The sequence below is a fragment of the Capra hircus genome, chromosome 3 (assembly GCF_001704415.2).
Source record: "Capra hircus breed San Clemente chromosome 3, ASM170441v1, whole genome shotgun sequence".
NCBI lineage: Eukaryota > Metazoa > Chordata > Mammalia > Artiodactyla > Bovidae > Capra > Capra hircus.
Genome location: NC_030810.1, coordinates 53,340,935 through 53,606,181, shown reverse-complemented (window position 1 = coordinate 53,606,181; position 265,247 = coordinate 53,340,935). Strand labels below are relative to the sequence as shown.

Genomic DNA, 265,247 nt, shown 5'->3' with positions numbered 1-265,247 from the left:
CTGGAAATGGTATTGAGATTGTGCTTTGCTGTCAGGCCCAGATATTGTTTCTTCACATATGAGGGGGAGAAAGAAATCCTGAAAGTTGAGTATTCCTGTCCCTGGGATACATTTTTGTATTTTATCTGTTGTATCCAGAAACTTTGTGTTAATCTTAAAATCACTATGAAGATATGTTTTGTAATTGTAGGAAACATTCAGAAGACAACTCTTCCTCTACAATAAGACCTCTTATAGTTAATATTCCCTAGACTCTGTTTTCCTTGTAGCACTTAAAATATTACCTTTTAATTATATGCAAAATGATCATTCTTTTCACAGGCAAAGGATTAACTGTTATCGCTCAGATTAGAACAAATGGTATTGAAGCTTTTTGCAAGCTCTGAATCTTCATTTTAATTGATCTTTTTATTGGTACACTAGGTAAATGAAGAAGGAAAAATTTTATCTGATTACATGGAAAAGCATCTTTTTGTACATAGAAAGGAGGAAAAGCAAACTTAAATTCAAATAGCTGGATTTTAATAGTCCTATGAGACAAAGGTTGGCTGTGTCATCCTCTAAACGCTTACACAAGGTCATGGACACTATGGTTGGAAGGGGTAAGCTACTTAGATTAGTAAAGGAAATATAATTGTTCTTGAGCCAAAGTAATTTAGTTTGAATATAATGAAACATATCCTGATGGTAAAGACTGCTGGAAAGGAAAAGGATTCATCTTCAGAGATTGAAGAAGGTGCCCTTCTTAGTTAAAGCCAAACTGGGAAAAGTAATACTGGATATAATATACAAGATTAATTGTATTCCAGACAAATTTCAAAGGGCAGTTATTTCTTTCTGTTTCATTATTGAATTGTCAGAATACAGTTAAAGCAAAAAGCTTGAAATATGTTAAATGCTTAGCTCATAACCATAATCTTTATATGTAAAGCATATTCTGCCTTCAATAATAAGTAAATCCTCTGCATATGTTAAGTGGGTAATATCATAAGTGTAATTAAATGGCCCAGACTTTAAATGATAACATAAAAGCACAGCCTTAAACATATTCTCCTTGAGTCACAAAGAACTGAGCAACTGAAAGGTGTTTTCCTTTTGCATTTCTCACAGTGTTGTAGTGAGGATCAGATGAGCTAATGATATGACTAAACCCTTTGGACACTGTAAATATTTGGTGGTGTTATTTTTCATATTTCTGGTTAGGAAGATACCAAGGGGGAAGTTAATGGTGCCAGGGTCCCTTTTTCTGTTGTACTTATTTACCTTCCTAAGCTGCTCAGTGTTATTCCTGTTCTCTTTGGTATTTTTTCTCTCTTCCCCTGCAGTGCCCTTCAGCGGGACAAGGATACTATATAAATGGATCCCAGCAGACATGTCCTGACCTTTTTGGGGAGGGACAGGATAAAATGATACTGTTCAAAGGCAGCCTGCATGAGAAAAAGAAACCAAATGATGTGGATTTTAAAATTATGAAAGATGTTCATTTGCAGTTTATGAAGGAGAAATGTAGTTTGGGTGCAAAGCTGATTAAATTGGATCAAGAAAAATTGGAATTAAGTACAAAAAATCATTCATTCATTTATAGTTTCCATTTTTTTATATCCTAAGCTAGTTGAAAATGATGATTCCCACAACAAGCATAACTCAGCTTGTTTCTGCTTACTGAGTATTTTCCACTATAGTATATGTTGATAACATTTCTTCCATTATGTATGTTGTACAGCAGAGTTACTGTTACTGTGGGAATCGTAATTTGAAATTTTGACTTGTGTGTTTCTGGAATCTTCACAATAAATGTTATATTAGAATAGAAAATTTTTTCATTGAGTTTACCGAAATTAAATTCATCTATAGGAGATACTGTTTAAACTTATGAAAGAAATATTTTATAAACATACCACAAGGTATAACAATAAAATGAGATCAGTCTCCATTTTACTTTATAGAATCAGCTCCATTACTTCATTGTCACATTTCCTGCCTGAGTGCATATACCTACATGTGTACCTGCTACATAAATAAGAAATGAAAGTCTTTCGGTTCATAGACGATATGTGCTAAGTTGCTTCAGCCGTGTTCGATTCTTTATGACCCCATGGACTGGAGACCACCAGGTTCCCCTGTCCATGGAATTCTCGAGGCAAGAATACTGGAGTGGGTTGCCATTTCCTACCCAGGAATTGAGCCCGCATCTCTTATGTCTCCTGCATTGGCAGGCGGGTTCTTTACCATGAGTGCCACTTGGGACAATACACCTTAGCCAGTATCTTTTTTCCCTTTTCTGCTGTTTGAACATGTGCTATAAAATATTTGATGCAATTTAACGGAGTACACCCTTTAATGGGATTGTTATACATGAAGGTGTGATCAAGAAACCCGTTATTAAAAATTCAAAGCTAGGAAAAGAAGAGAAGTGAAAAGCAAAGGAGAAAAAGAAAGATATAAGCACCTGAATGCAGAGTTCCAAAGAACAGCAAGAAGAGATAAGAAAGCCTTCCTCAGTGATCAATGCAAAGAAACAGAGGCAAACAACAGAATGGGAAAGACTAGAGATCTCTTCAAGAAAATTAGAGATACCAAAGGAACATTTCATGCAAAGATGGGCTCGATAAAGGACAGAAATGGTATGGACCTAATAGAAGCAGAAGATATTAAGAAGAGGTGGCAAGAATACACAGAAGAACTGTACAAAAAAGATCTTCACGACCAAGATAATCACGATGGTATGATCACACCTAGAGCCAGATATCCGGGAATGTGAAGTCAAGTGGGCCTTAGAAAGCATCACTACGAACAAAGCTAGTGGAGGTGATGGAATTCCAGTGGAGCTGTTTCAGACCCTGAAAGATGATGCTGTGAAAGTGCTGCACTCAATATGCCAGCAAGTTTGGAAAACTCAGCAGTTGCCACAGGACTGGAAAAGGTCAGTTTTCATTCCAATCCCAAAGAAAGGCAATGCCAAAGAATGCTCAAACTACCGCACAATTGCACTCATTTCACACACTAGTAAAGCAATGCTCAAAATTCTCCAAGCCAGGCTTCAGCAATACGTGAACCGTGAACTTCCAGATGTTCAAGCTGGTTTTAGAAAAGGCAGCGGAACCAGAGATCAAATTGCCAACATCTGCTGGATCATCAAAAAAGCAAGAGAGTTCCAGAAAAACATCTATTTCTGCTTTATTGACTATGCCAAAGCCTTTGACTGTGTGGATCACAATAAACTGTGGAAAGTTCTGAAAGAGATGGGTAGACCACTTGACCTGCCTCTTGAGAAACCTATATGCAGGTCAGGAAGCAACAGTTAGAACTGGACATGGAACAACAGACTGGTTCCAAATAGGAAAAGGAGTACATCAAGGCTGTATATTGTCACCCTGCTTATTTAACTTACAAGCAGAGTACATCATGAGAAACGCTGGGCTGGAAGAAGCACAAGCTGGCATCAAGATTGCCGGGAGAAATATCAATAACCTCAGATATGCAGATGACACCGCTCTTATGGCAGAAAGTGAAGAGGAACTAAAAAGCCTCTTGATGAAAGTGAAAGAGGAGAGTGAAAAAGTTGGCTTAAAGCTCAACATTCAGAAAACGAAGATCATGGCATCTGGTCCCATCACTTCATGGGAAATAGATGGGGAAACAGTGGAAACAGTGTCAGGCTTTATTTTGGGGGGCTCCAAAATCACTGCAGATGGTGACTGCAGCCATGAAATTAAAAGACTCTTACTCCTTGGAAGAAAAGTTATGACCAACCTAGATAGTGTATTCAAAAGCAGAGACATTACTTTGCCAACTAAAGTCCGTCTAATCAAGGCTATGGTTTTTCCAGTGGTCATGTATGGATGTGAGAGTTGGACTGTGAAGAAGGCTGAGCGCCAAAGAATTGATGCGTTTGAACTGTGGTGTTGGAGAAGACTCTTGAGAGTCCCTTGGACTGCAAGGAGATCCAACCAGTCCATTCTGAAGGAGATCAGCCCTGGGATTTCTTTGGAAGGAATGATGCTAAAGCTGAAGATGGCTGGATGTCATCACTGACTTGATGCATGTGAGTTTGAGTAAACTCCAGGAGTTGGTGATGGACAGGGAGGCCTGGCATGCTGTGATTCATGGGGTCACAAAGAGTCGGACACGACTTAGTGACTGAACTGAGCTGAACTGAACTGAAACTTGGAAAGGTGAACACTTTTGTTTCTCCTGTGCTGCTTGCAGCCTCAGAGACTTCAGAGGGCTTTCAGATTCACCTGAGGTATACACCCAGTCAGTGTTTACTGGGTGCAGCTCATATGATATGACCCTCTACTGATAATGGAAGTGCCAGCTCTGCTTGTGCTAGGATCTCAGGGACAGTGGGCCAGAACAATGTAGATCATTTTCTTAGTGGTCATTTAATATGATCATAAGTGTAAAGCCCCTTGGCATATATGAGAAATTCAGCATTTTGCCCTTTGCTGTGCAGGGCTCTACCTCGCTCTTATTTTTAACCTCTACTCAGGCCAGGTATCATTCTTTAAAGATCCATTAGCGTTGGTGTTCTGGGCTGTCCCCTTCACTTCGGTTTTCAGCAGATGTCATCTTGAGGTAACAGTTCCTTTTCACTTTCAGTGCTATTCAGCAATTTCAATCCACAGGCTCTCTTGCCTGCCTTTTCACTCCCCCCAGCCCCCACCCATTTTAGAGAGGTTGAGGCTTTTCTCCATCTTCCCTCAGCCTTAGTTTTTTGTTATCTTCTGTCTCTGTAGCTTATCTACTCTGTTGGAAACATATCTTTAGCATGATTACTGGATAGTCTAGCCTCACCCCAGCTCCTAATGTCCAGATAATAACTCCATCTGAAGTCCTCTTTATTCCTCCATCCCAGTGGCTACTGCATTTCCAGGAGAAGACCTCCTCTTCTCCCCACACCCAGTTTATAATTTTTTAAAGTTTCAAATGAGGGAAAACCAGCTAGAATATAGGCTGAAAGGGGAATTTGCTGGAGGGATATAAGGCTATCTCACAAGCTTGTGAGAAGGGGGTCTGGTGTGAGCCTCATCAAGGACTGCCATGTTCCTGGATTCTCTTCTCAGCCTGTTTCCTTTCTGGTTTTCTCACATGGCTGGTGACTCCAGAGCCCCACGAACTATGCTTTACCACAAAAGAGAAAAAAGTTACTCCCTTTCTTTATTTCTAGTTCTAATAGTCTTGGGAAAGAACTGATTAGCATTGTTGGCATCAGGGGTTCACCTAGCTGGAGAGTCAAGGTCCTATAAACACACAGGGGCCTCTGGATCACAGGAGCCAGGCAGCCAGCTTTGCTACTACTTTTCTACTAATCTGCTATTCAGTAGGTGATCTGTGGAGCTACAGCATCACTCTGGAGCTCCCTAGAAATGCAGAATGTAAGACCGTACTCTGGACCTACTGTCGCAGAGTCTGCATTTTACCTGATCCCCAGGTAATACACGCACACACATGTAAGTAGGAGAAGCACTGACCTACACCTTCTACTAAATAGCTCAGTTTTATCTCCTAGAAAGGAGATTGTAAACTGATTGTGAATAGTCATTTGTAGAACAGAGAGCATGGGTACTGTGTTTTATGGGTGGATTGACCTTTTAGCGTTATTGTTAACTCCTATTTAGACTTTTAAGACTACACTACTCTCATTCTCATATTTTAATGCTTAGGAAGTGTGAGAGTGTTAGTCGCTCAACTCTTTGTGACTCCATGGACTGTAGCCTGCCAGGCTCTTCTATCCATAGAATTCTCCAGGCAAGAATGCTAGAGTGGTTAGCCATTCTCTTCTTCAAGGGATTTTCCTGACCGAGGGATCAAACCCTGGTCTCCTGCCTTGCAGGCAGATCCTGTACCATCTGAGCCGGCAGGGAAGCCCTTGAATGCTTAAATGAGCATCTAGTTAACACTTGTTATATGTCATGTATGCATATTCTTTGATGCTCCTATCATCAAGAAGTAGAGTCTAGGGACTTCTTGGTGGTTCAGTGGTTAAGAATCCTCCTGCTGGTCCTAGGAAGGACTGAGCTCAAGTTCGGACAGGAAGGCGAAGCTCAGTGCCTCTTGTCATTTTTCTTAACAATGACATGGAGCATGCTGGGAAAACTGACTTAGAAAAGATGCAGGCATTTATTCTCAGCCAGTCCAAGGGAGTCTGGGCTTGAGACAACATGGGTCAGGAACTTCAGTCACAGGTTGGGAAAAATAGCAGCCTAGCTTTGTCACAATATTAAAAAAAAGAATCCTCTTGCCAATGCAAGGGACATAGTTTTGATCTCTGGTCCTCGAAATTTCTACATGCCTTGGGGCAACTAAGCCCGTGTGCCACAGCTACTGATCCTACGTTCTAGAGCCCTCGAGCTTCAACTGTTCAGCACATGAGGCCCAACGTGCCTAGAGCACATGAAGCCCACGTGCTCTAGAGCCCGAGCTCTGCACACAGACCCAGCGCAGCCAGAAATAAATAAGTAAATAAGAAGTGGAGTCTCAATTCCTCTCATCTGAATATAGGCTGGCCTTAGTGACTTAACACTAATAAATAGGATGTGGCAGAATAATACTGTGTGACTTCAAGGCTAGGCCATGAAAGGGGATACAGCATCCCCCGGGCTCTCTTTCTCAGGACACTTTCTCGTGATACCCAGCCACCATGCCCTGAGGAAGCCCAAGCCACTTGGAGAAGCCGTGTATGTGTGTTCTGGCCATTACCCTGGCAGGGTCCCAACCAATCGCCAACGTCAACTTCCAGACACTTGGGAGACTGCCCCAGATGTTTCCTACTGCAACCCCGGGAGAGGTCCCCAAGCCACTCATTGACCCTCAGAACCTTGAGAGAAAGTAATTAGAAAAAATTGTTGTTTTTACCTCAGTGTGTTCAGGATGGTTTGTCGTACAGGGATGGTTATTAAAACACTGGGTTAATATGTACCCACTTTAGTATTTAGATGCTAGGAGACATACAAAGAAACAGCATTCCTTTTTTTAAAGAATTACAAGTTAATTCTTGAAGCACATGTGAAAAGATGAATAACTGTATAACAAAAAATGACAAGTGCCATGTAAGAGCTGTAGAATAGGGGGTTTAATTGCTAAAGAAGTATGTTACTCATAATGTATTTATTCTCAGGGGAACAGACAGAGAAGGCTTCAAGAAGGAAATGAAATTTGAGCGATTAGATCTCTCTCTTGTTTTCCCTCTCCATTTGTCATTATTGCTCTTTTAAAATTGTAATTTTTCTTCAGTTCTGTTCAACTCAAACTTTCCTGTCATCAGAAGATTTTGCCTTGTAATCTGAAAGTCAAATTGAGGGAAGATAACTAGCTCAACTTCCTTTTCTACCTTCTACAAATTCACCTCTCTTTTTCTCCCCTTCCATTCCTACCCCACCGCTTTGATCTTAAGAGACTGAATTATTGATCCCAACCTTCGTGTAGCATATTGCTTACTCATAAACTCGCCTTTCTTTTGGCCCTGCAACCTCCTTTTGCATAGAAGTGTTTTTTCTTATATTTTGTAAGATGTTGAAGCTTTCTCATCTGAAAGACTCCTCAAAATTCTGTCCTCTTTTAAATTCTAATATAGAAATGCTATATAGAGCTCTTTTCCACCTCATTCTGTAGCTAATAATTGAATGAGTGAGCAGCATTCTCTAATTTGGCTACTTTGCCTTGTATTCATTTGTGAACCTTTTTGTGAATCTGTCTTCTGTTCCCACCACTCCCCTGAAACTATTTTCTTTACTGATATCCGTGATTTCCTGTTTGCCAAATCAGATGGAATTTTACTGCCTGTGTCTTTTTTTCTCTCTCTTCATGATATGTAGCAGTTGTTGATTACTCCTGCTTTGGGGGACACTTTCTCCTCTGCCTTCTTGGGACTGCTGTCTCACCAGCTTTTCTTCACTTGGCCTCTCCTTTTCGGTGCTTCTCTTTGACAGTGCACCCCAGATGTTCTGCCAACTTCTGTCCTCAAATTATTCAAATTTAACACTATCCCTGATTATTTTCATCACCAACTGTGGCTTCTGCTATTACCTCTACATCACAGGCAGCCAAATTTGTCTATCCCAGGATCTCTCGAGTTCCAGAACCACCCTTTTTTACTGGTAAGCCCTACAGGAACCTCAAACTTAGCATACCCCAAACTGAACTTACTATCTTTCCTTATCATATCATTTCCTGGCTCTTATTTCTCTTATTTTCTTTTTTTTTAATTTAATATCCTGAATCCTCTGTGTGTGTGTGTGAAGTTGCTCAGTTGTGTCCAACTCTTTGCAATCCCGTGGACTGTAGCCCACCAGGCTCCTCCGTCCATGGGATTCTCCAGGCAAGAATACTGGAGTGGGTTGCCATTTCCTTCTCCAGGGGATCTTCCCAACCCAGGGATCGAACCCAGGTCTCCTGCATTGCAGGCTGACGCTTTATCCTCTGGCCACCAAGGAAGCCAAATAGATGAATCCTCTCTAGATGGGCACAAATAATGAAGGTACCTGTGGCCCATATAAGTGTTCACCATAACATTTACTGCATGGAGGCGCCTCATAATCAAGTGGGTTAAATGACGTGCTCTGTGGATGTCGGTTAGCCTCTTTTGCCAGCCATGCCAGTGCTTGCCACTGGGGCCATGAAGAATACTGGTTATGGTGGAGGACAGACACCATGCTGGGGCTCAACAGGCTGGATTTCTCTTTACCAGGCTGATCTGGCTAATGCTTCTGCTGAGAGCCTAATCTACCAGGAGCAGGAACTTTCATTAAAACTCAGCCACTGGGACTTCCCTGGTGGTCCTGTTATTAAGAATCTGCCTGCCAATGCAGGGGACATGGTGGGTTCGATCCCTGATTGGGGAACTGAGATCCTTCGTGCTACAGGGCAGCTAAGTCACACAACTACTTGCAGCTGGGGCACCATAGAGCCCTTGCTCTGCTACTGCAGAGCAAGAAAAGCTACCGCAATGAGAAGCCCACACACTGCCATGAGAGTGTAGCCTCAGCTCAGTGCAAGTAGAGAGAGAGAGCCTGCACAGAGCAACAAAGACCCAGAGCAGCCAAAAATAATTTAAAAAATAAACAGCCACTAACTGAGTTGGTGCCTCTATTCCCCAGGGGGCCAGGCCAGTCAGCTGACGGGTAGTAGGTTGATTATATTGACCATCATAAAATGGGCAAAAATTCATTTGCACTGAAAAAAAGACACACCTTCTGGGTATGGATTTGTATTGTTTAGTCACTTAGTTGTGTCAGACTCTTTGCGACCCATGGGCTGTAGCCTACCAGGCTCCTCTGTCCATGGGATTTCCCAGACAAATATACAAGTATCCTGGGGTGGATTGCCATTCTTACTCCAGAGGATCTTCTCAACTCAGGGACTTATCCAGGTCTCCCGCAAGTCTCCTGCATTGCAGGTGGATTCTTTACCGCTGAGCCACTGGGGAACCCATGGATTTGTATTTCCTGCTGTTAAGCTTTTTGCCAGCATCACCATCTATGAACTCACAGAAATCTTTATCCACCATCATGGCATTCTGCAGAGTAGTGAGTCTGATTAAGGAACTGATTTCACAGCAGAGGAAGTGCAGCAGTGAGTTTATGCCCATGAAATTAATCAAACTTACCACATAACCCATACGCACGTAGTTTGCATGCACCACATAACCCATAGGACACAGCACTCTGAAAAGAGGGAGTTATGTTTCACAAGGAATGGTATTGGCTTCAAACCAGAGACCATTGGACAGCATTATTTCCCCCACAGCCAGAATGCATATATCTGGGAGCAAGAGTAGAAATGGGGCAACTCCTCTCACTATTACATCTAACAATATAGAATCTTTGCTTCCCCTCCTGGCAACTTTGAGCTTTGCTGATCTGGTGGTCTTAGCTGCGAAGAGAGGAGTGCTTTCATCAGGAGACACAATGGTATTTCCATTAGATTTGAAGAGAAGATTGCCTGCCACCTGGTGATTTGGGGCTGTTTATATCACTGAGCCAACATGCCAAAAATAAGGAGTTATTCTACTAGCTGGAGTGATTAATCCCAGTTACCAAAGGGAAAATGAGTGGCTGCAACACACTGAAGGCAAGGACAACTATGTGGCAGGAGGATTTTCTAAGCTGCCCCTACTAGCTCTGTGACCAAAGCAAAGGTTAGTGGAAACCGATTACAACCATCAAAAGGCAGGATGATTGAGGACTCACTCTTCTGAATGAAAGTTTGGGTCACTCCTCCAGTTAATAAACTGACCAACTTCTGGCTGAGACCAAGGGAAATTAGCAACAAACAGAAAGGCAGGAAGCCATAGTTGTCACCTGTGGCCTATGGACAACTGCTGGAATGTGATGGCTTTGTGTATTTTCTCTTCGCCTGTTACATGTTTTTGTGTGTATGCTATTTATTCTCCCTTTTCTCCCTCTTTCCCCCGACTTTTATTCACGTTGGTGGGGTTTAACCTTACAATATAATCTTTAGATAAAATATTCAATAACAATGTCCCTGGAAGTCCGGTGGTTGGCATTTCACCTTCCAAAGCAGGAGGTGTGGGTTCCATCCCTGGTCAGGGAGCTAAGATCCCACATGCCTCATGGCCAAAAAACCAAAACTTAAAACAGAGGCAATATTGAAACAAATTCAACAAAGACTTCAAAACTGTCCCATAAAGAAAATCTTAGAAGATATTCCATAGGACTGTGATGAAATTTGAGTGGTAATTAATGTAGCCAGCAGCTCATACAGCAACAGCTGGGGCTGTGCACTTCTTTATTTTGGTGAAGGTTGAGAATTTCTTCATTTGCAAGAACAGCAACATCTTGTTAGATAGAAATATAGACATGTCATTGTACAGACCTCACATGTGTGGAAGAGTGGATGCAAGAGCTGAGTAGCCCAAGAACTGTACTGTTCCAGTGATCAATTCACAATCTCAACTGAACCCTTTAAGAATGTCCCCATGTAGTGAATATGATGTTACTATCGTTTTGTCAGTAGAGGGTGCTGGGGAGGCATGGCAAGAAGAAGGAGCTTCTCTTCCCGGTGTATTCCTCCCATATGTCTTCTGCAGTCTCTGTGTGTGTGTGTGTGTGTGTGTGTGCACATGCATTCACAGTGAACATGTGTTTTCTGCAGCACCCGGTGGTTGACAGCACAGAGCACCTTCCTGTGGTCAGCTTCATAGCAGAGGATTGTCAGCAAAGCACCTCCTTATGAGGGGCAACCTGCCTCCTGCTGCTCTGCAGTGACACACCTATGGAGGGCATTTCTTCCAGTATACCTCCTTGGGCATCTATCTCCATCATGGGTGCTACTGGCAGGGCATGTCCTCTGGACAGCTTTCCCCCTATCTCTTGCACAGGACCTTTCAGACATGTAGAAGCCATTCAGTGAGGGTCTCATTGACCCTGTTTTAAAAACTCTGGATTCTTCTGGCTCTAGACAGCATCTCCTTGCTCCTTTTAATGAGTACAGGAAGTGAAAAATATTCAGGCAACAAGATTTCTTGTAACCCTGCCAAGGAAATAAATGGATCAAAAGAGAATAAAGCAAGTTAGAGGAAGACTGATGCAGGAAATACTCTTGTTTGGTTGGTTATGAAAGTGCTCAAAGATTAATAAGGCTGAATAGCGTGGTGGTTAAGAGTCAGCTTTGCATTTTTGTTGCTTGTCAGCTTGATAAATGCACATTATACAAGGAACAGAATAATTAAAATTACAAATAAGAAAATACACTTATAAGCCAATAAAACCAAAAGTGAAGGAGAAAACTTGAGGCTGAAATAAGAGAAACCAAATGAAAGGAATAAACATTATACATTAAACATGTTAAGAAACAAAACCCGAAGCTCAGAAACGACTAAGTATAACTAGGGAAAATGAGATAAAATAATTTAAAATGTTAGATGTTAAAATCAGAGGCTTAGAATTTTAAGGAGATATTAATAACTGTGAATAAAGTTAAAGTAGAAAAAGGAAATGAAACATGTTTTAAAGTGAAAACAATGGAGGAGAGAATTAAATGGTATATAAAGAGTAAGTCAGGTAGCTGAAAAATTTATTTTAAGAGAAGGTTAAAATAAAGTTAAAACTAGGCAAAGAAATACAACATTCTCTAAGTGCTAAACATTTAGAGAATGAAACAAACTAAAACTAAATATAGAAGACAAGAGATGAATAATTTAGACATGAGAAGAGCAAACAATTTTTTAAAAAGCAAATTACCTGCTTTTTAAGAGACACCTGGCTTTTGTTATCGTTGTTCTATAGATACTCAAGCAGCTACAAATTCCAATAGATTGTGTCTGTAATTTTGATTCCCAAGGTCAAGTTCCTTGCAGAGCAACACCCTGGGGTTTCTTCAGACCAAAAGCTAAAGGTAGCAAGCAGTGCAAAATGTTGAACCATTCTCTAAGTCACCTGGCTCATGTATCTTGTTTAGTCACTCCATCCGGTCCAACTCTTTGTGACCCCATGCATGGACATGCAATCCCAGGGACAAAGTCAGGTCTCTTTTTTAGCAAAGGGGTGGGTCATGTGTGTACATGGCTTTTAATTCAGTCCCTTGAAGAGTTGCAAAGTAACTATGAGTATACTGTGTAGGGCCACCCGAGACAGATGGGTCATAGTGGAGAAAATGTGGTCCACTGGAGAAGGGAACAGCAAACCTCTTCACTATTCTTGCCTTGAGAACCCCGTGAACAGTAAGAGAAGGTGAAAAGATAATGACACTGAAAGATGAACTCCCCAGGCTGGTATCTGCCCAATATGCTACTGGAGAAGAATGGAGAAATAACTCCTGAAAGAACGAAGGGACAGAGCCAAAATGAAAACAATACCCAGTTGTGGATGTGACTGGTAATGGAAGTAAAGTCTGATGCTGTGAGGAACAATATTGCATAGGAACCTGCATAGGTCCATGAATCAAGGTAAATTGAAAGTGGTCAAACAAGAGATGGCAAGAGTGAACATTGACATTTTAGAAATCAGTGAACTAAAATAGACGGGAATGGGTGAATTCAACTCAGATGACCATTATATCTACTACTGTGGGCAAGAATCCCTTAGAAGAAATGGAGCCCTCATAGTGAAAAGATGAGTCCAAAATGCAGTACTTGGGTGCAATCTCAAAAACAACAGAATGATCTCTGTTCATTTCCAAGGCAAGCCATTCATTATCACAGTAATTCAAGTCTGTGCCCCAAAGACTAATGCTGAAGAAGCTGGAGTTGAACGGATCTATGAAGACCTACAAGACCTTCTAGAACTAACACCCCAAGAAAGATGTCCTCTTCATGATAGGGGACTGGAATGCAAAAGTAGGAAGTCAAGATATACCGGGAGTAGAAGGCAAATTTGGCTTTGGAGTACAAAATGAAGCAGGGCAAAGGCTAACACAGTTTTGCCAAGAGAACGCACTGGTCATAGCAAACACCCTCTTCCAACAACACAATAGACAACTCTATACATGGACATCACCAGATGGTCAACACCAAAATCAGATTGATTATATTCTTTGCAGCCAAAGATGGAGAAGCTCTATACAGTCAGCAAAAACAAGATTGGGAACTGACTGTGACACAAATCATGAACTCCTTATTGTTAAATTCAGACTTAAATTGAAGAAAGCAGGGAAAACCACTAGACCATTCAGGTATGACCTTAATCAAATCCCTTAAGACTATACAGTGGAAGTGACAAATAGATTCAAGGGATTAGATCTGATAGATAGAGTGCCTAAAACACTATGGACTGAGGTTCATGACATTGTACAGGAGGCAGTGATCAAGACCATCCCCAAGAAAAAGAAATGCAAAAAGGCAAAATGGTTGTCTGAGGAGGCCTTACAAATAGCTGAGAAAAGAAGAGAAGCTAAAGGCAAAGGAGAAAAGGAAAGATATACACATTTGAATGCAGAGTTCCAAAGAATAGCAAGGAAAGATGAGAAAGGCTTCCTCAGTGATCAATGCAAAAGAAATGGATGACAATAGGATGGAAAAGACTGAAGATCTCTTCAAGAAAATTGGAGATACCAAGGGAACATTTCATGCAAAGATGGGCACAATAAAGGACAGAAATTGTATGAACCGAATGGAAGCAGAAGATATAAGAAAAGGTGGCAAGAACACACAGAAGAACTATGCAGAAAGGATCTTCATCACCCAGATAACCATGATGGTGTGATCACTCACCTACAGCCAGACATCCTGGAATGCAAAGTCAAGTGGGCCTTAGAAAGCATCACTATGAACAAAGCTAGTGGAGGTGATGGAATTCCAGTTGAGGTATCTGAAATCTTAAAACCTGATGCTGTGAAAGTGCTGCACTCAATATGCCAGCAAATTTGGAAAACTCAGCAGTGGCCACAGGACTGGAAAAGGTCAGTTTTCATTCCAGTCCCAACGAAAGGCAATGTCAAACTACCACACAATTGCACTCATCTCATACGCTAGTCAAGTAATGCTCAAAATTCTCCAAGCCAGGCTTCAGCAGTACGTGAACCACCAAGAATTTCCAGATGTTCAAGCTGGACTTTAAAAAGCAGAGGAACCAGAGATCAAATTGTCCACATCCATTGGATCATCAAAAAAGCAAGAGAGTTCCAGAAAAACATCTACTTCTGCTTTATTGACTATACCAAAGTTTTTGACTGTGTGGATTACAACAAACTGTGGAAAATTTCTAAAGAGATGGGGATTTCAGCCACTTTACCTGCCTCTTGAGAAATCTGTATGCAGGTCGAGAAGCATACATGGAACAATGGACTGGTTCCAATTTGGGAAAGGAGTACGTCAAGGCTGTATATTGTCACCCTGCTTATTTAACTTATATGCAGAATACATATTGTGAAATGCCGGGCTGGATGAAGCACAAGCCGGAATCAAGATTGCTGGGAGAAATATCAATAACCTCAGATACGCAGATAACACCACTATTATGGCAGAAAGTGAAGAGGAACTAAAGAACCTCTTGATGAATGTGAAAGAGGAAAGTGAAAAAGCTGGCTTCAAACTCAACATTCAAAAAATGAAGATCGTGGCATCTGGTCCTGTCACTTCATGGCAAATAGATGGGGAAACAACAGAAAGAGTAAGAGAATTTATTTTCAAGGGCTCAATAAACACTGCAGATGGTGACTGCAGCCATGAAATTAAAAGATGCTTGCTCCTTGGAAGAAAAGCTATGACCAACCTAGACAGCATATTAGAAAGCAGAGACATTGCCAACAAAGGTCCATTTAGTCAAAGCTATGGTTTTTCCAGTAGTTATGTATGGATGTGACAGTTGGACTATAAAGAAAGCTGAGCACTGAAGAATTGATGCTTTTGAACTGTGGTGTTGGAGAAGAGTCTTGAGAGCCTCTTGGACTGCAAGGAGATCAAACCAGTCAATCCTAAAGGAAATTAGTCTTGAATATTCATGGGAAGGGCTGATGCTGATGCTGAAACTCAAATACTTTGACCAGCTGATGCGAATAACTGACTTATTGGAAAAGACTCTGATGTTGGGCAAGACTGAAGGCAGGAGGAGAAGGGGATGGCAGAGTATGAGATGGTTGGATGGCATCACAGACTTGATGTACTGGAGTTTGAGCAAACTCTGGGAGATAATGAAGGACAGGGAAGCCTTGGGTGCTGCAGTTCATGGGATTGCAAAGAATCGGACAGGACTGAGCGACTGAACTGAGCTGAACTGAACTTGAATAGTTGAACATGGAAATAGGCTAGAAAGATACGCATCCCTGGCTTGGACAACGCTGTTGTCAGCTTGGCCCTCTGAGCTGTTTTTCAGACAAAGTGTGTTAGTCACTCAGTCATGTCCGACTCTTTGTGACCCCATAGACTGTAGCCCACCAGGCTTCTTTGTCCATGGAATTCTCCAGGCAAGAACACTAGAGTGGGTAGTCATTCCCTTCTCCATGGATTTTCCCGACCGAGGCATGGAACCCACATCCCCCTCATTGCAGGATGATTCTTTACTGTCTGAGTGACTGCGGACATGCTGACACCAATTGCCCAGAAGCTCATTCTAGAAATGTATATTCCACCTACATAGGTCTCAGTGCTGAGGTAATTGTGAGGTGATCATAGACTCTCCTTTCTTCCCTTCTCATTGCTGGCTGCAGCTCAGATAATTGTACTGCTTTGTAATATTTCTGGCCTCAGAAAACAAATCAGTGTGCTTCAAACTTTTGGGCTACCACCCACAGTAAGAAATACGTATCATATTGTGACTACATATATATGTGTACATATCTATGTGACTAAAAAAGTTTTATAGAACAAGTACCCTCTCTAATGTCATACACTATTATTTGTCTGCTTTTTTTGTACTCTGTATTATAGAATTGTCTCAGGTGGGAGCCAGATCAATGGTTCTCAAAAAATACTTTGCACTAAGAAATAATTTCACACTGTGATCTGATGCACATACATGTGTGTGAATCTATAGAACCAAAAGAAAAGTTTTACAAAATACTGCTGATTGTTTCTTCATATAAAACACCTATTAATTTTCTATCCCATTGTATTATAGTTTTGTTGATGGTTTCCAAAAAATATCTGGCTATATGTACATTTCCAAGTTTCACGAGAATGTGGAGAGCCCCAGCCAAGGAAAATGTCCTACAGGGTGGTAGAATTATTGCAAACATCCTTGTACTGACTGTGTACTTCACTGTACCCTGGTGCCCATCTAATCTTTATATAAGTCTGTCTGGTGAGTTAGGAATGTCTTTATTCTGTCTTGTTTATTTTCAGTTGGGGATGGAGAGCCAGATGAGAGAAAGTCCAGGAGAATTTCTAGAAGTTGTCATGAATTAAGAGCATAGGTTGAGTATAAACTTTTTGAAAGTTACAAAAAACCCAATATAAACATGCTAAAATAAAAACAGAATTTACTTATATAACTGAACGTACAGGAGAGATTGTCTTCAGGCTCAGCTTGATCCAGTACTCAACAACATTCTAACATCTGTTGCTCATAGCAGGTTCCCCTGTGATGGCTTCATTCCCAAGGAGATTCTTCTTGTGGTAGCAAAATATGAACTTATCAGTCTCAAACTCAAAAGCCCTGTGAGCTGGGGGGAAGAGTCATATCCCTGCATGGGGATCATGTTCCCATGCCTGAATCAACTCTTGTGTCTGGGGACAAGATATGCCAGTAGGTTTAAGCCAGTCAGAGCCAGCCAGGGCCTTCCCCTGGTGCTGTGTATAGAGCATGGTTAATGGTGAAGAGATTGACTTTCCAAAGAAAATACAGGGAACCTTCGCCTGAAAGGTAAGGAAATGGAAGCTGGGCTGTCAATGGCAGGTGCTGACTTTAAAAGCCTTGAAGGCAGTGTGGAGACAGGTGATAGAGTTGTGGTGGGGGAAGGCTTGTCAACAGATGGGGACACAGGAGGAGGGTTAGCACTCGAGGGGCAAGGAGCAGCCTGGGTGAAGCCTGGAGCCATGTTAAGTCAACTGATATGGCTAGAGCTCCAGGTCTCACATGGCTGGGCTGTGAGGGAGGAACCTAGAGCAAATAAGGCAGGCAGTGGTTCTGAATCCCGGCTACGGAATGAGGACTAAATGTAGCAGCTAGTCAGAATTTGAAACGAGGTTCGGAGCAAAATAAGTCCTTTCTGAGACTCATCTTGCACTGGTAGAGTGAATCGGAGACAGGCAAGCCTGGGAGGCCATGGCGGTGGTCCAGGCAAGAGTTAAATGAGCATAAACAGGGAAGCAGGGAGCAGGGAGACAGGAGAGGAGCTAACGTTAAACTCTGGGCTCCTAGTCTGTTGGCTTGTGTAAAGGAGGGAAACATCCTTTAATATTTAATTAGCTTCAAACAAAGATCAAATAATTCCTGTGAGCTTTACTTTTCAAAGGGAGGAAACTACCTGTTGAGGGAAAATGGGCCAATGGTTCTGTAACTCATTATACACGTCTATCCCATCAAATGGTTAAACTACTTTGCAGTAAAGCAGACAGAATAGAGATATTTCTGACTCATCATACAGGCTCTGGAGACCTCCTGGAATCCTCTGATCAGAATTCCTCTTGTTCTTACCCCATAGAAGCTCGGGTCCAAGTGTCTTGCCTCTGCATTACGTATGTGCATGTTCACCACCCACTGTGAGCGGGGGACCAGAAGCCTCTTCTTGTTGACTGAAATCATTTCTCTTACCTTTTCTCCGTCCCTTTCCTGAGCACCTCTGCCTGGACCCAAACATCATGATAGGTGCTGGAGATACGGAGATGAGTTCCAGGTAGTCCTGAACATGAGGAGGCTCTACCGTGGGAAGTGAGACATTTAACAAGCACCAGAAGAGACATCTATGCAGAATACAGTGGGAGGAGAGAGATGGTGAGATCAGGAAATGCTCCATCAGAGGCAACATGTGATATGAGTCTTAAAAGACCAGCAGCCAGGGAGATGGGCAGGAGAGAGAAAAAGCACTGAGTGGGAAGCACTCAGTCAGCAGGGAGGGATTCTACTTTGGGGGAGGCCATCACAGCTTTGACCTCATGGGTGTCTACAGAAATACAAGTCCGTTTCTTTTAGATCAGTTTCAGAGCTGCTCCCAGCCATTCTGGCACTGAGACATCATGGAAAGGAGCCTTTCATATATTCTTATTGAATTCTTACTACAATGCCATATAATAGAAACAATAAGAAGAACCCCAGTTTATAGAAAATGGAGGTTTAGCAAAGTGGTAGAGAGGCATGCAGCTGGGAAGAGAGTAGAGGGTGAGCTTGGGAATAGTCCTGGCTTGCAAGTCTTTGGCTCCAGGAGGGCATACAGCCACTGCCCCCTCTTTGCTTGCAGTGAGTGTCCTTTTGGAGTTGATTCAGGTTGGAGAACGGGGGACCCCTTTTCTGCTCTCAGCTATGTCACTTCTTTATTTCACTTACCAGAATCAGCCCAACAGCTTGTTTTTATTGAAGCATAGTTGATTTACAATGTTGTGTCAGTTTCAGATATACAGCAAAGTGATGCTATTCATTCTTTTTCATATTTTTTCCATTATAGGTTATTACAAAATATCAAATAGAGTTCCTTGTGCTATACAATAGGGCCTTGTTGCTTATCTATTGTATATATAGTAGTGTGTATATGCTAAGCCCAAACTCAAGTTTATCCTTCTCTGCTCCTTTCTCCTTTGATAACCATGTTTGTTTTTATGTCTATTTCTGTTTTGTAAATAAATTCACTTGTATCATATTTTAGATTCCACATGAAAAAGCAATATCATGTTATTTGTCTTTCTCTTTCTTAGTATGGTAACCACTAGGTCCATTAATGTTGCTGTGGATGGCATTATTTCACTTTTAAAAATCAGCCCAATAGTTTTGACATTTGCTTGAAGAAGCCTGTTATAGTCAGACATACACATAGAATAAACTGTACACACACAGACACACACATTTGGCATAACATGGTGATGGTTAATCTAAAATGAAAGACTACCTAATATTAAGAATACAGGTTTATTTACTAAAGTAAGTCAACTAAGATTCATTTCTCCTTACATTAGAGCCACTCACAAGTACATTGAAAACAAGAAGTCATCTTGTAGAAATGGAAACACTGATATTTAAAGTTATTTTTATGTTTTTCTTTTAAAAATAATTCTTAGCTGCAGAAAACATTTTAAACATTCCTTGAACACCATAAAACATTGCTTTACTCATATAACTAACATGCTTATACTTCAGTGGTACTTGGCTGACATCACCAAATCTCACCTTCAACTTGGAATTCAAGGTCGGCAGTAATTTTACTGTAATCTATGTTTCTCGTTTCATTTACAGGCTACTTGTAGAGTTCTTCCTTTTTGTCCATGCTTACTTCTCTCTACTTACTTTTAGCTTTGGTCCTGCCTCCTCAATGATACCTGTTGCTATTAACAGTACTGTCTGTTTTGAAAATACTGACTAGGAATCCAAAGCCTTCTTCTGACTGAAGTTCCAATCTGGCACATTGTGGAAGCATGTCTTTTGCCAGGGACATGTCTACCATCTTCTTTACCCTGTAGGTGAGCCTGGCTGGAGTTGATTCCCCTTCTGTACCTCTTATTTGATCCAGAACAGAAAACTCTAGTCTCATGGAGGGATTAGCTGGACAGACCCATTTGGTATCTGTCAAACCCACACCTTGTTACTACCTCAAATAAGAATAAGAAGTGATAGTGGAAAGGTAAGGCATAAGCAGATCAAGGTAACCCTTCTCAATGTCTTGTTTCATTCTGTTCCTTATTAAAAATGCAAGCCAGATCCTCAAATCTCTTTTGAATTCCAGGGGAGGACTATGGCAGACATATGGATTCAAGAAGTGGAAGGATATGTTTGTGACACAAGGAATAGAGGAAACTGGAAACCAGAGCAGAACACTGCAGGGAAGGGTTATGCTGTAAATCAGCTAAGAGTCACAGAAAAAAGCTTTGAAAATTCTGTGAAGCAAGAACTTAAGAGAAGGAACACAGCGGTCACCAGGTGCCAACTTGATTTTCTTTTTATGTTTAGTCAGGGGGATGATACAGACACTGTATTTTAGCAACATGTTTGTTAAAGGCTTCCACTGCATCTTTATAGAAAGGTAGTGAAATATAAGTCACAACTACCAGGCAGGTCAGTTCTTTCCAAATTAGCAGCTTTCTCTCACCCTACAGGGAAACCTTGCATAGAAAACCATCTCCTGAATAATATGCTTATCAGTTTTATACTTAGCACAGACAATAAGAGATTAAATATATAATACATGACAGAATTAAAATTGTTTTGACAGGCTGACACCAGTAAGATTAAATTTAACATAGATAAATGTTAAGTTCTTTATTTAGGTTAATTGTTTTTTCCCCTGAGGTTGATATGATTTGGCGTACATGATTATATGAAGATGCCACTGGGAACTGTAGTTTAAAACTTGCTGTTTTAAAATGCAATTAAATTTTTAAAAATTCCATATACATTTTCTATGTTGATTCTGATAAATAATTCAAATGTTCAAAGTCTTGTTTTTTTTTTCCTGTTAAACCTCCTCTATGCTGACATATTTCCTTGTGTGTTTTGTGATATTTGTATAGATTATACAAATACATACTTGATGAGATGTCTACAAAGGAATATTCCCCCAAAAATATATGAATAGAAATGTGGATTTGGACCAAACTTTTTGCTCTGAATTGGTCAGATGTTCTGGGTTGAACTGGATTAAATAATAGATTACACAAGGTAAGGGAATATTAACAAATCAGAGATTAGAATTGAAAACCCTAACTAGGATGTGGCACATAAAGACAAGGAGATGAAATATATGAAAGAATGATTTAGAGCATGGAGGATAAAATAGGAGATCTATTATGTATCTAATCTAAGTCCAAAGAAAAGGAGAACAGAGGAAATACAGGAGAGGCAATCAGTGAAGAGAAAATGTCTAATCATTTTCTGGAATTGGTAAAAGACATCAATTAGTACATGTAGGAAGGAGCTTGTTTACTTGGCAAAAAAAAAAAAAAGAAAATCTGTATCTAGACACGTGCAAGATGAAACAAGACCGAAAGTTTCAAACCTTTGAAAGGCAACGCAATTGGACTTAACATGTTGAGCAACAATAAGAAATTGAGTGAGAATACACAAAATACATCATTATGCTCTGGAACTGTAAGACGTTTTCCTCGTGCTAATGCACAGATAGCAGTAGTAAAAACAGCAGCCCAAAGGTAAGGATTCTAACTACCATTGTTTAGTATATAGTCCATGAGGTGGCTAAGAGTTGGACATGACTGAGCGACTTCACTTTGACTTTTCACTTTCATGCATTGGAAAAGGAAATGGCAACCCACTCCAGTGTTCTTGCCTGGAGAATCTCAGGGACGGTGGAGCCTGGTGGGCTGCCTTCTTTGGGGTCACACAGAGTCGGACACGACTGAAGCGACTTAGCAGCAGCAGCAGCAGCAGCAGCAGACATGTTATAGTAAAACTTCACAACCACAAAGAGAGAAATAAGATTGAATAAGCAGTCAGAGACCATACAACAGAATGAAGTGAAAAACAGGAGACTTTTCAACAGCAGCATAAATAAGGAGACAGTATCCTTAGAGAAGTGAAATAAAAATCACTTTTAACCTAGAATTATGCATCCAGAATATCAAGGATGAGATAAAGACTTTGCAAGGATTTAAATCTGATATTAAATACCTATAGATAAATCTTTCCCCATGTAACTTTTAAAGTATGTAATTTAAGAAAGATAGAAACACATAGAAAATGTCTGATATGCAAAAAAGGTATATAAAGCAAGGAAAAAAGTAAAACTAATATAAATTTAAGCAAGTATGTATTTTTAGATATTTTAATAAATTTAAGCTATATGCATTATATATAAAATTAAAAAATAATATAAGGTGTGGCATTAAAAATGCAACAGATGGAAATAGGCTGTATGTAAGAATTTTATGACTATGGGTGAGAGGGATCCTTGATTATTCAGGCAGGGAATCTACAGATATTGATTAATCAAAGAATTAAGTTGTTATATATATATATATCATGTATCTATATATGATAAAATTTTACTTCAAGTGACCATTAAGAAAGAACATATTGCTTTCAAACTAATAGGAAAAAAAGTCAAATAGTAATCACAATCAGTTGAAACAAAGGACAGTAAAGGAAATAAAAATTAGAAAAAGGAGAATGAATGGAAATTACAAAGTAAGATTATGGTAACAAGTCTAAATATAGTATTAATCTCCCCAAATTGGAAGTGAACTCAACTCTCTCATAAAAGTCAGAGACTGTCTGGTTTAAAAAAGAAAAAAAAAAGTTTTTTATGAGACTTGCCTAAAATATAAAGACATGAGATACTGAAAATAAAAGAATGAAAAAAGACCGTCCTAGAAAATAATAACAAAAGGAACACTGAGGTAGCTATTTCAATGGCAGAAAAACGAAGACTTTAGAAAAAAGCAATATAGGATTAAGAATACAAGTTCACTTCAGTTCAGTTAAGTCGTTCAGTTGTGTCCGACTCTCTGCAACCCCATGAACTGCAGCACGCCAGGCTTCCCTGTCCATCACCAACTCCCGGAGTTCACTCAGATTTACGTCCATTAAGTCGGTGACGCCATCCAGCCATCTCATCCTCTGTCATCCCCTTCTCCTCCTGCTCCCAATCCCTCCCAGCATCAGAGTCTTTTCCAATGAATCAACTCTTCGCATGAGGTGGCCAAAGTATTGGAGTTTCAGCTTTAGCACTGGTCCTTCCGAAGAACACCCAGGACTGATCTCCTTTAGAATGGACTGGTTGGATCTCCTTGCAGTCCAAGGGACTCTAAAGAGTCTTCTCCAAGAATACAAGTTGTTAATACCAAATGATAATAATTAATTTCACCATGAAGAATAAATAATCATAAAGTTGTGTGCACCTCAAAATAGAGAAAATATTTATTGACTTACAGGAGGGAAATTCAGTATCATATTAGAGGATTTCAATAAGCCAGAAAGTAAAACACCAATACAGTATACTAATGCATATATATGGAATTTAGAAAGATGGTAACAATAACCCTGTATGTGAAACAGCAAAAGAGACACAGATGTGTAGAACAGTCTTTTGGACTCTGTGGGAGAGGGAGAGGGTGGGATGATTTGGGGGAATGCCATGGAAACATGTATAATATCACATAAGAAATGAATCGCCAGTCCAGGTTCAATACAGGATCCTTGGAGCTGGTGCAGTGGGATGACCCGGAGGGATGGTACAGGGAGGGAGGTGGGAGGGGGGTTCAGGATAGGGAACACGTGTACGCCCATGGTGGAGTTATGTTGATGTGTGGCAGAACCAATACAATATTGTAAAGTAATTAGCCTCTAATTAAAATAAATACATTTAAATTAAAAATAATAATACTAATAAAAAACAAAGTACTTCTTATAGTTTGACCTAGTAGACTAAAAAATCAATTATTGCTATTTATAAGAGAAGCACTTCAAATGAAGACAAAGAACAATACAAATTTTAAAAATATAAAAAGGATAGAAGAGAATGTAAACATATAAGCATTCATAAAGAAAAAAAAATGTAGTTATACTTCCACCAAATAAAATGGACTTTAAGGAGTGAGATATTACTAAAGATAATGAGGAATATTTCATAATGATAAAAGGATCACTTCAACAGGAAGATATAAGATCCTAAATACATATGTATCTAATGACACATTTTCAAAATATATAAAGAAAAATTTACAGGCTAGAAGAAGAAATAGACAAATTTTCGATGATAGTTACAAATTTCAGTACATCTCTCTTAGTAACTTACTGAACAGTAGAGAAAAAAATTAATAAGTATGAAAAGATTTAGACCACACTTGTAATGAACTTGGCTTAAACTGACAAAAAGAATACTATATACAACCATACCAGAATACAGGTTTTGATCATGAGACACTGATCAAAATAAATAATATTCTGGGCCATAAAATAATTCTCAATAAATTTCAAATAAAAACTGAAATCATGAAGAGTATGACTTTTGACCACAGTGGAAATGATTTAGAAAATAATAGAACATTTCAAGAAAATTCCTATTTGGAAATTGCACAGCACACATATGAATGACGTGTATTAAAGAAGAAATCACAATAAAAATTGGAAAATATTTTAACTGAATGATATGAAAAATTCAACAGTACATGAACTGTGAACTTCCAGATGTTCAAGCTGGATTTAGAAAAGGCAGAGGAACCAGAGATCAAATTGCCAACATCTGTTGGATCATCAAAAAAGCAAGAGAGTTCCAGAAAAACATTTACTTCTGCTTTATTGATTACACCAAAGCCTATGACTGTGTGTGTCACAACAAACTGGAACCTTACCTGCCTTCTGAGAAATCTGTATGCAGATCAAGAAGCAACAGAACCGGACATGGAACAACGGACTGACTTCAAATTGGGAAAGGAATACGTAAAGGCTGTATATTGTCACCCTGCTTATTTAACTTACATGCAGAGTACATCATGTGAAATGCCAAGCACAAGCTGGAATCAAGATTGCTGGAAGAAATATCAATAACCTCAGATATGCAGATGATACCACCCTTATGGCAGAAAGTGAAAAAGAACTAAAGAGCCTCTTGATGAAAGTGAAAGAGGAGAGTGAAAGAGCTGGCTCCAAACTCAACATTCAGAAAACTAAGATCATGGCATCTGGTCCCATCACTTCATGGCAAATAGATGGGAAACAATGGAAACAGTGAGAGACTTTATTTTCTTGGGCTCCAAATCACTGCAGATGGTGACTGCAGCCATGAAATTAAAAGATGCTTACTCTTTGGAAGAAAAGCTATGACCAACTTAGCATATTAAAAAGCAGAGACATTACTTTGCCAACAAAGGTCCGTCTAGTCAAGGCTATGGTTTTTCCAGTGGTAATGTATGGATGTGAGAGTTGGACTATAAAGAAACCTGAGTGCCAAAGAATTGATGCTTTTGAACTGTGGTGCTGGAGAAGACTCTTAAGAGTCCCTTGGACTGCCAGGAGGTCAAACCAGTCAAACCTAAAGGAAATCAGTCCTGAATATTCATTGGAAGAACTGATGCTGAAACTCCAATACTTTGGCCACCTGGTGCAAATAACTGACTCATTAGAAAAGACCCTGACGCTTAGAAAGATTGAAGGCAGGAGGAGAAGGAGACGACAGAGGATGAGGTGTCTGGATGGCATCACTGACTCTATGGACATGAGTTTGAGCAAGCTCCAGGAGTTTGGATAGAAAGGAAAGCCTGGCATGCTGCAGTCCATGGGGTCACAAACAGTTGGACACGACTGAGTGACTGAACTGAACTGACTGAAGGAGAATTCAACATAATAAAACTTGTGAGATTCTCCTAAAGCCGAATTTAGAGAATTTTATAGCTCTAATTTACATGTTAGGCAAGACAAGACATATGGTTGAAAAAACAATCTAACCTATTCAAGAAGCTAGAACAAGCATAGCAAATTCAACTGAAGAAAGGAGAAGGAAGAAAAAATAAAGATAAACAATTCAAGGATATATTAAGCAAATATATTACAATAAAGACAAGAAATCCTTGGCAAATTGCAATGATAAAAAGAGATATATCAGATGTCCCAAAGAAATTAAAAAGAGAATAAGCATATTATGAAAAACTTTATTCAACTTAGATTAAATGGACAAATTTACTAAAAACCACAATTTACCAAATTGCAATGATAAATAGAAAAATTGGAATAGCTCCATATGTATTAAAATATTAAATCTGTAATTTAAAATGTCTTCACACAAAAAATTACAGTTCCAAATGGCTTCAATTCTTCCAAAACTTATGGAAGAAATAACATCAATATCACATAAACTTTTCTAGAAAATAGAAAAAGAACAAACACTTTCAAATTCATTAATGACACCAGCATAACCTTTACAGCAAAACCTGACAAAGCCAATATGGACAAAAAAGAAAAATTGCAGGTCAAGCTAGCTCATGATCTCTGATGTAAAAATTCTTGACAAGATATTAGCACTCAAATACAGTAAGGATATAACATCACAATGTTTATTCCAGTAATTCAAGTTTTATGAACTTTCGAAAATCAATGTACTTTAGCGTATCATAGAATAAGGAAGAAAATCTATGTTCTCATCTTAATAGATGCAGAATAAGCATTTATTTCAATCCAAAAACACTAAAATAAAAACTCTTAGCAAACCAGGAATAGAAGGGAATCCCCTTCATCTGATAAAGTATATATCTACCAAAAGCCTACAATGAGCATCATTATTTTTTATTTAAACAATATTAAACCATTTTCTCTGAGGTTGGGAAGAAAATAAAAATGACCACTGTTACCACTTCTAATCAACACTGGACTAGAAGTTTTACTCAATATAATAAGCAAATTAAAAAATACATAAGATTGGAAAGAAAACTGTCAGTATTCACGAAAGTATGATTGTACATGAAGACAATTGAAAGAATTTACAAACATACTCTTAAAATCACTGAGTCCATTTAGCTTTATGCTGGAAATAAGATCAACATGCAAAAATCAATTGTGGGGCTTCCCTGGTGGCTCAGTGGTAAAGAATCTGTCTGCCAATGCAGGAGACATGAGTCTGATCCCTGGTTGAAGATCCCACGTGCTGTGGGGCAACTAAGCCTGTGTGCCACACTCCTGAACCTGCGCTCTAGAGCCCAGGAACCACAGCTACTGAGCCCGTGAGCTGCAACTACGGAAGCCCGTGTGCCCTAGGGTTCATGCTCCACAAGAGCAGCCTCCACAATGAGAAACCTGCTCACACAACTGAGAGCAGCCTCCACAATCTACCACAGCTTGAGAGAACCCACATGCGGCAATAGAGACCCAGCACAGTCAAAAATAAAATAAATAAATAGATAAAACTATTTAAAAATCAGTTGTATTCTATATAATAATAAGTAGAAAATTAAATTGCAAACAATATCATTTATAATAGCACCAAACAAACCCATCAAATTTCCAGAAATAGCTACAAGAAAAGATGTGGATGACTTCTATACAGAAAACTTTAAACTGTGCTCAAGAACTAAATACTTTTTATTGTTAAAATGTCATTTCTCTCTAAAGTCTCCATAGAATTAATACAATCTCAATAGAAATAAATCCCAGCAGGTTTTATTAAATATGGAAAATGATACTCGGTTTCTAAAATTGTATGTGGAAATACAAAGTGCCAAGAACAGCTAAAGAATATTGATGAAGATGAATAAGCTGGAAACTTTTTAGATATCAAGGCTTATGAAGTTATAATATTTAAGATAATGTGGTAAGAGTACAAAATGGTATAGAACTCAGTGTCAAGAAATAATCCAAAGTATATATGGTTACCTGATTTACCAACAAAGTACCAATGAAATGGCATTTACAATAAATGGTACTGTGTCAGTTGGATTTCTGTAAAGGGGAAAAAAAAGAACTTGACCCTTTCCTCACATCATATACCCAAATCAATTTGAGATGAGTCATAAATACAATATGGAAAGAAGAGAAAAAATAAAGTTTCTAGAAGAAAACATAAGCAATTACCTTCATGACCTTGGTCTAGGTAAGTGTTCTTAAATATTACACAAATCATAGTATGCATGTAATATTGATAAATTTGAATTAAAATAATTAAATTAAGAATTTTTAGTCATCAAAATATACCATTAAGACATGAAACATAGCTCAGTTGGTAAAGAATCCACCTGCAATGCAGGAGACTCCAGTTTAATTCCTGGGTCGGGAAGATCCACTGGAGAAGAGATAGGCTACCCACTCCAGTATTCTGGTCTGGAGAATTCCATGGACCCATATAGTCCATGGGGTTGCAAAGAGTCAGACACCACTGAGTGACTTTCAGGTCACTTCACTTCAAGACATGAAAAGGCAAGCCACACCTTGAAATAATAAAGGACTTATTCTCATAAAAATTCCCATAAATAAGAAGAAACTTGACAGTCCAATTAAAGGAATCGGCCAGAAGAATACTGTCTGTTTTCTTCTAGGAGTTTTGTTTTCTTGTCCTACATTTAGGTATTTAGCCCATTTGACTTTATTTTTGTATACGGTGGGAGAAAATGTTCCAATTCAATCTTCACGTGTAGCTGCTTAGTTTTGCTAGTGCCATTTACTAAAGAGACTGTGTTTTCCCCACTGTGTATTCTTGCCTCCTTTGTTGTAGATGAATTGACCATACATGTGTGGTTTAATTTCTCGGCTCTCTGTTTTGTTCCATTGGTCTAGGTGTCTGTTTTTTTGTGCCGATATCATACTATTTTGATTATTGTAACTTTGTAGTATAGTCTGAAGTCAGGGAACATGATACCCCAAGCTTTGTTCTTTTTTCTCAAGATTGCTTTGGCTATTCAGGCTCTTGTTTTTGGTTTCGCACAAGCTTTAGGACTATTTGTTCTAGTCATGTGAAACATGTTATGGGTATTTTAACAGAGATTGCATTAAATCTGTAGATTTCTTTGGGTCATAAGGACATTTTAACCATATTAATTCTTCCAATCTCTGAACACAGGGTAATGTTTCATTTATTTGTATCATCTTCAATTTCCTTCATCAGTGTCTTAAAGTTTTCAGAGTATAGATCTTTCACTTCCTTGGTTAAATTTATTTCTAGGTGTTTTATTCTTTTTGATGAGATTGTAAATGGTATTATTTTCTTGAATTCTCTTTCTCATAACTCATTATTAATGTATAGAAATGCAACAATTTTATGCATATTAATCTTGTATCCTGCAACTTTACTGAATTCATCTATTAGTTCTAATGATTTTTGGTGGAGTCTGAGGTTTTCTATGTGTGGTATCATGTCACCTGCAGATAGTGACAGTTTTACTTCTTCCCTTCCAATTTGAGTCCATACAGTCTTTGATATAGATCTTAGCAATATTGTTTTTTGGATCTGTCTCTTCAGATAAGGAAAATAAAAGCAAAAATAAACAAAAGTGACCTAATCAAACTTAAATGCTTTTGCACAGTGAAGAAAATTATCAAGAAAACAAAAAACAACCTATTTAATGGGGAAGATATATGCAAATGATACATTTGATAAGAGGTCAATATTCAAAATGTGTAAAGAACTCATACAGCTCAGTATCAAGAAAAATAAAATAACCTGAATAAAAAATGAGCCGAGGACCCAAAAAGGCATTTTTCCAAAGAGGACATACATATGACCAACAAGCACATCAAAAGATGCTTAACATCAATAATCATCAGCAAATTGCTAATCAAAACCACGATGACATATGATCTCATACTTTTCAAAATGACTATCATCAGAAAGACAAATAAAAATTGCTGGCAAGGATGAGGAGAAAAGAGAACCCTGGTACACTGTTAGTGGAAATATAACTTGGTGCAGCCACTATGGAAAACAACATGGAAGTTCCTCAAAAACTTATAAATAGAACTACCATATGATCCAGCAATTCCAATTCTGGGTATTTATTCAAAAAGAATGAAAACACTAATTAGAAAATATATGTACAACAAAGCTCTTAGCAGCATTGTTTATAATAGCTAAGATATGGAAGCAACCTAATTGTCTACCAATAGATGAATGGATAAAGAAGATGTGATATCTGTAGGTACAATGATGAGTTACTTAGCCATAAAACGAATGAAATAATGCCACTTGCAACAATATGGGTGGGCCTAGAGAGTATTATTCTTAGTGAAATAAGTCACAAATATTCTTAGTGAAATAAGTCACAAATAAGTGAAATAAGAAACACAAATATTGTATTTTTTCACTTATATGTGAAATCCAAAAATAAAATAAATTAACAAATATAACGAAACAGAAACAGATTCACAGATACAGAAAAAAAACTAGTGGTTACTAGTGGGGAGAGGGATGTGGGAGTGGCAAGGCAGTTGAAGGGGATTAAGAGGTACAAACTACTAGGTATAAAATAAACAGTTATGAGGATATAATGTATAGCACAGGGAATATAGCCAATATTTTATAATAACTTCATATGGAGTATGTGCTCAGTTGTGTCCAACTCTTTGCAACCCCGTGGACTGTAGCCTGCCAGGCTCCTTTGTCTGTGGAATTCTCCAGGCAAAAGTATTGGAGGGGGTAGCCATTCTCTTCTCCAGGGGATCTTCCCAACCCAGGGACCTAACCAGAGTCTCTGACATTGCAGGCAGATTCTTTACTATTTGAGGCATCAGAGAAGCCCCATTTCATCGATGAGGTAATGCTAGTGGAGAAGGAAAAAAAAAAGCTAAGCCTCATAAGGAATCAAGAAAATACAAGTTGAGATGACAATAAGATATAATTTACATGTACTAGATGGACAAACATTTACAGTCTGAAAATACCAAGTCACGTGTTAGCAAGGATGTGAACAACCACTGTTAGGAGTATAAAGTGTTCAACCACTTTTGAAAACAATCTGGCACTATAATGCACTTGTGAACCATTTTATACTATAACCCAGCAATTTTATTCCTAGATATATACTCTGCATAAAAATTCTTGCACACATGTATTGAAAGACCTTTCCAGAATGTTCGTAAAAGCAGTAAGCAACAAACTGGAAACTTAAATGTCTACATAAAAATGGATAGAAATAAATTATGGTATATTTATACAGTGGCAATACAATCTTGAGAACAAATGAGAGTTACAAGAGAGTGGATGAATCTTGGAGTAAAAAGCAAGATTGAAAGACTAGACACAATGTTGTAACAGATTTACATTTATTAATATATAAAACAAAAACTGTACTATTTGTTGATATGTCTACGTGTATTGATAATACAACTATTTAGAAACCAAGAGAATGGAAAGTCAAAAATCCAAGATGATAGAAGGAACACTCAGGTAGCTTCAAGGGTCATGGCAATATTTTCCTTGTTTGCTTCATAATTTATAGATTTTTCACTTATTATTTGGTATATCACAAATATTTTGTACACTATGAATATGATATAATAGTACATGACAAATATTCTCATAGAAATTGCTACCTATATGGTTAAGCTTCTGCCAGGAAGTATATGATGACCGAAGAAAGAATCCAGACAGACCTGTGGTGTCCACCTGACTTTCCCTCTTACTAGCTTCACGAGCCTGGCAAAGTTACTGAAGTACTCTATGTCTCAGTTTTCACATCTGTAAAAGGGGAGCTCTAAAAGAAATTATCTGTTTATTTTGGTCATCGTGAGGATGAAATGCATTTATAAATGTAAAGCATTTAGAAAAGTGCCTGGTCCATGGCAAGGTGTGTGTCTGCTCTCTTCATCATTCGGGACTGGATGCATAAACTGTCCTAGTCTCAGCTTACTTATTTTCACAATGGGATCACTGGATTATTGTGAAATAATAAATATAAGAAAAATGACATTGTGCAAAGAACTCATTAGATAGTAGATGAAATACAATTATAAAGATTTGACTCAGTGTCATGGATTGCCTGTATTTGGTTTTGAAATGAAAGAACTAGTCACATGGCAAAGAACTAAAGATGCTAATTCTTGAGCTGATTTATGTAGTGAGCAATGACCTTCTTGTCTGTGTAGCTAGCCATGGCATGTACTAGCTTTTCACTAACATCCCTGTTAGAATTCAGTTTGAAATCCTGATATAACATCTCTCTTAATATTTTATTAAATTACATTTTGAAGTTATATTATTTCTGAAAATATGGGTAAGTCTATAATCCTATCCAGTCAGAGATAAGCACATTTCACAGCTTCACATAGTGTCTTCCAGCCCTTTTTCTATGTTTAGAAATTGAAATTGAGATCACACAATTAAATAATGAGGCGGAAGAGCAGACAATGTAGGAGGGGAATTCCAGAGTGTTCACATGTTCACAAAGGTGACAGTTATGGCTCCTATCGAGGTCCCAAGCAGCAGCTACTCACCTTTGCTGACGCTATGCCATTTTGCCCTCTGCAACCAGGTGGTCTTCTCGTGCCAGGTACTGGCCAGGTGGGGTGATGCAGGAGCCTGCGATTCTCCACCTGAGGACACCTTTTCTCAAGAGTTCTTTTCCCTTATATTCTGATAGAGATGAAACCATTTTAGATGAGTTGCATGGAAACCAAATGTTGGGGGGATATTTTATTTTTAAGATAAATATACGGTTAATTTTTATAGACCTTCGGTAACCATTAGTTGGATTCTCAGCAGCTTAATTAAGCTGTCAAGTTTAAGGCAGGCTATACTCATCTCATGTAGCCTCCTTTTTGTAGTTGAATCACAGAAGTCAGAGCCCAAAATGTTTTTCCCTTTTTTGCATGTGGTGCAGCATTTGTCAATATTAAATTTAATTTGTGCTAAGAGCAGCTCACTAACAGTGAGAAAACAAAGCTTGCTGAACTTCATTCTGTGAGTTCAGAACACCCAGCATAGCGAACCTAATGAATTCAGCAATATTATTCTACTGAATCTAGGTCAACTCTGTTGATTAAAAATGTTATAGGTTTAAGGACTGATCCTCTAAAAACCCACTTAAAATTTAACTATTTGACCACCTATTCTCTCTCTTGTACTTCTTACATGGAAGGATATATCCCAACTACCAATCCAATGGGCCAACGTTAAGACGTCATCATCAACAACAGACCTTTATTGAGCGCCTATTGTATGCAAGGCACTGTGCTAGGCATGGGGCTACAGAGACAAAGAAGAAAGCAGTCCCTGCTCTCAAAGAGCTTACAATCTAACTAGACTAACAGGACACACGCATAAAAAGACAAAAGATGATCCAAGGTAGCATATAACATTAGGTCACTGAGTAGAAACAAATAAGATTGCCGCCTTTTTTTTTTTTTTTCATTTCTATGGTGGCTCAATACCCTGAATAGGGGGGGATGAGGGAACTGGAATAAAAGGGTTACTCCTATTCATTTATAAGCTGTGTAGACACTCTCTCATCTTTTCCATTCCAAAGTATCTTCTGGCAAGTGCTACAACCTTGGCCATTGGTTCACTTTTACCCCAAAGACCTTGGTATTGTAGTTCTCATTGAGGTGCTCTTTTGATAGGATAGCCCACTGTTCTGGCTTTCCTGGGGCTGTCTGGATTTTAGTACAAAATGTCCAAATTTTGAAATTCCTCCCCTTTTCTCCTCCCTTGACCCTGGGGAAACCAGGACGGTACTTCTGAACTACCTGTTCCTGTAGCTCTCCCACCTGCTATGACCATTACCCTGGCAGGACTCACCCCGAATCTGTTCCCCAGTTAGGTCTCTAGTTGAAAAATGTATAAGGAAGACCCTAATAAGCCCCAAAGACTGCTGGTTTAAGAGCACTCTGTAGACAGAAGACATCAGGAGAGAATGACAGTAAAGACAGAATGAGGTTTACGAGAGAAGCAGTGAGGATGCAAGCGAGACATGATTGGGCGAGGAAAGAAAGACATACGTGTTGCATCGCCTCCTAACACAGAGAGTGGGAACACAGGCCCTTCTCTGAGTAGGTCTGCTTAACAACTTGAATCATCACGCCGGTGGAATCCAGGGTATGTTTCTGAAATGAGGTCACTCTTACCTAAGTGCAGATATTTGGGCTTATTAAATAGGTACATATGTGTTTAAATAACCACTCTCATTCCTAATTTCAACATCTTCCTTCTTTCTAAATACCCTTACCATCTAAATCAATAATTTTAATTTTGAGGTGAGTTTTTACTTCAAAATGAGGTTATAACCTTCCACTTGTCATGGAATTCAAATAAATCAGTAACACAGAGAACCTCCGAAAACAAAGATAATCTGTCTTGAGTGGTCTTGTTTGGAATCCGATACACATATCCAATAGTAACCTAAGGATTCCAAGGAACCTCATAGAAATTTCTCTTTTAAGCACAGGACTCTGTTTTGCTTTCATTGATTTTTTTGGAGAGAAGCTCCAAGTCTGCCGTCCTAGGATCCTGGAAGTCCCTGCCTGGCTCTGGTTTTATGTCTGGCCCTCAGGAGCACATCCCAGGGTTAGTGAGGCACAGGGACTTAGCTACCAAACACCCATTAACCATAATGGAAATCACACAGCGAAGGCCCCACACAGCACACTGAATGTTTACCTCCTAATGTTCTTTTAACGCATGTTTTCTTGGGTGAATATTTACTGTAGAATATTAAATGCAAGATTCCTCTTTTTATGGGCCATTTGAAGTGATTGATTTTGTTTGTGCATTCCTGTATCCTTGCCCATAAAGGCTATCTATTGTAATGGCCTCTATTCAAATGTTCTTGTGTTGAAATAACAGACTCCACGGATGGGCCAGCCGTGGCTTTGAGTTGCTTCAGTCTCAAAAGCTAGGAGGAAGCTGATGACAAAGCTGAGGAGAGAGGGAAAAGGTATATAATATAATGAGTATGACTCAGGCTTCAAATATAATTGGATATTGAAATCACTGAGGTCTGTAATCGTGGTTTGTAGTTTTTTATATCAGAGCTGATTTTAATGGCGTTGCACTGTGTTAAAAACGATAGTCATGAAATGATTTGGCAAGATAGTTCAGTTGCTCGTAACCAGGTCCAATAGCACAAGTTATCAGAATTCTAGGTATTTTCTTTAAATGCTACAATAAAACCACTGACCAATAATGATTTCTTACATATTTACACCATATTTTTAAAAAATATAAATTCACATACATATCCTAGCCACATGTAGATTTAAAATATTTCCCAACAAAGCCAGGAATTTCAGAATTCCTTTGATTGACACTCTTTTGAGTATTTGAGAGGGGAAAGTTTCAAAAAAGATGGAGCTATCATATATTCTTAAAAAAACAAAACAAAAACAAAACCCCTAAAACCTAAAGATAACAGACATTTGAGATTATTATTGGATTCAGTAATATAGCTACATTTTTGCATGTCCCGAGTATGCCTTTCCGAATTTTCATAAAAATAAAGACTTGTTAAAGAAGCTATTTACATCTGAGCAATATAATCTCTTCAAGTGATAGGAAATGTGGCCTATGTTCTTGTGATTTTTAGTAAGTTCATAAAGTATTGTTTGTTCAGAGTCCGTGCTGTAGAAGAGATTGTGCTGGAATAAAATTCCTTTTGTCTCCTTAAAAAATTGAGAAAATTTAAAGAACACATTCCAATATGTCTTGGACAGACATTTCAATTGTATTGACGTTTTACAGCTCAAGCCACACCACAATAATACCAATATTGTTTTTGCTATATGAGTATCTGGACTGTGTTTGCATCTCAATAACAGTACTCCATATAATTAATAGTACTAGTTCAAGAGAATGGAATTTAAGTACTTCATAAGGAGAAGGAAAAGATGGTAATGTGAGAAACCTTCTTTAATCACAAACCAGGTCATGTTTTGTAAAACAACGTCAGTCTACATACATAATATTTGCTGGTGCCTTCAAATCTGGCATTAGAGAAATTAATTCCTCCTAAGCCATGAGTAAAGAAAACATTGATATATTTTTTAAAAGGCTATTTTTGAACAATATTACTTGCATAATTGAAATCTTCCATACTAGCTGATCTTGGCTTTGAATAAAATAAGTCCTTTACACTCCTGACGATCAGGGAACGGCAGTGAATATAAGATTTGCAGTGAGTGAATCTGAACAGTTCATAGGATAAATGAGTCATGTAACGGAAACATCTTGGGTTCTCTTCTCACAGATTCACAGAGGTGTAGTTCCTTGTTCTTGTAGTCAGAGAACAGCATGAAAGTTCTCCCTCCTGCCTCACTCGTTCACAGGGAATAGTATGAAAGTCCCCACCTCCCCCTACTGCCGCAATACACATACATTCTCTCTCACTCTTTTGGTGCCAAAAGCACCGGAGAATCAGGGGATAGATTTTTGCCTATGGGGTCCAGGGAGGAGGTATTTTTTCACCACAAGGGGGAGCTAGGTAGTAGGGAGATAGAAAGTGAACGTGTTAGTCGCTCAGTCCTGTCTGACTCTGTGACCACGTGAACTGTAGCCCACCAGGCTCCTCTGTCCATGAAATTCTTCAGGAAGAATACTGGAGTGGGTTACCATTCCCTTCTCCAGGGGATCTTCCCAACTCAGGGACTGAACCTGAGTCTCCTGCACTGAAGGCAGATTCTTTACTGTCTGAGCCACCAGGGAGATATAAAAGGCTCCCTAAAATAAGGCTCCTGCGACTGCAGCAGCCCCATCATTCCAAGTATAAAGTCCTTATGTAGCTCAACGAGATGCTCATTGAGAGAATTTCAGATCTGGCCTGAAACTTCAGTGATGTCACTGTCCTCTGGTACAGTGACATCACTTTGCAGAAGAGGAAACTAGGGGTTAAATGAAGTGTCCTACGTTAATTATTACCCAAGCCAACTGTCTTTCAGTTTCTGTTGTTGGTCTGGTTTTTGTTTGAACAACACAGTTTTTGGTTTTCAATATTGTCATTTGGAGCATTTCTGCATGTTGGAAAATATCATAGTTGTTCTTGAAGCCTGAGGGTTCAAAAAATGCAATGCAACGTTTCCAGGCCATATACCGTTGCTTGCTAACAATGAGCACTGTGAGCACGGTAGTTCATCTCCCAGTTCTGGGCCTTTTCCAATTATCATTCAGGATTAAATAATTAGGAGGGATAAATTACCACATAATCATAATCTATAAAAATACTGGCCTAGCGCACACTAAAAAACTCTCAATAAGTAAATATTGGGCATTTGCTTATGAAAGTGAAGATGTACTCTTCAGAAATCATGTCCATATTTTCAAGGCTACTCTTTATAAATCACACATACAGAGTTCAACAGATAACAAAGGTTATAGTTCAGGTTAGGATACAATTTGATAGAAAAATGACTTTAGAGGTGGTATTTCTACAAAGGGATACATCTAAGGTTGAGTTGTTTATGTTTCAGCTTCGAAGGCAATACTTAAAAAGATCCTACACACTTTCTGCCATGGCAGCATCACTGAAATGTGCATTTGGCTCCTAAGGTAACCCCTTTAGAAAGGGACAAAACTCACTAGCATGTATTAATTCTGGAATCTTCCCTTATAGACCAACTGCACTAGTTTGTAGTCATGCCTCAGAGGCATCTATACATGGTACCTCTTGAGGAGGAAGCTGTTCCTGCGACCAGTTTTGTTCCTCTTTCATGTCTGGTGATTCGGGAAGTTCAGTGGCCCAGTGTTTGATACAGTGGGGTTCTTGGGATTTCCGTCTGGCCACACACATTCCTCAGAACACAGGTTTATTCTCAGAATGACTTATAGCAAGAGATTCTGGTTTCCAGTCTGGTTGAAAAAAGTGAATATTGAATGTCCGTGCCCAGTTCTTAAAGACTCGTTTCTCTGTGATAAAGCGGTGATGACTACCCTTCCGTCCTCGCTCATGGGACAGGTACATCGTACATTCATCAGGTCCAAAAGGTTCATAATAGTGATAAGGTACTGAAAGGTGGTTGGGATCCCTGTAGGAAGAAAATGAAATAACTGATTAAAACCAAAAAAAAAAAAAACAAACAAACAAACAAAAAAAACCTTTCACTGATTGAGGTAAGATGTTATCTTTAATAAGCTGATAAGCACAAACTACACTTTCAAGTTAAATGAATTTCAACAAATGGCTTTTCTGTTGTTTAAGCAATATACACATAGAGAGGTTCTGAGGTTGTGAAATAAAGTCAGTGACCATCATGATCAGTGAGATTAAATATGTGCAGTAGGACATTCAGGCTTTTAGGATTTAGAAACTACATAGTCTGAAGACCCAACTGTAGTTCTGATTTCCACTCTTGTCCCATACAGTCTGTTTAGCACAAACAGTTATGATAATATTTATAAAACAAAAACAGATCATTCTGCTTCCCCACCCCGACCCCTCTCCAAACCCTCCAGAGGCTTCCAGCTATACTAAGAGCATGGCCTACAGGGTGTAAGCTACCTTCACTCCAGAGCCTCTCCTAACCTACTCAGCCTTGTCTGCTATGCTCCGACCTTACTGGCCTCTCTGGTGGTCAACTCTGCCAAGCTGGTCCCTCCCCTGAGGTCATGGTTGTTGAGGGCAGTCGCCTGGCTGGTACACCCCCTCAGTTAACTCCTCACTGCTGGGGATTGACACAGATGTATCATCCTCAGAGAACCCTTAACCAATGCCTGCCCCTTTCTCTCCATCTCACTTGTATTTATTTTCTTTCTTTTTGTTTTTTAAAATATTTATTATTGGCTGTGCTGGGTCTTAGCAGGATCTTTAGTTGCACACTAACTCTTAGTTGCAGTATGTGGGATCTAGTTCCCTGACCAGGGATCGATCCCAGGCCTCGTGTACTGGGAGCATGGAGTCTTTCCTGAACCACCAGGGAACTCCCTGAATTTATTTTCCTTATGGCATTAATCGGTTTCTGAAACGCTATTGCTGTTTACTTGCTTCTTGTCTATTTATGAGAATAGGCCTTTGTCTTATTCCTAGCAAGTGCTCCATATCCCTGTCTCTATATTCTGCCTCAGAAGAAAAATACTTGCTCTTTCTTAAAGGTAACCACCCCTCATGTGAACAGGATTAACATGACGGGTGGTTGGCGCCCTGATGTTGGATTACTAAAATATCTCACCCTCTAAGAGCTCTGGTCTCAGACCAGTTTCCATTCTAGGCCAGTCCATTCCATCTCTTCTGTGTTGAAGTCTGCATGACAAGAGCAGTCAAGATATCCCAGCAGATTACCCTTCCTACTTTGACCTACACTCACCAACCAGCCTTGCTGCAGAAACTAAGTTTTTCTTGTCTCTCTTATGGCTTCTCTTAAAAGGCATCTCAGCTTCCTGCAAACCACCTTATAGCACCTGATGCCCTAGGGCCCCCCTCCCAGCACTAGGCTCTACTCTAAGTACAGTAACTTGGTTTCCCAGAGATGCTCATCCTGCTAGATACCTATTCGCTTTCTTCAGAGATCAATACACAAGTGGCTTTTAGAGTAGCAACTTCACTGAGGTCAGAGATCGAAGTCTTTTATCAAGAGGGGTGTCGAGTTTGTGGCTCTGAGAGCAATAAACCTTTGAGCTTCCTCTCCTCTGAGGTTAAAGTTCTTCCAGGAAGAGAGATTTATTTTTGTCATGCACCATTTAAACATTCTTCATCCTGGGTTGGATGCTATGCTGAGTTAATACTTTGCATCTCTATTATGCTTGTCTCGGAAGTAATTCTGTGTTTTATAGTAAGACATCAGATCCCACCCTATCTAGTTATTATAGCGTTCACTTATTTATTTCCCTGGTGGCTCAGACAGTAAAGAAGCTGCCTGCAATGCAGGAGACCTAGGTTTGATCCCTGGGTCAGGAAGATCCCCTGGAGAAGGGAATGGCTACCCACTCCAGTATTCTTGCCTGGAAATTTTCATGAACAGAACTTTGGCAGGCTACAGTCCGTAAGTTGCAAAGAGCTGGGCCTGACTCAGTGACTAACACTTTCACTTATTTATTGCCTTAGAAATTAGAATCCCCTTCAAATTGTACTAGAAGTTGTTTTCAACACAGAAAGTGTGTGGTAGGAAAAATTCAAGTTGGAACTGAGCAGTATGAAGAAAATAAAAAAGAAATAAAAAGTTTCGAGACATATCTTTCCTAGATTCATATGGCATAATTTGGGGAACCATGCTAAATTCATGTCACCATAGTAGACTTGGTGTTAAGTTTTTACCCCAGCATGCATCAGGTTTTAAATCTGATTCAGCTAAGTTTTGAGCATATTATTGGCATCAATATGACTAAAGAAACAATCAGGTTTCTAAAAATATCACGAGATTGATTTGGCACCTAGGAATAGAGGGAAATTGGAAACCAGCTAAAGGACGCTGTAGGTTCAATTTCCTTATTCAGGAAGACCATCTCCTTGAATGAAAACACATCTGGCTCCCTGCTGATCTCCTCAAGGGAGAATTAAATTTACATCTTTGGTTATTATGGTTTCAAAGGTGTCCAAATAAGTGGGGGTTGTCTCCACACTTTAAAACTTTGTCCAAATGGCAGAAAAGCGCTTGATGGGATTTATTATAGTAGGCAGAGCCGAAGCAACTGCAGGAACAATCTCCCTGTAGATTGTCAGCATGCTGTTAGCTGTCATCCACTGTGCCATTCAGAAAGCCCTTCCTTTAGAAAATTTCAGGTTATAATTCCTCGAGTTTTTTCTCAAACCTGACTTTCTATAAGCTGCTATAGGTTTTTTCCCTCCACCTGATCCAAGTGAATACAACAATAAGAATCAGCAGAATTTCCACATCAGGAGGCTACTATTGTAGAAGGGAGGATTCTGGCATCCAAGTTGCTGGTGGGGGCCAGGGGACGCTCAGGGAGTGAAGGTGTGCGGGTGGGAGGGCTACGGTAATTACAGAGCCAGTTTGTTCCCTAAGTGGCTGCAGCCTGTCATCAGCCCCCCAGGGGCCAGTGTGGGAACAAAATCCTGCAGAATAATGTGAAGAAGGAGTTTTCTTTTTCTTTATAGAGAAACCAGGTGGGGAGGATAAAGGAACTAATGTTTAGTGCATTGGAGGAGCTTTAAAGAAATACCACTGCCTGTGCTCCACCTCCACAGAGTCTTGTTTAATTGATTTGGAGAGGGTCCCAGGCATAGGTATTTTAAAAAGTGACTTGGTTTTGTGTATCAAAATAAATAATGGCAATATTGAATTGTAAGTCCCATAAAGTAAAATAGAATAAATATCTATGAGTCCATGATGATTTCAATAAATTACTGATTAAATAAATAAACGAGGGAGAAAAAAAGCATTTCCTTGCAGTATAATTCCAATTCATACTCTAGAAAAAAATGAGGGAGTAGAAAATCGCCATTAGAATAATGCAGTAATTACTGCAGGCAAGATGCATGAATGAATGGAATATGATGGGAGGGGAGATGAGAAATAGATTATTTGCATAAAGCACCCCCCAGGTGTTTAATGACAAAAGGAAAAAATAGTAAATTGACAATGAGTAAACCCAGCAGATGACACCATACCCAAGTGACCAAGGTTAACATCACCAGTAGTAAGATATTTTGACATCATGTACCTCTTGATATGAGACGCAACTCCTTCTGTGGCGTCCTTCTCAGTAATGCATAACCTCAATCTAATAATGAGAAACTATCACACAAATCCAAAGCAATGGATATCCTACAGTAATGAGCAGAATCCTTCAAATGTGTTGCAGTCATGAAAGATATGGAAAGACTTAGGAACTGTCACAGACTGGAGGAGACTAAGGAGACATGATAAGCAAATGCAAAGGGAGCCTGGATTGGGTCCTGGAGGAGACAAAAGGCATCAGTAGAACAAAATGGTGAAATCTGAATAAATCCTGCGGTTTAGTTGAGAGGACTGCACCAGCGTTAATGTCTTACTTTTGAGAACTGCACCAGAATATTAACTTTAGGGGAGCAGGATGAAGGATATACAGAAACTCTCTTGTACTATTTTTGCAATGTTTTCTGTAAGTCTAAAACTTTTTCAAAACAAAAAAATTTAAAAAGATAATAATGTGGGACTTTCCCGGTGGTCCAGCGGTTGGGAGTCTGCCTTGCAATGCAGGGGCTATGGGTTCTATCCCTGGACGGGGGGCGGGGCGTGAACTGGGATCCGATATGTCATGGAGAAACTGCGCTGTACACTGCAGCTACTGAGCCCGCGTACAGCAACTAGAGAGCTGCACGCTGCAGTGAAATATCTCCTATGACTCAACAAGGACCTCACGTGCTGCAAGTAGGACCCAACACAACCACATCATAAATAAATAAGTATTAAAAAGAAAACGGTGCTCGTGCTCAGTGGTGTTCGTCTTTTTGTGACCCTACGGACTGTAGCCGGCCAGGCTCCTCTGTCCATAGAATTTTCCAGGTGAGAAAACTGGAATGGGTTGTCATTTCCTCCTCCAGGGCATCTTCACAACCCAGGGATCAAATCACAATCTCCTGAGTCTCCTGCATTGCCAGGCGGGTTGTTTACCGCTGAGCCCCCGGGGAAGCTCCTTTTGAAAAGGTAATAATGTTATAAAGTTATGTAGGAGATCCTAACATGCAGCCAGGTTGAAGACAGCTGATTTAGTTAAGTCCCTGCCAAATCAGAGCTCCAGTTCAGTTTGGTTGGTTAGTCGTGTTCCACTCTTTGCGACCTCATGGACTGCAGCACCCCAGGCTTCCCTGTCCTTCACCAACTCCCAGAGCTAGCTCACACTCATGTCCATCAAGTTGGTGATGCCATCCAAGCATCTCATTCTCTGTCGTCCCCTTCTCCTGCTTCCAATCTTTCCCAGCATCAGGGTCTTTTCCAATGAGTCAGTTCTTCTCATCAGGTGGCCAAAATATTGGAGTCTCAGCTTTAGCATCAGTCCTTCCAATGAATACTCAGGACTGATTTCCTTTAGGATGGACTGGTTGAACCTCCTTGCAGTCCAAGGGACTCTCAAGAGTCTTCTCCAGCACCACAGTTCAAAAGCATCAATTCTTCAGCGCTCAGCTTTCTTTATGGTCCAACTCTGACATCCATTCATGACTACTGGAAAAACCATAGCTTTGACTATATGGACCTTTGTTGGCAAAGTAATATCTCTGCTTTTTAATATGCTGTCTAGGTTTTTCATAGCTTTTCTTCCAAGGAGCAAGTGTCTTTTAATTTCACGGCTATAGTCACCATGCTTATTTTCTAAACTCAGTTCTAGCCACTGATGTCACTGGCAGCAGGAGTTGGTGATGTGCCATTTTTTTAATCTTCTAAAGCTAAGCTTTGCAATTATGAAAAGCTTATCATTAACAGGTGAGGGTGGATGCTTCCATTTCTGGGTATGACCAGATTGACCCGGATTTCTGGATTTGGCCTGGATTATCTACAAGGCTAAAGATCCTAATGAAAGAATGGTGCTTTTGTCTCTCTTTAGAGCTCTCAGACACTCTCTTTAAACATACTTGTATTCTTGGCATGGTATATAGTACCACATGGCTTGAAGCTCAATATTCAGAAAACTAAGATCATGGCATCTGGCCCAATCACTTTATGGCAAATAGATGGGGAAACAGTGGAAACAGTGGCTGACTTTATTCTTCTGGGCTCCAAAATCACTGCAGATGGTGATTGCAGCCATGAAATTAAAAGACACTTGCTCCTTGGAAGGAAAGTTATGACCAACCTAGAGTGACTTCACTTTCACTTTTCAATTTCATGCACTGGAGAAGGAAATGGAAACCCACTCCAGTGTTCTCGCCTGGAGAATCCCAGGGACGAGGGAGCCTGGTGGGCTGCTGTCTATGGGGTCGCACAGAGTTGGACACGACTGAAGTGACTTAGTAGCAGCATTAGACAGCATATTAAAAAGCAGAGAAATTACTTTGTCAACAAAGGTCTGCCTAGTCAAGGCTATGGTTTTTCCAGTAGTCATCTATGGATGTGAGAGTTGGACTATAAAGAAAGCTGAGTGCCGAAGAATTGATGCTTTTGAACTGTGGTGTTGGAGAAGACTCTTGAGAGTCCCTTGGACAGAAAGGAGATTCAATCAGTACATCCTAAAGGAGATCAGTCCTGGGTGTTCATTGGAAGGACTGATGTTGAAGCTGAAACTCCAATATTTTGGCCACCTGATGAGAAGAGCTGACTCATTTGAAAAGACCCTGATGCTGGGAAAGATTGAGGGCAGGAAGAGAAGAGGATGACAGAGGATGAGATGGTTGGATGGCACTGACTCAATTAACATGGGTTTGGGTGCACTCTGGGAGTTGGCGATGGACAGGGAGGCCTGGCATGCTGCTATTCATGGGGTCGCAAATAGTCGGATATGACTGAGTGACTGAACTGCACTGAACTGGCCGGTAGTCAGGCAAACTTTGAAGAATAGAGTTGAATCAACATCTGTCAAGTGTCCTGGTGGTTCTGAAATTGGCTTGCTCTGGACACTATAGAGCATTCAGAAGAAAGTGTTCCCCAACAGGCCTTCTCACACAGCTCCAGGCCTGTGAGGCCCCATGAGACACCTTCATTCTGTTGCCTCGATTTCTTGTCTTACAGCCTCTTTTGGAAGGAAACTGCTGCACACCTGAAGTGGTAGAAGCCAGTGGAATAATACTTGTGTTTCTGGGGCACAGGAAACACTGAGAGCCTGTAGCTGTCCACCCTTCATGGATCAAAGGGTACAAGTGAGTCATTTGAACCCTGTATCCACTACCAACCACTCAGCACCTCAGAAACATTGCACCCATGGGACAGAGGAAGATAATGAGAACACCCAGTGACCAGTAAGATTTGGTCAAATTATAGCAGAGATAAAAGAAAAAATTATGGAAAAATTAAACATCTATGAAAAATGCAACAATTGATTTTAAGTTCACTTCATAAAATGTGAACCACATGGATGCATTAGATTCCATACCCATCCTCTGTAAGCATCTACACGGTGGACTGTTGCCAGGTAGGAACTTGCCCTGTTACGCTGGCAGCTTTATTAATGTTCACTAGCTAATAACTCTAGCAAAATCAACTCTCTGATATTCACAATACCTTTGAGATGTCCTTCACATTATGGATGAGATATTAATTTAGTTCCATGACAGTGATCACTCTGAGTCATTACTCTGCTAATTAATACTCAAGAAATGATGGGTAACAGAGAGTTGTAAACTTGGTAATGTGTTAAGTACGATCAGAAATAAGATTACTAGGTAGAATTTAAATGCTTGGCCCATTATTATCACAAATAATTTACAATGGAAAATGGGATTAAAAATACTCACCATAACTTAGTTTGGAAAGCAATGATAACAGATCTTTTTCATTGCAATTTATAGTCCATCTAGAGAGAATGGATTTGCCTTCCTATATGGATATGGCATGATTTAAAGGTCCACATCCACATAGTAATATATTTTGAGGCTGTCTCTGGTGAGACATGACATTAATTTTCTCCAGCTTTCTGAACACTGATGAGCCTGCAGTTGGAGTGATAGAAGCAGAATAGACTGATGCCTCATGCCTGAACCTCTCTCTGAGGACCAGTGCTGGTCTTGGCTGAGAATGATATAGGTGGCTACCAGTGACTTCTTTGGATCCTTGAAATCTGAATTTGCCACTGGTTAATTATACTCTTCACTCACCTGGCACTTTTGATCTTGGAATAAATATAGAATTAGTCTCCTAAACACTGGCAGGGAAAGAAAGGTTTTTATTTATTCACTGAGTTAATCAATACTGAATACACACTATGTGCCAGAAAAAGTGGCAAGAACTGGAGATACAAACACGGCTTGAGATAGGACCCCTTCCCTTAAGGAGATCACGGGCTGATGAAGAAGATGAATGTGTCACCCAGTGAGGTGAGCAGAGGAGGAGGGGGCAGAGGCCCTAGGAGGGGCCTAGGTGAGGTCTGACCCAGACAGGAAGTCAATGAAAGCTTGGAGGAGGAGGATCTCTGAAGCGCTGGAATGAGATGTTAAGAGTTTTGCCTTTTGAGTCCTGGAGACCTGAATTCAAATCGCAGCTCCATCACTTTCCTGCCCCACAACTTTGGCAGCTGTTTCATGTCCTCAAGCTTCATATGTAAAATGTTTACCTCCTGGGATTATCATCAAAGTTCAATGAAATGGCACATGTATTCACAGTAAGCATAGGGCCAGCACTTGGTATGTGTAGAAAAATATCAGCTATTAATACTACAATGAAAAACTAGTAGCAGTCAGCCAGATTAAGGATGAGGGGATGGACATTCCAAGATAAGGGCAAAGGGACAGGTGTGCACGAGGTGAGCTCCTTCTTAAGTTCCTAATTGTGGCTAAAATAAGTCTGTGAATAGAGATGTGTGTGTGCTTAGTTGCTCAGTCGTGTCTGACTCTTTGTGACCCTGTGGATGTGCTGTAACCCACCAGGCTTCTCTGTCCATGGGAGTTTTCAGGCAAGAATACTGGAATGGGGTGCCATTTCCTCTTCTAGGGAATCTTCCCAACCCAGAGATCGAATCCAAGTCTCCTCCACTGCAGACAGATTCTTTACCCACTGAGCCTTCACTGAAGAAGCCAGGAGATGAGACTAAAGCGGCTGCAGAGGGTAGGTCCTGAGGGCTTGTGTGCTCAGCTAGGGAGTGTGAACACTGTTCTAAAAACTGTGGGGACCTACTGAGGGGTTTTGGTGACAGAGTCAGATTTGATGGTTATCTAGAGGAAAGAGACCAGAGTCGGAGAGAGCAGTCAGAAGGCTACAGTGGCACCAAACTAGGGAGGAAACGGTTGCACACCAGTCACGTGATTTTTAATCAGCGTTAGATACTGCCAGGTTTTGAATAACATGTCCTTCATCTGCCAACATGGTCATTTACACATTCATTGCCTCCATTTGTGATTTTAAATATGAACATAGGGTTATTATTCTCCCCAAGGAATCCATGCACCTGAAATACTAGAAGTGGCTACTAGAAGTTTTCTGGCCAATAAATGGCAATCGGTTTGTGGGGAGGGCCTGGCTGCCGGAAAGGGAAGGCATTATGGGGGTGTTCAATTGTATCTGACTCTTTATGACTCCATGGACATAGCCCACCAGGTTTCTCTGTCCTTGGGATTTACTTTCTCTGGAAGTAAGTCAGGCCCCTCTGGGTGGGAGGGGTGAGAAGGCCAGACCTGCAGGAGAACTAGAAGACAGTGACAGCTCTAGGCCTGTAGGGGATAATCTACGCACACTTCTTAGAAGTCAGGCGCTCGTGGCTTTCCTCAGCTGTCTGCTCTGTAGGATATAATTTAGGCCTCTACTCCCTGTCCTACTCCACCCGCTCCCTGTATGTCCCAGCATTCAGCAAGCGACATTGATTCCCTTTGGGTCACTGCCATGATAAGCTGCTGGAAATGACTGCAGAATTAGTCCAATCTTTAGTCTTTCTGTGCCTCAGTCTCCTTGGCAATGAGAAAGTGATGATCAGATTCTCTTTAGAAGTGTGTGAGGGCCTTCCCTGGTGGCTCATTGGTAAAGAACCCACCTGCAACGCAAGAGACATGGGTTTGATCCTTGGGTCTGAAGATCCCCTGGAGAAGGAAATGGCAACCCACTCCAGTATTCTTGCTTGGAAAATCCCACGGACAGAGGAGCCTGGCTGGCTACAGTCCATGGGGTCGTAAAGAGTCGGGCACAACTGAACATGCTCGCAATGCCTTCCCTTTCCAGGAGCCAGGTCCTTCCCACTGACTGATTAGCACTCACTGAACAGCTTCTTAAAATGTACTCATGGGTATCCACAAGTGCAGATGAGTGAATCCTTTCACTTGGCAGATTTATCCATGCTTAGCATACACCAAGGCTGTGCCATGCCTTTCTCATCTATTATCTCATGGGATTATCACATAAACCCTGGAGGTAAGTACTGCTGTCATCATTCAGACATAGAAACTAAGGCTTGAGGTAGACAGTCAAAGTAACTTGCCCAAAGTAACGAAGGCTCAGTGGGGCTCAATAACTTTCTCAAGGTCACATAGCTTCTGAGAGGCAGAAATGGCTTATGTTCACCCATTAAATACCCCTTTACTACAGCATGAGAGACAATGGGCAGGGCCATTATCCACTCGGTATGTATGAAGCATCTTCTATAGGCCAGGATGGTACCTATCTACTGTCCCGTGTACCACGGCTCCAACAGTGATCTCAACACACAAAAGTCTCTGCCCTCTATGTGTTTATATTCTGGTGGGCTCAACCAGCATAGGCCTGCTATCTCACCTTTCCTGTGATATTTTACTTTTGTAAGTCCTAGAACTCATGATACACATACTCTGTTAGCCTTAGAGTTCTTAGCTTCTTTCAAAATCAGGACAAAATGGGGAATGGTCAGGCCAGTAGCAGGATTAACTTATAAGTTGCATTTTCATTCTTTGGTGGCAGATGTTGTTTGCAAGAGACATTTAACTACAAGTGGCTCTGCTGTGTTAGATTTCCTGGCAAATGAGGCTTATTGTAACCCTTTAGAAAGCAAGAGCTGTGGCCTGTTCTTTGAACACCCTCAAAATTCCTTGTACCTTTCTGGTAAACTCCTGAGTCCTGAAGATAATATTAATAATTATTAATAGTTTGTATCTCTTATAGTATAATGTATTAATACCATGAATGATATTAATAATCTTCCCTGTGTTAGGCACTGTGTCAGACATTCGACATCCATGATCTCATTTAATCCTCACCATGACCCATTCACTTATTATTGTTTTCTCGTCCCCATCTTGCAGATGAGCCTCCACCATTTGGGACCTGGGTGCCTGGTGCTTCAACCCAGGTGTCCAGGGCATGAAGAGGAAAGGAGCTTGGGATTAGTCTGTGCTGCTGCTGGTCTTTCCCTTCTTTTCCTTTCTAAACAGGCATTGGGACTGAAGAGGATGCTATCTCCAGCCTAACCCTCTGCACCAGAAGACACCCAGCAGACCTCTCCACTTTCCCCAGAAGGACACTCGGGGTAGGGATCCTCCTGAAGAATTTTTGCCAAAAGCATCTTGTGAGAATACCTATGGTACCTCTGGGATGGTGACTGAGGGACAGAAATTCTGAGCGGGTGGCAATTCCACCCGGCGCATGGGCAGTATCTGGACTTCCTTACTAGTGTCATTCCAGAAATCGCTCCCATCCCATGAGCACTAGGTTGTGATGAACTAACTCTGAGTAAGAGAAATGACAAGTTAACTTGCCTTTCATGTGTTTTCCATAATAAATGGAATATTTCCTTGAACACTTTAAGTCATTAACATTTCAATTTATTTATACTCTTTCTTTCTGGCATCTTAATGGCACTATTACATAATTATATCTGCCATCTAACCATCAGCTTTGATGGCTCTTGGCATGCCCAAAGGGGCTGCTGCCACTGCCTTTGCTGGCCTGCTGGTTTGAGGAGGCAGTTTGGTTTTTGTGACACCATCCAACCTAACTGTTTGCATGGAGGCCGTTAAAGGGGGAAACAAAGCCAGTGCATGAAGTGGTGAGGAACAGCATGAGGGTCCATGCTCACTCTGGTCATGTGCTAGGTGCTGCTCCAAGCACTTATGTGCATTCGCTTACTTAGCTCACACACCACCCTATGTGCACGCGTGTGTGCTAAGTCCCTTCAGTCAGGCCTGACTCTTTGCGACCCTATGGATTATACCCCACCAGGCTCCTCCGTCCAGTATTCCTGCCCACTCCAGTATTCTTGTCTGGGATTCTTCAGGCAAGAATACTGGACTGGGCTGCCGTGCCCTCCTCCAGGAGATCTTCCCAACAAACCTATGAGGCAGCATCTATTACTATCATCACATCCACTTCTAATGGCAAGGAAGCTGAGATACAGAGAGATTGAGTGAACTGCTCGAGGTCACACTAGGTTAGTAGGTGGCGGGGCTGGGCTTTGAACCTGTGCCATCTGAGTACAGACTCCGAATCCTTCCTTACTACATTACGTCTTCCCTGGGGATTCATGAGTCCAAGATTTCACAGGCCTGTTCTATCCATGTCTTTCCTTCTCTGTGACCTGACTGTTACATATACATTAGTACTGCTGCTGTGTTGTCTTTGGGTTAAAAAGGATGGGAGGGAAGTGGCAAAGTGGTAATGGCATGATGTCTACTTCATCATGCTTAATCATCCTTGCATCTAACCTCCCAATTGTAGATTTTATCTAAAGATCCATGGCCTTCGAGAAGCTGTTAGGTTTAAAACACATGAAGGTATGCAGGCATGCCTGCTCAATTGCTAGGTCATGTCTGATCTGTGACCCTGGATTGTAACCTGCCAGGTTCCTCTGTCCACGGGATTATTCAGGCAAGACTACCAGAGTGGGTTGCTTGGTCGTCCTCCAGGGGATCTTCCTGACCCAGGGATAGAACCTGTGTCTCCTGTGTCTCGTGCATTGCATATTCTTTACCACTGAGCCACCAGCCCCTCATGAAGATATCAGTGAGTATAAATTTTAATGAACAAGTTGGGAATGCCCTCCTACCCTAGGTTTTACCATCTGAAGATCAGAACTGAGTCCATGTGCAGGGCAGCAGGCATGCCTGAGAACTAGGAAACTTTCTGAATTTATTGGCACCACTCCTCTAGATTACAGGTGGATTTTCAATCAGGCTTCCACAAATCAGGCCCCGAATGTCTCTCAGTGCATCTCTGAGTACATACCAAACTCTGTCTGGGCACATGCCAGGAGGTAACTTAAGGTAGCAACAGAGATGTATGTTTCCTTCAAAGCGATATATCAAAATAATTATGCCTGCGCTTTTGGTCTTAGAAGCACAAACTGAGGCTGCTGATGTGGAAAGGGAAAGAGACTCAGAGGAATATTTTAATTTTAGAAAACAGGCCTTACTGTCAAAGAAATTGCCCTCTTTAATTCATTAAAAATTACCACATTCCTTTCAAATGAGAATAAAACTAATATTTCTTAATGCTGTTCATCGTTAATATTATACCAATTATTGCATTACTTTTGGTTGATAAATATTCAGAGGATAAATGAAGCCCACAAGATGGATTAATTCTACAGCAGCACAAACAAAAAACTTTCAATATTTTATATCACATAATTAAATGCTGTTTGTTGTTTCTAGAACCAGGACTTGGGACATGTTAATTAATTGCTTTAAGAAGACAGTAAGACATGTCTCGTGGTTGATATTTGGAATCAGATATTTATAAACACTGCATAACACTGCTGATGAATTTTGTGCGCAGAATAAATCCTACCTGCAGAAGTCTGGGGGCACCATGCCATAAACATTGATCCTGTCACAGAGTTCCAGGGCTATTGTCATTGTGAACCAGCCAGTGCTGAGCCAAGTGTTGGAGATCTTCCTGGAAGGAACAATAGTTTAGTCTGCAAGCTGGTAAAGTCATCATTATACCCCTTCCATCTTAAATCTTATCTGGAACAAGGATGATGATATACATACACACACTCTCTCTCCATTTGATAAACAGCCAGAACTTTACCAGATAGCAATATGTTACCAATACCACCATATTCCATGATACCAATGGTAAATGATGTCAATGTTCCATTATGGTGGGTTCTTAGGGGACTTCTACGTAGTCATGATCAATGTTTATGTGCAAGTTATTACCAATTTCTTTTTAAAAAATATTTATTTGTCTATTTATTTCGCTGCATTAGATCTTACTTGTGGCATGAGGGCTTGGTTGCCCCATGGTTTGTGGGATCTTCATTTCACAGCCAGGGATAGGACCCATGTCCCCTGTATTGGAAGGTGGATTTTAACCACTGGACCACCTGGGAAGTCCCACCACTCAATTTCTTGTAAGACTACAATCCTCATGTGTCAAATCTTTTTTAACTAGAATATCTGACTAGCTATAAATATTCTTTTTTCTCCAAGCGGGATGGATAATGAAGAGATTATTAAAATGAATAAATACAGTTGTTTTTATCTACCAATTGATTGATTGATCAATCAAATAGTTGTAGGGTAAAAACTTGCCTTTAACTAGACTATGACACCCAAATCTTGACTGAATGTCTTTCCTTAAAAGAAGTCCATTCATTTAGGAAGGGACTAATGGTCAGAGGAAGAAGACACAGGAATGCTTATGTTTAATTATTTGCTTTATTTTCCATCAAAAGAGTCAGAGCCCTATGAAAATTTTTATTAGAAGAACCAAAAATTGACAGAATGTAAGGATTGCGTTGGTGGGTTTCAACATTCATTCATTTACCCATTCAAACATCTGTGTTGAGCTCTAACCACATGCTGAGTCCAAGGGTAACTATGGAGACATACCATCAAGGTCTCAGTTGACCTGTGAGGATGACTTGGTCCACCATGCTATGCAGCTGTGGATATTAATTTCAATTCTTTGGGGATTGCTGTTTTTATTTTTTTTCCCCAGTGCTTATTGTAGGCCTCATTAGCCAGTTTTAAAACCTTATCCCCAAGGTCAGACTGCCTGACTTTGCCCAGCCATAGCACCATATGTGATATGAATAGTGGAGCTGTAGAAAAGCTTCTCTACTGGCACTGCATAATACCGCTCTTTAAGGAGGAAGAGTTTTTGTTAAGCAGTTTGCATTATCTCCATTTCACATAAGGAATAACAATCAAAAAAGGTGTTTTAAGAAGTCTTTTGTTTTATCACATACTTGATAGGAATGGGTAATTTAGTCACTCCTGAGCTCATGGCTTCAACTTTCTACTTCTTAATCCCTTTACTCATTTTTATTTTCCATCTATGGTATCCTGATCCAGTAATATCCCAGGAAGTACATTTAAAAGATTCTCAAGATGGAAATAACACAGATTTGTATCTTACTAGTTTCTATCATTTACCAGCTGAATGACCTGAGGCAGGTTACTACTATTCTTTGAGCCTTGATTTCTTATCCAGAAAGCCGGCATGGGAAGCTCTTTCTTCCTGAGCAACTTGTAATTTCAAAGACTAAGAGAGACAACATCATAAGAAGTACAAAGTCTGGTATGTTGATACATCAAGATCCCTTCCTCCTCTCTTGATTGCGAGGTGGGAGCAAATGAAGTAAATAATTCAGCCATTACTCTCAGTGCTTATTAACACACACAAAGAAACTGATATCCTTCTAACATGGCTACTGGCTCTTATGTAGAATCCATCATCAGTAGTTAGGGAAGTAATCAGAAAATTCTGGGACCTCCAGTCTACACAGGTGTTAACGATCCCACTTCTTTCTCACCAGGACTGTGTATTCCTAAGGCCTTTGGGACTGAGGGGGTAGCAGAGCTAAATGGGGGAGGGGAAGGGAAGGCCGTGCCATGCCTCGTCTTCACCAAGGCTGTGACCTTGAGATGGCCAATTGTTCTAGACTTAAACTAGGTCAGTGAATGAGCAGGAGAATGTGGGGCCCAGGAATGACAGCTTATTGGTATCCACAGATTCCTGATCCAGGAATCACACCTGTGTCTCTATGATTTCAAGTTGTAGGAAACACCAAGAGGGCTTTTTCCCAGTGGCAGAAACTTCCCCACAATTTTGGCTTTCTATTGTATGATGTAGTAGAAATCACAAGCCACAGTCTGAAATATAGGAGGATGGGACTCTACAGTAAAAGGTTTAATGGGTAAAAATGGGGAGAATACAAAATGGAGGACTAAAGAAACCAAGATGAAGATTTCTTTAAAGTGCCACTTAAAATTCCCCAGACCTGCAAAATAATAGCCTTTTGGAAAAGATCACATGCTACAGACATTCAGCTGCCCTGCACTGTCTGTCTAAAATGATTCAAACTCTTTTTCCAGCAAAGGAATATCTACTGTTTTTACACTTAATCAGCTGTAATGAAGGAATATGAAGAGCTGTCATGTGCTTATTAGGGAAAATGATCAGATATTCTTTTATATGATGAAGTAACACACTGAGCTGATAATTCTATAGTGCACACTAAATTACAATTAAAGGCCTTTCTGCTCCACCAGAATCTCATTTATAATCTCTATGGAAATATTCTTCCTGCAGTTATTTCATTTATGCTTCTTTTATCTAATTACTATAATATTGGTTCTGAATCATATTTTCCTAATGTACCCTTATTCAATTATAAAGTTATTTTCAAGTATAGTCACTTTCTAATATCAAAGAATACCACTTGGCCATCTATGTCATTTGTCATGCTTCTTAATTGCAGATTGTTTCTGAGCCACTTTTTTCTTTACTTTTAAGTAGGGTGAAACTTCCATAAATCAGAATCTACTGAATTATCCCATTTCTTCAAAATATTAGCCTGAAATGAATGTCTGGATCATGAGATGTGCAAAATCAGATATTCCATACTAAGTGTATCTTTAATCCATCCTACTGTGTTAGGTTTCAAGAAAAGCATAATACAGGCAATACTGTTAGACACTAAATGTTTTGTGTTTTAGTTTACAGAAATAGTTTTGCCCTGAAGGGCTGTTTCTGACCTTGTTCTTTCAGCTTGGGGTATACTACAAATTAAGAATACGGACACATAAGAATATTGAGTCAGTACAAGATCAGCTTCTTTTATTTAAGTATACTTTAAAAATATTTATTTATTTATTTATTTATGGCTCTGTGGGTCTTTGTGGCTACACAGGCTTTTCTCTAGTTGGAGAGAGCAGGGGCTACTCTCTAACTGTGGTGCTTGGGCTTCTCATCGCTATGACTTCTTTCGTTGCAGAGCATGCGCTCAGTTGTTGTGACCTGTGTGTGGGCTCAGTAGTTTCAGTTCCCAGGCTCTATAGCCTGGGCTCGGTAACTGTGGCACACAGGCTTAGTTGCTCTTCTTCCCAGATCAGGGATCAAACCTGTGTCTCCTGCGTTGGCAGGTGGATTCTTAACCACTGAGCCACCTGGAAAACCTTTCAGTTCAGTTCAGTTCAGTTCAGTTCAGTTCAGTTGCTCAGTCGTGTCCGACTCTTTGCGACCCCATGAATCGCAGCACATCAGGCCTCTCTGTCCATCACCAACTCCCGGAGTTCACTCAGACTCATGTCCATTGAGTCAGTGATGATATCCAGCCATCTCATCCTCGGTCGTCCCCTTCTCCTCCTACCCCCAATCCCTTCCGGCATCAGAGTCTTTTCCAATGAGTCAGCTCTTCACATAAGGTGGCCAAAGTACTGGAGTTTCAGCTTCAGCATCATTCCTTCCAAAGAAATCCCAGGGCTGATCTCCTTCAGAATGGACTGGTTGGATCTCCCTGCAGTCCAAGGGACTCTCGAGAGTCTTCTCCAACACCACAGTTCAAAAGCATCAGTTCTTCAGCATTCTTTCTTCATAGTCCAACCCTCACATCCATACATGACCACAGGAAAAACCATAGCCTTGGCTAGACGGACCTTAGTCGGCAAAGTAATGTCTCTGCTTTTGAATACGCTATCTAGGTTGGTGATAACTTTTCTTCCAAGGAGTAAGTGTCTTTTAATTTCATGGCTGCAGTCACCATCTACAGTGATTTTGGAGCCCCCCAAAATAAAGTCTGACACTGTTTCCACTGTTTCTCCATCTATTTCCCATGGAGTGATGGGACCGGATGCCATGATCTTCGTTTTCTGAATGTTCAGCTTTAAGCCAACTTTTTCACTCTCCTCTTTTACTTTCATCAATAGGCTTTTTAGCTCCTCTTCACTTTCTGCCATAAGGGTGGTGTCATCTGCATATCTGAGGTTACTGATATTTCTCCCGGCAATCTTGATTCCAGCTTGTGTTTCTTCCAGTCCAGCGTTTCTCATGATGTACTCTGCATAGAAGTTAAATAAGCAGGGTGACAATATACAGCCTTGACGTACTCCTTTCCTATTTGGAACCAATCTGTTGTTCCATGTCCAGTTCTAACTGTTGCTTCCTGACCGGCATACAGGTTTCTCAAGAGGCAGGTTAGGTGGTCTGGTATTCCCATCTCTTTCAGAATTTTCCACAGTTTATTGTGAGCCACACAGTCAAAGGCTTTGGCATAATCAATAAAGCAGAAATAGATGTTTTTCTGGAACTCTCTTGCTTTTTCCATGATCCAGCGGATGCTGGCAATTTGATCTCTGGTTCCTCTGCCTTTTCTAAAACCCTTACTTCTTGCATACTGCAAAAAAGGTTTTCACTGGTCAGAATTTAATGAGTTTGGTGAGTGGGTTATGTCTTTATGTGAGATTGTTTCCTAGAGGTCTGAGGAGAATCAGGATGGAATGACTAATCTCGAAGTGATCAACTTAATCCCTTAAGAAGATCCAGCATATGTGCAGGCTAAGTTGCTTCAGTCACGTTTGACTATTTGCAACTCTATGGTCTATAGCCCACCAGGCTTTTCTGTCCATGGGATTCTCCAGGCAAGAATTCTGGAGTGGGTTGCCATGATCTCCTGCAGGGAATCCTCCGACCCAATCCTTTGACGCGGGATTGAACCCGTGTGTCTTGTGTGTCTCCTGCATGTCTCCAGCATTGGCAGGAAGGTTCTTTACCTCTAGCGCCACCTGGGAAACCCCAAGAAGATCCAGAGCAATGCGTAATTATTTGATATAGCTAACACTGCAGCAGTGTTTCAGGAATACTTAAATCTAGCAAACAACCATTAAACTCAAAAGAGAAGTGTTTTCTATTGAAGAGAGTGTTTTTACTTATTTTGAATTTTCCAAACACAAAAATTGAAACTGTGAATAACTTCCTTCATTCTCCTTCTCTTATAAAATGCTCTTTTGGTTAAAGAACTCATACAAATGAGCAACAGTCTGTCTTATTTGTGGTTTTTAAAAGACAATGAATGACTGGATTTCATGACAGTATGTGATGATGACAAGATCCCCTGTGTGATCTACTGACTGGGCTAACCATGGAATTAGTCACCTGGACCTCCATGGAAGGAGGCCACAGTGCCAGCAGCTGGATCCCGCTCTTCTCATTCCATCAGAAATCATTCTTACTCTTGCCTGGCCAGCCCTCCAATGATCACAAAGATTTCCAGGATTTAAAAAGAAAGCTCTTCCCAACAAAGAATTTGGGGATAGTGAGCTCTGTTCTTTCTTTAAGACTGTTCTCCATAATGAGTTGCTTAAGCTAGCCCAAAGGATTTAGTACTTCCTATTCTTTATTTCTTGGGCTCCAAAATCACTGAGGGTGGTGAGTGCAGCGATGAAATTAGAAGACACTTGCTTCCTGGAAGGAAAGCTATGACAAACCTAGACAATGTATTAAAAATCAAAGACATCACTTTGCCAACAAAGGTCCATATAGTCAAAGCTATGGTTTTTCCAGTAGTCATATACGGATTTGAGAGTTGGACCATAAAAAAAAGGCTGAGCTCTGAAGAATTGATGCTTTTGAATTGTGGTGCTAGAGAAGACTCTTGAGAATCCCTTGGACTGCAAGGAGATCAATGTAGTCTATCCTAAAGGAAATTAACCCTGAATATTCATTGGAAGGACAGGGAGGCTTAGTGTGCTGCAGTCCATGGGGTCGCAATTCGTCAGACATGACTGAGTGACTGAACAGCAACATTCATTAGAAAGACTGATGCTACAGCTGAAGCTCCAATTCTTTGGCCACCTGATGTGAAGAGCTGACTCATTGGAAAAGACCCTCATGCTGGGCAAGATTGAAGGCAAAAGGAAAAGAGGGTGGCAGAGGATGAGATGGTTGGATAGCATCATTGACTCAATTTACATGAACTTGAGCAAACTCCGGGAGATAGTGGAGGACAGGGAAGCCTGGTGTGCTAAAGTCCATTGGGTCACAAACAGTTGAACATGACTTAATGACTGAACAACAACAAATTCTTTATTTACCAGAAATTGGCCCAAGAACGGTTTTTGTTAGGAAAGGGGTAAGTTATATCATTAAATGTGTATTAATTATAAAAGTACATGTTTTTAGAATTGAGGAAATAAGTAAAATTTAATCATTAGACCAGTCCTATGAAGCCTAGTCACTGTGTGCTTTTCACATGTGAAGTTACTAAAAGGTTAGCTATTTTGTCCTAGACTATGCAACTAGTGAGGGACAGAGTCAAAATTCCAACCCAGAGCTGTGTGTTTGGACACCGCACTGCTCACTGTGTACACCGCATTATTCCTTTCGATACCTGTAACTGTCTTTTTCTTCACTGAGATTTAGCCGATTCCTCACCCTTTGTCTCTGCCTACTCTCCAGATGCCCACCATGCCACCTCACCACCAGCCCTCCTGCCCACAGTCACCGGGACTCTTCTCCAACCCCCTGCAAGTCTTCTCACTTCTCACCTTCTCATACCCATAAGGGCACTTTTCTCTCTGCTTCTCAGGTTCTTCTCTACCTGGATAAATACTTATTGACCTTGGCCTCTGCTTAAATACATCTTTGGGAGAAAATATTTCCAGCAGATCCTCATCTTCTAGACCAGTGCTTTTCAAAAGGTTTGGACTTACAGTAAGAAATACATTTTACATCGTGATTGAGAGTATGTGCTCACATGTATTATACATGGTTTTCACTTCATAGTTTTCTAAAGCACGTAATTTAATGCTTTTTAGTATATTCACAGTTATGCCATCATCATCCCTATCTACTTCTAGAATGATTTTATCACATCAAAAAGACGTCTCTGTATATGTATATTTTTATGTGTAAAACTGAAACAAATTTTATTTCATGAAATAATACTTTTCCTTACTTACTGTGGGGAATGAATGCTGAAATTGTCTTTTATTACATCTATTCCATTCTTTCTATTATATGAAAAAAATCTTACAGTGACTCACTGCATGCATTTCGTGTCCCATCACGGATCTGTAACTAACAGTTTGGTGAGCCTTGCCCTAGACTACAGCCCGTCTCCCTGTCCCACAGGTCAGAGGACCATTTTCTTCCCCTCACAAGACCTAGCACTTTGGCCACTACTTGGTGAATATCTGCCCACCCTAGAAGACTATATTCCTGGAGGGCAGGTTCTACATCTGCCTTATTTTTGACTATATGTATTTCCCATATCAGGTGCAGTGAAATAGCAGGCACTAAGAAATATCTGTTGACTGAATACATATTTGCCTTTGAAGAGAAAAACAACCCTATGTACTTCTTTTTGGCTAGTGTTCACATGAGGAAATAAAATGCAAGAAACCTATTATCTTGCGCTCACTACCAATGTAAGCCAGCAGCACTGTCACCTCTTCTTCCAAAGTAGGGATATGGCCCTGAATTATCCACATAAATACTCTCTTCACTTTGCCTATAAATTCAACTTAAACAGTCCAATCTCCAGGAGGACCCTGCAGATGAACTCTGTCCACAGCATGAGCGGCAGGGCCATAACAAAAAGCCTTAAGCAAGAGCTTTTAGAAAGAATAAATAATTCCATTGGCAGCAACATGGGTGGACCTAGAGCTTGTCATATTAAGCAAAGTAAATCAGAGAAAGACAAATATCATATGATATCATTTACATGTGGAATCAAAAAAAAAACTGTATGAATAAACTTATTTACAAAACAGAGACAGACTCACAGATTTAGAATAAAAACTACCAAAAGGGGTAGTGAGGGAAAGAGATAAATCAGGAGTTTGGAATTAACCACTCCTCTATATAAAACATATAAACAACAAGTACTTACACTACCGCACAGGGAACTATATTCAATATCTTGTAACAACCTATAGCAGAAAGGAATCTGGGAAAGTTTATATTACACAGAAGTATAAAAATGGCAACCCACTCCAGTGTTCTTGCCTGGAGAGTCCCAGGGACGGGGGAGCCTGGCGGGCTGCCGTCTATGGGGTCGCACAGAGTCGGACACGACTGAAGCGACTTAGCAGCAGCAGCAGCAGCAACTGTAACAAGAAGGCAATGGCACCCCACTCCAGTACTCTTGCTTGGAAAATCCCATGGGTGGAGGAGCCTGGTGGGCTGTGGTCCATGGGGTCGCTAGGAGTCAGATATGACTGAGCGACTTCACTTTCACTTTTCACTTTCATGTACTGGGGAAGGAAATGGCAACCCACTCCAGTGTTCTTGCTGGAGAATCCTGGGGATGGGGGAGCCTGGTGGGCTTCCATCTATGGGGTCGCACAGGGTCGGACACGACTGAAGTGACTTAGCAGCAGCAGCAGCATACATATAATATATATATAAAATTATATATAGTTGTTCTCCATATATATATATGCACACAAACATATAATACTCCATATACATACATATATATGTTCTCTCTCTCTCTATATATATATACATATATACACAAAACTGAATTGGGCTTCCCAGGTGGCTCTGTGGTAAAAAATCTTCCTACCAAGGCAGGAGGCTTGAGAGCGTGGGTTCAATCCCTGGGTCAGGAAGATCCCCTGGAGTAGGAAATGGTTCCCCACTCCAGTATTCTCGCCTGGAAAATCCCATGGACAGTGGAACCTCAGTGCTACAGTCCCTGGGGTTGTGAAGAGTCAGACAGGAGTGAGGACACATATAACTGAATTGCTTTGCTATACACCTGAAACTACAACATTGTAAATGAAGTATACTTCAATTAAAAAAAATGATTAAAAATTTAAAGAAAAAGAAGCTTATCTGACATAAGCATTTAAAAAAACAAGCTTCGCTCTTGGTGAGCTGGCCAGCCAGGGAGGGCGTTTGCTCGCCCTAGCCCGCCCCCGTGCCGCCTCTTGCCCTCGCCTGCGTACCTGTCTTTGCCGGTCTCGCGCTTGAAGAGCTCGTCGAACTGCAGCATCTTGCGGCGCGTGATCATGAAGGCCTTCAGCCGGGGCAGCACCTGGCTCAGCAGCTGCAGGTTGTTGTAGACCTGGCCCTTGCCGTCACGACGCATGTAGCTGCTGGGGCCCCAGAAGATGAACACGGTGCCCTGGCTGACGTTGAGCAGGTCGTGGCGGTTGCGGAGGATCCGCTGAATGCTGGAATGCGCGATGACCCGCAGGCTGGTGCGGTTGCCCACGTCCCGCCCGTAGCCACGCGTGGGGGCGTCGTTCATGCGAATGACACATTCAGTCCCGTCAATCTGGGCGCCTTGCCTGCTGCGCAGCAGCTGCCCGGAGCTCGTCACCAGGGCGCAGTCCCTGCAGTGCATTTTCAGGGGCTGGAAGGAGAGGGAGGACTCCATCAGTGGGCAATGCTCTCTTGGCACCAGCAGGTCACTTCCCTGCATCTGAGGGCTGCCTCTCTTTTTTCTCCTCCCTCTTTTGCCAAAATATACCCCTGATGCTATTACCTCATCAGACTGGTGTCAGGGAGCACTGGACATCAGGAAAAGAGCCAGCAGTGACCTGTCAAACATGGGGGTCTGGGCTTCACTGATATTAACATATCAGACTGTCCTATCAATGTAACAAGCTTGCTGTGACTGCCATTTTACAGATAATGATACCCCAAGGCTCAGAGCCATTAAAAAAAAAATGCTCAGATACATAACTAGCAAGTAATGAAGTCATGCTTTCAAATTCAGGTCTTTCTGAATCCAAAGTTACCCCTAAGTTGAAGAAAAGACTATACTATAATGTGCTCTGATGCTGGTTTTGATGCTCTTGACTCACCTGATTGGAAGTTAAGCGTATATCAGTGTTCTTGGATGCTGTACAAATATATTTCTCCTAAATAAGCATCATCTAAAAATCATGGGAGAAAAGACATGCAAATTGTAACCCTTCAGATGCCATAATTTTAAAATGACAGTTAGGATTCTTTCTCCCATTTTAAAGGGAGAGAGTGAGAAACTGAGTTGGTCCACCTTCAGGAATGAGAAGAAAGCCTTAAGTTCATCGAGGGCACGCATGCCCTGTGGGAGCCCTGGGCCTGCAGTCACCACCAGGGCAACGCCAAGGACAGGGCTTGCTTCAACACCCTGAACCCCTGATGTGTTTTCTGAACAGCAGTGTTCCTCCACATTATACATTTCCCTGGTCATGTTTAACGAGAAATATCTGTTGCTGTTTGAAGATAATGTAATTAGGGCCTGAGGCCAAGGCCAACAAGTGCACAAGAAACTGACAGTCAAGAATGTTCTGAAGGACAGTTGCTCTATTATATTTTCCCCAGAGACTCTGTCCTCCTTCCCTGTTAACTTTGAACTGGACACACTGGGTCCATTCCTTGCACAGTCCCAGGAAATTGGTTCCAATTTTGTGCTGCATGTATTCAGCAGTTGTATCTTTACTCTGGGAGTTTCTTGAGCCATGGCTCTGTCTTCAGAATCGGACAAAGAGCACCCAAGGGCGGCCACCTTCCCTCACTGCAGAATGGCACAGGGCACCCACACAGGATGGTCCAGACTCAGCCCTACCACCTGTTAGCTTTGGGACCTTGCCCATTCGCTAACCTCCACAAGTCTCAGTTTTCTCATCTTTGACTGGGGATAATTGATGCACCATTCCACTTTGCTGGAACACATAGTATCAGCTTGAGTCATATGAAATTGCCAATATTTGACCTACAAAATTATTAATAGAAATTGCATGCAGTTCAACCCGGTCCTTACCATAGGACCAGGCACAGTGTCATTCATTAAGTGATGGCTGATTCAGGGATTATCAGGTGTAGTGGAGAGCAGAGTAGGTCCATACCAAGTCAGTATGTACTGATCACCTGGAGTCAATCATTGACACATGGGCTTATGAAATGGCAATTCTACCACTGCAAATTCTCATCATTCATTTAACATCAAGTTACTCTCAGGTGAGGCTTCCCTGGTGGCTCAGACAGTAAAGAATCTGCCTGCAATGCAAGAGACCCAGGTTCAATCCCTGGATTGGGAAGATCCCCTGGAGAAGGGAATGGCCACAGCGCCAGTATTCTTGTCTGGAGAATCCCCATGGACAGAGGAGGCTGGCAGGCTACAGTCCGCAGAGTCACAGAGTCGGACACGACTGAGTGACTTTCAGTTTCACTACTCTTAGGTGACATGCACTGTGCTGGGCAGTAAGAATGCAAATGGAATGGAAAAACAGAATCCTTCAGTTTATACTTTGGTAGCGGGCAGCGGGTCAGTAAAGATGCGCAATAAATATGACACACTGCAGGGCTGCGCCTCAGTGTTAGTAAAGGGGGCTGTTTGGAGCAGAGCAGGGCGGGGGGCATAAAGGAAAGAGTGAACTAATATTAATATTAGTTAATATTTCTGGATGTCCTCTATGTGCCAGGCACTGTTATGAGCTTTTTATATAATTGCATTAATTCTTCAAATAACCCTATAAGAAAGATACATCATCACCCCTATTTCACTAATGAGAATATTGAGGAGTGGAAAAACAACCTGGTTTATTAGGGGTTATTTGGGTTTTAGCATCAAAAGTCTTATATCCTGGGAAATTTCTACTCATGTAGAAGCCCACTTAAGACATTTCTACGAAGATGACTGGGGCATCTGCAAATAGCACGTTACCAAATGATGATTAGGGTCAGGGGACCCAGGGTCTAAAGCAGACTTCACCGCGAATCAGGTACTTAACTTTCTCACTCGTAAAACAAAGAGAGGGCCAACTAAGATGCTAATAGCCAGATGACATTCATTCGTTCATTCATTTAAAAGACATTCATTGAGCACTTAATATACCCCTGAGGTACAGTGTAACTCAGTCCATTTGCTTGATAAGGTCACTTTGTAAGATTTCATTCCACTGGACCCCAAGGCCATTGGAACTTGCTTTTTCTTATCAGACTCACCTAGAAGTATTAATCCTGACTTTTCCAGTCTGATCTATAATTTCTAGATATTGTGCTAATTTTTACTGGGGAAAAATGCTAAAGGAAGTTCCTAGCATCTCTTTCCCTGTAATGAATTATTCTACTGTGGTTCTCAGAGCACAAGCTGCTTGATGGGTGATACTGGTAATCCCTCTGAAGATTCCGAGGACTTCTCTCTCTCTCTTTCTCCTATGCCCACGTGAGGCCAGATGAAGATCCTTTTAGGGAAGGTCAATGTTCCTGACTGTGCCATACAGACCCTCTGTGATACCTGGGCACCATCAGAACACACTGGGGACCACCCTGTCCCAGAAAGCCCTCCCTCATGCCCACCTGCCTGAGCTCTGAGGTATATTGATTACCTTGGACACCAGCACCCTCTCTTTGTGTTGCTCAGATGCACCAAACAATGCAGAAAAATCGATGTCTGGATTATGCCTTAAGTGCCTTTCAGTAAGTGGAGCCAATAAAATGCCAGTAACTGTTCTAAACATAATGTTACACTTCCTGCAGTTGACAGCATGTACCAAAGGCTGAATCCCTTCCAAAGGAGGAAATGAAGTCTCTTTCCTGCATTCAGAGGGACTAAGGATATCTTGGGAGGTGGAATGACTATACAGATTTTGGGACCCAGGTTCTTGGAATGTGACTTCTCTGAGACAGCCTTGCTCCTCCACGTCGCAGGACCATGACCATCCTGAGTGTCTTAATGAAACAGGTGGATATATTCATGCCTTTGTGAGTTAAGATTCCTGATGTAGTATTGACAGTCTTCACTTAAGCACCCAGATGCTGAGTTGATGAATCACACAGAGGAGTTTGGGAAAGTGAACTTGGAGCTGTGCTGGCACACCTGGGAGGTAAACCTGCACCAAGGATGCAAGAGGGGTAGTGGCTCCCTGAGAACGCACTGCAGCCCCATCATTTTCTTTCTTTCTTCTCACGGTATTCAGCCTCCCTGAGTCTCGGGGACATTTTCCTTAAAGCCCCATTTGGTGAGGTGTCCTGACCCTGGTAGGAAACATAAGCACCCATATTAGGTCACTCCAAAATCTCTCTTGCTTCCTGACCCATAAAAAACACTCAATTGCTACTGAATAGACAGATGAGTTGATAAGTGAGTGAATGAAACTCAGCCTCTATGATTCTCTGTCCTATGAGAAAACCTACACACATAAAAAGAAGATGTCATGTGATGCCCTAACCAACAATTTGCCTGCAGCCCTAGGTACCAATGCTATGGAGAGAAGCAGGGGAGAGCGCAGTGGAAGCTCTGTCTGCAGAAAAGGAGGCTGGGCTGTTTGCCTCAAGGCAGCCACTTGGCCCAGGGAGTCATAATGGCCAGAGCCCAGGGCACTGCTTGGAATTAATGGCTGACTGGGAAAATGGCCCAGGACACAGTAAGGGCCATTAAACCCAGCCAGTTATTAATCCCCAGTAAGAGCTCGATTCCAAGGTCATTAGAGCTACTGTATGGTGAAAAATGCTGAGGAAAGTCTGCAAGGCACGGAGGAGTTTCCCTTTGTCCAGGCCACTGATGCTCAGGCCCTAGGAGTGCGGTGCACAGGAGTGTGCGGGGAACAGCTGAGGGAGCGTGCACATATCACACACACACATGCACACACACACAGACGTGGGCACACACAAGTTTACCATTTTATTTTTGCTATCACTTATGGTTTTTTATAATATAAAGATTTGGCATCAGCCGACTTCCCTGGGTTGGGGAGATCCCCTGGAGAAAGGACCGGCTACCCACTCCAGTATTCTGGCCTAGAGAACTCCATGGACTGTATAGTCCATGGGGTCACAGAGTTGGACATGACTGAGCGACTTTCACTTTCACTTCCTAGGACAGTGGCTGCCACTTACTGGGGGCTCATGAAAGTGTGAATGAGCTTCTCTCTCCATCCCCTACTCCTGGGGAAAAAAAAAAAAAACCAACAACCCTACAATCAGGGAATAGGGGAGAATGATAACTTTCATCACAACTTACTCCTTTGGGCCATAGTGACAGGGGCAATTCTTGCTTGAGAAAGTATGTTCAGGAAATCAAGGTTTGATTTCTGTCACAGCTCAAAGAGCAAGAGCAGAAGGAATTCTCCCTGTGACCCAGCTGATGCCTCCTGAGCCTGTCTTAAAAGAACAGATCGGGCCAAGTCAAATTAGGCTTGACACCTGAAACACTCAGTGATATCCTTGCAAACATTTGCAGCATGGCTATCTTGGGCTTCAGTTTTAAAAATTTTGATTTATTTGGCAGAAAGAAAGGCACCTCAGAACATGATGTCCATTAGTTTGGTAATGAGACCAGTCTTGCTTTGGGAGCTGACTCTTGGTCTGGAGCAAACATAAGATATATTAAATGGCTTCAGGTATTTCAAGAATCTCTGCACTTTTCAAGATGAGGTTTTCCTGTAATTACTGGGCTGTTATTACCTGTCAATCTCTGTTTAGCCTGACACTGGGTATAAGGCACTCTGGTTATTTAATATGATTCACTGGAAAAATGTTACTCCTTCAAGTTGCTCCTCTCCCTTTTGTTCAATGACATGCCTACCCATTAGCCAAGAAGCCCTCCTCTAGCCACCCAATGCTACTTTCCATGATTTCTGTCCACTGTCTGGCTGAGGAGGAAGGAACACTTTGGGCAGGAGTTAGTACTAAACAGTGTTTAAAATATGGCGTTTGGGACTTCCCTGGTGGTCCAGTGGTTAAGAATCCAGCTGCTAATGTAGGGAACATGGGTTCGATTCCTGGTCTGGGAAGATCCCACATGTTGCAGGGCAACTGAGCCTGTGCACCCTAGAGCCTGTGCTCTGCAGCAAGAGAAGCCAGCACAACGAGAAGCCCACACTCGGCAACTGGGGAGTAGCCCTTGCCTGCCGCAACTAGAGAAATCCTGGCACAGCCGTGAAGACCCAGCACAGCCCCCCAAAGTGAATAAATAAACAGAGACAAAATATGGTCTTTGGAGTCACTGGCTTTGAACCTGCTTCTCCCATTCCTTAGGTGGATAACCTGGGGCAAAGTGGCTTAGCTTCTCCGAGCCCCAGTTTCTTCATCCATGATCAGGGTATAGTAGAGTCAATCTCAAAGAAGTTTGCCCTTTCAGTTAATGGTGTGCCTTCCACCTTGTTGCTCAAGGCAAAATTCAAGGATCATTCTCAACACCTCTTGCTCCACCCTGTACAGAGCATCCAACCCTATTGGATCTGTCCTAAGATGGCCCAGATACTAGCACTTCTCACCACCTCTTCATCAAAGCCACCATCATCTCTCTTTAGCTCCTGCCGCACACTCTTAATTCTTTACTTTCCTCATTCTTTCCCTCTTCCATGTTCCCATATCCACAAAGCTTCTGGGGTGACTTTTAATATGTAATTAACAGAGAGTTCTGTCCAAGATGACGCCAATACCACACTGTTTGACTACTATGGCTTTGCAATAAAGTTGAAATCAGGGAGTTTGGTGCCTCTACTTTGTTCTGCTTTCTGTTAATTACACTGCCATCTCTCCATTTCCTATGACCCGATGTGATTTATATTAGCTATTTCCCCACCCAGGACACTCTTCTCCCGATCCTTGGATGATGACACTTTTATATTCTTCAAATGTTACCTCAGTCTACCCCCTCCTTTGCCAGAGACCTTCCCTGAGCCCTCAGTTTCCACTGCCCTCCTTTGCCATCTTCTGCAACTCTCTCCATTATCCAGGCTTATTTTTAAACCCATACATAACCACCTAAAGTAATCTGTATTATGGCTTGTGTGTTTACATGTTTATGTCTTTCTCCCTTACTAGAACGTAAGCTCCAAGAAATGCGGGACTTTGTCTTACTCATACTGTATCTTTAGCATCAAGAACAATGCTGAGCATAAAATATAAGTTCAATAAATATTTCTGAATGTATGACTGAAGGATAAAGCATATAGCACTTACCACAGTGCCTGGTACATCAAGAATATGAAACAAATGTGCTTAATGTATTTAAGTGTCACCAATCTACCAACTAGTAACCAGTCTAATATTTTCTGGTCTGGGTAAGTAGGTTGATATTTTCTAAAGAGAAGTATTTGAATTCTCCTGCATATGTCATAACAACTTTCAGCATTAGGTGACCTTCAAAGAGAGGCCCAGGAAATCCCATTAGTTTCTTTTTTAATTTTAATGGAATTGCATTCTATTACTTAAATGGCTTTAGACAACTTTATTTATACATAATGTACATACCATAAAATTCATTCCTTTTAACTGTAAGTTCAATGATTTTAAGAATATTTACAGAGTTTTATGACCATCACCATGATCTAGTTTAAGAACATTCCCATGATCCTAAAGAGATGCACATCTCTGCCAATACATGTTATTTTTCATCTTATTGATAACAATCCTTCTTACAGGTATGAGGTGATATCTCATTGTGATTTTGATTTGTATTTCCCTGATGATTAAGAGGAGGTGGCAAGACTACACAGAACTGTACAAAAAAGATCTTCACGACCCAGATAATCATGATGGTGTGATCACTCACCTAGAGACAGACATCCTGGAATGTGAAGTCAAGTGGGCCTTAGAAACCATCACTACGAACAAAGCTAGTGGAGGTGATAGAATTCCAGTTGAACTATTTCAAATCCTGAAAGATGATGCTGTGAAAGTGCTGCACTCAATATGCCACAAATTTGGAAAATTCAGCAGTGGCCACAGAAATGGAAAAGGTCAGTTTTCATTCCAATCCCAAAGAAAGGCAATGCCAAAGAATGCTCAAACTACCGCACAACAGCACTCATCTCATACGCTAGTCAAGTAATGCTCAAAATTCTCCTAGCCAGGCTTCTGCAATACTTGAACCTTATTGAACTTCCATATGTTCAAGCTGGTTTTAGAAAGGCAGAGGATCCAGAGATCAAATTGCCAACATCTGCTGAATCATCGAAAAATCAAGAGAGTTCCAGAAAAACATCTATTCCTGCTTTATTGACTATGCCAAAGCTTTTGACTGTGGGGATCACAATAAACTGGAAAATTCTGAGAGAGATGAGAATACCAGACCATCTGACTTGCCTCTTGAGAAACCTATATGCAGGTCAGGAAGCAACAGTTAGAACTGGACATGGAGCAACAGACTGGTTCCAAATAGGAAAAGGAGTACGTCAAGGCTGTATATTGTCACCCTGCTTATTTAACTTCTATGCAGAGTACATCATGAGAAACGCTGGGCTGGAAGAAACACAAGCTGGCATCAAGATTGCCGGGAGAAATATCAGTCACCTCAGATATGCAGATGACACCACCCCTATGGCAGAAAGTGAAGAGGAACTAAAAAGCCTCTTGAAGAAAGTAAAAGAAGAGAGTGTAAAAGTTGGCTTAAAGCTCAACATTCAGAAAACGAAGATCATGGCATCTGGTCCCATCACTTCATGGCAAATAGATGGGGAAACAGTGTCAGACTATTTTTGGGGGGCTCCAAAATTACTGCAGATGGTGACTGCAGCCATGAAATTAAAAAACGCTTACTCCTTGGAAGAAAAGTTATCACCAACCTAGACAGCACATTAAAAAGCAGAGACATTACTTTGCCAACAAAGGTCTGTCTATTCAAGGCTATGGTTTTTCCAGTGGTCATGTATGGATGTGAGAGTTGTAGTATAAAGAAAGCTGAGTGCTGAAGAATTGATGCTTTTGAACTGTGGTGTTGGAGAAGACTCTTGAGAGTCCCTTGGACTGCAAGGAGATCCAACCAGTCCATCCTAAAGGAGATCAGTCCTGAGTGTTCATTGGAAAGACTGATGTTGAAGCTGAAACTCCAATATTTTGGCCTCTGATGTGAAGAGCTGACTCAGCTGAAAAGACCCTGATGCTGGGAAAGATTGAGGGCAGGAGGAGAAGGGGATGACAGGGAATCAGATGATTGGATGGCATCACCAACTCGGACACCAGTTTGGGTGAACTCTGGGAGTTGGTGATGGACAGGGAGGCCTGACGTGCTGCGGTTCATTTGGTCGCAAGAGTTGGACACAACTGAGCATCTGAACTGAACTGAACTCATGATCAGTGATGTTGAGCTCCTTTTCATGTATCAATACGTGTTGGCTATACGTATGTCTTCTCCAGAGAAATGTCTGTGAGATCATTGACTAATTTTTTCTTCCAGTTTTATTGAGATATAATTGGCATATAGCACTGTGTAAGTTTAAAATGTACAGCATAATGACCTCTGCCCATTTTTAAGCTAGATAATTTGTTTGATTTCGCTATTGAGTAGTATGAGTTTTTTTTAATATTCTGGATATTAATCCCTTATCAGATATGTGATTTGCAATATTTCCCCCCATTCAGTAAGTTGTCTTTTCATTAAGGAAATTATTTATTTTTTTGGTTGTGCTTGGTCTTCATTGCCTCACTCAGGCTTTCTCTATTTGCAGAGAGCGGGGACTACAGTCTAGTTATGCTGTGCAGGCTTTTCATTGTGGTGGCATGTTTTGTTGCAGAGCACAACCTCTAGGTACTTGGGCTTCAGTAACTGCAACACTTAGGCTCGGTAGTTGTGGCACACAGGCTTAGTTGCTCTGAGGCATGTGGAAGCTTCCTGGAGCAGGGATGGAACGCAGGTCACTTGTACTGGCAGGTGGATGTCCATCTACTGTACCACCAGGGAAGTCTGCCTTTTCACTTTGTTCATAGTTTCCTTTGCTGTGCAGTTTTTTAGTTTGATGGAGTCCCACTTGTTTATTTTTGCTTTTGGTGTTGGAGTAAAAAAATATGATCATATAGACTTATGACAAGTAGCTTGCTGCTGCTAAGTCACTTCAGTCGTGTCTGACTCTGTGCGACCCCATAGACGCCAGCCCATCAGGCTCCCCAGTCCCTGGCATTCTCCAGGCAAGAACACTGGAGTGGGTTGCCATTTCCTTCTCCAATGAATGAAAGTGAAAAGTGAAAGTGAAGTCGCTCAGTCATGTCCGACCCTCAGTGACCCCATGGACTGCAGCCTTCCAGGCTCCTCTGTCCATGGGATTTTCCAGGCAAGAGTACTGGAGTGGGGTGCCATTGCCTTCTCCAGACAAGTAGCTTACTACCTGTTTTCTTCTAGGAATTTTATGGTTTCAGGTTTTATGTTCAAGTCTTTAATCCATTTTAACTTGATTTTTGTACATGGTGAATGTCCATTTTCTTTCTTTTGCATGTGGTTGTCCAGTTTTCCAAGCACTGTTTACTGAGGAGACTGTCCTTTACACATTATATATTCATTAGCTCCTTTGTTATAAATAAATTGATCATAAGTGCATGGGTTTATATCTGGGCTCTCTAGTCTGTTTCATTGATATAAGTGTCTTTTTTTATGCCAATATCATACTATTTGATCACTATATCTTTGTAATATAGTTTGAAATCAGGAAGTGTGAGGCCTCCACTTGGTTCTTCTTCTTTCTCAAGATTGCTTTGGTTATTTGCAGTCTTTTGTGGTTCCATACAAAGTTTAGAATTTCTGTCATTGGAATTTTCATTGTGTTTTTGATTTGCATTTTCCTAATGGATAAAGATATTGATGATCTTTTCATAGTCTTATTTATGCCATAGTTTTCAAATTTCTAATTCCATCTATTTGACTCCTTTTCCACCCCCAAATAAGTCCTACCAGGAGTAGGTGATTCTATTAAACTCTAGGTCAACACTGTTGACTTCTGCAGGAGTCTTGTAGGTGCAGGACTCACAAGGCAGAGGAAAGTGCATAGTCTATGTGTACGGAGAATATAGAGAAAGAGGAGCCTTTTAATCAACATCTTTAGGTTAGGAGAGATAAATCCAAAGTGAAAAATAAGGTGAGCAGTGACTGGGACATATATTTATATTTAAACCAGATTTTGTAAAGATAAAACCACCATTGATATCACAGTCCCACTTCTCAGTGTACATATGAAAGAAATAAAATCAGTATTTTGGACATATACCTACACTTTAATGTTGACTGCCACATTATTCATAGTGGCCAAAATGTGGAAACACTGTAAGTGTCCATTAATGAGTGTATGAATAAAGAAAAATGATAAAGAAAAATATTCAACCCACAATGAAACAGTATTTAGCCATGAAAGAAGGAAATTCTGCCACCTACAACATGGATGAACCTGGAGGACATTATGCTAAGTAAATTAAACCAGAGAAAAATATTAGATGATCCTACATGTTTGGAACCTAAAAAATTGAACCCATAGAAAAAGAGAGTATAATGCAGTGGCCAGGAGCTGGGAGAAATGGGCAGATGCTGGTCAAAAGGTAGCGATTTTATTCATAAGATGAATAAGTTCTGGGGATCTAATGTACAGTATGGTGATTATAGTTAATAATTTGATATTGTATACTTGAAATTTGCTAAGAGAGTAGATCTTAAGCTTTCTCACCACACACACCTACACACACACAATGTAATGTGGAATGATAGAGGTGTTAATTAATTAATGGATGTGGTAATCACTTCACAATATATATCAAATCATCACATTATGTACTTTAAATATATACAATTTCATTTGTCTATTATATGTCAATAAAACTGGGAAAACCAGATTTTGATAATTAAATTTAGACATTTTACTTTGCCTACTCAGATTATATTAAAATTTGATTTTTGTAGAATTATGGGATAGAATCACCAGCAGAAATCTCAGAGATTATCTAGGACAGTATTTCTCTGATTGGTTCCTCAACCAGCAGAACAATAAAGTCTAGAAACTTTCTAGAATTGTAATTCTCAGGCTCTGCCAGAATCCTTCTGAATCAGATGCTCTGAGGTAAGGCCCAGCAATCTGTGTTTTAGCAGCACAGGTGATTTTGACACGGTTGAGAACCCCCAGACCAGGACAACGCCTTCATTTTATAGAAGAGGAAGCTGAAACTCAGGAGGTTATATGATTTGCTCAAGGTCACACACTAAGGGCACCATCTGAGATAAACCTCAGGTCTCCTCTTTCCACAAATCTAAGAAAATTCACCTATGTCTGTAGATGGTTTAAAGTCACTGGGGACTCACTGAAAAGGAATCATGAATTAATAGTTTTACTTAAGATTAAACCTGCAAACGGAAGAGGTGTGGTGGAGATAGGTGAATAAGAAGGAACATTCCTTATCTGCAGGGCTTCCCGCCTCTGTGCCACCTGCCTGCTGATTTGGAAGGAGCAGCCAGGGATAACTAAAGAGCACTCACACCCCTATTACAGGGGTGGAAGATGCTGACGCTCTGTGTGTGGCCAGGTTATTCTTGCTGGGGAAGTTGGGCCAGTTTGGCTTCTCTCCAGCACAGCTTCTTGGAGGCGTAGCAGGTCAGGACCCTTCTGCCTGTTGTGGGTTGAACTATGTCCCTCAGAAAAGTTCTATTAAAGTCTTAACACCCCAGTACTTGTGAGTGCGGACCTTGCAGATGTATTTAAAATGCAAATCAAGATAAGGTCTTACTGGATTAGAGAGCCCAAAATCCAATTACCAGTGTCGTTATATGAAGAGATCAAAGACCTAGAGACCAAGAGAGAGAACATCATATGATAAGACAGAGATTGTTGTTCAGTCGCTAAGTTGTGTCCGACTCTTTGCAACCCCATGGCACGGATTGCAGTGATTCATCTGCTGCCTGAGAACACCGAAGATTGCCGGCAAGCTCCAGAAGCTGGGAGATGCCAGGAAGGATTTTGAGAGATTTGAGAGGGAGCAGGACCCTGCCAAAACCTTGATTTCAGGCTTCTGACCCCCAGAACTGTGAGAGAATAAATTTATGTTGTTTTAAGACATCCACTTTGTAGAAACTTGTTTTGGAAGCTCTGGGAAACCAATGCATTGCCGCCCCCCACCCCGCCCGCAGAGTCTTTACTCTGCCTTCCAGCCTCCTGCCAGCAGTGTAGCCAGCAAGGCTCCATCCTGGCCCTGCAGCTTTCACCCTTACAGTTCACTCTCTGCATGACTCTCAGAGGGAGATTTTAAAGCATAAAGCATTCACTCTCCTACCTTGCTAGAAAAACAAAATCCAAGTTCTTCACCTGGCTGGAGTCGTGCCTACCTCTTGGTCCTCAACTCACTGCTTCCTTCTCCGGCCCCACTGACCACAGATCTCCTTTCTGCTTCTGGGAGAGATCAGGCACTCCTTCTCTGATCTCTGGCCTCTGTTCCCCCTATTATTTACATGCTTGTCCCATTCTCTCCTGTGTCAGATTAAAAAAAATTATTTATTAATTTGACTGCTCCCGGTCTTAGTTGCAGCAACAGGATCTTCGATCTTTGTTAGAGCTTGTAAGATCTTTAGTGGCAACCTGTGGGATCTAGTTCCCTGACCAGGGATCAAACCCGGGCCTGCTGCATTGGGAGTCCAGAGTCTTAGCCACTGGACCACCAGGGAAGTCCCACATGTCAGATTAAAAGCCATCTCCTCCAGGAGTATCTCCCTGACTGCTCTAATTGGATGCAGCCTCCCTCACTTATTATATAAGAAAGATATTAGCCACTAATAACACTGACAAAATGTTCAACTAACTCACGTGTAAGGCACTATTCTACGCACAAATCATGCATCATCTACCTTAATCCTGAAACAGCCTTGAGAGGCAAATTCTACCATCATTCTTATTTTATCAGATGAGAAAGTTGCACAAATTAATCACCTGTCATGATCCTGTTTATATCCTTCATGGCACTTTCCACAGTCTCTAATGACATACGTTATTTATTTATTTCTTATTTGTCACTTCCTCTATAACATGAGTGCCATGAGCGTAGAGATCATGATGTATGCTTGGTATACAGCAGGTGCTCAAAAGAGAAAGAAATCTCCTAATACAGGACTACCTTACTTTTTCAGCAAGTGGTAGATGATTGTTCTCTGTCCAGAGAGGCACAGATGAGCTGTCAGTGAGACAAACCCATTTCTAAACCCATTCTGAAATGCTAGTACAGTGGTTGATGTTACCCCCGGCTCACCTCGTAGCCTTTCAAATAACTCCTTGATGTGATTTCCTTCACATCAAGGTCACTCATATGTAGTTACTTCCTATAGGAGGAGATGGGATATAAAGGCCCCCTGAGCTCATTAAAACCAACAAAAAACTCCATTTTCATTAGAGGAAGGTGATATTTAATGCTGCCAGACAAGCCTGATTCCACAGAGTTGGCTTCTTTGGCGTCTGCTACATTTGCAAGTATCCTCAGATAAATACAGCATGGCCCAGATCTGGGAGGAGCACTGATAACTGATAGTCAAAGGCAAGAGAATTATGAGAATGTGGGAGTTCCACATACAGCTGTGTTAAGTGGAGGGGGGAAAGCTAGGGTTTCAGTTGGCCAACTGAGAAAAAAACCTAATTGAACAAAGCACGAAATTTACAATGTTAAAGTAGACAGGGCACTGTCTTGAGCCAGACTTGGGTTCAAATCTCAGTTCAGCCATTTATTGGGAGGTACTTGCCTACTCTCAGGCTCAGTTTTCTCTTCTGTAAAATGGCCACAGTAGACACTAAGTAAGAAATAACTATTATTACTATCATGGCTTCATTATCTCAGATTAAAAAAAGAGCCCTCCTGAATAACCTACTACATCCTCTCCTCTCATGTCTAATCATTCTCTGAGCCTGCAAACTCAATCTCCTTCACCTCTGCTGAATCTGAACATTTCTATCCACCTGTATGGCGCCTCCCAGGTGGCTCAATGGTAAAGAACCTGCCTCCCAATGCAGGAGACATAAGAGACGCACATTTGATCCTTGGGTTGGGAAGATCCCCTGCAGAAGGGTAAGGGAACCCATGCCAGTATTCTTGCTTGGAGAATCCCATGGACAGAGGAGCCTGGCAGGCTACAGTCTGTAGGGTTGCAAAGAGTCAGACATGGCTGAAATGATGGAGTACCCGTGCATCGACCTGTTCATGGCTTCCCCTTGATCCCATCTAGTTCAGCCCACCATCTTTGCCCGGGCACTGCCATGCCTCTTAGCCAGTCCTCCTGCATCTACTCCCATTTAGTCTCCCCACCAGGCAGAGTGGCCTTTTTAAATGCACATCTAATTAAGGTCTGCTTTTACTTAGTATCCCTATATGACCTCCATTGCTTTGTGAGGACGAGAGCTTTACGAGATCATCCCTGAGGCTTACCAGGCCCTGATACCTTGCCAGGTCCTACTGTACCCCCAACCCTCTCGTGGCTTTCTACACTGTAGTCATGCTGACTTTGACTCTGTAGCTCCTTGCAGCTCCAAGTGGCACTATTCATACGACTTTGTCTCAGGGCCTTTGTACATGATTTCCCAGAACCTAACTTCCTTCAGTTGTAAACCAGAACAATACACATCCATGGAAAAAGTTATTTTATGAGATAATAATAACATTCAAAGTTTCCCTCCCCTGCATCCTCTCCCCATCTATGATTTTTGTAATTCTTTCATCACTTGTCCAAAGTACCACTTCCTTGAAACCATCCCTAAATGCCAAGATTAGTTTAGGATCCTCTTTCTCCCTTTATAATTCTCATCATATCTGTAATCATTATTTCAGTTTCTCTCTTCTGTACAAAATGGCAAAGTTATCAAGAATTGAGTCTATATCTCTGTTGAGTTTAGGTCACTAAAATATCCCCAGGACCTAATATACCATGGATACTCACTAAATATTTACTGCACGAATAACCAAACCAGTTCATGCAGCTGAGGGGATTGTTCCAGAACTACAGCCTCTTCCAGGCTTTGTGTTTCAGTTTTCATTTCCATTTGATAAGGCCAAGTATAGGCAAGCTCATCCAAAATAGGTTATTTAATTTGGTGCAAATACTCATTTTTCAGAATAAGTCTTTGTACAGGGGTCTGGATACTGACTACTGCCAGGTAGCTAATAACCAGATTATGTCAGTATTGATACTCTGGTTCTCGGGATGATGGTTTGTTTATTGAACTGCCTATTTTAATGGCTCTGAGAATGACCATCAGCAGCCTGGATAACTCAGTACCCCAGCTGGGAACACATAAGTAAACAAAATCGTAATTTTTCACTTTGCCAAGCTCAGTAACACTGTCGTGATGAGCCACTAGCAAAGCAGCCATTAGTTAAATAAATAAAGCACAAGGCTAGAAGCAGGATTGCCAGTGCAAGCAGTCCTCTCTATTGCTGACCATTGATGGACATTATACATGACGTACACCCTGGGGAAGTACTTGGCCCCCTGCTTTAATTTGCTAAATATGATGCATCTTCTGGGCTGCATAACTTACTTTGTATTAGTGAAAAATCACTTTCTCTTCTTTTCCCATTTCATTTCCTCAACACAGTTATTAAGCACCTACTGTCCGTGTAACAGGACCTCTTGGGCAAGCTGCCCAGTACACAACTGTCTTCAGTCCTCTACTTATCCTCAGACTCCAAGGGGAGACCTAAAATACAAGGAAGCTGATTCCTGGCAAGGAATTACAGAGGTGTCCCAGCTCCTTCAAGAAGCCTGGGGGTTGGTGAAGGAAATAGACTTGATAACATGAGAGAGTTTCAGGGTTAAGAAAGGTTTCCTTCTTTTTGCAGGGGAGCTTTTAAAAATAAGAAATGGGGGAGACTTTTACCCTGCCTTCTTTTCTTGATACTTCTCTTTTGGCTTCATCCACTTATGTTAGATCTTTCTTTAGATTACATCCAAATATATTAGGGACTTCCCTGGTAGCTCAGATGGTAATGAATCCGCTTGCAATGCAGGAGACCTGGGTTCAATCCCTGGGTCAGGAAGATCCCCTGGAGAAGGGAATGGCAACCCACTCCAGTATTCCAAGCATATTAATGGACCCATAACTCCTGGTGACTATCAGGACCTTGACTCATGGCCTTGGCCACTCACTCCATGAAAGTGTCTCCCATATTCTAGCTTTTCCTCCATCTGTATCTGGATCCCAACTACCTGGGGTTTTGTGGATTGTTTTTATTTCTATAGAGAGTATCAGTTAGAAACCAGGTCCTATACATGCCAAAAGAGCAATGCTGAAGGCTACCAATTTTTACATAGAAGCTATTTATATTTCCATTATTTTATCACTTAACCCCAAAGTAAACTGGCAAGGTATGAACAGTACTAACCACCTCGGATTATACTTGAGGAAACAGAGGTTTGAGGTTATATTGCTCAAGCTCATAATTTCTAAGGTTCAGCCTGTGTTGGTGTTGAGGTCAATCCCACTCTCAAGTGTGTGCACGCTCTGTCCACTATGACAGACAAACAGACTTGAGTAGAAAGACTGTAAAGAAAAGATGATCGGGGACTTTCCTAGTGGTCCAGTGGTTAAGACTCTGCACTTTCAATGCAGGAGGTGTGGGCTCTGGTTGGGGAACTACCGCATAACAGTCACATGTTATGTGGTGTGGACACAAAATTTTTTTTTAATTAGAAAAGATGATTGAAAGATCTTAAAAAAAGAAGCCTAAGGAGGGGAGGGACTAGTTAGATAACAAAAGTGGCAGGAAAACATACAAAACAGAAAACAAAAACTGGAGACATTAGGTAACATAATCACGATGGTGAGATCACTCACCTAGAGACAGACATCTGGAATGTGAAGTCAAGTGGGCCTTAGAAAGCATCACTGTGAACAAAGCTAGTGGAGGTGATGGAATTCCAGTTGAGCTATTTCAAATCCTGAAAGATGATACTGTGAAAGTGCTGCACTCAATATGCCAGCAAATGTGGAAAACTCAGCAGTGGCCGCAGGACTGGAAAAGATCAGTTTTCATTTCAATCCCAAAGGAAGACAATGACAAAGAATGCTCAAACTACCGCACAATTGCACTCATCTCACACACTAGTAAAGTAATGCTCAAAATTCTCCAAGCTAGGCTTCAGCAATACGCAAACCGTGAACTTCCAGATGTTCAAGCTGGTTTTAGAAAAGGCAGAGGAACCAGCGATCAAATTGCCAACATCTGCTGGATCATCGGAAAAGCAAGAGAGTTCCAGAAAAACATCTATTTCTGCTTTATTGACTATGCCAAAGCCTTTGACTGTGGGGATCACAATAAACTGTGGAAAGTTCTGAAAGAGATGGGAATACCAGACCACCTGACCTGCCTCTTGAGAAATCTGTATGCAGGTCAGGAAGCAACAGTTAGAACTGGACATGGAGCAACAGACTGGTTCCAAATAGGAAAAGGAGTACGTCAAGGCTGTATATTGTCACCCTGCTTATTTAACTTCTATGCAGAGTACATCATGAGAAACGCTGGGCTGGAAGAAACACAAGCTGGCATCAAGATTGCCAGGAGAAATATCAATAACCTCAGATATGCAGATGACACCACACTTATGGCAGAAAGTGAAGAGGAACTAAAAAGCCTCTTGATGAAATTGAAAGAGGAGAGTGACAAAGTTGGCTTAAAGCTCAACATTCAGAAAACGAAGATCATGGCGTCTGGTCCCATCACTTCATGGGAAACAGATGGGGAAACAGTGCAGACTTTATTTTTTGGGCTCCAAACTCACTGCAGACGGTGACTGCAGCCATGAAATTAAGATACTTACTCCTTGGAAGAAAAGTTATGACCAACCTAGATAGCATATTGAAAAGCAGAGACATTACTTTGCCAACAAAGATCCGTCTAGTCAAGGCTATGGTTTTTCCAGTGGTCATGTATGGATGTGAGAGTTGGACTGTGAAGAAAGCTGAGCGCCGAAGAATTGATGCTTTTGAACTGTGGTGTTGGAGAAGACTCTTGAGAGTCCCTTGGACTGCAAGGAGATCCAACCAGTCCATTCTGAAGGAGATCAGCTCTGGGATTTCTTTGGAGGGAATGATGCTGAAGCTGAAACTCCAGTCCTTTGGCCACCTCATGTGAAGTGTTGACTCATTGGAGAAGACTCTGATGCTGGGAGGGATTGGGGGTAGGAGGAGAAGGGAATGACAGAGGATGACATGGCTGGATGTCATCACTGACTCAATGGACATGAGTTTGAGTGAACTCTGGGAGTTGGTGATGGACAGAGAGGCCTGGCGTGCTGTGATTCATGGGGTGGCAAAGAGTTGGACACGACTGAGTGACTGAACTGAACTGAAATGTGGCTATACAAATTCTTAGGATGTCAGAAAGGTTAAAGATGCAATTTAGCAGAACAGCCTAGAATTCTGGAGGCTTTCAGTGCAGGAACAAACATTTTCATACCACTCGAAAGCCAACCGTATACAACACTCTGTATTATAATGTGGCATTCATAATGTGGAACCTAAGTCATCAAGAAAAGCTTAAATTAAGTTTAGCTTTGTTCACTTAGGTAGGAAAGTATAAAATCAATTTGGAACCTTCAAAAATAATTTAGACAAATATGATTTGGTACTAAAAGGAACTTCGCTTATGTTATTTTCAGACTCATTTTCTCATAAGACTCATTCCTCAACTATGCTTCAAAATGAGGTGCTAGACTACTTTGAAAAGTTATTGCTGAAGGATAAATAAGCCTTTCTTCCCTCACTCAGGTGTGGTAGACTTTCTGCGAAGATTCATGCTTCCACTCCACAGTGTAGACAGAGAGGGAAGTGGTTGCCCAGTCAAAACTATATCTCTTGTCCCTGTGCCTCAAGGAGGAACCACGTGCCTCCCAATGGAATCAGAACAGGAGTCACTGGAGAAGTTAAGAAGCAGGTGCTTTCTCCACACCTCCCCTTTCTGTTGCCTTGGTACATCCAGCATAGTGAACTTGGAAGTCCTGTGTCAAAGATGGCAGAGCCAAAACGAATCACTGTTTGGTGAGAGAGATTAATCATGCTTACTTTTTTGACTATGTTGTGAGATTAAAAAAAAAAAACCACCCCAAAACTGTCATTTTGAACTATGACACTTTTTTTTGTATCTGTTTATGAAGCAGGCAGTGTAACTGTAATTATCACATTAAGCAACCAGGAAACTTCCTTTTTTTTCCCACTTATTTTACCAAGTAGCTAGAATATGCTTCCCAGGTGGCCCCAGTGGAAAAGAATCCGCTTGCCAGTGTAGGATATGCAAGAGACACGGGTTCAGTCCCTGGGTTGGGAAGATCCCTTGGAAAAGGAAATGACATCTCACTCCAGTATTCTTGCCTGGAGAATCTCATGGACAGAGGAGCTTGGCGGGCTACAGTCCATGGGGTTGCAAAGACTTGGACATGACTGAGCAACTGACAGAGAGAGTGCAGGAACCATGCTTTTTTCCCTAAAGTATAGTTCTGATGACATCGCTGCCGCTGAGAGATTTTCCATAACTCCCTGTTACAGAGGGAAGTCTACATTCCTAAAAGGGACCCTTCATATCTTATTTTTTACTGGTACAAGAACCTTAAAATCCCCCAAACTGGAATACCACTCATTTATCCAAATGTGCCATGTCCTCGTCTTTACCCCTGTGACCCCCTGGAATGGACTCGCCAGCAACTCCAGTCACTGAAAACCACCCTACCATTTAAGTTCTTCATAAAGGCCATTTGATCGACAAAGTAAAGTCTCTCAGTCGTGTTCAACTCTTTGTGACCCCATGGACTGTAGCCGACCAGGCTCCTCGGTCCACGGGATTTTCCAGGCAAGAGTACTGAAGTGGGTTGCTATTTCCTTCTCCAGGGGATTTCTTGACCCAGGGGTCGAACCTGGGTTTCCTGCATTGTAGGCAAATGCTTTACCGTCTGAACTATAGCTACTGTGATCATCCTTTGATCAACAAAGTTGTCCTTAATTCCAATTTCTTGGGTTCAAATCCCATCACTCACCAACTAGTGACCTTAGGCAAATTTCTTAACTTGCCTGTGCCTTAATTTCCACATTTATAAAATCATGGTAATGATCCAACCTCCCTTCTAGGGCTGTGTGTGTTCGTGAGTCCACAGAGGAGCCACAGCTTGCTCACAGTGGATTCACGAGCCCTCGGCCTACCCCACAGTTCATACTGGAAATTATTTCTTCATCCATTTTGACCATTCACGAGTCACCCCCTTGGGAGGGAGAATAACTTTTTATCTTTGCATCTCCACACTACCCCACAAAAAAGTGGCTTAAATATATGAGATGCCTAATCCATGTCAGTTGAATAAATGAATATATGAATTTTTAAAGCTGCAGGAACTGGGCTTCATCCTTGCATTCACCCGTGATTTGCTCAGAGGACTATGATGTTTTCCTCTAGCTTGAATTCTAATCAGAGAATGACAAGCCTTTTTTTTTAATATGCTGAAGTTTTGAAGAAGCTTTGATCATTTTTCTGACCTCCTGTGTAATTATCCACCCTTCAAGCATGGAGACCTGTTTTGCTAGGAAGTTTGCTTTGGCTTTAAAGGCATGAAACTTAGGGAGTTTCTCTGGCCATGTTGAGCAGAGGGGGACAGTTTTGTCTTTTGTGCTAATTCCTGGACATGCATGATGTGTCTGAGTTACCCTGGGTTTGTCTTCAGAGGCCATAGAAGGGTTAAATACTTTGAGGCTGAGGGAACTAAATATCCTTCAGAGCTGACAGCACAGGCATGAGGGCAGGGGTTAGTGAAGGAGGGCAATGGTAAATACAGAGTCTGACAGACTGGATTCCCCACTGGCCTGGCCCTGCTCATTCTCAGTGGCACTCAGGGCTGAAAAAATAAAGGTTACTGTCAGACAGAGAAAGACAAATATCGTATATCACTTATATGTGGAACCAAAAAGTGATACAAATGAACTTATTTACAAAACAGACTTACAGATACGGAAAACAAAGGGGAAAGTTTGGAGGGAGGGACAAATTAGGAGCTTGGGATTAACATATACACACTACTATATATAAAATAGATAATCAACAAGCACAGGGAACTCTTCTGTATAGCACAGGGAACTCTGCTCTATATCTATATGGAAAAAGAATCTGAAAAAGAATAGATATATGTCTAAGTCTAACAGAATCACTTTGCTGTGCACGTACAACTAGCACAATGTTATAAATCGACTATACTCCAAAATAAAATAAAATAAAATAAAATAAAATAAAATGGCTTACTTATGAAGGAGGCCAGGACTGTAAATCAGTCTTCAAATACAGGAGGATATATCTCTCTAGAATACTATTGATGTTTAAAGATATGAAAACAGTGAAACTTCCCCACCCTTTAAATATTATTCTGTATTAAATCTTCTACTTCCTAATGGATTTTTTCCTTGCATGGCACATAGGAGCCTTGCCTTCAACATATCTGGAGTTGAAGGCATCTTCAGCCTCCCCAAAGCTTCCATTCTTCCTCTCTCCCAGTGAAGGGCTCAGGCCCACCCCGCTGCCCTGCCTGCCCAGAAACCTAGGAGTCCCATTTAACTGCTCCCTTTGCTTCTGCACCTCAACCAAGTAATCACGAAGTTTTGTCCCTCACCTCCAGTTTCCTCCCAATTCTGCTCATTGCTCTCCATTCCTACTGTAAACATCTCAGTTCAGCCCTCCACCATCTGTCACCTCAATTGCTGCAACTCTGCTACAACTGTGGTTTATTTGTCAGCATCCTTTGCTAGACTACAAATGTCTAAACGATGCTGTCTTATCTACAGAGCTTAGCCCAGAGTCTGACACACAGTACATGCCCAATAAATGGTTCATGCTTCCAGTCATTAGAAGAAGCCAATGGGAAACTGACACAGACCTTCATCCAAGTGCTGGTCCCCTGAGATGGGTCAGAAGCCCCACATCCAGAAATGAAGGAACCTCAGCCATTTCAATCCATCTTCAGTATAAAGGGCAGCATTTATTTTTGTTGTGATTGGATGACAAGGAATACATCTTTTGGGATTAATTTCATGCTAGAACCTTGAAGGGACTATTTTGCTCTCCATTATGTCATTACTGGACTTCCAGGTGGCGCTAGTGGTAAAGAACCTGCCTGCCAATACAGGAGAAGGCAATGGCAACCCACTCCAGTCCTCTTGCCTGGAGAATCCCATGGATGGAGGAGCCTGGTAGGCTGCAGTCCACGGGGTCGCTAAGAGTCGGACATGACTGAGCGACTTCCCTTTCACTTTTCACTTTCATGCATTGGAGAAGGAAATGGCAACCCATTCCAGTGTTCTTGACTGGAAAATCCCGGGGATGGAGGAGCCTAGTGGGCTGCCGTCTATGGGGTCACACAGAGTTGGACATGACTGAAGCGACTTAGCAGCAGCAGCAGCCAATACAGGAGACATAGATTCAATCCCTGGGTCAGGAAAATCACCTGGACGAGGGCATGGCAACCGACTGCAGTATTCTTGCCTGGAGAATCCCATGGACAGAGGAGCCTGGTGAGCTTAAGTCCATAGGGTCTCAAAGAGTCAGACATGACTGAAGTGACTTAGCAGGCATGCACATGTCATTATTACTTTCTGTCTTTAGAGTGGAGATGAAAGGACTCTTTGTCAGCAACAATCCTTGCGAACTCCTTCCATCAGCTGGAGGAACAGTCACACTTGAGCAAAGGGTTCTTGAGCAGTGATGATCCCAACCCAATTGTGTCCCTGCCTGCAACCTCTCCCTGCTTTGCCCTTGATCACCTTAGGGGTGGCCTGTTGGGAGAAGGCCAGACTCCTCTATATGTTTGGCAGCGGAGTACTTGGACCAAACAATTGCCATTCATCCATTGAAAATGCATTTCTTAGTAGTTTACTGTCTTCCAGGCATAATTCCACAGCTAAAGGCTCAAGGGTGAGCTGACTGAACAGAACCTCCGCCATGATGGAAATAATATACAAACTGGGGGTACAGAGAGTAAACAGATCAATAAGCAAAAAGGGCGCAGAAATGAAACTTCTCTGCTGACTTTGGAGAACCCGGGATTACATCTGCTGCACCTTGGCATGTGGGGCCAGAGCCATATTACCTGCGTCCTGCAGAGTCACTAAGTTTAGCCTTCTGAGCCTCTCTCAGTGATGCCTCTGCAGACCAGTGCCATGGCTGGAATTAGGCTTCTGAGATGAATCAGTCCCAGCTCCACATGAAGGCAGCCCAGCCAGGATATGTGTGTGGACTTCCTAGAAAGCAGTTTTAAATGCAAAGGGCCATGCTGTGCCATTATACAGGGACAGCAGGATTAGAGAGAAGGATGAGGAAATTAACTCAAGAGGAGCTGAGGCTGATCCAAAGCGCTCACTGGGACTGAGCACTAAGGTCCCCCTCCACAGCTAAGAGGACAAGAGTCCCTCCTTAGTCATATTTCCCTGGGTGCTTCCCCCCACAGAAATGGCAGCAAACAAGTCAAAGGTGGCATGACATTTCAAGAAAGAAAACATCCTCAGGAGGTGAAGGAACTTGCCCGAGGTCACAGAGTCAGTGCCAACGTGGAACCAGAATTTGGTCTAAAACTTCCAGCCCAGTTTCCTTCCCATTATGCAGTGCTGCCTCTGAACATAAAATCTTAGGGGGTAATACTCTTTCCTGAAACTAGTTTGGACAAGTGCCAGTCTCCTTAAGGAAATGAGAGAGCACCATGATAAGTGACTGGGTGACCTGCCTGTATTTTCCTGTTTACTATTTTATCATCTGCTAAGGGGAGTGAAACCTCTGAGCCAGGTGGTCTTGGCAGGTGGGGGCTCTGCAGTCAGAAAGGAGACTGCCTGTGGGGGAGAGGTAGGTTCGGGGAGGGAGGCCTGGGGTGATTTGACATAGTGGGTAGAGCCATCCAAAGATCTCACCGTGTCTACAGAAGCGTGCATGATTTCCCAGATCTTTCTTAACTACATTTCCTGATCAAAATCCATCTAGTCCATGATCCATCTTTTCCAAGACTATTCTAGGAATGCAGAGTAAGCTGATTTTCACCAAGTAAATTGGGTTGTCCAGATATAAGAATGGTTTAATTGTAATCTCTTCAATTCTTTGAGCCAAACGGGTGACTGTCGTGCAATATCAGGCATTTAGGCATCATTGGAGTGGGACAATGCTGGGTATAGGTGTGTTTGTGTGTGTATGCGTCCATATGTTTGAGAGAGAGAGGTTTCAGAATCAATGGAGCTTTTCCAACACTGTTCAGTGACTATGGAGTTTATGTCTAAAATGAACAGAATCCATAGAGGGAAAGCTGGGGACCAAGGGTAGAAGACAGAGGAAGTTAGAAGAGGCAGAATGCCTGGGAGGTGACCTGATCAGTATTCAGGTGAAATGGAAAGGCAGGTCACAGCAGATGGGGTCATAGGATAGGAAACCTCTGTGAATCTCCACTCTGGGTGACTGGGGATCTGGTGGTCCATGGACTGCTACGGACTCTGTTGTTGCCATCTAGGCAAGGCTTGGAGGCTGCTAAACAGCTGTCTGTGTGATGCCTCCTCCTGCCTGCAAGGACCATGAACCCTATAGACAGAGATCATATTCTGGCCTGGTCTCCACAGGCAGGTCCACTGCCTTCCTTTTACTCTGCAGAGTTCCTGGACCTCTCATGTCAAGTCCCTTGTGAAATCTCTAGAAACAGACTCAGTCACTGAGCTCTTCATTGGCCTGTCAGAGGTGAGATGCTCTCCCAATTCACAGTGATGCACTTGGCATCCAAGCCCTTAGGCCCGGTGAGGGCAAAGGCTTCTCACCCCTGGGTGGGAGCTGTTTCCTGACCTTCAGATTCCATGCACCCCACACAATTCCAGACTAGAAGATAGGCTTAGGGGTGCCATTGTGAATCAACTCGTCCGTTCATCCCACAAGCATTTCCTGAGTGTCAGCTCTTGCCAGGGGCCATGTTTGATAATGGGAAGTCAATAGCAAGTAAAGTAGCCAGTTTCTATCTCCATGGAACGTATGGTTTAATGGAAGAACAGATGTTAATCAAACAATTGATTAATAACCAAATACATAATAACAAACTCATAAATGCATGGGATGTTATGAGAATATTTATACTGGGAGTGGATCCAGTCTGGTGTTGGCTGGCAGAATCCTTTTGTGGTCTTTGTCAGAATCCTGTTGTGGTCTTGGCTTCTGAGAAGTCCCCAAGCTCACAAACCTGCACCAGACTTTCCTCCACTGCCCTGGGTCTGGGCTGTGGCTCGTGCCCTGGGCTTTCTCAGAACCGCCACTGTGATGGTGACGCCTTTACCTATGTGAGCTGGTACGCTGGTATGTAACCAGCATTGGCACAGGACACCTGCCTAAGGCACCCCAAACACTCCCCTTTTAAAAATTATTCCATCAGCTTTGTAGCTCATGCCCTTCTAGCTGCCTTGGGAGCAGCCTGATTCTGCTACACTCTGTACTCAGCCTCTCCCTTCTCTGCCTACCTTGTGTAAACACAACGTAATAAAGCACAATGGGTATCAAAAAGAGCCAACCCTAGATTCTAACTTTGAAGGCACCTGCCTCTTCCCCTGCCATTATTTCTGAGGCTGCCGCAGACTTCAGGTCTGCTTGTATGGAGTTTCCTCCCCAGCCTGTGCCATCCCCCAGTTCTGAAGGGCCCTGGTTTCTGTTACTGATGCTGCTGCACCAGCACCAAGCTCTGGGCACCTCAGTGCTCCCCAGTGGGAGCTGGACTGTGAGAGTGTGTGTGGTGTTTGTCAGCACGTGGGCTTTGCTGACTCTGGGGGCCCTTGACAAAGATTCTCTTCGTGATCAAACTCTAGCCAGGCTCCTCTGAGCCTTCTTCTCCATGAGGCCAGTCAACCTTGGCCCATGAAAACTTGAACAAACACTGGCATAGTTCCTAACAGCCCAAGGCTGCATCTCTAGGATAACCCTAGCCCCTTGAAGTGGCTGCTTTAGCAAATTCAAGGCTGTCAAAAGAATTTACTGTTTGTTTCAGCCCCCACCTGAAGACAGGGCCCTTATCTCAGCCTCTGTGGGAGGTCAGGAGCCTAACTTCCATAAGTGCCAGTTAGGAGAGCCAGCTGGGTTTTACATGGGCCAGCTCCCCTCCTGCTTGTTGTTATTTTTCACTTCCTTGACTCTGCTGAGCTCCCAAACCCCCTCCCTATGCCCTTATTCTCCCTTTAATGTGCCCAGATTCCTGTGTGTAAATTAAAGCTGAGTTCAGTTCACACTGGATTTTTCCCCCTAATATTTCCCGTTTTAATCAAAATATTACTGATTACAATCCCTCCTTATCTCTGACTAGTGTCCATCTTTAGTTTTTTGAAACCCTGAAAGTAAGACCAGGACCCTGTGACTCACCCACAGCTTTACCTAAAAATGTGCTGCTGCTGCTGCTGCTAAGTCACTTCAGTCGTGTCCGACCCTGTGCGACCACATAGATGGCAGCCCACCAGGCTCCCCCATCCCTGGGATTCTCCAGGCAAGAACACTGGAGTGGGTTGCCATTTCCTTCTCCAGTGCATGAAAGTGAAAAGTGAAAGTGAAGTCGCTCAGTCGTGTCCGACTCTTAGCGACCCCACGGACTCTAGCCTACCAGGCTCCTCCGTCCATGGTTTTCCAGGCAAGAGTACTGGAGTGGGGTGCCATTGCCTTTTCCAAAAATGTGCAAGCTACTTTTACTTACTGAGAAAAATGGGTTTCTGTTATATGCAGGAAAAACTCCCAGTGCTCAAAGCTGCCATAACCAAACACCAAACTTAGTGGGTTAAACAACAGAAATATATTGTCCCACAGTTCTGGAGGTTGGAAGTCCAAGAGCAAGATGCTGGCAGGGTTAGCTTTCCTGAGGCCCTTCTCCTTGGCTTGTAGAAGGTCACCTTCCCACTGCTGGTTGTATCTCATTCTGTGTTGTCTGTGTCCTAATCCCTGCTTCTTATAAGGACAGCAGATGTACTGAATTACAGCCCGCTCTAAAGATCTCACTTTAACTTCATTACCTCTTCAAAGGTCTTAGTTTCAAATAGAGTTACAGTCTGAGGTAATGGGGGTTAAGACTTCAACATGCGCAATTTTGGAGGGAGGAACAATTTAGTTCATAACCCCCAGTTTGACCAGGAGTATTTTTAAAATTTTATTTTTATTTATTTGGCTGCACTGGTTGTTAGTTGTGGCACTCAGGATCTTTAGTTGTGGCATGTGGGATCCAGTTCCCTAACCAGGATGGAACCTGGGACCCCTGCACTGGGGGCATGGAGTCTTAGCCACTGGACCACCAGGGAAGTCCCTGAACACAAGTACTAATATTTATTCACAGAGAACACAGATGTTGAAGGAAGAGAAACAGAAAGATTCTGAGATATTATCTCTTTTAAAAGGGCCAATCCACTTTTGGATGTGAAAACAAGAATGGGAAGGAGATCTAACTACTCAAAACAACCAAATTTTTGTATTATTCCCCAGTGGATGTAATTGGATCTGAATTTTTAAGTTATGACATAAAAGGATCCCCAATTTTCCTTACTGTTTTGCTGGTCCACAATGTGATCATACAGAGACAGAAAAGACAGAAGCCTTGTTCTTCAAGTTTCATATCATCTCATTAACAAATCATGAATTCAGCTCATGTGGCTTGAAAGCCTTGATTCTGATGTGTGTGTGTGTGTGTGTGTGTGTGTGTGTGCTCAGTGATGTCTGACTCTTTGTGACCCCATGGACTGTAGCCCGCCAGGCTCCTCTGTCCATGGGATTTCCCAGGCAGGAACACTGGAATGGGTTGCCATTTCCTCCTTCAGGGGATCTTCCCAACTCAGGGACCGAACCTGAGTCTCCTGCATTGGCAGGTGAATTCTTTACTGCTGAGCCACCGGGGAAGCCCTTGATTCTGATAAGCACCTCTATTTCCAAGGTGCAGGCTTTCATTTGAAGAACACTCTTTGAGTCTAATACTGTTTTAACCAATTGCTGCATTACATTAGCTCTGCTGGCCTGCTTATTTTAGGGGTACAGACTTTACGTGAGAAATCAAAACACTTTCTTGGGTCTGGAAAAATAAAATTGCAACCCAAGCTTATGTCAGATGAAGCATGCTCTGTTTACAAATCTCTCAGGAGCTCACTTTTCCTAGGAAAAGTGAAGCTATATTATGAAGTAAGGTTTCTGCTTCAGTGAGGAGCTTGTTATCATCTTAATTTTCTGTTTTTATAGAATTGATGGCAAGTGAAAGCTTTCACTAGAGTAATTAAAATACCACTCTCCTCTGAAGAAAGAAATAATGCATGCTGGGCTTCTAGGAACTGGCCATGGCTCAAATTGCACTTACCTAGATGTGCATTTTGTTGACTGGAAAAAAAATTAAAAACTACAAACAGGGGCGTAGCACAGACTGCTGAATGGCATGACAGTGTCTGTGTATGAAAAAGATTTCTGTTCTTATTAGGAGGCCTGATTACACGGTTCTCAAATTTCCCCTTAAGCCTCCTGAGATGAGTGTGAGGTGCAACCTTGTAAATTGTCAGCACATATAAAGCTAAGATTTAGAGAGTGGTTTCCACTGTGCCTCCTATAAAATGTGTCCCATGAGGAAGATTAGTATCAATCACAGGCTTATTGGAGAGGGAGATGGGAACCAACGATAACCTGGCACTATCAACTAGAGTAATGGTCTAAGAAGAAAAAGCAATCAGAGAGGAGAAAGGAATGTCCAGAAAGAAAGACAGAAGTAGAAAATCAGAATGCAATACATCATATTGATGAACAGGAGCTGTTATGGAGACAAAGCTCAGGTGAACAATGCCGTTCTCAAACAATGGGTATCACCTGCTGCTTAGCCTAAGGGGAATGCAAGCCCACTTATATATCACCTCTGGCAACCTGACTCTGGCAGCACCAAAATGTACTAAAATCATCGCCACTCAGGAGTCTTACCTGTCTTACTTGAGATTCATTTGCTAATTCCAGAGGCTGCTAAAAGAGAAATTGGCATTCTAGTTTCACAGATAACTTCATCTTGGAAGAGATAAAAGCAACAACCTATAGACTCAACCAGTTTGGTTTGTTAGATTCTGGTAGACTCATTGAATTGTTATTCCTTGGGATGTGAATGGATAATGACAGAATGAAGGACAGGTCTGACTGCTTTTGCAGTTCAGTTCAGTTCATTGCTCAGTGGTGTCCAACTCTCTGAGACCCCATGGACTGCAGCACGCCAGGCTTCCCTGTCCTTCAACTCCTGGAGCTTGCTCAAACTCATGTCCATTGAAGCAGTGATGTCATCCAACCATCTCATCCTCTGTCATCCCCTTCTCCTCCTGCCCTCAATCTTTCCCAGCATCAGGGTCTTTTCAGCTGAGTCAGTTCTTTGCATCAGGTGGCTAAAATATTGGAGTTTCAGCTTCAGCATTAGTCCTTCCAATAAATATTCAGGACTGATTTCCCCTAGGATGGACTGGTTGGATCTCCTTGCAGTCCAAGGAACTCTCAAGAGTCACCTCCAATACCACAGTTCCAAAGCATCAATTCTTTGGTGTTCAGCTTTATTTATAGTCCAACTCTTACATCCATACATGACTACTGGAAAAACCATAGCTTTGACTAGATGGACCTTTGTTGGCAAAGTAATGTCTCTGCTTTTTAATATGCTGTCTAGGTTGGTCATAGCTTTTCTTCCAAGGAGCAGGTGTCTTTTAATTTCATGGCCACAGTCACCATCTGAGCGATTCTGGAGCCCTCCAAAATAGAGTCTGTCATGGTTTCCATTGTTTCCCCATCTATTTCCCATGAAGTGATGGGACCAGATGCCATGATCTTTGTTTTCTGAATGTGGAGTTTAAAGCCAGCTTTTTCACTATCCTCTTTCACTTTCATCAAGAGGCTCTTTAGTTCTTCACTTTCTGCCATAAGGGTGGTGTCATCTGCATATCTGAGGTTATTGATATTTCTCCCGGCAATCTCGATTTGTTTGGGCTTCATCCAGCCCAGCATTTCTCATGATGTACTCTGCATATAAGTTAAATAAGCAGGGTGACAGTATACAGCCTTGACGTACTCCTTTCCTAGTTTGGAAGCAGTCTGTTGTTCCATGTCCAGTTCTAACTGTTGCTTCTTGACTGGCATACAGATTTCTCAGGAGGCAGGTGAGGTGATCTGGTATTCCCATCTCTAGAAAAATTTTCCATAGTTTGTTATGATCCACATAGTCAAAGATTTGGCGGTACTAATAAAGCAGAAGTAGATGTTTTTCTGGAACTCTCTTGCTTTTTTGATGATCCAGCAGATGTTGGCAATATGATCTCTGGTTCCTCTGCCTTTTCTAAATCCAGCTTGAACATCTGGAAGTTCACAATTCATGTACTGTTGAAGCCTGACTTGGAGAATTTTGAGCATTACTTTGCCAGTGTGTGAGATGAATACTGTTGTGTGGTAGTTTGAACATTCTTTAGCATTGCCTTTCTTTGGAATTTGAGTGAATACTGACCTTTTCCAGTCCTGTGGCCACTGCTGAGTTTTCCAAATTTGCTGGCACATTGAGTGCAGCACCTTCACAGTATCATCTTTCAGGATTTGAAGCTCAACTGGAATTCCATCACCTCCCCTAGCTTTGTTCATAGTGATGCTTCCTAAGGCCCACTTGACTTTGCATTCTATGATGTCTGGCTCTAGGTGAGTGATCACACCATTGTGGTTATCTGGGTCATAAAGATCTTTTTTTGTATAGTTCTTCTGTGTATTCTTGCCACCTCCTAATATCTTCTGCTTCTGTTAGGTCCATACTATTTCTGTCTTTTATTTTGCCCATCTTTGCATGAAATATTCTCTTGTATCTCTAATTTTATTGAAGTGATTTCTAGTCTGTCCCATTCTACTGTTTCCTCTATATCTTTGCATTGATAGTCCCTGGTGGCTCAGACAGTAACGTGTCTGCCTACAATGCGGGAGACCTGGGTTCAATCCCTAGGTCGGGAGGATCTCCTGGAGAAGGAAATGGCAACCCACTCCAGTATTCTTGCCTGGAAAATCCCATGGATGGAGGAGCCTGGTAGGTCACAAAGAGTCGGACACGACTGAGTGTCTTCACTTCAATTTTACTTTGCATTGATCACTGAGGAAGGGTTTCTCATCTCCCCTTGCTATTCTTTGGAACTTTGCACACAGATGGGTATATCTTTCCTTTTCTCCTTTGCTTTTCGCTTCTCTTCTTTTCTCAGCTTTTTGTAAGGCCTTCTCAGACAACCATTTTGCCTTTTTGCATTTCTTTTTCTTGGGGATGATCTTGATCACGGCCTCCTGTACAGTGTTATGAACCTCCGTCCATAGTTCTTCAGGTACTCTATCAGATCTAATCCCTGGAATCTATTTGTCACTTCCATTGAATAACCATAATGGATTTGACTTAGGTCATATCTGAATGGTCTAGGGGTTTTCCCTACTTTGTCCAATTTCAGTCTGAATTTGGCAATAAGGAGTTTATGATCTGAGTCACAGTCAGCTCCCAGTCTTTTTTTTGCTGACTGTATAGAGCTTCTCCATCTTTGGCTGCAAATAATATAATCAAACTAATCAAACTTATCACATGGACCACAGCCTTGTCTAACTCAATGAAACTATGAGGGCCACTCAAGATGGATGGGTCATGGTGGAGAGTTCTGACAACTGTGGTCCACTGAAGAAGGGAATGGCAATCCACTTCAGTATTCTTGCCTTGAGAACCCCATGAACAGTGAAAAGGCAAAAAGATATGACACTGAAAGATGAGCTCCCCAGGTTGGTAGCGGCCCAATATGCTACTGGAGTCAATAGTAGAGAAATAACTCCAGAAAGAATGAAGAAATGGAGCCAAAGCATAAACAATGCCCACCTGTGGATGTGACTGGTGATAGAAGTAAAGTCCAATGCTGTAAAGAACAATATTGCATATGAACCTGGAATGTTAGGTCCATGAATCAAGGTAAATTGGAAGTGGTCCAACAAGAGATGGCAAGAGTGAACTTGGACATTTTAGGAATCAGTGAACCAAAATTGACTGGAATGGGTGAATTCAACTCAGATGACCATTATATCTACTACTGTGGGCAATCCTTTAGAAGAGATGGAGTAGCCCTCATAGTCAACAGATGAGTCTGAAATGCAGTACTTGGATGCAATCTCAAAAACAACAGAATGATCTCTATTCATTTCCAAGGCAAACCATTCAATATCATGGTAATCCAAGTCTATGTCCCAACCAGTAATGCTGAATAAGCTGAAGTTGAATGGTTCTATGAAGACCTGAAAGACCTTCTAGAACTAACACCCCAAAAGGATGTCCTCCTCATTATAGAGTCTAGAATGCAAAAGCAGGGAGTCAAGAGATAGATACCTGAAGTAACAGGCAAATTTGGCCTTGGAGTACACAATGAAGCAGGGTAAAGGTTAACAGAGTTTTGCCAAGAGAACACACTGGTCATAGCAAACACCCTCTTCCAACAACACATACGGACATCACCAGATGGCCAACACTGAAATCAGATTGATGTTTATATATATATATATATATATATATATATATATATATATATATATATTTATTTATTTATTTGGCTGGGTTGGGTCGTAGTTGTGGCATGCAGGATCTTTGATCTTTGTTGCAGCATGAGGGATCTAGTTTCCTGACCTGGGATTGAACCTAGGTCCTCTGCATTGGGAACAGAGAACCTTAGCTACTGGACCACCAGGGAAGTCCCCTTTTTAAAAAGACTGATCTGAAGTTTTTCATGTTCTGGAATTCTTTGACTCTCCTCTTATCAAGAGGTTCAGCCTAATCCTCCTTGCCCTAACTAAGGATTGAGCTTAGTGCTTTGCATGCGTGCTAAGTCACTTCAGATTCTTTGTGACCCTATGGACTGTAACCTGCCGGCTCCTCTGTCCATGGAATTCTCCAGGCAATAATACTGGAGTGGGTTGCCATGCCAGGGATCCCTTACCAACCCAGGGATCGAACCTGTGTCTCTTATGTCTCCTGTATTGGTAGGCAGGTTCTTTACCACAAGCACCACCTGGTAAGCCAAGCTTAGTGCCTTACCTGCAGTGAATGGAATGCCCTAGAGTGCTGGTAAGGCGTCTGAGGGGCTCTGCATCTTGGGATACTTGACCTTGGGACCCAGCAGCAATGCTATGAGGAAGCCCAGGCAACAGGAAGAGGCCATTTGTTGGTGTTCTGGCCAATGGGTCCTACTGAGGTCCCAGCCCAAAGCCATCATCAGCCTCCAGAGATGTCAGAGTGCTTTTAATGATTCCAGCTCCAGACTCTGACTGTAATCATATGAATCATAATAACGGTCTTGATGGAGATCTGTTGATCTGGATCTAGTCAAACCTCGCAACTGAGAGATAACAGTAGCAAATGATTCTTGTGTTTTTACACCAAGTTTATTAGTTTTTTTTTAACTAATGCATTTATTAGGAGACATGGCATGAACACCATTGGCCCCTCTCTCCCAAACAATAGAACTATTAATATAATCAGAAGGAAGTGAAAATACGAACTGCCTCATGTGTGCAACACCACAGCCTCGAATACCTCTTAGAACCACATTCTAGGCACTTTAAAAATACTAATTAAATAGAGAATTCTCTCCAAAGCATACCAGTCATCATTACATGGACCATAAGGTGACTTTACAGTTTAAAAAAACAGAAACAGGCTCAAAAACATATAATACAAACTTATGGCTATCAAAGGGGAAAAGGAGTTAAATTAGGAGCATGGGATTAAAGGATACACACTACTATAATATAAGGTAGATAAACAATAAGGATTTACTGCATAGCACAGGGAGCTATAATCAGTATTTTGTAATAACCTATAATGGAAAATAATCTGAAAAAATATAACTGACTCACTTTTCTGTATACTTGAAACTAACACAATATTGTACAACTATATTCTATATTTCAATAAGAAAAAAGTGTCCCCACTCCACTGTTCAGAGCTATTGCTAAAACTTTTGCTCAATGTTATTATCACAATTAAAGTTTTCTTCATCATCAAAATAATATGGACACTTGGCTCAGTTCTTTGCATTATTTTGATAGCATAAACACAATCTGAGAGATTTTCATGTAGCATATGGTCTGGATCTTTCTGCTAAACTACTGTGCTGGCAATGTGGCCTGGTGTCTGTGGTCTGATTCCAAGGCTGTTTAGTTTTCAGGTCAATTTAAAGTCTAAAGGAGACAGGAATGTGCATGAGGCAAATGAAACACAAGACACCCCTCCATTTGTCTATGAACAAAACGGCGATTCTAAATGTGACAAACACATTTTTTTAAGTGTGTGCCAGGGCTGCAGATACCTCCAGGGTGGGTTTTTCTAGCAAAGGGAACTAATCTTCTAAACAGTGTAATTGCAACTGGGCAAGAACTTTCAGCAACCCTTCCACTACTTTTTTTTAAAAATTATCGTTCAGTCACTAAGTCATATCTGACTCTTTGTGACTCTATGGATTGCAGCACTCCAGGCTTCCCTGTCTTTTACTATCTTCTGTAGTTTGCTCAAATTCATGTCCATTGAGTTGGTGATGACATCCAACCAATCATTCTCTGCCACTTCCTTCTGCTTTTACCTTCAATCTTTCCCAGTATCAGGGTCTTTTCCAATAAGGTGGCTCTTTGCATCAGGTGGCCAGAGTATTGGAGCTTCAGCATGAGCATTAGTCCTTCCAATGAATATTCAGGTTTGATTTCCTTTAGAATTGACTGGTTTGATCTCCCTACAGTCCAAGGGACTGTCAAGAATCTTCTCCAGCACCACAATTCAAAAGCATCAGTACTTTGGTGCTCAACTTTCTTTTATAGTCCAACTCTCACATTCATATTTAACTACCAGAAAAACCATAACTTTGACTTTATGGGCCTTTGTCTGCAAACTGATGTCTCTGCTTTTTAATGTACTGTCTAGGTTTGTCATAGCTTTCCTTCTGAGGAGCAAGTGTCTTTGAAAGTCATGACTGCAGTCACCATCTGCAGTGATTTGGGAGCCCAAGAAAATAAAATCTGTCACTGTTTGCACTTTCTCTTCCATTTGCATGAAGTGACAGGACTGGATGCCATGATTTTTGGCATCTAGTTTTTTGATTATTTAGTTTAAGCCTGCTTATTCACTCTCCTCTTTCACCCTCATCAAGAAACTCTTTAGTTCCTCTTTGCTTTCTGCCGTTAAAGTGGTACCATCTGCATGTCTGAGGTTGCTGATATTTCTCCCAGCAATCATGATTCCAGCTTGTGATTCATTCAGCCTAGCATTTTGCATGGTGTACTCTGCATATAAGTTAAGCAAGCAGGCTGACAATATACAGCCTTGTCGTACTCCTTTCCCAATTTTGAACCAGTCCTTTGCTCCATGTCTGGTTCTAACTGTTGCTTCTTTACTGACATACAGGTTTCTCAGGAGACAGGAAATGTGGTCTGGTATTTCCATCTCTAAGAATTTTCCACAGTTTGTTGTGATCCACACAGTCAAAGGTTTTTGTGTAGTCAATGAAGCAGATGTTTTTCTGGAATTCCTTTGCTTTCTCTGTGACCCAACCACTGCTGCTAAGTCACTTCAGTCTTGTCCGACTCAGTGTGACCCCATAGATGGCAGTCCATCAGGCTCCTCTATCCCTGGGATTCTCCAGGCAAGAACACTGGAGTGGGTTGCCATTTCCTTCTCCAATGCATGAAAGTGAAAAGTGAAAGTGACGTCACTGAGTCATGTCCAACTCTTAGCAACCCCATGGACTGCAGCCCACCAGGCTCTCCACCCATGGGATTTTCCAGGAAAGAGTACTGGAATTGGGTTCCATTGCCTTCTCTGTATGATCCAGCAAATGTTGGCAATATCTATTACTTAGATTACTGTGAACAAAGGACTCAAGTGCCACATTTCCATTCAGTTCAGTTCAGTTCAGTCGCTCAGTCATGTCCAAATTTGTGACCCCATGAATCGCAGCATGCTGGGTCTCCCGTGTCCATCACCATCTCCCGGAGTTCACCCAGACTCACATCCATGGAGTCAGTGATGCCATCCAGCCATCTCATCCTCTGCTGTTCCCTTTTCCTCCTGCCCCCAATCCCTCCCAGCATCAGGGTCTTTTCCAATGAGTCAACTCTTTGCATGAGGTGGCCAAAGTATTGGAGTTTCAGCTACAGCATCAGTCCTTCCAATGAACTTCCAGGACTGATCTCCTTTAGGATGGACTGGTTGGATCTCCTTGCAGTCCAAGGGATTCTCAAGAGTCTTCTCCAACACCACAGTTCAAAAGTATCAATTCTTCGGTGCTCAGCTTTCTTCACAGTCCAACTCTCGCATCCATACATGACCACTGGAAAAACCATAGCCTTGACTAGATGGACCTTTGTTGGCAAAGTAATGTCTCTGCTTTTAAATATGCTATCTAGGTTGGTCATAATTTTCCTGCCAAGTAGTAAGCATCTTTTAATTTCATGGCTGCAGTCACCATCTGCAGTAACTTTGTTTTTTTTTTGTTGTTGTTGTTGGTAATCCATTTTATTTTATTTATTTTTTTTAAGATTTAAAATGTTTTATTTATTATTATTATTTTTTTAATTTTAAAATCTTTAATTCTTACATGCGTGCAGTAACTTTGGAGTTCAAAAAATAAAGTCTGACACTGTTTCCACTGTTTCCCCATCTATTTCCCATAAAGTGATGGGACCAGATGCCAGGATCTTCGTTTTCTGAATGTTGAGCTTTAAGCCAACTTTTTCACTCTCCTCTTTCACTTTCATCAAGAGGCTTTTGAGTTCCTCTTCACTTTCTGCCATAAGGGTGGTGTCATCTGCATATCTGAGGTTACTGATATTTCTCCCGGCAATCTTGATTCCAGCTCGTGCTTCTTCTAGCCCAGCATTTCTCATGATGTACTCTGCATATAAGCTAAATAAGCAGGGTGACAATATACAGCCTTGACGTACTCCTTTTCCTATTTGGAACCAGTCTGTTGTTCCATGTCCAGTTCTAACTGTTGCTTTCTGACCTGCATGCAGGTTTCTCAAGAGGCAGGTCAGGTGGTCTGGTATTCCCATCTCTTTCAGAATTTTCCAGTTTATTATGATCCACACAGTCAGAGGATTTGACATAGTCAATAAAGCAGATGTTTTTCTGGAACTCTCTTGCTTTTTCCATGATCCAGCTTTTTCCATGATGTTGGCAATTTGATCTCTGGTTCCTCTGCCTTTTCTAAAACCAGCTTGAACATCTGGAAGTTCACGGTTCACATATTGCTGAAGCCTGGCTTGGAGAATTTTGAGCATTACTTTACTAGCGTGTGAGATAAGTGCAACTGTGCGGTAGTTTGAGCATTCTTTGGCATTGTCTTTCTTTGAGATTGGAATGAAAACTGACCTTTTCCAGTCCTGTGGCCACTGCTGAGTTTTCCAAATTTGCTGGCATATTGAGTGCAGCACTTTCACAGCATCATCTTTCAGGATTTGAAATAGCTCAACTGGAATTCCATCACCTCCACTAGCTTTGTTTGTAGTGATGCTTTCTAAGGCCCACTTGACTTCATATTCCAGGATGTCTTGCTCTAGGTGAGTGATCACACCATCGTGATTATCTGGGTTGTGAAGCCTTTTTTTGTACAGTTCTCCTGTGTATTCTTGCCACCTCTTCTTAATATCTTCTGCTTCTATTAGGTCCATACCATTTCTGTCCTTTATCGAGCCCATCCTTGCATGAAATGTTCCCTTGGTATCTCTAATTTTCTTGAGGAGATCTCTAGTCTTTCCCATTCTGTTGTTTTCCCTCTATTTCTTTGCATTGATCCCTGAGGAAGGCTTTCTTATCTCTCCTTGCTATTCTTTGGAACTCTGAATTCAGATGCTTATATCTTTCCTTTCCTGCTTTGCTTTTTGCTTCTCTTCTTTTCACAGCTATTTGTAAGGTCTCCAGACAGCCATTTTGCTTTTTTGCATTTCTTTTCCATGGAGATGGTCTTGATCCCTGTCTCCTGTACAATGTCACGAACCTCATTCCATACTTCATCAGGCACTCTGTCTATCAGGTCTAGTCCCTTAAATTTATTTCTCACTTCCACTGTATAATCATAAGGGATTTGATTTAGGTCATACCTGATAAAGTCAGGCTAATTACAAAGGTGGCAGAAGTTCCTCCAGGCCAGGCTTAAGAATTACCATGGAGAAGGAAGATGGTGTTTTGGACAGTGTGGGGAGCTTTCTGAAGAGTTACTAAGGCCTGCTTTCAGCTCTCTAACTTCCCTTAGCTGTAAAGATCCAGGCTCCCTTGGTGAGCATTTGGTGGGGCTCAAACATCTTGTGTGGTAAGAACACAGAAGCAAAAGCAAAGCTGGCTGGGCTGGACTTCATGGGTACAACGCTACAGCCTCAAATGCCTCTTAGAACCACATTCTAGGCACTCTAAAAATATAAATTAAACACTAGAATTCTCTCCAAAGCATGCACATCTGTCATCATTACATGGATCATAAGGAGATTTCACAGTTTAAAAAACAGAAACAGACTCAAAGACATATAAGACAAACTTATCAAAGGCATAATAAGGTTAAATTAGGAGTTTGGGATGTGATGAGGACACAGCAGCAAAACAAATCTGCTGGGCTCATCTGCCTTGCACTGGATGGCTTTCTCCTGCCCCAGGGTGCCTGTGCTCCAAGGCACTTCGTGGTGACAGTGAAGCTCACTGCCCCTTCTGCTCCACTCAGCAGGCAGGCAAGGACCTCATCCCTGCTCCTGTCCATGTGTTCATTCCTCCTTCCCCAGTTGCACACCACTGGGCCATGGGGAACATCTAGTACATCTGCTCCTAATGAATTACACTGAGGGAAGATCTAGGTATATTTCCTCCCTCTCCATCATCCAGAGGATGTGATTTTTTTTTTTTTTTTGCAATGGGACAGTATAAGCAGAGATGGCATTTTTCCTTCCCAGAAGCTCAAGGGAATTTCTATTGTTTCACATCTTCCTGGGGGCTTTAAAGACTCGAAGTGTCCAGTCAGCATGGCCAAGGGGCTGCCTGGATGTCCCTTAAGTCCTTTTGCAGCCTCTTGTCTTGGCTCCCTGGGGAACAGTCATTTTCATTTGTTATGTGATTTCTTGATTTCCTGCTTGCCTGCTTCACGGGATGGTTTGCCGCCTCTTTCTTCTGGCAGTTCAATGAGAAAGAAGACAGGAGACCATAATAATGGACTAACTACAATAATCATGGTATTTATTGAATGCTCACAAATACTTGATATGGATTATCTAGCTCACTTAGTCCTCAAAACTTGTAACAGGTACTTCAGCTCTTCCCAATTACAGATCAGAAAACTGGGGCTTTCAAGAGATTAAATTACTTTTCAAAGGATGGCCAGGGAGTGACAAATGCCAGATTTGGACTGAGGCCCGATTCCTAGAGCCCAAAAGATAGGACACAATCCTTGGCCTCTCAGGTGTGATTAAGATCAAGTCTTTTGGAGCCAGAGTCCTGGTTGATCCAGCTTCTCCTTGTTGTGTGTTTTGCACACGTATGTGGCTTTTCCTTTCCAGCCTCCATTTCCCATCGGCAAACCCATGCACAGCAGCCGTTCCCTAGAGATTGACCACTTGGGGTTGTTGTGAAGAAAATGAATATTTGTGCCTGGCATGGTGCCTGGTGTGTGACAAGCGCTTGGTAGATGACTGATGCTCTGAAGAAGATTCTGATTCCTAACTGTTGTTGGGAGTCTTCACTGTTGATAAGAGGTGTAATTATGATCTACAAAGGGATTGGACCTGGCTGGAGAGAACAGATGAAATCCTAATGTCAAGAGGATGAGGGTGCACCAAATTTTTCCAAAGCTTGGCTCTTTCTGGAACTTTCATTCTTCCCTTCTTCTTTCTGTATTCCTGTGCCTTGTTAGAATGTTCTTATTCTTATTCATTAATACGTCCTGGAAGAGAGCCCTGTAATTCAGAATCAAAAACCGCTTGATGCTGAGGGGGCCTCCCTCTTGAGGTGCTGCATGGACTTCACCAGGGCTGAGGGTTATGCTTAGAGGGGAGAGCAGATATCATCAGAATCAAATCTTTGGCTCTCCAGATGAAGAAACTACCTAAGCCTTTGACCGTGGACATATCAGGACTCAGAAATCTCATCTCATGCCCAGGGTTCTTCCTACTCCCCGACTAACTTCTCCTTACACAAGGTCTCTGTAACGTTGCTTCCATATTTAGAAGACTCACTTTCCATATTTAATACCAAATCTCTTTCCCTAATTATTGAGATTTACAAAATCCCAAGTATGGACTTGAAATAATATGCAGTAAACTATGACTCTTCCTTCCACAAAATAAGGATACAAACCAGGGTTACAACATTGTAGGTTAGAAGTTTCCCAGTTTAAAAATACAGAAAACAAATGCAAAAATTAGAATTTTAGCTTCCCTTAAAAACATAGAGGATATGGGTCACTGGGTATCCCTAGTCCCTTGTGATCCCAGACACACAGAGCTGAGATGGGCAGCTGCCCTCCATATAGAGACTGGAAGCCGCCTCGTGCCCTTGGCACCCACCAGGCCAGCCTTGCATGGTTATCCTTCCTTCCTGGCTCCTGGAGACATCTGTATTTGCACCACTTAAAATCATACCAAGTGGATAGCTGTCAGCTCTGTTCTCCAATTAAGGGAGAATAAGACTCTGTCATTTTAATATCTGTGGAAACATTCTCTGCTCTACTTCATTGACATTCTGATGTTGAAGGAAATAGAAATTGACGTCATGGACTTAAGGAAAGGCAAGGCTCTCACAGTCTGGTGCCCCAGTGTTTACTGCTGGGGAAGGAGCCTAGAGGTACTGGTCTTCACTTTCTTTTTGTCTTTTCCTGGTTATAGAATCTGTAACACACAGCTTGGTCTAAGTTTGCTCCCTTCATGCTCACCAACTCTGAAATATTACAAGAAGGCTCAGTCTCTCTAGTTTTTGAATGCTGGTACCCAGACTCATAGCATGTAATGTCCCATGCATGCCGTTGCTAACTCTTTCCTATTGAATCATTCATGTCAGTCAGAAATAAGAGGTCTTAATCATAAAGCTTACCACATCGTATTTGAAACAATTACGAGTCTATTACTTTCACTCAGCTAAAAAGGAGGCGTTTAAGAAGTTGTTGAAGATCCTAATTTCAGTGCAACACCCACCGCCCCCTCCCCGCACCGTCCCCACGCCCACCCCCACCCCCGCCCACCTTTTGTGAATGTAGGACAGTTTAAAGGCTTGAGAATGGTCTCATTTTCTTCAATGTGAAACACCCTGGAAAAGAAAATATAATTTGAAAGAGAGTGCATCCTGGTAAGTTTTTTAAGTAAAAACACCAACATACAAGGAGACCAAAGGCAGTGTGTTTAAATACTGTTACGGGCTTCCCTCCTAGCTCAGTCGGTAAAGAATCTGCCTGCAGTGCAGGAGACCAGGGTTAGATCCCTGGGTTCGATTCCTGGGTCGGGAAGATCCCCTGGAGAAGGAAATGGCAATCCACTCCAGTATCCTTACCTGGAAAATCCCATGGACAGAGGAGCCTGGCGGGCTACAGTCCATGGGGTCGCAAGAGTCGGACACAACTTAGCAACTAAACCACCACCGCCATGAAAGCAGCTGGGACAGAAAAGTGAAAGTGAAGTCGCTCAGTCATGTCCGACTCTTTGTGGTCCCGTGGACTGTAGCCTACCAGGCTCCTCCCTCCATGGGATTCTCCAGGCAAGAATACTGGAACGGTTGCCATTTCCTTCTCCAGGGGATCTTCCCGACCCAGGGACCGAACCCGGTTCTCCCGAATTGCAGGCAGAGGCTTTAACCTCTGAGCCACCAGGGAAGCCCTGGGATAGCAGGCATGACCCCAAATCTCAGCTCCTTTTGAGACTAGCAGCAAGTGACCTTGATCAAATCAGCCTTCAGAGTCACCTTCACCACCTTCACTATTTTTTTTTTTTTGAGAAAAAAAATCTTTGCATGAGCAATCACTATTGTGTAATTAGAGGTAGAAGCATTTTTTCTGCTGAAGCCACTCTGAGAAGTGCTTGACCAGTAGTCAATCTTCCTTCCTCCAGGAAAAAGGAGAAGGGAAAAGGAGAAAAGGGAGGGAGAGGGGGAGAGGAAGGTGAGGGGGAAGATACTGCTGGGATCTGGGGCCTGGCTCCACTTAAAGGCTTACGAGCTCCTCCATAATAGACCCGGGAGGTCTCTCCCCTTTTCTACCTTATTTTCTAAGCTCCAACCATTTGCCTGTGAAGCTTCATCTTGCCTCTGGGGCTTTGCACATGCTATTTCTTCCGTGTGGCAAGTCTTGTCAACCTGACTCATTCCCGCTTGTCCCTGAGGCCTTAGTCATTTCCTCAGGAAAGACTTTGCTGGACCATCACCAAGACTGAAGTAGGCACCCTTCCTCTGTACTCCCTAAGCACCCATGCTCCATCCAACCACTTGGTGCTTCACACGCCATCACTTTGCCCGTCTGCTGGTCTGTCTCTCTCCCTAGACTGTGAGATCCTTGAGGATACAAAGTAAGCACACAGCACACAGTGGGTTCTTGATAAATAGGTTTTGAGAACAAGAGAATAGAGGATGTGTCTATGCAGGAGGAAACTGGTAAATAGGAATCTACTGACTCAGGAAATATGGTTTAGGGAAAAATCGTATCTTGCCCTGGAGCTCTGGAGTTTAATTCTAGCCTTGTCATTAAGTTATTTACCTCAGGACACTAGGGAGGTCACTCAAGTTTCTAAACCTTCCATTCCTACCTTGCAAAATACAGATTAAAAAAACTCTACCCTTTCTGACTCATAAATCACTGTGAGGGAAATGTGATAATTTTAACACAGAGATGTGTTTCTCAGAAAATTCCATCCTGGATAGTTCCTGGTGGCTGATGTCCACGTCCCAGAGGACTTCTCTTATAAGGAGTCAACAGTTTCCTAGAATGCAAGGAGGGAGGTCAGCTGGGCTGGGGGCACAGGGATGGAGTGATACAGTGAGACTGTGTCCTGCTCTTTCCACCAGCTGGGCTAGCAGTGGGCTTGAGCAGCTCTCAGCCAACTCAGTCAAGAACATGCCCCATTTTATGACATCTTCTGAGAAGGCAGTGGTTAAAGTCACCAAATTCATTCCTTGGGTCATTCCAAACCTTTTTCTGGGGAGAAAAATCTGCCTCCCTGTATCCTTTATTTATAACTTTGAGAAAAGCTACACGAAATCTGCTACTGCCTTCTGCTAATTGCCTGTAAATCACCTATGGGTGAAGTTGCATGTGCCTATCTAGAGGCATGAGGTGAAAGGGCCCCACACTCTCAAAAGCCCTGATGGGGAATCCTGTCCTTTGGCTGATGGAATGGTAATAGATGTAGAAGCAAGCATGCATAATGGCTTATGGGATTTAAAATCCGCCTTCCAGATCCGAGCTGCCTGACAAGGTTAGGGCATTATATGGCTGCAGTTGCATCATTTATGAAAGAGAAACTATTCTCCCCTCCCCTCGCGTCTCAGAAAGTGGTAAACATTTTATACGGGTTCCCTCTGTAAAATACTTGCTTTTATCAATCAGCCTGGAGTCTAAGTAAGTGGAAGGGGTATGTAAATCCAGACCCAAGAATGATGGGCAATGATCCTTTACTTATGACTTTATCCACAATTTGGCTTGACAGTTGATGAGAAATGAAGTGTGATCAATTTCAGCCCACTGTACATCATTTCCCATTGATTGACCTGCCAAATCGTTGATTGAATAATTAGTTAAAAGTTCAGTCTGAGTAGCCATTTTGCATGGCTCTCTCCAAGATGGGTCCTATTGGCACTCTAGAAAGGCCAGCCTGCTGCCATGAGCTAAGACATTAGTTATGTATCCTTTTGCTAAAGGCAGTGAGCCATCACATGGATGTAAATAATCGTGATAGTCTCTAGGGTATGAGTGGCAGCTGGGAGTGAGGCTGTGACGCCAGGCACTTAGAGAAATATCACGGGCTGAAGGATGGTTTCTCAGAGAGGAAGGCGCTGTAACCAAGTGCAAACGGAAACCCAGAAGAAAACAAGTCCCAGCTTATCTCTGCTTAAAAGAGGATGCTTCTCAGTGGTTGATTAAAAGCAAGCGGGTACCATTTAGTGAGAAAATTGCTGGTAAAGGCAATCATATAAAAACAAATAACAAGAACCCCCCACCCCCCACCGCAAAAGTACATACTTCCTTGCCTAGAGGATAGTGACTGTTCAAGAAATATTAGCTCCTTTCCTCCTTGGCAACTCTAATTACACAAAAAGGGCTGAATGGCTTGAATATATCTATATCCATGTTCATTTTTTAAAATTGAAGTGTAGTTGATTTACAATATTGTGTTAGTTTCTGATGTACAGCAGAGTCTCTCTCCCTATGTGTGTATGTGTATATATATATACATATATATATATTTCCTTGTGCTATACAGTAGGAGTTTGTTGTTTACCTGTTGTATATAAAATAGTTTGAATCTGCTAATCCCAAATCCCTCATTTATCCCTCCCCCATTCCTTTCCCCTTTGGTAACCATAAGTTTGTTTTCCATGTCTGTGAGTCTGTTTCTGTTTTGTAAATAAGTTCACTTGTGTCATATTTTAGATACCACATATCAGTGATATCAAATGGTTTTTATATTTCTTTTTCTGACTTACTTCACTTAGTAGGATAATCTCTAGATCCATCCATGTTGCTGCAAGTGGCGTTAGTTCATTTTTTATAGCTAAGTACTATTCCTTTGTGTGTATCTCTATCTCTCTACCTAACTACCTATCTATCTATCTATCATCAATTTAACTATCTATCCATCCACCACATCTTTATCCATTCATCTGCTGATGGACATTTAAGTTGCTTCCATGTCTTGGCTATTGTGAATAGTGCTACTATGAACTCTGTGGGCTTCCCTGGTGCCTCGGATGGTAAAGAATCTCCTTGCAATGAGAGAGACCTGGGTTCAATCCCTGGGTCAGGAAGATCCCCTGGAGAAGGGAATGGCTACCCACTCCAGTATTTTTGCCTGGAGAATTCCATGGACAAGGGAGCCTGGTAGGCAAAAGTTCATGGGGTTGCAGAGAGTCAGACATGATTGAGAGAATGTTTCAGTTCAGTTTCATGAACACTGTGGGTGCATGCATCTTTTCAGATTAGAGTTTTCTCTAGATATATGCCCAGGAGTGGGATTGCTGGATCATACAGCAACTCTATTTTCAGTTTTTTTAGGAACTTCCATATTATTTTCCATAGTGGCTGCACCAATTTACTTTCCCACCAACAGTGTGGTAGAGTTCTCTTTTCCCCATACCTCTCCAGCATTTGTTAGTTTTAGAATATTTTAAATGACTTTTTAATGATGGCCATTCTGACTGGACTGAGGTAGCATCTCACTAATACTACCAGAAATGGTTTGCATTTCTCTAATACTAGCAATGTTGAGCATGTTTTCATGTCCCTTTTGGTTATCTCTATGTATTATTTGGAGAAATACATATTTAGGTGTCCTACTGCAGATGGTGATTGCAGCCATGAAATTAAAAGACGCTTACTCCTTGGAAGAAAAGTTATGACCAACCTAGATAGCATATTAAAAAGCAGAGACATTATTTTGCCAACAAAGTTCTGTCTAGTCAAGGCTATGGTTTTTCCAGTAGTCATGTACTGATGTGAGAGTTGGACTATAAAGAAAGCTGAGTGCCGAAGAATTGATGCTTTTGAACTGTGGTGTTGGAGAAGATTCTTGAGAGTCCCTTGGACTGCAAGGAGATCCAACCAGTCCATTCTAAAGGAGATCAGTCCTGAGTATTCATTGGAAGGACTGATGCTAAAGCTGAAAATCCTATACTTTGGCCACCTCATGCGAAGAGTTGACTCATTGGAAAAGACTCTGATGCTGGGAGGGATTGGGGGCAGGAGGAGAAGGGGACGACAGAGGATGAGATGGCTGGATGGCATCACCAACTCGATGGACATAAGTCTGAGTAAACTCTGGGAGTTGGTGATGGCTAAGGAGGCCTGGTGTGCTGCGACTCATGGGGTCACAAAGAGTTGGACCCGACTGAGCGATTGAACTGAACTGAAATGAATCCATATTTCAATTGGGTTGTTTACTTTCTTGTTGTTGAGTTGGATGAACTGCTTGTATATTTTGAAAATCAAGCCCTTGTCAGTCATATCATTTGGAAATATTTTCTACCAGTCCATAGGTTGTCTTGATTTTGCTGATGGTTTTCTTTGCTGTACAAAAGCTTATAAATTTGATTAGGTATTATTTGTTTATTTGTGCTTTTATTTATATTGCCTTGGGAGACTGAACTCATTGAAGAGTTCATTGGTAGTTCAATGAGTTCAATAAGAAAACATTGGTATGATTTATGTCAGAGAATGTTCTGCTTATGTTATCTTCTAAGAGTTTTATGGTGTCATGTCCTATATTTAAGTCTTAAAGCCAATTTGAGTTTGTTTTCTGTGTGGTGTGAGGATGTGTTTTATTTTCAGTGATTTACATGTGGCTGTCCAGTTTTTCCAACACCATTTGTTGAAGAGACTGTTTTTTCACCATTTTATACTCTTGCCTCCTTTATCAGAGATTAAATTGACTGTAGGTGTGTGGAAATATTTCTGGACTTTCTATTCTGTTCCATTGATCCAGATGTCTCTTTCTGTGCCAGTACCACACTGTTTTGATTACTGTAACTTTCTAAGTATTGTCTGAAGTCTGGGAGGGCTTTGTTCTTTTTCTTTACAATTGCTTTGGCAGTTCTGGATCTCCTATGGTTTTATATAATTTTAGGATTATTTGTTCTGGTGCTTTGAAAAATGTCCTGGGTAATTTGACAGAGATTACATTAACTTTGTAGATCTGAATGGCTTTAATACATTCATTGTCCAGATGCTTTAGTATAAAGTTAGACAGACAATCTCAGAGGAGGATCTAGAAATGGAACCTTACTACCTACTGAGACACAGACTATGAGGTGGGGTTCTTGATGGTCTAGAACTGGGTTTGAAACCTCCATCAAAGAGTACATAGGAGGTGGGTGACCAGCTGCCTAGTTCTGATTGTTCACAGTGCACCTACATGACTGAGGCATGTACACGCTGCTCCCTCCACCCAAGATGCCCTGCACAGCAGCCTGGACCACTACGGATCTATTGAGACACAAAGAGAAACTTCCTTAAAGTACTGTCTTGGAATCAACTTCTCCACCCTTAGGAGGTTTTAAGGGCTTCAGAGATACCATAAGTAACTCTCTCACATATCTATAGAACCACTTCATGAAGCTGGTGTTGGTTTTCTTATCTGTCTCCACCACTCACCTGTGAGAGATGTAGGGATGGGGATGATTTTTTTTATTTCTATAACCCCTTCCACCTTATCCCTTTCTGTGTCCCCTAGAGTATAGCTGGTTCATCAAAAACACTTGATAAGTATTCATGAGTGAATAAATAATATTAAGATGAATTAGAAAACTCTCCTAATTTACCCATAATATTCTGGAACTTCAGCTAAAAGCATCTAGGCCACAGTATTATAAAAGCCTTTCTACTGGCTCACAATGAAGAAGGGCTCACCTACTGACAGGAGGTCTTTTCAATTCAATTAGGCCATGTCCTACTAGCCTTCCTCTTAATACAGAGAGCTTTCCATAACACACAAAAACCTATAAGACTTTGCATCAGAAATTTAAATACTTTTTTCACATTTTGTATCCCTTTTCTACTGTTCTTGGTTTTAACTCCCATTCAGAGGCAAGACCTTCCCCCTGTCCACGCTGAGTGAAGCCCAAGAGCTGCTTCTTATGGACTCTTTTCCTTTCTCATTTCTAGAGCACTAGAGTCCCCATTCCTTCCAGACCCATCTTGACAGTTGGTCACTGGGGTTCTTCAAAGTCTCTGTTTCTATAGGTTTGGACATTAATCAACTAAGTATAGTCTGGGCCACAAATAGATGATCTAAGTCCTAAACGTGACTTCTGCAGTGGAGTCATTCATTCGCTTCTCAATGACTCTTATACCTCTCTACTTCCTTGGGATGCAGCTCTCTCCACTCAGTCTCCAAAAACATCAGGCTACTTTGAACAGGGTGGTTGGTAGTTAAAAGTCTTGAGTGCCAGACCTACCAGATCTTGGATAGAATCCGGCCTTACTGCTTGCCAGCTATGGATCTTCAGACAAGTTACTTAGCTTCTTTGTGCCTGTCTTTTCTCATCTGTAAAATGGTGATAATGTATATAAAGCATTTGGAACAATATCTTGTATATAATAAGCTATCTTTATATACGCAGTTAATATGTTATCATCATCCCCATATTATACAATAAAAATACAATCTAAAGATATTGTACACAAAATAATTGTATTATATACAACATACACAAAATATAAAAATAAAATTCTTAAAATATACATAAAATGAAAGTAAATGTTATTATTACATAAATAAAAACAAAACAGGTTTAACTAGTCTGAGATACAGTTGTATAAACTACAAGTGAGGGAGTGCTCTCAGGGACAATATCATGCTTTGGGATATTCGGGATGTTTGTTAAAAAGATAAAAATAACCAGGCTAGAGGACTACATACCCAGAGAATATCTCTAATGGTTTTTCTGTCCCCCTGACAGTGAAACTGTTTTACTCCAGGGGTTAACACAGTGTAGCCTCCACTGCTAACACTTTTGTGCCCCTAAGTCTTGACTTGTGTTTGAATGTGTGGGCGAACTTGTACAGGCCAGAGATACCAAGAGATACATCAGTAAAATAGAAACGTTTCTATGTTTCTCAATTCTGTGTGTGGGTCAAGTTTTCCCACTGTAAAAGCCTCATTGCTCTCATCATTGTTGTCCTATTGAGCACCACCCGTAAGTTTCTTTAAAACATTTTTTTATTTTATATTAGAGTGTAGTTGATTTACAATGTGGTCTCTTAAGTTACTGCTCCAGTCATGACTGACCTTGGAAATAAGCCGGCACTTATTCTCTTCAAGGAGTCACCTACCCGCCTGAGAGTTCTGGGGCATTCTGTCCTCAGCTTTAAAGAGTCCAACAGCAGTAGCCTCAGACTTGAAGGACAAGGATCAGAGGTTCTTATCTGAACTGAAACATCAGGGGATAAAGAACTTTCTGCCTCTGGAGGGCCATGTAGATTTCTTTGGGAAGATAGAGACAGCTCAATATTCCTTTCAAACATCATTTTTAGGAGAGCTGATGAATTGAATCAATCTGTCCCCAAGTTGCAGTTGCTTTTAGAAATAGCCTCAGAATGTCCATTTCAAAACTAATGAGAGCATGATCTCTGACATATTTAAGGAGAGGAGTGGCCAGGTGTTCAGTCCTGATGCCTAGACGTTCTGGAGCCACAGGTTCAAGTGACTGTCACACACCGAGCACCCAGATTTCTAGGGTCGAGACCGTGGGCCACCCATTTAGATGGATGGTGTTTCAGGCTGAGGGAGAGTGCTCCAAGGAAGGAGGGAGACACGGTCCAGAGCAGAGCTGCCAAGGAACGCTTGCTGGAGGTGTTAACTCCAGTGGTTTCAATTGTATCTGGCAAGGTTATTATCTTACATCACAGACCATCCCTCCAATCACTGAATAAATACTTATCAGCGCCGACTGTGCATCAGGCCTCATGCTTATACCTGGAGAAGTCAGATTGAATGATGCTCTGTGTCTTTAGTTCTGTCGCTTCATGGCTGGACACTGGGGCTGCTTCAAGGACTCTCAAAGCAAACTTTTTAATGTTCTCAGTGTGGCTGTTGACACCACGCTGACAAGTCCTTCAATTCCATTTTTCTAGCTCTAGTCAATGAATTGGAAAGAATAGCAAATGGAAACAAGGTCACTCTATTAAAAATTTTTTTAGTATTTTCCATAAAAAGAGGAAATTGGCAATTTGTCCCAAGAAAATATTCTAAGACTAGTAAGAAACTTGAAGATACCTCAGTTTTCACAGTGATAGAATTATGATTTCCTGAAGGGGGAGAAAGATCACCTATAACAAAGTAGGAAGTGAGACAAAAGTAAGGAGAAAAATACAGCCCCAGAGTGAAATAAATCCAGGCAGACAAATCAGCTTCCTGTCACATGGGGGACAGGAAGGTGGTATTTTTCCATAGTGCATCACAGCTAATGTTGCTCGTATAACCTGGCTGAAAAGTTTGCATTTCACTCTCATTTGTTTCCCATTTGGATCCCGAAACTACTCCTAATTTCTTTATCTCTCTGCTCTAACTGGCACCAAATCCTTGCAATCCTCCAGCAGCTACCTAGAGGTAGAGTCTGACTCCTTTCTGGTGTCTGAGGTTTATGGGGAAATTGGATTGTTTCAGAAAATGCAGGTTGCCTGGTTCTGGTATCCGGATCCCCTCTCTCTTCTTACCTCATAAAAACTCCTGTTTCCATCCATCAAAGTCAACTCTCAACCCAAACTCCCACTGGGTGCAGCTGCTACTTTCAGCTAAGTCCAAACTGGAAAACACCAGATTGAATACATTTACATTTTGATAGTAGGTTCTTCCAGAAAGTCTGGTGGAAAACTACCCAGGAGATGTCTGGGGGGTTGTCTTTCTAAAAACCCTACTGTTTGAAGTACTGGTTTTGTTGTTGTTGGAGAAAGACTAGTTTGGGAAAACTCCAAGTTACAGAAAAATTGCTCCAATCATAGGTAATAGCCCAGACAGGAATACCTGACTGGCTATGAATAAATGGCAAAGTTAGTTTCACAAATGTCTTTATCTCAACTTGAACTGGTGCTCGAATGGTTCACAAAGTCCATTTCCTGCAGCTTAATTTCTGACCCTGAGAGCCAAGCCTAAGTCACTTCTTTGCAGTGATGAAATTGTACATTGTAACAGCATTTATTACAAAAACAGCTTTAACTAATATTTTAGTGAAGTGCCTACTACAGGTACTGTGCTAAGAGAGCTACATGCACTCTCTTAATTGTTCCAACTTTCATGAAACTATTAAGATAGTGTTATTATCCCATTTTATGGACAGATAAATTGAGACTCGGGTTAATCATTTGCTTAAGGTTAATACTAATTAGGACACATCTGTCTGACTCTAAAGTGCAGGCTTTGAACCCTTCCATATGTAATCTCCTCATAGCTCCCCACCTCGATGTCTGATTACACCAGACACAAAGCTCAGCTGCTTAGTCAAAGTAAGCTCTTGTGCCTGCAGTGAGTTTCTATTTTGGCCAAGTTCTTGGTGTGGAGTGTCCCAACTCCTCTGAGCTGCTGGCAGGGCATTAAGCTGATCTCATCTTCAGGTGCTAACAGATACTGTTAGTTTATAAAAATCAACCTCTCCAACAAAATTGTGCTACTTAAAACAAAACAAAACAAAACAGGATTCTACTGTCCTCCCACAGGACTAAATACAGACAACGTTAAGAAAGAAATGTGCAAAGAAAAGGCCTGTCCTAGATATCCATCACTATTCACCTGTAGGTGACTCTTCAGTGTCCTTTGTGCTATAAAGGTCAGCTGCCCTCCCTCAGGTAGCCATGCGGCCAAAAGTTCTAACCAGGAAGCCTTGCAGAGACCACAAAGGAGGGGAGAAGCAAAGCCATCTCTCAGACAAAGATTATAAATTTGAAGTCAATTCTCATATCCTTGCAGAATTTTACACCTGCCTTCTGGCATTCAAATATCTGGAACTTCTAATTAACCCAACTATTATATTCAGCTATTCATAAAGGCACGAAGGAGTGCAGAATGAGAGAATGAGGAATATTCTCCAGGCTTTTTAATTTTTTTAAACTTCCTGGATATGTGTGAGGGATCCAAACACATTTATTCTCACTCCCAAAACTTTTTCATCACTAATAGGATGTAAGTCCTAAAACCATGGGGACTTGGACTGTGCTGCTGATGGTTTGGTTCCCAAGGCCTATACGAGTTCCAGGTCCAAGTAGATGCACAATAAGTATTTATTAAATTAGTGAATAAGCACATACCTGGAAAGCATTTTGAACAGCTGGGGCAAGGAGCTCTGAGGGTTTTATGCAAACTCAGAGACCATTATGTTTCACTCTGATTCGCGATGGCAGGAGAAAGATCTCAGGTAACCCAAAATTAACTGGAAAATTGAATTAAGCACCTGGGCTGTGGTGAGGTGAGCCTGGTCTCAGCTCCTTTTCTGCCTCTCAATCTCCACATCCTTTGGTGGGCCCTCCATGTTGACTTAGCGCTTGGCCAGATGACTTGCTTTGGACAATGGGACAAGCACATGAAATGCAAGCTGACTTGATAGGTGCTTGTGCTTTGGGGCTTCTACTCTTGCTTCCTGTGGAACCCTGTTGCCATGAAAGCAAGCCCATTGGGAGATTCAAGCCCCAGTCACTTCATTGCCTCACCCAAGAGCTGAACAATCACCTGACATACAACTGAGGCCAAGTGGGAGCTGCTGGCACCCAGCTGACCTGCCAAGTGACACAAAAGTGTGAGCTAGATTAACAGAGAACAGGTAAGTCTATCTCAGTCCAGAACAGCCACCCATTTTTGGTGAGCTGAGTAAAGGAATGTTGCTTTAAGCCATTCATTTTGGGGGTGGCTTGTTTTGCAACAATGTGTAACTGTTAAATATGTGTTTCCCAAATTACCTGATCATAGAACCACCTGGAGTACTGGTTAAAAACTATACATTCTCACAGTATGACAATTTCTCAAAAAATTAAGCATATAATTACTATATGATCCAGCAATTCCACATCTAAATATATGCCTAAAAATTCAAAGTAGAGACTCCAATACATATTTGCAGCCTAGTATCAATAGAAGCATTATTCTCAATAGCCAAAAGGCAAAACAACTTAAACATCCATTGATGGATGAATGGATAAACAAAGTGTGTTATATATGTGCCATGGACTATGTCAGCCTTGAAAAGGAATGAAATCCTGATACATACTACAAATTAATGAGCCTTGAAAACATGCTAAGTAAACAATCCATATACAAAATGAAAAATATTACAAGATTTTCTGATTTCACTTATATGAGTTAAACAGAATAGGCAAATTCTTTCTTTTTTTTCCCTCTTTCTTTTTTAAAAAATTTATTTATTTTAATTGGAGGCTAATTACTTTACAATATTGTATTGGTTTTGCCATACATCAACATGAATGTGCAGAAGAGTCAAATTCATAAAGACAAAAAGTAGAATGGTGATTCCAAGGGTTGAGGGGAAGACAGAATGAGAAATTCTTGTTTAATGGGTATAGAGTTTTAACTTGGGATGATGGTAAAGTTCATGGACAGTCATGCTAGTTACACAACAATGTGAATATACTTGATGCCACAGAATTGTACAGTAAGAAGTGGTTAAAATGATAAATTGCATGTTACATAAGTTTTACCATAATAAAGAAAAGAACCCAACGCTACACATTCCTGAACCCCACCTCTCACCCACTAAGTCACCATCTCTAGGGCAGGGTCGGTTTGTACTAGATCATCCCATCTCCCAAATTGTTTTAGCTCAAAAGAACATACATACACACCAGACAAGAAATAAAGTAAGTTCGCTTCTTCTTATAAACTAGGACAATATCTGGAAAAGTCACAAGACATTGACTTTGTTTGAAGGATTAAGTTCAGGCTGCAAATGCTTCATGATGGAAAAATACCAGATTTCAGATAAAACACTCTACAAGGGAAATCCCTTACTATCTTAGAGTCCAAAGCTGGCAAAGCCACTTGCTTTCCATTTATTTAGGCATCAAAGGGAAACGCCACACTGAATCCAAAAGGTAATTCTAACCTTTTCATTCTCCTACAATATTGAAACAAGAATAAACCGAATCACTGCCTGAAAAGGGCCAGCTGTGTGAGTTTACTTCCCTTTCATAGATTTGAGTAATAATGAGAAAATGTTGCATGTAAATGATTCTAAAATAATTTCCATTACAGGAATGTAAACACTGCTTCTCTTCTATAAGAGGTTGACTGTTATTTATGCAAGATAGAACTTTCAAATAGTATCCTCAGGTAGGTAATTCACATGGTAGAAACTATTCTGTATTCTGCAGTGTATAATTACAAAAAAGAGTCTTTCTTATCTTCAAACATTTCACACATATTAGTCACAGAACTTTTAGTGCTTCTCGATTTTTGATGGATTACTCAGTGATGGCTCAAAGTTTCTGGGGAGTTTTAAAACTCTAAACTCGAAAAAAACTTAAATTCCATTAATGAGAAAAATATCCCAATATGCAAGTAGCACATAAAGGAAACTGGAACTTCTTTTCCGGTAAATAATGTCTTGAATTCTGCTCAGCACAAAACATAATCCATCTTGTCAATAGTCCCCACAGATCATCATTGACTCTGAAATAGAATACAGTTTGTTGCCCTAAACATTTTTTTCCTTTAATATGTCATTTAGAGAGTGCTTCTATGTCAGACACAACACAAAATCATTAGTTTCAAATGTAGGCTTCTTTTTAAAAGAGATCATCTAATTTTATTTTTTTAATACAAAATGAAAGAAAGTTTGAATTTCTACCTATACCCACTATGGTATTCAATGAATGGTAGCTTAGTTGCCTGGATCGTGTTTAAGCTGTTGTTTAGTCTCTAAGTTGTGTCCGACTCTTCTGTGACTGCATGAACTGTAGCCTGTCAGGCCCTTTTGTCCATGGGATTCTCCAGGCAAGAATACTGGAGTGCGTTGCCATTTCCTTCTCCAGGGGATCTTCCCAACCAGGGATTGAACCTGTTTCCTGCATTGGCAGGCAGATTCTTTACCACTGAGCCATCAGGGAAGCCCAGCGTGTTTAAGAGGGACAGACTAATGAAAGTCCTAGAAAAGCTTCAGTCCACATAGCAGAGTCTTCCATGTCACAGCACTGCTTAGTTGGAAGCTTTCTCTAAATTTTTAGCTAATTTTCAGCCCAAGCTAGCCTAAGCTGTTGCTGCCATGCTCCATGTTTCATGCAGGCCTACTACCCTTGTGCCCCTCACAAACTTGTCATGTTGCTTCATTGTTCATAACTGTCTCCTTGCCAAGAAGAGTACTTTTTTTGAAGCTAGGAGTTCTTGTCTCCATGAAACCATACAAATTCTGCATATCTCCTACATGTAAAAACCAATCCTTTATCACTTAGTTTTACTTCTTAAATGTCTACTCACTTAGAAGCGTTATTTATTTCTTTTTGTTTCAAAGTCATCTATTGTGAAACAAACCAAAAAAAAAAAAAAAAAAAAAAAGATTTGTTTTGTAATTTGCACTTCCCAGGACTTCACAGTCCCCCTCCGCTTTACCCAGCACATTCAACATTCTCAGATATGCCAGCCCATCAGCCATCTTCTCTGGGGCCTCACGTGACGCTGCTGAAACTGACCCTTCTGGGAACCCTTCTTGTTAAAATTGAACACATCCTGGTACAAATCCTGGGAGATTACTCTTATGCATTAAAGTGCCATTTTCTCCCCTGTCATCTGTGCTGCTTTCACCTGCTCAAATCTGTAATATGATTTCTACCTCACACCTCTGCAGGCTCTTTTCTCACTTGGAATTCTATGGAGACTCTAACACTGGAAAAAAGGAAAAGACAGAATGTGCTTGCTGCTTATATTTTCCAGAGCAACTCCCTGGCAATGCAATCCTTGTTTCAAACTCTCCATGCTGAGGGAAGTTCCATTGTCCTTCCATAAATTTAAGCCTAGGGCCTCAGCTCTGCAAATATACATTACTGTGATAATCCCCAACATATGTGAAAAATGGTTAAAAACTAATTTCAAACCTGAAACAATACCCCTTCATGTATGTGCAAACCACCAAACCTGGCTTTTCCTTTTGTTTAACTTGCACATTGTTGCAGCCATGGGCAGAGTAGAATTTCAACAAAATAAGTTGAAAATTTATGTGGCACCCTGGTATGGGGAGCCCCAGGTGGGTTGGTTCAGGCTTATAAGTCAGGGGTTCAAAGCCTGCTTCTGTCACAAGTTAGTTGTGCAACTGTGTGCAAGTCACACAGACTGAGATCTAAAGATCTCAGTCTCTTTTGTGAATGTGTGTGGGTGGGTGGGGGGAGGCATCTGGCCTGTCACTCCTACAAGGCCATGTTTGTGAAAGCTCTTTGTAAATGATAAAGGCGCCTAGAGCACTGCATTGTGATTGAGCCACATTTACCAAGAGTAGAGCTTTCAAAGGCAGTGATGTCCAGTGGTCTCTCTTTTATTTATCCATTTATTGAAGATATACTTTGTTCTGTTCCTCTTGGGCACTATGCTAGTTGCTGAAATCATAATAGTGAACCAAAGGAGACACAGCCCCTTCCTTCTTGGAGCCAACAGGCTCACAGATGACACAGACCTACATTCAATAAACACACATGTCAATATCAAATAGTGATGGTGGCAAGCACTACACACAGGGATTTAGGAGATAAAATTCCTAGGACTCTAAGAGAGAGAGGAAGTAGAGAAAAGAATTTGGAGAGGAAGAGAAGAAGAAACAGTAATTTGAAAAGTGCAGGTAAGTTGATCATCAGTAAGAATGTGGCCCAAATAATTTAGAGGTAGGACCCATGAATCTACTCTTTCCTCACTCTGTCCCAATTCCGCTTGCCTCTCAAGAGCATTGTTAATTTTGAAAGTTATAACATTTCATATAACTTAGAACTGAATGGAAGCTGACCACTCAATCTGATGCTGAGCCCAAGAGACTACACTGTACCAATGGTGGATAATTTACAGTTGATGGGGAATTCTGGCCATATGTAATTTTCTCCTTAAATCTCACTTCTGAACTAACCTCAGTTTTTTGTTTTCATTTTTTATGTTTTTTTATTTGGCTGCATTGGGTCTTAGTTGTGGCATGAGGGATCTTCACTGTGGTACACAGGCTCTCTAGTTGTGGTGCACAAACTCTCTAGTTGAGGCATGTGAGCTCCAGAGCCTGTGAAAAAAGTGCAAAGTGAAAGTTGCTCAGTTGTGTCCAACTCTTTGTGACCCCATGGACTACTCAGTCCATGGAATTCTCCAGGTCAGAATACTGGGGTGGGTAGCCTTTCCCTCCTCCAGAGCCTATAGGCTTCAGTAGTTGCAGCTTGCAGGCTTAATTTCTCTGAGGCATGTGGGATCTTAGTTCCCCAACCAAGTATTGAAAACGTGTCCCCAGCATTGTAAGGTGGATTCTTAACTACTAGACCACCAGTGAAGTCCCTAACCCCAGTTTAGAGCTACACTAAAAGTCTGGGGTTTAAGCTTGGGTAGACAGGAAATGAGTATTTTTTAAATGAGGCCTCTAGTCTGGGCATCAGCTCACATTTCTATAGGGGTCAAAGGAAAGTGAAGGTGAACGTTGTTCAGTCATGTCCTACTGTTTGTGACCCAATGGACTATAAAGTCTATGGAATTCTCCAGGCTATTAATACTGGAGTGGGTAGCCTTTCCCTTCTCCAGGGGATTTTTCCAACCCAGGCATCGAACTCAGGTCTCCCACATTGCAGGTGGATTCTTTACCAGCTGAGCCACAAGGGAAGCCCAAGAATACTGGAGTTGGTAGCCTATCCCTTCTCCAGCGGTTCTTCCCGACCCAGGAATCAAACTGTGGTCTCCTGCACTGCAGGCGGATTCTTTACCAACTGAGCTATTGGGGAAGCCCACCTGTTAATAATCTCTTCTGGAGTTTGGGTCAAAAGTCTAGCAAAAACTGATGTAGTACTTCCTGTCTGTCACTGGTTATTGTCCCGTATGCATTTTTCTCTTGACACTGCAAGAAATGGCTGCTGTAGTCTGGCAGAGTAGGCATATTTCTAAGTCCCCTTTCATGGGGGCCCATAAATAGCCTCTCAGCATCATTCTGGTTTCTAAAATTTACCCGCTACCCAAAATGGAGGTTCTAAGTGTGTCTCATGGTTTTTAATATATTTCATTCACATTCTTTTTCTCTTTCATTAAAATGAAACTTAAGAAAAAGTGTATGTCTCATTCATCAGGAAGCCACAATACAAACAGCTCCTGAGAAACTTTGGGAAATGCATTACCCATTCCAGCCCATGTCATTCTGAATTTCATTGTGACTATTTTAGTCACAGAGAAATTCTCACCTTACTGAGTGAAACAAAGTCATTTTGGAAAAAGAGCCAACGACCAAATTAATTCTTTTATGGAGCTGTCTGATTTGATTAAGTTGTTATCCTGCATTTTAAAACTCATTAAAGCTATCAAGCCATTTTGTAAGTGATTTTTTCTAATGTCTTTACATTTACTGTCCTGGAAGGCTTTTGGTGTCAATCAAAATAGATGACAATGTTAAATCACTGGCTTCATAACATAATTCAACAGTGGGTGAGTTTAGCTGTCTCTATGAAATATAACCTTGCAAGAGTGGTTGATTTGCCTATTGCCTTCTCTGATAAGAAAAATATATTTACAATGACATTGTGGTTGTACGTGTATTTCGCAGTGTGTGCTATTTTAAAACAAGTTAGTTGAATTTTAAAGAAATTTCATCCAATACTAGGTGAAAGGGGGAAACTTTAAAAACAAGTCTTTTTTCCTCTCTTTCTCCTTTTCAACCAAATCTTCCTCAAATAGATTCTATGTCAGGAAGCTTCAATGGAGATAAATTCACAAGTGAAAACAGAAAAAATACGGCTTTAAGGCGAGAACCTGATGAAAGTAAGAGGAGACAGTTGGATACATTTGCACAAAGGAGGTGGACAGCATTTTCAAGAGTTGAAAGTTAAACATAACACAGCAGAGACTTAACTGCTTAGATACAAGGAGATGAGCCTGGTGGATTTGCAAATGTTTCCAATGGTAATGATCTCCTTAAACAGAAATTTCAGAGGTTCACCATTGTAGTTACAGGCATTATTTCTAGTAACACAGGCATACTTTGCTTTATTGTATTTTGCTTTTTTTGCACTTCACAGATACTGGGGTGTTTTTTGTTTGCTTGCTTTTTAACAAATTGAAGGTTTGTGGCAACACTGCATTAAGCAAATCTATTGGCACCATTTTTCCAATGGCATTTGCTTACTTCATGTCTCTGTGTCACATTTTGGGAATTCTTGTAATATTCTAAACTTTTCATTATTATTATACTTGTTATGATGATCTGTGAGCAGTGATCTGTGATGTTCCTACTATGGGTTGCTGAAGGCTCAGATGATGGGTGAACATTGTCAGCAGTTAATTATTTACTTATTTTGTAACAAACATTTTAAAAATAAAGGTATGTACGCTTTTTAATTGCACACATTTAATAGACTACAGTGTAATATAAATATCACTTTTATACTCCCTGGGAAGCCAAAAAATTGGTGTGACTTGCTTTATTGTGATATTTGCTTAATGGTTGTGATCTGGAACCAGACCTACAATATTGCCAGGGTATGCTTGTACAATGGAGAAGGAAATGGCAACCCACTCCAGCGTTCTTGCCTGGAGAATCCCAGGGACGGCGGAGCCTGGTGGGCTGCCATGTGTGGGGTCGCACAGAGTCAGACATGACTGAAGTGACTTAGCAGCAGCCGCAGCATGCTTGTACAAGAGAAATATAAACAGGAATGAAACTGCCATGTGACTAGAGAACAGTCCACTATATTTCTCACAAAATTTATTGAGAAAGCTTCAGTGAAACATATGCTGAGGCATGAGACCGGGTACTGTTTAATCGATATCAAGAATGCTCTATAAATATGTTAATAAAGTATTCATTAATTTAATAGACATCTGTTGTTCAGTTGCTAAGTCATGTCTGACTCTTTGTGATCCCATGGACTGCAACATGCCAGATTTGCCTGTCCTTCACTATCTCCCGGAGTTTGCTCAAATTCATGTCCATTGAGTTGGTGACACTATCTAACCATCTTATCCTCTGCTTCCTCCTTCTCCTTTTGCCTTCAATCCTTGCCAGCATCAGGGTCTTTTCCAATGAGTCAGCTCTTCACATCAGATGGAAAAATATTGGAGCTTCAGCAGCAGTCCTTCCATTCCATATTCAAGGTTGATTTCCTTTCAGATTGACTAGTTTGATCTCCTTGCAGTTCAAGGGGCTCTCAAGAGTCTTCTCTAGCACTATAATTTAACAATTTGAAAGCATCAATTCTTTAGCGCTCAGCCTTCTTTATGGTTCAACTCTTACATCCATACATGACTACTGGAAAAACCATAGCTTTGACTAGACAGATTTTGTTGGCAAAGTGATGTCTCTGCTTTTCAATATGCTGTTTAGGTTTGCCATAGCTTTTCTTCCAAGGAGCAAGCATCTTTTAATTTCATGGCTGCAGTGACTTGGAGCCCAATAAAATAAAATGTGCCACGGTTTCCACTTTTTCCCCTTCTATTTACCGTAAAGTGATGGAACCCAATAAAATGATCTTAGTTTTCTTTTAATGCTGAGTTTTAAAGACATCGGCTTAGCCTTTGCTCTGTTCCAAGTTCTGCACTGAGGAGTGGGATGACAGAGAAAAGCTGCAATACAATCCAGGACTTTGAGGCTTGTGAAAGAGCTGAGCAGATCATAATGTAGTTCTGAGTGAGTGGTTAGGTGAGGATGGCGTCGAGGCCAGAAAGGCAAGTTGAACAGCAAATTGGAAGTTAGCTCAGGGGCCAGTGGGTACCAGAGAGGGCATGCTGCCTTAAAAGTGTGCAAATTCAGGAGCAGGGTACACTGTTGGGCAAAAACACCAGAATCATCTGTGGGTCCAGCAAACAAGGGATAGTTCATGGAAGTCTTTATTATTTAAAATGGAGGATGGTGGGATCAGAATTGCCCTTTAAAAAGGTATTTGGTTGCAGTGAAAAGAAAAGATCTGCAGAGGGGAGTATTTGGAAACAAGAAGACCTCTAGAAGGGTCTAGGGAAAGTATGATGGTCTGTGTCAAGGAAGCAGCAATAGGGATGCAGGTGAAGAGAGTTAGAAGGAAGAACCATAAGATGTAGAGTTATTCATTCATTCAAGAAATATTGATTTCAAAATTAGGCGTGGGGGATACAATACCAAAGTGGGACATTTGGTTGCCGTTTAGTCACTAAGTCATGTCTGACTCTTTTGCAACCCTATGGACTGTAGCCCTCCAGGCTTCTCTGTCCATTGGATTTCCCAGGCAAGAACACTGGAGTGGGTTGCTATTTCTTCCTCCATGGGATCTTCCCGATCAAGGGACTGAATCCATGTCTCTTGTGTCTCCTGTTTTGGTGGGGGGATTCTTTATCACTGAACCACCAGGGAAGCCCAAGGAAGGAAGACATGAGCTATATTTCTTTACCATAGACTTATGACCATGTGTGTGGGAAATGAAGGTAGAGTTGAGGGTTGCCTCTGGGATGTGCCTTTCAGAAACTGATCCCCCCATAGACTATGGAAATTACTGATTTCCTCTTCATTATAGAAAACATTGTTAAAATTGTTAATATTTACTTATTTCTCTGCCCAAAAGGAACATTTCCTCCATGCATTTATCTGTTTTTTTGGAAAACAAAATTAAGGAGGCCACATAGTGTGGAAGAAGTTTGAGAATACAGGAAAAAGCACTAGTGTGTGTTCTGGGGAAAGATGTTGGGAGAGATTAAGATAATTTTCTAGGTTTTCAGCACATACATTTAAGATGCCTGTAAAGCATTCAGATAAAAACATCCAGGAAGCATCCACGGAGCTCACGAAACAGAGCTGAGCTAGAGAAATTGTTTGAAGTCTCACTAGGGAAGATGTGGAAATTGATATCAAAGAAATGAAAACACCTTCCCAGGAGAAAGTACAGAACTAGAGGGAAGGCTGAAGTCAGATAGCCAAGGATTAAAATAATGGTGGAAAGAGGAGGACAGATGATGGAAACTGAATGAGAAGTGGCCAAGGGGGTTCGGGATAAAATGGTAACAAAAAACTTGATGATTTTCAGAGGAAGCTCATTGGGTGTGTCTGAATAATTCTATGCCTTAGCTTTCAGATACAGGTATTTGTTCACTCACTTATTTGTTCGCTTATACATGATGATGCAAAACTGTGTTAAGCCCTAAAATTCGCCTTTTAAAAGACATAAGGCTCAGATTTATATTTTCTTTAGACTAATCTCATATTTGCTTTTTGCAAGCCAGCAATCTTTGCAACATGTTTGCTACAGAATAAAACAATCCCTCTCAAATTTTGTTTAGTTGATTGGCAGATCCAGAGTGCTGTTTATCTTCTGTGTGCCTCTCCAGATCCATGCTCCACTCTTCTTCCCTTTGCCCTGAGAGGCTGATTTTTATGGATCGATGAAAAGTCTCCATTTGCCATCTGGCTTTCAATTGGATTTCATCAGTGAGAGGCATTGTGGGAGATGCGAGAGTGAAAAGAGGTTGGGTTTTTACTCCTTGCTTCCCTCCTTCTGTGGTTTACATCCATCTACTGAAGGCTACAGTTCCTTCAGGAAGCCTTCTCTTTACCCTCTGTGGGATCCTCTACTACCACCTCTCTTGGTTCCTTCAGGCTTAGAGATGATAAAGGCTCCCTGCCATTCACAAACCCCAGTTTAATTCAGTTCAGTCACTCAGTCATGCCCGACTCTTTGTGACTCCATAGACTACAGCACACCAAGCTTCCCTGTCCAACATCAGCTCCTGGAGCTTGCTCAAACTCATATCCATCGAGTAGGGGAGGCCATCCAACCATCTTGTCCTTTGTCATCTGCTTCTCCTCCTGCCTTCAGTCTTTCCCAACATCAGGGTCTTTTCCAATGAGTCAGTTCTTCACATCAGGTGGCCAAAGTATTGGAGCTTCAGGTTCAGCCTCTGTCCTTCCAATGAATACTCAGGACTTGATTTCCTTTAGGATTGACTGGTTTGATCTCCTTGCTGTCCAAGGAACTCTCAAGAGTCTTCTCCAACACCACAGTTCAAAAGCATCAATCCTTCAGCGCTCAGCTTTCTCTGTGGTCCAACTCTCACATCCATACATGACTACTGGAAAAACCATAGCTTTGACTAGATAGACCTTTGTTGGCAAAGTAATATCTCTGCTTTTTAACACACTGTCTAGGTTGGTCATAGCTTTTCTTCCAAGGAGGAAGCATCTTTTAATTTCATGGCTGCAGTCACCATCTGCAGTGATTCTGGACCCAAGAAAATAAAGTCTGTCACTGTTTCCATTGTATCCCCATCTATTTGCCATGAAGTGATGGTACCAGATGCCATGATCTTTGTTTTTTGAATGTTGAGTTTGAAGCCAGCTTTTTCACTCTCCTCTTTCAATTTCATTAAGAGGCTCTTTAGTTCTTCTTTGCTTTCTACCATAAGGGTAGTGTCATCTGCATATCAGACTTGATTTCAGCTTGAGTTTCATCCAGCCCAGCATTTTGCATTATGTACTCTGCATATAAGTTGAATAAGGAGGGTGACGATATATAGCCTTGATGTACTCCTTTTCCAATTTGGAACCAGTCTGTTGTTCCATGTCCAGTTCTAACTGTTGCTTCTTGACCTGCATACAGATTTCTCAGGAGGCAGGCCAGGTGGTCTGGTATCTCTTTAAGAATTTTCCACAGTTTGTTGTGATGGTAGAGTTAAAAGCTTTAGTGTAGTCAATGAAGCAGAAGTAGACATTTTTTTTTAAAATTCTCTTGCTTCTTCTATGATCCAATGGATGCTGGCAATTTGATCTCTGGTTCCTCTGCCTTTTCTAAATCCAGCTTGAACATCTGGAAGTTCTTGGTTCATGTGCTGTTGAATCCTCAGTTGGAGAATTTTGAGCATTCCTTGATGGTGTGTAAAATGAGTGCACTGTAATAGTTTGAACATCCTTTGGCATTTCTCTCTCTCTCTCTCTCTCTCTCTCTCTCTCTCTCTCTCTCTCTCTCTCTCTCTGTCTCTCTTTTGGAAGGGATGGCAAGAAAGTACAGAAGAACTATACAAAAAAGATCTTCATGACCCAGATAGCCATGATGGTGTGATCACACATCTAGAGCCAGATATCCTGGAAAGAGAGGTCAAGTGGGCCTTAGGAAGCAACACCACACACAAAGCTAGTGAAGTTGAAGGAATTCCAGCTGAGCTATTTCAAATCCTAAAAGATGATGCTGTGAAAGTGCTGCACTGAATATGCCACAAATTTGGAAAACTCAGCAGTGGCCACAGGACTGGAAAATGTCAGTTTTCATTCCCATCCCAAACAAAGTCAATGCCAAAGACTGTTCAGACTACCACAGACCCCATGGCACTGCATTATCCCTTGACTGCTTTCCCCAAATCCCAACAGAGGATTCCGTCTCAGGAGATTCATTAATTATCTCTTTGTTAAATTCTCAAATCACTCAGTTTGAGTGTGCTATCTGGTTTGCTTCCAGGAAGAGTTTGATTCATAAAACAACCTGTCAGTTGTCAGTTGATCCCTTTTTCCACTGGTCCCTAGCATAAAGAGGAGGGAACACTACATCTGAGATGATTAGGTCAAACAGGGAGCAGGGAAGAATCTGGGGAGGCATAAGTTGCTTTCTTTTGGAGACTCTGTGTCTGTACAGAGCCATAGAGTCAGCACCAAGATGATTCTTCTGGGGTGGTTCTACTCAACCACTGAGAAATGAGCAGCAGACACAGCAGAAGGCTGAGAAGGTCCACATTTCACCCTGAAAGAACTGACAAATTGGAGGGTGAAAAGTCATGTGTCTAGATTTTTCAGGTAACTGCTATTTGAGTTCATGTTCAGGACCATCGATTCTGCAGTGGAGAAGTTCTATAAATCAGGTTGCCACATGCTGAGCAATGCCTTGAGGTGGCAAAGAATATGTTCTTGAACTATTTTTAGTCACTGTACAAAGAAACTAAAAAGGCAAAAGAAAGAATCTTCAAAAGAATAAACTTTCCATGAAGCTTGGGTATGAAATTCCCAGGGTATGTGCATGGCTGTGTAACACAACCTTACAACTCCTCTATCTGGAAACTATCCAAGGAGAATGAAAAGTAAAAACAAAAACTCAGTTTTGAATAAAACTTCAAAGGAGATCCTAGTACATTTTTAGTATTTTCTAAAAGCAACAGAGCTTTTCCAGGAAATAGTGGAGAAAGGCTGAGGGAAGATTTTAAGACGTCAGTGGGTGGAGCCCAGCCCTGACAGATTGCAGGAAATGCCACAAAAAATTCACTTCCTGAAAATGAGATGTGTATCCTGAGAAACAAGCTGGACCATTTGCTGAGCAGAAACAGGTTACTTTCCACCTCAACAGAACTATAACAAGTTCAGTGTAAAAGAGGAAACATTCAGGGACTTCCCTGGTGATCTAGTGATTAAACTCTGCACTCCTAATGCAGCACCAGAACCAGGTTTGATCCCCAGTCAGGGAACTAGATCCCACATACCACATGACATGGTCAAGCTTTTAAAAAAGAGGAAAGAGTCAGACTGAGAAGGTACATTTTCAGGAGGCATTCTAGCTTTGTGTAAGCTCTGAGAAGAGGACCTTTGTATTCTGAAACTCTGTGGACAGAAATGCTAACTGGCCCTTCTCAAGAAAGTTGTTATAAATATCTGGCGTAGGAAAACAAAAAATCATTCGGTGATAAAAAAAATTCGAAAAACCTAGTCATTTCTCAACAAAGATACTCTAAGACAAAAGGCAAACATAAGCAAAATTTATGAACAAAGTACATCCTTCTGTAAAATATCATAGGGCAGATGAAAATTCTAAGCATGTTTTGCCATGAATTTGGAGGGGAAAAAATCCAAAATGAAGAGATCAACTGGATGAAAGAAGATAGAAAATACTGTGGAAATGGAAGCATTCAGGGCTTCCCTGGTGGCTTAGTGGTAAAGAATCCGTCTGCCAGTGCAGGAGATGCGAGTTTGATCCTCGGTCTGGGAAGACCCACATGCAGTGGAGCAGCTGGGCCCGTGCACTACCAGCATTGAGCCTCTAAAGCCCAGGAGCTGCACCTGTTGAGCCCATGCGCCACAACTACTGAAGCCCACATGCCCCAGAGCCTGTGCTCGGCAACAAGAGAAACCACTGCAAGGAGAAGCCCGTGCACTGTAACAAGGGATAGCCCCCTGCTCACTGCAACTAGAGGAGAGCGTGCATGAAGCAAGGAAGACCCAGCACCGCCATAAATAAATGAATACATTCCATTAAAAAAAATGGAAGAATGTAGGAAAAATACAGTGAAATAACAGGAGATAAGTTATCAATTGGCAGAACTTAGTAAAGGTGTATAAGAAAAAAATAGCAAAAATTAAAGAAGTGAAAGGAAAATGGAGCACGAGAGTGAACAGATACTATAGAAAACACAGTAGATTCACAGAGAATTGAAATGAAAAAGTTAATGCAATGAAATAGAAATGAAGAAAGACCTAGGATGATCAAGGAGACATATTCCAGTCAAGTTACTGGGCTTAAAAGATAAAGAATCTTTGGAGCAGACAGGTGAAAAGGTCTAGTCACGTTCATAAAGAGAAAAAAAAAGTCAAGCTGACCTCATATTTTTATATAGCAACACTGAATACCAGATGCAATACTGACAAGATTTTCAAGGAAAGAAAGTTTAAGATAAAGATGGTACATTCATGCAGGCTGTCCTTCAAGAATAAAGACTACAAACAATCACTTTAAAGATGCAAAAACTGGAGGAAGATTATTGAACTTTTATTGTGGAAAATAATAAAAGAACAGCATTCAGCTGATCAAGAAGTTTGGAAAAAACTGGAAGAGAGTCAATATAAAACTAGAAAAAGTGATGGTTAGAGTGGCAGTTTTGGTACAACTGAAAAATTAAGAGGGAAGGAAAAAAAATGGAAAGAAAGAGTAAATGTGTTCACTGTCTCATACAAAAGTTGAAGTCAAAGGATTTCATTTAAAGTTGATAAATCAGGAAATAAAAACCTAAAGTGTATCAAGGCAAATACCAAGAAAGATATTTCTGACTGAAATCAGCATGCAGAGGAGATGAGAGGAAGGAGAAGGAGAAAATACATTAAATGTTTAGTTGCTCACTGGTGTGCCTGTGTGCTAAGTCACTTCAGTTGTGTCCAGCTCTTTGCGACCTCATGGACTGTAGCCCACGAGGCTCCTCTGTCCATGGGATTCTCCAGGCAAGAATACTGGGACGGGTTGCCATGCCCTCCTCCAGGGGATCTTCCTGACCCGGGGATCTAAGCCACGGTTCTTATATCTTCTCCTTTGGCAGGGGGGTTCTTTACCACTAGTGCCACCTGAGAAGCCCCTCTCACAGTTGTAACTATTAATAATAAAGATAAACAGTCATAAACATGACTAAGAGTAATTTATAATTAAAGATAACTATAAAAAACCATAATGTTTCCATCAAGAATGCAAAAGAACTTCACACATAAAAAAAGCGAAGTGAAGAAAACTGATCACAGTGACAGTTTCTGAAAAAATATAGTAAGAATTCATAATATAGGATAAAGTGACAGACCTATTACAAAACATAGCCAGTTGAGCCAATATTACCTACCAAATGAAAGTGAATTTCATATGTGATATTCAGTGCACAAAAGATACAATTAAAATGAAGGGATTCAGAAAAGTAAAAATAAAATCAAAGAATGGACAGAAGTATATCAGCAAATGTAAACAAACAGCGAGAGTCATGATAATAAAGCTTAAGAGCAGACAGTTTTTAACCTAATGCTTACTATGTGCCAATAAGCGTGAAGTAAGCACTCGTTGCTTCCCAGGGGGCTGTAAAGAATCTGCCTGCCAAGCGGCATAGAATCTGAATAGACATGTCTGCAAAAAAAGACATACAAACAGACAGTGAAAAGATTCACAACATCTTTTGTCGCTGTTGTTTAGTCGCTAAGTTGTGTCCTATTCTTTTGCGACTCCACCAGGCTCTTCTCTCCATGGGATTTCCCAGGCAAGAATATTTGAGTGGGCTGCCATTTCCTTCTCCAGGGGGTCTTCCCAACCCAGGGAATCTTCCCAACCCAGGGACTGAACCTGTCTCCCCTGCATTGCAGGTGGATTCTTTACCATGGCACCACCTGCAAAGTACTTACTACTTACTTAAGTGCTTTATATAAACTAACTTATGTAATCTGCTTTAAACCCAATGAGTTAGTTACTATCATTTTGTCCTTTTTTTTTTTGGATGAAGAAACTGGGACACAAGGACAGTTAGCACTGCAAGTGTGAAAGTATGAATTTAAACCTAAGCGATTTAGAATCTGTGATCTCAGTAACAATATTTCCTACTTGGCTCAGGCCAAAAAGCATTAAGAGAAAAAAAATATTAAAAGATGCAATTTGCAATGCAGAATACAACAGTTGCAAACTGTATACGCAGCAAAAAAAGTGGTATCAAGGCTGATAGAGTAAAAACAAGAAGATATTTACAAAGAGGAACTGCAAGTGAAGGGACTTTAGATTTTTTTTAAGCAATATTTTGAGATATAATTTCACCTGTTTAAAGTGTGCAGCTCAGTGTATATTCACAGGGCTGGCATCCATCACTACAATCAATTTCAGAAAACCTTCCTTACCCCTTCCAACAAAAAACCCTCTACCTTAGCCATACTCATGGAGATTTACATGTAACTATTTTTAAAAATTATCTTTTAAAATAAAAATTGTATGTAGTTAAGGTATATATGATTTGATACACATACACATAGTAAAACTATTACTACAGTCAAGGTTATTACCCTATTGTCTCCTCACATAGTTATCATTTTTTGTATGTGTCATGAGAGCACCTGAAATCTACTTAGCATATTTCCAGTATTTAATACAGTATCGTTAACAATAGTCACCAGGCTGTACACAAGAGTTCTAGACTTAATCTTTGTATATAACTGTGTTTGTACGCTTTGACAAACATCTCTCCATTTCCCCACCACTTAGCCCCTGGTAACCAGTATTCTACTCTCATCTTATAAGAGTTTGACTTTTATTTTCAAGATTCCACATACAAGTGGGGCTTCCCTGGTAGCCCAGACGATAAAGAATCTGCATGCAATGAAGGAGACCTGGGTCCTATCCCTGGATTGGGAATATCCCCTGGAGAAGGGAATGGTTATTCACTGCAGTATTCTTGCCTGGAGAATCCCATGGACAAAGGAGCCTGGTGGACGGTAGTCCGTGAGGCTCCAGATAGTTGGACATGACTGAGCAACTAACACACATATATGAGATCATACAGTATTTGTCTTTCTCTGTCTGGCTTATATCACTCAGAATAATGTCCTTTAGTGTCATCTATGTTGCTGCAGTGACAGAATTTCCTTCTTTTTTAAGGCTGAGTAATATATCATGGTGTGCGTGAATGCTTGTGCATATCAAATTTTCTTTATCTATTTGTCTGTCAATGGACACTTAAGATGACTCCATATTTTGGCTATTGTGAAAATTGCTGAAATGAACATGGGACTACAAACATCTCTTTCAGATACTGCTTTCATTCTCTTTGGATATACATACAGAAGGAGGATTGCTTGACCATATGGTAGTTCTATTTCTAATTTTCTGAGGAACTCCATACTGTTTTTCCATAATGGCTGCACTGATTTTCATTCCATCAATAGTGCACAAGAATTCTCTTTCTCCACATTCTCTCCAAAACTTATCTATTGTTTTCTTGATAACAGCTAACAGTTGTGAGGTGACAGCTCATTGTGATTTGGACTTGCATTTCTTTGATGAGTCAAGATATGAAGATATCAAGTGTCTTTTCATGTACATGTTGGCCATTTGTATATCTGTATTTCTCAAAAGAAATGTCTCTTCAGAGTCTTCGCCCATTTTTAAATTGAGTTATTTGTCTTCTTGCTATTGAGTTGACTTCCTCATGTATTTTGAATATTAGCCCCTTATCAGATGTATGGTTTTCAAATATGTTCTCCCATTCTGTAAATTGCTTCTTCACTCTGTTTTTCCTTTGTTTTGCAGAAGCATTTTCAGTTTGATGTAATCTCTTCTATTATTGTTTTTGTTGCTTGTGCTTCTGGGGTCATCTCCAAAAAAATACCCCATTGCCCAGACTAATATCAATATTTTTCTACGTGTTTTCTTCTAGTAGTTTTATAGTTTCAGGGTCTTACATTTAAGTATTTTAAGAACAGCTAGGGACTTTCCTGGTGGTCCAGTGGTTAAGACTCTGTGCTTCCACTGCAGGGGGAATGAGTTCAATCCCTGGTCAGGGTCTAAGATTCTGCATGCCACACAACACAGCCAAGATTTTAAAAATAAATTAAAAAGAACAGATAATTGTACAGTGATTCTAATACTTTTAAAAGCCAGACAAAAAGGAAAATCTTTAAGTTCCTTTTATGAAGCCAGCATACCAAATCTCAAAATATAATAAAAGCAAGAGAAATGTATAGATATCTTACTTCTGAATAGTGACACACTGGAGTGGTTTGCCATTTCCTACTCCAGGGGATCTTCCCCAGACCAAGGATGAAAACTGTCTCTTACATCTGCATTGGCAGGCAGGTTCTCTACCACTAGCACCACCTGGAAACCCTGAATAGTGACACAAAAATCCTAAATAAATTATTAGCAAGTAATTTTAAAAAACTTTTTCATAATCCAATATACACATATGGAAAAGACTGCATTACCTAGAAGGATCCATAAATTATTATAAAGCATAGGCCCATGCAAATACTACCCAGGTCAAGAATTCAGACATCACCAGAACCCTAGAAGACCCTCGAGTAACTTTGCCCAGTCATCCCTCTCTCCTCTTTAAAGATGACTGCTATTCTAACTTTTATGATAATCATTTTGTTATTTATTTATGTTTATCACCTAAATATGCATCTCTAAACACTCTAGTTTTGCCTATTTTGGAACTTATATAAATAAAATCATGTAGTATATACTTTGTGTCTTGCTTTTTGGGAAAATTTAAATTATGTTTGCAAGATTTATTCATTTTGGTGGAAGTGTTTGTAATCTGTTAATTTCCATTCATGTATAATACTTTATGTATAAAATACTCCAATTTATCTATTGTTCTGTTAGTGAAATTATTGCTTATTTTCAATTTTTGGATTTTTTAAAAAATAAACAAGAAGATAAGCATTCTTATTCTGTAGAATTAAGAATCATTATGACTATGTGGAATATATCCCAGGAATGCAAAGATGATTCAATACTAGGAAATATATAGATATATTTTATCATTTTAATGGGTCAAAAAAGAAAACAATATGATAATCTCCACAGATACAGAAAAATATTAATATTTGAAAAATTAAATTCATTCTTATATGAAACAGTAATCATGGATTAGTTGCTTAACATGAGAAATGAATCTACCTCTATGCCAAAGTGTCATTCTTAGTAGGGAAACACTTGAAGTATCCTCACAAGCAAAGGATATCAAATATTCACATTATTTATTTAACAAAGTACCAGAATTACAATCTTATAAAATTATTATGAGAAAAAAGGAGAGGTATACAATTTGGAAAGAAGAAGGAATGAAAAGATTTTATATCTAAAAAGAAACTGTAATCAGAAATCTTCCAGCAAACAAAAGCCCAGGTCCAGATGGCTTCACAGCTGAATTCTACCAAAAATTTCGAGAAGGGCTAACACCTATCCTCCTCAAACTCTTCCAGAAAATTGCAGAGGAATGTAAACTTCCAAACTCATTCTATGAGGCCACCATCACCCTAATACCAAAACCTGACAAAGATGTCACAAAAAAAGAAAACTACAGGCCAATATCACTGATGCACATAGATGCAAAAATCCTCAACAAAATTCTAGCAATCAGAATCCAACAACACATTAAAAAGATCATACACCATGACCAAGTGGGCTTTATCCCAGGGATGCAAGGATTCTTCAATATCCACAAATCAATCAATGTAATTCACCACATTAACAAATTGAAAAATAAAAACCATATGATTATCTCAATAGATGCAGAGAAGGCCTTTGACAAAATTCAACATTCATTTATGATAAAAACTCTCCAGAAAGCAGGAATAGAAGGAACATACCTCAATGTAATAAAAGCTATATATGACAAACCCACAGCAAACATTATCCTCAATGGTGAAAAACTGAAAGCATTTCCCCTAAAGTCAGGAACAAGACAAGGGTGCCCACTTTACCGCTACTATTCAACATAATTCTGGAAGTTTTGGCCACAGCAATCAGAGCAGAAAAAGAAATAAAAGGAATCCAAATTGGAAAAGAAGAAGTAAAACTCTCACTGTTTGCAGATGACATGATCCTCTACATGGAAAACCCTAAAGACTCTACCAGAAAATTACTAGAGCTCATCAATGAATAAAGTAGAGTTGCAGGATATAAAATCAACACACAGATATCCCTTGCATTCCTATACACTAATGAGAAAGTAGAAAAAGAAATTAAGGAAGCAATTCCATTCACCATTGCAACGAAAAGAATAAAATACTTAGGAATATATCTACCTAAAGAAACTAAAGACCTATATATAGAAAACTATAAAACACTGATGAAAGAAATCAAAGAGGACACTAATAGATGGAGAAATATACCATGTTCATGGATTGGAAGAATCAATATAGTGAAAATGAGTATACTACCCAAAGCAATTTACAAATTCAATGCAATCCCTATCAAGCTACCAGCCATATTTTTCACAGAACTGGAACAAATAATTTCAAGATTTGTATGGAAATACAAAAAACCTCGAATAGCCAAAGCAATCTTGAGAAAGAAGAATGGAACTGGAGGAATCAACTTGCCTGACTTCAGGCTCTACTACAAAGCCACAGTCATCAAGACAGTATGGTACTGGCACAAAGACAGACATACAGATCAATGGAACAAAATAGAAAGCCCAGAGATAAATCCACACACATATGGACACCTTATCTTTGACAAAGGAGGCAAGAATATACAATGGAGTAAAGACAATCTCTTTAACAAGTGGTGCTGGGAAAACTGGTCAACCACTTGTAAAAGAATGAAACTAGATTACTTTCTAACACCACACACAAAAATAAACTCAAAATGGATTAAAGATCTAAATGTAAGACCAGAAACTATAAAACTCCTAGAAGAGAACATAGGCAAAACACTCTCCGACATAAATCACAGCAGGATCCTCTATGAACCACCTTCCAGAATTCTGGAAATAAAAGCTAAAATAAACAAATGGGATCTAATTAAAATTAAAAGCTTCTGCACAACAAAGGAAAATATAAGCAAAGTGAAAAGACAGCCTTCTGAATGGGAGAAAATAATAGCAAATGAAGCAACTGACAAACAACTAATCTCAAAAATATACAAGCAACTTATGCAGCTCAATTCCAGAAAAATAAACGACCCAATCAAAAAATGGGCCAAAGAACTAAATAGACATTTCTCCAAAGAAGACATACGGATGGCTAACAAACACATGAAAAGATGCTCAACATCACTCATTATTAGAGAAATGAAAATCGAAACCGCAATGAGGTACCACTTCACACCAGTCAGAATGGCTGTGATCCAAAAATCTGCAAGCAATAAATGCTGGAGAGGGTGTGGAGAAAAGGGAACCCTCCTACACTGTTGGTGGGAATGCAAACTAGTACAGTCACTATGGAGAACAGTGTGGAGATTCCTTAAAAAATTGCAAATAGAACTACCTTATGACCCAGCAATCCCACTGCTGGGCATACACACTGAGGAAACCAGAATTGAAAGAGACACATGTACCCCAGTGTTCATCGCAGCACTGTTTATAATAGCCAGGACATGGAAACAACCTAGATGTCCATCAGCAGATGAATGGATAAGAAAGCCGTGGTACATATACACAATGGAGTATTACTCAGACGTTAAAAAGAATACACTTGAATCAGTTCTGATGAGATGGATGAAACTGGAGCCGATTATACAGAGTGAAGTAAGCCAGAAAGAAAAACACCAATACAGTATACTAACACATATATATGGAATTTAGAAAGATGGCAATGATGACCCTGTATGCAAGACAGCAAAAAAGACACAGATGTGTATAATGGACTTTTGGACTCAGAGGGAGAGGGAGAGGGTGGGATGATTTGGGAGAATGACATTCTAACATGTATACTATCATGTAAGAATCGAATCGCCAGTCTATGTCTGATGCAGGATACAGCATGCTTGGGGCTGGTGCATGAGGATGACCCAGAGAAATGTTATGGGGTGGGAGGTGGGAGGGGGGGTTCATGTTTGGGAACGCATGTAAGAATTAAAGATTTTAAAATTAAAAAAAAAATTAAAAAATAAAAAAAAAATAAAAAGAAATGCAATAATGTATCAGCTTATAAAACTAATAAACAAATCAATAGCCTTCATGCAAGACTCCATTTACAATAGCAACAAAAATAATGATACAAAAAAATAATAAAATATTTATGAATAAATTTACCAAGAATATATCCAGGATTCTGCTGGGGAAAAAAACCAAAAACCTTTAAAAAAGGTATAAAGAATATAACAGAAGACATCAACAAGTAAAAAGACACACCACATGTTTTGATGTGCCCTTAGTCTCTCAGTCATGTCCAACTCTTTGCAATCCCATGGGCTATATCCCTCCAGGCTACTCTGTCCATGGGATTTTTCAGGCAAGACTGCTGGAGTGGGTTGCCATTTCCCTCCTTCAAAGAATCTTCCCAACCCACGGATTGAATCCATGTCTCCTTTGCCTCCTCTATTGCAAGTGGATTCTTTGCCCACTGAGCCACCAGGGAAGCCCACAAGTTGATAGGAGGATTCAAAATCATAAAATAACAATCTTCCCTCATTTACACTTTAAATTCAGATCCAGTAAAAACATGTTTTTTCCTGTAACCAGATAAGCTGATTTTCAGTTTTATAAACCAGAATCATCAGGAAAACAAGAAGGGGAGAACTAGCTTTTTCAGAAATTAAAATATTCTATAAAGCTTCAGTAATTGAAGCAGTCTGTTTCGGGTGTGTAATAAGGCAAATGAATCAATCCAATCAGCACATAAAGCACTAGAGAAAATTACCAGACAATCTCACTCATGACCATAGTTGTAAAAATCCTGAGTTAAACATTAGCAAACTGAAAGTAGAATACACACACACGTACCCGCACAAACACCCTACACACCTCTCATGATCAACTGGGATTTATTTCAGGAATACTAGTTTGTGTTAACATTTTAAACATTAATTAACATAATTTGCCTTATTTTTATTATAAAAAACAAAAATTGTTGATATGATCATCTTGGAAGCTCAGCACTCATCCATGTCAAAAACATTTAACAAATTACATATAGGAGAAAATTTCTTCAGTCTGATGAATGTTATTTACAAAAAAAAAAAAAAGAAAAAGAGAAAAAAAAATTAACCAAAAGTGTATTAATACTTATTAGTGACTTGCTGAAACCTTTCTGAAACTGAGATAAGAATGGTTGCTATTACCACTTTAATTCAACATTGTACTGAAAGTCCTAAACTTTGCTGTAAAGAACAAGAAGTAGAAGTAGTTTTGGAAGGAAACAAAATTTTCCTTATTTATAAATGATGTGATGGTTCACATAGCAAATTCAAAAGAATTCAGAGATGAATTATTAGAATGAAAATGAAGAAGCTCCAGCTAAATGCAACACATGATCCTCAAAAATAGTATTGAGTGAAAGTCATACTCAAAGGAAGACTTACTGTATTACTCCATTTACATACTGTTCAAGAAATTGACAAAACTAAATTATATAATTTAGTGAGATACATATAAGTGATTAAATTATGGAGAAAAAAAGGAGGAAGCAAGTATTACAAAAGTCAGAAAAAGTCATTTCTGGGGAGGTATTTCTAGGTCCATGGAGGGAAAGCAGTGTGATGTGAGATTAGAGAAGGGCCATTAAGAATTCTGGGTCTTAGCCTAAGGTCAGTGGGTTTGTCAAACAGCTTTGAACCAGAAAATACAATTTATCTTGCATTTTTCAACAAGACAACTCTGAACGATTTTGGCTTGTGGAAGGACTGAATTGAAAGGAGGGAAACCAGTTAGGAGACTGCAGTAGTTCAGCTGAATGATGTTGGTGGCTGGATTAGGGGATTGCATTAGTTTTCTATCACTATTTAACAAATTAACACGGACACAAGAGCTTAAGACAACACCATGTATTATTTTCCGTTCTGTCAGACAGAGCCCCATGCAGGTGTTGGCAGGGATTTGGTTCCTCCTGGATGTTCTAAAAACATCTTCCTTGCCTCTTCCAGCTTCTAGAGACTACATGTGTTCCTTGGCTCAAGGTTCCCACCATTCATTTTCAAAAATAGTACTGCTATTGCATCTCACTTTCCTTTGGTAGTCACATTTCCCTTTGACTCTAACTTTAGCTGTGGAAGGCACTCCCCTTTTAAGGACCCATATGACTAGATTGGTTTTGCCTCACTAATACAGGATAATCTCCCCATTTGGGCTTCCCTGGTGTCTCAGAGGGTAAAGCATTTGCCTGCAATGTGGCACACCCGGGTTCGATCCCTGGGTCGGGAAGATCCCCTGGAGAAGGAAATGGCAACCCATTCCAGTATTCTTGCCTGGAAAATCCCATGGATGGAGGAGCCTGGTAGGCTACAGTCCACGGGATTGCAAAGAGTCCGAAACGACTGAGCAACCTCCCTTTCCTTCTTTCCCCATCTCAAGATCCCTAACTAATCATCCTGCAAAATCTCTTTAGATACGGTAAAGGCAAGGAATTGCAGGTAGCTTAATCACAGGTTCTTGGAATTAGGATATGTATTAATACCATTTAGGACATGTTTGTCTTATTTAGGTCATAGCTGTGGGCTTCTGTTCTGCCTATCACAGAGGTAGACGTGCAAATAGACAAACTCAGTGTGAGTCAGGGCACACTCAAGTCTTCACCCGAGTTTGAGAAGCAATCTGGCTGCCTCTGGTAGCCTCTACCTACTTGCTGAATTAGCTCCCCAACTCACTGTTTATATGATGGTCATCTAAACCTGTAATTATCCTGTGATTAAGACACCCCATTCTTCAATTCAGGTCTGTTCTGAATTTAGTCCCTATCTTGCTCAGTCCTACTGATTATCTCATCTCAAGATCAAAGACATTCAGACCAATTATGTCTCTGGTTATGCACAATTCCATGTTGGTTTTGTAGGCCAAACTGTATCTGCTCTAATAGGAATGGTCATAAATGTATAGCAATCTGATTAGCCAGAGCACTCACTCTGTGATTTTAGCCTGTTATTAATAAAGCATTTGCTGTTCATATTGAATTTGATTTATTTTCTAGCGGGAAAAAAATGTATGGCTATTTCAGCTATAACCACATTCTTTAATACTGTAAGTAATCAGTTCTAGCTAGTAGGCACTATCTCTCTACTATCACAGTCCATGATTACTACCTCCTTACCTCTGTCCATTCCCAGTTTTCCTACCAATTCCCTTCTCTATTCTCACTAGGTCTTCCACAAATGTTCCAACAATCTTATGCACAAATTTGTACAAAATGTAAGAGATATACTTCAAAAACTATGCTTTGAGAAGCCAATTCCATATTGGTACAAAGTAAACAATTCTTTAAAAAAAAACTCTAACCAAAACAACACTAAAGAAAAAGTCAATGTTCAGATATTCCCTTCAAAACCCTTAGTAAACAGTAAAGGATTAAAAAAAATCTCCCTTCAATTTTAGAGTCAAAAGAATACACTAATCAGTAGAAAACAGCCATATTTCTGTTTCTTGCAGACTAAGAAAAAAGAGGGTGATTAAAATGCAAGATGAATATGCAGCATTTTGGTTTAAAAGATCAAATTAACACCGTCTCTTTGTTATAGTCTTTATTTTTTATGCTTTTCTTAAAATTAGCGCATATGTATGTGTGTGTGCACACACACGCAGGTGCACACCAGAGACATCATCGACAGATTCAACGCTTTATTCTCAGATATCATTTCAATACTCTACTCTATGCCTTTAGACCTTTCAGTTGCTATTGATGATGAAAATACTTCATAAATTTGCTTTGACTTTTCCAGACCTCCACTCTAGGATATGCATTGTATAAACAGGTCTTAGTTTAAATGAAAGTAGGTGACATTATCATGTACAGCGACTGCACTTTGGATCTATAATTACATCTCCTTCCAGTCCTCTTGACTTTCCACTGTATGTCTCTAACTTTCTGTGAGCTGCTTGACATTTGATCTGGCATCATTCAGGCTGCCCTTCCCAGGCTCCTCTCTTCAGTGTCTTTAAACTCCTCGCAGCAGTGATGTGGCTAGAAATGAACACTGTGCTTTCAGACACAGCCAGCAAGTAGCTCTGAATTTTTTATCATGTTTTCTTCAACCTTCTTCCTCAACTTTTCCCTCTTAGTTATTCCATCTGTCTCTCAGGCTATATGTGTGTTCAGTTGTTCCAGCATCTTTTCTGGAGATTATCAAATGATGATTGTGTTTTTAATCAGCTAACTGTCTCTCCGGCCAAACAACTGTTTAGTATTTGTTTCATTTTGGACAGTTAACCCTCATTGATTGCTTTACATTAATCAATTCAGTCATGCAGCCAACAAAAAATTTATTCAGCTATTCCTATGGACCACTCTTCGTTCTAGGTACATGAGATTCAATGGTTGGCAGAAACAAAATCTGCTCTTATGTTTGCGAAGGTGATAGTCTGGTGAAGGAGAACTGTGTTATGGAAACGACCCTACAAAAAAAAAAAAGTAAAATTACAACTGTAAGAAATACCCTGGAAGTACCAGAAAATCTGAGGGTATGTGACAGGGACATTCTAAGAAGATGTCTCTCAATAAGTGATATTTGACCTGAGATCTGGGAGATATGCAAGTACTGACTAAGGGAAGAGATAGGAGAGGTATAGTCCAGGGAGCAGGAACAGCTAGGGAGTGGGAGCAGCTTATGAAAACATCCTTTCGAGGCAAGAAGCATGGATTGTTTGAGAGACAGGAGGCCAGTGTGGTTGGTGCATAGCCAGCAAGGGAGTTGGGGTGGCAGATGATGGCAGAGAATCAGGCAGAGGGCAGACAATAGAAGAGCTTACAGGTTCTAGAAAACAGTTGTTCTTTACTCCAAGACAAGGAAAACCATAGCAGAGCTTCTCCAAGGGAGGGTGACATCATTCAATTTTCATGTCCCCCTTATTTAGGGATTTACATCCTATTTAGGTATTTACCTAAATTTAGGTATTTACATCCTTATTTAGGCATTGAGGGCTTCCCTGGTGGCCCAGATGGTAAAGCGTCTGCCTGCAATGCGGGAGCCCCAGGTCCAATCCCTGGGTGGGGATTCCCTGGGGAAGGAAATGCAATCCACTCCAATATTCTTGCTTGGAAAATTCCATGGACTGAGGAGACTGGTAGGCTATAGTCCATGGGGTCGCAAAGAGTCGGACACAACTGAGCGACTGCACTTTCACTTTCTTAGGTATTTAGGTATCTACCTCCTTATTTAGGCTTTATTTAGGTATTTACATCCCAGGGACATGTGTGTGCCATGACCGATAAATGTAAACAGAATAACCCACAGAACCTCAAATAACAGCAGACCTTTTGAATGTAAAAAGTAGAGATTCTTAACTGAATTCATAATCTGGTCCCTCCCAAAGAGCTTTCCAGGCAATGCCCAGACAACAACTTGAGAGGCTACTTTTGTGCAAACCCATATAACATATATTTTAAAAAGGAGTATTAATGGTCTTTTTTAAACCACTGTTTGAGCAAAATGGAGAGGGCTTAACATGTTACAGGTTCAGTCTAGAAAGCCCGTAGAGCACACAAATGCTCCTATCTTCATTTCTGCTCAGGTGTCTTTTTTTTTTTTTCCTCATCAATCTCCAAAGAAAAAGAAACTGCTTTTGATGTAACACTTCTTGAGTTTTCAAGACAGAGACTTTCAAAGGTGATGGAATAGTCCCTCAGAACCTATTTTGAGCAGGACTCCTGCAGGGGGCCCTGGGAGAGAAGGAGGTAGGAGTTGCTCATGAGAATATAAAATCTTAATGAAGAATTTGGGACATACACAAGTGTCTAACAATGTGACAATGCACAAAGCTGTTCCAAGGAATCTGATGAACAGCCAGCTTCGAAGGACAATTGTCTTCAAAAACAACAACAACTTAACAGAAATGAGAACCTCAAGTGTCAAGAGGCTGGCACTCAGCTTTCACAAGAGTTTACAATCAAGCATTCCCCTGCTCCTGTCCATTTTGTGCTTCAAAATGCATCAACTACATTTTACAAGGCCGTAATTTGCCCTTCATCTCTCTCAGCATCTGTCCATTTCTAAGCAAACTAGGCCATGATTCTTTATGTTCTCCTGTGCCCACAGGCCAGAACAGAGGGTCTAGATAAGCAGGTCCAAAACAAGGAGAACTTCCAGAAGGATACAAGGGTTAAAGGTAAAAAGCAAACCATACTCACAAAGAGAAATACATAGATATAAATAGATATAATTACGTTACTGCTAGAGATTAAAATAAGCAAAATATGTCATTGTGTTTACATTAAAATACCAAGAAAGTAAGAATAAATACATACAGGCTTTGAGTCTCTATACATTAACTAAATACAAATCTCTCTACACCTGTTCTCTAGAACCTACACAGATCAATAACAAAAACAAATAAAACCACCAGTAACCCCCATCTGCAACATAACTAGATGACAGAGGATGCTACAAATCTTATTTTGCCCAGAAGTAGTGAAGGAAGAATCTGAAAACTGCACGTGCCAGCACAGAAGAATTGTTGGAGCTGAGAATCTGCTGGAGGATGCTTGAGAAAGACCGGAAGGCAGCAGGCCTGGCAGTGGCCGAGCACAGATGAAAATCATTCCTACCAGGAAGATGTCATGCTCCGAGAGGATCAACACTGACAAAAGCTGATAATCTGTTGGATCAAGACACCATCAGTGGGGACACAAATGGAGGGGGCTGCCCAGATGTGGCAGTCTTGGGAAGGTGCCTTTTTGGGAAGGTGAGAGATGTCGCTAAAGCCCAGGTGATGAAGCAGAAGGAGGAAGGAAGATTGGGGTCCATTGGAAAGGAAAAGGACACCCTCCCCAATAAAATGTGCCATCTAGTTTTGAACAGGGCTCTTAACTATACCAATAGAAAACAGCACTCTTGAACTAATAAATTAAGTGAGCCTCCCCAAAATCATAACGTTGTCCATACAGAATCATGTGTTGTTACTGATCCAGGAAAATACAAGACCATTCAGAGTTAAAATGGCAGATATCATCCCCACAAAGTCACTGTAAGACCTTGGAAATTGAGAATCAAAATATTTCAAAGGGTGGAAATTCTCCCTGTACCCCAAAACTACAAAGTTGAAGAAACAAGCACAACTTCCAACTGAATTAAATATACATAAAAAAGCACTTTGTATATTTTTTAAAAAACAAAAAACTTCTAATCAGAAATAAAAAAGCTCAGAACAGAAATGGACACAATTTCAAAAAATTTAAATAGGAATCAATTAAATGGGTAATATGGGAACACTATCCCAAGGAAGCAACAGTTAGAACTGGACATGGAACAACAGATGGTTCCAAATAGGAAAAGGAGTATGTCAAGGCTGTATATTGTCACCCTGCTTATTTAACTTATATGCAGAGTACATCATGAGAAACACTGGGCTGGAAGAAGCACAAGCTGGAATCAAGATTGCTGGGAGAAATATCAATAACCTCAGATATGCAGATGACACCACCCTTATGGCAGAAAGTGAAGAGGAACTAAAAAGCCTCTTGATGAAAGTGAAAGAGGAGAGTGAAAAAGTTGTTGTTTCCAACAAAGGTCTGTCTAGTCAAGGCTATGGTTTTTCCTGTGGTCATGTATGGATGTGAGAGTTGGACTGTGAAGACAACTGAGCGCTGAAGAATTGATGCTTTTGAACTGTGGTGTTGGAGAAGACTCTTGACAGTCCCTGGGACTGCAAGGAGATCCAACCAGTCTGTTCTGAAAGAGATCAGTCCTGGGGTTTCTTTGGAAGGAATGATGCTAAAGCTGAAACTCCAATACTTTGGCCACCTCATGTGAAGAGCTGACTCATTGGAAAAGACTCTGATGCTGGGAGGGATTGGGAGCAGGAGGAGAAGGGGACGACAGAGGATGAGATGGCTGGATGGCATCACTGACTAGATGGACGTGAGTCTGAGTGAACTCTGGGAGTTGGTGATGGACAGGGAGGCCTGGCGTGCTGTGATTCATGGGGTCGCAAAGAGTCGGACACGACTGAACGACTGAACTAACTAACTAACTATCCCAAGGGAGAAAGTTGGGTCTCAACACCTTAGTGAAGAGACTGTATTTAGCGTCACTGATAATCAGCAAATGGACATTCTGAACCTCAGAGAGTGATGTGCTAGGGGAATACAGTATCACCAACGTAGTATTCTTTCCAAAAAATATTTTACCTGAATCTAATCATGAAGATATAATCAGACACATCTAGAACATAGGACATTCTCAAAGACAACTGGCTTGCACTCCCTTCAGAACTGCCAGTGACGTGAAAACAAAGGAGGGGAAGTATTCTTCCAGTAAAAGGAGATTAAAGAGATATAAAGAAATTCAGTGTCTGATTCTTTATTAAATCCTGATTTAGAAAGAAATCACCAGTTATAAAGAATATCTTTGGAATAAATGGGGAAATTTAAATATGCTCTGTATTCATATAAATTATGGTAGCAGATATTAAGTCTATTATGTTGTGGCAGTTGTACTGTGATGATGTAGAACAATGTGTTATTTTTCCTTAGTTACCACCTGGCTGAAGTATCTAGGGGTGTGGCATCATGTTTAGTACAAACTTTCAAACTGATAACAAAGTCTGAGTGTGGGTAGATGTATGTATGCACACATAGATGGATGGAGTTAAATATAAAACAGGTATGTCAGAATGTTAATGACCAATGAGGGGCTTCCCTGGCGGCCCAGGAATTAAGACTCAGTGCTTCCACTGCAGGGAACATGGATCCAATCCCTCGCTGGGGCATTAAGAACTGGAGTGCTGAGTGGTGTGGCCAATAGAACAAATATACTAGGACCTACTGAGGGCTTCCTTGGTGGCTCAGTGGTAAAGAATCTGCCTGTAATGCATGGAATGTGGGTTCAATCCCTGGATCAGGAAGATCCCCTGGAGAAAGAAATGGCAACCCACTCCAGTATTCTTGCCTGGAGAATTTCATGGACAGAGGAGCCTGGCGGGCTGCAGTCCATGGGATCACAAAAGAGTTGTACATGACTTAATGACTAAACAACAAGAGATATTATCCCCAACAAAAAAGAACCAAGTATGTAGCACAGAGAACTTTACTCAATGTTCTGTAGTGACTTATATGGGAAAATAATCTAAAACAGAGTGGATGTATGTGTATGTGTAGCTGATTCACTTTCCTGTACGGCAGAAAGTAATACAACACTGTAAACCAACTACACCCCAATAAAAATTTTAAAGAAAAAGAAAATTGGAAGGCAATATTTAAAAATGTATGTAATAACTAATGCATGTAGGTGTGCTGGGTTAAACATAGTCCCTCCCCTCACCCCCTCATTCATTTCTACATAGAAGCTCAGAATGTTACTGTGTTTAACAATAAGGTCTTTGCAGATAATAATTAGGTACATTGAAATGAGGTCATTTTGGATTATGGTGGCCCTAAACCTAATACAGGGCTTCCCTAGTAGCTCAGCATTAAAAAAAAAAAAAGGTAATCTGCCTGCAGTGCAGGGGATGCAGGGGATGTGAATTCGATCCCTGGGTTGGGAAGGTCCCCTGAGAAGGGAATGGCAACCCACTCCACTATTCTTGCCTGGGAAATCCCATGCACAGAGGAGCCTGATGAGCTACAGTCCATGGAGTCCCAAAGAGTTGGATACTACTGAGTAAGCACACACACACACACACACACGCGCACATACACACACACACACGTTAAACCTAATATGGTCCTTATAAGGAAAGACACACAGGGGAAAAGGCCGCGATGATGGAAGCAGAGTTCTGAAAAATACAGAGGTGCCCAGGGCTGCCAGTGATCACTGAACACTAGGAAGAGGCAAAGAATTTCCCCAGAGCCTTCAGGGGGGAGCACGGCCTGTGGACACCTTGATTTTAGACTTCTACTTTCCAGAACTATGAGAAAATAAGTTTTTGTTGTTTGAGTCACCCAATTTGTGGTAATTAGTTATGCAAGTCCTGGGGAAATTAATATGGTAGGTAAAGCTAAAAATACTTTAGGTTTTTATTCAGTGAAAATACTGCAGGTTTTTCAATAGGTCGGAAGTATTTCAAAATCACAAGTAAGGAAAAAATAACAATAAATAAAATTTTAAAAATTCAATTATTCACAGAACAAAATCAAGGAAATAAATCAACCAAGCTTATGTTCCCAATAAATGTGAGGAGTCTATGCCCCTCAGTGACCTCAAAAAACCTCCTGACCGCCATGTTAAAAAGTGTGCATAATCATCTCTCTCCTCCCTAAATTTATGCCCAAAATCTTGTGTGACTGACTGTGATTATTGTGTAGAAGCACCAGATGTTCAAAACTGGGGAGGTGGTTGGGAATAACACTGCTGAGCCACAGGAAATGCAGTTGGCCTTCCACAGAAATGAGTGGAGTGAAGGTTCTGGAAAGAGGTTGTTGTTGTTCAGTTGCTCAGTTGCATTGCTCAGTCACATCCGACTCTTTGTGACCCCATGGACTGCAGCATGCCAGGCTTTCTTTCCTCCACCATCTCCAGGAAACAGGATAAAGGGACAAAACAGATCTTCAATTCACAGGAATGATAATCTCATCTAATAAGCCAAAATATGAGCAAAGTCAATATTGGGCCTGGTTTGGGACAAACAAACAAAGGTGTTGCTTTATACAGAAAGGAACGGGCCAGGGGAAGAGAGAGGCTGGAGCTGTCACCAGGCTGTCTGCAGTGTGAGAAGGTTATTGTAGTCTGTGGACTTGGAACTGGTCTTCTGGGGTCTGCATTCAGGGTGTCTTACTCTGCATTTGTGACTTTAGAAAACCAGGGATAATCATCATACTCATAGGGTTGTTGTAAGAAATGAGTCTTCATAGTACTAAAAAGCATTTCTGCAACCCAGCATTATGCACGTTTGTGCTGTACATTTTTCTTGGATCTCAGGCCTTGTACATGGCTTTACCTGGTAGTCTCAAACCATGGTAAATGCAGAAGCAGTGATTTCAACAGAGCTTGACTCTGAAATTTTGCAGTGATCATGCCCAGTGTTTCAAGGTATGGGGAAAAGAATTTTGCAAACAGTGCAACCACTGTGAAAATTTTATTTTCTCCTTTGAAGATTTTGTAGTTTTCCAATAAGGTAATGCAAATTTGATAATCAGAAAAAATTAAAGAACTAGCCATGTCCCTCTTAATCCTCATCTTCCCACTGGAAAAAGAAAATGGAGGTGGCAGAGATAGCAATGGGGTGGAAAGATGATTATTTTTGTTTCAAAGAATAAGAAGACCAGTTAAGAAGCAAAAGTGTTCAAATGCCCCATAGCCCCTCCCCTAGTCCTGCCTGGGCAGCTGACACTGGTGCTGGTTGTTCAAGAGGTCAGGGGAAACTTAGTAGAAAACTAGGAAAAAAATGTTTAAATAGACTCAAATTGAATTTAGTGAATTATTCTGATGAAAATACACAGGCTCAAGCAGGAAAGCAAAAGGACATCGACAAGTCTGGATGTTTATTTAATGCAGATTTATGGACTTCATTACAAAAAAACATTGATTAATAATAACTTGATGTGAAAGTTGGACTATAAAGAAAGCTGAGCGCAGAAGAACTGATGCTTTTGAACTGTGGTGTTGGAGAAGACTCTTGAGAGTCCCTTGGACTGCAAGGAGATCCGACCAGTCCATCCTAAAGGAAATCAGTCCTGGGTATTCATTGGAAGGACTGATGTTGAAGCTGAAACTCCAATACTTTGGCCACCTGATGTGAAGAGCTGACTCATTTGAAAAGGCTCTGATGCTAGGAAAGATTGAGGACAGGAGGGGAAGGGGAAGACAGAGGATGAGATGGTTGGATGGCATCACCGACACAATGGACATGGGTTTGGGTAAACTCCGGGAGTTGGTGATGGACAGGGAGGCCTGGCATGCTGTGGTTCATGGGGTCGCAAAGAGTTGGACACAACTGAGTGACTGAACTGAACTGAACTGAACTTCTAAACAAAAGCCAATGTGTATATAGTTGAAATAAAATTGATAAAACACGTCAGCAATTGCATTGTCCCAGGTTTCAGAATTCTAGATCCTTAAGTACTTTTTCGTAATTTAGTCCAGTTTTAAAAGGGCACAATGACTAGAGAGGATGGTAGCCAAATATTATTAAAAATATAAATATATGCAATATCTGACCTAATGACTACCATATTGATTGCTAATTTATCTGTCTTTATGTAAAAAAATTAAACAAATCCCTGCTTGACACACATGACAGTCACAGATTTTTAGACACTTAGGAATCTTAAGAGGGTTTTAAAGTATATCCAATACAGCTCCCTATACAAAGTAGGCTTTACAGTATATAACACAAGTGAAGGGTAGTCAGGCCCTCAGATAAGGTCTTCAGATCTTTGTCTGTCTACCTTCATATTATCCAGATCTGTAATAAAAAGAAAAGAGCTACCACTTAGCAACCTCTGTGTGCCTGGAACTGTGCAGGGTTTTTGTTTATGTGTTTCAATCACAGCACCTGCTTCTTTTTCCCCCTTTTATGCCACTTATCACTTATGTAATAGCATATTTTACTAGTGTGCTTTTTTGTTCATTGTCCACCTTTCCACTGGACTTTAAATTCTTTGAGGGTAAAAATTGTAATAACTTTGCTTGCTGCTGTATCTCTAATCCCTTATACATAGCCTGGAACTCATCAAGTATTTGTTAAATTAATAAACACAGCTTTGGATTCTTCTCCCAGCTTTAAAATTAACCAGATCTGAAGGTCATTGAGGTGTTCCTCAAAGCTAGTAAATGTCAGTGCCAAGAATCAGGCCCAGCTCCATTTGACCACAGAGGCCTTGACTATCCTTCCAAGCTTCTTGGCCACCCAATTAGTTTAAAGGGAACCTATTAATTAAGCCATTTCAAATTAATGACATGAATTATATCCAATGCCTGCTCCCTCTCCCCAAAGCTAAAAATGTATGTATTTCAAATCTGAGTTTTAATTTTCTACAAGATGATACTAATGTCATCTCTGGGCTTGGTGTTTTTATAATGCCTTACATTATATATTTCAATGTTTACACATGCTCGCCATCCCCAATCATCCCTATGGATGTCTTTTTTCCTCTGACCAAAACCATACACACAATATAAATCAATGATTTGCTGGAATCAGTCTGTACTGGCTCCCAGAACACATTGTTAAATTTTCAGAGAGTTTGTGAGCTGGATGTCAAACCACAGCCATTATTAAAAATTAAACTTACAATAAAATAAATTATATGAAAAAAAATTTCAGTGGAGAAAGAATAAGCTTTCAAACAAATGGTGCTGGAACAACTGGACAACCATGGGCAAAAAGTAGCTTTGACCTAAAACCCATACCATATAAAATATTAACTCAAAATGATTGTGGATTTAAATTTAAAATTTCAATATTTTATAAGAAAACATAGGAGAAACTCTTTAGGATCTAAACCTGGGTGAGGAGTCTTTAGACATGACATTAAAGACAAGATCCATTAAAGAAAGCACTGATAAACTTACCTTCATCAAAATTTAAAATTTTTGTGCCACAAAAGGCCCTTTTAAGAGGATGAAAAGATACGTTACAGACTGGAAGAAAAAACTCGCAAACCACATATCTGACAAAATTCTTGTATCTAGGTGATATAAATAATTCTCAAAACTCAACAGTAAGGAAACAAAAAATCTGATTAGAAGCTGGGTAGAAGATATAAAGAAGCAATTCATGAAAGAGGTGACGTGACAAATCCAAGAAAAGCTGTCTAACATCATTAGCCATTAAGTGATGCAAATTAATATCTCAATAAGATTTCATTATTCAATTATTAACATAGCTAAAGTGAAAAATAATACCAACACAAAACTGTGGCAAGAATGTTTGTTTGATCTGTCATATATTCTGGCAGGAAACTAAAATGATACAACCACCTGAGAAAACAATTTCCAAAATAATTTGGAAAAATTTCCTGTACTTTATCATATGACTCAGCAGTCACACTCTGTCACATCCCAGAAAATTGAAAAATTACATTCACACAAAAACCTGTACACAAATGTTTATGGGAGCTCTATCCATAACAGTATAAGGCTGGAACAACTCAAATAATCCATCAGTGGGTGAGTGGTTAACCACACTGGTATATCCACACAACGGAACACTGCTTAGCAATAAAAAGGAACAATACCTGAAACAAAGTTCAGAGAATTCTGCTTAGTGAAAGAGAGTATCAAATTTACATAACCTATGGTTCTGTATTTAAAGCATTCTGGACATTGATTGTTATATTAGCAACAGACATGGAGAAGAGACTAAGAATTATGAGAGACAAGGACAGAGTGGTGACAATCTAAAGAGAAAACACAAGGGGATTCCTTCGTGGTGATGGGACATTTATGCCTCTTGAACGTCCTGATGGTTACACAAATCTATACCGGGGATGAAACTGCACACACGCCACAAACATAACACACCGACACACACCGACAAATGAATCCCTATAAAAATGATGATAACTGATCAATGATTTTAGTCTAGTAGTATCATGTCGTTGTTGTTCAGTTGCCCAGTTGTGTCCAACTCTTTGAGACCCCGTGGATTGCAGCATGCCAGGCCTCCCTCTCCCTCACCATCTCCCAGAATCTGCCCAAGTTCATGTTCATCGTATCAGTGGTGCCGTCTAGCCATCTCATCCTCTGATGCCCTCTTATCCTTCTGCCCTCAATCTTTCCCAGCATCAGGGACTTTTTCAATGAGTAATCTGTTTGCATCAGATGACAAAATACTGGAGCTTCAGCTCCAGTAGTATCATACAAGTCTCAATTTCATGTTCATGATATTGTATTACAGTTATATAAGATGTCAACATTGGGGGAAGCTGGGTGAAGGGTATGTGGGGCTCTACTAATTTTGCAAATTCCAATATGTCTTATAATTACTTCAAAATAAAAGAATAAACAAAACAAATGCATAAGAAATAAATACTCAGACAGTAATTTCTAATTGTTTTACAGCATTTCAATGGTAACCCACTCCAGTACTCTTGCCTGGAAAATCCCATGGATGGAGGAGCCTGGTAGACTGCAGCCCATGGGGTCGCTAAGAGTTGGACACGACTGAGCGACTTCACTCTTACTTTTCACTTTCATGCATTGGAGAAGGAAATGGCAACCCACTCCAGTGTTCTTGCCTGGAGAATCCCAGGGACGGGGGAGCCTGGTGGGCTGCCGTCTATGGGGTCGCACAGAGTCAGACACGACTGAAGTGACTTAGCAGCAGCAGTATTAACTCTGTCCTGAAGTTATTTACATCCACCTGATGCTGGTTGTATTAGTCAGCTCAGGCTACCATAAGAAAAATGCCAGATGCTGAGTGGCTTCAACAATAGACTTTCCTCACAGTTCTGGAGGTGGGGGAGCTCATAATCAAGGAGCTGGGCAGATTTGGTTCCTGGTAAGAGTGCTCCTCCTGGCCTTCCAGCTGAGGCTGTGTCCTTACATGGCAGCGTGCAGGCAAGCTCTGGTGTTTCTTCCTCTTCTAATAGGGACATTAATCCTACCATGGGAGCCCTATCCTCATCTAAAGTTAATTACCTCCCAAAGTCTCCAGCTTCAAATACCATCACACTGGGAGTTAGTCTTCAACATACAAATTCTAAGGGGATGCAAACATTGAGTCCCTAACAATGGAAGCATCATACAAGTTCTGCTATCATGCCTCTCTTCCCTACTCTGCATTCAGTGACATCTCATTCGTGGCTGGAATCCAGCCATATAATAGTATTTATATCATAGAAATAAGTACAAACTATAAACCAGAATTTGGTTTATTGTACTGCTAATTGCAAAACAAGTAGAATAGTGGAGAAAATGTTAATATTGTAAATTAAGCTTTAAAGTGTGCTGTGTCTATAAACCATGATGTCATGAAGAGCATCAAATTGATAAGCCAGTCTTCTATTATTTGAAAACTATTGTTTGATTCAGCAAAGAAATTGCTCACATTTCGATTCATCAAAGAAGTTTGTCATGAGTGAGAAAAGTTTCAACACTGGTCTTTTTTAGTTTCACCTTCTTCTTGAAGTGAAAGTGAAACTGTTAGTCACTCAGTCGTGTCTGACTCTGTGACCTCATGGACTGTAGCCCTTCAGGCTTCTCTGTCCATGGAATTATCCAGGCAAGAATACTGGAGTGGGTAGTTATTCCCTTCTCCAGGGGATCATCTCTTCCCCACCCAGGGACTGAACCTGTGTCTCCTGCATTGCAGGCAGATTCTTTACCCGCTGAGCCACCAAGGAAGCCCTTTCTTCTCATTAAGTAACCAAAAATAGCAATTACATTCATGTTGGGACTATACACATTCAATAATTGAAACTGCAGATTGGCTACAGACACAAGAAATTTTTTTAATTAATTAATTTTAATTGGAGGCTAATTACTTTACACTTTTGTGGTGGTTTTTGCCATATATAGACATGAATCAGCCATGGGTGCACATGTATCCCCCATCCTTAAACCTCTTTCCACCTCCTTCCCCACCCATCCCTCTGGGCTGTCTCAGAGCACTGGCTTTGAGTGCCCTGCTTCATTCATCGAACTTGCACTGGCCGTCTATTTTACATATGGTAATACACATGCTTCAATGCTATTCTCTCAAATCATCCCACCATCTTCTCCCACATAGTCCAAAAGTCTGTTCTTTACATCTTTGCCTCTTTTGCTGTCTTGTATATAGGGTCATCATTATCATCTTTCTAAATTCCATATCAGTTAAGTTCATTTCAGTGGCTCAGTTGTGTCCGACTCTTTGCAACCCCATGAATCGCAGCACGACAGGCCCCCGGTCCATCACCAACTCCCGGAGTTCACTCAGACTCACGTCCATTGAGTCAGTGATACCATCCAGCCATCTCATCCTCTGTCGTCCCCTTCTCCTCCTGCCCCCAATCCCTCCCAGTATCAGAGTCTTTTCCAATGAGTCAACTCTTCACATGAGGTGGTCAAAGTATTGGAGTTTCAGCTTTAGCATCATTCCTTCCAAAGAAATCCCAGGGTTGATCTCCTTCAGAATGGACTAGTTGGATCTCCTTGCAGTCCCTGGGACTCTCAAGAGTCTTCTCCAATACCACAGTTCAAAAGCATCAATTCTTCGGTGCTCAGCCTTCTTCACAGTCCAACTCTCACATCCATACATGACCACAGGGAAAACCATAGCCTTGACTAGACGGACCTTAGTCAGCAAAGTAATGTCTCTGCTTTTGAATATGCTATCTGGGTTGGTCATAACTTTTCTTCCAAAGAGTAAGCGTCTTTTAATTTCATGGCTGCAGTCACCATCTGCAGTGATTTTAGAGCCCCCCAAAATAAAGTCTGACACTGTTTCCACTGTTTCCCCATCCATTTCCCATGAAGTGATGGGACCGGATGCCATGATCTTCATTTTCTGAATGTTGAGCTTTAAGCTAACTTTTTCACTCTCCTCTTTCACTTTCATCAAGAGGTTTTTTAGTTCCTCTTCACTTTCTGCCATAAGGGTGGTGTCATCTGCATATCCGAGGTGATTGATATTTCTCCTGGCAATCTTGATTCCAGCTTGTGTTTCCTCCAGTCCAGCGTTTCTCATGATGTACTCTGCATAGAAGTTAAATAAGCAGGGTGACAATATACAGCCTTGACGTACTCCTTTTCCTATTTGGAACCAGTCTGTTATTCCATGTGCAGTTCTAACTGTTGCTTATATATGCGTTAATATACTATATTGCTGTTTCTCTTTCTGACTTACTTTTCATTCTTTATAATAGGCTCCAGTTTCATATATCTCATTAGAACAGACTCAAATGCATCCTTTTTTATAGGTGAGTAATATTCCATTGTGTTTATGTACCACAGCTTTCTTTTTTTTTAATTTAAATTTATTTGTTTTAATCGGAGGCTAATTACTTTACAATACTGTATTGGTTTTGCCATACATCAACATGAATCTGCCATGGGTGCACATGTTCCCCATTCTGATCCCCCCCCTCCCTCCCCCCTCCCTGTACCATCCCTCTGGGTTACCCCAGTGCACCAGCCCCAAGCACCCTGTATCCTGCATCGAACCTGGACTGGTGATTCATTTCTTATATGATATTATACATGTTTCAATGCCATTCTCCCAAATCATCCCACCCTCTCCCTTTCCCTCAGAGTCCAAAAGACTGTTTTATACATCTGTGTCTCTTTTGCTGTCTCGCATACAGGGTTATCATCACCATCTTTCTAAATTCCATATATATGTGTTAGTATACTGTATTGGTGTTTTTCTTTCTGGTTTACTTCACTCTGTATAATTGGCTCCAGTTTCATCCACCTAATTATAACTGATTCAAATGTATTCTTTTTAATGGCTGAGTAATACTCCATTGTGTATATGTACCAAAGTTTTCTTATCCATTCATCTGCTGATGGACATCTAGGTTGCTTCCATGTCCTAGCTATTGTAAATAGTAGACACAAGAATTTTGTAAAAATTAGTGAAAGCATTCTGTGAGGACCAATTTGCTATATGAAATTAACAACAAAAAATATTGCATATTTGTATTTTATTAGTAGTAGTGTTAGTATTTTATTATTTCTAAAGTGTGTACTGCCATCACATCAATAAAATTCACAATAAGCTTAAGCATGTACACATTTACATTTTAAAAGGGAGATGGGGGGTTCAGGATGGGGGGACCCATGTATAACTGTGGCTAATTTATGTTGATGTATGGCAAAAACCATCACAATATTGTAAAGTAGTTCAGTTCCGTTACTCAGTCATGTCTGACTCTTTGAGACCCCATGGACTGCAGCACACCAGGCTTCCCTGTCTATTGTGAACTCCCAGAGCTTGATCAAACTCATGTCCATTAAGTCAGTGATGCCATCCAAGCATCTCATCCTCTGTCATCCCTTCTCCTCTGGTCTTCAATCCTTCTCAGCATCAGGGTCTTTTCAAATGAGTCAGCTCTTCACATCAGGTGGCCAAAGTACTGGAGTTTCAGCTTCAACATCAGTCTTTCCAATGAATATATAGGACTGATTTCCTTTAGAATGGACTGGTTGGATCTCCTTGCAGTCCAAGGGACTCTCAAGAATCTTCTCCAACACCACAGTTCAAAAGAATCAATCCTTTAGTGCTCAGCTTTCTTTATAGTCTGACTCTCACATCCATACATGACTGAAAAACCATAGCTTTGACTAGACAGCATTCCTTTGTTGGTAAAGTAATGTCCCTGCTTTTTAATATGCTATCTAGGTTGTCATAGCTTTTCTTTCAAGGAGCAAGCATCTTTTAATTTCATGGCTGCAGTCACCATCTGCAGCGGTTTTGGATCCCAGAAAATAAAGCGTCTCACTGTTTCCATTGTTTCCCCATCTATTTGCCATGAAGTGATGGGACCAGATGCCATGACCTTAGTTTTCTGAATGTTGAATTTTAAGCCAACTTTTTTACTCTCCTCTTTCACTTTCATCAAGAGGCTCTTAAGTTCTTCGCTTTCTGCTATAAGGGTGGTGTCATCTCATATCTGAAGTTATTGATATTTCTCCTGGCAATCTTGATTCCAGCTTGTGCTTCATCCATCCTGGCATTCTGCATGATGCACACTGCATGTAACTTGAATAAGTAGGGTGACAATATACAGCCTTGACATACTCCTTTTCCTATTTGGAACCAGTCTGTTGTTCCACGTCCAGTTCTAACTGTTGCTTCTAGAATTGCATACAGATTCTTCAGGAGGCAGGTGAGGTGGCTGGTATTCCCATCCCTTTAAGAATTTTCCACAATTCATTGTGATCCACAAAGTCAAAGGGTTTGGTGTAGTCAATAAAACAGAAGTAAATGTTTTCTGGAACTCTCCTGATTTTTTGATGATCCAACAGATGTTGGCAATTTGATCTCTGGTTCCTCTGCCTTTTATAAAAGTAATTATTACTCAATTAAAACTAATTATCAAAAATTATATTAAAAAGAGAGAGAGCTAGTGTGTAAACATTTCCTGGCATAACACTATTTATTTACGGGCATAAGTCCAATCCTCTCTCTTTGTTCTTACTTCAGTGGAGAAATCACCACTCCCCTTTAAAGCACAGATATAGGTTAATCGTGCCACATAAGGCTTTTACCTTTTGCTCGTGTTCTGTTTCTGGGAGACTGATATGACCCCTGTGTGTTCAGATTTGTGTGCTCAGAATCTGTGACCTTCTACCACTGTAAACCCTGTTCACCCTGCAGGAAGATGCTTTAGTTTCTCCTATGAAGAGACCCTTAGAGTGGGCTGGGTAAGTTCCACTTTGCTTTCAGCTTAGATTCCAAATTTACAAGTTTTCTAGTGGTTTTTCCATTTCTTTTGGTATAACAAAATCTGAAAGCAAGATTTCTTTCTAGCAGATGGTTCATGGGATTAGTCACTTTGGGTCTTTACCTACTAAATGTTTTACAATCACTGTCCCTTGGCTGTGACAAATACTGGCCCAAGATCAACATCCCAGCTGATTTGCTGTTTGGTTCCATGTAGTATAGTTAGACTTTCAGACTCAGTGCTTCTGCTTATTCTGGAAAGTCCTTCATCCCAATTCCAGTGCCCAGCATCCTTTCTTTTACTGAGGATTCAGTTCAGTCACCTCCTCCCTTGTCTTTCCTTTCCAAATACATTCAGTATGGAAAAATACACGTCCTTTTCTCTGAATCCCCCCAGAATGTAGCCAAACCTTTCTTCTGACATCTTCTCCCTCATATTGCTGTTGCATATTCTGTGGCTTATGTCACAGGTTCCTATTATCTCCTTAAGGACAAGGCTCTTTCTTAATTTATTTCTAAATTTCACTGTGGTGGCTAGTTTAACGCCTGTGCATGGTAAGGACTATAAATGATAATGAAGAGAAAAAATAGATCTAAGATATATAAAATGACTATCTCAGTGCCTGGCTAATGGTAGCTGCTCAATAAATGGTGTATGTGTGTGTATAAAATACACATATAACATAAATATGTGGTGTATATTATTACCATTGCTGGCACTACCATTATTGTTGTTGTTTAGCTGCTGACTCATGTCTGACCCTTCCCAGCCCCATGGACTGTAGCCCACCAGGCTTCTCTGTCCTTGGAATTTTCCAGGCAGGAATACTGGAATGGGTTGACATTTTCTTCTCCAGAGGATCTTTCCAACCCAGGGATCAAACACTTGTCTTCTGCCTTGGCAGGCGGGTTCTTTACCACTGAGCTATCAGGGAAGCCCAGCACTATCATTGCCATATGACTATTACTGATAAAGATTCAGATTTCAGTGAAAGCATCTATGAATTTTCTAGCGCACTGTACGGTAAGAGCTGGGGCCTGTAAGTCAGGAGTTAGAAGATGCTAGTTTTCATCTCATTTCTCCCCAGTGTTCATGCCCTTGGGGTAATCAACCTCCTTGGGCTCAGTTCCTTCAAGTGCAAAATATGTTTGTGAATGCGAGAAGGTTGAGCCTCTTGGAAGAACTGAGGTCTGTACCTCCACAATATCATGTGGTAAGTTCCCTTGGGTGAGCTGGGCTCTCAGGGACAGGCAGCACCCTCACCAATGGGCTAAGGACCCTTTGGCAAAGTGTTTTGGTGATGTGCAGAGATCCCCCGACATTCCACTTGTTGATTTTACTGGCTGGATAAGGACTGTTTCCTTCTTCAGTTTGTGATCATAGTGAGAATTTGAAAGTCGCTGAAAAAAAGAAATCAACTCCAAAGAGTTTTGGAGGTGACGTATCTAATCGTTTTTCTCTTGGCAAGTTACTGTGGGGGAATGCCTCTCAAGTGGATCACTCCGATGACAAGGCACTGATGCATCCTCCCTGCCGACCCCATGTGACACAGGCCTGGGGACCTCAGTTATAGAGGCAGGAACACAGAAGCCCGGAACGATCACGTGTCACAGTTGTGAGCCACCTGTCTAGTCCAAGCATTTGATCTCACACGTGAGGAAACTGGAGATCAGAGGGACCAAAGGACTCCTTCAAGGTCACAGAGCTAGTTAGTGAAAGAACTTGGAAGCGCACCTCCTAGGGTCCCAGCTCACAGCTTCTGCTCCCACTCCAGTCCCACTCATCGTGGGCCAGCATCACAGCTGGCAAGGAGCATCTCTGATGCCAAAGTGAGATCCAAACAGACACACAATGTCTTCTCCCCTGCTCTCCCAGTTCTCAAAATCTGACTGTTGGAGAGAGTTGAAGTTGGCTTTGGGAAAAACTAATTCTGATTCTTAACTCCCATGAGAACAGTGAAGATTTTTGCCTTTAATGTACATGCCATCCCATCCTGGATGTGATTAGTAGGGAGCGGTAAGTAACTGGTGCCTCAGAGGCCCTCTTCCTTTTCTGGCTGAGCACTGACCCAGAAACACCCCTCAGGATGTGGCTTACAAGAAACGGCAGACATGTTTCCTGGAATATATCTGTCTAGACTCAGATGGCAGCTGCTAGGCCATGAGCTCTAGAAAAGAAGCAGTCCAAGCATCAACCTGGCACAAGGCCTGGCAGATGGAAGACATTCAGTATGTTGGTTGGATGAGTCCAAAAACTGTCACTCATGCTGGTGACCACAATGTCACAGGATATTCAGTAGAATACGAAATGGCTCAGTAATAGTTGCCCTTTAACAAATGAAGATGAGGTTGAAAATGAATCATCTGAGCTTATGGTTCTTGATATGTTTTTGGAGTAAGGAAATCAGACATATACTTTTTCAGAATCACTGTAGTGGAAATAGTTACACGGGTGGAAGGGAAGGAGAGTAAGAAGTGTATTCTTATTTATCATCTTATTTAACTAGTGTTAGCATATATTCTTATTTTAATAGTTTTCTCTCTTTTCTCACTCATTAGCAACTCAGGATGACCTGGACTTTCTGACACTGGAATCTGGCACCATTCTGTAATTCTGTGCTCTGGAGCTTGATATGAGAGCTAAGGCTCTCATTCACTGTCTCTCTCTCTCTTTCTTACTGGCCAGTTTTCTTTCTTTGGAGGGAAGCTAGTTCTGTGGAGAGAAATTAGGGAGCTGACTGCTAAGGTAGGATGAGCTTACAGGAGTCAGAAAGTCTCCTGAGGCAGAGACCTCTAAGTCCCACTCCATGTCCCCTTGCTGGCCCAGATTCCCTTAGGATGGGATAGTGTGGCCAAGTTACAATCAATAAAATGTGGGAGGAAGTGTCATGAGGGTACTTCCTGGCCCCCACAGGCACTTGGAACAAACTTCTAGCTCTTTCCTTTTTTTCTTTTTTAAAGTTTATTTTATTGAAGTGTAGTTGATTTACAATGTTGTGTTAGTTTCTGGTGTACAGAAAAATGATTCAGTTATATATGTATATATATGCGTGCATATATACATATTTTAAAATATTCTTTTCCATTATGATTTATTGCAGGTTATTGAATGTAGTTCCCTGTGCTATACAGTAGAACCTTGTTGTTTATCTGTTCTCTATATAAGAGCTTGCATCTGCTAATCACAGAATCCCAATCCATCCCTCTCCCATCGCTCTCCCTCTTGGCAACGACAAGTCTGTTCTCAATGTCTCTGTTAGCACCCTCTTTTCCTGACACAGCCAGCTTGCAGGCTACAGGATAGAAAAGGGTTGTCTGACTCATTTAGGACTTTGAGTGCAGAATAAACTTCAGTGTTAGGTTTATTTGTTAGGTTTATTTGTTACTGAAGCATAGTCTATCCTGATCTTTCCTCTGATTTATCAAGCCCATTTCATTTGAGGATGACAAGTTGGAGGCGGGGGTGGGGGGGGGGTGGGGAAGGGGGGAGGGCAGGCAGGATGCAGTACAGGAGGCTTCTGTGAATTCAACATTTTGCATTTGTTTACAGATCCTCCTCTCTTTATCTGATCCTGTTATCGCAAAGATTCGGACCGACTGAACGACTGAACAACAATTCCTGTTATCCTCCTTAGAAATATGAATGTGTCTCACAGGATAGAGGGATTTGAGGGGAATTTATACACAAGCCCAAATTTTCTCTTTTGGTCCTAGTTCCCCCTGTGCTCCTTTTTTTTTTTTTTGCTAAAAAACAAAAACAAACAAACAAAAAAACCAAAAAACCTATTATAAGTAAAAGACAAACTTTCTGGAGATTTAAATATTCCAGATGGTAAACTTTCAATAATTTTATAGCTTTTTATTCATCATGATCTTTTAGCTTTAACAATCCCTCTTTTAAAATTACTAATTTTCCTTAAGAAAACAGGGGGTATGCTTCATGACATTGATCTTGGCAGTGATTTCACGGACCTGACATCAAAAACATTGGCAACAAAAGCGAAAATAGCCAAGTGGAACTACATCAAACTAAAAAATCTTCTGCAGAGTAAAGAAAACAATCCTATCTCCCATCTCATTGTCTTTTTTCCTACTGAAACTTTTCATCCCCACTATTTCCTTCTGAATTACATAACCTTATGAATTGGAGAAGGAAATGGCAACCTACTCCAGTACTTTTGCCTGAAAATCCCATGGACAGAGAAGCAAATGTGCAGATTAATTCTGGGTCTTCATGTCCTGTTCTTAGCTGACATAAATGAAGAAAAAAATCTCCCAAGAGATTTTTAAATTCGATATTGCAAGGCAAGGAATCAAACTCCCTTGCCATTGACCAAGTCATATTAAAGCCCTAGATTGCTACCTGGGAGATATTGCTTGACTGCTCAGAATTATAGATTTAGGTCTCTAAAAAAAGTCATCTATTTCTGCAAGAAGAAGAATAGTTCCTCAGTTAAGTGTTGGTTCAGTTATGAGCTGACCAAATACTCCCACATACCATGTCTGTGGCAGCTAAAGCAGGGACTCCAGTGTCCCTCACAAGGCAAAGGTTCACAGTACAGATATCCAGTTCACAATCCCCAGCCGTAAAGCATCAATTCCTGCAATGGCAGTCATTCAGAATGTTGTAATTAAACCATCATTAATTAGATCCTAAAACATTCTTATTACCACTAATGTGGTGTCATCACCAAAATACTGGCAATGAATCATCAAATGCACTGAAAACAAAATGTGAAGATGATGATGATGATGACTATAATAGTTTGTAACCCAGCCTTGGTGCAGGTAACATGCATACTTGGTTTTGAATCCATTGTACTGAGATTAAACACGCATGCTGCATGTTTTCAAGCAATGTTTTAGAAAGATAGCATTTAATGAGTATATAAGGTTACCATATTTTTCAATTAAAAAAAAATACCAACTGAGTTTCAGACTACAACATCTGAAATAAAAAACTAATTGTCTTCTTGAAAAAATAAAGTTGCGGATTAACTTGAAATAGCCATTGAAATAAATGTCTAGGTCCAAGATGGAGTGACTCCTGCCTGGTATGCCAGGTCAGCAAACTAATACAGGTAACTTTCAAGTCCCGAGAAAAGTTTCATTTGACCAGAAACACAGTGTATCCTGTGAACCAATCCCCACATGCCAAGCCAATTCAGGGTTCTATATGTATATCCTTTTTCCTTACTCATTTTCTCTTCTTTATTTCTTATTCTTTATCCTATAAAAGCATCCTGCCTTCCAGCCCATTATGAAGTTCTCTGGACCCTGGCAAATGGAGACTGCTTGCTTCATGAAGTATTAAATAAAGTTTGCTGGTATCATCTAAATTGTCTTTAATTATTTTAAGAGAGCTTAATCTCTACTTATTTCCTGCCACATGATAGAGAAAATATGTTTTTAAAGCTACAAGATACAGTTTCTAAGTCAGAATTATTTATATTATAATCAACCTAGATATATAATATATTATTCATCCTAAATGCCAGTTAACATCTAATAAAAAAGGCAAATTCATTTTTCTGGAACTGAGCTGCAGACGAATAGATAAGAAAGCTGTGGTACATATACACAATGGAATATTACTCAGCCATTAAAAAGAATACATTTGAATCAGTTCTAATGAGGTGGATGAAACTGGAGCCTATTATATAGAGTGAAGTAAGCCAGAAAGAAAAACACCAGTACAGTATTTAATGCATATATATGGAATTTAGAAAGATGGTAACGATAACCCTATATGTGAGACAGCAAAAGAGACACAGATGTATAGAACAGTCTTTTGGACTCTGTGGGAGAGGGCGAGCATGGGATGATTTGGGAGAATAGTACTTAAACCTGTATATTATCATATGTGAAACGAATCGCCAGTCCAGGTTCGATGCGTGAGACAGGGTGCTTGGGGCTGGTGCACTGGGATGATCCAGAGGGATGGGATGAGGAGGGAGGTGGGAGGGGGTTTCAGGATGGGGAACACATGTACACCTGTGGCAGACTCATGTCAATGTATGGCAAAATCACTACAGTATTATAGAGTAATTAGCCTCCAATAAAATAAATAAATTTATATTAAAAAAAGGCAAATTCAGGAATTCTGCACATGATTTCATTTTTACTCTCATTACTCTCTTGCTAATAAATGTGTGTGTGTGTGTGTGTGTGTGTGCGTGCACGTGCGCATGTTCAGTTGTGTCCGACACTTTGTGACTCCACGGACTGTAGCCTGCCAGGCTCCTCTCTCCGTGGGATTATTCTGGCAAGACTACTGGAGTGGGTTGTCATTTCCTTCTCTAGGAGATCTTCCTGTCCCAGGGAATGAATGCAGGTCTCATTTGTCTTCTGAATTGGCAGGAGAAAATTCTTTACTACTGAGCATCTGCGAAGCTCTGTTGCTAATAAATACAGTTATGAATTTTAATTGTTCCCCAAGGTTAGAATCATGGATAATTGAGTAAGCAAAACTGTGTCTGAGTTTGGATCAATATTCTATAGGCCTAGAATTTCATAAGCGGAACTGGACTCAGCTAGCACTTCAGAAACCAGGTCTCCCCAAAACTGAGTTCCCCTGACAAGTATGATTAACCTCTCTATCCAAAACCTAATTGCCTTTCTTGTCTGGTTCCTGCTCCCCTCAGGATTGATAAGCATCAAAGAAAAAGGGGGATTGAAATCGAACAGGACTCTGTGAGTCCCTCCCATGTACAAAAGCCCCTGTGTATCCTCCACTTTTTCTTGTTTGTGGAAAAAGATTCTACTCTCCTATACCTTCCTTGAGTTTCAAACAGCAGACTCAAATGGTTAGTAATTGGAGAAATGATGATATGCAGAAAAACAAAGGAAAAGCAATTAAGAAAGATAGCTTGAATAATAGTTCAGTGACAGTCTTCCTCAAGGAATATACACAGTAATCAGATGCATACCTTTGAGCTGTTATGCAGAAACTAAGACCCCTGACTAAGCACAGGATGGTGCTTATATACTGACCTCAATCTGGTTGGAACCTGAAAGTTGATGATTGAGATTCCTGAAATACCACCTTGTCACCTAACCACCACCACCCAATCAAAGGAAATGCATGTACCCTGCAACCCTCACTCCAAATATTGCATTTTAAAACCCTTCCCTGAAAACCACAGGGGAGTTTGGGTCTTTTGAGCATGAGCTACCTGTTCTCCTTGCTTGGTGCACTGCAAATAGACACTGTACTTGCCTTCACTGCAACTTTGTGTCAGTTGATTGGTTATGCTGGGTAGCAGGCAGGTGAACCCAAGTTTAATTCACTAACACTTCCACACACTAATTCATATCTACTTAATTTTGCAATTTGGTAGGAGACCAACCTATCCATTCAGGGATAGGCATACCCATTTGAAAATAGTTGTTAACATGTTCAGAAAAATGTATGTGTGCTTATCCTTATGTACATCAAATGCATCATTAAATTTAGACACAAAAATGAAAAATCCGAAATCACTTAAATTCCTAGGTAAAGTCATTTAAAATATTAAAACTAAACAACTTATACTTTTTATCATCCACAAACCATTCTGGCTCACTCTTGCAAAAAAGCTCATAAGGCAATTGGGGTTGGAGGCATTTTTCTTCTTTAACTCTTCCAAGTGCAGCTTTGAATTAGCATGTTCAATAAAGCAAGTAACACTTCCCCTTGATTGCTTGAAACCATTCTTGACCCTCATTTCATTCTAGTTGGAGGTAATTACTTGCTGCTAATGCAAAGTGCTAAAGACAGCCTTAAATTCTGTTGAATTATTATGTAGACTGGGAATCAGACCTCTCCAATTTTTCTCTTAAAACAGCACCATAACTCTAATTTCTACTTTGTCAGACTCAAAAGGCAACCTATTTTGAGTGAAAACTTTTTACTTAAAGTAAGATATTGATCTTGGACCTGGTGGGAGAAACGGGTGAAATTCTTTGGAAATGAAGTCAAGAGTGAATGTCAGTAATAGGAGAGGTAAGGTATATACTTTCAGGATCTAATATACATCAGCTCTTATCCTTTTTTTTTTTTTTTTTCAAATCTGGGTACTGAAAATACAAGACTATGTAGGCACTCTAAGTAGCAACTCCAGATGTAACCAGAGTCACTGGATAATTTTGTTGTTTTATCTGAGTTTAGATGAAAACTCTGAATATCAACTCATTTAAATTCAAATCAATCATTGCTGTATACTAAGAAGTCATCTCTGGATTAATAGTATTTACGGTAAAATGGAACAGGGTTTCTCTCTGCCACATTCCTGGAATCAATAAAAAAAACAACAGTAAAAGGCATTTTTTTCTGTGAATACCTAAATGACTTCATAACCATTACTCCACTCAAGAAAAATGATTCTTATAGCACAGTGAGGGGGAGAGAATGCTTGGCTTCTATTAAGACTAATGGAGATTGGGATGCAAAGTTCACAGTCAGGAAAGAAGCAGTTGCCACGATCCTGGAGAACTGGAGGAAAATTTACTAGTCAGTTCTTCCTAAACCAAGAAGCTTGTTGTTTTACTCTCCTTCCTTCATGAAAAGTAAAGCACAGGATCATATATAAACCTAACAAGGGTAAATGAAATATCTTCCAAAATTAAAAAAGATGACAAATGCGATAACATAACCTTAAATATATGGGGTTGTGCGTTCTTTACTTTAAAATGTAAGTCTACAAAATGTCGAAAACATCACACTTGAAAAACTGGGACTGGCGGGAGATGATGTATCGACTCCGTTCCTCCGGGGAGGGCAGGCCCCAAGCGCATTTCCTGCGGCATCTCTACTATTTTCCACTTCTTAAAATTATGCTTCTGGTCTAATCAAAATACTACTTTGACACAGACTTTTTAATCTTCCTTTTTTTCTTCCACAAAATCACCTCAGGTACCACAAATCCACTTTATTGGAAACCATAATCTTGTACTTAAAGAACAACTCAGTGTTAACCCCGGGCCCTCTGGACACCTTTAATCAGGTTTAGGTGAGTCCTGAAATCTTACACTGCCTGATGGGGCTCGAGTCAGTAAGAAGGATTTTACAGACCCTCTCTGTGTAGGGCCCACACCCCAGCCACTTTACCCTGTGACTGGCATGGCCCTGGCACTTCTGCTGAGTTAGAAGAGAATCCAGCCAGTCCCGGTTTCCCAGAACCACTCCAACCCGGGCCCAAGCTGCCCAGCATCCCCAAGGCAGGAGCAGGACCATCTGTCTTGAGCTTCCAGGTCTCTCTCTCTTTTGTTTTTTTCCAGTATCATCAGATGTTCACCTAAGTTGGTTTTCCTCAATTTGCTAAGCTTCAAATGCAAGGAAAAGACAATTTTTCCTCAGGTGAATTCTGGGGAGAAAAAGCTATAACTTCAGATCCAATGCTGATCTGAAAACAAATGCTGAGGAAGACAAACTAGGGGAGAGGAGCAGAGAGCAATTTTCAAGGAAAATCAGCATCATTAGACTGATGCTAAAATCTCATGTGAACCTTAAAGCCTGCCCTTAATGAAGGAAGCTGCTTTCTAGGGAATGTGCTAGCTTACACCCACAAATGAATTCATTTGGAAGGCTGGTTTTTCAATTTACAGTTCACTCATTCATTCATTTGTTGGTCAGTGAGTACATATTGGATACTCGTATTTGCCAGACTCTGTGTAAGGCCCCGGGGATACACAGCAAGCAAATGGACAAAAATCCCTACCTCTGTGTGGCTCACATTCTCATGGGTGAAGAGAGGTTTCAAAATAAACAATCAGAGGAATAAGTAAAGAAAGATAGAAGGGGGGAAATTTAATTTATTCTTGGTACATTAAATACTTATACTCAGCCTTTTGGGCTAGTAAGTAAACAAAAATTCTCTGCTAAACAAAGCTTTCTATTTTTCATAATGAATATCACATTTCTTAGCTCCAGACTATCTTGACCTATAAACTATTTGCTGTGAAAGTGAGCCGGTAGTCATCTATTTCTCCCTTTTAAAAAATGAAAGCAATTGCAGGGGAATTGTTGCTAGTGTTCTCAGACAGAACCAGAACACATTTACTTCTAGATTTCTGGCACCCTATATCAGGGGAAGCACTTGTGCATCCTACCAGGATGAAAACTCTCGCCTTGGGCAGCCTTAGGGTCAGAGAAGCAGCAGCAGGGACACACAGGACTCCTTGCTTTTGATCCATCTACACTCAAAACTCTTGTTTTCCTCAGCACATGACCACTAAATGAATTACCTGCTGGGCACCCACAATCCTCCTGTTGCACCCTACATGTGCAAACTCACACCCTACTTTTGTTAAAGAACACAATAGTCAGGTATACTCCAGAGAAAGTCCACACCATTTGAAATGTGTATGACTGGAATCTTGGCAGCCAACATGTCTTTGTATTTTAGAACTGGTTTCCATGAGCTAGATGTAATATCTTGGCACAACAATGAATTAAAAGCACTAATTATATAGTAAGACATCAGGGGAAAGAAAAAAAAACCTTACAGTTAAATTCTCATGTTACTTGTGTCTGATTACTCATGGCTGGAATTAGATAGCCTCCTCCCTAACCTACTGGAACAGTGGACCCCAATCTTTTTGGCACCAGGGACCTGTTTTGAGGAAGACAATTTTTCCACAGACTGGGGCAGGAAGGGGGATGGTTTGGGGATGGTTTAAGCATATTATAATTATTATGCACTTTATTTCTATTCTTATTACATCAGCTCCACCTCAGATCACCAGATATCAGATCCTGGAGATTGGGGACTCCTGTGCTAGAAAGAGTTGTGGTGTTGAGGGAACCTGGGTTTAGAAGTACTTCAGGACTGCCTGCTGTAGGTACTGTTATTATGTTGATGATAATGTGAATTTCTCAGCATGGGAAATTATATGACACAAAGACAAAATCAGATTTATTTTAGAAGGAGCTGTCAAGTGACTTCACTGAATGCTGCCTGTTACATGTTCAGTGCAAACCGCTGAGTACACTATATATTTAAAAGGAACAGAGGTAGTAAGTATCTAAGCGGCTTGTGTGCTGCAAGAAATTACACAATGTCTTACCCATCACCCAAGCTCACAGAGCTGATAATCCTGACATTTGGTCAGCCACAGCTTCTGTATTTTGCCTCCAACTGCTACTTAACTAAAGTTGTGCCCAGTAATGACAAGTTTTAGTTAATACTCACAATAACAATGCTAATTTTTTGAGGCTCCAAAAAAGTTTTCAGTGAATCTCTACTAGCATAACTAAGCTCTAGCCATCCAGTGAAACCAGCTATGACTGTCAGACCTACGCTTTTTGTGTTTGTGTTTTATTTTTGTTATGAGCCCCAAAAGACAGGTGGCAGAAAGGTGAGGAGCCAGAGAAGGCAAAATGGGCGCACTCCAAGGCTTGTAACGTAGCTTGGCACGAAGGCAAAAGGTGTTTGCAGCTGCCACTGCGGTATGGACCTTATCATCCTTCTTGTTGAACTTGACTGAGACGAGGGAGTTAGAAGAGCGGCACTGTGGGTACAGCAGACCTTTCCCAGCTGTGGCAAAGGACCAGATTTTAATTCCCAGTTTACTGCTCACTATGTAACTTGCCCAAGTTATTCTATTTCTAAGGATCTCAAGTTTCATCACCCTGAAGGAGCCAGATGACATCGCTTCTAAGGTCCCCTCCTTTTAATACACATTTAAAATAGTCTGTCATAAAAAGCACAGTAACATGAGTCTGTGTGAGCTAACGTTTATTAATTTTTTTGTATGTACAAGCACCGCATTGCGCTCCGTTACATCAGTCTTATTTATTTATGAAGGCTTGGAGATTCTCCCCTAAGATGGCAGAGGAATAGGACTGGAGACCACTTTCTCTGCAACAAATTCATCAAAAGATCATTTGAATGCTGAGCAAATACCACAGAACAACTTCTGAACTCTGGCGGAGGACACCAGGCACCCAGAAAGGCAGCCCATTGTCTTTGAGAGGAGGTAGGACAAAACATAAAAAATAAAAAGAGAGACAAAAGAGTTAGGGACAGAGACTCATCCTGGGGAGGGAATCGTGAAAGAGGAGAAGTTTCTAAACACCAGGAAACCCTCTACTGGTGGGTCTGCAGGGAGTTTTGGAATCTCAGAGGGCAACATAACCTGGAGGAAAAAATAAATAAAACCCACAGATTATGCGCCTAACTGCAACTCCCAGCAGAGAAGCAGCCAGACGCTAGCGTCCACCACCAGCAAGTGGGGGCTGCACAGGGAGGCGCGGGCTGCATTGCTTAGGGTAAGGACCAGGCTTGAATTCCCTGAGGACAATCTGAGGGAAATAATGTGAGAGAGCAACCCAAACTGTGGGATAGCCAGAGAGAGAGAGAGAGAGAATAAAAGAGAGAGAGAGGAGAGAGAGAGAGAAAATAAAAGAGAGAGAGAGAGGAGAGAGAGAGAGAACTTTCCCACAAAGAGCTCTAACCTAAGGCACTGACAGGCTGCTCACAGAACAAAGGACTGAGGAATAAGTACCAGAGGTGAGCTAGCTGACAGTGGGCCGGCCCATCCCCCACCAGAGGCAGGGAGGCAGGTGGGCGCCAGCCAGAGCTGGAAGGCAAGGGGCAAACTCGGCCCCAGAGGTGGCTGCTGCTGCTGCTGCTAAGTTGCTTCAGTCGTGTCCGATTCTGCGTGACCCCATAGACGACAGCCCACCAGGCTCCGCTGTCCCTGGGATTCTCCAGGCAAGAACACTGGAGTGGGTTGCCATTTCCTTCTTCAATGCATGAAAGTGAAAAGTGAAAGTGCCATTAGACGGCAGCCTCTACCAAACTGCGAGCAGGCTTCCAGTTGCTAACCAAGTCTTCCTGGGATCCTGCCATCTGCCAGGAGGGTCACAGCCAGAGATCAGCTCCCCAGAGGAGGCACACGGCACACTTGAGATGGTGCTCCCGCTGCACACCCAGGAAACCGAGTGGCTGGGACTGGGGAGGTGATAAGATGCACTGCCAAACTGGGAGAGTGCACTCGGCAAGCACCTGGTTGCCTGAACTGCTCAGACCTGGGAAGGGCACAAAATGCAGGCCCAACTGAGTCTGCGCCTTTGTGGAGTAACGATTTCCTGAACCTGAGCAGCATAGATCTGGGAAGTGCACGTAATCCAGGTCCTGCCTTAGACAGCTTCCCTGCAGAGCAACCTGGAGCCTGAGCAGTGTAGGCCGGGAAAGCACACACGCAGTGAGTGGGGGCAAACCCACTGTGGCCTAGACACTGCGCGCACTCCCCACATATGCCAGTGATATTTGTTTGCAGTGTTCCTCCCTCCCCACAGCACAATTGAACAAGTGAGCCTAAGCAAATGACCACCTTCACCCCCTTCTGTCGGGGCGGAAGTTAGACACTGAAGAGACTTACAAACAGAGGAAGCCAAAATAAACAGAGGGAACCACTCTGGAAGTGACCTAGATGTTTTATCATCGGTGCTATGGATAGAGAATTCTTGAGGCTACTGTAAGAATAAGACTGAAAGCCACAGGCAGGAGGCTTGAATCCAAAATTTGAGAACACGAGAAAACTCCTGACTCCAGGCAACATTAATCGACAAGAGCTCATCCAAAAGCCTCCATACCTACACTGAAACCAAGCTCCACCAAAGAGCCAACAAGTTTCAGAGCAAGACACATCAAGCTAATTCTCCAACAACACAGGAACATAACCCTGAGCACAAAAATACAGGCAGCCAAAAGTCACACCAAACCCATAGACACCTAAAACTCAGTATTGGGCACTTCATTGCACTACAGAGAGAAGAGATCCAGTTCCATCCACCAGAACACCAATGCAAGCTTCCTTAACCAGGAAACCTTGACAAGCCACTCGTCCAACCCCACCCACAGGTAGGAACCTCCGCAATAAAGAGGAACCACAAACTTCCAGCATACAGAAGGGCAACTCCAAACACAGCAACCTAAACAAGAGGAAAAGGCAGAGAAATATTCAGCAGGTAAAGGAACATGATCAAAGCCCACCAAACCAAACAAAAGAGGAGGAGTAGGGAGTCTACCTATTCATGAAGACTTCAGGGCCTAATAATCATAACAATACTGACGACAACTAGCATTTATTGAACACTTACTTCATGCCAGGTTTTATACTAATGGGTTGACTTTACCTGAACTCAGAAACCCCTCCTCTCTAATAGGTGGTCACCATGGCCACATCTTCTGTATCTTGTCTCCAACTGCTATTTAAATTAGAGCCGTGCCTAGTAATAGCAATTGTAACCCAATACTCATAGTTAACTTGCTAATTCTATTACATGCTTCAAATATAAGTTTTAGTGAACTATACATGCGTAACTAACCTACAACTCAGTGAAACTGATTGTGGGTGCCAGTCTTATGATTTCTGAGTTGTACATGCATTTGCATGTACATAATTAAATAATCACAGTGGCACTATGAAAGTGGTACTCAGATTATTCTCATTTTCAGATAAGGAAATGGAGAGGTTAATTAACTTAAGTGAAGTCATTCAGCAGGTAGGCGGTAGTCAAATCCCGGAGTCTTCCATTCCCTGGAATATAAATTCCATGATGGTAGCAACCATGTCTGTCTCGTTTGCCTCTGCCTCTGTAGTGCCTACAGCAGGATCTGACATACAGCAGGTGATCAATAAATACATGGGGAATAAGTGAAGAGTTAACTCTTATCCCTTACTCTCACCCACACTGCCAGATACATCACAGAGTCAGCCCTCCCAGTAATCCTGTAAGAGACAGCAAGGAAGGCCCTAGTGGTGAGCACAGGTATTTAGCATCATTTCTTTCATCTCTGCTCCTGGAAAACCAAGTGAAGCTGTGCATATTTTGCTGGCCTTAAGCCCCTTCCTTTTGCACAAAGGATGATAGAACTGTGGAGTATTTGTGTCAGGGAGCCCAAGTGGATAAGCCTGCTTCCCTCGGCCTTTGCTCTGGAAATGGCATTCCCATTGACAATGGGTCCTGATTTTACAAGGAAAAGCCAGCTGGTTGATTAGTTGTATGAGTGACCATCTCTTGTAGGAGTTCTGATTAGTTTTCATCATGCCTCTGCCTTTGGACCATGAATAAGATTGTCTTGCTTTTCTATCACCAAAACTGGTTACCTGTTAATATATTTCCAGCCCTAACAGAAGAGAAATGAGAAGGGAGATGGCTTGAGTGTCCCAGCGGCACTCAACCTGCTATCACTAGTGCCGAGCAGGGCCACTCATCCCTTAAGTGTTGACAGAGCATCCCTGAGATAAAGTGGACACCGCAGCTGAAGCCACGAGTGCTCAGAGTGCAGCCACGTCCATCCAGAACACAAGAAAGCAAAGGCAGCCTCCTGGAGGAAGGACTTGCTCCCACTTGAAAACATCCAGCTCTGTGGAATCCAAGAGGATTGATTGTTTAGTAAATATTTCATCAGGAACATCAGCTGTGGAATTTGGATGCTTAAGTGTTGCAGATAATTAAATGTAAATAATTAAAAATTAATAATGTTTGAAATGTTAAGCATAATGAGGCAGCTGATATCATACAAGAAGGGGTCCATTCATCCTGAAGATTCCCTGGCCGCTTTCAGGGCTGGGTCACAGCAGAGATGGCTTGTGTCAGTTCCTGATAGTTCCCGGATGCAGCACTTCACTCCAACTTGGCAAAAGACACTCACTACCAGCAGCTGTCTTCTGGTCCACACCACTGTAGTATGCAGATCTTTCCAAAGGCTCTATCCAGAGTTGTTACTGGGGCGTGTGTGAGCGGGGGCAGGGGAGAGCCTGTAAACTTACTGCCAGAAATCACACTTGCAGTCAGAAGGTGCTAGAACTGAAACAAAGATGAATCCACATTTGTTTAGTGAATTATGTAATGGAAATAAGCTCCCTGGAGAGTTGTTCCATTTAGTCTTTTCTCTTGCTCTTGCTCTCTCATCTTCAATCATTTCCCTATTCCTCCCCGGTAGCTACTTCTCTTCATTCTAAAAATAATATGCTCAAGTGTTCCTCCTCGTACAAAGAGAATTCTCTCAACGTGTCTCCCTGTAAAAGCCTCTCCTCTCTCCTTTCTTTCCTCATCAAATTTCTTGAAAGAGTGTAGCACATTCCCTCCTCCCTCTCTGCAGCCCTGCTTCCCTGGTGTGGCAATCTGACCCTGCCATCACCACACCACACACAAACTGCTCCCAGCAGTTACTGATGCTGTACTGCCCCATAAATCTAATGCTCTCTCTTTTTAAAAATCGTTTTAAAATGTATTCATTTCTTTATTTTTCTGGCTGCACTGGGTCTTGGTTGCTGTGTGTGGGTTTTCTCTGGTTGTGGGTCATGGGGGTCTATTTTCAGTACACAGGCTTCTTATTGAGGTGGCTTCTCTTGTTGCAGAGAAGGGCTCTAGGGCGTGTGGGCTCAGTAGCTTTGGCACACGGGTTTAGTTGCTCTGCAGCATGTAGAATCTTCCTAGACCAGGGATCAAACCCATGTCCCCTGTATTGGCAGGTGGATTCTTAATCACTGGGCCATCAGGGAAGTCTCAATGCTCTATTAAGGCTTCTCCACAGCATCTTATACTTGCAACTCTATTTTTCTGAAATCATTTTCTCCTGATGCTCCATCTATTTCTCTGGTGACCACTGTTTAGTTCCTGGCCTGCCCTCAAAGGTGAGCTTTCCCCCTACATTCTTTTCTTCTCTATACAAGGGCCTGCAAATGCAAGTCCAACAGAGAGAAAGCCAGAAACATAAACTCGTGAAATAGATGGGATAGGAGAGGTATAAGACAATAGGGAGTGGTGAGGTCTGCGGTAAATGGATATTGTGTACCCTCATGTTAAAGGCATTCAAATTGGAATAAAGCCATTTTGCTCTCTTCAGCGGCCTTACCAAGAGCAAGGAATTATAAGCATAAATATTAATGGTCAGGTAGAAAGAAAGAACGGAGAAGGCAATGGCACCCCACTCCAGTACTCTTGCCGGGAAAATCCCATGGATGGAGGAGCCTGGTAGGCTGCAGTCCATGGGGTCACTAAGACACGACTGAGCGACTTCACTTTCAGTTTTCACTTTCATGCATTGGAGAAGGAAATGGCAACCCAATCCAGGGTTCTTGCCTGGAGAATCCCAGGGATGCAGAGCCTGGTGGGCTGCCGTCTATGGGGTCGCACAGAGTCGGACATGACTGAAGCGAATTAGCAGCAGCAGTAGCAGAAAGAAAGTGAAGCTGCTCAGTCATGTCCAACTCTTTGCGACCCCGTGGACTGTAGCCTCCCAGGGTCCTCCGTCCAAGGGATTCTCCAGGCAAGAATACTGGAGTAGGTTGCCATTTCCTTCTCCAGGGATCTTCCCTACCCAGGGATTGAACCCGGGTCTCCTGTATTGCGGGCAGACGCTTTAACCTCTGAGCCACCAGAGGTTAGACAATGGTCAGGAAGGACAGAGGAGAAAAGGCATGTTTCTTTTATGTTCTTCTCTGGTAAAGTTGGGACTGATATCAGTATCAGGGATGGTTGCTGTTGGTTTTCTATTGGTTTTTCTTGTCATGGGCCACAAAGAAGTAACAGCAACTGAACGCAAAGGACACTTCTTCCTCACACCACCTTCTATCAAGCTAGCAACCATTCTCTTTAAAAAAAAAATATTGGGGGTTTAAAAGAATTGATGCTTTTGAACTGTGGTGTTGGAGAAGACTCTTGAGAGTCCCTTGGGGACTCTCCAACCAGTAGTCCAACAAGGGAGATCCAACCAGTCCATCCTAAAGGAGATCAGTCCTGGGTGTTCATTGGAAGGACTGATGTTGAAGCTGAAACTCCAATACTTTGGCCACCTGATGCGAAGAGCTGACTCATTTGAAAAGACCCTGATGCTGGGAAAGATTGAGGGCAGGAGAAGGGGATGATGCAGGATGAGATGGTTGGATGGCATTACTGACACAATGGACACGGGTTTGGGTAAACTGCGGGAGTTGGTGATGGACAGGGAGGCCTGGTGTGCTGCGGTTCATGGGGTCACAAAGAGTCGGACACGACTGAGCGACTGAACTGAACTGAACATGGTTTTAGACTAGGAATGAAGGAAAATATTTGCAAATTATTCAGCAGATAAGAGGTTAATATCCAAAATATATAAGGCACTCATACAACTCAATAGCAAAAAACCCCGAAACAATCCAGTTAAGAAATGGGCAGAGAAAATGAATAGGCGTTTTTTGTTTTTGTTTTTCCAGAGAAGATTTACAAATGTTCACAGTCACATGCAAAAGTGCTCAACATCACTAATCAGGGAAATGCAAATCAAAATCACAAATTATCACCTCACACCTGTCAGAATGACTGTCATCCAAAGGACAAGAAATAACAAGTGTTGGTGAGAATGTGGAGAAAACAAAACACTTGTGCACTGTTGGTGGGAATGTAAGCTAGTGCAACCACTATTGGAAACAGTGTCAAAGTTCCTTAAATATTGTTTTGGTATTTATTTGGAAAACAAAATTTCCGGATTTTCCAGCAATCCTACTGCTGGGCATATAGCCAGAGGAAAAAAAAATAGGATATCACAGAGATAACCACATTCCCATGTTCACTGTAGCATTATTCACATTAGCCAAGGTATGGAAACAGCCTAAATGTCCATCAACAGATGAATGGATAAATATTATATGGAATATATACACAGTGATCCTCCCTGGTGGCTCAGAGGTTAAAGCGTCTGCCTCCAATATGGGAGACCTGGGTTCGATCCCTGGGTCGGGAAGATTCCCCTGGAGAAGGAAATGGCAATCCACTCCAGAATTCTTGCCTGGAGAATCCCATGGACGGAGAAGCCTGGTAGGCTACAATCCACGGGGTCACAAAGAGTCAGACACGACTGAGTGACTTCGCTTCACTTCATATACACAGTGGAATATTATTCAACCATGAGAAAGGAAATCCTGCCATTTGCAACAGCATGGATAGAACTTGAGGGTATTATGCTACGTGAAATAAGACAGAGAAAAAGAAATACTGCATAATGTCACTTATAAGTGAAATCTTAAAAAATTAAAGCCAAGCTCTTATAAACAGAGAGTAGAAAAGTGGTTGCCATGGGCTGGGTGGTGGTGGTTGGGGAAACAAGAAATAGCTTGTAAAAGGGTATACATTTTTAGCTGTAAGATCTATAAGATTTGAGGCGCTAAGGTAAAACATAGTGACTAGGGACTTCTCTGGTAGTCCAGTAGTTAAGACTCCATACTTCCAATGCAGGGGATGTATGTTCTATCCCTGATTGGGAAACTGAGATCCCACATGCTGTGCTAAGGTTCCCCATGTACCAGGAGACAAAAACAAATAAACAAACAAAACCCAAAACAAATGAAGAAAGAAGTGGTTACATTTAGGACTTCCCTTGTGGCACAGTGGATAGGAATCTGCCCGCCAGTACAGGGGACACAGGTTTGATCCCTGGTCCAGGTAAACTCCACATGCCGCAGAGCAACTAAGCCCATGTACCGCGTCTAAGCCTATGTGCCATAACTGCTGAAGCCCACACACCACAACTACTGAGTCCACGGGCTGCAGCTAATGAAGCCCTTGTTCCTAGAGCCTGGGCTCCACAAGAGAAGCCACCGCAATGAGAAGCCTGTGCGTCATAAGGATGAGTAGTCCCTGCTCACTGCAGTTAGAGAAAGCCCATGCACAGCAATGCAGACCCACTGCAGCCCCAAATAAAACAAATACTAAAACATAGTGACTGTAGCTAATAACACTGTATTGTATAAGTGATATTCACTAAGACAGTAAAACTTACATATTCTCATAAAAAAAATTATGGGAAGTGTAGTATGGTTTTTAACTATGCTGATAATTTAATAAGATTATTATTTTTTTAATTAACATCCTGGTTACAAACTTATGGGTTTTGAGTGATTTGCCTCTTTCCTAATCCCCACCCCCCCATTCCTATTATTTTAATGTGTGAATTTGCAAAACTTTGGTCTTTCAGAAAATCTTTTATTGTCAAATCATCAAAAACAGTAATCAAACAGAAATGACAAACAAAGCCAAAAATAACCTGCAGGCTAGTGTAGGACCTCTGCTCTACAACCCCTCCTAGAGTGATCTTAATCTCTTTTTTGCTTCTATTAACTCCTGCTATGTTGCTGATCCCCAGTACAGGCCATCTCTAGACAGGGAGATGATATTTGATGGTCTACAAAACGTCTCAATGTGGCATCTTCAAGGAATGTGTCCAGAATGAGCCTCTTACTGCTTTCCTTGACAACTCCCCCAGCCCCGCCAACAGTCACACAGGCACACACACAGGCTCAACTTCCTGCTATAAGTTGGATTGTGACTTCAGACTCAGTTTTGAGTCTCTAGTCTTACCAATCTTTCCGTCAGTGGGTCACAAAGTCCTATCAATTTTACTTTTTTGTGTGTGTGTGTGTGTGTTTCTTTTCTTTTTTCTCTTCTTTACAATTGAAGTATAGCTGATTTTCAATGTTGTGTTAGTTTCTGGTGTACAGCAAAGTGATTTAGTTATACATACACATACATCTTTTTCTTTTTTTAAAGATTTTTTAGCACAGGCAACTATACTCAATATTTTGTAATAAATAAGGGGAAAAATCAATTCTCACTTTGAAATAGATTTTACATTCCACGTTTTGCACTCAGTTCTGCTCTCACTTCCCTCATTGAAGATTTCATCTTTTGCCTGAAGAAATCCACTGTTTCTCTGACTCCATCCCTTCTTTGCACCAATGTATATTTCACACTGAGGTTTCAGACAGACTGAGAGATGGGAGACGAAATAAGCTCAGCTTTCAGAATCAGCCTTAACTCTTCACGGGCCTTTCTGAAGGGAATGAGTTATGGGAATAAGTGTTATTTTTCAGCTAAATTGGAGAAGAAAAAAGCCAGACAATATCCTGAGAATCAACTAGATTTGATGGCTGTCAACAGTGAATGAGCCTGATTTTCTGAGCATCTGGCACTTAGATGGTGGTTGGGAGACATTTGCTGAACGAAGCTTGGGACACATGACACTGGTGCCTTGGGAACCTGGAAACTGCCTGCCCACATCCCCTGCATCAGTTCGATTTTGGATTCTATCTTAAAATCCTTCTATCAGCAAAGAGAAAGGAGGACCTGTCTCATATTAAGTCAGAGGATGTTTATTCTCCTTCCTGAGAGAATAAACACTGGACTGAATTTGGAGGATCTCCTGTATGTTGGAGGTGCCAGAGAACTGATGATGGAGTATGGGAATGACTTTGTCAACAAGGGGATACTTTCTTTTCTAGTCATACCTTCTGCTTCTACCCAAAGGAAGCTCTCTGAGCCTGAATGTGTTCAAGCATTAATTAATTATGCTTAGTAAAGAAGTTCTAAATTTTGTTTTCCTCTATGACTTTCAAATTTCCATTTGAAATGGTCATCTGAAACAAATTTCTCTACTTCAGGATTCACACGCTAACTTCCAAGTGAAAGTGAAAGTGAAAGTGAAGTCGCTCAGTCGTGTCCGACTCTTTGCGACCCCATGGACTGTAGCCTCCCAGGGTCCTCCATCCATGGGATTTTCCAGGCAAGAATACTGGAGTGGGTTGCCATTTCTTTCTCCAGGAGATCTTCCCAACCCAGGGATTGAACCTGGGTCTCCCGCATTGCAGGCAGATGCTGTACTGTCAGAGCCACCAGGGAACTTCCAATTACCTGACTGTTAATGAATAAGCTTCCCACCTAGCATGGAAATTTTTTCATAACAGGGCCCTACTTACCTGTCCACTTTCAGCCCTCAACTCATTTACATAAGGACTGGCTGGAACCCACTGAGCCCTATGCTGTTTTTGGAACATATCCTATGTGCACCCTTTTTCTGCTTTTGCTTAGTTTTCCCCTTCTATCTGGAATGTCTTCACTTGGCTCCTCCCATCATCCTTTGAGGTTCAGATTAATTATTTCTTCCTGCAGACCTTCCCAGTCCCTGAGCCCCCAACCCCCTTTAAAACTGGATATGAAGCCTTTTCTTATAAGTCCTAAATTACATAGGAATTCAACCAATAATTATACCAATAAGTATACTACATGGCCCTTCCAATACTTACTGGATCATTTCAGACTAGAGTTCATTTTTTAAAATTTATTACCTGTGTTAATTACTTGATACTGACCATGATGTCATAATCAATTCTGCATCGCACTGGACAACAAAATACCATATTCAATTCTTAGGCATGATTCCCTGTCTCCTTTGCAGTTCCTCTTCTCTAGAACTATTTATTGAATCTTCTCAGGGTTCTATTCTGAATTCTTCTAACATCATATGTTTTGTTACTTATTTCTATGGACTTAGATAATATTTACCTATTTACAACTTCCAAATATGCATCTTCAGTTTCAATTTTCATCTGGACTTCAAGCTCATACAGCTAAGAGCCAGCTCAGACATCTAAGACTCAGCAAGTACAACTGCATTCTTGAACGTTTCTAAATCTAGGAAGGGGAAGAAAAGAGGAATCATTTTTTAAAAAGAAAATAACCCCTATTTAAAAAGGAGACTTTTCCAATGGTCCTAGAATCCCCCACTTCTAAAAGGGCCTTGGAATCCTCCAGTCCATGTCCTCATTTGCAGAAGAAAACTCACATCTTGTACAAAGTCCAATGTTCTTTCCACTACAACACCATGTAATCTCTTCTATGGGCCTTAGAAAGATCTTTAGTAGCCAAGATTCATTATCAGTAGCTCAACAATTAATGTAATTTCAAAGATAAAACATAAACCTGAAAATAAATCTCCCAGATTTACTCCATTTGGGCAATCTTGCAAATACTATTTAATTACCTTATCATGATACTCTCTAAGGGTTGACCTCACAATGGGAACTAATGCAAAGAAAGGCTTCCTTCTCCCTCAGACTCCAACAGCACATGCACACAATGTCTCAAGTGAAGAGCATCCTGCAGGGAAACTTTGCTAGTAACCTTTCCTCCAAGGGGAAACGCTCATTCCTAAGAAGACACAGGCCAACATATTTGGTGTGTGTTTTCCTTACTCTGTTTTAGAGTATGAACAACGAACTAAACTGCAAGTTTGGTTCTTACTTCGATTGAAGGTAGATCTGTTGCTTCAAATAAAATACAATGAATCAGATATTTGCTTTAAAGATTTGGGTATCAACAAAATAAAGAAAGCGATAGACTGGGACAGTGTTTACAGTACATATGACAAAGGTGTAAAAGCTTATTAACATAATGAGCTTCAAGTTAATGTAAAATGGTAAGATCCTGCAAGTGTCAATGAACAAGTCACAAAAGAAAATCGTATATGAACAAATATATATGCAAAACTTTTAACCCAACTAGAGGCTTTTATTGACTTCTTTCTTTTAAATTAAGGATGTTTTTTATGTCTGCAGAAGACAACCTTCTTATTACACTAGAGGAAAGTTCAGAGTGCTTGTGGAAAGTGAAAAGTTGTTCAGTAGTGTCTGACTCTTTGCAACCTCTCGGACTGTAGCCTGCCAGGTTCCTCTGTCCATAGAGCTCTCCAGGCAAGAATAACTGGAGTGTGTGGCCTATCCCTTCTCCAGGGGATCTTCCCGACCCAGGAATCAAACCGGGGTTTCCTACATTACAGGTGGATTCTTTACCAGCTGAGCTACCAGGGAAGTACTTAGGGAGTTAGAACCGATTCCTGGTACTTCTTGTATTAATAAATGACTGCTCGGAGTCTCCAGCTTTGGTGAGAAATTGGTATAACACCTCAAAGGGTTAGCGCTAGCTGTACCTAAGATGTTATATACAAAGTCTGGCACAGAATCTACATCTTGTTAAGTGTAAGCTCATGAGAGTAGGACCTAATTTTATTCATGTCTGTACTCCCAGGGGCTAGATAGTGCCTGGCCTTTTCAGATATTTAATAATAATAGTAATAATAATTCTTGAATTATATTACATCAAAATGATTTGAATTAGCACCTTACAATAAATCTTTTTTTACAAATCCCAAATGTCTTGCTGTAAATGCTAGGATCAAAGGTCTTAAGTTTTTGTGTTAACTTTACAATTCGATTTTTCAACATCTGAAAAAATTTTCCTTTTCAAAAAAAAAAAAAAGAATTAACCAAGGAATTGAAGTCATAATAACCAACTAATACAACACCAGTTTTACTCCTAAATAATTAAGATTACTTCTGATAATTTGATAATTTAACACTTTACAGAAGAAGTAAATTACCAACATACACCTTTACATATACATATTTATTCAATTCAACAAGAGTATACGATGCCATATTGCCACTAGTAATGATTTATTCCTAAATAATAACTCCTGAAGAAAGCTCTGCTTTATGGGTCTTTAGTGAGAATTTTAAAAAATGAATTCTGCATAAGAGATGATATTAAAAAGGGAAAAACCCATAATTTGATTTTCCCCCTGTCTGGACATTGTATTGGCTTCCTTTTATTAATCTCAGCAATAGAATCGCTTTGACATATTATTGTTATTTATTACTCATTTCCCACATATTTCCAAAAAGAAAAAAGCTTTAGAGCAGTCTATTTTAACATGCTGTTATGTTTTTAGTATTTGGTTCCCTGGAAGCAGCTGTAAAATTGAGTATATATAGCTAGCTCAGGATAACATACTGTGGAACCAATTTTCCTGTGACAAATAAATAAAAGTGTTTATTACCTGCCCACATACTTATTATGCTGAAGTCATTTCTATTAAATCAGAAATTAGGCAAAGTGAAATCTGACTTAGGAAACACCCAAGAGCAGAATTAAATGGAAATAATTGTTGTCTAATTTGTGAATATAGTATACAGCCTTAAAATATCACCTACAGATTCATAGTCTGATTGATTAGCTAAAATTTTCAAAATCATGTCTCAAGACTCCATAGATGCTTTCTAAACGGAGATTTTTTAAAAAAATTCAGGATTGATTGCTTCAAAGGATCTGCCAAGCAAAAGCTTTCCTTTTAGCCTGTTAATAACTACCAAAATATTCACAGTATTCCCTGGGCTTTCACCACTTCTTACATTGTCAGGTTTTAGCATGCAGGCCTTATTCTCAACCCAATTACCTGGATATGAAGCAGGAACTTCACAGCTGTCACAAAACACCTATACCATTTTAGAAAGGCATTGCTATCAATAACCAAAAAAACTGGGGATTTTATCGCAGACAATATGTGAAATTGCACCTCACTGACAAAACCATTGCAGAACCCGGGTGATAATATTATTATAGTAATTACCATATGTCTTACATCAACTGAAACTCTAGTTTTATTATCATTCAGGTTTCTAGAAGGAGATAGGAGGGAGCTGTCACAGTTAGACAGTTTGTCCTCTATTCAACTGCCAGCTCCCCCCATGAAATGCAGGCTCTCCATTCTACTAAAGGAAATACAATTATAACTCTATTTGCATTGAGAACAAGAGAAGCCCTGGGTTAATTACAGGTAAGGTTCTGTTTACATTCCCTGGGGCTCGCCACAGCCAGATTCCATTTCTGAGGTGAAAAAAAGCTTCTGGAGTTTGAACTATGGCCACATTTTTTTTTATTCCACTCTTGAAATTTTGCGTGGCCAAAGAAAGCCTGTCACTCAAGGATCTTTCAAACGTAACCCCAGAAACCTCCATTTCCCAGAGTCTGTATGTAGTTAAAGTAAGTTCAGAATCCAAAGTCTAAACAAAAGAGAAGGTAGAGTTTGAGGCCATTTGAGGCCATCATTGTGACGATCAGGACAAGAGAGGGTAGTAATATGTTTATTATTACTGTTATATAATCAACTGATTAAAAATGTAAGACAAAGGGGTGGTACAAGGGGAGAGCCTGAATGCCAGCAATACACTAAGAGGACTATTTCCTGCCAAGAGACTGAATTTCCAACAAAGAATTTTCCTCATCTATAAGGTTTCCTGGCTTCTTTTCTGGTTTTTAGGACGCTTTTTTGGCTAAGGAAAGGATGAACTATTTTTTTTTAGCTGAGGAAAGGATGTACTAACCTCAGCTGATGGCTAGGATGTGTCTCTGAGATCCTGAGTTCACAGGAGAGAATTATTTCTCCTGATTTAAATTCAGCTTTTCAAAAATATGGACACAGCAGGCCTCATGCCATTTGTGTTCTTGCCAAGGTAATCACAGACTCTTTAGCTGTCTGGTTACAATCTAATAATCCAAGTTCTACATGGTATTCCAGATGTCTACAGCTAGCCTTTTCCCAGTCATTATCCATTGTATCTACTTTATTTTGCTCATACTTATCACTTATAATCTGATATATCTTTTAGAAAATATATTTGTTTAGATGTTTCTTTTCAGCTTCAGCCTCCGTCTCCTCTCCCCATCACAAGCACCTAAGAAAGGCAGCTCCCTGAAAGTTAGGGCCCTTATTTGTAGCCTAAAACAGCACTAGACACATAGCATGTACTTAATCATTATATTAAAGGAAAGAATAAACTGCTATGAGAATTTCAGAAGATCTGAATGTTGGCTTTGGCAGCAGCCATTGTCAGAGCTCCATTGCTACATAGATGCTGTAGACATGGAGGCTGCTTTCTTTACAATCCATTTTTCTAGGAGCAAAAATTTAAGATACATTTAAGAAGTGGAGTGGACAACAATTTTAGTTTTATGGACTTAGATTCTTTTGAAGAAAAAAACATTACCTCTAAAGAGTTTAATGCATGCAGTTTCCTAAAGAACCAGTCTCAGAGAGAAAAGAAGGATGACTCTGACCTCATTTTACTTATATCAGAAGTAGAAAGAGGTGGGAACTGAAAACAGTTCCAATGGCAAAGAGAAAGTAAAGTAGTAGTACCTTTTAGTAATGAGGATGGTGGGCATACGTCATCTCATGCAAGGAATACATCCTACAAATGCAATTCCTTACTTCCAACCTGAAGATCTCAATTGTGTGTATGTGTATGACCATCTTAAATTAAAGGCAAAGCAAAACAAAAACTTAGTTTGTCAAGAGGCATGAGGACAAGAGGGATGGATGGCTTTGGCAAAAGTCTTGGCAGGTGGGCTGCAAGGTGTTTCACACTTTAATAGAGACAAAAATCTTATCTTCTTCAATTCCAAGGGAGATTTCGTAATGGTACTGTTACTGACCAGGTTGTTGGCCTTCCCCAATTACTAGAAACTGACTTCAGGCCAGGCTTTACTGGGGTCCCTGTTGCAGCAGAGGGAGCAAGAACAAACAATAGGCTCCTTTGCTTGCTCACTCCTGGAGTAAGGAAGTGAGCTTGTTCCTTATATGGGCTGAGGGTAGGGGTGTGTGCTGGGATTGAGCAGAAGGGTGACTCAGGTGTTTTGCCCACGCCTATGGTGATGTTGAATGCAGGGCGCATGTGCAGTACCCTACTTTTGCTCTCAACAATCAGTTTTGCTCCTTGCTCTTCAAAAGTGGCAATTGGGTTTGTTAGCTTTTGGGTCCAGAATTTGCCCCAACTGCCCATGCATACAGTTATTTTTAGTCCCATATAGCTTCTTTGTATTTTGTTGCTGGAGGAGAGGTGTGTCCTGGTGCAAGCATTGCAGCACTGCAGCCAAGGGTCCCAGGTCCCAGCCTGTCTCAGTACTACGTCAGCTTTGCTGAGATCCTCACTTCCTCTTAGAAACTGAGCTGTATTCAACAACATTCTCATTTGTGTTCAGTGAACTTTCCCTTGAATCTCCTCAGCAGTTGTGTCCATTTCACCACCCTGCTTAAAGATCCTATTCAACAGTAGCCCACTTACTCAGCAGATAGAAAGACGTGATATGTGTAAATTCCCTGACTTTTCACCCTCACACTTAGAATGCATTTACTTCCACATATAGCCTAACTTATTTTCCTCTAGTTTGGGAGAAAGGTGTTCTCCCCCATCTATGGGTAATACTTCATGCTGTCCACCCCACTCATACACTGTCACAAAATTCTGGATCTCACTTTGCCAATAATCCCCTTCTTTTCCCATATCGACAACCTTTCTTCTAGTAACTCCCCATGGACAACAAGCATAAAAGTCTCTTCCAGCATTTAAAGAAAGCTCTTTTCTTGACTCATTAATCTCCTTCATCTAGTGAATATTTACCTTGACTTCGTCATTCCTACATTATTTCAGTTCAATTCAGTTGCTCATTCGTGTCTGACTCTTTGTGACCCCATGAATCTCAGCATGCCAGGCCTCCCTGTCCATCACCAGCTCCCAGAGTTTACCCAAACTCATGTCCATTGAGTCGGTGATGCCATCCAGCCATCTCATCCTCTGTCGTCCCCTTCTCCTCCTGCCCCCAATCTCTCCCAGCATTAGGGTCTTTTCCAATGAGTCAACTCTTCACATGAAGTGGCCAAGTATTAGAGTTTCAGCTTTAGCATCCTACATTATTTAGTGATTTATTAAAATCCAGCTTCTATAACCTACAGCCCAGATTACTGTACCCAGCAAGGATCTCATTCAAATATGAAGGAGAAATCAAAAGCTTTACAGACAAGCAAAAGCTGAGAGAATTCAGCACCACCAAACCAGCTCTCCAACAAATTCTAAAGGATATTCTCTAGAAAGGAAACACGAAAAGGGTGTATAAACCCGAACCCAAAACAATAAAGTAAATGGTAACAGGATCATACTTATCAATAATTACCTTAAACGTAAATGGGTTGAATGCCCCAACCAAAAGACAAAGACTGGCTGAATGGATACAAAAACAAGACCCCTCTATATGCTGCTTACAAGAGACCCACCTCAAAACAAGGGACACATACAGACTGAAAGTGAAGGGCTGGAAAAAGATATACCATGCAAATAGAGACCAAAAGAAAGCAGGAGTGGCAATACTCATTTCCGATAAAATAGACTTTAAAACAAAGGCTGTGAAAAGAGACAAAGAAGGCCACTACATAATGATCAAAGGATCAATCCAAGAAGAAGATATAACAATTATAAATATATATGTGCCCAATATAGGAGCACCGCAATATGTAAGACAAATGCTAACAAGTATGAAAGGGGAAATCAATAAAAACACAATAATAGTGGGAGACTTTAATACCCCACTCACACCTATGGACAGATCAACTAAACAGAAAAATCAACAAAGAAACGCAAACTTTAAATGATACATTAGACCAGTTAGACCTAATTGATATCTATAGGACATTTCACCCCAAAACAATGAATTTCACCTTTTTCTCAAGTGCTCATGGAACATTCTCCAGGATAGATCACATCTTGGGCCATAAATCTAAACTTGATAAATTCAAAAAAATCGAAATCATTCCAAGCATCTTTTCTGACCATAATGCATTAAGATTAGATCTCAATTACAGGAGAAAAACTATTAAAAATTCCAACATATGGAGGTTGAACAACACACTTCTGAATAACCAACAAATCACAGAAGAAATAAAAAAAGAAATCAAAATATGCATAGAAACTAATGAAAATGAAAACACAACAACCCAAAACCTGTGGGACACTATAAAAGCAGTGCTAAGAGGAAAGTTCATAGCAATACAGGCATACCTCAAGAAACAAGAAAAAAGTCAAATAAATAACCTAACTCTACACCTAAAGCAACTAGAAAAGGAAGAATTGGAGAACCCCAGAGTTAGTAGAAGGAAAGAAATCTTAAAAATTAGGGCAGAAATAAATGCAAAAGAAACAAAAGAGACCATAGCAAAAATCAACAAAGCCAAAAGCTGGTTCTTTGAAAGGATAAATAAAATTGACAAACCATTAGCCAGACTCATCAAGAAGCAAAGAGAGAAAAATCAAATCAATAAAATTAGAAATGAAAATGGAGAGATCACAACAGACAAAACAGAAATACAAAGGATCATAAGAGACTACTATCAGCAGTTATATGCCAAAAAAATGGACAACGTGGAGGAAATGGACAAATTCTTAGAAAAGTACAATTTTCCAAAACTGAACCAGGAAGAAATAGAAAATCTTAACAGACCCATCACAAGCACGGAAATTGAAACTGTAATCAGAAATCTTCCAGCAAACAAAAGCCCAGGTCCAGACAGCTTCACAGCTGAATTCTACCAAAAATTTCGAGAAGAGCTAACACCGATCCTCCTCAAACTCTTCCAGAAAATTGCAGAGGAAGGTAAACTTCCAAACTCATTCTATGAGGCCACCATCACCCTAATACCAAAACCTGACAAAGATACTACAAAAAAAGAAAACTACAGGCCAATATCACTGATGCACATAGATGCAAAAATCCTCAACAAAATTCTAGCAATCAGAATCCAACAACACATTAAAAAGATCATACACCATGACCAAGTGGGCTTTATCCCAGGGATGCAAGGATTCTTCAATATCCACAAATCAATCAATGTAATTCACCACATTAACAAATTGAAAAATAAAAACCATATGATTATCTCAATAGATGCAGAGAAGGCCTTTGACAAAATTCAACATTCATTTATGATAAAAACTCTCCAGAAAGCAGGAATAGAAGGAACATACCTCAACGTAATAAAAGCTATATATGACAAACCCACAGCAAACATTATCCTCAATGGTGAAAAATTGAAAGCATTTCCCCTAAAGTCAGGAACAAGACAAGGGTGCCCACTTTACCGCTACTATTCAACATAGTTCTGGAAGTTTTGGCCACAGCAATCAGAGCAGAAAAAGAAATAAAAGGAATCCAAATTGGAAAAGAAGAAGTAAAACTTTCACTGTTTGCAGATGACATGATGCTCTACATAGAAAACCCTAAAGACTCCACCAGAAAATTACTAGAGCTCATCAATGAATATAGTAAAGTTGCAGGATATAAAATCAACACACAGAAATCCCTTGCATTCCTATACACTAATAATGAGAAAGTAGAAAAAGAAATTAAGGAAACAATTCCATTCACCATTGCAACGAAAAGAATAAAATACTTAGGAATATATCTACCTAAAGAAACTAAAGACCTGTACATAGAAAACTATAAAACACTGGTGAAAGAAATCAAAGAGGACACTAATAGATGGAGAAATATACCATGTTCATGGATTGGAAGAATCAATATAGTGAAAATGAGTATACTACCCAAAGCAATTTACAAATTCAACGCAATCCCTATTAAGCTACGAGCCATATTTTTCACAGAACTAGAACAAATAATTTCAAGATTTGTATGGAAATACAAAAAACCTTGAATAGCCAAAGCAATCTTGAGAAAGAAGAATGGTACTGGAGGAATCAACCTGCCTGACTTCAGGCTCTACTACAAAGCCACAGTCATCAAGACAGTATGGTACTGGCACAAAGACAGACATACAGATCACTGGAACAAAATAGAAAGCCCAGAGATAAATCCACACACATATGGACACCTTATCTTTGACAAAGGAGGCAAGAATATACAATGGAGTAAAGACAATCTCTTTAACAAGTGGTGCTGGAAAAACTGGTCAACCACTTGTAAAAGAATGAAACTAGATCACTTTCTAATACCATATACAAAAATAAACTCAAAATAGATTAAAGATCTAAATGTAAGACCAGAAACTATAAAACTCCTAGAGGAGAATATAGGCAAAACACTCTCCGACATAAATCACAGCAGGATCCTCTATATTCCACCTCCCAGAATTCTGGAAATAAAAGCGAAAATAAACAAATGGGATCTAATTAAAATTAAAAGCTTCTGCACAACAAAGGAAAATATAAGCAAAGTGAAAAGACAGCCTTCTGAATGGGAGAAAATAATAGCAAATGAAGCAACTGACAAACAACTAATCTCAAAAATATACAAGCAACTTATGCAGCTCAATTCCAGAAAAATAAACGACCCAATCAAAAAATGGGCCAAAGAACTAAGTAGACATTTCTCCAAAGAAGACATACGGATGGCTAACAAACACATGAAAAGATGCTCAACATCACTCATTATTAGAGAAATGCAAATCAAAACCACAATGAGGTACCACTTCACACCAGTCAGAATGGCTGTGATCCAAAAATCTGCAAGCAATAAATGCTGGAGAGGGTGTGGAGAAAAGGGAACCCTCCTACACTGTTGGTGGGAATGCAAACTAGTACAGCCACTTTGGAGAACAGTGTGGAGATTCCTTAAAAAATTGCAAATAGAACTACCTTATGACCCAGCAATCCCACTGCTGGGCATACACACCGAGGAAACCAGAATTGAAAGAGACACATGTACCCCAATGTTCATCGCAGCACTGTTTATAATAGCCAGGACATGGAAACAACCTAGATGTCCATCAGCAGATGAATGGATAAGAAAGCCGTGGTACATATACACAATGGAGTATTACTCAGCCGTTAAAAAGAATACATTTGAATCAGTTCTGAGATGGATGAAACTGGAGCTGATTATACAGAGTGAAGTAAGCCAGAAAGAAAAACACCAATACAGTATACTAACACATATATATGGAATTTAGAAAGATGGCAATGACGACCCTGTATTCAAGACAGCAAAAAAGACACAGATGTGTATAACGGACTTTTGGACTCAGAGGGAGAGGGAGAGGGTGGGATGATTTGGGAGAATGGCATTCTAACATGTATACTATCATGTAAGAATTGAATCGCCAGTCTATGTCCGACGCAGGATACAGCATGCTTGGGGCTGGTGCACGGTGATGACCCAGAGAGACGTTATGGGGAGGGAGGTGGGTGAGGGGTTCATGTTTGGGAACGCATGTACACCCGTGGTGGATTCATGTCAATGTATGGCAAAACCAATACAGTATTGTAAATTAAAATAAAGGGGGAAAAAAAATAGCTCAACATTCAGAAAACGAAAAAAAAAAAAAAATCCAGCTTCTGTCCTACCTCACTAAGATTAAAAAAAAAAAAATTGCTTTCTAATTCCTCAATCCAATTAACTCAGGTTTCATTTTAGGTTTCTTTTCTTGTTTTATTTTGAATTCTTCTTGTCTTGAAACTCTTGGCATCCTTGACATTATTTTCTCCTAAATCTCTGCTTACCTTCCTGACTTGGTTTCCCCTGTTGCTGACTCTTTTTCTTTCTGTCCCTTACATGCTGTCTCTTTCCTGGGCCTTGTACTTAGTCTTCTTTACCTTCTACAGACAACTAAGTGATTTAATCCATTTTAGTAGCTCTAATTACCATCTGAAAGATGCTAACGATTGGAAAAAAAAAATCTCTCTGGTCAGTATTTCTCTTTGGAACCATAGATATATGTGTTTCATATTTTCTAAACTATAGAACTGAGTCAAAATAACTTGGGAAACTGAGTCATCATCTACCAACTGAAAATCTATTACAAAGTTAATTCGCTCAGTAGTGTCCAACTCTTTGCAACCCCATGAACTGTAGCCTACCAGGCTCCTCCGCCCATGGAATTTTCCAGGCAAGAGTACTGGAATGGGTTGCTATTAAACTTTAAAAGGCTATAAAATGCAATAAACGTCATAACTGATTTTATTTTTAAATATCACACACCTAATTTCCTTAGCCAGTCTTGCTGCAATGGCAAGAACAGCTAAAATGGAGAAAAGAAACATGAGTTCTAATCATTTTGATGAATATAAATCTTGCTTTACCCATAAAATATGCTTGGAAGTGAAAATTTGGATGTCAAAGTATTAGTGTATTAATAACCTATTGCTCAATAACAATGTTATGACAAATTAGAGGCTTAAAATAACATATATTTATTGTCTCAGTTTATGTCTGAGCATGACTTTCCTGGGCCTTCTGCTTAGGTCTTACAAAGCTGAAATCCAGGTGTTGGTAGGAACTGTGGTCTCATAAGAGGCTCACCTGGGTTAGGATCCACTTATAATCTCAATCTGGTTGTTGTCACCTCTAAGAGTCTCTGCCACAACCAATATATAATCTTCCTAGGGAGGTGGGGGAAAGATGAAGTAGGCATTTGGTATTAGCAGAGGCAAACTATTATATATAGAAAGGATGGACAACAAGGTGACTTTATCGCACAGGGAACTATTGGGTTGGCCAAAACATTCATTCAAATCATTCTATAACACTTTATGGAAACCTCAATGAACTTTTTTGGCCAACTCAATATATCCAAAATCCTGTAATAAACCTTGAAAATGAAAGTGAGGTTGCTTAGTTGTATCCAGCTCTTTGCAACCCCATGAACTGTAGCCTGTCAGATTCCCCCATCCACGTGATTTTCCTGGCAAGAATACTGGAGTGGATTCCTTCTCCAGGGGATCTTCCTGACCCAAGGATTGAACCTGTGTCTCCCACACTACAGGCAGACACTTTACCATCTGAACCATAATGGAAAAGAATAAGAAAAAGAATGTATGTGTGTGTGTGTGTGTGTGTGTGTGTGTGTGTATAACAGGATCACTTTGCTGTACAGCAGAAATTAACACAACATTGTAAATCAAATATATTTCAAGAAAATAAAAATTTTAAAAACCCATAATAACTTAACACCTATCACTTAGCAATTTGGCAAAAAATATTATTTTTTTTTAATTTTCAGCATAATAACACAGCATTTTGGAAGGGCAATTTGGCAATATATGTCAAAATTTTAAATGCACATTTTTTTGAGCAAGGGATTCAACATTTAGCATTTTGTCCATAGAAATAGTTACACAAATGCTTTAGGATACAATCTTGGAATGTGAAGTCAAGTGGGCCTTAGAAAGCATCACTACAAACAAAGCTAGTGGAGGTGATGGAATTCCAGTGGAGCTATTTCAAATCCTGAAAGATGATGCTGTGAAAGTGCTGTACTCAATATGCCAGCAAATTTGGAAAACTCAGCACTGGCCACAGGACTGGAAAGGGTCAGTTTTCATTCCAATCCCAAAGAAAGGCAATGCCAAAAAATGCTCAAACTACTGCACAATTGCACTCATCTCACACACTAGTAAAGCAATGCTCAAAATTCTCCAAGCCAGGCTTCAGCAATATGTGAACCGTGAACTCCCTGATGTTCAAGCTCGTTTTAGAAAAGGTAGAGGAACCAGAGATCAAATTGCCAACATCCACTGGATCATGGGAAAAGCAAGAGAGTTCCAGAAAAACATCTATTTCTGCTTTACTGACTATGCCAAAGTCTTTGACTATGTGGATCACAATAAACTGTGGAAAATTCTGAAAGAGATGGGAATACCAGACCACCTGACCTGCCTCTTGAGAAATCTGTATGCAGGTCAGGAAGCAACAGTTAGAACTGGACATGGAACAACAGACTGGTTCCAAATAGGAAAAGGAGTACGTTAAGGCTGTATATTGTCACCCTGCTTATTTAAATTCTATGCAGAGTACATCATGAGAAACGCTGGACTGGAAGAAACACAAGCTGGAATCAAGATTGCCGGGAGAAATATCAATAACCTCAGATATGCAGATGACACCACCTTTATGGCAGAAAGTGAAGAGGAGCTAAAAAGCCTCTTGATGAAAGTGAAAGAGGAGAGCGAAAAAGTTGGCTTAAAGCTCAACATTCAGAAAACGAAGATCATGGCATCTTCATGGGGAATAGATGGGGAAACAGTGGAAACAGTGTCAGACTTTATTTTTTTGGGCTCCAAAATCACTGCAGATGGTGATTGCAGCCATGAAATTAAAAGACGCTTACCCCTTGGAAGAAAAGTTGTGACCAACCTAGATAGTATATTCAAAAGCAGAGACATTACTTTGCTGACTAAGGTCCGTCTAGTCAAGGCTATGGTTTTTCCTGTGGTCATGTATGGATGTGAGAGTTGGACTGTGAAGAAGGCTGAGTGCTGAAGACTTGATGCTTTTGAACTGTGGTGTTGGAGAAGACTCTTGAGAGTCCCTTGGACTGCAAGGAGATCCAACCAGTCCATTCTGAAGGAGATCAACCCTGGGATTTCTTTGGAAGGAATGATGCTAAAGCTGAAGCTCCAGTACTTTGGCCACCTCATGCAAAGAGTTGACTCATTGGAAAAGACTTTGATGCTGGGAGGGATTGGGGGCAGGAGGAGAAGGGGACAACAGAGGATGAGATGGCTGGATGGCATCACGGACTCGATGGAAGTGAGTCTGAGTGAACTCCAGGAGATGGTGATGGACAGGGAGGCCTGGCATGCTGCGATTCATGGGGTCGCAAAGAGTCGGACGTGACTGAGCGACTGAACTCAACTGAACTGATGAAGATATTTGCTCTCCTAATTGTGATAGGAAAAAAACACAATTTAAATGCTCACAAATAAAGGATTCAAAAGAAATTCTTGCTGACTATAGAATAGACTACTATTCAACTATGAAAACATATATGACAGGTTTATTAAAACATATGTTTTCCTTTATATACAGATATCATAAATATCTTAACTTTGACCTCAAGCTGTCTTCTTTAATCAGTTTAAAATATGTAGGAATTGACAATAATGCTTTTTAATGGATGCTTTGTCAAGAATCCATTCTCAAACTTAGAACCTTGGATTTTCATATTTTAGATTTTTCTAGGAAACAACACAAAGTAACTGAGAACTGCAATCATGTAAGAGAGAACTTTGTAGATTTGCCATTTATTTCAGCATATCTCTCAAAAATAGTCTGCTAGAGAGAAAGGTAATTAATTCATTTCAGCTTTACTCTTTTCCCTCCATCTGTTCTGAGGGAAGGAGGGTGGGGAGAAGGGAATTGAATTAGTAAACCATCAAAAATATTCACTATATCAGTCTAGAATTGCTACTAGAAATTAAATTTATAGTAGTAGAAATTGCTACTAGAAATTGCCCCTAGAAAAATACAGCTTATTCACAAAACTACTATTAAAAAATGACGTTTCTCCTTTGATAATTCTACCCACTGGGGTGAAAACGCTAGTAACCTATACGTTCATTTACTTAACAAATGCTTAGAAAGTGTATTCTATTTGCCAGGCACTGTTCTAAAAGATTTATGCTTCTATCCTCATAACAATAGTATAAGTTAGCTACTACTGCTACCTTGATGTTACAAGAAGACAAGGCAAAAGAAACACAGATCAAGGAAGTCATCCAGGGCCACACGGCCAGTAGGGCACCACACCAGGATCTGAAGTGAAGTTTTCTGCCTCTAGTCTATGCTATACTACTCTCTGTACTCACAGTATTCAATAGCGATATAATGTAAGCCTCAGATGCAAACTATATCTGTAATTTTAAATTAAATAGTAGTCACAAAAATTTTTAAAAGAACTAGGTGAAATTGATTTTAGAAACATTTTATTAAACTTAAAATAGAAAAATTATTATTTTAACACAACAATCAATATGCAAATTATTATTGAGATATTTTGCATCTTTTTGCCATACTAGATCTCAAAAATCTAGTGCATCTCAGTTTAGGCTAGCACATCCCAAGTATTAGCAGCTACACATGGCAAAGTGGCTACAGTCCTGGACTTCACAGCTCTTTGTCATGTTTGTCTTCTATACCATGTTGCCCCTGGCAAAGCCCCAAATGCAGTCAAAAAAATTTTTTTTAATATAAAGAGATACTTGATTGGTTTTCTCTAATCTAAAAACTTAAAAGCATGTGAATTGGGCAAATAAGACTATTAAATGTTTTCATTAGATTTTTAAATCCCTGAAGACAAGAGTTATTTCCATCATTTTCATCATATTTCTCTGTGCCAAGAACAATGTTTGAAGCAAGTATTCAACAAATATTTTTGAAAGGAAGAAAAAAAGCTTTGAAGGAAGATGGATTGATATTTTAATAATCAGTTGCACCTTAATACATTAAGATGACAAGACTGGATTCACTCAATTGAACTAATCAAAAGTCACCTTGTGCTAGAATCCATGATAGATACCAAGCCCTGAGAATGTAAGGTGACAGACCCAAATTCTGTTAAGATGCACACAAGGGAGATAGATACCTTAACAACAGAGTGTGGGTATGGGCAGGGAACAAAATCTGAACAGACTTGGGAGTGATTAATTGATCTGGGCAGAAAGTGAAAGTGAAAGTTGGTTGGCCAGTCTGACTTTTTGCAACCCTATGGACTATACAGTCCATGGAATTCTCCAGGCCAGAATACTGGAGTAGGTAGCCTATCTTCCCAACCCAGGTATCGAAGCCAGGTCTCCTGTGTTGCAGGCAGATTCTTTACCAACTGAACCACAAAGGAAGCTGGGATAAAGAAGCAGGGATGGCAAGAGGCTACATCCTGAAGAGCAAAGATGAAAAATTCTGAAGCTAGGTGAGAGTAGATAAACATGAAAAACTGCAAAGCAGACAAGCAACAATGAACAAAACAGAGTAGATGAGCCCATTTCCAAAATAAGTCACCTTTTCACCTACAGCTATCCAATTATGCACCTGATCCTTACTAGCTGGGGTAGACTCATCCATCTGATTTAGGTGAAAAGGCACGGGAACTACCAGTGAAACTCTCAGTGGTACAAAACAGCTCTAAAACTTTGGCATGGCAATGGAACCAGTGTGCTTCATTTATTGCTATGAAACTGGAAAACACAACCCTCCTGAATTACAGAGTATTATGGATTTGAGGTGACACAATTGATGTGCATAAATAATCACAAGCATTTCCTTTCATTAAAAGTCACATTTTCACAGCATAATTTTGGTGCACCACACTATAATGACTATTGCTATAATATATCACATCACGTTAAAACTCAATGAAGGATGAAAATATAATATTCAAAACAATTCAGATTAGGATAAAGCTGTCGACCTTTATGTTCTTTTCCCTGGTCTTAGTAAAGAAAAAAGATACAACTGAATTGACAGCAAAAAGTGAAGCTATATGTCACCCCTGTTGGTGCTAGAAGTCCCACAATATAAATTGCTGAATAACAGCAAAGTAAAAAGGGATCTATCTGGGGACTTCTCATAACCGTGTGTTTGCTCCCAGATTATATCCATCAAGCTTCCTTTTCCTCCAAGAAATCACTCATCAAAAGGATCACCACTTTCTATTCTGAACCTCAAATTAAGCCCTACAACATATGGTTAATCTCCTGGAAAGAAGCATTAATACTGGCATACACAATTATATGGGAATCACAAATAAATGACTTTAACAGATTTATGAACAACTTTATGGGTAAACTCATCAATCAAATTTAAATGCTTGAATAATGCAATAATGTTTCCTATTAGACAGACCTAAAGAGAATGGATACATTTTACTGTTGCCAAGAGTAACAAAATGCAATGGAGATCATGAGGGACTCTACAGTTAAGGGGAAATAAAAACGTTTATGTCCCATTAAAGCAAATGGGACAGGTGCAAAGAAAAAACTTGAAGGCTCAGTTAAAATCATGTCTACCGCATCATGCAAGTTTAATGTACTATTGTCCTCTATATATTTTTCCACCAAGGTTATTTTTTCTTAACATGCATCTCAATTTCTTTGAAAGTGTCACGATTGGGCTTTTGCTAGTTACACCCTTCACCCTTTCCCAGTAGTGAAAAAGGAAAAATAGTCTCATTTCATTTCCAGTCTCTCTTGTTGTTAAAATTATGAAGATCATAGCTATTTTACTTTTTTTCCATCTGCTTATCACCTCTCTACTCTTGAATACAGCACTATTTATAGTGATGAAACCTGGAACAATATAAATACTATCGACAGTAAGGAAACAGTCAAACAATGGTACATTACTAAAATGTATTTTATACATTCATTAAAACATTTTAGTAAAAATATTAATAATAAGGGAAGGTAAAATTACAATTCTCAATGACAAAAGTCAGATAAAAATTATCCATCAGTTGTTATTTGAAGATATTAACATTTATACGTTAATACATTGTAAGTCAAAGGACAAATGACAAATTGGGAAAATATTGCAATATGCTTTAGACATGAATATTTATTTACAATTTAAAATAAATTTTTACAGAGCAATTTTAAAAAGACAAAAATCCCGATTGAAAAATGGGTAATTCACAAAATAAATTAAATGCTCAATAAATGTATGGAAAGATGTTTGCACAATTAAAGAAAAACTATTAGTAAAAGTGAGTAATGAATGGGATAAATCTTTCATTTTCTCCTAGTAAATTAGGAAAATATTGGTAATAATGAGAGAGTGAAGAATCCACCTTTCTTATACGTTACAGTGAAAGCATATATCCTCACAATCTTTTTTTTTTTTTTTTTGGTTGTCCTGAAAAGCATACCAAATTTGATCCAGTTATGGTGGCATTCGTGGTAAAGAATCTGCTTGCAATGCAGGAGGCCTGGGTTCAATCCCTGGGTCGAGAAGATCCCCTGGAGGAGAAAATGGCAACCCACTCCAGTATTCTTGCCTGGAAAATTCCATGGACAGAGAAGCCTGGTGGGCTCCAGTCCAAGGGGATTCAGAGAGTCAGACACAACTGAGTGACTTAGCAGCAGCAGCAGCATTCCTTTTCCAGAAATTTATCTTGAAGAGCTATTAAGTACAAGCATACATGTACACAGAGCCTCACTGAAGCATTACTTCAGAGAATAGAAATCTAGAAACAGCTGACATACTCATAAATAAGGGACTGGCTGCATAACTTCCAGAATAACCGTTCATTCATTTAAAATCATTATCTGCATGCCTTAAAAAGAATGTTTTTCTATATTTTCTGATATGGAAAGATCTCCCTGAATATTAATTGGATAAACAAAGGCCACATGCACGGCATGATATAGAGAATGACGCCTTACCTAAATTACAGTGATAAATGTATATATATGTGTGATCAAAGAGATGACTAGATATTCTTTGATATATTAACAGCAGTCACCTCTGGATGATGGAATACTTATACTTTTTTCTATAATGCTTGAATCTTCTCAATATGCATGCAACCAATTTTAGAACACATTTATGTGCAAAGATTAAAGTGATTATCATGTGATAGAAGGATTATTAATTGTTTTTTTCTTTTAGAATTTTCAATAATTTTTAAGTTTTCTACTATGATTTTGCTTCATCTTCACAAGGAAAACAATAAAATAAGTAACAAGAAAGAAAGAGCTCTGGAAGCACGAGCTGATGCTCACTGCCTTGATCCAATCAGGCTGATGTTTTTACTTAGTTTTCCCACAGATGTGTCAGTGGAGTGGGGCACATGGCGCTGCAGAGTTCTGCTGACACTGTGGATTTCAGCATCCAGAGAGCCTGGAAAAGCTGCTCCTGGGTTGAAGTCCTGGTTTCAGTGTTGCTGGCTTATGAATTAAAATGTGTCAGTCTAGGTCCCAGTTATCTCTTCTAGACAGTCTGTCACTAGTTATCTTTTTAAATATTGTTTTGCTAAGGTTAGCAAAAGCAATCCATACAGCGTTTCTGAAATGGCAATTTGTATCTCCCCCAGTTTCTAGGAATAGAAGGAATACTTAACATTTATTAGTGTAACTTCTGAAAGATATTAGAATCTAGGTTTTCACTTCTATATTTGTTTTCAAAACATATAGCTAATGATGAAATGTATCATGTAGCACACAGACTCTTCATTGCTTTTCTTCTTTTGGTATCAAATATTTGACTCTGATGACCCCCTAATGATGGAGGCTTTAAAACTCCTGAATGTATTTCCATGAGCAGCTCTGTCATTTGAAATTTCAAAGAAAGGACAGACTGCTCTTATTATGAGTTAATTTGGGTACAATATTGACTGAAGGCAGAAAAATAGACTCTGCTCTGTTAACCCCTATGATCTTCACATATAAGTTATTCTGATAACAAAGATAAATGTGTCTTCAGCTTTGACTTAACAAAGTCAAATAGATTGCTGGAATTTTTTAAGAAACCAGGCCATCCATAATTACTTACCTTTTTTAGTTTCAAAGAAGTTTTTAAAAAGAAGTCTAGTTACTGCTCATGGTTTTGCACTGGTCAGGAATATTTGGACCCAAAGATTTTGTTGTTTGGTCACTAAGTCATGTGATTCTTTTGTGACTCCATGGAGTGTAGCCTGCCAGGCTTCTTTGTGCATGAGGTTTCCCAGACAAGAATACTGGAGTGTTTGCCATTTCCTTCTCCAGGGGATCTTTCTGATCCAGGGATTGTACCTGCGTCTCCTGCATTGCAGGCAGGTTCTTTACCACTGAGCCACTTGGGAAACCACCGCTACCCCCAACACACACACACACACACGCAAGACTACATAGTTCTTAATCCTTCAAGGTCTCTTGAAACCTCTTGGTCCCCTTAGTTGAAATTGCCATTGGTCTGAAATCCTGGATGTTTAATCTTATAGGTCTATTGATATTCCTGTTCAGGGGTAGAATAGAGAGGAACTTTCAGTAGGTAGAAAACAGTATATATGGAAGCTAAAGAAACATGTTTGAACTAGTCCATCAGTAAAGGTGACATTGCAGAGAAAAGACATGCAAAAATTCTGGTTATAAACATTTTAGGAAAATGACAGTGTATTAAATACTTAGTATCCTCCATTTGGGCTTCCCAGGTGGTGCTAGTAGTAAAGAATTCACCTGTCAATGAAGGAGACGTAAGAGACATGGGATCAATCCCTGGGTAAGGAAGATCCCCTGGAGAAGGAAATGGCAACCCACTCCAGTGTTCTTGCCTGGAGAATCCCATGGACAGAGGAGCCTGGTGGGCTACAGCCCATGGGGTCACAAAGAGTCAAACACGACTGAGTGACTTAGCACACAAGCATCCTCCATTTAGTCCAATAAACTGGTAGACACAATGTTTGCTCTCAATAATACCCATTCGACCACACAACAGATATTTGTGTGTTCCTATGTAAGTAACTGTGGTTGGTATATCAAGATGAATGAAATGGACCTGCCATCAGGAAACATGATTTGGGTGAATCTGCCCAAAGGAAAAATTATCTCGAGATACTTAGGTAGTGGAGCACCCCTTCAATGTTCTGCTTTTCACCTTTCACAGCTGGCACTGGAGTGAAAGGGCTTCAGTTCGGTTCAGTCGCTCAGTCGTGTCCGACTCCTTGCGACCCCATGAATCACAGCACACCAGGCCTCCCTGTCCATCACCAACTCCCGGAGTTCACTCAGACTCACGTCCATTGAGTCAGTGATGCCATCCAGCCATCTCATCCTCTGTCGTCCCCTTCTCCTCCTGCCCCCAATCCCTCCCAGCATCAGGGTCTTTTCCAATGAGTCAACTCTTCGCATGAGGTGGCCAAAGTACTGGAGCTTCAGCTTTAGCATCATTCCTTCCAAAGAAATCCCAGGGTTGATCTCCTTCAGGATGGACTAGTTGGATCTCCTTGCAGTTGAAGGGACTCTCAAGAGTCTTCTCCAACACCACAGTTCAAAAGCATCAATTCTTCAGTGCTCAGCCTTCTTCACAGTCCAACTCTCACATCCATACATGACCACTGGAAAAACCATATCCTTGACTAGACGGACCTTAGTCGGCAAAGTAATGTCTCTGCTTTTGAATATGCTATCTAGGTTGGTCATAACTTTTCTTGCAAGGAGTAAGCATCTTTTAATTTCATGGCTGCAGTCACCATCTGCAGTGATTTTGGAGCCCCCAAAAATAAAGTCTGACACTGTTTCCACTGTTCCCCATCTATTTCCCATGAGGAGTGCAAAAGCTATGCCACCGAACAGACTCTGGTTTGTAGGCTTTGAAGATATAAATAATATTTCTTTTATCTGGAAGAAAAAGTCTTTAATTCAGGCTTCAACTCATCCACACTTATGTATTTATACACACATGCAGTACTAATCTACACTAATATACTCCTGTGCACATGTGAGCACATGCATGTGCACACACACACGCACACACACATGAAGACAGCTCAGCAGAAATCTGTCTGTCCCACTTCTAGGTACCACAGTAGTGCTGATCTTTCCCTACCCGACTTTAATGCTCAGTTTAGTACCATCATGCTGTGTTTATTTGACCATGTTTTCAATAGGACTTTCATTTGAGGCATGAGCAAAAGCCCAGGAGTACAGCACGCAGTTTCTTTTCATTGGAATATCACATTAATTTTTGAAGTGTTGAGCTGATACGTTATAGTTCAAATGCATACCTGCATGGAATTTCCTAGAAGTGGCAGGGGGCGGCCATAACTGGGGATCATGCTATTCCAAATACACTTAGTTATGTCAGTTGTTCTGCTTCAAAACCATGAAATCTAACCTCAGAAGAGCTAATGATGGAGCTTGGTAAACCTTTTATTCATCTCTAGTTGACAACCAAGCTTTGCACGTAAGCTGTCCTGTGACTGCAAGTTTCCAGTTTCTGTTTCTGACCTGAACTAATTCTTTCTTTTTCCATTTGGCAATATTATTTAATTATTTAAAATCAACTTTCTGTTTTGAAATATCTATAGATACATGTGTGGCTATATGAAATAATGGCGATCTTATATGTCTTTCTTGCAGCGTCTTCAAAATGGTTAACATCTTGCAAAATTAAAGCACATTGTCACAGCCAGGGTATTAATGATGCTGTCAATGTTTAAAACATTCTCATTACCACAAGGATCCCTCATGTTGCTCTTTTACAACCACAACGACCTCCCTTCCCCCGTCTCTCAGTTATTCTCCCTAACCTCCTGGAAGCCACTATCTGTTCTCCATTTCTTTAATTTTGTGATTTTAAAAATATTACATAAATGGAACCATCCAGTAGATAACTTTTTAAGGCTAACTTTTCTCACTCAGCATAATTCCCTGCAGATTCATGCAAATTGTCATATTAGTTATTTGTTCCCTATGTTATTAATACTGTGTAGTATCCATGAAATAGATACACTAAAATTTGTTTATTTGTTGATCTAGTCACTTACTGAAGGACATCTGGCTTGTTTCCAATATTTAGTTATTATGAAGAACATTTTTGTACAGATTGCTGTGTGAACATAAGTTTTAATTTCTTGGAGATAAATTACCAGATTGTTATTGCTAGACAATACAAGCAGTTTTCTGACAAACTACTAAACTTTGTTATATCAAGCACAGTCAAGTGGCTATATCATTTTACATTTCTATGAGCACTGTGTGAGCAATTTAGTTACTGGCAAAGCATTAGATGCTGTCACTAATTTTTATTGAGGTATTATGGCAGGTAGGCAATGACATCTCATTGTGGTTTTCATTTGCATTTAACTGATGATGAATAATGTTGAACATCTTTTCATGTGCTTATTTCCAATATATACATATGTAAATACATATATATATATATATTCTTCAGTGAAATGTCTGTTAATATCTTTGTCTATTTCCCAACTGAATAGTTTTCTTTTTTAATGCTTAATTTTGATAGTTCTTTGTATATTCTAGACACTAATCCTTTGTTGGATCTGTGGCTTGCAAATATTTTCTCCCAAATTGTATCTTAACTTTTCTTTCTATTAACAAATTCTTTATTAAACAAAAGTTTTACATTTTGATGAGGTCCAGTTTATCAATTTTTCGTTTTATGGATCATGCTTTTGGTGTCAAGACAAAAGACTTGGACTAGCCTTAGATCCTGAAGACTTTCTCCCAATGTTCTTTTCTAGAAGTTCTATATTTTACTTTAAATCCATCATTCATTTTGGGTTATTGATTCATAAGGTGTGAAGTTTAAGAAAAGGTTCACCATTTTGTTTATGGATGCCATATTACTCCAGCACAATTTGTTGAAAAAGCTATCTGTTCTTCACTGAGTAGCTTTTGCACCTTTGTTGAAAATCAGCTGCACATATTTATACGGGTCTATTGATGGGTTCCAAATAGGAACAGGAGTACGTCAAGGCTGTATATTGTCATTCTGCTTATTTAACTTATATGCAGAGTACATCATGAGAAAGACTGGCCTGGAAGAAGCACAAGCTAGAATCAAGATTGCCAGGAGAAATATCAACAACCTCAGATATGCACCCTTATGACAGAAAGTGAAGAGAAACTAGAAAGCCTCTTGATGAAAGTGAAAGAGGAGAGTGAAAAAGTTGGCTTAAAGATCAACATTCAGAAAACAAAGATCATGGCATCTGGTCCCATCACTTCATGGGAAATAGTTGGGGAAACAGTGGAAACAGTGTCAGACTTTATTTTTTGGGCTCCAAAATCACTGCGGATGGTGATTGCAGCCATGAAATTAAAAGATGCTTACTCCTTGGAAGGAAAGTTATGACCAACCTAGATAGCATATTCAAAAGCAGAGACATTATTTTGCCAACAAGGTCCGTCTAATCAAGGCTATGGTTTTTCCAGTGGTCATGTATGGATGTGAGAGTTGGACTGTGAAGAAAGCTGAGAGCCAAAGAATTGATGCTTTTGAACTGTGGTGTTGGAGAAGACTCTTGAGAGTCCCTTGGACTGCAAGGAGATCCAACCAGTTCATCCTAAAGGAGATCAGTCCTGCGTGTTCATTGGAAGGACTGATGCTAAAGCTGAAACTCCAATACTTTGGCTACCTCATGCGAAGAGCTGACTCATTAGAAAAGACTCTGATGCTGGGAGGGATTGTGGGCAGGAGGAGAAGGGGACGACAGAGGATGAGATGGCTGGATGGCATCACCGACTCGATGGGCATGAGTTTGGGTAAACTCCGGGAGTTGGTGATGGACAGGGAGGCCTGGTGTGCTGCAGTTCATGGGGTCGCAAAGAGTTGGACGCGACCGAGTGATTGAACTGAACTGATTGATGGGTTCTCTATTCTGTTTCAGTGATCTATGTGCCTATCATTCTCGCAACACCACACGATTTTGATTACTGTAGCTACACAGTAGGCTTCATTATTAGGTGGAGTCACTGCTCTCACTTTATTTCTTTTTTCAAGGTTGTTTGCGCTATTCTAAGGTTTGTGTTTTTCCAAATAAATTTTATTGAAAACAGTTTTTTTCATGTGGATCATTTTTAAAGTCTTTATTGAATTTGGTACAATATTGCTTCTGTTTATATTTTGCCTTTTGGCCATGAGTCATGTGCAATCTTAGTTCCCTAACTAGGAACTGAACTCACACACCCTACATTGGAAGTCTTACCCACTAGACTGCTAGAGAAGTCCCTCCATATAAATTCTAGAGCAAGCCTGTCTATAGCTATAAACAACCTTGTTTGGACTTTGGCAGGAAGAGCAAAATCTCAACTATGGTGAGTCTTTCAATCCATGAACAGAGTGTCTTTCCATTAATTTAAGTTTTGTTTCTTTCATCAGTATTCTGTGATTGTCAAAATATGGATTCTGTGCATGTTTTGTTAAGTCTATACTAAGCACTTAATTTACTTTGGAGTGACTGTAAATCATTTCAAGTTTTTAATTTCAGTTTCCACACATTCATTGTGAGTATATTGAAATCCACTGGGTTTCTGCATGCTGATCATTTATTCTGTGACCATGCTGGACTCATTAGCTCTGGCAGGTTTCTCTTCTTTTTCTTTTTTCAGATTCATTGGCACTTTCTAGGCAGAAAATCATGTCATCTGCAAACAGATGTCTTTCCAATATAAATGAATTTTAAATTTCCTTCTCTTGTATTAATCTGGTGGCTAGAACTTCCAATAATCTGCTTACTAAGAGTCGTTCTATACAACCTTTCCTTCTTCTCCATCCTAGAGTGGAAGCATTATCTTTCCCTGCTAAGCACAATGTTAGCCATATTTATGTTTTCTTTTGTTGCTGTTGTTCAGTCATTAAGTCAGGTCAAACTCTTTGTGACCCCATATATTGGAGCATGCCAGGCTTCTCTGTCATTCATTATCTCCCAGAGTTTGCTCAGACTCATGTCCATCTCATGTCCAGACTCAGTGATGCCATCCAGTCATCTCATCCTCTGTCACTCCCTTCTCCTCTTGCCCTCAATCTTTCCCAGCATCAGGATCTTTTCCAATGAGTAGGCTCTTCACATCAGATGGTCAAAGTATTGGAGCTTCAGCTTCAGCCATCAGTCCTTCCAATGAACATCCAGAACTGATTTCCTTTAGGATTGACTGATTTCATCTCCTTGTTGTCCAAGGGACTCTCAAGAGTCTTCTCCAGCACCACAGTTTGAAAGCACCAATTCTTAGGCACTCAGCCTTCTTTATGGTCCAACTTTCACATCTGTACATATTTTTGTAGATATTTTTAATAAATTGACCTTAACAAGTTCACCTCTATTCTCAACTTGATGAGTCTTGATCTAAATGGGTATAATAATTTGTCAAACGCTTTTCTGTATCAATGGATATGATTCCATGTTTTTCTCCTTTAGCCTTTATATTGATTTTCAAGTGATGAATTAGTTTTGCATACTTGGAGATTTCCTTTTCTGAAATTATAAATTACAATGCTAATTTCATCAATGGCTTTACAACTATTCAGATCGAGAGGCAGTTATTTGTGATTTTCACAGGATTGTTCTATTTCTTCTAAGTTGTCAAATCTATCAATGTCAGATTACTCACACTATTCCATTGTCATTTTAATGGATGAAGATTTGTAGCAATATCCTTGTTTTATCCCTGATACTGGTGATTTTTGTCTTTTCCCTTTATAACTCTTTAGGTCTTGCTAGAAGTTTATCAATTTTATTGATTTTTTTTGAAGAATTAGCGTTTTGTTTCATTGCTTTTCTTTCTGTTTCTTTGTTTACTGTTTTCAGTTTCTCCTTCTTTTGTTGAAGATCGTGTCTCCAAGATAGGAGGAGCTCTTTTTCTGTCTCATTTTCTTTCTAGTTCTTGGTATCCCCAGCCCATCTTTTTTTCATTCCTTTTGTGTTAAAAGAAGGCTCCTTCCTCCTTTCAAAGGCTAAGCACCCTCTCCCCAGTTTTGCCTCGGTTTTCTTCTCTGGGGTATTCCACATTCAGCATCTGTGCTTTCTCTCTCATCTTCAAGCTTCTTAGCCTATAAGTTTGTTCTCGCCTCTGTTCCACAGTAAATAAAGTCCCTCAGGCACAATTTCCAATAAACTATTGCTTTCCCCACTATTACACTTCTCAAGCAGGTAGTCTACCTCAGGCATCCTGCCCCCCACCCCTCTTGTGAGTTCCCTCTAACCATGTCCCAGTTTGCTTCTGATTCTGCTTCTGAAATCCACTGGGTTTCTGCATGCTGATCATTTATTCTGTTTCCATGCTGGACTCATTAGCTCTGGCAGGTTTCTCTTCTTTTTCTTTTTTCAGATTCATTGGCACTTTCTAGGCAGAAAATCATGTCATCTGCAAACAGATGTCTTTCCAATATAAATGAATTTTAAATTTCTTTCTCTTGTATTAATCTGGTGGCTAGTCCAGTTCTGACACTGGCCTCTTACTAAAGACAGTTTCTACCGCCCTACCCAAGTCTGGGTTTGTATTCCTCTTTTCACCTTATGTCTTCTGTTTTGTTGTAGATTCCGCTTGCTCTCTACCTGTTACCTCCGTGTTTGTGAGCTTTGGCATCAGACATTATCTGTGTTTCTGGCACATTCTGCAAGAGAGTATTGAATTGGTTGGCCAGTCGGTCTTTAGTAAAAATTGCTAGAGTGGCCACATCCACTTTGTAAGGTCAGCCCATAGGCTGACTCTGGGCTGGCCACTGTTTGATGCAGTCATCCGTGACCAGCACAGCAAGATACTGTGGTTACAAAGCTTGGTGACTGCACATAGGAACTCGTCAGAAGGGAGCTCTGGATAGAGGGTCTATGAGGCACTGAGAGAAAACCACAACTTAAAGCTCCAAACTGGGTATACTTACAGTGTTAGTTTGAAGTTTTGGCCATTTTTGGTAAAGAAGATAAGTAGACTATTCTATGATAGCCATTATATCTGACCTAATATATATAGTTAAAAAGTTTAAATATCACTACTTTTTGTTTCAATTTCTTCAGCTTCTATGTCATATGAGTCTGAAATTCACCAAAGGTTATCAGTCATATGGCTGTTTTCCTTTAAGATGTCAAAGAATAATAGATTGATTCATGTAAAGTCATTGAATTTACAGTCACTGAGATTTTTAAATTTCTACTTTTTGTTATTTCTTTGTAGAAGGCAAGATTAAAAAAATTCAGCCATACTTCAAAAGGCCAGATATATAAAGCTGACTCGAGAAGCTATTCTAAGATACTTGACTATCCCTTCCTGGACATGACATACTTATACTTTCTTTCTTTTTTTTCTTAATTTACATCTGAAATATAGCCACCACCAGAAGGATGAATACAGTATGTCAAAACATGATACAGGATATTATTTCTCACTGCCTTATTTTCCCACAAATATTTCCATCTTAAAGCTTTAGCACAACTTTCCACCTTATTTAATACCATATTTATGGTGTTTTCTCTGATTTTTATTGGCAGTTCTCAGTGAAACTGGTTATAGCTCTTTTCTGTTACTTCTTGCACAATGCTAAAAAAAAAAAAATTCCTTCTTTAACGCTACACTGCTCATCCTCACTCTAACTTCAACTCTCCAATTACAAAGATATTTTAAGGCAAAGGTACTCTGAGTTTGCTAAGATTATAATGGAGAAAGGTCAGAAGTTTATTTTTTAAGTAACTAAGTGCCCTTAGCTTAATCTCTGGGAATTTAGTTTGGTTCACCCCATGTTTATTGAGCACTGTCAGACACTGAGGACGTCAAGATGAATTAATACAGGTTCTAAAATCAAAGACCTTACAGCTTAGCAGATGAGACAGTTGGTTCATCCATGTCCAGGGTTACCACTGGTAAATTTCTTCTGGACAAAAAAGGAAAGGCACCTTGTCCTTAAGAGGGAGATGCTATTAGAGAAAACTTTTCAGATAAGAGGGTGGTTGAGCCATGCCTTAAAAAATGAATAGAAATTCATTAAGGGAATAAGGCAGGGATTTGTGAGATTGGGCAGAAAGGCAATTTAGGAGTGGGATTAAATAGTGTCAATAATTAGTGCCTGTGAAAAAACGACACTGTTTAGTGCTAGAAAATACACAACTGGATGAGAATGCTGGAACCAAGAGGCAAGCAGGCCGGAAGGGTGTGGGGGTGGTGGGCGGCGCCTGTCCATACCCTGTAGGAGCTTTCATTCCATCCTCTGGGTACCCAGGAAGCTTGGATCATGTTTAAACTGGGCCATGCTCACACTTTTTCTTCAGAGGGACCACTCAGTCAGCTGCATGGAAGATGAATGTGAAGGGGTAAACCCAGAGGCAGCCAAACCAGCTCAGAAAGAAAAAGTGAAACTGCCAACATACATCGGTGGCACCAGTGGCAAAAACAAACAAACAAACAAACAAAAAAAACCGCCTGCCAATGGAGGAGGCTTAAGAGACATGGGTTCAACTCCTGGGTTGGGAAGACGACCTGGAGTTAACCCACTCCAGTATTTTTGTTTGGAGAATCCCATGGACAGAGAATCCTGATGGGCTATGGACCATAGGGCCACAAAGAGTTGGAGACAACTGAAGCAACTTAGCACCCATGCTTGAAACCTACACACACACACACACACACACACACACACACGATTGAAGAGAAAGGCAATGGTCTGAGAACCAAGGCATTGGTAAAAAGGGTAGAGAGGTGGTTACCTGAGGAAGTTGAAAGGTAGGGTATAAAGGCTGCCTTACAATATCCTAATGACATTCTAGTAATCCTAAGCCATGAAAACAAAGACATGGAGAAGAAAACAAGAAGCGGGCAGAATAGAATCTTTATGATTCTTCAGTTATAGAGGCCACTTCATGGCAGTGAATCTCACTTTAAATCTGCGTGTTCATATGTGTGTGTAATAGATGTTGTCCATTCAACAGAGTGATTTGTGCTGCTGCCAGCAAAAGAGAGTGTTCAGTAGGGTCCAAAGTATCACTACCTCAAACACTAAAGCCGTGAGAAAGAGGAGTGTCCATAGCTTGGTGTGGGGCCTCGTTTTTCTGACTTGCCTCTCCAACACTGATGCTGTGGTTAAAAAAATGACTTGAATACTTAGAAAAGTTTTACTGAGCTGTCTTCTTTTCTGTGCTTTCAAACTGTGCTAGAAGCCAGGAAAGATTTCAGGCACATCATCAACTTGACTCTTGCCTATGTCTTTGTCTTTTACAAAGAAGATAATTTCTACCCAACTCATTAAATTTTTTTTAAAAAAATTTTGTTTATTTTGGCTCCATGGGGTCTTCACAGCTGCGTGCAGGTTTCCTCTAGTTGCAGTGCTTGGGCTTCTCTTTGCAGTGGTTTCTCTTGCTGCGGAGCACAGGTTCTAGGCCCACAGGCATCAGTTGCAGCGCATGTGCTTAGCTGCTCCATGGCATGCGGAATCTTCCCAGACCAGGGATCGAACCCATGTCCCTTGCATCGGCAGGCAGATTTCTTAACAACAACTCAGTTCAGTTCAGTTGTTCAGTCATGTTCAACTCTTTGTGACCCCATGGACTGCAGCTCACCAGGTTTCCCTGTCCATCACCAACTCCCGGAGCTTGCTCAAACTCATGTCCATTGAGTCAGTGATACCATCCAACCATCTCATCGTTTGTTGTCCCCCTCTCCTCCTGCCTTCAATCTTTCCCAATATCAGGGGCTTTTCTAGTGAGTTAGTTCTTTGCATCAGGTGGCCAAAGTACTGGAGCTTCAGCTTCAGCCTCTGTCCTGCCAATGAATATTCAGGACTAATTTCCTTTAGGATGGACTGGTTTGATCTCCTTGCAGTCCGAGGGACTCTCAAGAGTCTTCTCCAATGTCATAGTTCAAAAGCATCAATTCTTCAGCACTCAGGTTTCTTTATGGTCCAACTCTTGCATCCATACACGACTACTGGAAAAATCACCACTTTGACTATGTAGGCCAATACTGGTAAAGTAATGTCTGTGCTTTTGAATATGCTGTCTAGGTTGGTTATAGCTTTTCTTCCAAGGAGCAAGTGTCTTTTAATTTCATGGCTGCAGGCACCATCTGCAGTGATTTTGGAGCCCCCCCAAAATAAAGTCTGCCCATAATATGGGAGACCTGGGTTTGATTCCTGGGTTGGGAAGATACCCTGGAGAAAGGAAAGGCTATCCACTCCAGTATTCTGGCCTGGAGAATTCCATGGACACAGTCCATGGAGTTGCAAAGAGTCAGACACGACTGAGTGACTTTCACTTTCAAAATGAAGTCTGTCACTGTTTCCATCGTTTCCCCATCTATTTGCCATGAAATGATAGAATTTGATGCTATGATATTAGTTTTTTGAATGTTAAGTTTTAAGCCAGCTTTTTTTAAAGCCAACTGGGATACCAGGGAAGTCTTAAATTTCTTTTTAAAAAAATAATTTTTCAATGGAACAAAATAGAAAGCCCAGAGATAAATCCACACACATATGGACACCTTATCTTTGACAAAGGAGGCAAGAATATACAATGGAGTAAAGACAATCTCTTTAACAAGTGATGCTGGGAAAACTGGTCAACCACTTGTAAAAGAATGAAACTAGATCACTTTCTAACACCACACACAAAAATAAACTTAAAATGGATTAAAGATCTAAATGTAAGATCAGAAACTATAAAACTCCTAGAGGAGAACATAGGCAAAACACTCTCAGACATAAATCACAGCAGGATCCTCTATGATCCACCTTCCAGAATTCTGGAAATAAAAGCTAAAATAAACAAATGGGATCTAATTAAAATTAAAAGCTTCTGCACAACAAAGGAAAATATAAGCAAGGTGAAAAGACAGCCTTCTGAATGGGAGAAAATAATAGCAACTGACAAACAACTAATCTCAAAAATATACAAGCAACTTATGCAGCTCAATTCCAGAAAAATAAACGACCCAATCAAAAAATGGGCCAAAGAACTAAATAGACATTTCTCCAAAGAAGACATACGGATGGCTAACAAACACATGAAAAGATGCTCAACATCACTCATTATTAGAGAAATGAAAATCAAAACCGCAGTGAGGTACCACTTCACACCAGTCAGAATGGCTGTGATCCAAAAATCTGCAAGCAATAAATGCTGGAGAGGGTGTGGAGAAAAGGGAACCCTCCTACACTGTCGGTGGGAATGCAAACTAGTACAGCCACTATGGAGAACAGTGTGGAGATTCCTTAAAAAATTGCAAATAGAACTACCTTATGACCCAGCAATCCCACTGCTGGGCATACACACTGAGGAAACCAGAATTGAAAGAGACACGTGTACCCCAGTGTTCATCGCAGCACTGTTTATAATAGCCAGGACATGGAAACAACCTAGATGTCCATCAGCAGATGAATGGATAAGAAAGCCATGGTACATATACACAATGGAGTATTACTCAGCCGTTAAAAAGAATTCATCTGAATCAGTTCTGATGAGATGGATGAAACTGGAGCTGATTATACAGAGTGAAGTAAGCCAGAAAGAAAAACACCAATACAGTATACTAACACATATATATGGAATTTAGAAAGATGGCAATGACGACCCTGTATGCAAGACAGCAAAAGAGACACAGATGTGTGTAACGGACTTTTGGACTCAGAGGGAGAGGGAGAGGGTGGGATGATTTGGGAGAATGGCATTCTAACATGTATACTATCAGGTAAGAATTGAATCGCCAGTCTATGTCTGACGCAGGATACAGCATGCTTGGGGCTGGTGCATGGGGATGACCCAGAGAGATGTTGTGGGGAGGGAGGAGGGAGGGGGGTTCATGTTTGGGAACGCATGTAAGAATTAAAGATTTTAAAATTTAAACAAATAAATAAATTTTTTTAAAAATAATAATTTTTAGGGACTTCCCTAGTGGTCCAATGGCTAAAACTACAGGCTCCCAATACAGGGGGTCTGGGTTCAACCTCTGGTCAGAGATCTGGATCCCACATGCCACAATTAAGACCCAGCACAGCCAAAATGAATATTCAAAAACTTTAAATATGTTACTTGGATAAAATATTATCTATTTAAAAATAAGAAACCAAAGATTCAAATTATTTAACTCCATTAACCAGAGGCAGTGGGAATGTGTATATGTGTGTGTGTGTATATGTTGCCAGCTTAATTTTTCCAAACAACTGAATCACACTGTACGCATTTGTTAATGATCCTAGCTTAATAATAAATCTTAAACAAATACAAGACATTTTGACCCTGATGTATCTATTTTTCCCCCAGCTTGATTTTTAGCAATGTTCAATGTGAGGAGCAAGTCAGTTTTTGTACGTCATAAATTTAACCCTATGTTTTTTCAGTCTTTTTAGCTTTGTGTTGATTATTTATATCATTAACATTCATTATAAACTGAAGAAATAAAAATTCTTTCTTTTTATGTATACATGGGCAAAGAGCAATAGTAAAGTACACGTCTAACATCCTGGTCCTCAACAAGGTCAAAAATGAATTCAAAACTCTGTTTTCCAAATCCTAATTTGTATATTGGAAGGAAGTAGGGCTCAGAGCCTTGCGCACCTGACTTTCTACTCATTCTGAAGGGGTTTCTGGGGAGACTACACAATTAATCTAGGAAGAAATAATTCTGCAGAAGAGCAGTAATTCTGCTTAGGATTTTTTTCTTTATCTTCTTTAAAATTATTTATCAACATACCTTGTTAATACCTATACTATATTTTTGGTGACATTTGACATACAAAGTTTAATTTACAGGGAAAGTATACTAACATATTCTAAGGGAAAACATATTGTTTGGACCATGAAGCCAAAACCGAGATTTAATTAGGGTATATCCTAATTGTAAGAATACCTAAAAGGTGAGGAAAAAACTGAGAAAAAACCCTCCAATTTTGTATTGACAAACATAATCCCATTTTTAAATGGCAGCCCACTGCAGTATTCTTGCCTGAGAAATACCATGGACAGAGGAACCTGGCTAGCTACACTCCATAGGGTTGCAAAAGAGTCAGACACGATTTAATGACTAAACAACAACAAAAACAGTCTTTTTTTTTTTTTTTTAACAAAACCAATGACATACCAGCTAGATTTTAACCAGAGCACTGAAAGACAAATTCACGCCTTGTGGTTGGTTCCTAGTGAGCACTAAAGATGTTTCAAAATCCCATCCCTTAATAATTTCATTCATTTTCTAGTGGCTACCAAAATCTTGATGTTTACAGAAAATTTACTTCTTCCGTTTACTAAAAAATACAATTTAGACCAAGATTAAATTGGAAGAAAAAGGGCCTGGGTGATGAAGTTTTTAGTTCCAATCTGTAAGATCAATGTGCCATTTGAATAGGGCATGGAGATTGGCTTTTTTTTTTTTTTTTTTTGCAAAGAACTAAAGATTGAGAGCCTCTCTGGCAATGTGTGGCTGTTCTTCAGATGCTGCACAAGGGGTGGGTTGGGAGAGATAGTGCATTGCAGCCCTGTGAGGTGGCTGACTCACTTCTCTCCTCCATGCGTCATCTGTCGCAGCTTCCCACCTGCAACCTGTGTCTCAGAAACACTTAGAACACAGATATAGAAAATTTTGTTTTCAACCAAAATTTGGATTCTCTTCTCGGTCCAAAAGTAAAAGACACATTCCTCCTAAAACTATGCAAGCAGCCAATCCATGGGAGATATATTCTACATGAATACTTCAGACAATTTTTTTTAAAATGCAGATAACTAGATCAATCTTGTCTTTATTTTGGTAGAAAACGTGTTTTATCTTCATGTTCTAAATTCTCAAATACGCAGAGTGATTACTATTACCACCAAGGAATTTTTAGAAAGATGTTAAAATCTTAACATAGATCTACACCAGCCGCAAGTCTTCCCTAAGTGAGTAGATGCACTGTTGGTCTCTCATATTCTAATAGCAAGTGCAGCTCTTTAATTAAAGATGAATGTAGCTCAACAGACTGTGGTCTCTTCGTACACAGGGAGCTTATGGAGGTAGCTTTATTAAAGCCTGGTTTTCATCATCTAGGATTCCAGTGAGTGCTGAATTTGAATTATGCTTTTTTTTTTTTCAGTCTTGACTACTTATTTAAATATACTCTTCACCTAATGAGTAATTAGAGGAACAAATTTTATAGTCACAGGGATTCTGAAAGGCATGTAAATCACCACTATCTGCATCTTTATCTACATCCATATAAACAACTTCAATTTTATAGATATAGATGTCAATGGTGGTAATACACATCCAGTTCAAGATGTTAATAAATTCCCTCTCAAATTCACATTGATAGCAACCTATAGGAAAGGTATCTTTAGAAAGATCTGATCCTCAGTGTTTTAGACTTTAAAGTTAATGCTGAAACTTTCTTTATAGGTGTTTCACCAGATATCAAACTTTTTATTTAAAACTAAGTTGTCCAAATCTCTTCATTATAAGTACAGGCGAAACCAAAACTTCTTATCTAAGCCTAAATAAAAATGTTTGGTTGACTTCTCTGAGCAGTCACCTTAGACAGGTAAAATGCTCTCTCCTGAAATCACTATATTTACTTAGTTCCCCCGCCCTTCAAAAATCATCCATGTTTAACCATTGCAATTGTGACACTGCATATCACCACCCGCATGTTCTAATTTCATGACTGCATAAATTTACGCTAATTATATAAGGTGAAATAACAATAATTAAAGAGGCAACAATATAAAAAATTACAAATTCCACTAAAATGACAGTATATGATATGAAAATCATCAGACAAACCAATACAGAGAAAGCACTGAGTGAGTGAAGTTGCTCAGTCATGTCCGACTCTCTGTGACCCCATGGACTGTAGCCTCTGTCCATGGAATTTTCCAGGCAAGAGTACTGGAGTGGGTTGCCATTTTCTTCTCCAGGGGATCTTCCTGACCCAGGGATCAAACCCAGGTCTCCTGCATTGCACACAGACACTTTACCATCTGAGCCACCAGGGAAGTCCCTGGTGGGGCTTATACAGCATTATAAGATGAATAAAACAATACAGGAGAAAACATGCCAGCAAAATGCCTTGTTTTTTGCAAATGGAAGCATGTTATGCTGAAAAATTTGAAGTTTCAGGTTTAAGAGTAGAGTTCTTTCTCCTTTAAATTTGGTTCCCAGGCCTATAATATGAATGTTTAACATCTTCCCTAAACACATTATGACTAGAGAATCTTTTTTCCTTAGTAATTTCTTATAAACTCAAAGAAAAGAGGAGAATAATTAGTAAAGTGATAAAACATGAACACACTAGAGACAACACTATGGATTTATTTTAGTTAGGGAAGAGTAGGTCCAGTTATGATTTTCTGGTCCTCTTTTCTATGAGCTGTCTCCAAACATACATCTCTTTTTCAAGGATTTACAGTCTTTTGTTCAATTCATTTTCCTTCTTGAAGAGTATATTCATAAGACAAATTATGCAACTGATACATTTGAACTCTCCATAAATTGCCCTGTAGTATATTTTATTTGCATCCTAATTTCTTGCTTTGTTTTCTATTTCAGACAAATATCCTTAATATAAAAATTGGGAAGGTTGCATCTTTGGTTCCTTTTGCAAAGATTTTGCTAGACCTGAAAACATCTTGCCAACCTGTGACTGAAAAATTAACATTCTGGCATACCAGCATTCTTCACAAAGAAGCTTAGATTTATCCTTTAGTCTAGATTATTCATAATATCTATATGTTCCAGGTACTTATTCACAGTATATTTTATGTAATATTTCACAACAACCCTGCAAGGTGATCTTTTAGACCAATAGAATTCTCACTTTACACATGATTCATTGAGGCTTTGAGAGCTTAAGTACAGAGAAAAGTGTCAGAGACAGACAGTAGTGGAGCCTAGATTTGATTTCTGGCCTCCCTTAAGCATTTATACATTTACTGACTGCTGACACTGCATAGATATGAGGTTGTGAAGATACAAAGATGAATCCGACATGGTCACTGCCCTTGAGACACTTCATATCTTACAGGTTAGAGAGACATAAATACCAATAATCTCATATGAAATGAAAATGCTGACAAACATGCCTGAAATAAGTGTCTTAAGGCATTAGTAGATGCCGTATGCATTTCACTGACAGTAGCAAGATTTTAATAAACACAGTAGTGACGATTGAAAGTAGGGACAAATAAGATACTTTAAGAAATGAAACTAATACGTAATTTCAGGAAACACAATTTCAACTTCTTAGAGCATCAGAGACTTCTATAGGACTGTAAATTCATTAATCCAATGATTCAGTGATTAACAGAATGAACTATTTACTCATTCATTAAGAAATGATCTTTAAATAGTCCCTCTGGGCCAGATACTGCAACAGGCTTTGAGGGGGCAAGGATAAACAAGACAGGAAGCATCCTGCAGTGATACAGCTTACAGACACTCAAACAACCCAACAGAGTGTGTTCAGTGTGATGTGATAAGAAGGGAAAGGAGCTAGGGGGCACACAGAAAAAGCTCTAACTCATATGTTTTGGAGGGAGGGAGGTCTAAGCAGAGATTAAGAAGTAGGTAAGCAAAGAGGAGGGGAATGATCCCACTGGTCCAGATGCAATTTGTTGTGTAGAAGTCTTGAGAAGAACAAGGGAGTGGAAAAATTAGACTAGTTTGCATCTTGGTTGGGAAGGTGAGTACTAGGTAGTATCATCAGAAAGAAAGTTTATTGTATTAAAATAGTGTTTTAAGCTAATCACGCATAGGGAAATAAACCCTTCCACAGGCTCTGCAAGTAGTTTTGCATGTGTAGAAATAGCTCAGGTGTTGCCACAATAGAAATGCAATGCACTAAATTAATGCTTTCCATATTCCTTCTTAATAAGATATATGAAAGTGATAACAAAACACGAAGAAGAAGACCAGGATGATCCTGGGACTAAAATTGATGTGAACCAAGGATCTCCACTTAGCTGGAATCCACTAAGCAAAGTGTGCTAAGCCACCTCAGTCATGCCCAACTCTTTGAGACACTAGGTACTATAGCCCACCAGGCTCCTTTGTCTATGGGATTTTCCAGGCAAGAATACTGTAGTAGGTTGCTGTGCCCTCCTCCAGGGGATCTTCCGACCCAGGAATTGAACCCATGTCTCTTAAGTCTCCTGCATTGGCAGGTGGGTTCTTTACCATTAATGCCACCTGGGAAGCCCTAAGTCAAAGCCTAAGTTCAAATACCTGTCTTGGTTCCAGTTATGAGATCTCTCTCCCCAGTCTTAGTAAGGAGCAAAACCTCGTGTAAATGAAGCACACAGTGATCAAGCCTAGAGCAATGTAAAGTGGAACCTCAGGAAGAGCTGGAAGACTCCGAGCCCAGGACGAAGAGTGAGATCACATCAGGGAGGCAAACACGTGGGTGGCAAATGGAAGAGGCTGCCCAGAGCCTGGTGATGTAAGAAACTGCAGAGCAGGGCTTTCTCTCACCAGTGGAGGTGTAGCTAGTAAAAGCCATGAAAAGTCTTGTCACTATCACCCCCATCGCCCCTCAGAAAGGCCTTATCTTGGACTTAGTGACTTTTATGAGTTGGCCTAGGTTCTTAGCCAATCTAACAGCCTGCTGCCTCAGTTGCTCTTTCTGTCCCTCGCTGCTGCCTCCAAAGATAGCTGGGGATGCTCAGAGCCAATAGGGACTCAGAGGCTAGTGGAGTAAGCAGGGTCAAGATTATAACTGAATCCTAAAAGCCATGTTAAGGGTTTTATCCTAAGATCAGAAACCAACAAGTGGGTAGCGAAATGACCTGAGAGTTGAATTTTAGAAAGATCGCTCTATGTATAAAATAGATAACTAATGAGAACCTACTGTATGGCCCAGGGAGCTCTACTCAGTGCTTTGTGGTGAATGAAATGGGAAGGAAATCTGAAAGAGAGAGGATATATGTATACACATAGCTGATTTACTTTGCTATACAGCAGAAACTAACACAACACTGTAAAGCAACTATACGCCAATAAAATTTTGTTAAAATAAAACTGAAATTTAAAAAGAAAGATCTCCCTGGTGGTAATGGATTAAAACGGGCAAACAGATGGACAGACACAGGAAGTCTAGTTAGAACATTGTTCCAACTAGGGAGTTGATGGAAGAATGACAGTGGTCTCTTCTAGATGGGCAAGAGTGGGGAGGCAGAAAGTGGGTGTAGCATCTGAGATGGCAGAACCCAAAGATGACACCTAGACATGTGATTTGGGGATCTGGTTTAACAATGATTAATACAAAAGAGAAGTAAGAGACAATAGTATGGGGGACAGAAGGAGGCTGAGATGACGAGTTTTTTTGAACATATTGAATTAGGGTATTTGTGGAACATGCAGGGGAATCTGTGTAATAAGTAGTTGGATATGCAGATTTGCAGCTGAGGAGAGAGACCCGGGGTGGAGATACAGACAGGTGTCTTGCATTAATCATGCTCACTTCTAAGCAAAAAGGGGCAAGTTCAAATTCCAAACACATTCACCTTACTACTTAAAAGAACTTTCTGTTTATACTACATTTTATCAATCAGAAATGTCTTCATAAAATTCTTGTCATGCCTGTACTCAGCAATCAAATAATTATGGGAAAAGTGCTATCATTAATGATAGTATTCCTCTAAAATTCAACACTTGAAGTGGCATTAATTCTCTTTTCCTATCTTGTACAGATTTTCAAGAACAATTATCTGATCAGAAAGTTCAAAAGTTCAGATATTATCTTAACTGACTTTCTCAATTTAAATTCTTACTTCCCCTTTTGCAACTGCCATGAACGATTCTACCACTTTACTCCCCCCATGGAGCAAACGATTCCTGAGAAACGCTGCCACCAAAAACCAGTGTGAGAAACCTTATTGAGAGTGGCTTTATTCTAGAAGCTCTTGGAAAGTCCACTTCGGTTAGGGGGTATGTCACTTTTCTTGTCATATTTTCCAACTCAAAAGGGCTTTTAACTTGGCTATAGAGGTTTCTTTAACTGCCCAGTAGAGAGGAATTTTGGCAGGCAATATTTTTTCACATTAGCGTGGACTTTTCTGTTGCTAGATAATAGCTTAAGTATCATTTGCTGCTGTTCAGTTAATAAAAAGAGAAAAGAAAGACTCATTATGCCTTTTCCTCCCTTGGAATGATGAATATATTTAAGACAAGAGCATTTTGCTTCCTTTGAAGCCGTTAGGTCATGCTAACTTTCTGTATGCTTAAAAGAATAAGGTAGTTCTGCAAAAACACTACAGAAGACCCCTCTCTCGATCTTAGTGCCAGCTAAAAATCACTCTGTTCCAAGGAAAGACTGCAGCAAATGAAAGGATGACTGTATCACTTACCTCCCTCAAAGTTTCATGTACACATCAAACACACCAAAACCTGCCCAAGTGCATTTACTGGGAACATTTTTTTTTTTTTGATAATTCACACATGAACTCCAAATTGCAAAAGGCTGACTTAAGAAACTGAGGTTTTATTTTTTGAAAATAACTTTTCAATATAGAAGTTCTGTCTTTATATTTGGAAAGGTTATTTTATTCATTATCAAAGCACTGGGATTTTGAGTTTTTCATAGAACTCATAAAGAAGCATCCCTTCCTCCAATCGCAGTTTGAAGAACAATACCCTGAGAGTTAGCAATTAGATTTCTTAATGAAAGAATGAGCACTGTTTCTGATTTGGACAGAAGCACACCATAGAAAATTAACCCAGAATATTCAGAAAGAACTCATGCTGAAGCTCCAATACTTTAGCCACCTGATGCAAAGAGCTGACTCAGTGGAAAAGACCCTGATGCTGGGAAAGATTGAAGGCAGAAGGGAGCAACAGAGGATAAGATGGTTGGATGGTATCATTGACTCAGTGAACATGAGTTTGAGCAAACTCCAGAAGACAGTGAAGACAGGGAGGCCTGGAGTGCTGCAGTCCATGGGGTAATAGAGTCTGACCTGATGGACGTGAGTCTGAGTGAACTCCGGGAGTTGGTGATGGACAGGGAGGCCTGGCGTGCTGCAATTCATGGGGTCACAGAGTCGGACACAACTGAGCGACTGAACTGAACTGAACAGATCAAGAAATAAGACATTATCAGCCCCCAAAAGCCCTTCCTCTAGTTCTACTCACAACCCCTCCCCCAAGAATAAACATTAATCTGTCTTCTATGACATAGATTTAAATAAAGCTTATTTCTACACTTTATTTAAATGGAATCACATAACTTGTATCTTCACTAATGGCTCTTTTGATCAATGTTAAATTTGTGAGATTCATCTATGTTGTGACTTTTGCAGTTTATCCATTCTTACTACCAAATGGTATTACATTTTAAAAAGAAAGTGAAAGTGAAAGTGTTAGTCTCTGGGTCATGTCTGACTCTGCAACCCCTGGACTGTAGCCTCTGAGGCTCCTCTGTCCTTGGGATCACCCAGACAAGAATCCTGGATTGGGTTGCCATTTCCTTCTCTGGGGGATCTCCCTGAACAAAGGGATGGAACCCAGGGATTGAACCCAGGTCTCCCGTATTGCTGGCAGATTTTTTACCCTCCGAGCCACCAGGGAAGCCCATTCCATTTTAAATACATCTCAATTCAAATTTTGATGGATATTAGTGGAGTTGCTTAGTAGTGCCCGACTCTTTGCGACCCCATGGACTGTAGGCTACCAGACTCCTCCATCCATGGGGTTTTCCAGGCAATAGTACGGGAGTGGACTGCCATTTCCTCCTCCAGGGATCTTCCCGACCCAGGAATTGAACCTGGGTCTCCTGCATTGTAGACAGATGCTTTACCATCTGAGCCATCAGGGAAGTCCTTGATGGATATTGGGATTATTATTAATAGTATTGCTATGAATATTCTTGGACTTCCCTGGTGGCTCAGGCGGTAAAGCAACCCCATGTCCAGGAGCAGCGGCTGCACAGGCCCAAGAAGGTCGAGAGGAGCTACTCCATGTTCAAGGATAGGAGGGGCTGCCATGAGGAGATACCCCTCATCCAAGGTAAGGAGCAGCGGCTGCACTTTGCTGGATCAGCCATGAAGACATATCCCACGTTCAAGGTAAGGAAAGCCCAAGTAAGACAGTAGGTGTTGAATGAGGGCATCAGAGGGCAGACACACTAAAACCATAATCACAGAAAACTAGCCAATCTGATCACACGGACCACAGCCTTGTATAACTCAATGAACCTAAGCCATGCAATGTGGGGCCACCCAAGATGGACCAGTCATGGTGGAGAGGTCTGACACAATTTGGTCCACTGGAGAAAGGGAATGGCAAGCCACTTCAGTATTCTTGCCTTGAGAACCCCATGAACAGTATGAAAAGGCAAAATGATAAGATACTGAAAGAGGAACTCCCCAGGTCAGTAGGTGCCCAACACGCTGCTGGAGATCAGTGGAGAAATAACTCCAGAAAGAATGAAGGGATGGAGCCAAAGCAAAAACAATACCCAGTTATGGATGTGACTAGTGACAGAAGCAAGGTCTGATGCTGTAAAGAGCAATATTGCATAGGAACCTGGAATGTTAGGTCCATGAATCAAGGCAAATTGGAAGTGGGCAAACAGGAGATGGCAAGAGTGAACGTCCACATTCTAGGAATCAGTGAACTAAAATGGACTGGAATGGGTGAATTTAACTCAGATGACCATTATATCTACTACTGTGGGCAGGAATCCCTTAGAAGAAATGGAGTAGCCATTATGGTCAACAAAAGAGTCCAAAATGCAATACTTGGATACAATCTTAAAAATGACAGAATGATCTCTGTTCGTTTCCAAGGCAAATCATTCAATATCATGGTAATCCAAGCCAATGCCCCAACCAGTAATGCTGAAGAAGCTGAAGTTGAATGGTTCTATGAAGACCTACAAGACCTTCTAGAACTAACACCCAAAAAAGATGTCCATTTCATTAAAAGGGACTGGAATGCAAAAGTAGGAACTCAAGAAACACCTGGAGTAACAGGCAAGTTAAGCCTTGGTGTATGGAATGAAGCAGGGCAAAGGCTAATAGAGTTTTGCCAAGAGAACGCACTGGTCAGAGCAAACACCTTCTTTGAACAACACAAGAGAAGACTCTACCCATGGACATCACCAGATGGTCAACACCGAAATCAGGTTGATTATATTCTTTGCAGCCAAAGATGGAGAAGCTCTATACAGTCAGCAAAAACAAGACTGGGAGCTGACTGTGGCTCAGATCATGAACTCCTTATTGCCAAATTTAGACATAAAGAAAGTAGGGAAAATCACTAGACCACTCAGGTATGACCTAAATCAATCCCTTATGATTATGCAGTGGAAGTGAGAAATAGATTTAAGGGACTAGATCTGATAGATAGAGTACGTGATGAACTATGGATGGAGGTTCATGACATTGTACAGTAGGCAGGGATCAAGACCATCCCCAAGAAAAAGATATGCAAAAGAGCCAGACATCCTGGAGTGTGAAGTCAAGAGGCCTTAGAAAGCATCATTATGAACAAAGCTAGTGGAGGTGATGGAATTCCAGTTGAGCTATTTCAAATCCTGAAAGATGATGCTGCGGAAGTGCTGCACTCAATATGCCAGCAAATTTGGAAAACTCAGCAGTGGCCACAGGACTGGAAAAGGTCAGTTTTCATTCCAGTTCCAAGAAAGGCAATGCCAAAGAATGCTCAAACTACAGCACAATTGCACTCATATCACATGCTAGTAAAGTAATGCTCAAAATTCTCCAAGCCAGGCTTCAGTAATACATGAACCGCGAACTTGCAGATGTTCAAGCTGGTTTTAGAAAAGGCAGAGAAACCAGAGATAAAATTGCCACCATCTGCTGGATCATGGAAATAGCAGGAGAGTTCCAGGAAAACATCTATTTCTGCTTTATTGACTATGCCATAGCCTTTGACTGTGTGGATCGCAATAAACTGTGGACGATTCTAAAAGAAATGGGAATACCAGACCACCTGACCTGCCTGTTAAGAAACCTATATGCAGGTCAGGAAGCAACAGTTAGAACTGGACATGGAACAACATCCTGGTTCCAAATAGGAAAAGGAGTATGTCAAGGCTGTATATTGTCACCCTGCTTATTTAACTTATATGCAGAGTACATTATGAGAAACTCTGGGCTGGATGATGCACAAGCTGGAATCAAGATTGCTGGGAGAAATATCAATAACCTCATATATGCAAATGACACCACACTTATGGCAGAAAGTGAAGAGGAACTAAACAGCCTTTTGATGAAAGTGAAAGAGGTTGGTGAAAATGTTGGCTTAAAGCTTTAACAGCTTTATTGAGGTATAGTTAATTCACACCCCACATAATTCACCCTCCCAGTACCAGAGACCTCATTTTACTGTGGTTCACTTTATTGTGCTATACAGATATTGCATTTTTTACAAACGGAAGGTTGTGGCAACCCTGTGTGGAACAAGACTAAGACCACCATTTTCAAACAATATTTGCTCACTTTGTGTCTCTGTGTTACATTTTGGTAATTATCCTGATATTTTAAGCCCTCCATCAGCAATAAGATTGTGATTCACTGAAGTTGCAGATAATGGTTAGTATTTTTTAACAACAAAGCGTTTCTTAAATTAACATACATACATTTTTAGACACAATGCTATTGCACAGCTTAGTGTAAACATAACTTTCATATGCACTGAGAAACCCCCCAAAAATGTGTGATTCATTTTATTTCAATATTCATTTTACTGTGATAGGCTGGAACTGAACTCACCGTGTCTCCAAGTTATGCCTGCATACTCACCACAACCATTTTTTGAAAATTTCATCACTTCAAAAAAAAATCCCATACCTTTTAGCTATCACCCTCTTATTGACCAAATCCCAACCCTGATCCCTGCCCCACAAACCCTAAGAAATCACTCATCTATTTTCTATTTCTATGGGTTTGTCTATCTGGACATTTCATAGGAATATAATTATATAATATGTGTTTTTAAAAAACCTTTAACTATTTATTTTGGCTGCACTGGGTCTTCATTGCTACTCACAGGCTTTCTCTAGCTGTGAAGAGCGAGACCCACTCTCTAGCTGGGAAGGGCGGGACCCGCTCTCTAGCTGGGGTGCGTGGGCTCCCTTCATGGTGGCTTCTCTTGCTGCAGAGCATGGACTCTAGGGCACACAGGCTTCAGCAGTTGCGGCTCTCAGGATCTAGAGCACAGGCTCAGTACTAGCGGTGCGTGGGTTTAGTTGCTCTACAGCATGTGGGATTTTCCCAGACCAGGGATCGAATCTATGTGCCCTGAACTGGCAGGAGGATTCTTAACCACTGAACCTCCAGGAAACTCCCATATGTGTTTTTTTTTTTTTTTTCATGTGTGACTGGCTTCTGTAACCTAGCATGATGGTTTCAGGGCTAATCCATACTGCAGCAGGTGTCAGTACTTCATTCTCTCTGTAGCTGAATAGCGCTCAGTTGTACCGAGACGCCGCATGTTTATTCATTGATCAGCTGACAGACGTTTAGGTTGTTTTCACATTTTGTGTGTCATAAATAATACTATTAAAATTACTGATCAGTGTTTATTGTGGCTGAGAATTTTCATCTCTATTTATATATATATAGGAATAGAATTGCTGGGACATGTGGTAATTCTATGTGTAACCATTTGAGAAATTGCCAGACTGTTTTCCAAAGTAGTAGCACCATTTTATACATTCCTGCCCTGCAGTGTATGAAGGTTCCAATTTCTTCATATCCTTGCCAACTTATTATCATTTGTCTTTTTAAAAACAGCCATCCTAGGTGGGTATAAGATATATCCTAGGGGAATATCTTGTGGTTTTTATTTGCATTTTTTTTGAATTACATATGATGTTGGGAATCTTTTTATGTCCTTATTGTCTATTTGTATATCAATTTTGCAGATACCTCTATTCAGATCCTTTGCCTATTTAAAGATTGGGTATATGTCTTTTATAGAGTGGTGAGAGTTCTTTATATAATCTTTGATACAGTCTCTTATCAGCTACATAAGTTGCAAATCTGTTCTCCAATTCTGTGGGTGTCTTTTCACTCTCTTGATAGTGTCCTTTGAGGCATAGAATATTTTAATTTTGATGAAGAGCAATTTATTTTTCCTTTCATTGTTTATGCTTTTGGTGTCATACCTAAGAATTCACTGCCAAATCCAGGGTCACACAGATTTACTCCTACATTTTCTTCTAAGAGTTTTATAGGTTAACATTTACATATATCTTATTTAGGTCTTTGATCCATCTTGAATTAAGTTTCAATAGGTATGTGGAAATCCAATTTCATTCTTTTACATGTGATTATCCAGCCATCTCAACATCTTTTGTTGAAGACTATTCTGACTCCAATGGTCTTGCCAACTTTGTTGAAATCAGTTGACCACAGATACATGGTTTCACTTTTTCACTCAACTGTTCCATTGACCTATATGGCTATTCTTGTGCAGTAACACACCATCTTGATGACTCTCACTTTATAATAAGTTTTCAAATAGAAAAGTTTTAAAATTTGAAAGTCTCCAACTTCATTTTTGTTTTCCAAAATTGTTTTGGCTACTCTGGGTCCCTTGCAGCCCCATATTAATTTTAAAATCAGCTTTATCAATTTGTACAATGAAGCCACCTGGGATTCCAGTAGAGATTGCACTGAATCTGAACATCAACTTGGGGGGTACTGTCAACTTGAAAATAGAGACATATGACAATGAACATGGGATATTTCCCTTTTATTTAGAGCTTCTTTCATTTCTTTCAACAATATTTTGTAATTCTCAGAGTATAAGTTTTACATTTCTTTTGCTAAATTTATACCTAAATATTTAGTTCTTTTTGATGCCATTGTAAATGGAATTGTTTTTTCATTTCATTTTCAGATCATGTAATAGAAAAGAATAAATCTGACACCATATTGGGTCTGTTTCTTCTACTTTAATCTTTGTATTCTGTTGCTTTTGCTACAAGTTAGTCACTGAAGGGATGTTGCCTATAAGATTAAATTATACACAAAAACCCATCTCTGGGAACCCTGCCTCCTATACAATAAGCATTAAGCTAAAATACTTTTGGTTAGCTCACAGGAACATCCTGACCACGTCCATTTGTGAATAACCACAAGAAGGAAAAAATTAAAACATCCCCTCTAGAGAACGATCAGGGCCAATAAATGTTTGAGCTTATTCTGTTCTCTTTCAGTTTAAGGGAAGCCTGAATTCTGACTTGGGCACGATGGTTCTTAGGGGTACTAGTTCACCATCTTCTTGCTCTGCTGACTTTTCAAATAAAGTCACTGTTCTTTGCCCTAGCAACTCATCTATCAATTCACTGACCTGACCAGCAGCAAGCAGTATAAGCTTGGACTCAGTAACAATTTCTCATTGTAATTATATAGAAATAAAATTGATTTTTGTATACTGATCTTGTATCCTGCAACCTTGATGAACTTGTTTCTAAGTCCCAACAGTTTTCAGTGTATTCCTTAGGACTTTCTTTATACAAGAACATATGCACTTTTTACAAAAATTTTCCTGGAGAAATGTAATCATAACAAAGAAGAGACCCGTTAATCTCAGTGTAGTATTTTCTAACAATTTTCTGGAGATGGGTAGGACAAAATCCTTTGATCCTAAGGCATACACTGCAAAGGAATACAGGGGAGAAACAAATGTACAATTAGGTTGGAAAAAATATCACGTGTAACATTTTGCAATTAGAAATAGATTATTCCAATCTATATGGCCACCCAGTAAACTCCAGTACTCTTGCCTGGAAAATCCCATGGACGGAGGAGCCTGGTGGGCTGCAGTCCATGGGGTCGCAAAGAGTCGGACACAATTGAGCGACTTCACTTTCACTTTTCACTTTCATGCATTGAAGAAGGAAATGGCAACCCACTCCAATGTTCTTGCCTGGAGAATCCCAGGGACAGGGGAGCCTGGTGAGCTGCTGTCTATGGGGTCGCCCAGAGTCGGACACGACTGAAGCGACTTAGCAGCAGCAGCAGCAGCAGTGAACATACTGAAGAGAATTAAAAATCAGCTTCACAATAAAGTGAAAAGTCAAAACTCAAATTAATAAAGACAGTCTGGAAATTCTCTAAAAGAATATATAACGAGATTTTATTTGCTCCATTAGGCAAAAGTTTAGGAAAAGTCCAGCTCAGAAGACCAGTGCAATGGAGTTTCTCTGCAAGTAACAGATCCATTCATAGCCAGCACAAAGCATTCTTCATTCGATAGATCTTATATTCCCAAAGTGCCTTGTTCTCTGTTCCTTGTTATTTCTCAGCAGTTTCTGGATGTACTATAATTTATCCTCATGTTTTCCACTTACAGTATTTGATGACTTGTAATAAAAGAGCTAAAATGATACTATGTTAGACTAGGAGAGCATATATCACCACTGCCTGGACTGAACCGTTCCACATAAAAACATAGGTTTTAGCCATGCTCACAATGAAGAACAAGGCCCTACTGCAAAAAGAAGAAAATCTAGCCACAGACAGAGGTGCTTTCAGTGCTGACCCCTCATGGCAGATGCGGAGAGAGCACGTGGAAAGGTATTGGCTTCTGAGGAGGCTCAGTGGCAAAGAAAATGCCTGCTAGTGCAGGAGAGGCAAGAGACCCGTGTTCGATCCCTGGGTTGGAAGATCCCCTGGAGTAGGAGGTAACAACCTGCTCCAGGAGTCAGAGGATGAGATGGCTGGATGGCATCACAGATGAAATGGACGGGAATGTAGGCAAACTTTGGGAGACGGTGGGGGACAGAGAGGCCTGGTGTGCTGCAGTCCATGGGGTTGCAAAGAGTCCCACAGACTGGGCGACTGAACAACAACAACCAGTATTCTTGTCTCACGGGATACAGTCCATGGGATCTCAGAGAGTCAGACAGGACTGATCACGCACAGAGCACAGCTGGAGAAACCAAACTTCTTTCAACTCTTAACTGGGAAATGCCTTGAAAGGCTGACCTGTATGCTGCAATATAAGTAGGACCTTTTATTCTACCAAAAAGACATTGAGGGCTAAAAAAAAGTAAGATTTATTCCATGAATAGATAGTTCTTAATGTCCTTGGAGAATTTTGTGGTCCTGTTGTTGATGTGTAGAGATATACCAGTCATTTATTTTCACCAGAAGAGGATGTTGGAATTAAGGTATCACTTATCGTTTACTTATTGCAACTATTCCTTCCTTAACCTCTATGCTGCTGCTGCTGCTAAGTCGCTTCAGTCGTGTCCGACTCTGTGGGACCCCATAGACAGCAGCCCACCAGGCTCCCCCATCCCTGGGATTCTTCAGGCAAGAACACTGGAGTGGGTTGCCATTTCCTTCTCCAATGCATGAAAGTGAAAAGTGAAAGTGAAAGTGAAGTCATGTCCCACTCCTAGCGACCCCATGGACTGCAGCCTACCAGGCTCCTCCGTTCATGGGATTTGCCAGGCAAGAACACTGGAGCGGGTTGCCATTGCCTTCTCCTAACCTCTATGGTCTAAAGGAAAACATTTTCTCATTCAAGACTACTGAGGGGCTTTATAAAATATTTACTTGAAAATTACACTAACATCTAATGAGGGCAATAATGTTCTGACTGTAAACATATTATTTCCTAAAACATTGATAGTCTGAGAAAATATAATATTAATTTATAAATCTATTCCCAATTTATTATCTGAATTAATTGTATATTCAGATAATTCTCAGAAAACCAGTGTTATTAAACTATGAAAAATATTCATTTGCAGTAAATGTATCTAAATGTGATTTTTAATCACTGAGGAAATAAGAAACATGTTTAAGAAAAATTATTCCTATTTGCAAAATGTAAAAATGAAATACTTGAAATTATAATTATTTTCATCAATTTGTTCACGTTGAAATTAGACTGACCACTTTCTTGCTTTCAGTTTGTTCATTGTTAGAATGTTAACTGCTTTGATCAGGAATCAAGGGGATTTATTAAAATCCCAGGGGAAAAGACCTATGAATAATTAGCTCCTCCTTATGGCAGATTTGATAAACATTTTCTATTGCAAAAATGTTCTAATTCTGGGCTAACACCAAATGCTTCTTTGAGAGATGAATATTTTTATTGTATTGTGGCCTCTACTATTTTTAATAATTATAGTTAGGAATGAATATAAGCTGCTGGGTATTACTTATGGTTGTAGAGGAAACACCAAACTATAATCATATAATTTCACATTTCAAACAAATTTCAATATTTATCCTATTCATCACACATCTACCACTTGTAAAGTACTTAGTAGCACTTAATTTTATTATTTACTTATGTTTAATTGTTTAGATGATGGAGGTTTCTCACAAATAGGGATAAAATTGACAAAATTGGGTAAGTGTAAGGTTCGCACCATGTTGACTTGATACATTTAAATAGTACAATATGATTACCACTGGAATGTTAGCTAAAACACCTATCACCCCACATAATTAACATTTCTTTTTGGTGGTAAGGACATTTACAACCTAGTCTCTTAGGAGCCTTGAAGTATTAAGATGTAATACAGTACTGTTGACTATAACTATTATTCTATGCATTAGAGCACCAGGATTTATTTCTCTCCTAATTTCAAGTGTGGGTTTTTTGACCACCTCTTCAATTAACCCACCCCACTGTCCCTAGCAACCACCATTTTACTTTCTGCTTCTATGAGTTCAGCTTTTTCAAATTATACATGTAATTGATATTATACAATATTTGTCTTTCTCTGACTCATCTCACTTAGCATAATGCCCTCATCTATGTTGTTGCAAATGGCAAGATTTCCTCCTCCTCTCTCATGGCTGAGTAATACTCATATTCATATATACCTAGACAGCATATTCAAAAGCAGAGACATAACTGCCAACAAAGGTCCGTAGAGTCAAAGCTATGGTTTCTCCAGTAGTCGTGTGAGAGCTAGACCATAAAGAAGGCTGAGCACCAAAGAATTGATGTTTCTTAATTGTGGTGCTGGAGAAGACTCTTGAGAGTCTCTTTAACTGTAAGATCAAACCAGTCAACCTTAGAGGAAATCAGTCGTGAAGATTCACTGGAAGGACTGAGGCTGAAGCTGAAGTTCCAATACTTCGGCTACCCGATGCAAAGAGCCAGCTCATTGGAAAAGATTCTGATGGTGAGAAAGATTGAAGGCAAAAGAGAAGGGAGTGGCAGAGGATGAGATGTTTAGATAGCATCACCAACTGAATGGACATGAATTGGAGCAAACTCCGGGAGATAGTGAAGGTCAGAGGAGCCTAGTATGCCATAGTCTATGGGGTCGTAAAGAGTTGGACACAACTTAGTTATTGAACAATGATAACAACAACATATATACATATATATGTATATGTACACACACATGTACATATGTATATATATGAAGTAGATCACAACTTCTTTTCCATTCATCTGTTGCCATATACGTTTGTTTCCATGACTTGGCTATTGTGAATAATGCTGAAATAAACATGGGGTACATGTATCTTTCCAATATGCTGTTGTCATTTCCTTTGGATATATAACCTGAAATGGGATTGCTGGATAATATGGTAATTCTACTTAATTTTTTGAAGACTCTCCGTACTGTCTACCACAGTGGCTGAACCAGTTCACATTCCCACCAACAGTGCATGAGGGTTCCCTTTTGTCTACAGCTTTATCAACACTATTTCTTGTCTTTTTGATAATAGCAATTCTAACAGGTGATAGGTCATTGTGGTTTTTATTTGCATTTCTCTGATTGTTAGTGATATTGAGCATCTTTTCATGTACCTCTTGGCCATTTGGATGTCTTCTTTGGAAAAATGTCTATTCAGTTCCATTGCCCATTTTAAATTGGAGTGTTTGTTATTTGATGTTGAGTTGTATGAGTTATTTGTGTATTTTCAGTGCTAACCCTTTATCAAATATGGTTTGAAAATATTCCTTCCATTATGTAGGTTGTGCTTTCATTTTGTTGATTTTCTCTTTTTGCACGGAAGCTTTATAGTTTGATGTGGTCCCACTTGTTGATTTTTTTATTTTGTTGTTTGTGCTTTGAGTGTCATACCCCAAAATTTGTTGCCAAGACCAACGTTTCCCATGTTTTCTTCTAAGAGTTTTATGGATTCAAGACTATGTTTACATCTTTAATCCACTTTGAGTTCATTTCTGTGAGTGGTATAAGATAGGAATCCAATTTCATTTTTCTACTTGTAGTTATCCAGTCTTCCCATTTATTGAAGAAACTATTCTTTAACCATTGAGTGTTCTTGGCCCCTTGTCAGGTATTAGTTGACTGTACATATTGAGATTTATTTCTGGGATCTCTACTCTGCTTCACTGGTCTATGTGTTTATCTTTATACCAGTGCCATACTGTTTTGGTTAATATCAGTTTATAGTATGGTTTGATATCAGGAAGTGTGATTCCTCCAGTTTTGTTCTGTCTCAGTATTATGATGACTATCTGGGCCTTATGGGTCCACACACATTTTATGGTTTTTCTGTGAAAAATTCCATTGGCATTTTGATAGAGACTGTGCTGAATCTATAAGTGACTTGAGTAACATGCACATTTTAACAATATTAATTCTTCTGATCCATGGACCTAGGATATCTTTCCATTTGTTGGTGTCTTCTTCAATTTATTTCATCAAACTCTTGTGGTTTCCACCGTATAGGTTTTTACTTCCTTGGTTAATTTATTCTTAAGTCTTTTATTGTTTAGGATACTATTGTGAGTGAGATTGTTTTATTTCTTTTTCAGATATTTTGTTAGTGTACATAAATACAACTCCATTCTGCATGCTGATTTCATATCTTGCAACTTTACTGAATTTGTTGGTTGGTTCCAACATTTTAAAGAGTTTGCATTAACTGTTAGAACATCATCATCTTTACTCATGAAGTTGCACTGCTGAGATAACACCGTGAAAGGTAAAGGTTTTTTCCTTTTGAGTATAGACTCAATCTCCAAATGACAAATGACCATGGGGTGCCTATGAAGTCCACAGGAAGGGTCTGTTGGGCACAGCTGGATATAAAGTTTCCTTGCCTTACAGGTCCCTCCTATCTCTTCTGTGCTCCAAATTATTATGTCACTGGATATTATTAATTACACATTGCTGATTTTTGTCATAACTCTGTGCATGAAACTCTTCTAGGAGTATTATGGATTCAAGCCTATGTTTGTGTGTTTAATCCACTTTGAGTTAATTTTCATGAGTGATACAAGATAGGAATCCAATATCATTTTATCCAGTCTTCCCAATTACTGAAGAGACTATTTAACCATTCAGCGTTCTTGGCCCCTTGTCAAATATCAGTCGACTGTTCAGTTCAGTTCAGTTCAGTCGCTCAGTCGTGTCCGACTCTTTGCAACCCCATGAATTGCAGCACACCAGGCCTCCCTGTCCATCACCAACTCCCAGAGTTCACCCAAATTCATGTCTATCAAGTCAGTGATGCCATCCAGCCATCTCATCCTCTGTCATCCCCGTCTCCTCCTGCCCCCAGTCCCTCCCTCCTTTCCAATCCTTCCCATTGGAAAATCAGAGTCTTTTCCAATGAGTCAACTCTTTGCATAAGGTGGCCAAAGTATTGGAGTTTCAGCTTCAGCATCAGTCCTTCCAAAGAACACCCAGGGCTGATCTCCTTTAGAATGGACTGGTTGGATCTCCTAGCAGTCCAAGGGACTCTCAAGAGTCTTGACTGTACATATGGGGATTTATTTCTGGGCTTTCTACTCTGTTTCACCCCAAGGATCTGAACACTGCTGCCACAGCAGCAGTAGCCAGGTAGGAGGTGTGCACTCTCTGTTCCGTAATGGACCTGCTCAGGTTGACAGAGCATCAGTTACCAAGAGACGTCATTCATGTAGCTCCAAAATAGATTCAAAGCAAACCTCAAAAAGTTTCATGATAATTAAGTTTTTGTTTCAGCTTCCAGGAAGGTCAAGGGGGAAACCTTGGGAATTTGACAGATTTTAGAAAGGCAAATGGTACCAAAAAAATGACAATTTCTTATACAGAGGCTTTCCATGGCAGCATTGTCTTGAACTTATTTCAAAAGTAAAGAAAAAAATGTAAAAGCCTCAACTCATGACTGATTTGTGAATTTTTACCTGTGTGTGTGTATGGCCACATTTAAAGATTAAAGAAAACCTGAATATAATTAGCATCTTCTATTAATGACTGATATTTCCTAAGTGTATCATACTAAAGGGATACATGTATTATCTTATTATTATCTTACTAAATCTTCCCAATAATCCAATGAGGTAGCAACTACTACTCCTTATATATTATAGAGGGAACTGAGCCTCCAAGTTTAAGTGAATTGCTCCAAACCAGTCAATAAATGACAAATCTAAGACTAAAATCTCATCTGTGTCTCCACAGACAGTGCCCTCAAGCATTATGCTCTAATTCTCCTTTGCTAATGCCTCTGCCTTCCTTTTGCTCACCTCTTTTTACATTTTACACTATTTTATGTCTCAATGTGCCATCACACAATTTCATCTTTCTCTGGTGGGAGGGATGGAATGCAAGTTGTCCATTCATCCTTCTGTCTGTCCATCCCTTCCTCTCTCCCTCCTTTCCTTCTCTATTAACAAAGTTTTACTAAAGCTATTTTCTGAGTGCTGGGTCTCCAAAGCTCCCAAAATCCATACAGGGAGGATCTGCATTTTTCTATTGTGATATTCCCCATGCCTACCAAGACTACAGGTGTAAATTAAAGAGTGAATACATGAATAATACTTAGAACAAAATCGTGCTCTCTAGGAAACTCATGTGCTTGGGGCTACAGCAAAGAATCTGGACCTTCTAGCAAATGCTGCTGAGAATAAACAAGTTATAATGAATGACTGGCATGTGTTGATTCATTTTGAGGAACAGCCTGTAAAGCAGCTAAAGGCACCCACTACTTCACTGCATATTTAATCCTCTTCCCTTTCTTTGCACAACTGGGTAGACTCGAGTGGAAAAACTTAAAATGAGAGGTTTTATTATGTGTGCTGAGAGTACCATGTATATTTTATGATAGTTCATTTGTTTGTAGCCTAAATATATTTTTGATTTTGATAAGGGGATTTTTTTCCCCTTAGTTTCTCTGTCATCAGCTACAAGTGACCCTTTTCCTTTAAAAAAATGTGATTATGTGGTGTTACTTAAGGATCTTCTGTTTCTCCACCTTAGACATTCAACAATAATCTCATTATTTAGAAATGAGATTAGTTTGGGTAGAATATTCAAAATATATTCGGATGTTTCTAGAATTGAAAGAAAAGTCTGAGATACTGTTTTTGCTCTATTCGTACACATATAGGCTATTCATAAAGATGAGTATCAGAAACCCTGCTTATCTTCACTGCTTATAAATAATGGTGACTGCGTTCCAGGGTAAATGGAAAAATCACTGTGACTAAAAAAAAAAACAAAAATCCTAAACATAGTCCTCTCTATTTAAGATCGATCTATGCTTTTGCTGATTGCAAAAGGCAATCATTTGAAACAACAACAAAAAACCAAAGGAGCCCAAAATAACAATAACAACAATAAAAGAGGCACTTTTTTTTTCTCTGTCCCTAGTAACACTCTCATGGGAATAGTTTTATCTGAGACCGTCATGTACAAGTTGTTAAATCAAACTTCCAGCAAGTGTGAGTTTTGAGAGATCTGAGAAATTTTACAATCTTTTAACTACTTAATAGTGTACAAAGCAGATCTATCCTTAGTTTATATAAACTAAACAAACTCTCAGCTGCACATGCATCTTTGCAGGACTTTTGGAAATAATAGACCGTTATTCTTTTCCATGACTATTGATAATCATTATCCTTGCCAATCATAAGGATATACAAATACCTGGCATGATACCTGGTATGACTAGTGACTATACATATAAAATAGTTGATGGAATAGAATTGAGAATTCACAAATAAACCCTTACATTTATGAATGATTTATTTTTGACAAGGATCCCTTGGTGACTGAACGAGAAAAGAATAACTGTTTTCAACAAATAGTGCTGGGACATCTGTACGTCCACATGCAAAGTGAAAAGACAAAGTTGGGTCACTTATACAATTAATTCAAACTGGAGAATATATGTAAGAGCTAAAACTATAAAATTCTTGCAAGAAACAAGAGTAAATCTTTATGATCTTGTAACAGGCAATAGTTTTTTAAAATATGACACCAAAAACACAAATGATAAGAGAAAGCAATGGATATTTAAAATCACAAAAATTAAAAACTGTTTCATTATGTTAATGCAAATAAAAACCACAATACAGGATTTCCCTAGTGGTCTGGTGGTCTGTGCTTTCACTGTCAAGGGATGGGTTCAATCCCTAGTTGGGGAAGTAAGAACCCAAAAACACACAGTGGGGCCAAAAACAAACAAACAAAAAATCAAAATGACATACTACTTCATACCCACTAGGATGGCTAGAATAAAGAAAGACAGATGATATTAAGTGCTGACAAGGATGTGGACAAATTCAGAAAGTTCATACATTACTGGTAAATGGTGCAGTCAGTCTTTTTGGGAAACCATTTGGTAGTTCCTCAAAAGGTTAAACCCTAAATTAAGATATGATCCAGCAGTTCCAGTCCTAAGTTTATATCCAGGGAAAATGAAAGCATGTGTTCACACAAAAATTTGTATTCAAATGTTCATTATCTTTAATAGCTGAAAGGTGGAAAAACACAAATGTCAATCAACTGATGAATGCATAAGTAAAATGTGGTCTATCCATACAAGGAATATTATTCAACTGTAAAGAAGAAAGAAACTCTGATATATGAATGAATCTTTAAAAATTATTCTAAATGAAAGAAGCCAGTCACAAAGGGTGAAATGTTGAATGATTTCATTTGTATGAAATATCCAGAATAAGTAACTCATGGCTTACTCCTTGGAAGGAAAGTTATGACCAACCTAGACAGCATATTCAAAAGCAGAGACATTTCTTTGCCAAGAAAGGTCCATCTAGTCAAGGCTATGGTTTTTCCAGTGGTCATGTATGGATGTGAGAGTTGGACTGTGAAGAAAGCTGAGCGCCGAAGAATTGATGCTTTTGAAATGTGGTATTGGAGAAGACTCTTGAGAGTCCCTTGGACTGCAAGGAGATCCAACCAGTCCATCCTAAAGGAAATCAACCCTGAATATTCACTGGAAGGACTGATGCTGAAGCTGAAGCTCCAGTACTTTGGCGACCTGATTTGAAGAGCTGACTCATTGGAAAAGACCCTGATGCTGGGAAAGATTGAGGGCAGGAGGAGAAGGGGACGATAGAGGATGAGATAGTTGGATGGCATCACAGACTCAATGGACAAAAGTTTCAGCAAACTCAGGAAGATAATGATAGACAGAGAAGCCTGGAGTGCTGCAGTCCATGGGGTTGCAAAGAGTCGGACACAACTTAGGGACTAAACAACAAAAGGGAATGGGGAGAGAGGAGAATGGGAGGTAACTGCTAATGTGTATGGAGTTTCTTTAGGGGTGATGAAAATGTTCTAAAATTAGATTGTGGTATTGGTGGCACAAGTGTGTGAGTATGCTAAAGACCACTGGATTGCAAACTTTAAAATGATGGATTATATGTATGAGTAAATCTGTTATTAAAAATCAAATCAGATGGAGATACACTTATTAAACAGTTGCTTTATTGTCTGTCTTTTCTAAATATATTGGGAGCTCCAAATTAGAGTTCTACTGCATTCCCCTAGTTCTACATGCACCTAGCTGAGAGAGTAGAAATAAAAATGTTGTCACCCAGGGTCTTTTTAACAGCCAACTTGAAAGCATCTAAGAATGTCAGCTAGGCAAGGAATTAGGAAGTCGATCTATCTATCTATTCCAGTTGAAAAAGTGATTTATATGTATATTACAGCCAAAAGAGATAAAGACAAATCAATACAATAAGAAGAAAGCTGGGGCAAAAATGACGGGAATCTACCTTATCTGATTTAAACTGAAAGTCAGAAATCCAGTTATGGATATTGTTTTCTTGTGAGTTCTTTGGTTTGGGGTAAGGTTGTCCTTAAACTTCTTCCTTAGTTATTCCACTTAAGATTTATATCCCAGTCATAGGACTAGATCTTTTAGTATTATTTTTTAACTCTATGCCTTAGATGAAATCTCTTGACATGTTTGATGACTGTCTAAATTAATTACTGATACTGTTCTATTCCCAACACTACTAAAATTTTTTACATGATTGGGACACTGTGCTAACAGAATGATTAAATAAAAGTATTTTCACTTTCCACAAATAGAAGTCTGCATAATAAAGAATTTTATTGGAAAGACTTAATATTTCTTGCTGCCAACCTCTCTATATAATCTTCCACTTTCCCACTTGTGAATATCTTTTAATTATGTTTCAATTGATACATATGGTATAAACTCATCTATGTAAAAATAATGTATGTAGAGAAAAGACCTTAAAGAAACATTCCAAAGTTTTTACAATGGTTATGCCATCTATAGTTTTAAAAAGTCCCTGCAGATTTTTATTTTATCCTTCTACTTTTCTGTATTTCTAAATTAACTATAATAACCATGCTGCTGCTGCTGCTGCTAAGTTGCTTCAGTTATGTCTGACCCCGTGTGACCCCATAGACGGCAGCTCACCAGGCTCCCCCATCCCTGGGATTCTCCAGGCAAGAACACTGGAGTGGGTTGCCATTTCCTTCTCCAATGCATGAAAGTGAAAAGTGCAAGTGAAGGCACTCAGTCATGTCCGACTCTTAGTGACCCCATGAACTGCAGCCTACCAGGCTCCGCCATCCATGGGATTTTCCAGGCAAGAGTACTGGAGTGGGTCGCCATTGCCTTCTCCATAATAACCATATATTTATTTAAAAAATAATACCTCAAAATTTGCCACTGATATAAGTAATCAGATAACAAAATTCCTAAAAAAAAGTTGAATAAAATGTTTTTAAATCTTTTTAAATTAGTTCAGTTCAGTTCAGTTGCTCAGTTGTGTCCAACTCTTTGTGACCTCATGGACTGCAGCATGTCAGGCTTCCCTGTCTATCATCAACTCCCAGAGCTTGCTCAAAATTATGTCCATCGAGCTGGTGATGCCATGTAATCATCTCATTCTCTGTCGTCCTCTACTCCACCTGTCTTCAATCTTTCCCAACATCAGGGTCTTTTCCAATGAGTCAGTTCTTCACATCAGGTGGCCAAACTATTGGAGTTTCAGGTTAACAAAAAAGTAAGGGAAGTGCCCAGAGTTTGAAAATGAAGCCAGAGAACAAATCGAGCATGATGAGTGGGCACTGAAGACAGCTGCTACTCTAAGAGTAACTGCTGGTCCCTTCACTTAGAGCCTCGGATTTCAGCATCCATGTGGAGGGACAGAAGGTACAGACTCGAGGATGAGCAAGGAAGAGGAACCCCGAGGCTATTACCTTCAAGAAAAGAGTAAACTAGAAAAAGAAAATATACTCAGTGCGGGGAAAGTATAGTAAAGCCTGTCTGTTCTGTCTTTGACTCTGGATTATGGAAAAAGCAAGAGAATTCCAGAAAAACATCTATTTCTGCTTTAGCAACTGTGCCATAGCCTTTGACTGTGTGGATCACAATAAACTGTGGAAAATTCTGAAAGACATGGGAATACCAGACTGTCTGGTATTCCCAGGTATACCAGGAATACTGACCTGCCTCTTGAGAAACCTACATGCAGGGCAGGAAGCAACAGTTGAAACTGGACATGGAACAAAAGACTGGTTTCAAATAGGAAAGGGAGTACGTCAAGGCTGCATATTGTCACCCTGCTTATTTAACTTCTATGCAGAGTAGTACATCATGAGAAAGGCTGGGCTGGAAGAAGCACCAGCTGGAATCAAGATTGCTGGGAGAAATATCAATAACTTCAGATGTGCTAACCTCAGGCGACACTACCCTTATGGCAGAAAGTGAAGAGGAACTAAAAAGCCTTTTGATGAAAGTGAAAGAGGTTAGTGAAAAAGTTGGCTTAAACCTTAACATTCAGAAAACGAAGATCATGGCATCTGGTCCCATCACTTCATGGGAAATAGATGGGGAAACAGTGACAGACTTTATTTTTTTGGGCTCCAAAATCACTGCAGATGGTGACTGCAGCCATGAAATTAAAAGACGCTTACTCCTTGGAAGGAAAGTTATGACCAACCTAGATAGCATATTCAAAAGCAAAGACATTATTTTGCCAAGAAAGGTCCATCTAGTCAAGGCTATGGTTTTTCCTGTGGTCATGTATGGATGTGAGTTGGACTGTGAAGAAAGCTGAGTGCCGAAGAATTGATGCTTTTGAACTGTGGTGTTGGAGAAGACTCTTGAGAGTTCCTTGGATTGCAAGGAGATCCAACCAGTCCATTCTAAAGGAGATCAGCCCTGGGTGTTCTTTGGAAGGACTGATGCTGAAGCTGAAACTCCAATACTTTGGCCACCTGATGTGAAGAGTTGACTCATTGGAAAAGACTCTGATGCTGGGAGGGATTGGGAGCAGGAGGAGAAGGGGAGGACAGAGGATGAGATGGCTAAATAGTATCGCCAACTCAATGGGCATGAGTTTGAGTAAACTCCAGGAGTTGGTGATGGACAGGGAGGCCTGTCGTGCTGCGATTCATGGGGTTGCAAAGAGTTGGATACCACTGAACAACTGAACTGAACTGAAGAGGGTAAATAATCGTTCTTAAGAATTCATAAAAAGCACATTGATTTGCAGTTTACATTCACACCACTGACATGTGCAAAAGGTCAGGCTTGCTACAAAGTGGTATTTCTTAGTTGGTATGCCCCCTAGGAGCTTGGCAGAAGAAAATGAAAGCTTTCTTTGGAAGAATACGCTTTAACTTAGGTCACTAAGACTTTCCACATATATAATCCAGATGAACATGGAGTCACAATAAACATCCACATCCACACAACCACAAACACATAAATAAATGTTTCCTTGAATGAAATCAGCACAAAATGAAAAATCATACTTAGACTTCCAAAGATTTAAGATATTGGAGGTATCAGATGTGGAAATAAAAATGTATGTAAGGAAGAAGACACTATGAAAAAAAGACCAGGATAATGTGAGGGAAAAAATAATCTAGAAATGTTGAATAAAATGATTAAAATAAAATGTGTGGGGGAAAACACTTGGTGAATGAGTTAAATAACAGATAAGACATAGCTGGGTAGAAAATAAACAAACTGGAAAATCAGAAAAAAATTAGAATGCAGCCTAGGCAAATAAAGCATTACAAAGAGATAGAATGAAGGAGAGATCCTATAAAGAGATAATGGTTTTGATTGCATAAAAATAATGACAACAAGTCTGATGGCAAACAGCTCAATATCAAAATGAGAGGGAGAAAACATAGGAATTAGGCCTTCAAAATACTGAGAGAGAAAATAACTAGTGATTTTTGAATTGTATTCTGTGGAGTGTAAGCAAAGATATTTTCAGAAAAACTAAAACAGTGTTTACTACCAACAGAACCTCATCAGCATAACTTCTAAAAAATTTATTTTAGGAAGAAGGATAATGGAAATCTAACTTGCAAGAAGAAATGATGAGTAAAAAAATGGTAATATGCAGATAAATTTAAATAAGCATTGATTATCTGAAACAATGACATTAATAATGCTAATATCCAATTTGTTAGGCTTGAAAAAGAGAAAATACTTCAATATAATAGTAAGACTACTGTTCAGGTTGCCCAGAGTTACTGTTACAATGTCTTTGAATTATCTGGAATGAGGGTAAAGATAACTTGTGATTTTGGTAAGTATTCTTAAAATTTCAAGAATAACATTGAAAGAATAGAAATTGAGTATAAATTCCAAGCCAGCGTAAGTTAAAAATGGAATAAGAAAAACAACCTCCTCTCCCTCCCACACAAAACCCTCCACCCATCCAGAGGAATGGGAAAAAAGAGAAGAAAAATAGGCATAGAAAAAGAGACAAATAAGCCAATGTTTAAGTGAAGTTTAAAAAAAACTCCAGTATATCAGTAATGTATATATATATATATATAAGTATATATATAAAATCACAATAAACGTAAATGAACTAAATTTAGCTCTTAAAGGAAAATAATTATAAATTTAGATTAAAAATTTATTCCAGTTATATGCTATTCATACAGGATACACAGTATTACCCTTAATATCAGATGAGAGTAACCTCTGGTCTGGGCCCTATGCCTCAACATCTTGCAACTCGAAATGTGGTTCTTGGACCAGTAGCTGCATGGAATGCTTGTTAGAAATGCAGATTCTCAGGCCCATACTCAGACCTTAAGATTCAAATCTGCATTTTAATAAGATTCTCAGGCGATTCATACATATACATTAATGCTTGAGAGGCACTGCTTAAAGGGCACAACAAGTAATGGACAAGGCACAAACTGTATCAAAGTCCACCTGGACACCTCTCTCACTGTCACAGCAACACCCATAATTGTAAACATCCACTCTTATATCTAACATCGGTCAGTCCCCAGAAAAAGTGTTTCTCCACATTTCTTGTGCTCTACCCTTGAAACAAAAGGTCACTGTTCAAATGTCATGAAGATGTATGAGTTGTACTGCTGCTGAGGTGGAGCTTATCACCGCTGCAGTGTGTGTGGTCTGGAGGGCAGGGAGAAAGAAGCAGAATGAAAATTTTAAATTGAGATAAAATAGAGCATATGAAAAAGAGCCTCAAGGAGGGAAAAAACTGAAAAAATAAAGAGAAATCTTTAAAGAAGTAGTCTGCTTACATTTTTATAAAAAAATTGGAGATAACGCAAGTAGACAGACTTTTGTCAAGCATTACCCACATAAAATTCACAAGTATGATATTACAACCTTTTCGCTTAATGAAGATTTAATTATTGATCAAACAATAAAATGTACAAGGTATGAATTCTGATCAAATCCATAACATACCATCCTTCATGTGGTACATCACATGAAATTTCTGAAACATGAAAATCTTTTCTAAATTAAGATGTAATAATTACTCATTAAAGCAATTAGGATGTATATGGGCCTCCACTTGCACTGTCTTGGGCCCTGCAAATATTAGGGACAGGTCTGGCTATATATAAAAAATAAGAACACCAAAGACTTAAAGTTATAGGATGGATATAGTAGGCAAAAAGATACAAAAGGCAAACATTAACCAAAATAAATCTTAATGATTATGAGCAAAATGGAAACAAAACAAACTTTAAATCATACACACTTATTGAAAAAACACATAACATGTTCACATTTAAATTAAAAATGCAATGCCAAAAATTGACAAAAACAAGCCAAAATTACATCATAAAGTCATAAAATTATGAGAACATTTCCTTATTTTTCAAATAGCTTACATCATTTTTTTAAACAAGTATAACTAGTGCCATTAATGACTTCTCCTTTTTATTTATTTATTTTTGCAGGGAGGTGGGAACAGGTAGGGATAAAGTGGTCTTCCAGGTGTGAAGTGATAGGAGCTGGAGGCTCAGGTGCTATCATGGGGATGAGAAAGGAGGGGAAAATAAAAAGAGGTACTTCAAAAAGTCAGTAACAGTGCCAATATTCACTGTAGCATTTTTCCCAATGGCTAAAAGGTGGAAATAACCCACGTGTCAATCAAAAGATCAGTGAATAAACAAAATGTAGCTTAGCCATAAAATGGATATTATTCAGCAATGAAAGGGAACAAAGTTCTGATCCATGCTGAAACATGGAAAAAAAGATTATGCCAAGTGAAATGTCAGACATAAAATGAGGAATGCTGATTGAACTCCACTTTATGAAATATGTAAAATAAGAAAATTCATAGAGACAGACAGAAAGTAGAATGGAGATTACCAGGGCCTGGAGGGAGGGAAGAATGGGGAGTTATTGCATAATGGTTACTGAGTCTATTTGGGGTAATGAAAAAATTTGAAAATAGTGATGATGATTGACATTACCGAGGATTACTTAAAATGTCACTGAATTGTAGACTTAAAAATGGTTAAAATGCCAAATTTTATGTTATACATATGTCACCACAATAAAAACATTTGAAAAAGTGGATTAGACAGATACAGAGAACAAACCAGTGTTACCGGTGGGGAGTGGATAGGGGAAGGGGCAAGAAGAGGCAGGAGAGGAAGAGATCCAAACTATTCTGTATAAAATAAGCTAGAAGGATAGATTGTACAACACAGGGGATATAGCCAACATCTTGTATACATTTATAAAATGTATAAAAGTATTATAATAAATACAATATTTATAAAATAAATATTCTATTTATTTATAATATAGTATAACCTTTAAAAACTGTGAATCACTGTATGGTACACCTATAACATATAATATTATACAGCAACTACACTTTAATAAAAAATAATTAAGAGGGTGTCTTGTAGACAACTACAAAACAACAAAAGTGGGTCAGAAAATTTTAGTGATGCTTCAATCTAAAGGATAAAGGAAAGAGTTCAGGCACCAAAGGACTGATTTCATAAAGAGCTTACTGGCAAAGATCTTATGTTCTCCGATTCATCCCTTTACTTGGAAGCCACCAAACCAAGATGTATAAAATACATCCCCTGCCAGTTGGCTGTCATGGAAAAGGCAGGCCCTGATGTCTTTACTGACAGAATTATTCTACCCATGGACTGAAAGAATAATGAGGAGTTATGAAATTATGCCAAAGTCAAGAAATAACATTTAGCATGTATTTTAAAAATGTGAAAAAGAGTAGCTCAAAGACATTGAGTACTAAAAAAAAAAGTCAGAAGAATAGTCATAGAATTCAACAGTTAGGATAAAACAAGATAAAGGAATTAAAATATTTTACAAAACTAGAAGATAAAAAAGAAATACAGAAAACTTTGCTGATTAAGAAGGTGATATAATTATTTGTGCTGTAAATTTTCTTTTTAGGAAAGACACTTACGTCAAATTAAACTTGTAATGTATATGGACAAACAATTCAAACTGTAATATATACAGACAGGGAATTAAATACTGAGTGGAAGACCAGAAAATAAAGGCTAAAATGAGATGAAAATCTGGAAAGGGAACACTCACTGACTACAAAGATGATGATCATCTCTGAGTCCTGGAAGCTCATAAGAGTTTGCCACCAGCTATGCCCCCAAAATAGCAACTGATGGATTGAAGGGAATTTAGAAAGAAAGTGAGCAGAAGAATTAAGGGACTGTTGTGAACGATGCATAAAACTGAAAAATCCTGGAACACATTTTGTAACTGAGCAAACAGGGAGGGGATGAAAGCATCACCACAACTAAAAAGTGGCGGAGAATTGTAAACAACAAGGAAAGAAAAATGTGTTTAGGGAATCTCTTGTGGTCCAGTAGATACAAGGCCATACTTTCACTGCCAAGGGCATGGGTTTAAATCCTTAGCCAGGGAGTCAGGGAACTAAGATCCCACAAGCTCTGCCAGAAAAGAAAAAAAAAAAAGTGTTCATACCCTAGTAAGGGATGTACATATCTTCAGGATTAATAAGTGGAGAATTTAGCACAAATATCAAGAGATATTTACTAATTATTTCAACTCTAACTGGAATATATTTGGGTTTTAAGCTATTAAAAGAAATATCTTTAACTGGGATCTAACATATAGCTCATGTCCTTTACTATACCACCAATCATATCATATTGTAAAACTATATACATATAGACCCATACAGGTTTCCCTGGTCACTCAGCTGGTAAAAAATCCGCCTGCAATGCAGGAGACTCCAGTTCAATTCCTGGGTTGGGAAGATTCCCTGGAGAAGAGATAGGCTACCCACTCCAGCATTTATGGGCTTCCCTGGTGGCTCAGACAGTAAAGAATCCACCTGCAGTGTGGGAGACCTGGGTTCAGTCTTTCAGTTGGGAAGATCCCCTGGAGGAGGGCATGGCAAACCACTCTAGTACTCTTGCCTGGAGAATCTCATGAACAGAGGATCCTGGCAGACTACAGTCCATGGGGTGGCAAAGAGTCAGACACTACTGAGTGACTAAGCACAGCACACAGATGCATATATAGACTAATTGGAAAAGACCCTAATGCTGGGAAAGATTGAAGGCAGGAGGAGAGGGGAACAATAGAGCATCAGATGGTTGGATGGCATCACTGACTCAACGGACAAGAATTTGAACAAACTCTGGGAGATGGTAGGACAAGAAAGCCTGGGGTGCTGCCAGGGATCCAAAGAGTCCATGGGATTGCAAAGAGTCCATGGGATCGCCAAGAGTCCGTGGGATCACAAAGATTCGGACACAACTTAGCGACTGAACAAGGATCCAGAGTCCATGGGATCGCGCAGTGTTGGACGCAGCTTAACGACTTAACAGCAAAAGGCTCATGTACCTAACAATTATGAATTGAAAGCAGGGAAGAAGTACGTTAAAATGTCACAGATACATATATTTGATATATATGGGAAAATGTGTAAGGAAATATATTAAATTACCAACAGTAATTATGTCTTGGTAGTAAGTTTATGAATAATTCTTTTCTTGCCATTTTGAGAAAGAGAAGATATGCATTGACAACTGGGTGGGGGTAAAGTATGCTTTACAAAAATAACATTTTGCCTCTTTTCTCTCGTTTCTTTTTCAACAGGCGATTGTGGGAATGATGCAGAAGCAGCTTTTCTCAGAGAGAAGGCATTCTATGCTCTCAAATACGGTCTGGAGGTATAGTTTTCATGAGATAGTACTGAATTTTGGTGTTCACTGGTTGGCAGAAGATCCTGAAGATGCAGGTCTGCCCCTGCTTCCATCCTTTACACCTTTTAAAGTGTGAAACACCATCAGGATACTCTGTGGACCCATTAGGAATGGTCTTCCACTTGGAAGATCAATTATTAATGTTGAGATTAATAACTCCCTTGAGGACCTGAGCTGCTCATCTTAGCGGGCAACCACAGTGGTCATTTCAGGGGAAAAAATAGACAATTGTGATTCCTTGTCCATTGATGTTTCTGTTCTGTTACAACACAGCACATCAAATCACACTCAATATAATAATGTCAAACAACTGTGACTCCTTCAAAGACACTGCAGAACCCATGATAAGCCACCCTAATCACCTTTCTGGAACCCAATCAGTATTTCATGTCTGTATGGTCAGGAAGAGTTCACCTTTGATAACAGGGAAGAAGCAACTGGTCTTATTTTTCACTCTGGTCTTTATTCCTGGTCTGGGATTTAGTTATTTCACTACTGAAGGTTCATCCAGTCAGGATACCCTGTTCTCTTATAATGGGTTTCTCTGATTTTTATTTCTGAACTTTTGGATTAAAACCTCGTCAAATTTGAAACAGAGCCAAAAACCACACACAGGTGTTAGGAAGAGTGATGGGCATAGTTCTTTAAGGGATTCATTATGGCTTGAGTATCAAGGTGAAGCTTCTTTTTCTTTGGTAGTGGTGAACACACACAGATTCCTATAATCCCTTTTCCACGTTCCAGAAAACAAGTAGAATATCACCACTTCTAGCACTTTGTTCAAAACCTGCAACAAGAGGAATAAAAATGGAATGATCCAGCTTTATGATTTGCACTACAGAATGGAAGTATGTACTCCTTAGGTAATGGGAGACAACTTGGAATCCCCTGATGGCAGCCTGGCAGGTGCGACATTACTGAGTAACTCCAAATATGAGCCCCATAAAACTAGAACTCATTCAGATGTACGTATTTTTTGCTTCGAACCAAATGTTTTCAGATGAATTAGGAATCAGACCCCCTTGACACATTTTTTTCCTTCTGATGCATGGGAAATAGAATCCACTTTTCTTAGAAGTTGTTAACAAACTTAAGTGGTTTAAAAGAATGCCTATTGCTCTCTAACTATGGGAATGAAGAGAGGAGACCACCTTCCACCCCATACTTCAAACATATCTACACCTGGTGAGATTTATTATGCAACAAAATCTCCTATGACAAGGTTATTCTAGAATAAATTCTCTCCTTGTAGAACTGTTACCTAATAAAAAGTCTTCATCACATGTATTCCACACCCCACTGGCTCTGCTGCAGGTGGAGGGTTTAATTCCTGTCATTCATTGCCAGTGTGCATGATGGAATCTCCAAGAACAGCTTGCTTCAGCCTTAACCATCACACCATTGTTTTGCTCAAGTCAGTATGTGGTATTAAGATGCACAGCAAGGTTCAAAATTAGACAAAGTTGGAGTGCCATCTGGGATCATCCTCAAACTCTTTTCACTAACTTTTGAGAGGCAATCTTGAACCACAAACCTTCTGCTCTTCGAGAAGATGCACTCAGACTGTCTGCACCGACACAGTGGGGTGGGTGATCATAGAAACTTAAGGCAGGCACAAATCTTAGATCTTTTTTTAAGCATCTCTCCCTCAGATCACATCTACACTCTGCTAACTGGTCCCTGTTCCTGTAACCTAGGACCGCTCAGACCTGTGCCATGCCAAAGCCATGATGATCCACTGAAACACATCTGATGAAGTCATTTCTCTAATTCACCCTTTGAAGACTTCCTCAAAGTCTTTTCAGGATAAAAAGTTAATCTCCATAACACGTAAATCTTTCTTTCCAAATCTGTGCTGTGCTTTTATGCCTGCTTATCTGCCTCTCATATACATAAGTTTCACAGGGTCAGGGATCATACCTTATGTGTTGCTACTTTCTGGGTCCTCAACATATTGGCAAGTCACACAATATCATTTGATAAATGAAAGAATGAACAAATCTAGCCTCACTGCCCCTTCTACAGACTAGCCTAAAAGTTACAGGGCTTTCCAGAGAGCTCATAACAGGTAAAAAGCTTGGACTGCCTATCTGCCTTTCACAATACCATTCTGCCCTCAGATAGAGGCATTCCTATTTCTCAGCACCAGGTCAATCACTCTGAAAAGGTCAACAAAAGCTACACTGCATTTAAAGGGGAACCAGAAATCAAAGATGTGTGTGCCACAAATGTGAAGTCCTTCTGTCCCTGCTTATCATTTCTGCCATTCTTATGATAAGTCTATTAGCCAGATTTGTTCAGCTCTCTTCCTATTACACATAATTAGAACAGGATTCTGTTCCCGGGTGGCTCAGACGGTAAAGCGTCTGCCCAGGTTCAATCCCTGGGTCTGGGAGATCACCTGGAGAAGGAAATGGCAACCCACTCCAGTATTCTTGCCTGGAAAATATCCTGGACGGTAGAACTTGGTAGGCTACAGTCCATGGGGTTGCAAAGAGTTGGACACGACTGAGCGACTTTCACTTTCACTTTCTGTCCACCTAACGTTCAACAAACATTTGTTGAATTTTGATATGTATGATGTACAGTTTCATATTCTGGAGATACTACAATGGATAAGCTTCGTTCCTAGCCTCAAGAAGGTGCAGTCTAGTAGAGGAAATAAGCATGCAAACAAATGATTGCAATATTTTGCTATTAGAGATGTGCACAGGATACAGAGAATATTTTAGCACTTACCAAGGTACAGTTATTGTAATACATATTTCCTCCACTGTGATTTTCCTGTGGGTAAGGACTGCTGCTGCTGCTGCTAAGTCGCTTCAGTCGTGTCCAACTCTGTGCGACCCCATAGATGGCAGCCCAGTCCTCCCTTTTTTTCCCCTCTCTGTTTCTAACACATAGTGGGCACTCACCCAATATTTGATTGTCTGACTGATATGCCATTGGCATAAGAGAATGAGGGGTTTACTCTGCATAGAGGTTGTCTCTGGGAAAACTTTAGCAAGGAGATGCTTGCACTGGGTTTTAATGGATGATTCATTCCCTACCTGGTGGAAAAAAGGAGAAAGGGCATTCCTTAATGGAGGAAGAGCAGGTGAGTGTGAAACAGCAAGCTGTGTTCCCAGGATGTGTGGAGCCTGGGCTACGAGTTGCTGTGAGAGGTGAGGTTGGAGAATTAGGCCACAAAGACCTGTCAGACCTTGTGAGCCATCCTATGGAGTCGGAACGTGATCCTCCAGGAAATGGGAAGTCATTGGAGATGTGTGAGGAACAAGAGCAGATCTGTAAATGAGAAACTCAGTAATGCAGTTCAGTCAGTAGAGAGGTCCCTTATGTGCAATTAATTTCCAGAATATGCTTTCTTATTTAAGAATGATTTAACTCTGCATTTCAGTCAGCCAGGGTATCTTCAGACAGAGTTTCTCAGGAACACTAAAGACATCTTGTTAGCTATTAAAAGAGAATATAATCAAAAAGATTCCTTTTCATTCTGAGCTACAACAACCATCAAGGTTCATTTTCCCTACTATGGGTAAAATGGTTTTTCTTATTTGCCTGAAGTCATTCTATCTCAGAGTAAGAAACTCATTTCAGAATCTAGCAGGAGTCAGTGGTTACCTGAAGAAACTCAGTGAACTGACTCTCCCACTGATGTTTCCTTCCCCACTGAGGAGAAGGTCATTCAGCTGAATGAGTGGTCTACTTATGACATTTTCTGCAAATAATTAACCACCACACTCCTTTTGGCTTGGTTTACTTTTTAAAGGCAAAATCTACTCTGATTTGCAAGTTGTTCCAATTACATCAGCGCCATGCCTTTTATGCAGCCTTTAGAGTACCCGTTGCTAAGTCAGTGGTTGGTGGGAGCTCTTTTCAACTATCTAGAGGCATATGCTCATATTCATTTCAGAATAATAAGATGTTTAAATATTTATTTTTTTCCAATAACTGGATAGGCCTAGGTTCTTCATTTAAATAAATTCTGTTCAAATAGCATTGAGTCACTGCTTAGAATACATTGGCACTGAATTTCTTTTATAGTAATGATATTCACATCAGAGACCCATACTTTAGCCCTAGCTCTGCCACTCTGGGAAAACTGCATGACCACTCATGAATCCCTTTTGATAACTGTGAAGATTTTGTTCTAGTTCTAAAATTTTGAGTATGTTGAAGAGATCTGATTAGTACAAGAATGTGCAAATGAAATAGTTACAGAACTACAAATTGTGGCCTGAAAAATTGATATTTAAAATATGTAGTTATTCTTTTTCAGTGACTCCAAGCGGTCATAAATGGGCTTATTTTAGAAGAAATATAAAATATTTTATAGATACACTTATGCATTCAACAAATATTTATTGATGACCCATTATATGCCAGGCTGATGATTTAATGACAAAAAAAGAAAAAAATTCCCCATCTCCAAGAGTTGATTGTCAAACAGGAAAAGCAGACAATTTTAGACAAAAATGACAATAAATTTGTATTGTATTATCGTGGGAACCTGGTGATGAAGACAAAGCATATAGCTCAGATCCATCATGGGCTACAAGTCTGGGAAGGCTTCCCTGCTGATATTCTGTCTAAACTAAGACTATACATGCCTGTGGCTATTATTTGGGAAACTGTATTGAATAGAGCATGCAATGAAAATATTTATTTGTCCCAGGCCCACACTATGAGTTTAAGACTAAAACAGCTTGAGAAGAAGAATCTGAGTACATTTCACAAAAGCCTCCACTCCCAAGTTTTTATTGACCATTTGATCATAAATTTACTGACTCACAAGGGAATTCTCTTGAATCACAAGGTGTGGGTAATAATATTATTATTTAAGAAATCATCATTCCATGTCTTTCAATATGTAAGGCCCTTCACAGCTGTTCAAAGGCTACTTAATAGATGTATAAAAGCTTTTCAGAATAATTTATTGATTAATGATGGGTTTTAACCTTTCAGTCTTTTCTCATCTCTAATCTCTCTTTATCCCAGCATCTGGAGGACAGGAATTATACTGAGCTGTGGTTTGACCTTAGAGGTTATGAAAAGTCTCCTCTATAACAGACGCTGTGTTTCAGGACAGATCCGATCGCAAATATTCTGTCTTGTGGCCAACATGATTATGTTCGAATTCATCATACCATGAGTTACGAGATTTGGTTTGTAAATATAGTCACCATATGTTACAGAGACAGGTGAGCAAGGTAACAGGGTTAGCTCCCTTCAAGCGTTCAGGGGATCCTATGCCATTCCAAAGGAGAATCATAAAGAGATTGAATATTTTGAATTTAAAATCAATCCATTTTGAAGTTGATTTAATATTCAAGTTGTTAACTAATTATTCACTGCCTGTCATCTATGTTATATATATAGAAACACACACATATATTTAAAAGGGTTAATGAATAATGGAATTATAGTTTGAAAGTTTTATAACTTCTAAGGTAATAATAGTATTTAACCTATTTTATAGATGGAAAAGATCACAGAAATCGCCTCCTTTTTAGTGTCACTGCCTTGATTTACTGTTTCTTGGTTTCGTATTATTATTCAGCACTTGCTTCTTTATTAACCTTTCTTGCTTCTTTGTCTTTTCTTTCCAGTTAGATCAAAAAGGTTCTTTGAGGGTAGGGACTGCGTTCTTCCAGAATTCCCTGTAATTTTGCAACTATTAGGCCTTCAGTGAATATTTACTAAGGGCTGTGAGTAGTTCAAAACCCAGAAACAAATCAGCTACAGAACTACACATTGTGATGATTAAAAACGTATCAGATGATGATTCTCAAACTTTAACGTGCACGGTAATAAGGGAAGCCTATTAAATTGGTAGATTCCCAAATCTTATTCCCAAAGAGTCTTATGTTTTAAATTATTTCTTCTTCCTTTCCATTATCATTATTAGGTGGAGTAATAGTAAACCAAATTTAGGAAAGACGGGACATACATGGGCCTGGGACTGCCCTAATGTTTCTTGTAGAGAAAGGACTTGACGTAAGGTACCCTCAATACACCCTGCTTTCTTCTTTCCTTCTGTAAATACTTATTGTGTGCTGACCAGTGGCCAAGCATTAGGCTTGAAGTTAAACTCTTCAGCAAGAGGTATAAATATTTGCTGTCACAGCACTTAGATTGTACTTGGGGGGAGGGCAGACAAGACACAAATAAACTTTCAGATTATTTCAGATATTGTTAAGTATTATGAGGGAAATAAAACAGGCTGGTAAAATAGAGAATGACTGTTGAGAAGGGGGCTATTTAAAGAGTGTGATACCCAAGAAGATGATATGTGATCTGAGGACTAAATGATCAGAAGGAATCAACCATGCAAGAGATCTTGGGCGAGAGCTTTCTAGGGAGATGAAACAGCCAGTGCAAAGGTCCTGAGGCACAATGTGTGTGCAAAGATCAGAAAGAGGCCAGAATACCTGACACTTGAAAGAGAGCCAGGTCAGACTCCTCCATTAGGTACAATCTGGGCTTTGGCGTAACAGTATCTTGGGATTACTCCTATGGGAAGTTGGAGAAATACTCATGGATTTCAGAATTAAGAAAGGTTAACTATTTTATTAACCTTATAAGAATACTTTTCTAGTTTAAAACAACTACATTATTGGAAATTTTTGCCAATAAAAAGCTGTTCATTTCATGATTTCTTTTAGTTGATGCTTTGTGATAACAGAGTTTTGTCATCATTGGCACTTTACATTTTATAGTACTTGAACACTGCAAATGAGTCACTTTAAATTTCTTTGAGAACCAAATTATCCTTCACTGGATACCTCAAATATTATAAAAAAGTCTAATGAATGATATAAACTTATATCTAAGAATGTATATACCTCTCTAAAAAAAGAATTTTTATGCCATAATTTCAGAGTAAGTTATATGGCATATACCTTTTTAGTGAAAGAGGAAGAAGAGTGAAAAAGTTGACTTAAAACTCAACATTCAGAAAACTAAGCTCATGGCAACTGGTCCCATCACTTCATGGCAAATAGGTGAGGAAACAATGGAAACAGTGACAGACTTTATTTTTCTGGGCTCCAAAATCACTGCAGATGGTGACTGCAGCCATAAAATTAAAAGATGCTTGCTCCTTGAAAAAAAAGCTATGACCAACCTACACAGTATATTAAAAAGCAGAGACATTACTTTGCCAACAAAGGTCCATCTGGTCAAGGCTATGGTTTTTCCAGTAGTCATGTATGATTGTGAGAGTTGGACTATAAAGAAAGCTGAGCACCGAAGAACTGATGCTTTTGAACTGTGGTGTTGGAGAAGACTCTTGACAGTCTCTTGGACTACAAGGAGATCCAAACAGTCCATCCTAGAGGAAATCAGTCCTGAATATTCATTGGAAGGACTGATGCTGAAGCTGAAACTCCAATACTTTGGCCACCTGATGCGAAGAAGTGACTCATTGGAAAAGACCCTGATGATGGGCAAGATTGAAGGCAGGAGAAGAAGGGGATGCCAGAGGATGAGACGGTTGGATGGCATCACCAATTCGATGGACATCAGTTTGAGTAAGCTCCAGGAGTTGGTGATGGACAGGGAAGCCTGTTGTGCTACGGTCCTTGGGGGTCACAAAGAGTCAGAACTGAACCTTTTTTTCAAGTTTTGAATTCTTTTTTCAACTCTTGCATTAATTTATCTTAGCATTCCAACTGGACATCTACTAATTAATAGTGATATTACTATTGCCTCTAAGCAGTTTGGTTTTGTCTATATAACTGAGTGCTTAAGGAAAGAAAGAACCAAGGCAAGCATGCCACTGTACATGTAAAATCCATTCTTGCTAAAGCGAGGAGAGAGCAGCTCAGCTTTAGACCCTATGATCATTTCTCTTTACAAGCCATTTAAGCAAAGGGCAGCCCAGGTGACAAGTTGGCCTTCTGTGATAAGAGCTCCTGTCCACTGGAAGGGCCTCCCTTGTTGCTGCACTGGAAATGGAAATTGGCTCACAGTTTCATTTCACAGGGTCCAGCAGGTGGCCAATGACTTTACCTACCTGGAGCCAACCCAGTCTGGACATAGAATGTGCTACATGCCCCCTCCCACTCTGCTGGGAGAATTGGTGCTTTCCTCTGGGGGTGGTTCGATTTAGCGTGTGTGTGTGTGTGTGTGTGTCTGTGTGCAAGCACACGCATGTGTATTTTAGTTTGATTATACATTATGCTGCAGTTCAAAGGCTGAAGTTTCCCCAAACCATGAAACTTGGCTTCTCTGCTTAGATCTGGCAGATCTGATTAGAAATCAATGGCTTCCAAAAACAGGGACCAGGAAATGCCAGGATGCAGATACAGTAGCTGCAGTAACAGACATGTAACAAGATGGAAATGAGTTAGTGGGAGATTTGTAGGGAAAAGTTTAGGGGAAGGGTTGGGAATGAAGAGAAAAAAAATCTAAGACAAAGTGAAATGGCTTCATTGTCACAAGATATTGCAAAAATCCCTCACTTACTTAGTTACACTGGAATTACAATTTCCGCTCACATCTTTGTGAAAGAGGAAGTATGGAATATGACCATGCAAAGTGATATTTTAAGCTTCTACACATATTGCTCATCACTGGCTTGACTTGCGGCATGTCTTTCAACAAAAGCACATAGTGATTTAATCTCAACAGTAATTCAGTCTGCAGCGTATAAGACAAGACTATCATTGCAGACAGGCAGTAATTTGTGAAATTCAGGTGTTGGGGATTAGGACCGCCTGTTGAATTTAATCTTGGAGTTATAATGTTAATACCATCATGTAACTGAACAAAAACACTACATATTTATCAGACTTTGGGACCTCCAGCTATGGAGATGTGAACGTTTTCCTAAGTGGTATCTGAAACCCTCTCCAGATTCAGTAAATCAATGGGAAATAGAAAGTCTGTTGCAATTCCGATTCAATATGTAGCAGCATATGGCTTGGTGGTCATCACAGTCAGGACATCCCATAATTTTTCTAAAGCCTGATGTGAGAGTGAGGGGCAAAAGCCATCAGAGCATCATCTGGCAACACAATAAGAATAGAAAAGCTTTCATTTCTTACCTTCCTCGGTATTAACTGGAAAGAAAATTCCCAACAATAGTCTAACAAATGATTTCTACCTCTGCTTAAGCAAGACTATATATAGGAAAATCCCAAGTAAACCTTAACGGCAACTGGGAGAGAACATAAACATGTTACATGTGTACCTTCAGATAGCCATTGGAGATGAAACTCTGCCCAACTTCCAGTCAGTAAACAGTAGCCGTAAAGTGACTACTGGCTTCACTGGTGGTTCAGTTGTAAAGAATCTGCCTGCCCAGTGCAGAAGACACAGGTTCGACCCTTGGGTCGAGAAGATCCCCTGAAGAAAGAAATGGCAACCCACTCCAGTATTATTGCCTGGGAAATCCCATAGACAGAGGAGCCCGGCAGCCACAGTCCAAGGGGTCACAAAGAGTCAGACCTGACTTAGTGACTAAACAACAACAAAGTGACTACATTCTGAGCAGCTTACATTTCATTTGGTGGGACAATTGCAATAATGCCTAAAGAGAAGGCACTGGTTTTAAGATCTGCATTTGTTCCTCTGCTTGAGGCAGAGTAAACTTTTTTGAACCCTTTGGGTATGGAATTTTGTGAGAAGTTGGTTTTCTAGAAAAGAATTTCATTAATATTATCTACAAAGACCTTCCTGGTCACATTTATAATTCTCTGCTAAGAATTCCAAGGTCTTACACACATATCCATCCTTCACAAAACACTTTACAGTTTACAAACCCTTTACTACAGATAATCTCAATTTCTCATATACAGTGTCCATATTCCTTCCCTAAAAGGGCTGTTCTTCATTTTAATGAAATACAATGCTGATTCACTGGAAATGAAAAGCAGTATATTAGTGTGAATAAACACTGCTTTGAAAAAGAACATGAGGGCATCATATTTTGCCTTAGGCTATCAATATTCTTAGCTAGTGCTGGTCCAGCAGGAGAGCACAGGAAGGGAAGTACTAGCAACATCTTCCTAAAGGTAGGTCACAGCTTTCAGCAAATTTACCTTTTGACATCCCTGTTAACCAAAGCTTCACAAATGCTTGCCATTTCCATTAAACCACAGCCATGAGAATCCATCACGTTCAGTAGATTCATCATAAACACATAAACACCACATCCATCCACAGTCAGAAGTCAGTGCCCAAACTTTTCTAGGACTCAGCCCTTATGGGTTGCTTGCAGATACAAAGTATGTAATCAGTCAACAAATTAAAGATAAACAGAACCCTTAACTGTGAAACTGACAGCCGTTTCTACTTTTGATTTTAAGATCTATCACCAGACCCCTCCCCAGCAAATCACTTCCTAACAAAATCTCTCCCTCTTTTCTGCTTCCTGCATCCTTCCAGTGGCAAGTTCCACCTTTTCAAACAAACTTTCCTTAATCCTACCAGAGCAGAGATCTTTCTCATCTCTGTATTCCAACAACAATAACTGTTTATATCCAGTATTTCCCATACATTTGTATTTACCATCTATCTCTGTCATCTATCTATCCATTCATATTTCATGGTATGTTGTTTTTTCCCCATAGGCATTCAAAGATTTCTAAAGGTTGGGTCTTGACTTAAATTCCTTTGTACCCTCCAAACTCCTTAGCATTTTTTTATACATTGCACAAGTGAGTAGAAGTATTTTGATTGCCACTTTAAAAAGTCTGACTTTTTCATGCATGACAAAAGCCAGCTTTTCACACAAAAGGAGCGCCTCCTAAATATTACTTTGGTTCACAACCATAAAACGTAGTAATACATAAAGCAGAACAGTTGGGTGGTTTCAAGAGGTAGCTTTATAGAGCATATATGGAATGGAATGGTGTTTTAATAAAAATATATTAACAGCTTCAAATAATGGGAAATACATTTAAACTGTATGAAAATATCTTTTTAGAATCAGGAAACTTGATTACAATTCTCCCAGAGGCTTCACACTCTGAAACCAGAGATTTATTATTCCAGGGAAAGAAAGCTCAATTTCTTAAAAATTCATCTTATTAATTATTAGCCAAGCCATGCAGCGGCTTCCCGGAAGGCAGAGGAAAATAGGCCCTCAATGATGAGTTTCAAGCCAATGGAAGCTGAGTTTGTGCCTCAAGCCTTCTGCGCCTGCCTGGGCACTGCTCTCCAGGGCTGTGGTAATTCAGCCCTGAGCATCCGAAGCAGAGATCAGATAGGAATCTGCGAGCCTGAGCAGCAGCCGGCAGAGGACTAGCTGCTATTTAGCTTCCGGCACCCTGTCCGAGGTAACCGCTCGGACTGGTACCCGCTCGGTTCCCTGGTCTCCTCCCATTAGGGCGCGACTCGGCCGCCAAACCCGAGGCTTCAGGAATCCAGCACCTAGCAGTAGCTGTCGTTCTGGGGATGAGCGGTTCTAGTTCCAGGGACGGTTCCTGTTAGGAAATTAGGCTTTGGGGTGCACCCATCTCATCCCTGTTCCCTAAAAAACTTTGCTACCTTCTCCAAATAGAAATTCACACCAAGTAGTAACTATCCCATCCCACCCCGCAGGGTCCACTCCCCCTTTCAGCCTCCGAAAGGGACCTACTCACGGCGCCTCCCAGCCCAGGGGAAGGGGGCAAGCTCAGGTGTGCGGGATCCCCAGGCTGGGTGGCGGGCAGGCTGGCGAGCGAGCTGTCACCTTGTGGTCCACTACGCCGAGGTATCCGTCCAGTGGCCGCGGTCCCGCGGGGGTCTCCGGGCGCGGCGGGGGGCTGCTCGCCGCCGACCGCCGCGAGCTGAGGGTCGCCGCTGCCTCCTGCTGCTGCTGCTGCTGCGGGGGCCGCTCCTTCTGGCCTCCGAGGCTGCTGTACACGAGCAACAAGCTGGTGCACATGGTGGTGAGCGCTAAACACACTGCCAGACCATGGCGCTGCGGGCGGGCGGGAGAGAGCACCGGAGAGTCTCTGAGCGCCGACCCGGAGGAGCGCGCCCGGCGGGGACACCGGCGCGACGGTCAGACAAGACGGGCGGGGGAGGTCGGGGACGCGGGCTGCGTGGCGAGGTTTGTACCCCGGCCGGACACAGCCCGGGCAGAGAAGGCACAGTCCCCGGGGGTACCGCAGGGGATGCTCCCTGCGCGTCGCTGCTCTCGGCCGCCACCGCCTCCCACATCTCCTGGCAGAAGACAGGTGGTGCGCGGCGCTCGGCTACGCGAGGGACAGCGCTCCGGCGGCGGGGGCAGGGGTGGGCTTGCACTTTGGGAGGGGGCCCTCTGTCCCCAGCTCGGCTGCTGGAATGTCTAGCCTCTCCTTTCTGGACCCGTGGGGCTCTACCTCGGCCATCCTTGCAAGTTTGAAATACGACGAGGAAATCAAGAAAGTCGGCAAATGTCCCCCGCTTCCCGCCCCTCTTAGTTTTTGCCAAGCTGTTGCTTTAGGGCAATCCCCATTCCCAAGCAAGACGCCCACCACTCCTAGGTTTCTCTAGCTCTCCGCTGACAGCTCGGAACTCCGGCCTGAGATCCCGGAGCCCAGCAACCCATGTTCCCGTTCCGGCTCTGGGATTCCGAGCCTAGCAGAACCGAGGAATCGGGAGTAGACAGGGAGCAGGTGAAAAGTTCTCCCTTCGTAACGGGGGATCTGGCAGCTCAGGGTTAGGCGCCCTGGAGCTCTCCCGTGCGCCCTGGGGACGCTGCGCCCCGGGATCCCGCCGATGCCCAGAGGAGTTACAGCAAATGACTCACCACCAGGGTCTTCATTTTGGGCACTTCTTTTGTGCGGAATCCTTAGGCACACGCGTCCGGGGCCACTTTTTCTTGGAGGGTTTCCATCGTGGGTGATGGGGCGAAGGCGGCTTTGATTTTCGCCGGGCGGCCAGCCTCGGCTGAGTGAGCAGGGGAGCCGCGGGACCCAGGAAGCGCCGCTGTTGCAGAGATTAGAGACAGAATTAAAACTGAACCGGACCCTCGTAGTCTCTCAGCGATCTACACAACTGCCGCCTGCCGCCGCCTGCTGGGTCCTAGAGACCTCTGCATTCCCCCCTTCCAGCCCCCAAATAGTAATCTCAGCGGAGTAGAATTTCTTGGGCGAGAGAGTTAACCGTGCCAGTATACCCACCTCTTAGTCCAAGGGCTTATTTATCTTTTATGAAGTCATCAAGTAAAAAGGAAGAGGGAATCCAGTTGGATTCTGAACATGATAGCCATTTGAAAATTTGCAAACTAATATTTCTGTTTTGTGATTTCGGTAAAAACAAATCAACAACCGAAATGTCAATGGCTCTATTTATAGAATTTGCATTTATGTTCTTAGCAGGGAGGAATCTGTCACGAAATTTTTTTTTTCAAGTAAACTAATTAATATTTCAGTTTTCCAATTGTAAGCTTTCTGATATTCTCTTCCCCTTAATTTTACTTTTTAAATTTAGTGATTCTCATGCAATCTTTATAGCCTTATTTTCATCCAAATTATTAAATTCATTACGTTTTAAACATTTTAATTTATTTTTTTTTATCAGAACCTTGAGGTTCCTAGTGTTCATCTAAACTATTTAAGTGTTAAGAACATTCAGCACATCATATCCACAGGATTAACTGGACCTGTAGATTCTTCTTAATTTAAATGAAAGATTTCTGGCTGCTAGAGATAAAATTGTTTATTGCTTATTTTGTAAGAATCTTAAGGCCTTTAGTGCTTTCCTTGTGTTGTTCTACTGCACTGACAGTATATAATTTCACATTTAGAACTCCAATTGAAATTAAAAAAAAAAAATTATTTGTTTTTTCTCAGGAAATGCATATCAATATCTTGTTTAAAGAATGATCTCCCCTTCTCCCACCCCACGTTGAATTACAAATGGCATTTGCTAAATGTCTAATTTAGTTAGAAACATATTTCTTGTGAAATGGCTCAGTGGGAATAGTTGTCTTAATGTATTACTCAATTCCTCACCTGTAGCAGTGTAATGTTAAAGATTACATTAAGATGAAAATGATCAGCAGACCAACTGAACCATAGGCACAATAAGAGCTTTCTCAAGGCCAAAGAAGGCATTACAATCCATTTTTTAATCTTCACTAATCCATTGCTGGACTGATGATACAACAGAAACTATTTTTAACTTATGAAGCATCCTTCTATACTCAGTATTAAGAAAGTTAAAATTAGTCAGTGCAACAATGACTGTCAATGCTATGTGTTTGGAGGGAAGCGAAAAACATATGGGATTTAGCCTTTCAAGGAAGAACAAAAATTTCCAAACAGTGTCCAACATTGCCAGCCTTGAAGCTATTTATTCAATTTGTGCTTTAGGCATGAATAGTACCAGTTGTTAGGGCAAAAAAAGCAGCAGCCAGAGGAGAATCTTATCGGGTCTTGGCAATTCTTTATTGGATGGTTGCTCTTGACACTCAAATTAGGGAAACAAAGGACCAACTTGATGAATTGGTGCAAGCAGATTATCTGTGTTTCTCCAGGGCTACTTTTGAGATGCTACTAGACATAGCTTCTGCATTTTTCAGAATGATTCCCCTTCCATCTAGTATGTTGCCCGGTGACCAATAAAACACTTCTAATATATTTTGCCATGCCAAACAGAGCCATCATATTTATGATTTAAGCTCATGGCAGCACGTTGGACATCTGTTACACAGTATGTCTGACCAAATTCATTAAGCTTGTGCTTTTTTTTCCCCCTCTCCTGGGATAGCAGTTAGCAAGTAGCTCGATCTACTTATGAGATGACCAGGATAAATCTGAAAGATGTAATTCTGAAGTTGATTTGAATAATTTCACGGTCTCTGGCTTTCAAATATTTGATTAGATTGACGCAAAGGTTTTAGGCACTGTGGTCCGAGAAACAAATGGACAAGGGGCCTTGGGGAAGGCAGATAAAACAAGTGACAAAAGTGAAAATCCTTGTGCTGTTCAGTGTAATGATCATCTCCTATCTGGTGGTTTTATATTAGGAAATTCAGAGAGGAATAAGACAGATCCTGTTGTCTAAGAGCTCACAGCCTAGGGTGTGTATGTGTGTGTATGTGACAAGTTTGCAAGCTGGTAATGAAAGATTGAATTAAATATATATTTGTCAAGTGCCCACCATATTAAGCATCTCCTCTGAGTATCTATTACATGCCAGGCATGGGGATACCTGGATAAATAGATGACATGCTGCCCTGAAGCAACTCATAGCCTACTATTCCCAAATAACTGTCATGAATCTTTATATTACAAAGAATTAGAAAACAATCAAAATGTTTGGCTTGTTTTTCAACTTCTGAGTGCTAGCTTATTATTACCCGAGGGGCTCACTATCTTAAGGGTATCCACCTCTGTTGATGTAACTTTTTGCACACTTTTAAGTTAGTACTTTGAAGAGCCAGAAACAGCAGAAAATAGGCAGCATTCACAGACACTTGATTGACTTGGAGACAAGTAGACAAGTCAATAAAGTTTTTTAGTTCATCTAACTTGTCTTGTTCAATACAAAGTGAGTCGAGGAATCACAATTTGCTTCTCAAAATCCAGCTGAGATGGATTTCTCACCATTTAAAATTTTGCCACAGTTCTGCCTCTGGTGCCATCACATCCAATCAGACAGATTCTTACATTGGAAAGAAAATGAAAGGAAAGACAAAGAAATCGCATGTTCCACTATGTAGGTTATGAGGCAAACTGAAGGTAAGGGTTTATGAAATAAAGCCTGTCATAGTTGAGAAGGTGGGATCTAGAGGTTGAAGGGAACGCCTGCCTGAACACAGGGCCACAGAGGCACCAGAAAGCTACCAGGGAGAAGGAAAGACAGATTGCTGGAAACTAGTGAGCCCTGCCCATGACTGCTAAATGACCTCTCAAATCAGAAACAAAGGTTTCAAACATTCCAAAGATGTATGAAAAGCAGAAAGCAACATAGTGTAAACTGCATTAAGGCGTAACTGATTTCTACTTCACGACCTTAAAGAAAAAAATGCTCTGATAAATGCTACAAGAGCATAAAGTCTCATAATGGCAGAAAGTCCTAGAATAAAGTGATACTTGTTCCTCAGTTTCCTTAACTCCTTTTACTTCACCTGCATGTGAGCTCAGTTGCTTGGTGTCTGACTCTGGACTGTAGCCTGCCAGGCTTCTGTCTGTGGGACTTTCCCAGCATCAGTGGGTTGCCATTTCCTCCTCCAGGGGATCTTCCCAACCCATAGCCTGTGCCTAATGGGCTGCGTGGTTGGGAACAAGTCCATGGAGTTTGGCTGTCAGGACCCAGATTCTGACTTTAAGTGCTGTGACCTTGGGTAAGTTATTTAGCTGTACCTTGATTTATCTGTAAAGTAGCAACTACAAAAGCACCTGCCTCAAAACATTGTTGTGAAAGTTAATTGAGATACTACAAATGAAGTGTCAAGAGGAACACTCAGACCATTGGTTTAGTCTCTAAGTCAAACATGATTCTTTGCAACCCTATGCACTGTAGCCCACCAGGCTCCTCTGTCCATGGGATTCTCCAGGCAAGAATAATGGAGAGAGTTGCCATTTTCTTCTCCAAGGGGTCTTCCCAATTCAGGGATCGAATGTAGGTCTTCTGCTTTTCGGGGAGTCTCCTGCATTACAGGTGGATTCATTACTAACTGAGCTACCAGGGAAGCCTAACAGATTGTAAGCTGTTACTAATAATACTTTGATGAATAAATTGATACTTTGATTACTAATACTATGATTAATAGACTGAATTTGAAGAGGAAAAAACAGGGTTTGACCTTTGTGACCAAGACCTGCACGACTTTGACCAAAGAACTTAAAAATATTAAGCAAACGGTAAACTGACCTGTTAAATGAATATAACTAAGCCCTGCCCCCAAATTGTTGGAGGGTTTATGATGATGTTGTATAACTGACTGCTTTGTAAACTATGAAGCTCTGCATGAGCTAAGATAATAGAAACTCTTTTCATTCATCCAAGAAATATCAGTTGAGCATCCACTATGTGCCAGGGACATAGTAATGTGACAGAGACAACTAGGCCCATGAACCTTATATTTGAGCTGGGGCAATGAACTAATATACTAGAATGTCAAGAACTAGGAACAAATAGCAGGGTAAAGCAGGCTAGAGGTTCGGATGGGATGTAGTACTGTTTTAGTTGGGATAGTGACGTTTGAGGAGAGATTTTAATAAAGTGAGTGAGGGAGCCACGAAGCTATCTGGAGGAGGAGCATTTCAGGCAAAGGAAACAGCCTATGAAAAGACCACGAAGTAAGAGCTTGGTTGGCACGCTGAAGAGCCAGCAAGGAGGTCGTATAGCTGGACTTGGAGGGAATGAGAGGAAGAGTTGTGGAGGGGAGCACAGAGCCATAGTCCAGGGCTAGATTGTCTAGCACCTCATAGACCGTGAAAGCACAGAGGAAAGGAAACCCACTGGCGGGTTTGGAGCAGAGGAAGGCCAGAAAGATCACCTGGCTGCTGTGCAGAAAAGAGCTTTTAGGGGAGCAAGAGGGAGGGAGACTGCTTAGGAAGCTCTTGCAGTGGTCTAGGTGGAAGAAGGTGGTGGTGCTTTCAGAAGTGACTGGTTTAGGGATTTGCTGGTACTGGGTATGAGACATGAGAAAAAGAAAGTGGGCAAGCAAATGCAAGACTTTAGACCTGGGAAGCTTGGGGAAAGATGTGCTAATTCCAAGATGATGAATGCTCTGGAAAAGTAGGTTTGGGGGGCTGAGAATGGAAATTTGTATGTAGATGTTCTCAATATGAAATGTCACAGGCAATTGGAATTCAGGCATAATGTTGGGATTAGAGACATGAACAGGGCATCACGGTTCATGAAAGGATGAAGTCACCTAGGAATAAGCCAGGACATAGATGAGAGGAGGTCACCAGTCTGAGCCCTGGGAGCTCCAAATTTCAGATGCCGAGAATAGAAGGCATTATTACAGCAATGATGATACTGGAGAAAACAATAAATGACTCTCTAAACTTGATTTGATTTAGGTGGCTGATTATTTTCATTTTGAATGGATTTTCCGTTCCAAGATAGTTAGTCATTTATGCCCTCAAAGCACTTTTCAAATTCTGTTATTGTACCAAACATATTCATTTATGTATTTATTGTTCATCCTTGCTTCTAGATCATAAATTTTCTAGAATGTGAACTGTGTCCTATTACTGTTTATACCCTATAAGCCCAGCACATTAAGCGAGGGTAAAAAATATTAAGCACTAACATTTATTCAGCTCCTTACTATGTGCCAGCACTAATCTGAGAGTTTTTTATATTTTCACTCCTTCATTCCTCACAACAACCCCACGAGGTAGGTACTATTATTTTCCCCATTTCACAAGTGAGTGGACTGAGACACTGAAAGTCATTTGTGCAAAGTCAGTCTGACTTTGGTGACTTTGGTGAGTGGTGAGCATTAGAGTTGGTTAGATAGTATCACTGACTCAATGGACATGAAATTGAGTAAAGTCTGGAAGATAGTGAAGGACAGGGAAGCCTGGTACTCTGCAGTCCACGGGGTAACAAAAAGTCGGACATGACTTAGCAACTGAACAACAACAGCATTAGGCCAAATAAATATTTGTTAAAACAAACAAATATTAGTTTGAGAATGAATGGTTAGAGGCTTTGTAAGAGTTCCCAGAACCAAGTTCCCCTACTAAACCCCAAACTAGTCTGATTTATAAGAATATAATTTACACCGAATATTTAGATAATATGACCCAGAACAGTTCCTTGTTTTGTGATATACTGTTTTGCTACTTTTGTTTTTTCAAGGTATATTTTACAGACAGTAAAATACATAAAACTAGGTGTACAATTTGATGAGTTCTGAAAAAATTACGCATTTGTTGCCACCACTGCTGTCAAGTTACAGTTCATTTCCATCATCCCAGAGAATCCCCTCAGGCTTCCTTGCAGTTAGACTAACCCTCACCCAGTAAGCAAAGAGGCAAACATGGTCCCGGTTTTCATCTAAATTAGCCTTGTACAACATAATATAGATGAAAAGATACCGCATATGCCCTTTAGTCTGACTTCTTTCATTTAACTTGCTATTTTGAGGTTTCTCCATGTTGTTGGGTATTTTAAGAGTTCAGTCCTTTTTATTGCTGAGTACTCATATTGTTTGAAAATGACACAATTGTTTTTATCTAACCCCCTGTTAATGAACATTTGGGTGGGCTCCAGTTTGAGCTTTTAGGAATAAAGTTACTAAGTGCATTCTTGCCTTTTGGTAGATGCATAGCTTCATTTTTCTTGCATAAATGCCTAGGAATGGAATGGTTGGATCGTGTGACAAGTGACTGGTTAACTTTAGAAGAAATTGTTAAACTGTTTTCCAAAGTGGTTGGACCATTTTTTTATTCCCACCAGCAACAAATGAGAGTTTCCATTGTTCCCCATCCTGTCAGCATATGCTGTTGGCAGTCTTTTAAAGGTCTCTTTGCTTTTGTACGGTTTTCCAGATAAAGCTAGAAATCCTTTCTCAGTATCCCAGGTCCTTCCTAACTATGGATCCACCATTCCCTTTGAATCTCATCTCCTGACTCTCTACCTAGGGATGCTTTGAATTAGCCATAAAAACTGTTCTTTGAATTTACAGTATTTGTGGGCCATCAGTTGGGTCTTTCAACAAGTCCCTTTCTGTCCTACTTCACATCTCAGCCTGTACAGCATCCACCAGTATCCCCTCCTTTATAAACCTGCAGGTGGACAGTGAGGCCCCTCCTTAATTCTACCCCAGCTCAGTTAAAAGCATAGGCTTGGCGTCATAGAGACCAGGTTTTGCCCAACCTTTGACACTAACTCTAATGTGACTGAGAACAAGCCACTGACTGCCCTTCTCAGTGTCCTCATTTGTAACAGGCAGATAGTAAAACCTTTCAAGCCCAGTAGCTGTGTAGACAAAACATGCTAACATATGGATAGAGTTCATCACCATACTGACTATACAGATGGATCAAATAAAAGATATGTTTTCTTAAGGAGTTGCCTATTTGGTAAAAAGAGAGAAGAATTCATCCTCAAATATTTACTCAACTTAAAATAATAGTTCATAGGTATTGTGTGCCTGCTGTCAGGCATTGTGCTAATTGTAGGCTTTTAAAATAGGATATGATGTCATCTCTGCTTTACCAACAAGGAAACTGAAACATTGAGATGTGAGGCCGTTTGCTCAAGGTCACATGGCTAGAAAGGGACAGAACTAAGACCTGCCCAGGTCTGTCTGTCTGCAGAGCCTTCCTTCACAAGCTCCACACTCCACACTCCACTGTTTTCTAAATTCTCTGACTCGAGGCCAAGTCCTCCACTAGATGCTGGAGGTGCAAAGAGGAGAAAGACACAGTCTTCTAAAGACAAATCCATGATCAGGTAATATTGCCCCAAAGGGCTTCCCTGGTGGTTCAGATGGTAAAGAATCTGCCTGCATTGTGGGAGACCCAGGTTCAATCATTGGGTTGGAAAGATGCCCTGGAGAAGGTAATGGTTACCCACTCCAGTATTCTTGCCTGAAGGATTCCATGGACAGAGGAGCCTGGTGGGCTATAGTTCATGGGGTTGCAAAGAGTTGGACACAACTGAGCAACTAACTCTTTTTTTTCAGGCTAAGTGTAAAAGTTGAGTTATACACGAAGGATAAAGAGGTCCCAGAAAAGGGACATATGGCTGTGTGAGAGTGCTTCAGATACGATTTCTGGCAAAAGAGGAATGTTTAGTGGGTTTTAAAGGATCACCAGAAATAGATCAAGAGAAGGCCTGTGTCCCTTGGCAGAAAAGACAACATAACAAAGCAAAGCCCATGGTAAGTGCTGAAAACAGAGAAACCGTGTGGGTAAGAAGTTACCAGGTTCTGTACCTTTGTGCAGGGTGTGCGGTGTGTAAGGATACACATCTAAGTGGTTGTTGCGGTCATAGATGCTGCAGATTTGTATATTTTCTTTTCATCAATTTCCTTGAAAATGACCAGAAAGCATCTTACTCTACACATATCAGAATAATATAACAATTTTCGATTAGATGGAAGTAAAGTGTTATAAGTATGAGAAGCTTTTTAGAAAAAAGTATTCATTTATTTGGCTGCCCTGGGTCTTTGTTGCAGCCTGAAGGACCTTTAGTTAGGGTTGTGCGAACTCTTAGTTGTGACATGTGGGATCTAGGGATCGAACTTCAGCCTCCTGCATTGGGAGCATGGAGATGTAGCCACGGGACCACCAGGGAAGTCCTCTGAAGCTTTAAACATTTGCACAGTAGTACCATTTGGACTG

At 40.3% G+C, this 265,247-nt stretch overlaps 1 protein-coding gene across 1 annotated transcript; it reads right to left on the bottom strand.

Annotated features, from left to right (window-relative positions):
• On the bottom strand, window positions 37,212-257,012 carry ST6GALNAC5 (ST6 N-acetylgalactosaminide alpha-2,6-sialyltransferase 5). Its single transcript, XM_018045577.1, has 5 exons — window positions 256,736-257,012; window positions 255,692-255,922; window positions 60,554-60,963; window positions 51,156-51,263; window positions 37,212-37,919 (listed from the first exon to the last, which is right to left on the bottom strand). Exons 1-5 carry the CDS (start codon window positions 256,748-256,750, stop codon window positions 37,688-37,690), a joined length of 996 nt encoding a protein of 331 aa, XP_017901066.1. The 5' UTR covers window positions 256,751-257,012; the 3' UTR covers window positions 37,212-37,687.

Bases quoted from the DNA above. Each gene is read 5' to 3' on its own strand.
- ST6GALNAC5 (XM_018045577.1), bottom strand. The intron at 60,964-255,691 runs GTGACAGCTCGC...CTCTCCTTCCAG, and splicing joins TCGGCGTAGTGGACCACAAG to CCCCTGAAAATGCACTGCAG. The intron at 51,264-60,553 runs GTACGCAGGCGA...TGTTCCTTCCAG, and splicing joins CGCGAGACCGGCAAAGACAG to GAAGATCTCCAACACTTGGC.